Source organism: Pseudophryne corroboree, chromosome 6 (assembly GCF_028390025.1).
Source record: "Pseudophryne corroboree isolate aPseCor3 chromosome 6, aPseCor3.hap2, whole genome shotgun sequence".
Taxonomy (NCBI): domain Eukaryota; kingdom Metazoa; phylum Chordata; class Amphibia; order Anura; family Myobatrachidae; genus Pseudophryne; species Pseudophryne corroboree.
Genome location: NC_086449.1, coordinates 142,068,874 through 142,357,231, shown reverse-complemented (window position 1 = coordinate 142,357,231; position 288,358 = coordinate 142,068,874). Strand labels below are relative to the sequence as shown.

Sequence of the window (288,358 nt, the reverse complement as noted above, 5' to 3'; positions counted from 1 at the left end):
GTAATACACGCACAATATTGGTGGCACAGGAAAGCGTACCCCTAAACCGAACTCACACACGGCAAAGCCTGTAAAATTAATTTGAATAATAATAACTATTTTATTTGAAGCTATTATAATAATATGCAGTACAGGCGAGTGTACCCTTACACCACACAGGGCAAACCCTGTAAAAATTATTTGGATAATAATATAAGTAATGTATATAACGCTTTTATTTAGAGTAAATAATATACAGCACAGGACACCACCAATGGACTTATGGCAGCACAAGACACCACCACTGGACTGATGCAGCACAAGAAAGCACCACTGGACTGGACTTATACGGCAGTACTCCTGGACTTATGCTGCAGTACCCTTGGAGTTGTACGGCAGTGTCAGACAGGATGGCACTTTAAAAAACTAGTCCCCAAACAGCACATGTTGCAAAGAAGAAAAAGAGGTGCAAGATGTCCTTGGGCCCTCCCACCCTTATGTTGTATAAATAGGACATGCACACTTTAACAAACCAATCATTTCAGCGACAGGGTCTGCCACACGACTGTGGCTGAAATTACTGGTTTGTTTGGGCCCCCACCAAAACAGAAGCAATCAATCTATCCTTGCACAAACTGGCTCTACAGAGGCAAGATGTCGACCTCATCCTCCGAATCCTCACCCCTTTCACTGTGTACATCCTCCTCCACACAGAGTATTAATTTGTCCCCACTGGAATCCACCATCACAGGACCCTCTGTACTTTCTGATGGCAATTGCTGGTAAAGGTCTTCCCGGAGGAATTTATAATTCATTTTGATGAACATCATCTTCTCCACATTTTATGGAAGTAACCTCCTACGCCGATTGCTGACAAGGTGACCGGCTGCACTAAACACTCTTTCAGAGTACAAACTGGAGGGGTGGGGGGGACGGGGGACGGGGGGGACTTAGGTAAAATAAAGCCAGTTTGTGCAAGGGCATCCAAATTGCCTCTTTTTCCTGCCAGTATATGTAAGGACTGTCTGACATGCCTACTTGGATGCTGTCACTCATATAATCCTCCACCATTCTTTCAATGGTGACAGAATCATATGCAGTGACAGTAGACATGTCAGTAATCGTTGGCAGGACCTTCAGTCCAGATCAGATGTTAGCACTCGCTCCTGACTGCTCTGCATCACCGCCAGCAAATGGGCTCGGAAAACTTATCCTTTTCCCCACAGTTGCGGGAGAAAGTGAAGGAGGAGCTGTTGACAGGTCACATTCCGCTTGACTTAACAATTTTCTCACCAGCAGGTCTTTGAACCTCTGTAGACTTGTGTCTGCCGGAAAGAGAGCTACAACGTAGGCTTTAAACCTAGGATCGAGCACGGTGGCCAAAATGTAGTGCTCTTATTTCAACAGATTGACCACCCTTGAATCCTGGCAAAGCGAATGAAGGTCTCCATCCACAAGTCCCATATACTTTGCGGAATTGCTCCGTATTAGCTCCTCCTTCAATTTCTCCAGCTGCTTCTGCAAAAGCCTGATGAGGGGAATGACCTGTCTCAAGCTGGCAGTGTCTGAACTGACTTCACGTGTGGCAAGTTTGAAGGGTTGGAGAACCTTGCACAAGACGGCAATCATTCTCCACAGTGCTTGAGTCAGGTGCATACCCCTCTCTTTACCTATATCGTAGGTGGATGGCCTTTTGCTGCTCCTCCATCCTCTGAAGTGTTGAATTCCACCTCATTAGCATCTCTTGCTTCAGGTGATGGCAGGGCAGGTTCAGGCGTGTTTGATGGTGCTCCAGTCTTCAGCACACGGTGGCTGAATGCCAAAAGTGGCCCACAATTTTTCGGGCCACCGACATCATCTCCTGCACACCCCTGTCATTTTTTTAAAAATTCTGCAACACCAAATTAATTGTATATGCAAAACATGGGACGTGCTGGAATTTGTCCAGATGTAATGCACGCACAGTGGGCCTAATTCTGAATTGATCGCAGCAGCAATTTTCTTAGCAGTTGGGCAAAACCATGTGCACTGCAGGAGGGGGCAGGTATAACATGTGCAGAGAGAGTTAGATTTGGGTGGGGTGTATTCAAACTGAAATCTAAATTGCAGTGTAAAAATAAAGCAGCCAGTATTTACCCTGCACAGAAACAAAATAACCCACCCAAATCTAACTCTCTCTGCAAATGTTATATCTGCCCCCCCCCCCCCCTGCAGTGCACATGGTTTTGCCCAATTGCTAACAAACTTGCTGCTGCGATCAACTCAGAATTACCCCCAATATTGGTGGCGTCCGATATCACAAATCCCCAGGAGAGTCTAATTGGGGTAAGCCATTGTGCGATGATGTCCCTCAGTTTCCGTAAAAGGTTGTCAGAGGTGTGCCTCTTACGGAAAGCGGTGATACATAGCGTAGCCTGCCTATGAACGAGTTGCCGTTTGCGAAATGCTGCTACTGGTGCTGCTGCAGTTGTTGCTGCGGGAGGCCATACATCTATCCAGTGGGCTGTCACAGTCATATAGTCCTTAGTCTGCCCTGTTCCACTTGTCCACATGTCCGTGGTTAAGTGGACAGTGGGTACAACTGCATTTTGTAGGTGACGTATAAGAGAGGATGTTCCTAGGTGGTTAACATCCTTACCCCTACTTATTACAGATTGACAGAGGCAACACACGGCTTGACACCTATTGTCCGGATTTGTGGAGAAATAATTCCACACCGAAGAGGTGGCTTTTTTGGTATTTTGCCCAGGCATCACAATAGGCTTCTTCATCCCACGGACAAAAGGTGTCTCCCCCGGTGCCTCATTTAAACAAACCACATCACCATCAGAATCATCATTGTCAACTTCCTTCTCAGCGCCAGCAACACCCATATCCTTATACTGGTGTACTTCAACAGTGACATCTTCAATTTGAATATCAGAAATTGGACTGTGGGTGCTCCTTCCAGCACTTGCAGGGGGCGTGCAAATGGTGGAAGGAGTCACCTCTTCCCGTCCAGTGTTAGAAAGGTCAGGCATCACAACCGCTGACACACTTGGACTCTCCTTGGGGATTTGTGATAACATCTTAGAACGCACAGTTCTTTGCTGTGCTTTTTCCAGCTTAACTCTTTTAATTTTTCTAGCGGGAAGATGAGGGCTTCCATCGTCATGTGAAGCTGAACCACTAGTCATGAACATAGGCCAGGGCCTCAGCCGTTCCTTGCCACTCCGTGTCGTAAATGGCATATTGGCAAGTTTACATTTCTCCTCAGACCATTTCAATTTATTTTTTGGGGTATTTTTACTGAACTTTGGCTTTTTGGATTTTACTTGCCCTCTACTATGACATTGAGCATTGGCCTTGGCAGATGACGTTGATGGCATTTCATAGTCTATGTCATGACTAGTGGCAGCAGCTTCAGCACTAGGAGGAAGTGGTTCTTGATCTTTCCCTATTTTATCCTCCAAATTTTTATTCTTCATAATTTCTCTTACATCCTAGAGGATGCTAGGGACACCGTAAGGACCATGGGGTTTAGACGGGCTCCGCAGGAGACATGGGCACTATAAAGACCATATGTATGGGTGTGCACTGGCTCCTCCCTCTATGCCCCTCCTCCAGACCTCAGTTAGATCTTGTGCCCAGAGGAGATAGGGTGCATTACACGGGAGCTCTCCTGAGTTTCTCTGAAAAATAATTTTGTTAGATTTTTTATTTTCAGGGAGCACTGCTGGCAACAGGCTCCCTGCATCGTGGGACTGAGGAAAGAGAAGCAGACCTACTTAAGTGATAGACTTATTAGCAGCAGTGAGTGTATATAATGTAATTATATATATAAAACTACTGTATATAAAAGCGCTGTTTAATCTGGGAATTCTATTTCCGGTGTCAGTGGTGCTGGGTGTGTGCTGGCATACTCTCTCTCTGTCTCTCCAAAGGGCCTTATTGGGGATCTGTCTCCATATAAATATCCCTGTGTGTGGGGGGTTGTGTCGGTACGTGTGTGTTGGCATGTCTGAAGCGGAAGGCTCATCTAAGGAGGAGGTGGAACAGATGATTGTGCTGTCTCCGTCGGCAACGCCGACACCTGATTGGTTGGACATGTGGAATGTTTTAAATGTAAATGTAAATTTATTACATAAGAGATTGGACAAAGCAGAGTCCAAGGATTTGACTGTGTCACAGGGCCCTTCAGGGTCTCAAAAACGTCCCCTGTCCCAAATAGTAGACACTGATACCGACACAAATTCTGACTCCAGTGTCGACTATGATGATGCAACGTTACACCCAAGGGTGGCAAAAAGTATTTATTATTTGATTATTGCAATAAAAGATGTTTTGCATATCACAGATGACTCCTCTGTCCTTGACACAAGGGTACACAGGTTTAAGGTACAGAAACCTGAGGTAACGTTTCCCCCATCTTATGAGCTGAACGCATTATTTGAAAAAGCTTGGGAAACTCCAGACAAAAAACTGCAGATTCCCAAAAGAATAATTATGGCGTATCCTTTCCTCTCAAAGGACAGGTTACGGGGGAATCATCACCCACGGTCGACAAGACCTTAACACGCTTGTGCAAAAAGGTGGCACTACCGTCCCCGGACATGGCGACACTAAAAGGTCCTGCAGATCGCAGGCATGAAACTACCTTAAAATCAATTTATACACATACGGGGGCTTTTCTCAGACCGGCAATAGCATCGGCTTGGGTTTGTAGCGCGGTAGCAGCTTGGACAGATACCTTGTCAGCTGATATTGATACCCTAGATAGGGATACCATTTTATTGACCTTAGGTCACATCAAAGACACAGTCTTATATATGCTGTGGACCCGCCAATGGACGGGTGATGCCGACTCAAAGAGGCATATGGAAATGTTGCCTTACAAGGGTGAGCTTTTAATTGGGGAAGGTCTTGCGGACCTGGTTTCAACAGCCTGCAAGGCAGGTTTACGCAACGTGCATACAGGTACGCCCACTAAGTGCAAATCATACAATAGCATTGTTTTAGTTTAGGCGATACGGTAGCCACGCGATAATAGCACAAATTTGTTCAGTTTTCCAATATTTAGTTTAAAAGAACCTTCTCTTACTGTGTCACCTCTGGTACTAAGGCTGTTTTATCTGAATGAAAGTTAATTTTCTGTACAGAAAAACCAAAGTGTATATGAGTGAACGAGCGTGAGTGTGCAAACAATAAAGGTTTTGTGGACCCAGGGGATTCAGGATCACGTAGGAGACCATACCAGGTGAGTGGACACTTGGTGGCGTGGGAGTGGCTTGCTCACGTTAACATTGATTAGAGTACAAAGGAGCACGTAGTAGATAACAGCAGACCAAGAGATCAGCGAAGTCAGAAAACCGCTGATAAAGTCACGCGAAGCTCTGAATACCATGGCCTAACAGGTGAGCGGAGAGTTGTAAAGAGAGCGCAGCCACGGGGGTTGGCGTAGTACCCATATAGGCCCGTTCTGAAAAGCTCCGGCTGAGGTTTCGCAGCCTGAAAAACGATTCCATTGGTCGTTCAGCGGATAAGTAACAGTTACCTATACGCTGTGCGATTTTACAGCGCGTTAGTGTGTGCAATATTTAGCTCAACATGATACCCTTTACGACATTTGCATAAAATCGCAGATCATAGGCACTAAGTGTAGCACACGCAACGTGATTTGTGTAACAGTTTTTAATTTTAAGGGAGTTTCGCTGGTCACTCAGGAAATCTCCAACGACCAATATTTACTGGTTAGGGTAAGTCACTCCCATACATTTCCAGTAAATAGAGGTTACACAGGGCCCTAGGTTGGATACGACCGGCGTTGACGACAGTGTTTAGGTGTATTGGCCAACGTGGGCGTGAGTGGGTGAGAGCACTCGTTGAACTTTCACCGTTGCCTTACCACTGAGTATTTTGTTTTTTTGTAGGAATTAGCTGAGAAGGCAATACCTGCAAAAGATGGGGGCCAGTTGCTCAAGTAAGGGACGATCAACCAGGGTTCAGGTTGATATTCCGCGGCCCAAGGGGTTGGCGAGGTACATAATGTGTGAGAAATATGGATCACATACAGAGGTTTTATGCAATGAATGGGAACGTATGACTGCGGAAGATAGGGAACTATTCCCTAAGGTAGGCAGTTTTAGTCCAGAGGTGTTGAAAATTTAAGGAGAAGGATATGTCTAATAAAATCCAGAAAACAAAGGATTAGACATAATGATTGTTTACATTTATGGCAACAGGAGGGCGATATGCAGAGGGAACTAGCTCACACAGCCGGTTCCAACCCTAGCAGGAAACTGATAGCAACTGCACCACCACCACCTTACATTACAGGAGAGAAAGTGGCTACAGACAATGGCATACTAATATATAATAAGAGTGAACTTAATAAATGTGTTAATGCTAACCCGTGTAAGTTGTATCCCATCTTAAACTTCCCTCAGGACTGCGACCAAGAAGATGAGCCCAGCACGATATCGGCACTCTCTCTAGCAGCCACCATACAAAACACACAAGTGGGCACGGCCCAACCAGTAAGAGCAGTAGCAAAGGCCCCTAGCGGAGGGACAGGTGAGGTCGTATCCACAGGTAAGTACGGTACAGTACATTATGCAGAGACAATTGCACCTCACATTGTAGAAGCAACCCAGAATGATGTAATTGAACTAAATCCTGTCAGGGTAATCGCAGTCCCCAATGGGAAGACTGACGCTCAGGGAATCACTCCCGTCAGGAACATTGCTATGCATTGTCCTTGGTCCCGGACAGAATTGAGGACAATTATGTCTGAATTTCCCGATCCCAGAAAGGATCTAGCCGCATGTCAGAGGTTTATTAGAGAACTAGGTAACGCCACCGAACCCACAAACAAAGATTGGCGGACAATGCTACGGGCATGTGTGCCCTCCAATATTGATCCTGCAAAATTAATTACTGATTGTAAATTAGATGCAGAAGTACCTCTCTCTGATGAATACACTCAGGAGAATGTACGACAGATCAATCTGCGATTAGGAGTATATTTCCCAACTGTTGTCAAGTGGAATAAAATCTCCATTGGACAAAAAGAAGGTGAAACGACTTCTGAATATTTCCACCGAGCATTGCAGGAAATGGCTAGATACACTGGGGTCGAGGACATTAAGGAAAATGTACATCATAGAGAGGTAGCTGTGTCCGTATTAATGGACGGCTTGAAAGAAACGTTGAGAACAAGGGTACAAACCACTCAACCTAACTGGAGAGGTATCTCGGTGGCTGCATTAAGAGAGTCCACTATCGAGCATGATCGGAACATCATTAGGCACAGGGAGTCACAGGGGGATAAGCTGATGACAGTAAGTATAAAAGCCCTGACAACGAAGCCACATCAGCCAAAACCCCAGACCCCTGATGGTAAGTCGTATGTAGTGAAATGTTATAAATGTCAGAGGAAAGGACATTACGCACGGAACTGTAATTTTAAAGACCCACATAAGGTATATCGACCCCCTAGACCAGAACATGACCCACAGTATGACACAAGCAATTGGGATCAGGGACCGCATAGGAGGAGTTATGAGCCACATGCAGGGGAAACCAGGAGGTACCCACCTAGGAGGGACTGGCAGACCTCTGGAAATTCTCGGATACCCCCTTCACATATTGTAGCTGCCAGCACGCTGCGGGAGAGTCACAACATACAATAGGGGTTAGGCCACACCTGTAGTCTGCAGCCAGTGAAGTTAATTGCTAGCCTTGGAAGTGAACCCGAGGTTACAGTTGATGTAGCTGGTAGATCACTACCTTCCTTGTAGATACAGGGGCAGCTAGGTCAGTGTTAAATTCAACGGTAGGTATGAAAACCACGGGTAAATCAATTTCAGCAATGGGGGTAACAGGAATAGTGCAGCACTACCCTTTATGTAGACCAGCGGAGATTACGATAGGGTCTTTGCAAACCAAGCATTCCTTTTTGCTAGCTGCATCGGCTCCGACTAATCTACTTGGGAGAGATTTATTGTGTAAGATGAGGTGTGTCATATATTGTACTCCTGAGGGTGTCTTCTTAGATATACCCGAGAACCACGTTCAGGAAGTGCAGGATATGCTAGACACCCCACAAAGGTTAATGTCACACTCTGCTGTTATAGACAGGTGTCCATCCAAGGTAGAGGAAATGATCTCCCAGATACCGGAATCCCTCTGGACCAAAGATGGACAAGACACTGGATTGATGGCAAATGTAGCTCCTGTAGTAGTGCAAGTAAAAGATGGTAGGATAGCTCCAAAAATCCCACAGTATCCTCTGAAGCCAGAGGTGGAATTAGGAGTGTACCCAGTTATAGAGCGCTTGCTACAACAGGGCATCCTAGTTAGGACGTCCAGCACTGCCAATAGTCCCATCTTCCCTGTGAAAAAGAGTGGGGGGAGGGGTTACAGGCTAGTGCAGGATCTAAGGGGGATAAACAAAATAGTTGAGAGCCAATTCCCCGTAGTGCCAAATCCAGCTGTCATCCTCATGCAAATTCCTCCTACTGCGAAATTTTTCACTGTCATTGACCTCTGCTCCACTTTCTTTTCGGTCCCTCTGCACCCTGACAGCCAATAATTGTTTGCATTTACATTCAGGGGAGTACAGTACACCTGGACTCGCTTACCCCAAGGTTTCATTGACAGCCCAAGTATTTTCTTCCAGGCTTTGCATGACTGTTTACAATACTTTCAACCTGAGAGAGCGGATCAGTATTAATACAGTATGTAGATGACTTACTGCTGTGTTCTGATTCACTCGAATCGTCCTTGAAAGACACAAAACAGCTTCTGTTTCACCTTTCTAATACGGGACACAAGGTTTCAAAGGATAATTTACAGTTGTGCCAGACCACGGTAAAATATTTGGGACATTGCTTGACACAAGGACTGAGACACCTCACCGCTGAGAGGATACAGGCGATTCGCGACATGACTCTGCCACAAACCCAGCAGCAGACCCGCACTTTCCTTGGAATGTGTGGGTACTGCCGAAACTGGATCCCAGGGTTCTCCATACTGGCTTTACCTTTACAGGAAATGGTCTCCTCGAACAAACCAGATCGGATCTCTCACACTGATGAGTCCGAGCTGGCATTTGAGAGACTTAAACAATGCCTATTACAGGCACCTGCACTAGGCATGCCAGATTATGGGAAACCCTTTGAATTATACGGTACGGAAAGTGCTGGGTGCGCGGCAGGTTAAAACACCAGCACAGAGACATGGTGATGCCAGCAGGCCGGTAGCTTACTACAGTGCACAGTTGGACACCGTAGCACGATCTCTCCCCACATGCTTGCGAAGTGTTGCAGCAATGGCTTTGCTAGTGAGTAAAAGCGAAGATGTAGTGTTAGGACACAACCTGACCATCCATACACCTCATGCAGTGTCAGCCTTACTGAATTCTGCCCAAACCAGACATGTCTCATCAGCACGGTTTACAAGGTGGGAGTTAGCACTAATGGCCCCTGTAAACATCACTATAAAAAGATGCAGCGCACTAAATCCTGCAACTTACCTCCCGGGTATGCCTGGACAGGCACAAAGGGTGGAGGATGAGAATGATGGTGAAGTAAGATTTAGTACAGACACTGACACACATGATTGTATGTAATATCTGAACCAAACTTTCACTGCAAGACCTGACATTAGTGACAACCCACTGGAAGACGTAGATTTTATTTTTTACACTGACGGTAGTTGCCACAGACAGACGGACTCGGGACACTTGTGTACTGGATACACAGTTGTAGACGACAGAGGTATCATAGAAGCTGAACCCCTGGGCCCACCGCACTCAGCACAAGTTGCTGAGCTGGTCGCCCTAACCAAAGCGTGTGAATTGGCTAAGGGTAAGTCAGCCAATATCCACACATATTCTAGGTATGCCTTTGGAGTAGTGCATGATTTCGGGGCCCTATGGCGCCTCAGATATTTCATGACGGCAGCTGGCACACCTGTAGCGCATGCATCCCATATAAAAAGACTCCTAACAGCGATACAGGAACCTGACAGAGTGGCTGTTATCAAGTGCAAAGCCTACACTTACAGTCAAGACCCAGTGTCACTTGGTAACAGCCGGGCAGACGAAGCTGCTAAATCAGCAGCCAGCACCCTCATACAAACAGATGTCACACCACTGATGGTATTCAACACCGTCAACACACAAAACTTAAGTGAAATGCAAAATTTGTGTTCCCAACAGGAAAAGGCAGTCTGGAGGTCAAAAGGGTATGGCCAGGAGTCCTCAGGACTCTGGACAGATGGACAGGGTAAGCCAGTAGCCCCCAGAGCATATCTTCCAAGTTTAGCTGAGGCGGCACATGGTCTGACTCATCTGGGCAAAGAGGGTATGTGTAAGCTGGGGAGAGCCTACTGGTGTGCGCCAGGATTCTCTTCTCATGCGGGTAAGAGAGCAATGACATGTCTTATCTGCTTGAGGAAGAATATTGGAAAGTCAATACCAACAGAACCATCCCATATCCCGCCAACAGATGTCCCTTTTCAGGTAATACAAATTGATTTCATACAATTGCCACCCTGTAGAAATTTTAAATATGTGTTAGTCTGTATTGATGTGTTTTCAAATTGGGTAGAAGCGTTCCCGGCTGCCACAAATACTGCTACGTTCACTGCAAAGAAAATTGTGCAGGAATTTGTGTGCAGATATACTATCCCAAGGATAATTGAAAGCGATAGGGGTACCCATTTTACAGGTGAAGTCTTTCAGGTAATGTGCAAACTGATGGGAATTAATAGCAAGCTGCATACTCCGTACCGCCCACAGGCGAGTGCGAAGGTGGAAAGAGTAAACAGCACTATTAAGAACAAGCTGAGCAAAGTGATGGTTGAAACAGGATTGTTGTGGCCAGAAGCTTTGCCACTTGTTTTGTACTGCATCAGAACCACTCCCAGGTCCCCCCCTAACCTATCACCCTTTGAGATTCTTTTTGGTCGACAACCCCATGTAATGATTGACCCCCAGGATGATTTGAAATGCAATAATGAGGTGACTGTAAAATATTTGGTTAAGATGAGCCAGCAGTTGAGGAATCAAAACCGAAACTTAAAGCTGGTGATTCCTGACCTACCAAACAGTAATTGTCATGACATTGAACCTGGGGATTATGTAATGATTTGAAATTTTCTACGCTCAGGTTGCCTCATTGACAGATGGGAAGGACCGTACCAAGTCTTACTAACCAGCACGACAGCATTGAAGGTTGCCGAAAGAGAGACTTGGGTCCACTCGTCCCACTGTAAGAAGGTCGCTGACCCAGAGAAAGCTTGTGACAAAGAACAGACTGCAGAGAACATCGTATCACTGGAGTGTCTGTTCCGGGAAGATTGAGGAGGCACCTGAGCAAGGAGAATAACAAGACCAGAGGCAGTTGTCGCACCAGCTTTCTTTTTCCTTTTATTATTTTCTCCATCTCCCATTACCCTCCTTTCCTCCCCCTCCTTGTTTCCTTTCTCTCCCTTAACAAGATGGACTTACCCCAGGAGACTGCATTCCGGGTTTTCCTGTTGACCCTGTTGTTGACCAGAGCAGTCTATTTCGGTGAAAGTATCAGAGAGGTCGAGAAAAGGATCTGGAATGGGTTCTGATGGCAAGGACGGATTTGTAGAATTCCAAGAGCAACACATTCACCGAGCAAAGGCGAGTATCAGAAAATGATCTGGTAGTCAAGAAACTAGGAGACACCGTGAAGGGTTATTGGCTGAAGAAAATTGTATCTGTAGAAATTGTGAAAACATAGTTGAGGACGGGTGCATCCAGAGATGTCAGTCCAGCCTTAATATCAACATGGACCGTCATCCATTGAGTGACTATCACTCATTAGTGGGTAAGGTTTTAAACCAAACAGAATGCTGGGTGTGCTCTCAAGTACCTCAAGTTTAGAGCAAGTCAGGACTAGTACCGTATCCTTTAACAGTAGATGAGGTACTTGAATTATGGGGTGGGAGACCAGTGGGCAAGAAATTTAATATTTCTAAGCCCCCTAGTCTGAAGCTCCACCAATATCATGTGGCTAGGTCCTTAGTATGTTTCAACATTTCCAATCCCCGAAAGCTGGGAAATTGGTAATTGACATGGAATAACCAAACCATGGCATTTTCACACAGAGCTGCCAGAATGCCTGTAGACCCTGAACTTATACGCCAAATAGCCGACGGTGGGAAGTATTTTTGGTATAGGTATACTCTAGGAAGTAAGGCCATGCGGGTTGGAGAAGTATCACCAGGGTACTGTGCGCATATCATACAGCCTGATACGTGTACTGATCAGATGAGAGAGATAGGGATAGGATTTTTCACTTGGAAGATTTGCAATATGGTAATGTCATATTCTGTCCCATATGTTCTCCCCGATGATTCATATTTCATATGCGGGAGGAAGGCGTATAAGTGGCTTGCCCCAAACTCAGAGGGATTGTGTTACATTCGAAGAGTGTTGCCAGAAGTTATGACCATAACCCATAATAAGATGAAAGACGTTCACCGCAATGCTCAAGCTCATTACACTCACACTCACTATGAACACATCGTTAAGAGACACCTTATAGATAGGACAGAGCACGCAGCCTCTGATTTGATCCACGAATCCACCGGGATTCAATTCCTACTCGCGTTAGACATCAGCCGTACCGCCAGAGGAATTATAAATTTTTAGGTATGTTCATGCGCTAGCGAACCTGATAGATAATATCACCGAGATGTATGATGACACCTTCAGGTATACTGGGAGGGAGTTGCAAGCTTACAAAATGGAACTGATCCAGCACAGGATGGTCCTCAATTACATCACAGCGGTGACAGGCGGGTACTGTGTCACCTTAGCAACTCAGTATGGTGTGAAGTGCTGCACTGATGACCCCACCGAGGTCATCGATCAAAAGATGGACGATATCTTACAGTTGAAGTGGGAGTTCCGAAGGAGACACAACCTTACCCTTACTGCTGTGAGTAATGAACTGACCGGCTGGGTCTCATGGTTGAACCCACGCAATTGGTTCTCAGGTTTAGGAGAATGGGCTCAAAATGTTATCGTGAGTGTAGGAAAGTTTCTCCTTTGTATCCTGGGAGTTGTCATGATGATTGGTTTGATATTTAGGTGTGTTCGAGTTATAACACGGCGCAAGCATGGTACCAAAGTGATGAGTTTAAGGAGCGGGGGCATTGTTACAACAACTGATTTAATTTATGACCCATCAATAGAGACAATGTTGTGATAAGACGTGATTCCATCCGGAACAGACTTTAATGGACACTCTAAAGACTTTAATGGACACTCTAAAGACTTTAATGGACACCAGTAGCGGTTCTTGCCACGGGCAAGCAGGACTTTTGCCCGGGGCGCCGCCTTCCGGAGGGCACTGGCGCCATCCGGAGGGCGCCGCACCGTGGCAAGATCCGCCACTGCTGCCCGCTGTGTCCCCCGTCCGCCTCCGCTGCCCGCTGCCGTCCCCGTCCTCGGCGCCTCCTGTGAAGGGAACTAGACGCTATGCGTCTAGTTTCCCTTCGTGGAGAGTAACTGCTGCGCGGTGCGCGATGACGTCATCGCGCACCGCACAGCAAAGGTCCTCTCCACGAAGGGAATTAGACGCATAGCGTCTAGTTTCTCTTCGTGGAGAGGACCTTTTGCTGTGCGGTGCGCGATGACGTCATCGCGCACCGCTCAGCATTCAAGCGGCGCTTTCAATGTACAGGGGGCATGACTCACCACGCCCCCTGTATTAAGCCACGCCCCTTTCCTGCCCGGGGCGCTCTGCGCTCTTGAACCGGCCCTGATGGACACTCACAGCAAAGATACACCCACACGGACAAGACTTCAATCAACACCAAAGAACAACTGCACAAATGATTATGTGAATGTATTTGTGATACATGTCTTATCTTCATCTCTACAACCTTCAGGTAGTGTCACACATAGTCGACAGGTGATATCCATATATTAGCATTCACATATGTTCCCCCTCCATGTATCATCAACTAAATGTGCACCCCATTTGTTGGAACAAGAAGCCGAAAAGAGCTTGGTAGTGTTTGTTGGCCCACTTACAGACCCTTAATACGGGATAAGAAGGATTTAATGTATACTTCGCAATACCTCAAAGCTTATTTAGAACATATACGGCACGATGATACATGCCCCTCAGACATGGATTTCATACATACATGCTTTTACTATCCCACTAGGTCATACATTTCCCACCTACACCTCTGCTATAACCATCCAATTTTCTATAGATGTTGTATTGTATATTTCTCTAACGTCCTAAGTGGATGCTGGGGACTCCGTAAGGACCATGGGGAATAGCGGCTCCGCAGGAGTCTGGGCACATCTAAAAGAAAGCTTTAGGACTATCTGGTGTGCACTGGCTCCTCCCCCTATGACCCTCCTCCAAGCCTCAGTTAGATCTCTGTGCCCGAACGAGAAGGGTGCACACTAGGGGCTCTCCTGAGCTTCTTAGTGAAAGTTTTAGTTTAGGTTTGTTATTTTCAGTGAGACCTGCTGGCAACAGGCTCACTGCATCGAGGGACTAAGGGGAGAAGAAGCGAACTCACCTGCGTGCAGAGTGGATTGGGCTTCTTGGCTACTGGACATTAGCTCCAGAGGGACGATCACAGGCCCAGCCTGGATGGGTCCCGGAGCCGCGCCGCCGGCCCCCTTACAGAGCCAGAAGAGCGAAGAGGTCCGGAAAAATCGGCGTCAGAAGACGTTCCTGTCTTCAATAAGGTAGCGCACAGCACCGCAGCTGTGCGCCATTGCTCTCAGCACACTTCACACTCCGGTCACTGAGGGTGCAGGGCGCTGGGGGGGCGCCCTGAGACGCAATAATAACATGATAAAAATACCTTACATGGCAAAAAATACATCACATATAGCTCCTGGGCTATATGGATGCATTTAACCCCTGCCAGAATATACAGAAAAACGGGAGATAAGGCTGCCGAAAAGGGGGCGGAGCCTATCTCCTCAGCACACTGGCGCCATTTTCCCTCACAGCTCAGTTGGAGGGAAGCTCCCTGGCTCTTCCCTGCAGTCACTACACTACAGAAATGGTTAAAAAAAGAGAGGGGGGCACTAATTAGGCGCAGTATTAAAACATACAGCAGCTATAAGGGGAAAAACACTTATATAAGGTTATCCCTGTATATATATAGCGCTCTGGTGTGTGCTGGCAAACTCTCCCTCTGTCTCCCCAAAGGGCTAGTGGGGTCCTGTCCTCTATCAGAGCATTCCCTGTGTGTGTGCTGTGTGTCGGTACGTTTGTGTCGACATGTATGAGGAGAAAAATGATGTGGAGACGGAGCAGAGTGTCTGTAACAGTGATGTCACCCCCTAGGGGGTCGACACCTGAGTGGATGTACTGTTGAAAATTACGTGACAGTGTCAGCTCTGTATAAAAAACAATGGTTGACATGAGACAGCCTGCTACTCAGCTTGTGCCTGTCCAGACGTCTCATAGGCCGTCAGGGGCTCTAAAGCGCCCGTTACCTCAGATGGCAGATACAGACGCCGACACGGATACTGACTCCTGTGTCGACGGTGAAGAGACAACCGTGATTTCCAGTAGGGCCACACGTTACATGATTGAGGCAATGGAAAATGTTTTACACATTTCTGATAATACGAGTACCACCAAAAAGGGGTATTATGTTCGGTGAGGGAAAAACTACCTGTAGTTTTCCTGAATCTGAGAAATAAAATGAGGTGTGTGATGATGCGTGGGTTTCCCCCCGATAACAATTGATAATTTCTAAAAAGTTATTGGCAGTATACCCTTTCCCGCCAGAGGTTAGGGTGCGTTGGGAAACACCCCCTAGGGGGGATAAGGCGCTCACACGCTTGTAAGAACAAGGGCTCTACCCTCTCCTGAGATGGCCGCCCTTAAGGATCCTGCTGATAGAAAGCAGGAGGGTATCCTAAAATGTATTTACACACATACTGGTGTTAAACTGCGACCAGCAATCGCCTCAGCCTGGATGTGCAGTGCTGGGTTGGCGTGGTCGGATTCCCTGACTGGAAATATTGATATCCTAGATAAGGACAGTATATTATTGCCTATAGAGCATTTAAAAGATGCATTTCTATATATGCATGATGCACAGCGGAATATTTGCCGACTGGCATCAAGTATAAGTGCGTTGTCCAATTCTACCAGTAAAGTGGTCAGGTGATGCGGATTCCAAACGGCATTTGGAAGTATTGCCTTTGAAAGGGGATATTTGGGGTCGGTTTGACAGAGGGAGAGGAAAAAGGCTGCAGAGATCAGCCAGTTCCCAGGAACAGAAACCCTTTCCCGCCTCTGCCAAGTCCTCAGTATGACGCTAGGGCTTTACAAGCTCAGGCACGGTGGGGGCCCTTTCTCAATGAATTTCAGTGCGCAGTGGGCTCACTCGCAAGTAGACCCCTGGATCCTTCAGGTAATATCTCAGGGGTACAAATTGGAATTTGAGACGTCTCCCCCTCGCCGTTTTCAAAAGTCGGCTTTACCGACGTCTCCCTCTGACAGGGAGGCAGTTTTGGAAGCCATTCACAAGCTGTATTCCCAGCAGGTGATAATCAAGGTACCCCTCCTGCAACAGGGAACGGGGTATTATTCCACACTATTGTGGTACCGAAGCCAGACGGCTCGGTGAGACCGATTCTAAATCTGAAATCTTTGAACACTTACATACAGAGGTTCAAATTCAAGATTGAGTCACTCAGAGCACTGATTGCGAACCTGGAAGAAGGGGACTACATGATGTCTCGGGACATCAAGGATGCTTACCTTCATGTCAAAATTTACCCTTCTCACCAAGGGTACCTCAGGTTATGGTACAGAACTGTCACTATCAGTCCAACAAGCTGGGTGCTCCTGCTTCTAAGCAGACTATTGCTCGTTGGATTTGTAGTACAATTCAGCTTGCACATTCTGTGGCAGGCCTGCCACATGCCCGCTGCGCGTGCACATATCCGCAATTTGCGTAACGGAGCTTTCCACGGCTATGCGCCTTAGAGCGTGGTATGTGCATTTACGGTAGAGTTTGTGAACGCATAGAGGGTTATTAGAATATTACATATTTAACCCAAATAGCGTATATTTTAGATATAGTTCCCCTACACCGCATCAGCGAGTATAAACAGTTGAAACAGTTCCAGGACTAAGGGATTCAGCTTTGCATGATAGGAAGGGTCAGACAAAGGTTAGAAGGTGATGTCTAGTATCCAGCTGTAGGGTATTTTAAGGGTAACATTCCGGTGTTAGTTAGAGAAAGATTGCATGTTCCTGCGTACAGTTATGTACAGAAGTAGAATATAGATATTTACTGTATTTACTGTATATTATGTATGCGGTGGGAATCCAGAGGATACCACCCACAAGAGCAGTTGGGGAAAGACATCGCCCACCTTTTCAAATCAACCTATGACCTCTTTTGTAATGTAGAGACACATCCCTGTGTCCAATGGACAATGAGATTACAGTGACCATTGTATTGTGTATGCATGTTGTGTATAAAAAGCCCATTGTTGCCTGGCCGGTCAGAAGACTCTGAACACTATCTGTATGACCAGCGGAGGACCGGCCGGGTTGCGCTTGCGAACATTCTCACGTATGTACATTCTCTGTAGCCATTATTCTGTTTAGACTTACCTTGTTAGCCTGTAGTGTATAACTTGTATTGTTTTGCCTTTTGGAATTAATCCACGGTGGCCTTAGAACCCTGATGCACAGCGGAATATTTGCCGACTGGCATCAAGTATAAGTGCGTTGTCCAATTCTACCAGTAAAGTGGTCAGGTGATGCAGATTCCAAACGGCATTTGGAAGTATTGCCTTTGAAAGGGGATATTTGGGGTCGGTCTTTCAGACCTGGTGGCCACGGCAACAGCTGGGAAATCCACGTTTGTACCCCAGGTCGCCTCTCAAAATAAGACGCCGTATTATCAGGCGCAGTCCTTTGTGGATAAGCGGACAAAAGGTTCCTCTTTTCTGCTCGTGACAGAGGGAGAGGAAAAAGGCTGCAGAGATCAGCCAGTTCCCAGGAACAGAAACCCTTTCCCGCCTCTGCCAAGCCCTCAGTATGACGCTAGGGCTTTACAAGCTCAGGCACGGTGGGGGCCCTTTCTCAATGAATTTCAGTGCGCAGTGGGCTCACTCGCAAGTAGACCCCTGGATCCTTCAGGTAATATCTCAGGGGTACAAATTGGAATTTGAGACGTCTCCCCCTCGCCGTTTTCAAAAGTCGGCTTTACCGACGTCTCCCTCTGACAGGGAGGCAGTTTTGGAAGCCATTCACAAGCTGTATTCCCAGCAGGTGATAATCAAGGTACCCCTCCTGCAACAGGGAACGGGGTATTATTCCACACTATTGTGGTACCGAAGCCAGACGGCTCGGTGAGACCGATTCTAAATCTAAAATCTTTGAACACTTACATACAGAGGTTCAAATTCAAGATTGAGTCACTCAGAGCAGTGATTGCGAACCTGGAAGAAGGGGACTACATGATGTCTCGGGACATCAAGGATGCTTACCTTCATGTCAAAATTTACCCTTCTCACCAAGGGTATCTCAGGTTATGGTACAGAACTGTCACTATCAGTTCAGACGCTGCCGTAGGGATGGTCCACGGCACCCCGGGTCTTTACCAAGGTAATGGCCGAAATGATGATATTCCTTCGAAGGAAGGGAATTTTAGTTATCCTTTACTTGGACGATTCCCTGATAAGGGTAAGATCCAGGGAACATTTGGAGGTCGGTGTAGCACTATCTCAGGTAGTGTTGCGGCAGCACGATTGGATTCTCAATATTCCAAAATCGCAGCTGGTTCCGACGACTTGTCTTCTGTTCCTAGGGATGATCCTGGACATAGTCCAGAAAAAAAAAGGTGTTTCTCCCGGAAGAGAAAGCCAGGGAGTTATCCGAACTAGTCAGGAACCTCCTAAAACCGAGCCAAGTCTCAGTGCATCAATGCACAAGGGTTCTGGGTAAAATTGGTGGCTTCCTACGAAGCAATCCCATTCGGTAGATTCCACGCAAGAACTTTCCAGTGGGACCTACTGGACAAATGGTCCGGGTCGCATCTTCAGATGCATCAGCGGATAACCCTGTCACCAAGGACAAGGGTATCCATCCTGTGGTGGTTGCAGAGTGCTCATCTTCTAGAGGGCCGCAGATTCGGCATTCAGGACTGGGTCCTGGTGACCACGGATGCCAGCCTGCGAGGCTGGGGAGCAGTCACACAGGGAAGGAATATCCAGGGCTTATGGTCAAGCCTGGAGACATCACTTCATATAAATATCCTGAAGCTAAGGGCCATTTACAATGCTCTAAGCTTAGCAATAACTCTGCTTCAAGGTCAGCCGGTGTTGATCCAGTCGGACAACATCACGGCAGTCACCCACGTAAACAGACAGGGTGGCACAAGAAGCAGGAGGGCAATGGCAGAAGCTGCAAGGATTCTTCGCTGGGCGGAAAATCATGTGATAGCACTGTCAGCAGTATTCATTCCGGGAGTGGACAACTGGGAAGCAGATTTCCTCAGCACGACCTCCGCCCGGGAGAGTGGGGACTTCACCCAGAAGTCTTTCACATGATTATAAACCGTTGGGAAAAAACTCGACAGGTATTGCGCCAGGTCAAGGGGCCCTCAGGCAATAGCTGTAGACGCTCTGGTAACACCGGGGGTGTACCAGTCAGTGTATGTGTTCCCTCCTCTGCCTCTCATACCCAAGGTACTGAGATTGATAAGATGGAGAGGAGTAAGCACTATATTCGTGGCTCCGGATTGGCCAAGAAGGACTTGGTACCCGGAACTTCAAGAGATGGTCACGGAGGATCCGTGGCCTCTACCTCTAAGAAGGGACCTGCTCCAGCAAGGACCCTGTCTGTTCCAAGACTTACCGCGGCTGCGTTTGACGGCATGGCGGTTGAACGCCGGATCCTGAAGGAAAAAGGGCATTCCGGATGAAGTCATCCCTATCCTGATCAAAGCCAGGAAGGATGTAACCGCAAAACATTATCACCGCATTTGGCAAAAATATGTTGCGTGGTGCGAGGCCAGTAAGGCCCGACGGAGGAAATTCAACTGGGTCGATTCCTACATTTCCTGCAAACAGGAGTGTCTATGGGCCTGAAATTGGGGTCCATTAAGGTTCAAATTTCGGCTCTGTCAATTTTCTTCCAAAAAAGAACTAGCTTCAGTCCCTGAAGTTCAGACGTTTGTAAAAGGGGTACTGCATATACAGCCTCCTTTTGTGCCTCCAGTGGCACTTTGGGTTCTCAATGTAGTTTTTGGGTTCCAAAAGTCACATTGGTTTGACCCACTTAAATCTGTGGAGTTAAAATATCTCACAGGGAAAGTGGTCATGCTGTTGGCCCTGGCCTGGGCCAGGCGCGTGTCAGAATTGGCGGCTTTATCCTGTAAAAGCCCTTATCTGATTTTCCATTCGGACAGGGCGGAATTGAGGACTCGTCCTCAGTTTCTCCCTAAGGTGGTTTCAGCGTTCACCTGAACCAACCTATTGTGGGCCTGCGGCTACTAGGGACTTGGAGGACTCCAAGTTGCTAGACGTTGTCAGGGCCCTGAAAATATATGTTTCCAGGACGGCTGGAGTCAGGAAATCTGACTCGCTGTTTATCCTGTATGCACCCAACAAGCTGGGTGCTCCTGCTTCTAAGCAGACTATTGCTCGTTGGATTTGTAGTACAATTCAGCTTGCACATTCTGTGGCAGGCCTGCCACAGTCAAAATCTGTAAATGCCCACTCCATAAGGAAGGTGGGCTCATCTTGGGCGGCCGCCCGAGGGGTCTCGGCTTTACAACTTTGCCGAGCAGCTACTTGGTCAGGAGCAAATACGTTTGTAAATTCTACAAAATTGATACCCTGGCTGAGGAGGACCTGGAGTTCTCTCATTTGGTGCTGCAGAGTCATCCGCACTCTCCCGCCCGTTTGGGAGCTTTGGTATAATCCCCATGGTCCTTACGGAGTCCCCAGCATCCACTTAGGACGTTAGAGAAAATAAGAATTTACTTACCGATAATTCTATTTCTCGTAGTCCGTAGTGGATGCTGGGCGCCCATCCCAAGTGCGGATTGTTTGCAATACTGGTACATAGTTATTGTTACCAAAAAATTCGGGTTATTGCTGTAGTGAGCCATCTTTTCTAGAGGCTCCTCTGTTATCATGCTGTTAACTGGGTTCAGATCACAAGTTGTACAGTGTGATTGGTGTGGCTGGTATGAGTCTTACCCGGGATTCAAAATCCTTCCTTATTGTGTACGCTCGTCCGGGCACAGTATCCTAACTGAGGCTTGGAGGAGGGTCATAGGGGGAGGAGCCAGTGCACACCAGATAGTCCTAAAGCTTTCTTTTAGATGTGCCCAGACTCCTGCGGAGCCGCTATTCCCCATGGTCCTTACGGAGTCCCCAGCATCCACTACAGACTACGAGAAATAGAATTATCGGTAAGTAAATTCTTATTTTTTCTGTTTAATGTTTAGATAGTGGCAGTTATTGTTGACTGCCAAAGTCGAAAAATATTGTAATGCATGTCACATGTACTAACCCCATGCACATGCCCGCTGCGCGTGCACATATCCGCAATTTGCGTAACGGAGCTTTCCACGGCTATGCGCCTTAGAGCGTGGTATGTGCATTTTTACGGTAGAGTTTGTGAACGCATAGAGGGTTATTAGAACATTACATATTTAACCCAAATAGCGTATATTTTAGATATAGTTCCCCTACACCGCATCAGCGAGTATAAACAGTTGAAACAGTTCCAGGACTAAGGGATTCAGCTTTGCATGATAGGAAGGGTCAGACAAAGGTTAGAAGGTGATGTCTAGTATCCAGCTGTAGGGTATTTTAAGGGTAACATTCCGGTGTTAGTTAGAGAAAGATTGCATGTTCATGCGTACAGTTATGTACAGAAGTAGAATATAGATATTTACTGTATTTACTGTATATTATGTATGCGGCGGGAATCCAGAGGATACCACCCACAAGAGCAGTTGGGGAAAGACATCACCCTCCTTTTCAAATCAACCTATGACCTCTTTTGTAATGTAGAGACACATCCCTGTGTCCAATGGACAATGAGATTACAGTGACCATTGTATTGTGTATGCATGTTGTGTATAAAAAGCCCATTGTTGCCTGGCCGGTCAGAAGACTCTGAACGCTATCTGTATGACCAGCGGAGGACCGGCCGGGTTGCGCTTGCGAACATTCTCACGTATGTACATTCTCTGTAGCCATTATTCTGTTTAGACTTACCTTGTTAGCCTGTAGTGTATAACTTGTATTGTTTTGCCTTTTGGAATTAATCCACGGTGGCCTTAGAACCCTGTGGTTTCAACATCAAACCAGTGTAGTGTCCTCACTTTCCTGCTGGGTTTTAAAGTGTATTTATCTGTATAAAGTGTATAAGTTTTGATAAGGTGTACGCACTGCGGGTACTTTGTACCGTCAGCGCTACTTAAAGTTCAAGGTATAATATCTTTGCAGTACTTTGCTGTTAAAGGTTTAAAGTGTAATCAAATCATTACATTGTATCATTAACAAGGTTGAAAGGTTATTAATTGTGTGTGCGTGTGCTGTGCATACTCTGTACTATCAGCGCAGCGTATGTACGCCAAGTACGTACCACGTTCGGGACTCTGTACGTAAATAGCGTACAGAGTGCGTAGCACGTGTATTAAGTCTAGCGGCCATAGCGGCTCAACGGTAAAAGGGTATCGAGGTATAGCTTTGTATTTTAAGATAATATAGACATTATCAAGTCAGATGTGGATGCTTGGGAGATGGTAATTGTGTCCCAAGGTTACAAGCTGGAATCCAAAGACGTGCCTCCCTGCCTATTCTTCAAATCGGCTTTACCAGTGTATCCCCCAGAGAGGGAGATAGTGTGGGCTGCAATTCGAAAGCTGTGTCTACAGCAAGTGATTATTAGGGTTCCCTTAATGCAACAGGGAAAAGGGTACTATTCAACCCTATTTGAGGCAACCGAAACCGGATGGCTCGGTCAGAACCATTCTTAACTTAAAATCCCTGAACCTGTACTTAAAAAGGTTCAAGTTCAAGATGGAATCGCTCAGGGCAGTGATCTACAGCCTGGAAGGGGGGGATTTTATGGTGTCACTAGACATAAAGGATGCATACCTTTATGTCCCCATTTATCCTCCTTATCAAGCGTACCTGAGATTTGCTGTACAGGCCTGTTATTTCCAATTTCAGTTGTTGCCTTTTGGGCTTTCCACGGTCCCAAGGGTTTTCACCAAGGTAATGGTGGAAGTGATGGTACTCCTGCGCAGGCAAGGAGTCACAATTATCCCGTACTTGAATGATCTCCTGATAAAAGCGAGATCAAAGGAACAGTTGCAGAACAGCGTGTCGTTCTCCCTGAGAGTGCTGCAGCAACATGGCTGGATTCTAAATCTACCAAAGTCACAGTTGGTTTCAACAACTCGGCTGCCTTTCTTAGGCATGAGTTTGGACACAGAACAGAAGAGGGTTTTTCTTCCAATGGAAAAAGCCCAGGAACTCCAGAACTGGGTCAGAGACCTGTTAAAACAAAAAAGAGTGTCAGTCCATCAATGCACTTGAGTACTGGAGAAAATGGTGGCGACCTACGAGGCCATCCTCTTCGGCAGGTTACAGGCTAGGACTTTTCAGTGGGACCTTCTGGACAAGTGGTCCGGGTCTCACCTTCCAATACATCAGAAGATAACCCTGTCCCCCGGGGCCAGGGTGTCTCTCCTGTGGTGGCTACAGAGTGCTCATCTTCTAGAAGGTCGCAGGTTCGGCATTCAGGACTCGGTCCTGGTGACCACGAAAGCGAGCCTCCGAGGATGGGGAGCAGTCACACAAGGAAGGAATTTTCAGGGACGGTGGTCAAGCCAGGAGGCTTGCCTACACATCTACATACTGGAATTAAGGGCCGTTTACAACGGCCTACGGCAAGCGGAGAATCTTCTTCGCGACCTACCGGTTCTGATTCAATCAGGCAACGTCACAGCTGTGGCTCATGTAAACCGCCAAGGCGGTACAAAGAGCAGAGTGGCAATGGCGGAAGCCACCAGGATTCTGCGGTGGGCAGAAAATCACGTAAGCGCTCTGTCAGCGATATTTATTCCGGGAGTGGACAACTGGGAAACAGTCTCCCTCAGCAGACATGATCTCCATCCAGGAGAGTGGGCACTTCATCAAGAAGTCTTTGTAGAGATAACAAGTTGTTGGGAGCTTCCTCAAATAGACATGATGGCATCACGCCTCAACAAGAAGCTTTGGAGGTATTGCGCCAGCTCAAGGGACCCTCAGGCAGTAGCGGTGGACGCCCTGGTGACACCATGGGTGTTTCAGTCGGTCTAGGTGTTCCCTCCTCTACCTCTCATCTCAAAAATATTGAGAATCATAAGACGAACAAGAGTGCAGACAATACTCATTGTTCCAGATTGGCCTCGAAGGGCCTGGTATTCAGATCTTCAGGGGATGCACATAGAAGATCCGTGGCCTCTTACTCTCAGAGAGAACCTGTTGCAGCAGAGGCCCTGTGTGTTCCAAGACTTACCGCGGATACGTTTGACGGCATGGCGGTTGAACACCGAATCCTAGCGGAGAAGGTTATTACGGAAGAAGTCATCCCTACTCTGATAAAAGCTAGGAAGGAAGTGACGGTGAAACAATTATTACCGTCAGGGCCGGACTGGCCCACAGGGATACCAGGGAAACCACCGGTAGGCCCCACTGCCTTAGGGCCCACTCCTTCCTCTAGGGATCAGGTTCCAGACTGTGCACTTGTATTATACATGGTAGATATGTTGCATTACAATGCACAAGACAATTGTGTATTTCAAACCTCTGTGGAGGCTGGCCACACCCCCTTTGTAGGCTGGCCACACCCCTAAGTATGGGCCCCTATCTCAGCATTCCCCCGGTGGGCCCTTCATACCCCAGTCCGACACTGATTACCGTATCTGGAGAAAGTTTGTATCTTGGTGTGAAGCCAGGAATGCTCCTACGGAAGGTTTCCACTTGGGCCGTTTTTTCCATTTTCTACAGACAGGAGTGGATATGGGCCTAAAGTTAGGCTCCATTAAGGTACAGATTTCAGCCCTGTCTATATTCTTCCAGAAGTAATTGGATTCTCTCCCAGAAGTCCAAACTTTTGTAAGGGGAGTGCTACACATCCAGCCTCCTTTTGTGCCCCCGGTGGCACCATGGGACCTTAACGTAGTGTTACAGTTCCTTAATTCGTACTGGTTTGAGCCTTTTCAAACAGTTGAATTGAAATTTCTCACTTGGAAAGTGGTCATGTTATTGGCCTTGGCATCTGCAAGGCGGGTGTCCGAATTGGCGGCTTTGTCTCACAAGAGCCCCTATCTGATATTCCAGTTGGATAGAGCGAAATGGAGGACTCGTCCTCAATTTCTACCTAAGGTGGTTTCGTCTTGTCGCATGAACCAACCTATTGTGGTGCCTGTGGCTACAGGGGACTTGGAGGACTCCAAGTCCCTTGATGTAGTCAGGGCCTTAAATATTTATGTAGCCAGGACGGCTAGGGTTAGGAAAACAGAGGTTCTGTTTGTCCTGTATGCAGCCAGCAAGGTTGGCGCTCCTGCTTCTAAGCAGACTATTGCTCGCTGGATCTGTAACTTGATTCAGCAGGTTCATTCTACGGCTGGATTGCCGTTACCAAATTCGGTAAAGGCCCATTCCACTAGGAAGGTGGGCTCTTCTTGGGCGGCTGCCCGAGGCGTCTCGCTTTGCCGAGCAGCTACTTGGTCGGGTTCAAACACTTTTGCAAAATTCTACAAGTTTGATACCCTAGCTGATGAGGACCTTGCGTTTGCTCAGTCGGTGCTGCAAAGTCATCCGCACTCTCCTGCCCGGTTGGGAGCTTTGGTATAAACCCCATGGTCCTTACGGAGTCCCCAGCATCCTCTAGGACGTAAGAGAAAATAAGATTTTAAACCTACCGGTAAATCTTTTTCTCCTAGTCCGTAGAGGATGCTGGGCGCCCATCCCAGTGCGGACTGCTTCTGCAAGACTTGTATATAGTTATTGCTTACATTAGGGTTATGTTACAGTTTTGTTCAGTCTCTGACTGAGGCTGTGTTGTTTCTTGCTGTTAACTGGTTCGTATTACCCAAGTTATACGGTGTGAATGGTGTGGGCTGGTATGAATCTTGCCCTTGGATTAACAAAAATCCTTTCCTCGTACTGTCCGTCTCCTCTGGGCACAGTTTCTCTAACTGAGGTCTGGAGGAGGGGCATAGAGGGAGGAGCCAGTGCACACCCATACCTAAAGTTCTTTTTTAGTTCCCATGTCTCCTGCAGAGCCCGTCTATCCCCATGGTCCTTACGGAGTCCCCAGCAACCTCTACGGATTAGGAGAAAAAGATTTACCGGTAGGTTTAAAATCTTATTATATCACTGGATGTGGGAAACTCACAGCATGAAATACTGATATACAGCAGCACAGTAATTTGCCAAGGATTTAGTGTATTTATCTAAAAAAAAAAAACACACTGGAAAATGGCATATTACTGTGCTGCTGTATGTCATTATTTCAAGCCATGATTGCCGCACCGATCTCTATACTATGGGGGTCATTCCGAGTTGTTCGCTTGTTGCCGTTTTTCGCAATGGAGCGATTAGGTGGAAAATGCGCATGCGCTTAGTAATTTTACACAAAACTTTGAAGATTTACAAAAGCTCGAGCAACGTTTTTTCAACGCTCGAGTGATCGTAGTGTGATTGACAGGAAGTGGGTGTTTCTGGGCAGAAACTGGACGTTTTGAGGGAGTGTGCTAAAAAACGCAGGCGTGCCAGGTAAAAACACAGGAGTGGCTGGCCGGACGCTGGGCGTGTTTGTGACGTCAAACCAGGAACTAAACGGATCGAGGTGATCGCAATCTAGGAGTAGGTCTGGAGCTACTCAGAAACTGCAAGGAATTATTTAGTAGCAATTCTGCTAACCTTTCGTTCACTATTCTGCTAAGCTAAGATACACTCCCACAGGGCGGCGGCCTAGCGTTTGCAATGCTGCTAAAAGCAGCTAGTTAGTGAACAACTCGGAATGAGGGCCTATGGCTGCTGGTGGTGATGGAGGTTTGTTAGCGTTTGTTGAGCTGTGTATAAATGCAGAAAGTGTTGATTAGGTAAAATGTGTACACATGGAATAATGTCTGTTTGGATTGCTGCATACACGTGAAATTATGCAGAATTTAAAAACTATGGGGCAAATTCAGTATGAATCGCAAGTAGCGATTCGTACAGAATTTTTGTTGAGGGGCCAAGGGCGCCTGCGCATGCACCCGCAATTTCTGCGGGGGACCGCAGAAAATACGATCGCCTCTGCCAGCTAAGCTGCGTCAGCAGGAGTCATCCTTAATTTCTGCTAACAAGCAGAAATTGCGTGCTGTTCGCAATTTCTGCTTGAAGCGGAGGGAGGCGCCGGTCAGCATGCTGGGCGGCACCCAGCATGCATGCTAATAGTTAGCAAATTCTGCTGATTAGCAGAATTTGCTAACCTTACTGAATTGGCCCCAATGTACAGAATGATGTAGGATTGGAAAGTTAAATATTGTATACTGTACATAGAAAGATGTAAAATTAGAACGTTATATACGGTATACATACATACCTCCCAACTGTCCCTATTCTTGCAGGACAGTCCCGTTTTTTTGAGACTGTACCGCTGCCCCACCCGCAGGCCACAGTGTCCCGTGGTGGGGGGCATGCACACAGCGTCTCCTCACTAGAGGCAGGAGGCATGCCAGCAGCTCTTAGAGCGCTGGCCATGTCCCCATGGTGATGAAAACGGGGGCATGGCTCGCGATTGTGGCACTCCCGTGAAGCCACACCCCCTTTCTGTAGGCCACACACCCTTTTGGGCAGACGCTGCACCAAGGTGTCCCTCTTCCGCTTCTCCCAATGTTGGGAGGTATGTGCATACAGTGATGTAGGCAGCGCAGTAAAGAGACCTGCACACTTTGAAAAATAATACAGAAAAAATGGTACTTTAAGCGCCTCCCTGGCTACACTGCAGCCCAGCACACAGCAACGTTTCCTGTGCTGAGGAGAGGAGCTGCAACTGCTGCTGCCAGGTAAGGCAGGGGGCTTGGGCCCATGTAAATAGTACCTACTCCCCCCCATTCTCGGCACCACTGGATGTAGGATTGGGAAGTTTTATACTGTATACATAGAGTGATGTAAGGTAGAGAAGTTATATATAGTGTATACGAGTGATGTAAGGTAGAGAAGTTATATATAGTGTATACATAGAGTGATGTAAGGTAGAGAAGTTATATATACTGTATACATAGAGTGATGTAGGGTAGAGAAGTTATATATAGTGTATACATAGAGTGATGTAGGTTAGAGAAGTTATATATAGTGTATACATAGCGGGATGTAGGATTGGGAAGTTATATACTGTATACATAGAGTGATGTAGGGTAGAGAAGTTATATATAGTGTATACATAGAGTGATGCAGGATAGAGAAGTTATATATAGTGTATACATACAGTGATGCAGGATAGAGAAGTTATATATAGTGTATACATAGAGTGATGTAGGGTAGAGAAGTTATATATAGTGTATACATAGAGTGATGTAGGTTAGAGAAGTTATATATAGTGTATACATAGAGTGATGTAGGGTAGAGAAGTTATATATAGTGTATACATAGAGTGATGCAGGATAGATAAGTTATATATAGTGTATACATACAGTGATGCAGGATAGAGAAGTTATATATAGTGTATACATAGAGTGATGCAGGATAGAGAAGTTATATATAGTGTATACATAGAGTGATGCAGGATTGGGAAGTTATATATACTGTATACATAGAGTGACGCAGGATAGAGAAGGTATACATAGTGTATACATAGAGTGATGCAGGATTGGGAAGTTATATACTGTATACATAGAGTGATGTAGGGTAGAGAAGTTATATATAGTGTATACATAGAGTGATGTAGGGTAGAGAAGTTATATATAGTGTATACATAGAGGGATGTAGGATTGGGAAGTTTATACTGTATATACAGAGTGATGCAGGATAGATAAGTTATATATAGTGTATACATACAGTGATGCAGGATAGAGACGTTATATATAGTGTATACATAGAGTGATGTAGGATTGGGAAGTTATATACTGTATGCATAGAGTGATGCAGGATAGATAAGTTATATATAGTGTATACATACAGTGATGCAGGATAGAGACGTTATATATAGTGTATACATAGAGTGATGCAGGATAGATAAGTTATATATAGTGTATACATAGAGTGATGCAGGATAGAGAAGTTATATATAGTGTATACATAGAGTGATGCCGGATAGATAAGTTATATATAGTGTATACATAGAGTGATGCAGGATAGAGAAGTTATATATAGTGTATACATAGAGTGACGCAGGATAGAGAAGTTATATATAGTGTATACATAGAGTGATGCCGGATAGATAAGTTATATATAGTGTATACATAGAGTGATGCAGGATAGAGAAGTTATATATAGTGTATACATACAGTGATGCAGGATATAGAAGTTATATATAGTGTATACATAGAGTGATGTAGGGTAGAGAAGTTATATATAGTGTATACATAGAGTGACGCAGGATAGAGAAGTTCTATATAGTGTATACATACAGTGATGCAGGATAGAGAAGTTATATATAGTGTATACATAGAGTGATGCAGGATAGATAAGTTATATATAGTGTATACATAGAGTGATGCAGGATATAGAAGTTATATATAGTGTATACATAGAGTGATGTAGGGTAGAGAAGTTATATATAGTGTATACATAGAGTGATGCAGGATAGATAAGTTATATATAGTGTATACATACAGTGATGCAGGATATAGAAGTTATATATAGTGTATACATACAGTGATGCAGGATTGGGAAGTTATATATAGTGTATACATAGAGTGACGCAGGATAGAGAAGTTATATATAGTGTATACATATAGTGACGCAGGATAGAGAAGTTATATATACTGTATACATAGAGTGATGCAGGATAGATAAGTTATATATAGTGTATACATACAGTGATGCAGGATATAGAAGTTATATATAGTGTATACATACAGTGATGCAGGATATAGAAGTTATATATAGTGTATACATACAGTGATGCAGGATTGGGAAGTTATATATAGTGTATACATACAGTGATGCAGGATAGAGAAGTAATACATAGTGTATACATAGAGTGATGTAGGGTAGAGAAGTTATATATAGTGTATACATAGAGTGATGCAGGATAGATAAGTTATATATAGTGTATACATACAGTGATGCAGGATATAGAAGTTATATATAGTGTATACATACAGTGATGCAGGATTGGGAAGTTATATATAGTGTATACATAGAGTGACGCAGGATAGAGAAGTTATATATAGTGTATACATACAGTGATGCAGGATAGAGAAGTTATATATAGTGTATACATAGAGTGATGCAGGATAGATAAGTTATATATAGTGTATACATACAGTGATGCAGGATATAGAAGTTATATATAGTGTATACATACAGTGATGCAGGATAGAGAAGTTATACATAGTGTATACATAGAGTGATGTAGGGTAGAGAAGTTATATATAGTGTATACATAGAGTGATGCAGGATAGATAAGTTATATATAGTGTATACATAGAGTGATGTAGGGTAGAGAAGTTATATATAGTGTATACATAGAGTGATGCAGGATTGGGAAGTTATATACTGTATACATAGAGTGATGTAGGGTAGAGAAGTTATATATAGTGTATACATAGAGTGATGTAGGGTAGAGAAGTTATATATAGTGTATACATAGAGTGACGCAGGAGAGAGAAGTTATATATAGTGTATACATAGAGTGACGCAGGATAGAGAAGTTATACATAGTGTATACATAGAGTGATGCAGGATTGGGAAGTTATATACTGTATACATAGAGTGATGTAGGGTAGAGAAGTTATATATAGTGTATACATAGAGTGATGCAGGATAGAGAAGTTATATATAGTGTATACATACAGTGATGCAGGATAGAGAAGTTATATATAGTGTATACATAGAGTGATGCAGGATAGAGAAGTTATATATAGTGTATACATAGAGTGATGCAGGATTGGGAAGTTATATATACTGTATACATAGAGTGACGCAGGATAGAGAAGGTATACATAGTGTATACATAGAGTGATGCAGGATTGGGAAGTTATATACTGTATACATAGAGTGATGTAGGGTAGAGAAGTTATATATAGTGTATACATAGAGTGATGTAGGGTAGAGAAGTTATATATAGTGTATACATAGAGGGATGTAGGATTGGGAAGTTTATACTGTATATACAGAGTGATGCAGGATAGATAAGTTATATATAGTGTATACATACAGTGATGCAGGATAGAGACGTTATATATAGTGTATACATAGAGTGATGCAGGATTGGGAAGTTATATACTGTATGCATAGAGTGATGCAGGATAGATAAGTTATATATAGTGTATACATACAGTGATGCAGGATAGAGACGTTATATATAGTGTATACATAGAGTGATGCAGGATAGATAAGTTATATATAGTGTATACATAGAGTGATGCAGGATAGAGAAGTTATATATAGTGTATACATAGAGTGATGCCGGATAGATAAGTTATATATAGTGTATACATAGAGTGATGTAGGGTAGAGAAGTTATATATAGTGTATACATAGAGTGACGCAGGATAGAGAAGTTATATATAGTGTATACATACAGTGATGCAGGATAGAGAAGTTATATATAGTGTATACATAGAGTGATGCAGGATATAGAAGTTATATATAGTGTATACATAGAGTGATGTAGGGTAGAGAAGTTATATATAGTGTATACATACAGTGATGCAGGATAGAGAAGTTATACATAGTGTATACATAGAGTGGTGTAGGGTAGAGAAGTTATATATAGTGTATACATAGAGTGATGCAGGATAGATAAGTTATATATAGTGTATACATACAGTGATGCAGGATATAGAAGTTATATATAGTGTATACATACAGTGATGCAGGATTGGGAAGTTATATATAGTGTATACATAGAGTGACGCAGGATAGAGAAGTTATATATATAGTGTATACATATAGTGACGCAGGATAGAGAAGTTATATATACTGTATACATAGAGTGATGCAGGATAGATAAGTTATATATAGTGTATACATACAGTGATGCAGGATATAGAAGTTATATATAGTGTATACATACAGTGATGCAGGATATAGAAGTTATATATAGTGTATACATACAGTGATGCAGGATTGGGAAGTTATATATAGTGTATACATAGAGTGACGCAGGATAGAGAAGTTATATATAGTGTATACATACAGTGATGCAGGATAGAGAAGTTATATATAGTGTATACATAGAGTGATGCAGGATAGATAAGTTATATATAGTGTATACATACAGTGATGCAGGATATAGAAGTTATATATAGTGTATACATACAGTGATGTAGGATAGAGAAGTTATACATAGTGTATACATAGAGTGATGTAGGGTAGAGAAGTTATATATAGTGTATACATAGAGTGATGCAGGATAGATAAGTTATATATAGTGTATACATAGAGTGATGTAGGGTAGAGAAGTTATATATAGTGTATACATAGAGTGATGCAGGATTGGGAAGTTATATACTGTATACATAGAGTGATGTAGGGTAGAGAAGTTATATATAGTGTATACATAGAGTGATGTAGGGTAGAGAAGTTATATATAGTGTATACATAGAGTGACGCAGGAGAGAGAAGTTATATATAGTGTATACATAGAGTGACGCAGGATAGAGAAGTTATACATAGTGTATACATAGAGTGATGCAGGATTGGGAAGTTATATACTGTATACATAGAGTGATGCAGGATAGATAAGTTATATATAGTGTATACATAGAGTGATGCAGGATTGGGAAGTTATATATAGTGTATACATACAGTGATGCAGGATAGAGACGTTATATATAGTGTATACATAGAGTGATGCAGGATTGGGAAGTTATATACTGTATACATAGAGTGATGCAGGATAGATAAGTTATATATAGTGTATACATAGAGTGATGCAGGATTGGGAAGTTATATATAGTGTCTACATAGAGTGATGCAGGATAGATAAGTTATATATAGTGTATACATAGAGTGATGCCGGATAGATAAGTTATATATAGTGTATACATAGAGTGATGTAGGGTAGAGAAGTTATATATAGTGTATACATAGAGTGACGCAGGATTGGGAAGTTATATACTGTATACATAGAGTGATGTAGGGTAGAGAAGTTATATATAGTGTATACATAGAGTGATGTAGGGTAGAGAAGTTATATATAGTGTATACATAGAGTGACGCAGGAGAGAGAAGTTATATATAGTGTATACATAGAGTGATGTAGGATAGAGAAGTTATACATAGTGTATACATAGAGTGATGCAGGATTGGGAAGTTATATACTGTATACATAGAGTGATGTAGGGTAGAGAAGTTATATATAGTGTATACATAGAGTGATGTAGGGTAGAGAAGTTATATATAGTGTATACATACATAGAGGGATGTAGGATTGGGAAGTTTATACTGTATATACAGAGTGATGCAGGATAGATAAGTTATATATAGTGTATACATACAGTGAGGCAGGATATAGAAGTTATATATAGTGTATACATAGAGTGATGCAGGATTGGGAAGTTATATACTGTATGCATACAGTGATGCAGGATAGATAAGTTATATATAGTGTATACATACAGTGATGCAGGATAGAGACGTTATATATAGTGTATACATAGAGTGATGCCGGATAGATAAGTTATATATAGTGTATACATAGAGTGATGCAGGATAGATAAGTTATATATAGTGTATACATACAGTGATGCAGGATAGAGAAGTTATATATAGTGTATACATAGAGTGACGCAGGAGAGAGAAGTTATATATAGTGTATACATAGAGTGACGCAGGATAGAGAAGTTATACATAGTGTATACATAGAGTGATGCAGGATTGGGAAGTTATATACTGTATACATAGAGTGATGTAGGGTAGAGAAGTTATATATAGTGTATACATAGAGTGATGCAGGATAGAGAAGTTATATATAGTGTATACATAGAGTGATGCAGGATTGGGAAGTTATATACTGTATATACAGAGTGACGCAGGATAGAGAAGTTATATATAGTGTATACATAGAGTGACGCAGGATAGAGAAGTTATATATAGTGTATACATAGAGTGATGCAGGATTATGAAGTTATATACTGTATATACAGAGTGACGCAGGATAGAGAAGTTATATATAGTGTATACATAGAGTGACGCACGATAGAGAAGTTATACATAGTGTATACATAGAGTGACGCAGGATAGAGAAGTTATATATAGGCCCTCATTCCGAGTCGTTCGCTCTGTATTTTTCATCGCATCGCAATGAAAATCCGCTTAGTACGCATGCGCAATAATCGCACTGCGACTGCGCCGAGTTATTTTGCTATGAAGATAGTATTTTTACTCACGGCTTTTTCTTCGCTCCGGCGATCGTAGTGATTGACAGGAAATGGGTGTTACTGGGCGGAAACACGGCGTTTTATGGGCGTGTGGTTGAAAACGCTACCGTTTCCGGAAAAAACGCAGGAGTGGCCGGAGAAACGGGGGAGTGTCTGAGCGAACGCTGGGTGTGTTTATGACGTCAAACCTGGAACGACAAGCACTGAACTGATCGCAGATGCCGAGTAAGTCTGAAGCTACTCTGAAACTGCTAAGAAGTTTGTAATCGCAATATTGCGAATACATCGGTCGCAATTTTAAGAAGCTAAGATACACTCCCAGTAGGCGGCGGCTTAGCGTGTGCAACTCTGCTAAATTCGCCTTGCGACCGATCAACTCGGAATGAGGGCCATAGTGTATACATAGAGTGATGCAGGATTGGGAAGTTATATACTATACACATAGGGGGTCATTCCGAGTTGACCGCTAGCTGTCGTTGTTCGCAGCGCAGCGATCAGGCTAAAAAGCGGCACTTCTGCGCATGCGTATGGTACTTTCACAACAAACGATGCAGTTTCACACAAGGTCTAGCGACGCTTTTCAATCGCACTGCTGGCCGCAGAGTGATTGAGAGGAAGTGGGTGTTTCTGGGAGGTAACTGACCGTTTTCGGGGAGTGTGTGTAAAAACGCAGGCATGTCAGATACAAACGCAGGCGTGCCTGGGGAAACGCAGGCGTGGCTGGGAGAACGCAGGGCGTGTTTGTGACGTCAAAACAGGAACTAAACAGTCTGAAGTGATCGCTAGCTAGTAGTAGGTCTGGAGCTGCTCAGAAACTGCACAATCTTTTTTGCAGCAGCGCTGCGATCCTTTCGTTCGCACTTCTGCTAAGCTAAGATACACTCCCAGGGGGCGGCGGCTTAGCGTTTGCACGGCTGCTAAAAGCAGCTAGCGAGCGAACAACTCGGAATGAGGGTCATAGAGTGATGTAGGATTGGGAGGATATAAACTGAATACACTACATAGAGGGATGTACGATTAGGAAGCTATATACTGTATACATAGAGGCAGAGGCGGATTGGCCATAGGGTCCACTGGGAAGATTCCCGTTGGGCCGACACACCCATGGGGCCTGTTTTGTTTGAGGACATGTGGTCCTTTTTATAGACATAATGAATAAGATGCAAAATAATTAGCATATATAAAAATGACTTTGCCACTTAGCCTGTGATTGCAGACGATCTAGTGTATGCTCTGTCTGCCTGCTTGGCTGACATATAAGATTGAGTGAATAGTGATTGGGATACGGTTGGTTTAATAAGCAAGAAAACATATCTTTCTAAAGAATTATATAGTTTACTAAATTCTAAAGGTGTATCATATAATGTACTCATAATATTTAATTTTATTTCCTTTTAACTTCCCCCTTGATGCTGGATATGCCCACTATCTGGAAAGTCTTGTGCTGCGGGTGCTGCTGCCATGGCCCATGGCTAGACCTTACACCTCTGGTGCTGCCCATGTGGGGCCATTAATGCAATCTGCCCCTACATAGAGGGCTGCAGGATTAGGAAGCTATAAACTGTATACATAGAATGATGTAGGACTGGAAAGTTATATACTTTATACATAGCTTGATGCAGGATTGGGAAGTTTTATACTGTATGCATAGAGTGATGTAGGATTGGGAAGTTATATACTGTATACATAGAGTGATGCAGGATTGGGAAGTTATGTACTGTATACACTGATGTAGGATTGGAAAGTCATATACTGTACACAGAGTGATGTAGGATTGGGAGGTTATAAACTGTATACATAGAGCAATGTAGGATTAGGAAACTATATACTGTATACATAGACTGATGTAGGACTGGAAAGTTATATACTGTACATAGAGTGATGCAGGATTGGAAAGTGATGTACTGGGTACATGGAGAGATTTAAATTGAAAGCTACCACCAGCAGTCATCCGTGTATTGGCCAAAGAGCTTATTCCACCAATTTAGGGTAATCACCTCATCTTTTTAATTCTGGTCATATATTAATTACACAGGTTATGTGGCTGGATGACTTCAAGACTCTATTTCATCTGGTTTTAATCAGCCACAGAACCTGTGTAATTAATATGTGTCCAGAATTAAAGGGATGAGGTGGTAACCCTACACCAATTACATGTGATTGCAGGTGGAAGAGCTATGCAATGTTTCCTTTAATTGCACGGTGTGCTCTATTGTATTATTTTGTACCAATTTGGTAGAATCTGCCATACACTCTTGGATTGCCACATCAACAGACTTGATACTTTCAGATAGGGGACCATATGTACTAGAATACGATACATGTCAGGTTTATTTCTTTTTGTTGCTAATTGCTTGCGTGCCTATAGTATGTGCTATTTGTATATGCTTTTAAATAATTTTGAAAATGTTGTTACAGACCAAAACTAGGTAAGGCGGCTGCGTTTGATATTTGTGGTGAGTGAATTTGGTATGTAATGACTAATAAGAGTAGGAAATTAGCAAAAAACCTAATGTATTAGAGGAATCAAAAAGAATGGAAGCAGCAAACAAAAAACATTGAAGATCTGAGACAGACGCAATGTGACTTACTTGTATCTTCAAAATCTACATGCCAGTTCCAGACAATTGTGTGGTACTTATATCATACTCCCACAGATCTGTATGTTCCTTTCCTCCCCAGGCCTCGTGTTTCATCAGTGACAATATATTCTAAATGAATTACACATTGCTTCTTCTACGCAAGAACCTGATAATGGAGTAGGCTCCATGAAACGAGACAGATTCAGAAGCCATGTGTTATATACAGTAGACTGTAAATGGGCAGGGCCCTCCCTACCCTTTATTTTCATATCTGCATTTATTTTGTCTACCCTGTATGTCCCTATTTTACGTATGTACTCTTTTTCCCACTGTCCAGTATATAAAGTTGTGCACATGTGGAATGATACAGGTTTGCAAAGCTACGTACATATAAAACGGTACAGGTATGGAAAACTATAGTTTTTAGTACTATACACATGACATTATGTAGGATCAGTAGGTTTATGTACACAAGGAAGGAGTGATGCAGGTATGGAAGGCTACGTACACAGTGAGTGATACAGGTATGGAAGGCTACGTACACACGGAGTGATGCAGGTATGGAATTCTGTGTAGACACTGAGTGATGCAGGTATGGAAGGCTACGTACACACGGAGTGATGCAGGTATGGAATTCTGTGTAGACACTGAGTGATGCAGGTATGGAAGGCTACGTACACACGGAGTGATGCAGGTATGGAATTCTGTGTAGACACTGAGTGATGCAGGTATGGAATGCTGTGTACACATTTAGTGATGCAGCTATGGAATGCTGTGTACACACGGAGTAATGCAGGTATGGAAGGTTATGTACACACGGAGTGATGCAGGTTTGGAATGCTGTGTACACATTGAGTGATGCAGGTATGGAATGCTTTGTACACACGGAGTGATGCAGGTATGGAAGGCTACGTACACACGGAGTGATGCAGGTATGGAATACTATGCACACACGGAGTGATGCAGGTATGGAGTGCTTTGTACACACGGAGTGATGCAGGTATGGAAGGCTACGTACACACGGAGTGATGCAGGTATGGAATGCTTTGTACACACGGAGTGATGCAGGTATGGAGTGCTTTGTACACACGGAGTGATGCAGGTATGGAATGCTTTGTACACACGGAGTGATGCAGGTATGGAAGGCTACGTACACACGGAGTGATACAGGTATGGAAGGCTACGTACACACGGAGTGATGCAGGTATGGAAGGCTACGTACACAGTGAGTGATACAGGTATGGAAGGCTACGTACACACGGAGTGATGCAGGTATGGAATTCTGTGTAGACACTGAGTGATGCAGGTATGGAATGCTATGTACACATTTAGTGATGCAGGTATTGAATGCTGTGTACACACTGAGTGATGCAGGCATGGAATGCTGTGTACACATTTAGTGATGTAGCTATGGAATGCTGTGTACACACGGAGTAATGCAGGTATGGAAGGTTATGTACACACGGAGTGATGCAGGTTTGGAATGCTGTGTACACATTGAGTGATGCAGGTTTGGAATGCTGTGTACACACTGAGTGATGCAGGTATTGAATGCTGTGTACACACTGAGTGATACAGGTATGGAATGCTTTGTACACACGGAGTGATGCAGGTATGGAAGGCTACGTACACACGGAGTGATGCAGGTATGGAATGCTTTGTACACATGGAGTGATACAGGTATGGAAGGCTACGTACACACGGAGTGATGCAGGTATGGAGTGCTTTGTACACAGAGTGATGCAGGTATGGAATGCTTTGTACACACGGAGTGATGCAGGTATGGAGTGCTTTGTACACACGGAGTGATGCAGGTATGGAATGCTTTGTACACACAGAGTGATGCAGGTATGGAAGGCTACGTACACACGGAGTGATGCAGGTATGGAATGCTTAGTTTGTACACACGGAGTGATGCAGGTATGGAATGCTTTGTACACACGGAGTGATGCAGGTATGGAATGCTTTGTACACACGGAGTGATGCAGGTATGGAATGCTTTGTACACACGGAGTGATACAGGTACGGAATGCTTTGTACACACGGAGTGATGCAGGTATGGAATGCTTTGTACACACAGAGTGATGCAGGTATGGAAGGCTACGTACACACGGAGTGATGCAGGTATGGAATGCTTTGTACACACGGAGTGATGCAGGTATGGAATGCTTTGTACACACGGAGTGATGCAGGTATGGAATGCTTTGTACACACGGAGTGATGCAGGTATGGAATGCTTTGTACACACGGAGTGATGCAGGTATGGAATGCTTTGTACACATGGAGTGATGCAGGTATGGAAGGCTACGTACACACGGAGTGATGCAGGTATGGAGTGCTTTGTACACACAGAGTGATGCAGGTATGGAATGCTTTGTACACACGGAGTGATGCAGGTATGGAGTGCTTTGTACACACGGAGTGATGCAGGTATGGAATGCTTTGTACACACAGAGTGATGCAGGTATGGAAGGCTACGTACACACGGAGTGATGCAGGTATGGAATGCTTTGTACACACGGAGTGATGCAGGTATGGAATGCTTTGTACACACGGAGTGATGCAGGTATGGAATGCTTTGTACACACGGAGTGATACAGGTACGGAAGGCTATGATCACAGACATTGAGGAAAGTTTGGAAAAATAAGTCACACATCTTATGGTTTTCTTTTTAATTTGCAATATTTTGAAACAAATCAAGATGAAGATCTTTTTTCTGTTTGTCTTCATCCTCTTATTTTGACACGTACAAGGCTCAGAGAAAAATAAGAATTTACTTACCGATAATTCTATTTCTCGGAGTCCGTAGTGGATGCTGGGGTTCCTGAAAGGACCATGGGGAATAGCGGCTCCGCAGGAGACAGGGCACAAAAAGTAAAGCTTTAGGATCAGGTGGTGTGCACTGGCTCCTCCCCCTATGACCCTCCTCCAAGCCTCAGTTAGGTACTGTGCCCGGACGAGCGTACACAATAAGGAAGGATTTATGAATCCCGGGTAAGACTCATACCAGCCACACCAATCACACTGTACAACCTGTGATCTGAACCCAGTTAACAGTATGATAACAGCGGAGCCTCTGAAAAGATGGCTCACAACAATAATAACCCGATTTTTGTAACTATGTACAAGTAATGCAGATAATCCGCACTTGGGATGGGCGCCCAGCATCCACTACGGACTCCGAGAAATAGAATTATCGGTAAGTAAATTCTTATTTTCTCTATCGTCCTAGTGGATGCTGGGGTTCCTGAAAGGACCATGGGGATTATACCAAAGCTCCCAAACGGGCGGGAGAGTGCGGATGACTCTGCAGCACCGAATGAGAGAACTCCAGGTCCTCCTTAGCCAGGGTATCAAATTTGTAGGATTTTACAAACGTGTTTGCCCCTGACTAAATAGCCGCTCGGCAAAGTTGTAAAGCCGAGACCCCTCGGGCAGCCGCCCAAGATGAGCCCACCTTCCTTGTGGAATGGGCATTTACATATTTTGGCTGTGGCAGGCCTGCCACAGAATGTGCAAGCTGAATTGTATTACACATCCAACTAGCAAAAGTCTGCTTAAAAGCAAGAGCACCCAGTTTGTTGGGTGCATACAGGATAACAGCAAGTCAGTTTTCCTGACTCCAGCCGTCCTGGAACCTATATTTTCAGGGCCCTGACCACATCTAGCAACTTGGAGTCCTCCAAGTCCCTAGTAGGCGCAAGACACCACAATAAACTGGTTCAGGTGAAACACTGACACAACCTTAGGGAGAGAACTGGGGACGAGTCCGCAGCTCTGCCCTGTCCGAATGGACAAACAGATATGGGCTTTTTTTTTGAGAAAAAAACCACCCATTTGACACTCGCCTGGTCCAGGCCAGGTCCAAGAGCATGTTCACTTTTCATGTGAGATGCTTCAAATCCACAGATTTGACTGGTTTTAAACCAATGTGTTTTGAGGAATCCCAGAACTACGTTGAGATCCTACAGTGCCACTGGAGGCACAAAAGGGGGTTGTATATGCAATACTCCCTTGACAAACTTCTGGACTTCAGGAACTGAAGCCAATTCTTTCTGGAAGAAAAATCGACAGGGCCGAAATTTGAACCTTAATGGACCCCAATTTGAGGCCCATAGACACTCCTGTTTGCAAGAAATGCAGGAATCGACCGAGTTGAAATTTCTTCGTGGGGCCTTCCTGGCCTCACACCACGCAACATCTTTTCGCCACATGTGGTGATAATGTTGTGCGGTCACCTCCTTTCTGGCTTTGACCAGGGTAGGAATGACCTCTTCCTGAATGCCTTTTTCCTTAGGATCCGGCGTTCCACCGCCATGCCGTCAAACGCAGCTGCGGTAAGTCTTGGAACAGACATGGTACTTGCTGAAACAAGTCCCTTCTTAGCGGCAGAGGCCATAAGTCCTCTGTGAGCATCTCTTGAAGTTCCGGGTACCAAGTCCTTCTTGGCCAATCCGGAGCCATGAGTATAGTTCTTACTCCTCTACGTCTTATAATTCTCAGTACCTTAGGTATGAAAAGCAGAGGATGGAACACATACACCGACTGGTACACCCACGGTGTTACCAGAACGTCCACAGCTATTGCCTGAGGGTCTCTTAACCTGGCGCAATACCTGTCCCGTTTTTTGTTCAGACGGGACGCCATCATGTCCACCTTTGGTAATTCCCAACGGTTTACAATTATGTGGAAAACTTCCCCATGAAGTTCCCACTCTGCCGGGTGGAGGTCGTGCCTACTGAGGAAGTCTGCTTCCCAGTTTCCATTCCCGGAATGAAACACTGCTGACAGTGCTATCACATGATTTTCCGCCCAGCGAAAAGTCCTTGCAGTTTTTGCCACTGCCCTCCTGCTTCTTGTGCCGCCCTGTCTATTTACGTGGGCGACTGCCGTGATGTTTTATCCCACTGGATCAGTACCGGCTGACCTTGAAGCAGAGGTCTTGCTAAGCTTAGAGCATTATAAATTTACCCTTAGCTATAATTATGTGGAGAAAAATCTCCAGACTTGATCACACTCCCTGGAAATTTTTTCCTTGTGTGACTGCTCCCCAGCCTCTCGGGCTGGCCTCCGTGGTCACCAACATCCAAAACTGAATGCCGAATCTGCGGCCCTCTAGAAGATGAGCACTCTGTAACCACCACAGGAGAGACACCCTTGTCCTTGGATATAGGGTTATCCGCTGATGCATCTGAAGATGCGATCCGGACCATTTGTCCAGCAGATCCCACTGAAAAGTTCTTGCATGAAATCTGCCGACTGGAATTGCTTCGAAGGAAGTCACCATTTTTTTACCATGGCCCTTGTGCAATGATGCACTGATTTTAGGAGGTTCCTGACTAGCTCGGATAACTCCCTGGCTTTCTCTTCCGGGAGAAACACCTTTTTCTGGACTGTGTCCAGAATCATCCCTAAGCACAGGAGACTTGTTGTCGGGATCAGCTGCGATTTTGGAATATTTAGAATCCACCCCTGCTGTTGTAACAGTATCCGAGATAGTGCTACTCCGACCTCCAACTGTTCCCTGGACTTTGCCCTTATCAGGAGATCGTCCAAGTAAGGGATAATTAAGACGCCTTTTCTTCGAGGAAGAACCATCATTTCGGCCATTACCTTGGTAAAGACCCGGGGTGCCGTAGACAATCCAAACGGCAGCGTCTGAAACTGATAGTGACAGTTCTGTACCACGAACCTGAGGTACCCTTAGTGATAAGGGCAAATTTGGGACATGGAGGTAAGCATCCCTGATGTCTCGGGACACCAGATAGTCCCCTTCTTCCCGGTTCGTTATCACTGCTCTGAGTGACTCCATCTTGATTTGAACCTTTGTAAGTGTTCAAATTTTTTTAGATTTAGAATAGGTCTCACCTAGCCTTCTGGCTTCAGTACCACAATATTGTGTGGAATAATACCCCTTTTCTTGTTGTAGGAGGGGTAATTTAATTATCACCTGCTGGGAATACAGCTCGTGAATTTTTTTTTCCCATACTGCCTCCTTGTCGGAGGGAGACCTTGGTAAAGCAGACTTCAGGAGCCTGCGCAGGGGAAACGTCTCGACATTCCAAACTGTACCCCTGGGATACTACTTGTAGGATCCAGGGGTCCTGTACGGTCTCAGCGTCATGCTGAGAGCTTGTCAGAAGCGGTGGAACGCTTCTGTTCCTGGGAATGGGCTGCCTGCTGCAGTCTTCTTCCCTTTCCTCTATCCCTGGGCAGATATGACTCTTATAGGGACGAAAGGACTGAAGCTGAAAAGACGGTGTCTTTTTCTGCAGAGATGTGACTTAGGGTAAAAACGGTGGATTTTCCAGCAGTTGCCGTGGCCACCAGGTCCGATGGACCGACCCCAAATAACTCCTCTTCCTTTATACGGCAATACACCTTTGTGCCGTTTGGAATCTGCATCACCTGACCACTGTCGTGTCCATAAACATCTTCTGGCAGATATGGACATCGCACTTACTCTTGATGCCAGAGTGCAAATATCCCTCTGTGCATCTCGCATATATAGAAATACATCCTTTAAATGCTCTATAGTCAATAAAATACTGTCCCTGTCAAGGGTATCAATATTTTTAGTCAGGGAATCCGACCAAGCCACCCCAGCTCTGCACATCCAGGCTGAGGCGATCGCTGGTCGCAGTATAACACCAGTATGTGTGTATATACTTTTTATGATATTTTTCCAGCCTCCTGTCAGCTGGCTCCTTGAGGACGGCCCTATCTATAGACGGTACCGCCACTTGTTCTGATAAGCGTGTGAGCGCCTTATCCACCCTAAGGGGTGTTTTCTGGCGGGAAAGGGTATACCGCCCATATTTTCTATCGGGGGGAACCCACGCATCATCACACACTTCATTTAATTTATCTGATTCAGGAAAAACTACGGTAGTTTTTTCACATCCCACATAATACCCTCTTTTGTGGTACTTGTAGTATCAGAAATATGTAACACCTCCTTCATTGCCCTTAACGTGTGGCCCTAATAAGGAATACGTTTGTTTATTCACCGTCGACACTGGATTCAGTGTCCCTGTCTGTGTCTGTGTCTGTGTCGACCGACTAAAGTAAACGGGCGTTTTAAAACCCCTGACGGTGTTTTTGAGACGTCTGGACCGGTACTAATTGTTTGTCGGCCGTCTCATGTCGTCAACCGACCTTGGCGCGTGTTGACATTATCACGTAATTCCCTAAATAAGCCATCCATTCCGGTGTCGACTCCCTAGAGAGTGACATCACCATTACAGGCAATTGCTCCGCCTCCTCACCAACATCGTCCTCATACATGTCGACACACACGTACCGACACACAGCACACACACAGGGAATGCTCTGATAGAGGACAGGACCCACTAGCCCTTTGGAGAGACAGAGGGAGAGTTTGCCAGCACACACCAAAAACGCTATAATTATATAGGGACAACCTTATATAAGTGTTTTCCCTTATAGCATCTTTTTTTTTAAATATATTTCTAACGCCAAATTAGTGCCCCCCCTCTCTGTTTTAACCCTGTTTCTGTAGTGCAGTGCAGGGGAGAGCCTGGGAGCCTTCCCTCCAGCCTTTCTGTGAGGGAAAATGGCGCTGTGTGCTGAGGAGATAGGCCCCGCCCCTTTTTCGGCGGCCTCGTCTCCCGCTCTTAACGGATTCTGGCAGGGGTTAAATATCTCCATATAGCCCCCGGAGGCTATATGTGAGGTATTTTTAGCCAAAAAAGGTTTTCATTTGCCTCCCAGGGCGCCCCCCTCCCAGCGCCCTGCACCCTCAGTGACTGCCGTGTGAAGTGTGCTGAGAGGAAAATGGCGCACAGCTGCAGTGCTGTGCGCTACCTTAAGAAGACTGAGGAGTCTTCTGCCGCCGATTCTGGACCTCTTCTCGTTTCAGCATCTGCAAGGGGGCCGGCGGCGAGGCTCCGGTGACCATCCAGGCTGTACCTGTGATCGTCCCTCTGGAGCTAATGTCCAGTAGCCAAGAAGCCAATCCATCCTGCACGCAGGTGAGTTCACTTCTTCTCCCCTAAGTCCCTCGTTGCAGTGATCCTGTTGCCAGCAGGACTCACTGTAAAATAAAAAACCTAAGCTAAACTTTTCTAAGCAGCTTTAGGAGAGCCACCTAGATTGCACCCTTCTCGGCCGGGCACAAAAATCTAACTGAGGCTTGGAGGAGGGTCATAGGGGGAGGAGCCAGTGCACACCACCTGATCCTAAAGCTTTACTTTTTGTGCCCTGTCTCCTGCGGAGCCGCTATTCCCCATGGTCCTTTCAGGAACCCCAGCATCCACTAGGACGATAGAGAAAAAAGAGTGAGAAAGAGACAAGAAAACAGAAATATAAAGGAAGACAGCAGCAAAAGAACCCCACTGGCATTCATAAAACGAACAAGCTGTCCTCTTGTTTCTCTTATATATATAGATTTATGTATATATATATATGTATTTATAGGATTTCTGTTTAAAGGGCATGCAGAAAATTAAACAGCAACAAATGAAAACAAGTCAGGCCGGAGATTTGCCTCTCCTCTCCCTTTGGGGTCACTGCTCTGAACCCTGTAAACTTGTGTAAATTGGCAATTGGGGAAGGAGTGTTACACACACCCCTAGCGGCAGAAGACTCTGTCCCAGCAATATAGATCAGGCACAATAGAGATAAATGCATTTATGCTTCCTCTCAATCCCTGAAGGTTTGGTTGCTGCTTCTCTCCAGCACACTTCTGTAGCCCCATCAGCCCCACACACTGTGGGGGATAGGACGAACACTCAGCATGTCAGTGCACTATTGATGTCACTAGCTCACAGCGAACCAATGGCAGCGTCCTTATGAACATTGGCTATCTCTACTGCTTGTAGGTAATGGGCCTACTTTCCGATAAACCTGCGCGTTTTGGAAGCTTCGGTACTGACCCAAATGATCCTTGGGTTATATACATTCCCACCCTACAAACACAGGAAATCCTATAAACCCTAAACCTTCTGCAAAAATGCCATAACCTACAAAAAATGTTCATTTTACTAATAACTACATGTCAGTAAAATACCTCCTTGTGGGCCAATAAATGAAACCCGAGCTACATTAAAGGAAATAGATAAGTTGTACTTTGGAATCTCGGTATTACTTGAGTGATCCGCTGTGTAGACCCCACATGTCAGAGGAGAATGGCATTCGCTGAGAGCTGACAGACAAGAAGCACACTCAATAAAATGCGCCGGCCATGCTTCAGAACGGGCTCTTCCACTGCAGACAATGGATAAGACCATTATGTACAGGGTATGGGTTTGTCGGAGCTGGATCATTTGGTAAATATATATATATATATTTTCTTCTTATAATAAATATATATATATGTTATTTGTGCATTCCTAAAGCAAAATAAAACAACAGAAAGGGGTAGCAGTGGGGGCCCCTGGGAGAACTGCTTTGCAGAAATGAAAAAACAAAAGGAAAAAACATTTTTTTTTTTTCGTTTTTAACTTTTTTTGTCTGTTTTTTTTTGTAAGTACTTTTTTGTTTTCTCTTTGTTCTGTTTGGACGACTCATTTCACGTTGGACGCGCAAACACACAGGAAAGAACGGCTCCAAGGGAAGGTCACAGTTCTCTCCCCCCAGCCCCTCAAGATTTCAGACGATCCCTCCGCCCCCTCCACGCACCCCCTCCCCAAATAAACCCAAAAAGAGGTAAGAGGGCTGAAGGTCAAAACTTTTTTTCTGCAACAAGTCAATGAATGCACCTACCCCCATCGCACGGTAGGGGTCATACAGGTTTGAGCTCCCCTCTTCCTCTAGCTTGGGAGGGGGTAAGACTGCTTAAAGATCAAAAGGGAAACATACACAGGAGGCTTAGTCCTATAAGCTGTTCTTGTCCTCTGGCAATCACTTCATAAGTCCAGGCAGTGGATGTGTGGGGTTCATGTGCACATGGGGGCATTGAGGGCCACAAGAATAGAAGAGTCTGGACTTGGAGGGGTTGAGGGGGAGGAGGGATGAGAGGGAACGGCACAAGCATGCGGTCACGTGCTTTTCCTCGCCGCTGGAACTCTCTGAGCGGCGTAGCCAAAAGTCTCTGGCACTTCCTCTTCTCTGGTGAAGCCAGGAGGGCATTACTGGAGGCTGTATAAAGAAAAGGCAAGTCAATAGATTATGTGGGGAGGATGGAACACAAGTGATTGTCAGGGGGATACTTACTTTAAACAGCTGCAGTCCAAATAACTGAAGATTTGTTATAAGAAATTAACATAGGATCTGAGGGCCTTCTAATAAGGACAAGTGGTGATGTTGCTCTTAGCAGCCAACCAATCAGATTCCAGCTATCATTTTCTAGAATGTACTTGATCAATTATAGGTAGAAACTCATTGGTTGCTATGAGCAACAATTCCGCTTGTTCGCTTTAGGAGTTTTGTATTTATTTATTTATACTTTTTATTAAAAATTTTAATATCATCAATACACAATACATACTGTAACAAGTGCAATCACATAAAAAAAAACATTCACATAAAAAAAAGACAATTTAATACAAATATCTCCCATTGTATTACTCATATTCCAGATTTATCACACACACACACACACACACATATATATATATATATATATATATATATATATATATATATATATACAGGTTGAGTATCCCATATCCAAATATTCCGAAATACAAAATATTCCGAAATACAGACTTTTTTGAGTGAGAGTGAGATAGTGAAACCTTTGTTTTCTGATGGCTCAATGTACACAAACTTTGTTTAATGCACAAAGTTATTAAAAATATTGTATTTTATTACCTTCAGGCTGTGTGTATAAGCTGTATATGAAACAAATGCATTCTGTGCTTAGACTTGGGTCCCATCGCCATGATATCTCATTATGGTATACAATTATTCCAAAATACGGAAAAATCCCATATCCAAAATACCTCTGGTCCTAAGCATTTTGGATAAGGGCTACTCAACCTGTGTATATATATATATATATATATATATATATATATATATATGTCCCATTTGCGTCCAGCACTCCAAAGGTAAATGCAGTGTATGCTCCGGTGCCCTGCTCAAAACAGCAATTCAATATTTCCAAGAAATATAATGTAATGTCCAAATATTTGTACATTACAGATGGTCTTGATAAAAGGGCAGCAGCCCTGAAACGTTGATCACAGTACTGTGTCTGCGTATTTATTCAGTCTTCACGAGTGCCAGCTTTTCTTGGAAATATATATATATATATATATATATATATATATATAAAATCTGCATGAGCTGCATTTACATTTCACAGAACTAAACTAGCTTTACTCTAGCCAATAAATACAGAAGTAACCATGCACATCTTTGTTGCGATGCAGCATGCTGCAACATGGCTTGCTCCAATAGGAATGAAGCGATTGCCAGCTGCAAATAGTTCCAGTCTGGCGAGCCATGCAGCGTGCCGCATCGCAGTAAGATGAGCATGGCTTCATTTGTACATTTACAACTCATCTAAGGAGTGTATGACAATTCAGAATCTATTTCCAAAGCCCTTGTGAAATATTCAGAATAAAGCCATTTCTGCTTTAGAATGTTTGATAAATCGCCCTATAAGACTTTATAAATTCATATGTCTGTAATACTTTTTATTATTATTATTATTATTTGTTTATGCACAATAATCTACATACATACGACTTAAGCGTATTCCCAGCATTTATTAGTAAGCGTAGCACTGACATTTCATCTGCAGAAATAAAATGAATTATCAGCCATAGACAGGAATGGAAACAGCTTCTGCAAGAAAATAATGAAGCAGGGGGTCTTACTGTCACTGGAGGGGTGCGACTGGGGCCCCTGAGCAGTGGAAGTGGACATTCTGCCACTTGCCATCACGGCGATGCCAAACACGGGTCTCTTCAGACTGGCTGGTGCGAGGTCGACCCTGTGTATCAATGTATTGCGTCAGGCGAATGTAGGCGATACAGGCAGCATCTTCTCCCACCACGTGAACGTGAGGATTCAAGATGGTCGTGTGGATTGGCTTGTTGTTCTTGGACAGCACTAAGTACAGCAAAGACAGTTGGGCATTTAAGAAAAAAAATTAATGAAAAGATGGACACCAACAACATGAGATGTAGAGGTTCTAACTACGGAGAAATGAGTCTGTATGTGATACTGAACCATGGTATTAGATGTATGCATGAAGCCTAGTGACAGTCTCTGAGTGGTCCCACATGTTGTGATAATGATGGGATATACACATTATGTAGCATGCACCTGTAACCTACACACAGTTGGAGGCAGCCATTTTGTGTATGAGCCAATGTTCAGCCTAATAATTTATAAGAACAACTACTTTGTTTGTACATTATCCCTCAGTAATCTCATTAGCTCCTAAATGATTAATATGCCTGACTCTCCAGAATATTTAGGCAGCCCACACCACAGTTGCTGTAATAGTGCATAAGTGACTTGTGCACTACAAGGAGGCATTATGTTAGCTGGTCAGCATAGTGTACTCTATAGTCTGTTGGGGTAGAGGGATTCTCCCAGATTCCTCACACAAACTGTTAAGGATTCTGCTTTAGTTTGTATGATATCCCCAGCTGGGAAATGCACTGGCACCAGCCCAAAGGCTGTACTGTATCGCCTTAAATACACATATTGGAGGGGTACGATAACTGTTGATAGTCCTGATTCCTATTGACAGTATGATATGCCTGGTTTGGCATCAGATCAATATAGATAATGGAGGACTAGCCCAAAGTTAGAGACCAATTTCCCTCTGGACCTTCAAATCTGTGTAATAGAGTATAGAGCAACCAGTTCTGTGTAGGTTGGCCTAATTCCTGGTTTAGTTTGCTGGGTTTGTGAGTCGCCACTCCTCCCAGAACATGACTGGTTGTTGTTTTTTATTGCCAAAGCTGGCAACACACTTGCTTAACCTGCTGCTCAGACCAAGGATCAGGCAACATAATTACTGTCTTATTGCGGATATGCACAATAATCATCCTATCGAATGCAGTGGAACCATTATAAGGCACCACGGTTTTCTTGGCCATACATGCTGCAGTACTGGTCCAATCATCCGATATCGGCTGCCATATTTTAGCATGCGTGGCCAGCATAGGTATAAGGATGTGGTATTGTTATATCATTTGGCTCCTTACAGTTCTCGAAGTAAAATCGGTGAAAATCTATCCCCTCCACCAGGTTACCCAGAGCTTCTGGCTCAAACGTGGTCAGTCCCGGGTCACAGATCTTCCTGAAAATAAAAGTTAAATTAGCTAGGTGACGACATAAATGAAGTCAGTAATGTCAGCCTACTGTATGTATATTCCCAGGTGCTCCGTCATTCACGTATCTGCTCAATCCCTTCTCTACATATTGAAAGGGTCCAGAAATGTATCAAATTCATAATATCATCTAAATTCAATGTAGACTCCAGTCATAAAGTGGGTACACACTAGGCGATGTGCTCTGTGAGCGACGTCGCCTAGTGTTTCCCCTCCCAGGCCAGGGTGGTCGGCGCAGTACGTACACAATAAGCAATATGACGACCTCAATATGTATAGTTTGGAGCAGAGAAGGGAAAGGGGGGACATGATAGAAACTTTCAAATATATCAAGGGTTTTAACAAAGTCCAAGAGGGAAACATTCTCCAAATGAAGAGAAGCAATAGGACACGAGGACATGCACTGAGGCTGGAGGGGGGGGGTTCAGGGGAAATTTGCGAAAAAATAATTTCACAGAAAGGGTAGTGGACAAGTGGAATAGCCTCCCATCAGAGGTGGTAGAGGCTAAGACAGTAGTGCAATTTAAACATGCATGGGATAGACATAAGAATATCCTTACAAAGAAAAAAGGATCAAATAAGGGTAAAGATAAAAATAATGTAAAAAAAAAACGGGCAGACTAGGGCCCTCATTCCGAGTTGATCGGTCGCAAGGCGAATTTAGCAGAGTTACACACGCTAAGCCTACGCCTACTGGGAGTGTATCTTAGCATCTTAAAATTGCGACCGAAGTATTCGCAATATTGCGATCAGAAACTACTTAGCAGTTTTAGAGTAGCTCCACACTTACTCTGCCTGTGCGATCAGTTCAGTGCTTGTCGTTCCTGGTTTGACGTCACAAACACACCCAGCGTTCGCCCAGACACTCCCCCGTTTCTCCGGCCACTCCTGCGTTTTTTCCGGAAACGGTAGCGTTTTCATCCACACGCCCCTAAAACGCCGTGTTTCCGCCCAGTAACACCCATTTCCTGTCAATCACACTACGTTCGCCGGAGCGATGAAAAAGCCGTGAGTAAAAATACTATCTTCATTGTAAAATTACTTGGCGCAGTCGCAGTGCGAATATTGCGCATGCGTACTAAGCGGATTTTCACTGCGATGCGATGAAAAAGAACGAGCGAACGACTCGGAATGAGGGCCTAGATGGGCCAAGTGGTTCTTATCTGCCGACAAATTCTATGTTTCTATGTTTCTATGTATCACTCAGTGACGTCACGCCGCAGCCGGGCCATGCATGCAGTTTTTGGACGACAGTCCAAGTTGATCTGCATGCACGGCCAACAGTGAGGGTCGTTAACGACCCGCGGGGCTGCACATCGCTCACGGGCGGCAGCATACACACTGGCCAATATAGTAAACAATGTCACTTAGGAAGGGTGAAAATGAACAACGACGATTACTTTCTCGGCAAGTGCGTATGCACCTATACACTCATCTCACTATTTATTAAGATACAAACACGAAAATATCTTGATCGGAGTCAGTGTAAAATATCCTAGATAATTGGATTAGCTCTAATAACCCATACCCTGATACTCACCTTCAGGATGTCGGCTGTCCGTGTTCTGGCACCGGTCTCCTGAGTGGTGTCAGAATTCTGGCATCGGTCACATGACCACAAGCATCCCATATATTGGTCACATGAACGTATCCCATATAATGAGTAGTACACCTGAGTAGGGATACGTTTATATTGGACATACCTGCACTGTGTTATAGCATGTGTTATATAATGAGTAGTACACCTGAGTAGGGATACGTTTATATTGGACATACCTGCACTGTGTTATAGCATGTGTTATATAATGAGTAGTAGGCTTACTGGGTAGGAATACATTTATATTGGATAGATCTGCAGTTGTGTAGTGCTCCTGCCCCCATTATTATTTAAGACACCAATGAAGTTTATAGCTGTCAGTAACTCACGCATAAGCCTCGAAGTCTCCATTATTCACTGCCTCAATAAGCTGCTCTGTTATCTTAATGATCTCCTGTTTTCGAGCTGGAAAGAGAAAATTAGCTGTTAAAGGGGCTAATGGGAAACATAGGAGAGAGAAATAATAGATAAAGGAGTAAGTCATCAGAACATAAACTGGGGACAACAGAACGCAGGTTGTCATTGTGTATAGGGCACTGTAGATATAGGGGACTGTAAATATAGGAGACTGTAGATACAGGGGACTGTAAATATAGGGGACTGTGGATATAAGGGACTGTAGATATAAGGGACTGTAGATATAGGTGTCTGTAGATATAGGTGACTAGATATAGGGGACTGTAGATATAAGGCACTGTAGATATAGGGGACTGTAAATAATACTAAATATATGGGACTGTAGATATAGGGGACTGTGGATATAAGGGACTGTAGATATAGGGCACTGTAGATATCGGGGACTGTAAATAATACTAAATATATGGGACTGTAGATATAGGGGACTGTGGATATAAGGGACTGTAGATATAGGGCACTGTAGATATCGGGGACTGTAAATAATACTAAATATATGGGACTGTAGATATAGGGGACTGTGGATATAAGGGACTGTAGATATAGGGCACTGTAGATATCGGGGACTGTGGATATAAGGGACTGTGGATATATGGGACTGTGGATATAGGCCCTCATGCAGGTCGCATTGCAATCCCGATGCGACCGCATTTTCTCATCCCCGGAGCCAGTGTGCGCGCGCAGGTCTCACACCGGGCGGCGACACAGAGTTGCAGGGGCGGGACAGTTAAAATGACTTATAAGAGGCACCATGGGGAGAACATGGAAGATTAAGGGCTTGTAGAAAAAAAACAGAAAACAGCAAAAGGCTGGTTTAGAATTAGGGGCAGAATTCGCATCCATGTAGACCATGTTACCCTGCAAAGTGTGGGAATGCAATAAAAGCCACATCCATAGAATGGGTTCTTATCAAGTGCAAATGTTTAACAAAGTTGGGTACCTGGATTTCCTCCCAACGCTAAATCAAATCAAAAGTTGACAGAAGGTGTGTGATTAGTGTATGGGTATTAGGAGTAATGTATATGTTATGTGACAATATAAAAGCGTAAGGCTGAAAGGTCATAGATATCCAGTGACTGTAAAAGGAGACAAGGAACCAGTTGTCGGAGGACATGGCAAGAAGGGGCAGTGCTTGGTGTCTGGACGTATTCAGCAAAAAAGTCAAGAAATCACAGCTAGAGAATAAAAAAGAACAGTTGAAAGGAAAAGAATATATACAAGGGCAGGAATAATCTCATTTAAAAAAAAACAAAGCAAACGTAAATATATACAGGTAGTAATAATGGAAAGTGCATAATACAATGAAAAGGAGTGCTTGTTTTATGTACCAAAGATAGTGGTGAATAACAGTGGTGTCACATAAGACATGAACCTTTCGTGTATGAAAACATTGTTTCTGAGTCGCCTAGAAGCAGATAGGAGTTTGTTTACAATGCATGCCAAAAAGCAAAATACTTTGGTGCAATGCATTGGTCCGCCCAATGCTCCAAGGTACACCTCTCCCCTCCGCACTTGGGAGTAGCATCCAAGAAGAAAAAATGATTCTTGATACAGAAGGATGGACAGTCTACAGGATCGTTGTTTATTTTTAAGTAGATGCATTATATTACTTATGGGGCATAAAGTGTGCAGCATTCCTATAACAAGGGCTGATTAGAACAGAAAATAACCAGGATTACCTCTAATTGCCCAGCCAATCACAAGCTTTTCACCCATGATGGCTGCAGGTGATTGGCTAAGTCAGTGGGGAAGAGAGTCGTAATGTGCTGGAGGAGTAATTGTGATGGTTCTCATTCACTAATAATATTTTATAAAGTGGTACACCAGGGGGATTTCAATTGGGGCTATTGAACATTTTTTGTTCTTGTACTTTTAGTATCATTTCAGGAACTTTACAGGCATCTGTTTATTATACTGAGATTATACTTAAAGGTCACCATCCAAGGGTCACAATTATGTATGACCCCAGCCCTTACAGCCTAAGCATCCGGAAAGAATACTAGCACTTTTAAATGCTTGGTTGGTAGTCACTGGTCAGGAGGACATGAAGTTTTCTTGTGTTCTCCATACAAGCGCCATCAGTTGTGGCCTTGTTGGCATCACATCAGCAGAATCCCACCAATTTAGGGATAGATGAATAAAAACTTTGCTATGGCCAACTACACCAACTGTCTACTTTTACTCTTTAGAAGCTTTGATACATCTTACCCCCATGGTCTCTCTGTCATTAAGGAAAGAACGCCCGGCAGCCTAGAACATGGAGTTGGTGAGAATTTGGGGGACTCGCATTGTTCAATTTGAACTTGTTGATTTTACAGTGATCACAGGAACTGATTTTTCTCATTAAAAATATAGTAAAAGATGTGTTCTCTGGGAGGTCTGAGCTAGGGCACAATCCACTTTGGGTGTAGGACTGTCTGTGTACAGCCAGAAACAGCCCTAACAATTCAACCTTTCTTTATCTCATTACTGTTTGTATGAAAGAATAATAAAGGACAAAGACACCCATGTGACACCACCTATAGACAAGAAAATGGGGACGTCAATGAGCATGGAGGTTATAAGAGAATACCATGGTCCATGGATAGAATTGGTAGGAAGAGATAATACAGTGATAAATGGGAGTGCTTTATGGTAGAAGAGAAGCCTAGACATGCATGTGAAGGGCATAGTGCAGAGGACACAATGTGGTGGGGAGGGAAGATGATGATGAAGAGAGAGTTCCATAGTAAGAAGGTGTGATCCCATGTGAGATGCGTTTGTATGCGCTAGTTCTACTTACGCTGTACAAACGGCGAGTTTAGATGGGGCTGGGAGAGACGATGCTGCGTGTTGGAATACTGCACTCCCTCTGCTTCTGAGCCTCGTCTGACTGTGTTAAATATATCTGAAAATCTAGCAGCTGGGAGGGGGACAAAGAGACAGGGACCAGGGAAAGAAATAGAAACAGAGACAAGAGACAGTGAAGCAGAAACAAAGGCAGAAGGACAAGCGACAGAAACAGAAACAGAGGTAGTGAGACAAGATACCGAGATGCAGAAACAGAGGAAGAGAGATGGAGAAGGAGGTACAGAGGTATAGAGATGGAGAAATAGATACAGAGGAAGAACGACAGAAAAGCAGAAACAGAGGATGGAAGATAGAGAAGCAGAAACAGACGAAGGTAGATGGGGAAAACGATACAGAAGAAGAGGAAAAGAAGATACATAGTACCAGAGAGATATAGATATGGTTGAACAGAGTCGAAGATACAGAATCATAAGAAGAGAAATGGAAAAGAAGATGCAGAGGAAAACAGACAGATGTAAATACAGAGGAAGGGGGGGAAGAGAATCAGACACAGAGGAAGATATAGAGATGGAGATGCAAAGGAAATTAGAAATATACAGAGAAAGGGAGACAGATAAGCAAATACAGGGTAAGAGAAACAGAGAAGGAGAAATAGAGGAAGAAAGATAAGCGGAGGCAGGAAAAGGCAGAAAGAGAAAATATATAGGGCGAGGCACAGAGAGAAGCAGATACAGAGGAATAGATAGAGAGAGACAAGTTCAGAGGAAGAGAGACAGAGAAGTGGAGACAGAGAAGTGGAGTCAGGGCAAGAGACAGGGAAGAAGAAATAGAGAAAAAGAGACAGAGAAGTAGACACAGAGGAATGGACAGGGAAGCGAAGCCAGAGGAAGAGAGACAGAGAAGAGGAGGCAGGGCAAGAGGCAGGAAGAATAAAAGAGGAAAAGAGACAGAGAAGCAGACACAGAGGAAGAGACAGAGAAGCGAAGGCAGAGAAAGAGAGACACAGAAGCAAAGGTTCAGATATACAGAAAAGCAGAATAGGACAGAATGCACAGGAAAAAGAGTAGAGATATGTGAAAATATAAGCCATAGTGACAGTGAAAGGAGATAAATATAAGGATAGAATGCAAAGAGGCATAAAAGTAAAGCCAGGAGAATAGAGAGTGAAGAGAAATAGAACCAGAGCAAAAATTAAGGGATTGAGGGGATTGGAGCAATAGGGAAACAACCAAATCAATTAATAAAAAAAAAGAAAAGAAAAAAAAAGAAGAAGACATATCAACACAGAAAGAGCAGAGACACAGCAGCAATGTGAGTGACAAGAAACACAAACAACATCCCATCACAAACAGGCAAGGACAATACCAGACTCCACCCCCCAGAACGTAAGTAGGGGCAGTGCCAGCCCCCCACTGTGTCCCACACACACATCACAGTGACAGAAACACAAGGGAATGCCTGAATCATTCATCCTGCGCTCCCTGCCCATTATCATGACTGCACAGCCTATAAAACAAATACATTTATTACATATTATAATTTAAGGGCATTTGGGAGCACAGTCATGCCATTATCACTATACTATAGTCTTTGCTTTAGACTGACTTTTGTATTAATTAGGCATTACATAATGTATTCAAATACAGTTTACAATAAAGATTTAGTGCAGCATCCCAAAATAATTTGATAGTCAAGTAGTGATTTCTGTACTGTTGAATAATTGCACTGTCCATGCATGTCATTAAGTTTTCCTAGGTCCCCAACCTATTACTTACGCTGTGCAAGAGGTGAATGGGGGAAGGATGGGGAAAGGGGCTGCTGAGCGACCGCTGCTTGGGGTCCCTCAGCTTCCAGGGCCCCCGAACCCCGCCTCACTGAGCTTAAAATGTCAGAGAACTTCAGCACTAGAGAGAACGGGGAGAGAAGAGGAGGTGAAGCCAAAGAGAGAGAGAGAGAGAGAGAGAAGTTAAACGGGACTTGGGCGCAAATTTACTAGTTGAATCTCTACGTGTTTAAGTCCTAAATTTAAAGCAGGAATGGTATTAAATGCAAAACACTCCATGTGTTACCTGTAAATATCATTGCCTTTTTAAATTTACACTTTAAAAAACGCTGAGAAGCAGTGGCTGGCAAAAGCCACCAATTAGCAAATTTACCCCCTTGGAGTGAAAATGAATGGTGTGGTGATAAGAGAGAAAATGAGTAACATGGATAGAAAGGTGAGGGAGAGAAAGATGGGGAGCCGAGGTAACCAAATGTGAAATATGATGTACAGAGAGGTGAGGGGATAACATACACATAATAAGAGTACAAATGGTAAGTGAGATATTCTATAAATTGCCTTGGTGATTGGAATCTGTGTTTTGGCAAAGTGGTGATGTTGTGGTAGATACTCAATATTTTACCAAATACCACAGTGTTTGTTTTCATTCTTGTCTGAAAACCACTAGCGCCACCTTTCTCTATTTTTGTCTCTGCTTTTATGTAGGAGATTAACACACTCCTTGGTGGCAGCTGCTAGTTGAGCCGTTACAGCCTCTCCTTTTCTTTCTTTTATCAATACTGGGCCTTATTCTGAGTTGAACGCAACTTTGTAGGCGGTCGCATCTAGCGTTTTTCCCCCCTTACTGCGCATGTGTCCTGGGCAGTGTATGCATCATGGTGACTGGTCACATGGATCTCAGCCAATTCTCTGTGGACACTATATGGTCGCTTCTGGGTGGTGACTGGGGGCGGTAGCCAGAGTTACTCACTATACTGAGCCATGTGTATGCATTCTGGACACTAGATTTTGCCAGAACTCTTGCACCTAAAATGGGGTTGGTGTAAATAATCTTGATGACAACTGCTCTACCATATGGCAAAACGTGTGTGTGGGGGTGTGATCACACAGATTCGTACGCATTAGGACGTGCTTATATTCACATTAGCATTCCATCTGGAATTCTTTCTCATTCAGAATACGTCTACATTCGCACCTGGTAAAGCCCAATGTGTGGTCAGTTGTGTCTTTGTTCCGCTTTATATGGTAATACGGCTGATGGAGGAAGCAGGGTGGAGCTCAGATCTGGCTGCGCTAGTGGCGGTGTGATGAGGTGACATAGTCAGTGGGCTTGACTCAAAGTGTTACATAACCTGAGGGTTACTCAGATGACCAATGTTCACGCAGATGATCCGATGCTGCGTCTTCGGATGCAGTAGCCAATCAGAGTAGGCGGCAGGAGGCGTCTATTAACTCGCCCCCTGTGGCATTAGCATAATTTCACTGTAGCGGCTGAGGCAACCGTTGCAGGCTGCTACTGAATCTCTGAATCAGGCTCAGTGTCCGCTTGCTGCATCCAGGTGGGAGAAAGCAAGCGGATCCCCCCTGGTTGGTATGCACAGGCTGAAGTGAGGGCCTCACCTGATTATCTGCCTCAGGACCTGATTTAAGGATGTACGCTAAGCATTTGGCGGCTGCGTAATTGTACACCGCGTCTGTGTGATAAGAAGCTAATGCTGCAGGAGGTATTGAGTGTAAATAGACAACACTTACCTACTTTTTCATACTCCGCTCTGGGAAAAGCCCAGAGAGAAGCAACAGGGCACTTCCACATCATTAAGCTAAAATGACGATGCGCAGATCTCACACCATAGGAGATGTACGTATAGCAGTGCCGCGTGCTGTTAGCGTGTGTGAATAAAACAGTGACATTTGCTACCTGGAACAGGTGTGTGGACGTGTATGAGGTAATAATGGGCAGACCAGGCAACATTAAAAAGCAACATAGTATAATACTGCATTGAGACCAGATCTTTCACCGTGTAATACAGGGAATGTGGATAGCTCTACCTGAACAGACAGGACACGCTGCACTCCAGGGTGATTACACACTGTGAATCTTGAAAAAGACGCTGCATAGCGTCGAAACGCGTCGACACAGTGTGTTGTTGTGGGTGACAGATTTGACTATCCATAGTGGGGGATAAATAGCTATTGGTATCCGGACCCATTGCTATTGGCTATTAACATCATCCTGCCTTTTCCCACATGGTATGGTTTTTTTCTGTTCACTCTTTTGTTTGTACTCTAATAAAGAGTGTCCTTGTCCTAATTGGATTGTATCTCTGGCTTTGATTTGTTACGAGGGATATTGGGGTCCATCTACCTATATGAAGTGATCGTAAGGCCAACAAAAGAAACCTTTATGAGTTTTCATCACGTCTTACAGAAGTAAGCTTACATGTAAGCGTCCATCACCATAAATCCTGCATATCACGTTGGGTGCCTTGAAAAAGAGGTGGAAGCTTGAACTTTCCAGTTTTGGGACTATATCCACATTTCCATTCCCTGTATTACACAGTGGTGAAAGATCTGGTCTCAATGCAGTATTATACTATGTTGCATTTTTTTCTTTTTCATATTGAATGAACTACATCGGTCCACTGTGGCAAAACTGAATTTTCTGGACATTGAGCGCAAAAGTGAGATCGTACTTTTTTCTTTTTCTACAAGGTTGTATAGATTGGTGTTCTATTTAGTGCTTTCCTGTGCAGCTCATTTGCGGCGCCCAGAGAGGAATTATTTTCTTATAACATTAAAAAGCGTTTGTCGCTTCTGTCTACTGGCAACAGCAGGATTTTCCTATGTGACCTTTACCAGTTTACATTTTATTCCGTCTGTAGATACCGTACAGCATTAGCCTTTATAAATAATTCATAAAATCATTTATAAATCACACAGCTATTTACTTTCCTTCTCCTCCAGCAGACATAATGTAACCACTACACCTGTACGTTCCCAGCTACTGACCAGCTCTGGATGATCACATGAGATTACACAGACTAGTCTCCTGTGAGCGCCTGTTGTTGCGCTCTTCCCGTGTGTACCCTGTAATTGTGTAGCATACCATCCAGCTGCACCTTTCTGGCAGGTACAGTAACTATTTTGTATGGTCTGTACCGATTTTTGGCTCTCCAAACTTCCATTGAAAGTATAGGAAAAGGGGCGTGACCACAACCCCTTTACCAGTGACCACGCCCCCTTTCCTAATTTGAACCGATTTTTATGTGTAAAATATTGGAGGGTATGGTGTAGTGTGCTGCACACTTTGGGAGAACTCTATAAACACATGGCGCACACACATTCGGGATTAGGCTCTCTATAGGGTCACCAGGGTTGTTATATTGTTAAGCGAATTCAAATGTAGCCTGCCAGGGCAAGAGCTATATCTGGGAGCCTTGGGAGGATCTAGGGCCTTATTCAGGCTTGTTAGCAAACTAAAAAAGCAAGCAACTGGGCAAAACCATGGGGTAATTCAGAGTTGATCGCAGCAGGATATTTGTTAGCAGTTGGGCAAACCCATGTGCACTGCAAGGGGGCAGATATAACATGTGCAGAGAGAGTTAGATTTGGGTGAGGTGCATACTTGCCTACTTTTGAAAAAGCATTTCAGGGAGATTGTGAAAGTAACACAAGTCAAATCTAGTCAGATTGCTTAGAAGTTAAGTAAATAATCACTCCATGTATAACCCCCCTTATGAAGTGGCCTATTGTAGCAACAAGATATGCATTTTTCTTGATTTTGTACATCACAAGAGAAAAGTCTTAGGTGGATAAGTCATTAGCAAAAAATTCAGTTTGGGGAGGACCAATGTGTCTAAGCGTTGTATATAGCGTGTGTATACAGCGCTATTCCATCCCTTTGCAAAAAGTGTAAGGGTTGGAATAACACAATGCTGTGATGTCTATATCAGCAGCTGGGTCATGTTCTGGAAATCTACAGTAAATAATTGTTTTCTCCAGAAAACTTCCTTCACTACAAACTCCCTGTTAGTTTCTGTCACCATGGCCCTCATTCCGAGTCGTTCGCTCGGTAATTTTCATCGCATCGCAGTGAAAATCCGCTTAGTACGCATGCGCAATATTCGCACTGCGACTGCGCCAAGTAATTTTACAATGAAGATAGTATTTTTACTCACGGCTTTTTCTTCGCTCCGGCGATCGTAGTGTGATTGACAGGAAATGGGTGTTACTGGGCTGAAACACGGCGTTTTAGGGGCGTGTGGATAAAAACGCTACCGTTTCCGGAAAAAACGCAGGAGTGGCCGGAGAAACGGGGGAGTGTCTGGGCGAACGCTGGGTGTGTTTGTGACGTCAAACCAGGAACGACAAGCACTGAACTGATCGCAGATGGCGAGTAAGTCTGAAGCTACTCTGAAACTGCTAAGAAGTTTGTAATCGCAATATTGCGAATACATCGTTCGCAATTTTAAGAAGCTAAGAAACACTCCCAGTAGGCGGCGGCTTAGCGTGAGCAACTCTGCTAAATTCGCCTTGCGAGCGATCAACTCGGAATGAGGGCCCATGTTCTTTTCTCTTTCACTCAACCTTCACCTGTACTTATTAAGGTCTTTGCTTTGTACTAACTCCCAGGAACATTGGTACACATGAAAAAGTTGGTGTTACCCAGAGCAACCGCACTCTTATTCTCAAAACTGCTCTAAAATTGACCTTTGAGTCTGGTTAGTTGGCGTGGGATCAGGATCCCATCATATTTCTGCCTGCTTTACTCTCTGTTACTACCCATGTTCCTCAAATCCTCACCATAATCATTTACTCCCATCTACTACTGGTACGTTCTTGTTTCCAACCTGAAGTTACCATCTCTATGATTTCACTTGATAACCAGCCCATTGTCGTCTTATTAAAATTTCTACACAAATCAAAAGACTAGTTCAGCTCTTACAATCTGTCTTCCATCTAAGTGCTGAGTCCATATCTTAAACGAATATTTCTGGACTTCTTAGCAGCTATCAACATAAAGGGACACCTGGTGGTCTCAGTGTCACAGCCGACTACTAACTTACAAAAATTCAGGACCTAATTTTTGAAGTCTAAAGTCCAGCCCAGCACACATCAAGGTTCATGTCTCTATTCTGAACATGGTAGAGTATGTGGTACCCTGAAACTCCCTACTCCTTTATTGCCCATCCTCGAAAAAATAAATACATTTTACCATATTTACTCCTAAAAGGCTGAGTTAACTTTATTTCCAAAATGAATAAATCATGTGTGTGAGGGGACATCACGGGTTGCGTTACATGTGTCACATTTGTGTGTGTGTGTAGCTTTGTATCACATTATAAGGAGTAGAATACAGTATACTCTTCTCTACTAAAGACTGGCGGTGATAGGGGGGGGGGGTTTCCTGCACTTATGATGGCAGTAATGCGCATTTACCAGAGTGATTCGAGTAATGTCGTACGTGGAGTGTGCCAGCAAATATGTATTTGTTATCTATACAGTGAGCCTGCATAAAATCTATTCTGTAATGTTAGTGCAATTAAAACAAAAAAAAAGTGATAGAGGTGATACAATTGATAATACTTAAACAATAATAATTATACAAAGCCATTAATTGATAAACGCTCAAAATAAATGGAAGGATGAAAATAATAATAATAGTGGTAAGAGAAGGTGGGTCAATGAATAGACTAGCACAGGGAGAAAGATAACCACAAGGCAATGAGACGGCAGGATGAGACCAGAAGATGAGTCCGGAAGAGGCTGGTAGCCATGGAGCAGAAATACTGTTTATGGATCCATGTGTGAATGTGTCTATGGGTGTCTGTGAAGAGGGGAGAGGTGTTTAGAGATTGTGGATAGACAGACTGCGTAACGAAGGCAAACCATTCGATGTCACCAAGATGATCTGTCCCAAAAAGCAGGTGGAGTAATATATAGGTAGTATCATTTGGGCAGTACATATGAGGTTGGCATGGCTGACATGAGGGCGGAGATACCATACCTTTCATTTCTTCATCCTCTGGGTTAGTATGTGTACTGTCCGAGGATTCCTGTGGGAGATAAGACAAGTAATTGGTGGATAGGTTGGAAAGATGTCAGTACGGGGAGATATGTAAGACAGACAGAGAATAGAAAAGGTACAATAGTTAGTGACAATCTACCTCCTCTCAGCATCACATAGCTACAAGTAATACATCTGGAGCTTACCCTTCTGTCATACAAAATAAAACCTATAATGCCAGCAATACCCCAATGGTGCCAAGACACATACCATGGTACGGATCTAAGCGGATTATAATTGGCAAGCATGGATGGTTTCGTTAAATAAAACGGCTTCACCCAGTTCTGACACCTGTAGCTGGCAGCACAGTGATCCGCTAAGAGTATCTCAGAGTTCTCTTGTTGTGCAACGTATGAGGAATTTGTACATGGGAAATAGGAGAAGATCTGAGAAAGACACAGGTGTGTGTAGGGAGCACAGGATACACACAGCAGAGACAGGATGGTGGTAATCTCACAGGAGAGCAGCAGAAGGCTTACAGGTAGAATCACTGATCAGGATGGGATGCGTATATGTGACTGATGGTCAGGAGTCCGCCAGTCACAATACTGACGACGGGATCCCGACATCTGAAAATCCCACCGGTCGGCATGCCAACCAACAGAGACTATTCCCACTCGTGAGTGTCCACGACACCCATAGAGTGGGAATAGAATCTGTGGCGATTGCAGCGAGCCAAAGAACCCCATGCATGGCCAGCGCAGCGAGCCCGCAAGGAGTTTCGTTATGCACGCCCCCCTTCCCCGGAGGCCATCCAACAGCTGGGATCCCGCTGTCAGTATTGTGACCGGCGCGGTCTCCTGACCGCCAGTCACACACATACCCAACCCATAAGGATGGTAGACGTTGCTGTCTTGCTGGCTGAGAGGATATACCTAACAAGTATCCAAGCTACAGCCAGCACATACCTACAATATCCTATAAGGGGACTGAGCAGTCTCTGGGATAAATAGGCAACGAAACTCAACGAGTCCACATGGCAAATGAACGCTGCGTTGGCATGCACCTGATTGGTGGTTATATTGTATATGGTTGTTTGTGTCACATTGAAGACCATATAATATGCTGGATAATTAGAGCTACTGTGCAGTTATCACGTGTTGGCCTTACCATGCATACTAATTAGTATCTAGTTTTAGACTTTGTGTAGTAATCTTTTTGCTTTCTTGTGTTCTGCTGGTATATATTACATCACTTCCAGAGATACAGGGTCTTGAAACATTCTAACATTACTTGGGTTTCTGGCTTAATAGAAAGTAAAGCAATTCTGCACCACCTTAGAATTATAGCTCCATCCCAGAATAAGCACAAAATCATTCATAACAATAAATAATAAAACATGATTGATACCCATAGAGCTGTCCAGCAATACTATCACAGCCTCTACTCAGTGACCAGGAGCACAACCACAAATGCAGGAGCAGTATTAATACCTCTAGCCATGTACAGGCAATGCTAATGTAATGATTCCTCCACTCACCATCAATTCATGTGCTGCTAGGCCAGTTTATGTAGTGATTCATTGCATACTGTACAGGATATAAAGTACCCGTCTCCTATACACTATAGAGATAGTGAATGTAGGGGGTCATTCCGAGTTGATCGCTAGCTGAATTTGTTCGCAGCGCAGCGATCAGGCTAAAAAATGGCAGTTCTGCGCATGCATCGCAATGCGCACGCACAATGTCGTTTTGCACAGGGTCTAGCGATGCATTTCAGTCGCACTGCTTGCCGCAGAGTGATTGATATGAAGTGGGAGTTTCTGGGTGGCAACTAACCATTTTCAGGGAGTGTGTGGAAAAACGCAGGCGTGGCTGGGCGAACGCTGGGCGGGTGTGTGATGTCAAATCCAGAACTGAATAGTCTGGAGTGATCGCAAGCGCTGAGTAGGTTTTGAGCTACTCTGAAACTACACAAATTTTTTTTGCAGGCGCTCTGCGATACAACCCTTTGCACTTCTGCTAAGCTAAAATACACTCCCAGTGGGCGGCAGCATAGCGTTTGCACGGCTGCTAAAAACTGCTAGCGAGCGATCAACTCGGAATGACTCCCGAAATCCATTAATTCACTTTGAGCCAACAAGGTCACTGTGGAATATTTCCCTAGTGACTGGACGGGGCCACACCTTGATGAGAGATGCCAGACGCGTGTAAGTGGTAATGCACCTCAAAGAGTCCTTACTCAGAACATATAAGTTGATTCAGTGTACATCTACAGAATAAAGTATAGGTAAAGCTTCCATAGCATGACGTTAATAATACTGAATGCAGACTTGCTAACTAACTCATGTTCTCAGTAACTCTGAAATCCAACAAATGCCCTCTGCGATGTCTCTCTGTAGGGATACTGAGGGGGAGGTGTATCAACTCTTGGAGAGAGATAAAGTGGAGAAGTTTCCCAAAGCAGCCAATCAGCTTAATTCATTGTATAAACTGCGCTAGATAAAAGATAGTTAGAAGTACTGAGTGTATCTTTCTTAAAGGTTTGATCTCCCCCTAATAAGTGAGGTAACATAGAAAGAAAGGCCTCCCATATGAATAAGCGAATCTGTATACCCATATCTTCAGTCCTAATATATAAATATATTGGATGGTTGTTAGTATTAACCAACAGGCATCTTGGGCTGTTTGACTTCTCAGATGGTAGCTAAATAATTCTAGACATGATTGCTCAGTGGTGAATAGGAGCATATTTATCAATTAATATTTGCGGGATATCCCCCCCAAAACAGCTGTTTTCAGGGGGTACCCACAAATATGAAGGAGTCCCCAGATGTACCATGTCCGACTGTAGCCCCTATAGGAGTTGCCGGATTTACAAACCTTCGGAATGTGAAGATGGTATTAGCCTATAGTAGCCTATGGGCTACTGTATCCACAACCAGGAAGCAGGGAGGGTGGGAGTGTTCTTACCATAGCCCGCCTCCCAGCAACAGCTTCTAACTAAATACAGGTAAAAATTAACATTTCACGTTGCACATTTAAGTATAAAATAGTTATCACATCCGTATTTAAAATGCGTATTGTGATAAATATGACCCTAAGGATGCAGGGAAGGGGGGTTGTTATTTAACAGAGTACCATTAAACTTAATAAACACATTGCTTTATATAAAAGAGCAATTAATATCATTGATATCATTCACACAAAACATTATCTGAATGGACGATATCTGGGATACAGATGTGATTGTGGATGGGGGGATAGTTTCTTACACACACAGCAGACGTCCTGTCAGCATTACAGGACACTGAGGACAGGGCCGGTGAAAAGGGCGCTCTGCGCCCTGGGCAGGAAACGGGGCGTGGCCTAATACAGGGGCCGTGGTCAGTTACGCCCCCTGTACATTGCTAGCACCGCTTGAATGCTGAGCGCACAGCAAAAGGTCCTCTCCACGAAGGGAAACTAGACGCATAGCGTCTAGTTCCCTTCACAGGAGGCGGACGGTGACGGCAGTGGGCAGCGAAGGTGGACGGGGGACACAGCGGGCAGCAGTGGCAGATCTTGCCACGGTGCGGCGCCCTCCGGAAGGCGGCGCCCCGGGCAAAAGTCCTGCTTGCCCGTGGCAAGATCCGCTACTGACTGAGGACAGCGTGGTGGGGATACACAGAGCTCTGGGGCTTGGTATAAGCAGCTGCCAGAGGATTACACATAATAGCCAGCAGCGGACCGTAGTTACAAACTTGCTCGAAAGTGATCTGATCAAAACTGTTATCTCCACCGATGTAGGTAGGAACCCTATGCTGCAATATTGAAGCACACTTGCATGCACACACACAGTTTTTATATATGAGGTTTTATCGTCTCTTATACACACAGAGTCCTTCATTCATATGTGTATTATATTAAAGGAACAACGACCTTGTGGCAGTCATTACTTTGGTATATAATATTATACTATTATAATATTCTAGATCCTTCACCATCTGCAAGAGGCTAAAATCAAGCCTTTATTATGGGCGCTGGGAGGAGGAAAGCTGCCAACACAACACTCTAATGCTAGAATATTTTGTGAAGCCTTTATACTAAATTTCCAGAAAACCACAATGCCCCCATCTGGTGGCTAGTTGGAGAATGGTGCCATGTGTAATACGAAGATCATACAAGGTCCTTTTCGTGGTGTCTCCAGAATAAAGAGGTGCATGAAACATGACACATGAAGAGAGAGGTAAAGATATGACAAATACCTTTATCCCGTCCACCAGGTTATGAATTACTGTGGTTTGAGGCTCCTACAGAGGAAGAAAGAATGAGAAATGGGAAGGAGGAGAGAACAGGGAAAGGGTAGGAGGCAGCAAGAGGAGAAAGGTAGAAATTGGAAAGAAGGGAAGGGAGAGGTAAGCCAAAGGCCGCCAGGAGAGAATTGGGAAAGAGATGACTGGGCGGGAGGACTGAGATTATGGAGAAGTGGAAAGGTAGGCAAAGGACTGCTTGACAAATAACAGACCTCTAACTATCCCACAGAGAGATCACAGACTGATCTAAGCCACAGACAAATAACAGACTTCCCGCTCCAACGACAGACCACAAACTTATCCAAGCCACAGACAGATTACAACGTATGTCCCTGAACCCACAGAGAGAACTTCCTGAAACGAACCACAGATGTCTCATAGTCATGGACACAAAACAAACTTTCCCAAGAAATAGACAGGAAGAGGGTTTCTCTCCACATACACAAAGAGCAGACTTTCCAACCCACCTACCCCCCACGCCTCCTGGACACCACAGATTATCACAGATACATAAATAAGTGTTGCGCCCATCCCACCATTCCTCATACCAAGGTAGCTGGAGGAATCGGCCCCTTCGGACTGGTCACTCCAGCGCTGTTCTTGGTGCTGTTTGTCTGAGGCTTGTGAGAGAGACATAGATAGAGGTTAAGATTATACAGAAATGTAGCTTGGGAGCAGAGAGGAGTCAGTTTAAGGTCCACGTTGTATGGGGTAGTACTATGATTTTATAAAGATAGTATGTAAAGGAAATTTCACTTAAAATTATATTTATTGCCTGATTGATCAATTTACTAGAATAACTCTTGTAGATACTTGAAATAGTATTTCTGCATGAAATCATCTGTTAAAAACTCAGGTACATACTGTTGCTAAAGTTTGTCAGGTTGAGATAACTGGTCTCACATAGCAACCTTAGTAAGTATGGAATTGCTTCCTTCATGATAATTGATGTTGCTGTGGGATGTTAGCTATGCACAGCCCATATGTCACATGGGAGTAACGCTGTGTTTCTGGTCTTAAAAAGAACAGAAACTTTGAAGTAGAAGTCTTATTTCAAGCGTCAGGACTCAGGGGCAGATGTATCAAACTGGAGATGGTATAAGAAAGTGATAAACCAGCGATATGTGCAAGGTGATAAACACACCAGCCAATCAGCTCCAATATGTAAATTAACAGTTAGAAGCTGATTGGCTGGTGCCTTTATCACCTTGCACTTATCACTGGTTTATCACTTCCTTATGCCTTCTCCAGGTTAATACATCTGCCCCTCAGGAGCAATTCCCTTAGCTTGTACCTGGCATAATCATTTGAAGTAAGCATTATCCGTGTAGTTAACCTTTAATATGCGATTCGGAGTTGGGCACAGTTAGGTGCGACAGATTATTGCAAACACAAGATTTTATTTAGCAGAATTAGATAACATACAGTAGTGGCAGTAGATATGCAACATTGGGCAAGATCATTGCTTTGGGAGGGGTTCAGGGAACACTGACCTTCTTGGGGCGGAGTATTTTTCAAGTGCACCTTGCCCAATATAAAGTAAAGTTTCAGACTCACAGAATGGCCGTATGTAATAAAGACACACTGTTCTCTCAATGGGGGTGATTCAGACCTGATCATAGATGTGCTAAATTTAGCACATCTACGATCAGCTTCCCAGACATGCGGGGGGACGCCCAGCACAGGGGTAGTCCGCCCTACATGTCAGGCCCTGCCACGTTGCACAAGTACAAAAGCATTGCACAGCGGCAATGCTTTTGTACTGGTAGAGTAGCTCCCCACCAACACAGCTTCTCGGTGCTGGCAGGGAGCTACTCATCGCAGCGGCTGCGCTTGACGTCACGCAGCCCCCCCCCCTAACGGTCCGGGCACACCTGCGCCTTGCCCGGGCTGCGCCCCTAAACGGCTGTGGTCCCCTCGCGCCCAGTGACCGCCTCTGTCTGTCAATCAGACAGAGGTGATCGCAGGGCTAAGACAGCTGTCTGGCATACTCCAGCGCATGTGCAGTTCAGACCTGATTGCTGCTCTGCGAACACGCACAGCAGCGATCAGGTTTGAATTAGCCCCAATGTCAGGAGCAAGTTAATCCATATATGATGTCAAACTAAGCAAAATGAAGGTCTGCCTGGATCTTTGATGTTACATCATGTTTGTGCATAGTGCGCCTGGTCATATTCTGCAAACCTTGGAGCACTTCTAGTTTGCGCAGAAGACTTCCAAGGGCAGGTTGTAGTCAGGCACCTTGATGTGCACAGGGCAGGCTATAAAACCAAGGCTTTATGCATGACGCATCAAGTACGACGTACATGAGGTCCTTAACCAGTAATTCTCGACCCAAAACATACATCCCACAATCCCCTTTTGTAGCTACTGTGCACTCTACTACCATGTAAAAAGCTATATAAATGGATCAGATTTTAATAAAATTACTATTTTTTAAATGCTATATTTTCATAAAAATAGTATCTGAATTTATTAGCTAACCGTAATTAAAATTGTAAATTCATAACAGACATAAAAAGTAATCTGATTCCACAGACTAATCAAATGGAGAAATGTAATCAGTAAGGAATTGGGGTGTACTAAAAAAAATTGCATCCACTATATGAGGATGATGATGATGATTATATTACCTTTCCAACATCCGTCTTCTTGTTCAACAAACTCTTAGCTGCTGCAGGGTGGAGAGAGAGAGTGTGATCAGCATGTATCTGCGTGTTGTCAATGTTATATTATATAAGTTTTAAGTAGCTGACTGTCTGGGCATTGTGTGCCTTTCTCTCTGTGACTGTCACTAAGGAGTAACTAGTATTACACCTCTATGGCACTGCACAGATCACAGCCTTCCCTGACTGATGTGAGGCCATTATTTAATGACGAGTTGTCAGTGATAAGCTGGCCATACACTGCATCGATATTGTGTACAAATACACAATATCGACCCGTCATTTGACCCACCGCATGCATATCGTGCATATTTTGGGTGCGATTACAATGTGATGCACGGCCCTGCGGGTTACATCAGCTGATCATATGTGCTGCATATATGATCAGTCGATCCCGGCATCGGGCAGTTGTGGAGGGACGATAGATTGTATTGTACAGAGGCACCGTACAGTCTATCGCGCACCGGGAAGCTAACATGAGTCGTCCAGGTGTATGGCCAGAATCAGCCCGGTGGCAGAGCACAGACTATACGATGGCCAATGTTCTCATAGCTAGAGATTGTCAGGCACTGTCAGTGCACAGTCCATATTATGGGCAATGTTCTCATAGCTAGAGATTATCAGATACTGTCAGTGCACAGTCCATATTATGGGCAATGTTCTCATAGCTAGAGATTATCAGGCACTGTCAGTGCACAGTCCATACTATGGGCAATGTTCTCATAGCTAGAGATTGTCAGGCACTGTCAGTGCACAGTCCATATTATGGGCAATGTTCTCATAGCTAGAGTTTGTCAGGCACTGTCAGAGCACAGTCCATACTATGGGCAATGTTCTAATAGCTAGAGATAGTCAGGCATGGTCAGAGCACAGTCCATACTATGGGTAATGTTCTCATGGCTAGAGACTATCAGGCACTGTCCGTGCACAATCCATACTATGGGCAATGTTCCCATAGCTAGAGATTGTCAGGCACTGTCAGTGCACAGTCCATACTATGGGCAATGTTCTCATAGCTAGAGATTGTCAGGCACTGTCAGAGCACAGTCCATACTATGGCAATGTTCTCATAGCTAGAGATTGTCAGGCACTGTCAGTGCACAGTCCATAATATGGGCAATGTTCTCATAGCTAGAGATTGTCAGGCACTGTCAGTGCACACTGCACAGTCCATATTATGGGCAATGTTCTCATAGCTAGAGATTGTCAGGCACTGTCCGTGCACAGTCCATATTATGGGCAATGTTCTCATAGCTAGAGATTGTCAGGCACTGTCCGTGCACAGTCCATACTATGGGCAATGTTCTTGTAGCTAGAGATTGTCAGGCACTGTCAGAGCACAGTCCATACTATGGGCAATGTTCTCATAGCTAGAGATTGTCAGGCACTGTCAGAGCACAGTCCATACTATGGGCAATGTTCTCATAACTAGAGATTGTCAGGCACTGTCAGAGCACAGTCCATAGTATGGGCAATGCTCTCATAGCTAGAGATTGTCAGGCACTGTCAGAGCACACTGCACAGTACACATTATGGGCAATGTTCTCATAGCTAGAGATTATCAGGCACTGTCAGTGCACAGTCCATATTATGGGCAATGTTCTCATGGCTAGAGACTATCAGGCACTGTCCGTGCACAGTCCATACTATGGGCAATGTTCTCATAGCTAGAGATTGTCAGGCAGTGTCAGAGCACAGTCCATACTATGGCAATGTTCTCAAGGCTAGAGATTATCAGGCACTGTCCATGAACAGTCCATACTATGGGCAATGTTCTCATGGCTAGAGATTGTCAGGCACTGTCTGTGCACAGTCCATACTATGGGCAATGTTCTCATAGCTAGAGATTGTCAGGCACTGTCAGAGCACAGTCCATACTATGGTTAATGTTCTCATAGCTAGAGATTGTCAGGCACTGTCAGAGCACAGTCCATACTATGGTTAATGTTCTCATAGCTAGAGAGTGTTAGGCATTGTCAGAGCACAGTCCATACTATGGCAATGTTCTCATGGCTAGAGATTATCAGGCACTGTCCATGAACAGTCCATATTATGGGCAATGTTCTCATAGCTAGAGATTGTCAGGCACTGTCAGAGCACAGTCCATACTATGGGTAATGTTCTCATAGCTAGAGATTATCAGGCACTGTCCGTGCACACTGCACAGTCCATACTATGGGAAATGTTTTCATCAGGGCATCAGGCACTGTCCGTGAACAGTCCATACTATGGGCAATGTCCTCATAGCTAGAGATTATCAGGCACTGTCCATGAACAGTCCATATTATGGGCAATGTTCTCATAGCTAGAGATTGTCAGGCACTGTCAGAGCACAGTCCATACTATGGGTAATGTTCTCATAGCTAGGGATTGTCAGGCACTGTCAGTGCACAGTCCATACTATGGGCAATGTTCTTGTAGCTAGAGATTGCCAGGCACTGTCCGTGCACAGTCCATACTATGGACAATGTTCTCATAGCTAGAGATTGTCAGGCACTGTCCGTGCACAGTCCATACTATGGGCAATGTTCTCATAGCTACAGATTATCAGGTACTGTCAGTGCACAGTCCATACTATGGGCAATGTTCTTGTAGCTAGAGATTGTCAGGCACTGTCAGAGCACAGTCCATACTATGGCAATGTTCTCATGGCTAGAGATTATCAGGCACTGTCCATGAACAGTCCATACTATGGGCAATGTTCTTGTAGCTAGAGATTGCCAGGCACTGTCCGTGCACAGTCCATACTATGGACAATGTTCTCATAGCTAGAGATTGTCAGGCACTGTCCGTGCACAGTCCATACTATGGTTAATGTTCTCATAGCTAGAGAGTGTTAGGCATTGTCAGAGCACAGTCCATACTATGGCAATGTTCTCATGGCTAGAGATTATCAGGCACTGTCCATGAACAGTCCATATTATGGGCAATGTTCTCATAGCTAGAGATTGTCAGGCACTGTCAGAGCACAGTCCATACTATGGGTAATGTTCTCATAGCTAGAGATTATCAGGCACTGTCCGTGCACACTGCACAGTCCATACTATGGGAAATGTTTTCATCAGGGCATCAGGCACTGTCCGTGAACAGTCCATACTATGGGCAATGTCCTCATAGCTAGAGATTATCAGGCACTGTCCATGAACAGTCCATATTATGGGCAATGTTCTCATAGCTAGAGATTGTCAGGCACTGTCAGAGCACAGTCCATACTATGGGTAATGTTCTCATAGCTAGGGATTGTCAGGCACTGTCAGTGCACAGTCCATACTATGGGCAATGTTCTTGTAGCTAGAGATTGCCAGGCACTGTCCGTGCACAGTCCATACTATGGACAATGTTCTCATAGCTAGAGATTGTCAGGCACTGTCCGTGCACAGTCCATACTATGGGCAATGTTCTCATAGCTACAGATTATCAGGTACTGTCTGTGCACAGTCCATACTATGGGCAATGTTCTTGTAGCTAGAGATTGTCAGGCACTGTCAGAGCACCGTCCATACTATGGCAATGTTCTCATGGCTAGAGATTATCAGGCACTGTCCATGAACAGTCCATACTATGGGCAATGTTCTTGTAGCTAGAGATTGCCAGGCACTGTCCGTGCACAGTCCATACTATGGACAATGTTCTCATAGCTAGAGATTGTCAGGCACTGTCCGTGCACAGTCCATACTATGGGCAATGTTCTCATAGCTACAGATTATCAGGTACTGTCAGTGCACAGTCCATACTATGGGCAATGTTCTTGTAGCTAGAGATTGTCAGGCACTGTCAGAGCACAGTCCATACTATGGCAATGTTCTCATGGCTAGAGATTATCAGGCACTGTCCATGAACAGTCCATACTATGGGCAATGTTCTTGTAGCTAGAGATTGCCAGGCACTGTCCGTGCACAGTCCATACTATGGACAATGTTCTCATAGCTAGAGATTGTCAGGCACTGTCCGTGCACAGTCCATACTATGGTTAATGTTCTCATAGCTAGAGAGTGTTAGGCATTGTCAGAGCACAGTCCATACTATGGCAATGTTCTCATGGCTAGAGATTATCAGGCACTGTCCATGAACAGTCCATATTATGGGCAATGTTCTCATAGCTAGAGATTGTCAGGCACTGTCAGAGCACAGTCCATACTATGGGTAATGTTCTCATAGCTAGAGATTATCAGGCACTGTCCGTGCACACTGCACAGTCCATACTATGGGAAATGTTTTCATCAGGGCATCAGGCACTGTCCGTGAACAGTCCATACTATGGGCAATGTCCTCATAGCTAGAGATTATCAGGCACTGTCCATGAACAGTCCATATTATGGGCAATGTTCTCATAGCTAGAGATTGTCAGGCACTGTCAGAGCACAGTCCATACTATGGGTAATGTTCTCATAGCTAGGGATTGTCAGGCACTGTCAGTGCACAGTCCATACTATGGGCAATGTTCTTGTAGCTAGAGATTGCCAGGCACTGTCCGTGCACAGTCCATACTATGGACAATGTTCTCATAGCTAGAGATTGTCAGGCACTGTCCGTGCACAGTCCATACTATGGGCAATGTTCTCATAGCTACAGATTATCAGGTACTGTCTGTGCACAGTCCATACTATGGGCAATGTTCTTGTAGCTAGAGATTGTCAGGCACTGTCAGAGCACAGTCCATACTATGGCAATGTTCTCATGGCTAGAGATTATCAGGCACTGTCCATGAACAGTCCATACTATGGGCAATGTTCTTGTAGCTAGAGATTGCCAGGCACTGTCCGTGCACAGTCCATACTATGGACAATGTTCTCATAGCTAGAGATTGTCAGGCACTGTCCGTGCACAGTCCATACTATGGGCAATGTTCTCATAGCTACAGATTATCAGGCACTGTCAGTGCGCAGTCCATACTATGGGCAATGTTCTTGTAGCTAGAGATTGTCAGGCACTGTCAGAGCACAGTCCATACTATGGCAATGTTCTCATGGCTAGAGACTATCAGGCACTGTCCGTGCACAGTCCATACTATGGGCAATGTTCTCATAGCTAGAGATTGCCAGGCACTGTCAGAGCACAGTCCATACTATGGCAATGTTCTCATGGCTAGAAATTATCAGGCACTGTCCATGAACAGTCCATACTATGGGCAATGTTCTCATGGCTAGAGATTGTCAGGCACTGTCTGTGCACAGTCCATACTATGGGCAATGTTCTCATAACTAGAGATTGTCAGGCACTGTCAGAGCACAGTCCATACTATGGTTAATGTTCTCATAACTAGAGAGTGTTAGGCATTGTCAGAGCACAGTCCATACTATGGCAATATTCTCATGGCTAGAGATTATCAGGCACTGTCCATGAACAGTCCATATTATGGGCAATGTTCTCATAGCTAGAGATTGTCAGGCACTGTCAGACCACAGTCCATACTATGGGTAATGTTCTCATAGCTAGAGATTATCAGGCACTGTCCGTGCACACTGCACAGTCCATACTATGGGCAATGTTTTCATCAGGGCATCAGGCACTGTCCGTGAACAGTCCATACTATGGGCAATGTCCTCATAGCTAGAGATTATCAGGCACTGTCCATGAACAGTCCATATTATGGGCAATGTTCTCATAGCTAGAGATTGTCAGGCACTGTCAGAGCACAGTCCATACTATGGGTAATGTTCTCATAGCTAGGGATTGTCAGGCACTGTCAGTGCACAGTCCATACTATGGGCAATGTTCTTGTAGCTAGAGATTGCCAGGCACTGTCCGTGCACAGTCCATACTATGGACAATGTTCTCATAGCTAGAGATTGTCAGGCACTGTCCGTGCACAGTCCATACTATGGGCAATGTTCTCATAACTACAGATTATCAGGTACTGTCAGTGCACAGTCCATACTATGGGCAATGTTCTTGTAGCTAGAGATTGCCAGGCACTGTCCGAGCACAGTCCATACTATGGGCAATGTTCTCATAGCTACAGATTATCAGGTACTGTCAGTGCACAGTCCATACTATGGGTAAAGTTCTTATAGCTAGAAATTGTCAGCATTATCAAAATTATAATAATAATAATAATAATAATAAAAATAATAAAAATTATAAAGGAAAAACAGTATAAACGTTTTATTGAATTTACATTTTTTTTTTTTTTTTTAAGTCTTGAAATATAATTTAAAAATAAAACTTGTAAAAAGAAAACATTATGCAGGAAATGCCCTTTTTTCATAGATCCAAACTGTCCCGCCTTAGGCAAAGACAAAATAAGGGATACACATATATATATTAGATAATCACCATATAGACACTTCCTATGGGCCGGATTAAAAAGCAGAGATAAGCCCGCAGGCTGCACTTAACACGGCTCGAACAGAAATCCGCAGTAAGTGCCCATATCGCTGGTGCCATGAATGCGTTAACTCATAGCTCTGTGCACTTTTACTGGAAACTATGGGTTAATGGGAAATTTAACGTGCAAGAAAAAATGGCTATAACTGAATAGCACCTGAGGCTACCATCTTTTCACAGAGCTGTAAATTACTGTGACTAATTGATAGATTACTGCATACAGGATAGATTACTGCATACAGGATAGATTACTGCACACAGATTATTACTATCAGTAATTTCAGAAATAGGAATGTAAATCAAGAAAAAAAGTACTAGAACTTACCTTGCAAGAAACAGAAAAGGAACGGAAGAATACATAGGAGAGAGAAAGAAAGAGGAAAGAAGTAGGAGCAAAGAGAATGTAAAAAAAGGAATACAGTAATAGGAAAATTAGAACAGAGAGGAGAGGGGGAGAGGGGCAAAGAGGGAGAGAGGGGCAGAAACAGATAGGCGGACAGAAAGAGAGAGAGGCAGATACAAAGAGAGAAAGGCACAGAGAGAAAGAATGGCAGCGACAAAGAGGCAGAGAGAGAGAAAAAGAGTAAGAAAAAGAGGCAGAGAGAGCGGGGAGAGACAGAGAGGCAGACAGAGAGAGGAGAGAAAGAGAAACAGAGAGAGGAAGAGAGAGAGAGAGACAGGCAGAGAGACAGAGGAGAGAGGCACACAGAGAGAGAAAATGAGAACACATAGAGAGGCGAGAGAGAGAGAAAAAGAGGCATTGCGAGATAGAGGATAATCAGAGAGGCGGACAGAGAGAGAGAGAAAAAGAAGCAGAGAAAGGAAATTATAGAGTCAAAGAGTGAGAGCGAGAGAGAGAGAGCGAGAGAGAGAGAGAGAGAGAAAGAGGCAGTGAGAGATAGAGGATAATCAGAGAGGCGGACAGAGAGAGAGAGAAAAAGAAGCAGAGAAAGGAAATTATAGAGTCAAAGAGTGAGAGCGAGAGAGAGAGAGCGAGAGAGAGAGAGAGAGAGAAAGAGGCAGTGAGAGATAGAGGATAATCAAAGAGGCGGACAGAGAGAGAAGAGAGAAAGAGAAGCAGAGAAAGGAAATGAGAGAGTCAGAGAAAGAGAGAGGCAGCGAGAAAGAGGCACAGAGAGAGAGAAAATGAGGACACAGAGAGAGGTGGACAGAGTGAGGCAGGTAGAAAGAGAGAGAGAGAGAGAGGAGAAAGAAGCACAAAGAGAGAAAGTAAAAACAGAGGAAGAAAAAGAGGTGGTGGGGAGACAGAGAGGAGAGAGGCACAGAGAGAGAGAGAGAGAGAGAGAGAGAGAGAGAGAGAGAGAGAGAGGCAGAGAGAAAGGAAAATAGGGGGAGAGAGAGAGAAATTGTGAATAAGTGAATAGACAGGGTAGGGGAGGAAAAGATACACAGAGGTAAAATACACAGGGTGGGTACTTTTTTATGGCAGACTTGTGCATATATTTCGGGCAACGGCAGGCTGGCAAAACAGGACATCCAATACATGCCCGTCCACTGAACACTGTCAAAACACAACATTTGCATCTTGCGCCCCCTGCTTGCTGCAACCTATGTAACTATGTATTCCTGACAGTGTACACTGTCAGACTGAGGCTGTAAGTTTCTTCTCAGCACATGCCATGCACATGACATGCCCAAGCATACAGCATGCACCAAGGTACGTACACTACATGCAGCATCTCCAGATGGGCCTCATATAGACTGCCTACATAACCTTATCATGACACAGACAGACCCTGGCACATATTATAGGGGGACAATATACAATATTAGAGGACTTGTATAAGTGGAAGAACCTAAAATCATACAGTTTGGGACAGCAAGCATACAATGTAGCTTCAGTCAAACATGGAAAGGTAAGTAATAACCTAACCCTGTTCTACTAGTACCTATAACACATTCAAAAACTGTTTTGAATACTAACGTTAAATATTTACCTCGGAGTCCACTGGGGGATGCAGAAGAGCAAGGGGTATAGAGCCTCAGCCAAGAGAGCACGTACTTACATTTCTACTTTAAGGGGCAGATGAATCAAAACCTTCTAAAGAGGACAAATAGAGACGTTGCCCATAGCAACCAACATTGTCCTCCTAGAACAATAACAACAAAACATAAAGGGCGTGATGCACTACGCATTGCATCTGCTATATGATATATCTCACCACTTAAAGGGTAAGTACCAGAGTTTAGAATGCCGGTATATACCTAGAAATCCGTTTAGGATCACAAAGGATAGATTTCCCGATCAGAGCTGTCCCTATGCCATCACTGGACTTCCGGGTTTATGACCCAGGAGTCCTTCTGTGCATGCGCAGAATGACACGGCTGCTGTGGGGGGTGCTGGGAGGGATCCCACTCAGAGGGAAATGTAGAAAGAAGCCCATAGATTTCGACTGGGTCCAAGCTTTGGAATGTGTCGCTTCTGGAGCTTAGTACATATGGAAATGCATCCGAATCTCTGTAAATGGCATTTTCTGAGTTTCACCCGCATTTCTGGCCTTAGTACCTCCATCCCAATTGGAGAATTAGAATGTTCAATGTCCCGCAATGGACTCAGAGAAAAGAAATGAATGCAAGTGTACTTAGGGAAACTGGAGACTTGGGGATGCCAAGGAGATGCCAAAAATGTAGAACACTTGCGGACAGAAGTCCATGTGGATTTCCTAAAGAGCTTCCCACAAAGCCTAGGAACAAGCCACCCATGTAACCCAGACAAAGTAACAAAGTAATATACCTAGTATTGATCTTGAGGATATCATATTGGACCAAAGATCCACTACTCTGCACATACTGTAAGTTCTATGAAAAGTCCTCAAACACCTTGTAACATCCAGCGAATCAAGTAAGCCTTCTTCTTCCAGAGAAATACCATGGTCTAACTCCTATATCATGAACTTCTAATTTAGATGAAGCCAAAAGTCCTCTAAGCTGTAAGGAAGGTTTAGCCTCAACTGTATTGTAATTTAAGATCATATATGGAGACTTATAGGATGAAGATCCTACCTCTGAATTTCTACTAGAAGTAGATTCAGCCAAAAGAAGGTAGTTATCCAAATAAGGATCTTTAACACCATCGAGTTCTAGTGTTTGAAAAAGGTGGTTTCAACACCAGGGTGAATTCTTAAGGAGCTATATATAGGAGCTATAAGGAGCAGTATATGTAATGTATAGAGGTTGCACATGTAAAAACCCCTGTAAGAGAGCCTACACTTCCATATAAACAGCCCTTTAAGTCGCGCCATGCCGTAGCGGGACTCGGAAGCTCCAAGCGTATTTTTGTGCATTTTAAAGATAAAAGCCAAAGCAAGATAAAGCCAAAGCCAAAGCCTGAACCTTCAGAAAGCTGAGGGGTAGATGTATCAAAGCTTCTAAAGCTCACACCCTATGTTTTATACCACCACCCAGACGCTTAGGTGTGGGAACTGAAAAGAAAAGTTGGCAAACCAGTTCCTTTCACACCAGGAGATCCTGCAATACTTCATAGCCAAACCCTCTTTTCTGGCCTTAAGAATTGTCTTATCCACCTTGTCAAACAAACCCTTACACTGATAGGTCATGGCTTCAATAGCATTACTGTTAAAGACATCCACACTAAACATTGCAACTGACATAGCAGTCTGGTCTTAGAGGCAGTAGGGCCTGTCCACATACCATAATCTTATTTGCTAGACCAGAGGAACCAGGATGATGCAATAATTTTACCATCTTCAGAAACCACAGAAACATTGCTTCTGAAGGTAACAGGAAACAGATAAAATCCCAATAAACAAATATGGCATCTACCAACCAACCATGGAGCAAAAATGATCCGCCTTGTGGATCAAACTGAAATGCCATCATGTCAACATCCAGGTTGTCTCTCCACTTGAAAGACCTCTGGGTGAGTGGACCTTCCCAAGGGTGCCTATCATAAAAATATGCTCCACAGATTTCCGCCCATGAACTGAACTCTGTCACAATAATTGTAACATTCCTTTCCGCTGATAACATTTTTTAGAAGATTTCTCTCATAGCAAAGGATCTAGTGGTTTATCCATGATGGTTAAGGCAAATGAGTGCCTTGACATTGTCTGTCTGGATATCAGTGGACGTTCTTTGCAAGAGAAGATATTTTATGGAGAGATGGGGGCAACTGAATGTAGACAGGATAGTATCTCAGTTGCACTACAAAGTTTCATTTAAACTCTCAGTGTCCTTGGATTAGATTATTTAATACCATTCTCAGTTGAAGCACATCTAACCGATCCGCTAACTTCTCCTAAGACCAAAAACCCTGAGAATGTCGCTGAAAACTGATGGCCAGTGACAGGAAAGACCCATATTAAGGTGGTGGATCTTCAGCCACCAGAGGAACAACTGACATGCCTTTGGAGACAGTCAACTGGTCAGATGACAGTGTAACTTGTTCCAGCTAGACATGGAATAACTCTCATGAGAGAAACCATCCAAACTGCACTGCCTCAAAAGGTTGGGCCCATCTCCCTTAAGACCTTTACATAAAATGATCATAGGCCTGTGAGGCATAGGAGACCTTACAAGTGACTGAAAAAAAATTGTTCTCTTTCAGGAACACCCTCTTGTGTGAGGTGATGAGCAGTAGCCCCAGGAAAACCATCCCCTGAAAAGCTGTCAAGTTGTTTTTTTAATTGGGCCCTTAACCGTGATATTGCAAGGTCTGTACTCATTGCTCTTGAAGCCGAAGCAAGGTTGGGAACCTGCCTTGATCAGCAGATCATCCAGATCCTGTTCCTGCTATGATCTTGGTGAACACTCTCTATACTGTCACCAGGCTGAAAGTAGAGCACAAAATAGAAAATAATGGTCGTGTTTGGCAAACCTAAGATGACACTGGTGTCCTTCAAAGAACAGAACAGATAAGTATGCATCTTTGATGTCCCTGGACACCACAAACTCATGCTATTCCAGGCTTTTCATGATAGCCCTCTGGGACTCAATATTGAACCGGTCCACCCAAACCATCTAAATGGGCTTTCAAAGTGGGATAAAATAAATCCAACTGGATTTTATAACAAGAATTCATTTAAATAAAACCCAAAGCTCCTCTGCAGTGGACTAAGCCCTTAATGGCCTGCCAAGTGTCTCGGCTTGTTGCCAGGAGGGACAGAGCGAAAGAAAAATGTCTGAATGGAGACATCAGAAGATCTAAGATGTGTACCAACTGAACAATTTTCCTTGCCCAGTCATCTGAAGTGTACTCGAATTATTGGTCCCAAAAGTGAGACAGATGTCCACCATAGGAGAAACTAGGTTGGCAGATTGTAAATCGTGCTGACTGGCTGAAGGCTTGGCAGTTGAATTCTTAGCTGACCAAACCTGGTTTGTTTCCTTTCTGTTGTGTTTTTGTTATGCACACCAGTGCCTGCAGGAAAGTACTGGTGTCAGAACTGTTATGCACTCCAGTGTCTGCAGGAATGTACTGGTGTTTGAACTGTTATGCAAAACAAATGGACTCACAGACAAACTGGGGAATATGACATAACGTACACAGAAGGTAATAGGGTAACAAAATACACACAAAGTGAACAGAGAAGCCCAGAGGCTAAGGAACTGGGTATCTCCCTTGTATTAGAACTGCACAGATGGAAAAAGCAAGATGTTGTGTTTTAATACGTAGAGAACCCGAAATGCTGTTGCTAAGGGCAACAGCAAAACCCTAAAGGGTTACCAACGGGTGTGGCAGTAAACTCCTTGGTCAGAGATGAAATGATAGACACAAGGAGAGTCTCCACAATCCTATTTCTCACTTGCAGTGCACAGGTTTTAGCTTACTGCCACTAAGCTGACCCCTGACACCTAGCACAGTGAGACAGGATTAGACAGGCAAGTCTTAGAATACAGCCGCAAACTTGCTAAGTTCACAGAGTAGTAACAGAACCCCAGCAAGCTAAACGACTGACTCCAGTCTTACTGCTAGGTCTGGATTGGCAGAGTGTAATACCAAATCCCCAGGCCTATTTGCAGTAAGCAACAAACAAATACAAAGCTACACAGTACTGGCTAACTTTCATGAACTGACTAACCAACAAAGATTCAGCAGCATCTGCTTACCCTGAAAAGAGGCCTTATAAAGCAGGTGCTGTCCACGCCCCACTCAGACCTCACAGACTGTGAGTACAAAAACCAGCACCGGATCCCCTGCCGTGCACAGAGCCTATAACCACTGCACAGCAAAAAACCCGAACCGGAGTATCAGCTGCGCTCAGGTTACTCCACTAGCACTTGTCTCCCGGTTGCCATGACGACGTGGCAGCACAGGGCAGGAGACCCTAACAGTACCCCCCCTCTGACGAGGGGTCAAAGAACCCCTACCACCGGGTTTATCGGGGAACTGCGAGAAGAAAGAGCGTATTAGTCTGGGGGCATGAAGATCACAACTGCGCACCCACGACCGCTCCTCCGGGCCATACCCCTTCCAGTGCACCAAAAATGACAGCCGACCCCGAACCACCTTGGAGTCAAGAATCCTTTCAACAACAAACTCCCTCTGGCCACGTATCAGAAGAGGGGAAGGTTTTCCACTGGAAGAAGGATTACTAATCGCCCGTTTTAAAAGGGAACAATGAAATGTTTTATTGATACCCAAAGAACGGGGCAGATCTAACTGAAATGCCACCGGATTGATAACCCTGGTGATCTTATAAGGGCCGATGAACCGGGGCCCTAACTTATGAGATGGCTGTCTCAACTTCAAATTCTTGGTAGACAACCAGACGAAGTCTCCTAATTTGAAGCTGCAGGGTCTTTTCCGCTTATCAAAAACCCTTTTGGTCACTAATGACACAGACACAAGGGCTTTCTTCACTTTCCGCCAAATACCTCTAAGGGCCGAAACCACAGAGGAACCACCAGGCGTGGAGTCCAGGGGGTCAAAAGAATTGGCCTTAGGATGATGCCCATACACACAAAGGAAGGGAGAGATCCCTGTAGCAGAGTGAGCCGCGTTGTTATAGGCAAACTCCGCCATGGACAGATGAGCAACCCAGTCAGTCTGACACTTGGAGACATAACACCTGAGGAACTGCTCCAAGGACTGGTTCACCCTTTCAGTCTGCCCATTAGACTGCGGATGGTAGCCTGACGACAAGCTGACAGAAATCTGGAGATCGGAACAAAATGCCCTCCAGAATTTGGCCACAAACTGGGATCCGCGGTCAGAGACCACATCAAGTGGCAACCCGTGGAGACGCACAACATGCAGCATAAATAATTCAGACAGGCGTCTGGCTGATGGCAACCCAACCAGTGGAACGAAGTGCGCCATCTTCGAAAACCTGTCAACGACAACCCAGATGGCTGTCATCCCCGAGGATTTGGGCAAGTCCACCACAAAATCCACTGAAATGTGGGTCCATGGCTTAGATGGGATAGAGAGTGGATGTAATGGGCCAACAGGAACCCCTCTAGGAGTCTTATTTCGGGCACAGATGTCACATGCCCGAACCCACTGATCCACATCCTTAGCCACCGAGGGCCACCACACCGCCCTAGATAGCAACTCCCGAGTTCTGGCAATACCCGGGTGACCTGCCGACTTCTTGGCATGGAATTCCAGGAACACTCGCTGTCTTAACCTAGGAGGCACAAACAAAAGACCTACCGGAAGGTCTGGAGGAGCCTGCTCCTGTGCTCTAAGGACTAATGATAAGAGGTCCTGGGTAATGCCCACTTTAATACATGATGGGGAAACAATGGGCAACGGCTCCTCGGTGGTCTCCTGGATTGGAGCAAAACTCCGCGAGAGCGCATCAGCCTTGATGTTTTTTGACCCAGGGCGATATGTTATCAAAAAATTAAAGCGAGCAAAAAACAAAGCCCATCGTGCCTGCCTGGCATTGAGACGCTTCGCTGACTCTAAATATGCCAGATTCTTATGGTCAGTGAGAATTGAGACCACAAACTTAGCCCCCTCAAGCCAGTGTCTCCACTCCTCGAGTGCATCCTTAATAGCCAACAATTCCCGGTTACCCACGTCATAATTCATCTCGGCAGGCGAAAATTTACGGGAAAAGTAAGCACAGGGATGAAGGCGATTATCAGACACTCCCATCTGAGAAAGCACTGCCCCAATACCCATCTCAGAGGCATCCACCTCCACCACAAAAGGACGCTCTGGATCTGGGTGTCGCAGCACCTTGGCCGAAACAAATGCCCTTTTGAGACGGGCAAAAGCCGCTTTAGCCTCACAAGACCAGTGAGCAACATCCGCCCCTTTCTTAGTGAGTGCCACCAAGGGCGCCACTATAGACGAAAATCCAGCGATAAATCATCTATAAAAATTCGCAAAGCCCAGGAAACGCTGAAGCGCCTTCAAACTAGTGGGCTGCACCCAATCCAGGACTGCCTGTACCTTGGAACCCTCCATTTGGAAACCTTCTGGGGAGATAATATATCCTAGAAATGCGATTTGCTGAACTTCAAATTCGCACTTCTCCAGCTTCGCCCCAAGCCGGTGGTCTCTGAGTTTCTGGAGGACTAAGCGTACATGCTTCCGATGTTCCTCCAGGGAATGGGAGAAGATTAGGATGTCATCTAAGTATACAACTAAGAATCTATCCAAATATTCCCTGAGCACATCATTCATGAAATCCTGGAAGACTGCCGGGGCATTACAGAGCCCAAAAGGCATCACCAAATATTCATAAAGCCCTGAGTGGGTATTAAAGGCATTCTTCCATTCATCCCCCTCTCTTATTCGGATTAGATTGTACGCACCGCGTAGGTCAATCTTAGAAAAAATGGTGGCAGTACGAAGCTGGTCAAACAAGACCGAAATGAGAGGCAGTGGGTATGAGTTTTTAATCGTGATACGGTTCAATTCCCTGAAGTCGATGCAGGGTCGCAACGAACCGTCCTTTTTACCCACGAAGAAGAACCCCGACCCAACTGGAGACTGTGAAGGTCTGATAAATCCCTTAGCCAAGTTCTCCTGAATGTACTCTGCCATAGCCTGAGTCTCAGGACGTGACAGGGAGTACAACCTGCTCTTGGGAAGCTTAGCATTTGGCAACAAATCAATGGCACAGTCATAGGGGCGATGGGGAGGTAGTACCTCTGCAACTTTTTTGGAGAACACGTCCGCAAAATCTGCATAACACCCTGGCAATCCTGGCAAACTTAGCTGCGAGAGCCTGACTGGAAGGCTCAAGCAACTCCTGAAACAATCAGTACCCCAACTAAGAATCTCCCCAGAGACCCAGTCAAATTGAGGATTGTGGGCCCTTAACCAGGGTAACCCCAACACCAATGGGGCAAAAGTACAGACAGTCACATAAAAGGACAATTTTTCAGAGTGTGTGGCTCCAATAAACAAAGAAATCTGGCTAGTGCAAGAGGTAATTTTACCTTGGGATAATGGTTCCCCGTTTAACCCACAAATCTCAATTTCCGATGCCAAGGGTACTAAGGGAACAGAGTGTTTCAGGGCGAATTGGCGGTCCATAAAAATCCCGTCGGCCCCACTGTCCACAAAGGCCTCAGTCTTGACAGTTTGACCGAGGATCTTCAAGGTCACCGGAATGATAAAAGTCTTCTTGGGAAATTCTGACTTCTGGCCTGACAGGATATTTCCCATCACCCTCAGGCCCTGAAGTTTTCCGGCTTTTCTGGGCATGATACTACCACATGACCTTTATTCCCACAGTACAAACACAACCCCTGCTGTCTCCTCCGCGTCTTCTCACGCGAGGAGAGGCGGGTAGCCCCAATCTGCATAGGCTCCTCAGAAAATTCCTCAGAGTCTGAGGTTCCCTTGGGAAGGAAGGAAATCTCAGTCTCCCTTTCAAGCCTACGCTCTCTCAGCCGTCTATCCACCCGGATGGATAACTGCATGAGCTGATCCAAGCTATCAGGCAAGGGATATTGTACCAGTTGGTCCTTTATCTGGTTAGAAAGACCTCTTCGGTACTGGTGTCTCAGGGCTGGGTCATTCCACTGGGTATCATGGGCCAACCTCCGAAACTCCGTACAGTAAACCTCAACTGGCCTTCGCCCTTGCTTAAGGATCGAAATCTGAGCCTCGGCTGAGGCCGTCTTGTCAGGGTCATCATACAACATGCCCAGTGCCGTAAAAAAAGCATCAACACTTTTAAGCGACGGACAGTCAGGCTGCAACCCATATGCCCAGACCTGTGGGTCTCCTTGTAGCAAGGAAATCACTATGCCCACCCGCTGAATCTCCGACCCAGAAGACTGAGGCCTAAGCCGGAAGTATAGCTTGCAGCTCTCCTTGAAACAAAAGAACTGCGAGCGATCTCCAGAAAAACGATCCGGGAGATTTACTTTCGGCTCCTTAACCCCTGCAGGTGCTGCTGCTGCGGGAGCTCCGCCAGCAGCCTGGGAGGTGTGCATTTTAATGGACAAATCATTAAATTGTCGAGTCAGGACCTGCACCTGATCGACCACCTGTTGCAACGTATTTTGAGGGGTATGCTCCATATTCCCACAAAATTTCAACAGGAGTATTAGGCTGCTGAATATGTTATGCACACCAGTGCCTGCAGGAAAGTACTGGTGTCAGAACTGTTATGCACTCCAGTGTCTGCAGGAATGTACTGGTGTTTGAACTGTTATGCAAAACAAATGGACTCACAGACAAACTGGGGAATATGACATAACGTACACAGGAGGTGATAGGGTAACAAAATACACACAAAGTGAACAGAGAAGCCCAGAGGCTAAGGAACTGGGTATCTCCCTTGTATTAGAACTGCTCAGATGGAAAAAACAAGATGTTGTGTTTTAATACGTAGAGAACCCGAAATGCTGTTGCTAAGGGCAACAGCAAAACCCTAAAGGGTTACCAACGGGTGTGGCAGTAAACTCCTTGGTCAGAGATGAAATGATAGACACAAGGAGAGTCTCCACAATCCTATTTCTCACTTGCAGTGCACAGGTTTTAGCTTACTGCCACTAAACTGACCCCTGACACCTAGCACAGTGAGACAGGATTAGACAGGCAAGTCTTAGAATACAGCCGCAAACTTGCTAAGTTCACAGAGTAGTAACAGAACCCCAGCAAGCTAAACGACTGACTCCAGTCTTACTGCTAGGTCTGGATTGGCAGAGTGTAATACCAAATCCCCAGGCCTATTTGCAGTAAGCAACAAACAAATACAAAGCTACACAGTACTGGCTAACTTTCATGAACTGACTAACCAACAAAGATTCAGCAGCATCTGCTTACCCTGAAAAGAGGCCTTATAAAGCAGGTGCTGTCCACGCCCCACTCAGACCTCACAGACTGTGAGCACAAAAACCAGCACCGGATCCCCTGCCGTGCACAGAGCCTATAACCACTGCACAGCAAAAAACCCGAACCGGAGTATCAGCTGCGCTCAGGTTACTCCACTAGCACTTGTCTCCCGGTTGCCATGACGACGTGGCAGCACAGGGCAGGAGACCCTAACAGTTTTGAACTTTGACTCCTTGTCTTTACCTGAAACCGAAAGGGTGAAACCTGTTGTTCCTAGGTTTGAGAGTATTAACAAGAAACAGCTTTGGGCCCAATAAGATATTTCATGTGGATGGCAAAGACTCTATAGTCCCCTTATGATCTGCATCTGTTTTCTCAGTCCTTAAGGCTGAGTGTACCGGTGTGTCAAGCAAAATTTCTCACCCCTATAAGATCCTTATATAAAGCCATATAGGGATTTCTTACAGATATACTCTGCCAAGGTCAACAATACAGACCTGGGCCTTTCAAGAGTTGTTCTGACAATTCTGTAACACCGTTTAACCCAAGCCAATGGGTCTTTGTGAAGCACCAATCATCATGAGTCATCCTTAAGAGCAGCATCATTGGAAATTAAAATGGTCATAGGGGTTTATTTATTAAACGTTAGGCGCAAATATCCAGCACTTCTGAACATGTTTATGCCCAAAATGTAAAAGGGTAATACTTTTTTTAGCCTTGTTTTACTAGTGAAATCATTGCCCTTTTAAACTTTGATGCACAAACCTGATCGGAAGCACCAGGTGTTAGAACCCGAAAAAAGTGGGTAAGGGCGGCTGAAGGGGGTACCCATCAACCCGTTTTAGATGCCGCAAAACATTTTAGTAGTTAAGTGGTTAAAAATAAAGAAGTATTATTTATTAACATTTATATTGCGGTAGCATATCTGTTGCATTTTACAATTGGGGGAAAACAGTGATAAAATGAGACTGGGTAAAAATAAACAGATATAGAGCTAAGGGGTCACAAGCTTAAAATCTATAGGGTAACCAGTAGTGCAGCTGAAAAGCACACACTGGTTTCCTATAGTGTATAGAGGTGGAGGGGTTTTAGATTGAAATTTAAAGTGTCTGTACTCCAGGCTGTGCCTCTATACCCCAGTGTCTCCAGTGTCCCCCAACTAGATAAAAGAGCAAGTGTAATTTCATATCTACACCTTAATTGCCTCTCCACCAGCCCCGATCTCTGCAGGGCTGGAGTCTCCTTGTAATGACCCCCACAGACAGGCAGCTAGCAAAATGCAGCCACATGCAGCCACTTCTCAGGGAAGGAAAGGGGCAGGTATGAAAGGGGGAAGGGATGTGCCCAGAAGACACTACTACCTTGTTCCACCAAACCCAGGGCTGTACTAGTGGCGGCAGTGGTGATTGTGGCAGGAGCTGTGGTCTGTCTGCCCACTGTGAGAATGACAGAGATCAGAGAAAAAGGGACAGGGAATGGTAGGTGAAGGATGTAAAAAATTGTGCCAGATTACAGGAGGAACGGGTGGTGATATCAGACATAACAAGAAGATAAAGAGGATGGGGGACCGAGATATGAAGGTTATACGAATAAGTGATTAAACACCCGAGATTACAAAGGGAAGAGAGAGTGACAGAACCAGTGAGGAGAAGTGAGGTGTAGGGATATCAAGAAATGTAGGAGAGCAAAGACAGTCAGGAAGAGAGATGAAGTAAGTAGAATAAGGCAGAATCAAAATAAAGAAGAGATAATAGCATTACATTATCCCTGACACAGTGACATTCAGTTCAGAGGCAACTGGTTATCTCAGAAGGGCCTATGCGGTGCATAAAACTGGTTATATCAGAGTAGGTTCTTCAGTGGTACACTGCAGCCAGCTTATAGAATAATACATAATGCTGGATATATCAGGAAGGGCTCTAGAATGTGTAATACTATAGTTATGATGTGTATATGGGCGGGATGTACTATCACTGGTCGCGGGTCATCGCCAGTCATCGCAATGATGCTAATCGCATATGTACTAACATATGCGATTAGTATCGCAATGCGATGCCATGGGTGTCCTGCGATCAATGATGGTCTGCAGGAGAGGGTTTGTGGCGGCTTCTGTCACCTCCCAGCCCCCCGGGAGGTGACGTGTGCAGGGAGTCCCCGGGCTCCTCCTTCTCCCCCCTCAAGCTGGAAGGAGACAAGGCTGTGCTGCAGGGGAGAAGGAGGAGGGGGGCCACGGCTTACTCACACAGATATGCCAGGGGGTGGGAGGTCATCGTAAGTGGCGCGGGTCAGCAGTAGAATGCAGCGGCGGTAAGAAGCCCAAAGGCTTCTATAGGGTATCCTATATATACCCTCAGCGGCATAAACCCGGCGGCAGGGTCTTAGTACATTTGAAAATGCGGTAAAACCCCCGAAAATTGGGATTTTACTGCATTTTTCCCTTAGTACATCCCGCCCCACAAGAGAGGGACCCTTAGTGTATAATAGTGTATAATGCTGGTTCTCACCAGGCACTGCAGTGCATTATACACTGCTTATATAACAGCACTGATTTTCTTAAATAGAACTTTGCAGTTCACGCTGGGTAAATAAAGTAGGAACATGTAGGGTATTCAGCAGTTTTTGTCAGACTGGAAGCTGCAGTGCATTACACTTATTGTGAAGTAGCAAATCTACAAAGCATAACGTTCAGTGTTTAATACTTACCGCTGTGGAGTGCCGCATAGTAGCGGCGAACTGTACATATCATGGGGAAAATGAGACGGTGACCATTTCCTTGGTGATTTGCACATGCACAGTAGAAAAATCACCGGCAACATGTGTAATAGCCTATTACCTTCGCCAGCGGCTAGTGAGGAGACTGCACATGGCTCCCCTCCTCTCTTAATGCACCCTGATAACATTGTTTATATTACAGCTGGAAATGCAGTGTATTGTACTTATGTAACAACTGGATCCGCAGTGTAATATACTATTATACAGGAGCGGAATCTGCAGTGCGTAGCAATGTTTATATTACAGCTAGAACTACAGTGTATTATATTTATTATATAGGAGCGGAATCTGTAGTGCGTAACACTGATATCTTACAGCTGGATCTGCAGTGTAATATACTATTATATAATTTTAGTACAATCTGCAGTGCATAACACTGTTTATATTTCAGCTAGATGTGCAGTGTATTATGTTTATTATACAGGAGCAGAATCTGCAGTGCATAACACTGATATCTTACAGCTGCATCTGCAGTGTATTATATTTATTATATAGGAGCTGAATCTGCAATACATAACATTGTTTATATTACAGCTGGATCTGCAGTGTATTATACTTACATTACAGCTGGATCTGCAGTGTATTATACTTACATTACAGCTGGATCTGCAGTGTATTATACTTACATTACAGCTGGATCTGCAATGTATTATACTTATATTACAGCTGGATCTGCATTGTATTATACTTATATTACAGCTGGATCCACAGTGTATTACACTGGCTTTCTTAGCTCATAATCTGCAGGGTATTGCCAAGGTATTATTATAATGAAAGACTGGTACATGTAGTGCATTACATGAGGAACCTTACAGCTAGCTCTGCAGTACATTATAATGGTTATAACATAGCAGGGTCTGCAATACACACACCTGCTTATCTCAGGACTGATCCGGTACCTATATAAGTTCTGCAGAACACAGATACTATATATATATAAATATATGATCCAGGTGAGCAATCACTTACCAGAAAAGTTCCTCGTTGCCAGCATTGTAGTCAGGATAGCCCCCTATGTAAGAAACATAATGCGCATGTTTATATTGGAAAAGAGGAGACTAAGAGGGGACATGATCAACATCTACAAATATATAAGGGGTCAATACACAGAGCTTGGGAGGGACCTGTTTTCTATAAGATCAGCACAGAGGACACGTGATCACTCGCTTAGGTTAGAGGAGAGGAGTTTCCGCACATTGAGGCGAAAAGGGTTTTTCACAGTAGGGACAATACGTATTTGGAATTCCCTGCCTGAGAGAGTAGTAATGGCGGACTCAGTCAACACCTTTAAGAATGGGTTAGATAAATTCCTATTGGATAAAGATATTCAGGGTTATGGTGTGTAGGCACGCATTATAATTAATACAACTAGTCCTAACAAAAAAATAACTAGTCCTATAATAAGACTGCATAGGAGACCACAAATAGGTTGAAATCGATGGACAATTGTCTTTTTTCAACCTTAGTTACTATGTTACTATGTTACAATGTTACTATTAATGTATCATCTAAATGGCTTTTGAGAAAAGGGAACAGATTGGTGTGTCTGAAGAGGCCGCACTTACCTTCAGCTTCCGGCGTGCATTGAACTTCTTCAGGCACTCCACAGTCTCTTGCCTGTGCATCATTGAGGCAACAGTTGAACGTTGCTGTAGGGAGACATAGAGAAGTAGTAACCATACTAATCTTCACAATAGTAAATCCAGTACAGACATTACATATCCGAGCCACGCGGATTGGTATCAGTTCCGCTAGTCATCACAGAGTGGTAGGCCTGGGTGAATGTATAGGTGACAATGACTTACGCAGACCCATGGGTGCTTGAGAGCTTCGTGTGCAGTAATACGTTTTGCAGGGTTAATGGTCAACATCTGGTTGATGAGATTCTTGGCTTCTGGTGTCACTGTGTCCCACTCCGGGGAAGGGAACTACAGAGACATAAGAGGAGTATAATAGTAATTCTGTCGGCATAGGAATGTGGTCTGCTATACTCTTATAGAGTAACTGAGGTTATTGTACATAGAGAAGATGGAGCACAACTCACTACAGCCCCAACTCCTGATGTTCTGTATGATATCATACAGTAACTCTTTGCTTCTAAAATGTTTCTACTTGGGGAAAGTGACGTGAGTAATAAAATATGAGCACTCTAGGGAACAGCTCCTTATTTCAGCATGGAGAACAATACATGCAGTCAGCAGGCTAGGAGGACTTACGTCATATGCCCCAGCTTTGATCTGCTGGTACAATTTGTGCTGATCCTCATCCCAAAATGGGGGGTATCCAACCAAAAGAATATACAGAATGACACCTGGAGAGAGAGAGAGAGAGAGAGAGAGAGAGAGAGAGAGAGGTGGAAGACATGTTATTAGTCCAACCTTTCTGTACTAGAAATTCAAAACTGTTTCAGAACAGACTTCTGGTACCATTTCAATGGTCAGGTTTAACTGCCATAAATGTGACAGAGCAGCACCCATGGGGAATCCACCTTTTCCCCGCACACTGCTGCATTCACCCGACCAGCGGGCCCCCATGGGGACACCTCCAGGGCACACACTACCTGGGCTCACCGGCATAAATAAGTAAATGAGCAGGACGTCACCCCGCAAATCATCCAGCCTTAGAGCTGCTACACTGCTGCACAATGATCCAGGTGACACACACAGTAGTACCACAGTAAGCAGACTACAACAGAGGCACCTACCCACAAGTGCCCACACTCCCCTTCAGCTGACGAACAAGGGAGACACAGGCACCAGCAGGACCACCCTCCACAGGATGCTGGGGCTTTCACCTGCTGAGGATATATTATATGCTACAGTGCTTTTAATGAGCAGCTGACAGCACAGGAACTTATTTGAACAAAGGAAACATTCTACAAGAGACCCACCAGGAACAGGGACCCACTGTCACTAAACGGCGCTTTCAGAGTGTCGCCCAATACAACAGATACTGGTGAGTATACGTGGGGGATACTATATCTTTACATTTAGGGAGGTGTATTCATGGTGTAAAGGAAACAGTGTGATTCCTGAGTAGTAAAGAAAAATTGATTGATTGATTGATTGATATATATATATATATATATATATATATGAAACACTGAGCAACATCTCCAAACAGGTAATTTCAACTTTAAACTTGTCATTTTTTTTGTACAGTCTGGACATGGCTACCAATAACAAATGCACAGACAAAATTCTTAAAGCTATGTGTGCAAAAGCTAGGAGCTTAGGAGACAAGATTCCAGAGCTAATTGCGATAATGACAAGGGATAACCTGGATTTTGTGGCAATTACAGTCATGGTGCAATGAAAATCATGACTGGGACATAGCTATACCAGGATACAATTTATTTAGGAAGGATAGAATAAGAAGAATAGGAGGAGGGGTAGCAATGTATGTGAAAAAAAGCATAAATGCTACTTTAATACAAAATATTGAAGCCAAAACTGAGGCCCTTTGGGTCACCATAGAAACCGGGGAGAAGGATGTTATTCGCATTGGGGTGATCTATAGACCACCAGGCCAGGGGCAGGATTTGGACAGAAACCTATTGTTGGACATTACTAAAATGGCTTTAAAGGGAGACTTTAATTTACCTGATGTAAATTGGATGGGGTCTTTTGCAAATTCAGCTACAAGTGGCAAATTTCTACATTCCTTACAGGGAGCGTCTCTCAAACAATTGGTGACGGAGCCCACTGGCAAAGATTCAATATTAGATTTAATTCTTACAAATGGTGATAGAGTATCCGACATATATGTGGGTGAGCACCTGGGATCCAGTGATCATCAATCAGTATGGTTTAGTATAAAGACAGGATCCAACTCCTGTCACACAAAAACAAAGGTGTTGGATTTTAGAAATGCTGATTTTGCAAAAATGGGGAGATGTTTAAGTGATTCATTGGCGGACTGGTGGAACTTAGAAGGAGTGCAGGAGAGGTGGGAAAAACTGAAAAGTGCAATACTAAGTGCAACTGATCTTTGTATCAAAAGGCTTAGGAAAAGCACCAAGAAAAGGAAGCTAGTGTGGTTCACAAAAGAAGTATCAACTAGTGTGAAAGCAAAAAAGATGGCTTTTAGGAAATACAAACAGACTCAAAATAATAATGACAAAGAGGTGTATCTTGACAGACGGAAGGATGCTAAGAAAGTGATCAGACGTGCAAAGGCAGAAGCTGAGGAAAAAATGGCCCAGTCAGTAGATAAAGGGGGCAAAACTTTTTTTAAGTATATATGTGAAAGGAGAAAATCAAATGGAGGAATAATAAGACTTAAGACAGAGAGTGAGAATTTGGTGGAGGGAGACAAGGCAATAGCAGATCACCTAAATAATTATTTTTGCTCAGTATTTACTACAGAAGAAGGGATGGGGCCACAGTTAAGTTGCAAGGACATTCATAAAAATAAGGTAGATGAAAATACATTTACAGAGGAGAAGGTCCTAACAGAACTTTCACAACTAAAAGTGGATAAATCAATGGGACCAGATGGGATACACCCAAGGACACTCAAAGAGCTAAAAGATGTGCTGGTTACACCGTTAACAGAATTATTTAACCAGTCACTAAATACAGGTGCTATTCCAGAGGACTGGAAAAGAGCAAATGTAGTTCCACTGCACAAAAGTGGAAGGCAGGAAGAAACAAGTAACTACAGACCAGTAAGCCTTACATCAGTAGTGGGGAAAGTAATGGAAAAACTATTAAAAGAAAGAGTTGTGGAATATCTTAAATCAAACCACTTACAGGATCCAAAACAGCATGGATTTACTGGTGGGAGATCATCCCAAACAAATCTTATTGACTTTTTTGACTCTGTGACAAAAATAATAGATCAAGGGGAGCTGTAGATGTAGCATATCTAGACTTTAGTAAGGCATTTGATACTGTCCCACATCGCAGACTGCTAAATAAACTTGAAAGCGTGGGGGTGGATTATAAAACAGTCAAATGGATAAGAACCTGGTTGCAGGATAGGAAACAGACAGTTGTAGTTAATGGAGTGCAATCTATGGAGGGAAATGTTACCAGTGGAGTACCCCAGGGATCTGTACTTGGTCCAGTTCTCTTTAATATCTTTGTTGGTGACATTGCAGATGGTATTGAAGGGAAGGTATGCCTTTTTGCAGATGATACAAAGATATGCAACAGGGTAGACACACCGGGAGGGGTAAAACAAATGATTGATGAGCTAGCTAGGCTTGAAAAATGGTCAAGAACGTGGCAACTACAGTTTAATGCTAACAAATGCAAAATCATGCACTTGGGTCTCAAAAACCCAAAGGCTAAATATAGTATCAAGGGTACTATAATGGAAACTACTGAGGAGGAAAGGGATTTAGGAGTCACTATTTCAAGTGACTTGAAGGCAGGAAAGCAATGCAAAAAGCAATGAGAAAGGCAAGTCAGATGCTTGGTTGCATAGGGAGAGGAATTAGTAGCAGGAAAAAAGAAGTGATAATGCCACTGTATGGGTCATTGGTGCGGCCCCATCTGGAATAATGTGTCCAGTTCTGGAGACCATATCTCCAGAAGGATATAAATACATTAGAGAGTGTACAAACAAGGGCAACTAAAATGGTGCATGGCCAACATCACAAAACGTACCCGGAAAGGCTAAAAGATCTTAACATGTATAGTTTGGAGGAGAGAAGGGAAAGGGGAGACATGATAGAAATTTTCAAATATATCAAGGGTCTTAACAAAGTTCAGGAGGGAAACATTCTTCAAAGGAAGAGAAGTATTAGAACTCAAGGACATACACTGAGACTGGAGGGGGGGAGGTTCAGGGGAAATTTAAGGAAAAATTACTTCACAGAAAGGGTAGTGGATAAGTGGAATAGCTTCCCATCAGAGGTGGTAGAGGCTAAGACTGTAGAGCATTTAAACATGCTTGGGATAGGCATATGAATATCCTTACAAATAATTAAGGTTCAAAAAGGGTTGAGATTACCTAAAGGATAAAAAAAAAGGGGGCAGACTAGATGGGCCAAGTGGTTCTTATCTGCCGTCAAATTCTATGTTTCTATGTTCTATGCTGCTTAAACTTATTACTCACCCCCAAGTACTTATACCTCACTGTAGGTGTGTACAGCATACACCCTAGTAGGGGAATGTCTGGTAAATGACCAGATCAATATCTTACAGAAAGACAACAGAAAGAGAGTCCCCCCCCACTCCAGTGACAAGGTGATTTGGATACACAATGCGCACCAGGACACCTATATACAATATCAGTGGGGACACACAATTGGATATACGATATACAATTTTATAATAATAACACATACTCTTTCTTTATACAACTATGGGCCTAATTCAGACGTGTACGCTAACTCGATGGATAGCGTACAAGGGACACTGCGCATGTGCAGAAGGGATCCTGCATCCTCGCATACTTTGCCCCCTAAGCCACAGGCTGATTGACAGGCTGAGGGCGTTTGGGGGCGGGGAAGGGACTTGCTCATTCCACAAAACGTAACCATGTCGCTTCCGTTATGTGGGAGTGCCGAAGTCAGTGTCTGGCGATGCAGATTTACTGACATCGGCTGTGGACTTGTGATGGAAACCTGAGTAACCTACAGATAACTCAGATGACTAATGGCCACGCAGAGTGATCTGATGGTGCAACTTGAGATGTACCAGCAGATTACGGAAGCAGTCAGGAGGCGTCTATTTACACCAGATGTCTCCTGCAGCATTGGCATATTAGCTGTACAGCATTACACAGACGCTTCCCTGCGGCTGTGCAGTACTGTGCAGGGCTGTAACTAGGTGTGTACAGAGGGGGCACCGAACATAGCCCTACAGGGTAGGGATGCTGTTGGCGGCACTTGTCAATTATCTGTTTTAATTACTTTCACTTGCAGCTTCCCCCCTTTTTGAAGCTAAGCCTCTCCTGACTACCTCTGTCTCCTAACCTGACCCTTTCTGTCACTAACACCTAAACAACATTCATGAACTCAACTTGAGATTTCTTTGTTATTCAGTCATACTGTCCTTTATTACATTTCAAGATGCTGACATACCCGGGATTCAAACCCATTGCATGTGGCATTGCAGTCAGACAATGTATTAATTGAGCTATCTGCCCTTGCATAGAAAGCTAAAGAATTGTAAGTATTTGAGGCTTACCTTGTACTGTGTGAAAAAATTATCAGCATTGTGGTTGAGCAGATCTATGTAGTGTGTGGCTAAAAGGGATTGGATGTACCAGTAGCTTCAAATAGTATTCATAGTTTTTATGCAGGATCAAATAGCTCAATGAGTAGGATGTTTGATTAGAATTAAACAGGTTATAGGTTTGAATCCTGGGTATTGCAGTATATTGAAATGTGTTATAGAATAAAGGATATTGTAACTATGGGGCAGATGTATTAACCTGGAGAAGGCATAAGGAAGTGATAAACCAGTGTTATGTGCAAGATGATAAAGGCAGCAGACAATCAGATCCTAACTGTTAATTTACATATTGGAGCTGATTGGCTGGTGCCTTTATCACCTTGCAGATATCACTTCCTTATGCCTTTTCCAGGTTAATACATCTGCCCCTGAATAACAACGAGCTCTCAAGTTAAGTGCATGAATGTGATATAAAGAAGATTTGTGTCCAAATCAATTTCTTACAGTGGTCTATAAATGTGTGTGTATTATATATAATATATGAAATGTGAGAAGGGGCATCACAGCATGGGTTTTCTCTGGGATCAATCTTGTCATGCCCCTTCCCCACTAGGCATGCGCCTTATGTCCCTATTGGAAAAAATGGAAAAGGGGGGTGAGAGAGCAGGGGTGCCAATTCTCTCTCTGGCACAGTGCAACAAAAAGTCTAGTTACACTCTGGTAGTGTGCAACTCTAAGTCAGGCCCTATATCCATTATATTTTGGATTTCTTTAACACTCAGCAGCCTCTTTCATTCACCTAGCACTGATCTCGCACTTCTTTCCCTTTTCTGTGTGATGTCCTGTGGAGGTATGGCTGGGGTAGTTTGGGGGCGAACCCCTATAGTGTTAGGGACCTGTCCGACGAGGTCACCGTGAATGAGGTGGGTAGGCTCATATACTGGCCAATATATGCCAAGAACCTCGAATATTACGGTTGTTATAATTTTAATGGTGTATGGTGCACCTGCACCCTTATTCCTATCCTATATCCATTATGTTTGTTTCTTTGACACTCCATACACTATTAGATCACACAGTTAAGCATTTCCCCACCCCTGGTTCCTCTGTTATACTCTATGCAGACATAAGACACCACACCCCCAACATGGCCTAACCACCGGCCATGATCATAATACAGTACTATTACACGCTATACAGACACAGGACACTACAGCGCAAACATGATCTGACTACTGCCAATGGTCATAATACTGGGAGGCTGCAACGTTTCGTGAACGTTGTCTGGACAACGCAGGCGTCTGGATCTTTTTCTGGGCAGCTGCTTGACATCACATGCAGCCGCTAAGAGAAAAAAAATGGCGCCTAACTGCCTGCCAGCGCAGCCGGGCTGCGCAGGCAAGGGTTATCCTCAAATCAATGCAAACGCATTGCAGGGCAGCAGAACACACATGCTGGGTGGCCTTGCCCTGTGCAGGGCGGCCCCCAACATGTGATGGACGCAGATCTTGCTGCGGATGCAAGACCTGTGTCCATCTCTGAATAACCCCCATAGGGCATTCCACCCCTAACATGACCTAACTACTCTATACAGACATTCAACATTCCACCCCCAACATGACCTGGCCACTGTACATGATCAGAATACAATTCTATTACACTCTTTACAGACATAAGACACTACACCTCCCAGCATGACCTTGTGTGCTCATACACTGCATGTATGAATTTTCTAAATCAAATGAATTCTCTAGGGAGAAAAGACTTATACACCTGTCTGGTATGAACATTCTGTCTATACAAGTTTTACCTGGAATATGGTGGAAAACTAAATCAGGCGCTTTCATGTTTTATGTCTGTATTAGATTCCGTACTTGTGTGTTTTGCATTTGTGATCATTCTGGGGAACCATAAATTAATTCTACGTCAGGTGTTTTGCAGCGCGCTCCAGAATGGTCAATGGAGACAAAAACATTTTAATCCATTCAGGAAACAGCAGATGATAAATTGTAGATGAAGCTGGAACATTCCATATGGCGCACTGTACTGTAATGTCACAGTCACTGCAGCTTGTGTCTGCTTACCACATGCCCAAATATCCACAGGTTTTCCATATGCCTCTTTTCGTAGCACCTCCGGGGACAGGTACCCTGGAGTTCCAGCAAAACCTGGCATAGAAAGAACATAATGAGAGCTGCCAGTAATATTATACAGAGAGCTGTCTGCTAAAGGATAGATGATGTCATGTCCTCGCTAGTGAGAGACCTACAGAAAATATACTTCATACGTTCACAAACGTGCACAAGTGCTGTATCTAATTGTAGCCACATACATTTCAGCATCAGTGGTGAGGGATAGAACATTTGATCAATGTCAAAGGAATAAATTATGTTTCAGCAAATCTAGACATCTATCTGCATTTCGCCAAAGGCAAGAAGCATTAGTGTGCTCTTAGGGGTAAATTTACTAAAGGTGTAAAATTGGAAAGTGGTGATGTTGCTCATAGCAACCAGTCAGATTCATTTTCTAGGATGCAATAGAGAAATTATAGAATCTGATTGGTTGCTATGCGCAACATCACCACTTTTCCTTTTTAGAACCTTTAGTAAATGTACCCCACAGTGTGCTCACTCAATCCCTCTGGGCTCATGCACATAAAAGACTCCATTTATTATAACTGCGTGTTATGGCATTTTCAGTGTGCAACTGATTGAAAAAAGGCAAAAACAATGTAATATTACAATCTCAATGGTCTAAATGTAACTTGTTTGCAGTGGGGAAGACGGTTTGGACATCATCCGGAGAGTGGTACAGCAGGTTTGGGGACGCCCTAGTATACCAACTTGTAACTTGCTGTTTTGTCTACTGTTACCTGTAGACCACTTCAAAGGGTGAGAGACCATCCATTCCCTGCTTTTTTGATGGTATTTGTTATATGTTCATGCTGTGATTAAAAAGTGTTACACTATCGGAGGCTATATTTCTCTCTTTTCGGACAACATTTCTGGAGGAGGAGTTTAAGGTCCGGATATCGGATACTGGTGGAAATCCAGCCCCTATAAAAAGCGTGATTGTCTACTCTTGAAAAAGTAGACCAGCAGAATAGGTATAAGACTTACCAAGAGATTGTCACAGACTTGATGTCATATGTTTATGCTTAATACACTATGAGCGTTTATTTTATTTGTTTTCTTTGAGCGCCCATGGATTCGAATGGTATTTCTTCACTGTCTCGTTAACTGAAGTGTTGGGTGACACTTTTCCATCCATTCTAAGTTCAAGGGCAGCCAGTATTGGCGCACGGTATTTTATCAAATTTCACTTTTCTGCCAATAAATGGTATGTGATCCCAGCCATGCCTGCGTGTACCGACATATCACGAGTGCAGCACTAGCGATCTGGAGGATTCAAACCGACGCTCACGGGGCCACGCATCGGATCGGATACACAGCCAAAATGCCCAATTTCACCCAATATATCGGCCTGAATGCCCGAATTGGGCTGAAATAGGGCATAATCGCTCTAGTGTATGGGGCCCTTTAGAGTCATAAATGGGATACAATGAATTTCAATACAAGGTAGTCAGCTTGGGGGAATGGAACACTATCATTCTGAGTCATAGACCTGCTTGCAGTACATCCATTCATGGCAGTGGGCTGATACACCGTCCACTAGGCAGTGCCAACCACAGAGCACCAGTAGCAGAAGGGGCTTGGGCACTTGAGTTGGTCCTGTATGTGGTGTTAGAGCATGTTGCAATTACTCTGCATGGCACACAAATGGGATGAATATGCATGAGAGGGTTTTATATAATAATCTGTATGAGATTTGTGTAGGTACTGTCTGTATAATATGACATTTATGTGTGTTATGTATATAGTACTGATGTGTATGTCATGTCTAATGTTTGTATTTGTGGCGGATGTTATTAAGGGAAGCTGGTGATGGTCAGTCCACGTACAGGGAAAAATCTGAAGCAGATATGTTTAGCCACTTGGCTGACCGTTTTGCTGAAGTCACAGATAGGGGCTTGTCTCGTACAAAATAAAAAAATTGGGTCACTACTCAGGAGCTGTCCGGGGACAGCTGGTGCTGCTGCTAGTAGCTGCACTTACTAGATGTTTTGATCATCTTGGCTCGTAGCCAATTACAGATGTTAATTTTGTGCTTTTTCTTCTCATCCTGGATATCCTCTCGGTTATTGTGAGTGGAAGCACCGGATAAGAGCATACTGGATTACTAGATGTCTTTCCCATCTTGGCTCGTAGCCAGTTTAAGATGTTCATTTTAGTCATTTTCATATCATCCTGGCCATTCTCTGCAGATGTCTCAAGATCCGGGACATCCAGTGGCTTGAATCACAGTATAGGTTCGGCCATAAAGCATCCAGCATATCTTCTTCTATTGGCGTTGCTAGCATTAACATTTGCCACAAACTCTTCCATCATGCAACTCATATTGAGAAGTGAGGATCCCAAGGCAAGATGGGGGATTAAGTGGGGGTTGGGGGGACATTAATGGACTTTTTTTTTCTACTAAAGATCAGTTTGAAGGAAAAGTGATACAAGTCTTTTCAGTGATTTGCTGCTTTAGAGCTCAACACAATTTACTCCAAAACCTTTGATACAAATTGCATACAGTTCATTCGAAATCATTTTCAAATAAGATTCTCTTAGGGGCTTTGTCAGTATTTTAGTTTCTATTTCTGTTCCATAAAACTCCTGTGAAATATTTAAAAGGGGGCGGAAAAAAAAGACGGCTACTCCAAACTGAGGACTTATAACCATGGTGCCTGTGCTGGACAGCAGTGAATTTCTCTGACGAATGTAATTCAACAATCTTTGACTGCTTGTTTTCTTGTTACTCCACTCTTCCGGAAAAGGGACAGGAAAGTAGATACACCTGACGTGTACATAGTATCGCAACTCTTCCTGCTTTGAATTATTGAGTCAGGCTAGACAGTATTTTGTTATTTTATTATCTTATGGGGCTTCCTGCGACTGTGTAGCAACCAGGAGGAATGAAAGACATGTACCTGCTGGAGTACTAACCGAGAGAAGGTAGGCGTAACCAACCTTTTTGTTGAAGTGATGCTTTTCCGTGGAACTGCATCCTTCAGTAATTACTGATGCTAAATTATCACTATGAATCGTTGAAAACCTTTAATATGTTGCTTGGAGCGTCATGGTATCAAATGTATGTGGATCGCATCAAAATATTTTTTTTTAAATAAAAACAGTTATAGGCTAGGATGTCAGAATTATGGGGCAGAAGAAATATGGAACATAGTGGCAATACTAAACATCTTTCTATTGTTCCCACGTTGTTATAAGTGGTGGTACAGCAATGGGGAAGATATAGTAAGTGTGGAGAAGGGATAAAGAAGTGATAAAGCACTGATAAGTGTAAGGTGATAACGAACCAGCCAATCAGCTCCTAACTGTCATTTTTAAGATCCGTTATGACAGGCTGGTGGGTTCTCACCTTGCACTTATCACTGGTTTATCACTTCTTTATCCCTTCTCCAGGCTTAATACACCTGCCCCATTGTACTTTAAAATATCATTCATCAAAAAATTTACATATATTTTAAATATGACAGTGAAAATACTAAAAACATACATATCATGTAACTAGAACTATTCTGAAATTACAAATATAACATAGGGTGATATAGTAAATAACAGATGTGAACCATAACTAATGAATAACAAAACTGCATGGAACTAGTACCTGAGTGAGGAATGCTACCTGCCAAATGATTGTGTTGACTTGCAAAATGTTTTTACTGAAAGGAAACCCCTATAAGCTATTTTATAGAATGTGAGCAAGGACACACTACCCCATATAAAGCCTCCAAATAGAGACGTGAGCCTGTTAAACCAGCTTTTATGGAGATTCGAAAATGCATCACTACCAATAGTATTAAACAGGGCAATCAGTTTGATTATATGCAAATTCTCTACTTCGGGGTCCCAATCCATAATCCTCCTATCTCAGGGTCCCTACTTACCAAACCAGGCCTGCTGCTCTCCTTGCACCTCTATGGCCAGACCAAAATCTGCCAGCTTGACTGCGGCTCCCTTGCATTTGCTGGCAAGGAGAAGGTTTTCTGGCTGTTGTTAACAGAGATGTGGTTAGACGCAGTGACAAGACACAAGTAGTCAATCAATCACTCAGGTGGATTAAGGCGCCCATAGTAAAGGTGGCCAAACTAACAGCCAAATGGAGGATGTTGGAGAAATGACATTGAAAAGCACTGGGCTGCTTTGGTTTCACTGAAACCTTTGACAAAAGAAGATCTGGTCACCTTATTTCTGGTACACTGCATGGTCTCCATCTCTGCTACCTGGTGTTCCAGTCTGGAGAACATTGCAACTGACTACACGTAAAAATAGTTCTCACCTTTCTTAGAGCAATGAGTAGGAAACTGGCAATACCATTAACCAAAACCCACATTAATATCTGTAGAAAGCAAGTTTGCATCTAGGCCAGCAACAACCTAGTGCTGGGTAAGGATATGTATAGAACCATCTGATTAAAGTACCATGTAAATGGTCCATAACTTTCAAACATCACATTTCTCTAACGTCCTAGTGGATGCTGGGAACTCCGAAAGGACCATGGGGAATAGCGGCTCCGCAGGAGACTGGGCACAACTAAAGAAAGCTTTAGGTCACCTGGTGTGCACTGGCTCCTCTCACTATGACCCTCCTCCAAGCCTCAGTTAGATTTTGTGCCCGGCCTAGGTTGGATGCACACTAGGGGCTCTCCTGAGCTTCTAAAAAGAAAGTTTAGAATTAGGTTTTTTATTTTCAGTGAGACCTGCTGGCAACAGGCTCACTGCATCGAGGGACTAAGGGGAGAAGAAGCGAACCTGCCTGCTTGCAGCCAGCTTGGGCTTCTTAGGCTACTGGACACCATTAGCTCCAGAGGGATCGACCGCAGGCCCCGTCCTTGGTGTTCGGTCCCGGAGCCGCGCCGCCATCCCCCTTACAGAGCCAGAAGCAAGAAGAGGTCCGGAAAAGCGGTGGCAGAAGACATCAGTCTTCACCAAGGTAGCGCACAGCACTGCAGCTGTGCGCCATTGCTCCTCATACACACTTCACACTCCGGTCACTGAGGGTGCAGGGCGCTGGGGGGGGGGGCGCCCTGAGCAGCAATATAAACACCTTGGCTGGCAAAAATACCACAATATATAGCCCCAGAGGCTATATATGTGGTAAATACCCCTGCCAGAATCCAGAAAAAAGCGGGAGAATAGTCAGCGGAAAAGGGGCGGAGCTATCTCCTTCAGCACACTGGCGCCATTTCTCCCTCACAGCTCCGCTGGAAGGAAGCTCCCTGGCTCTCCCCTGCAGTCTACACTACAGAAAAGGGTAAAAAAGAGAAGTGGGGGCACTAAATTTAGGCGCAGTATATATTTATATAGATAAAGCAGCTATAGGGGACATAACTCAGTTAGTCCCTGCATTATATAGCGCTCTGGTGTGTGCTGGCATACTCTCACTCTGTCCCCCCAAAGGGCTTTTGTGGGTCCTGTCCTCTGTTAGAGCATTCCCTGTGTGTGTGCGGTGTGTCGGTACGGCTGTGTCGACATGTTTGACGAGGATAATGATGTGGAGGCGGAGCAGATGCCTATAGAAGGGATGTCACCCCCTGTGGGGCAGACACCTGAGTGGATGGGCTTATGGAAATAATTGAGTGCACGTATAGACTCCTTACATAAAAAATTTGACGACATGCCAAATGTGGGACAGCCGTCTTCTCAGCTCGTGCCTGTACAGGCGTCTCAAAGGTCATCAGGGGCTCTAAAACGCCCGCTACCTCAGATGGCAGACGCAGATGTCGACACGGATACTGACACCAGTGTTGACGACGATGAGTCTAGTCTAATGTCCACTAAGGCCATTCGCTGCATGATTGAGGCAATGAAAGAGGTGTTACACATTTCTGATATAAATCCAGGTACCACAAAAAAGGGTATTATGTTTGGGGAGAAAAAACTACCCGTAGTTTTTCCCCCATCAGAAGAATTAAATGAAGTGTGTGAAGAAGCGTGGGCTTTCCCTGATAAAAAATTGGTAATTCCTAAGAAGTTACTGATGGCGTTCCCTTTCCCGCCAGAGGATAGGTCATGTTGGGAAACACCTCCTAGGGTGGATAAAGCGCTCACACGTTTGTCTAAAAAGGTGGCACTACCGTCCCCGGATACGGCCGCCCTCAAGGAGCCTGCTGATAGAAAGCAGGAGGCGATCCTGAAGTCTGTATACACGCACTCAGGCATTATACTTAGACCAGCTATTGCGTCAGCATGGATGTGCAGTGCTGCCGCTGCGTGGTCAGATAATCTGTCAGAAATTATTGACACACTAGACAGAGACACTATTTTGCTAACCATAGAGCATATCAAAGACTCAGTCTTATACATGAGAGATGCACAGAGGGAGATCTGCCGGCTGGCATCTAAAGTAAGTGCATTGTCCATTTCTGCTAGAAGAGGCTTATGGACTCGGCAGTGGACAGGGGATGCAGATTCAAAAAGGCACATGGAAGTTTTGCCTTACAAGGGTGAGGAGTTATTTGGGGATGGTCTCTCGGACCTAGTTTCCACAGCAACGTCTGGGAAGTCAGCATTTTTACCCCATGTTCCCTCACAGCCTAAGAAGGCGCCGTTTTATCAGGTTCAGTCCTTTCGGACCCAGAAAAACAGGCGTGGAAAAGGCGGGTCTTTTCTGTCTAGAGGCAGAGGTAGGGGAAAAAGGCTGCAACAAGCAGCAGGTTCCCAGGAGCAAAAGTCCTCCCCCGCTTCTTCTTCCAAGTCCGCCGCATGACGGTGGGGCTCCACAGGCGGAGCCAGGTACGGTGGGGGGCCGCCTCAAAACTTTCAGCGATCAGTGGGCTCGCTCACAGGTGGATCCCTGGGTCCTTCAGATAGTATCTCAGGGGTACAAACTGGAATTAGTGGCGTCTCCACCCCACCGGTTCCTGAAATCTGCCTTGCCGATTGCTCCCTCAGACAGGGAGGCGGTGCTAACGGCAATTCACAAGCTGTATTCCCAGCAGGTGATAATCAAGGTGCCCCTACTTCAACAAGGCCGGGGTTACTATTCCACACTATTTGTGGTACCGAAACCGGACGGTTCGGTAAGACCAATTTTAAATTTGAAATCCTTGAACACATACATAAAAAAATTCAAGTTCAAGATGGAATCGCTCAGGGCGGTTATTGCAAGTCTGGACGAGGGGGATTACATGGTATCCCTGGACATCAAGGATGCTTACCTGCATGTCCCCATTTACCATCCTCATCAGGAGTACCTCCGGTTTGTGGTACAGGATTGCCATTACTAATTCCAGACGTTGCCATTCGGACTGTCCACGGCACCGAGGGTGTTTACCAAGGTAATGGCGGAAATGATGATACTCCTTCGAAAAAAGGGAGTTTTAATTATCCCGTACTTGGACGATCTCCTAATAAAAGTGATGTCCAAGAAGCAGTTGTTGGAAGGAGTAGCACTATCTCAGGAGGTGCTACACCGGCACGGTTGGATTCTGAATATTCCAAAATCACAGCTGGTTCCGACGACACGTCTACTGTTCCTGGGTATGATTCTGGATACAGTCCAGAAAAAAGTGTTTCTCCTGGAGGAGAAAGCAAAGGAGCTGTCATCTCTAGTCAGAGACCTCCTAAAACCAAAACGGGTCTCGGTGCATCACTGCACGCGGGTCCTGGGAAATATGGTAGCTTCTTACAAAGCAATTTCTTTACGGCAGGTTCCATGCCAGAATCTTTCAGTGGGACCTGCTGGACCAATGGTCCGGATCGCATCTCCAGATGCATCGCTTAATAACCCTGTCTCCAAGAACCAGGGTGTCTCTGCTGTGGTGGCTGCAGAGGGCTCATCTTCTAGAGTGCCGCAGATTCGGTATACAGGACTGGGTCCTGGTGACCACGGATGCCAGCCTTCGAGGCTGGGGGGCAGTCACACAGGGAAGAAACTTCCAAGGACTGTGGTCAAGTCAGGAGACTTCCCTACACATAAATATTCTGGAACTAAGGGCCATTTACAATGCCCTAAGTCAGGCAAAATCCCTGCTTCTACATCGGCCGGTGCTGATCCAATCAGACAACATCACGGCTGTCGCCCATGTAAATCGACAGGGCGGCACAAGAAGCAGGATGGCAATGGCAGAAGCCACAAGGATTATCCGTTGGGCAGAAAATCATGTACTAGCACTGTCAGCAGTGTTCATCCCGGGAGTGGACAACTGGGAAGCAGACTTTCTCAGCAGACACGACCTCCACCCGGGAGAGTGGGGACTTCATCCAGAAGTCTTCCAAATGATTGTAAATCATTGGGAACGGCCACAGGTGGACATGATGGCGTCCCGCCTAAACAAAAACTAGAGAGATATTGCGCCAGGTCAAGGGACCCTCAGGCGATAGCTGTGGACGCTCTAGTGACACCGTGGGTGTACCAGTCAGTTTATGTGTTCCCTCCTCTACCTCTCATACCAAAGATGTTGAGAATAATAAAAAAGCGAGGAGTAAGAACAATACTCGTGGTTCCGGATTGGCCAAGACGAGTGTGGTACCCGGAACTTCAAGAGATGATCTCAGAGGACCCATGGCCTCTGCCGCTCAGACGGGACCTGCTGCAGCAGGGGCCTTGTCTATTCCAAGACTTACCGCGGCTGCGTTTGACGGCATGGCGGTTGAACGCCGGATCCTGAAGGAAAAGGGCATTCCGGAGGAAGTCATTCCTAAGCTGATTAAAGCCAGGAAAGATGTAACTGCAAAGCATTATCACCGCATATGGCGGAAATATGTTGCTTGGTGTGAGGCCAAAAAGGCCCCAACAGAGGAATTTCAACTAGGTCGATTTCTGCACTTCCTACAAGCAGGAGTGACTATGGGCCTGAAATTAGGATCCATTAAGGTACAGATCTCGGCTCTGTCGATTTTCTTCCAGAAAGAACTGGCTTCATTGCCTGAAGTTCAGACGTTTGTGAAGGGAGTGCTGCATATTCAGCCCCTGTTTGTGCCTCCAGTGGCACCTTGGGATCTCAACGTCGTGTTGAGTTTCTTAAAATCTCATTGGTTTGAGCCACTTAAAACCGTGGATCTAAAATATCTCACGTGGAAAGTGGTCATGTTATTGGCCTTGGCTTCGGCCAGGCGTGTGTCAGAATTGGCGGCTTTGTCGTGTAAAAGCCCTTATCTGATTTTCCATATGGATAGGGCTGAGTTGAGGACTCGTCCTCAGTTTCTCCCTAAGGTGGTTTAAGCTTTTCATTTGAACCAACCTATTGTGGTGCCTGCGGCTACTAGGGACTTGGAGGAGTCCAAGTTACTGGACGTAGTCAGGGCCTTGAAAATTTATGTTTCCAGGATGGCTAGAGTCAGGAAAACTGACTCGCTATTTATCCTGTATGCACCCAACAAACTGGGTGCTCCTGCTTCTAAGCAGACTATTGCGCGCTGGATCTGTAACACGATTCAGCAGGCGCATTCTGCGGCTGGACTGCCGCGTCCTAAATCAGTAAAAGCCCATTCCACAAGGAAGGTGGGCTCATCTTGGGCGGCTGCCCGAGGGGTCTCGGCTTTACAACTTTGCCGAGCTGCTACTTGGTCAGGGGCAAACACGTTTGCAAAATTCTACAAATTTGATACCCTGGCTGAGGAGGACCTGGAGTTCTCTCATTCGGTGCTGCAGAGTCATCCGCACTCTCCCGCCCGTTTGGGAGCTTTGGTATAATCCCCATGGTCCTTTCGGAGTTCCCAGCATCCACTAGGACGTTAGAGAAAATAAGATTTTACTCACCGGTAAATCTATTTCTCGTAGTCCGTAGTGGATGCTGGGCGCCCATCCCAAGTGCGGATTGTCTGCAATACTTGAACATAGTTACTGTTAACTAAATGGTTATTGTTGAGCCATCTTTTGAGAGGCTCAGTTGTTTTTTCATACTGTTAAACTGGGTATATTATCACGAGTTATACGGTGTGATTGGTGTGGCTGGTATGAGTCTTACCCGGGATTCAAAAATCCTTCCTTATTATGTCAGCTCGTCCGGGCACAGTGTCCTAACTGAGGCTTGGAGGAGGGTCATAGTGGGAGGAGCCAGTGCACACCAGGTGACCTAAAGCTTTCTTTAGTTGTGCCCAGTCTCCTGCGGAGCCGCTATTCCCCATGGTCCTTTCGGAGTTCCCAGCATCCACTACGGACTACGAGAAATAGATTTACTGGTGCGTAAAATCTTATTTTCTCTTTCTAGATAATTTTCTTAAAATAAAATTAGGTATTTTTGCTGTCTGAAAATCAAGGGCAAGTAGAACACTGAATTGCTTTAGATCATTTCTAGAGGTTATCCTCTCTAGAGATTGAAGAGTGATGATAGTAATATTGGAGGTCTACACCTAGCTTAATTTATCATGTACGTAGACTTCTCAAATATGTTATTTAACCATTCCCCTGCACATAGATGTTCCTCCTGAGAAATAAGACTCTGACTAGCACCTGTGTCGCTGTGGAGACTGGCTAGCATAGCAGATGGCACACTACAGGTAGCTATTAGAGAGATGGTGAGCATACCACTGACGAGCAAAGGAAATTTAGAAAGGATGGGAAACATTGGCAAAATGATGGTGAGAATAGAGATTGCTCATTTACCCTTCAGATGGGTATAAAAAGTGAATACATAAACTTTTGGCACTATATCACACATAATACACAAAACACTACCATCTCCTGCTGCATGCCATGCAACCCCACAAGAAGAGGCAGCTTTCCCAGCCCAGACCCTCACATGCCATGAGAACCACAACTGTTCCACCATCCAAAAGAAAGCCAGATACAACTCGCCACAAGGCATGCAGGGGCCACTCCCAGGACAGGCTCTGGATTGGGTGGAGAGATGGGGGATGTCCAGCCTGACATGCAGATGGAAAAGAGGATGGTATGGGGGGGATACAAAACTCACCTTCAGGTCCCTGTGGACAACCCCCATTTGGTGGCAGTGGAGGACTGCTTCAAGAATCTGCTGGATGCAATGACTGCGTGCAAACAGCAGGGGGGGCGTTAGTAAGGTCTGTGTGCTCCCTGCGAGCTGATGGAGGAGGGAGAGGGCAGGATAGGAAGGGAGGGATGTCTGCCAACCAAAATCAACCATTGCAAAGGATGGGGTAATCTCCTTTTGTTGGAGTAAGGGTGTGATTTGTTCCTGAATTGTAATTCTAGTGATTGCAAGTTCAGCTATTGATGAGCTCCAGAAGGTTCTCTTTTAGTAAAGTGGCCTGAAACAAGAACTATACCATATTTGAAAATATGAAAGATTCCATGTTCAAATTCCAGTGCTCAGATTCCTAGATAGTTCCTGGATAGTTCATGTTGCTGTTTCTCTCAGAGTGGGATGTAATTGAAAGAGTCTATGTCATATACGCAGTGCATAAATACAGTACGGCAGTGACTTGTAGCCCTGCTCTTACTAGACTGATGACGTGCATAATTCTATAAGACTGCACATGGGGAAAGACCATATTAAAATCAGTAGTTTGCTGCATTGTGTTACATCTGACAATATCTGCCACAGTGCCATCATGTAATGCAGCAGAAGATACTATTTTAGTGTTATATTAACCTCCCCAATTATTACATTCATTAGGCAGAAGGAAGATTTAAAGCAGGACACTATCATTCTAATATAGGGTTCTATTTACTAATCCTTGGACGGAGAGAAAATCCCAACCAACCAGCTCCTGTCAATTTTCAAACCCAGCAATTTTCAAACCGTGGCAGTTAGGAGCTGATTGGCTGGTACTTTATCTCTATCCGCTATATCTCCATTCAAAGGTTAGTAAATAGACCCCATAGTAACAACACATTCCACCTAGGGTTGCCACCTCATCCCTTTAATTATGGACACATAATAATTACACAGGTTCTGTGGCTGATTAAAATCAGGTGAAATGGAGTCTTGAAGTTAGCCAGCCACAGAACCTGTGTAATTAATATGTGTCCAGAATTAAAGGGATGAGGTTGCAATCCTAATTCCACCTCTGGGGGTTTCAGCAGCATGCTAACTGCCTATCATGCTATCATGTGTATTTATGTTGCTATGATTTACTGAAAAACCTAACAGTCTTCTGTTTGTCACAAGATAGATAACGGCTTGGTCCAATTATTAAATCTTTACGTGATACATTGAAATTAGCCCCACCAAACAAATGTTTTGGGAGAGTATAGCTCTATATATAGATAGATATATTTTTTCTCTCTCTCTGGTTGTAGATACAGTGCGTTGCTTTAATATTAGGAACATGACAGAATATAATAATAGACACCATTTGCTTGGTCCTAACTGATGTCCTGAAAATTAGGCTAAACCAATATTCATGACAATGCATCCACTTATTTTACTAGCACCTTCTGACATCACTGAGAAATAAGAAATCCTGAGCCTTGTGTCACGGTGATGTCGCTAGTGCCTTGTGACATCACAGAGACATAAGGAATTCCGAGTCAACTGATAAACTGAATAATGTACAGCCCACAGAATGGTTGATTCCATTGTGAGTAGCAGACAGGTGCACCTGAATTCAATCACTACATCAATGTACAGCAAATAATTTTGATAGAACATTCAAGTCGGTCTCTGTGATTGTATAAACTATACAATTTTTGAATTCTGTATATTTCACTGAGCCATGAGGATCTCTGAGCCTTGAATCTCAGTGATGTCGTTAGTTCCATGTGACATCACTGAGATATTGTAAATTCAGAGCCTTGTGTCAGTGATATCCCATAGTTCCTTGTGACATCATAGAGAATGAGTCATTCTGGGTCTTGTGTCTCAGTGATGACGAAAGTTCCTTGTGACATCACTGAGACATGAGGAATCTTGAGCCTCGTTGTCTCAGTGATGTCATTAGTTACTTGTGACATCACTGAGACATGAGGAATTCTGAGCCTTGTGTCTCAGGATGATGAAAATTCCTTGTGACATTACTGAGACATGAGGAATTCTGAGCCTTGTGTCAGTACATCCCTAGTTCCTTGTGATATCGCTAGATGTGAGGAATCCTGAGCCTTGTGTCAGTGACGTCACTAGTTCCTTGTGACATCACTGAGAAATGAGTAATTTCAATCATTGTGTCTCAGGGATGCCGCTAGTTCCCTGTGACATCACTGAGACAAGGGGAATCCTGAGCCTTGTGTCAGTGGCATCACTAGTTCCTTGTGACATTGTTGCATTATGGGGAATTCTGAGCCTTGTGATTGATATTGATAGCTTCTTGTGACATCAATGAGACATGAGGAATTCTGAGCCTTGTGTCAGTGATATCCCTAGTTCCATGTGACATCACAGAGACTTGAGGAATTCTGAGCCTTGGGTCAGTGACGTCCCTATTTCTTTGTGACATCACTGAGACATGAGGAATCCTAAACCTTGTGTCAATGATGTCACTCGTTCCCTGTGATATCACTAAAACATAAGGAATCCAAAGCCTTGTGCCCCAGTGATGTTGTTAATTCCTTGTGAATTGATAAACGGAATAAAGTTCAGCCCACAGAATGTTTGATTCCACCATGAGTAGGAGACAGGTGCACCTGAATGCAATCACTTGAAATATACAGCAAGTAATTTTGATAGAATATTCAAGTCAATCTGTGTGATTACATCAAATATACAATATGGGAATTTTGTACATTTGACGTGACACAGACACTTAAACGTCTGTCTCGTAATAAAGGGGGACATTGCTGATTACATAGCACCAATACAATGATACCCTGACTGCTATTTCCTCACAGACTTCTTACTGCTGTATACATGTTAAATTGCACTGTACATTGGCAAGCACTCGTAATGGAGGAAGCCATGTTCGGGTGAATGCATGTAAATGCAGGCTATGAATTCCCATGGGACTAATGCCAGCACTGAGACATGAAGCATTATGTACCTCATGCCTCAGGGCTGGCACTGACTCCATGTTAATTAACTTTGTGAATATAATTGCAGCCAACAAAATCCCCCCACCCCCTGCTTTGTGTCTACCACAGATAAATGTTAACATAAAGAAATAGAGATTGCTTTGTACATAAATGCATATCTTACAGCGTATGTGGTGTTTTATATATGTGAGCTGTCCATGTGTCCAGTGGAAAGAAAAAGGAAAAAGATACCACATTGCAACTGTAGTATCTTTAGATGCGTGGCCTCTCTGTGAGGTAGGTGGGCTACAACATCTGATGACAAAAATAGTGACTTGGGATACAGAAGTGAGTGACAGTTGGCCAGAGGTACAAAGAACAGAGATCACAAAGACACACAGGACTTTAAACAAACGCATCGCTGATGTGACAGTAAGTACCTGACCAAAGTAAATCTCCAGGATATGGGGATAATGGCTGGCATCCAACTATGTGCACCTTACCATTTCCCAGTTATATGTCATCTATAACTCCTAACATCCTTGTGGTACAAAGCACCTGCTCCGGGCAAATTCATTTTGCCCTTGCTCAACTACATTACATTTTGGCTAGTTCATTGGTGGCGTGACAAGCGCTTGCCTGGGACTACAGAACACAGGAGAGGAACGTGGTGAAAACTGGCGAGCTTACAGCAGACAAGACATCGTCTTGCATGAAGATCTTCGTGATCTCTGATCCTTGATTTTTACACAGTGCGGTAATGGAGGAGATGCAGACATGCGATGAGTGTAGGACATATTATAACTGAGAGACACATGGAAGAGACAGGAGAGAACGCAGGAGGGGGAGACAGATGGAGGAGGAGAGACTAAAAATAGGTGCCAAAGAAAGCAAAAAAAAAAAAACAAGCATAAGAAATACAAAGCAGAGAGAAGGAGAGGAATTAAGGAGGGCGATGTAAAGAAAGATAAAGTGCTGAGGGTAAGAGGTAATGACCACAAAGAAAGGACAGATAAAGAAGCTAAGGTAAAGATGGAGTCAGAAGAGGGATGGACAACTGAGTAAAGGAGAGAGAAGAAAGGGCAGTTATGAGTATACAGAATGCAGCGCATAACATGCAAGTCAATAGAAGAGTATCGCACCACGGCTTGTGCAATGCTCTGCACACTTCTCTGCAATGCTATACGTCCCAATGTCCCCACGGGCAGGTGTGTGGAGCTGTGCATGCTGGGACAAATAGGGGCTCACTGTCTCTCTCTGTTTATTGGCCAGATGATTGGGTGAGGATGAAAGAGGGATATGGGCAAGAGAGATAGGCTGATTGCAGGGAGAGAAATGTCAGCGAAAGCAGTTGGAGAAAATAAGTGAAACATTACAAGACACAGATAATCAGGCAACAATAAACAGAGAGAAATGTGATACATTATTCACTTAGATCAAATTAACTAAAATGAATATTTTATAAACATACATCTATTGCAGAACTGGTCTGCTTAAAGGAGATGCACCAGTCATGCTAGTTCGTGCTGATATGTCACTGACAGGATGGGCTGTTTGTTATAGCCTTTATAGGGTATCTTTATTACTCTTTGTAGAGATCTAGGATTGTGTTGTTTTACTAAAACAAACAACATCCAAAATAAATTGGGTCTTTTCAGTTTACACAGTTTCTGGAATAATGCAGCTCTCGGTCACAGGGATACCCTCAGTTTAAAGTGCACCTGTCTGCACAGTATGGAGGAGGCCATTGTGGGAGCGGAACCAAAGTTCATGTGATCCTGGCTCTCTGTGCCTTAATGATGCCACAGGTTCCTTATGAATTGATAGGCTGCATTTTCATGAATGTTGGTTGCGTTCATAACTTGGCTTCCTTCCCTGTGTATTTATGGATGTTCATTTAGAGCAATGGCGCAACTGAGTGTCTGTCACTTGGCGTGTAGGCCACAGCATGAACCTCTAGCTGTTCCATGCTGCCCTTGTTAGACAATACAGCGGACATGATGGACAACAGAAATGGAGCAAGGCATGCTGGATGCATTCTCCTGTTCTCATGATCGTGCATCTCGTCTAACAAAAACATTGCCCAGCTCAGTACATGGCATGTGCACTTTAATTATTAGGCTTAGCCCCCCAAGTTGTGCTTGTTTAATACAGGATGTTTCCTTTCAACTGCCAGAAGAGACCCAAGCACACATTACTATGGATATTGGTGCATACATCAGTTGTAGCTGCACAGCCCTTAAACGGTTAAGCAGTAATCAGCTGCACCCCCTCATGCCCATCTGGATGCACATTCCCACCATTGCTCTACTCCGCCCTCCAGCTCCCCCATGCACTGTATCTCCAGAGCCAGATGGAGTAGGGAAGTGACGAGTGCAGTGCCCATGATGTGCCAGTTCTCACCTGGGCCCCCATGCCATGTCACCCCCACCCCCTTCAGGAATACTAACCTTCAAGTCCCTGTGCACAATGTCACAGGAGTGTGTGAAACAAACACTTTCTAATATCTGATGGAGACAGTGACTGTAAAACAAAACCAGCACCCCCACAGGGTACAAGGTGACAATGAGATGGCACACACAACAGGACGAGGCAATATGGACCATGGACATGGCAAAGGAAGTACAAGGAGGGAGGAGCGCAAAAGACATTTGGATACAGAGGCAAATGTGGGGAACGGGGTATAATAATGAGGGTGGGGTTTTTTAGGAACATTAACAAGTGAAACAAAGACATAAGACAATAAAAGACCAACCAAAGATAATGACGAGGGAACAAAGGCGAGGACACAGGGCAAGTGGGGAGGGGAGGAGAAGTAAGGCAATAATAATGATGAAGTAATGGTGGACCATGACGGACCAGCATGAGGTACACAACAGACAAATTACAGAGTAACAGTATGAACAAAACCAATATATTACAACAAAGGAAAAGAGACAGAGGGAGAAAATAGGTTGAGAAAAGGGAGAAGGGGACAAGAGGAGAGAAACACAGCGTCTTAACATCACAAAACATCACATTAGAAAAGAGGCAGCATGCAGGACTGTACAGTGACAAAGTATTCATACTCTATAGGAGCAGGCTGTATGTGGCTCTCCAAGTTCTAGCATTACTTGTCAGGGACTGGTGGAACGTTAGTGACATCTGAAGACAGAGTGCACCAACACCTGCTTACTAGGTAACTACATTGTTCCTCAATTACGAGGCAAGTGTGTGTGATTTCACTGAATCTGGATTTTTTTGTGAATTTGGAGGCCCAAAGAAAATGTAATCACGTGATATCTAGATTGTGAGCTTTTGTGCAAGTGGATTTTCGTATTGTTACTACAAGAATTTAGCAAAATTTAAAATGTATTTGTTCATTATTTTGGACAAATGTGTAATTTTTGTGCGTAAAATATGTATGTAATTTGCATGAATCCTAAATTGAGTGTTTACTACAGAAGAGAAGTCGGCAAGTCATTTTGAAAATGGCAGGTAGGGGACAGGGAGGAGAGGAAAGAGAAAGGGTACTCTAGTACAGGAGGGTACCCACCTTGCATCAGCTTCACTGTAATATTCTCTTGCCACTATGTCCTCAAACAGCTCCCCACCTGTGACCCTGAAATGCAAGAGATTTGGAGACACGTGAAAACCGTGTGACGTATAAGCTTAAAGCTGCACAAGGACTTCCGGTTCCGGCTTCATGGAGACCTGAGCTCCGTTTTGAGCTCCGTCCCCCGCTCCTCAAAAAATACATTTTACTAGGCTTTCCAAGCCTCGTTTGGCGCCCGGAGTCCTCCCGCAGTGACCCTACACCCCTGCAGTCAATATGGACCGCTTCCTAACCTCGCCGACGCCGCAATCCCAAACGGACCAGCAGCAGCAGCAGCCGCAGCCTCCACGCCAGGAGAAGCGGCGGGCCGCAGGGACCATGCAGGCAGACTCGGCAGCAGAGAGTGCACCTCCCCTGCACAAGAAAACCGCGGCCGAAGGACCTGGGGGACACGTAAGTGCGGGCTGCGATGCCCCTGTGACCTACTCAGAGGTGGTGGCAGCCATTACAGCTACTATGACCCCACTCCTAACCAAAGCAGTGGCTGATATTACTAGCCAGCTACAACACTTAACCCACAGGGTTTCCAGCGCAGAGCAACAAATCAGCGTGACCTCCCATGATATAGGAGACTTGCAACACACCGTGAAACGTCTCACTAATGACTCTTACCAGCTGTGGAACAAGATAGACGATATTGAAAACAGATCGCGTCGGAATAATATTAGGCTGGTCGGCCTCCCTGAATCAATCAAGGGGCCCGCTTTGGCCCATTTTGTCCGCAACACTCTACCCTCGCTTTTAGGCATAGAGGCGGTTTGCCAAGACATGGTAATAGAGAGGGTCCATAGGGTGGGCCCGACTCCGACCCCTAACAGGCCGAGACCCCGGGTTACCCTGTTTCGCTGCTTAAATTATCTACACAAAATGGAGATTTGGTCAGCCTCGCGCAAAGCTAAGTCCCTAGCATGGGAAGGTCATAAGCTTCATATCTTTCAAGACTACTCCGCTGAACTATCACGGGCCAGGAAATCCTTTTCACCTGTTTGCTCCCAACTAGTCGCTGAAGGGCGCAAATTTGGCCTGTTATATCCTGCCAGGCTTCGCATCTATGATGGGTCTTCTTTCAAGGACTTCTCCACCCCGCCTGACGCTTTGGCTTACCTCCAGGAGCTGTCCCAGGCCAAGGATGCAGACATCTCTGATTCAGCTAAATGAAGAACTATGCTACTTGTTCAAAATTGCCTCATTTTAGTTCTTTCTGCTTTACATGACTTCATGTCTGTACACTGAGCTCAGAATTTATACCACTATGTCTTTTTTCTCCATACTTAGTGGCTCATATTCTCATATTCTCTATATAACATGTTATCTCAATGTTCTTAGGTGTAACTCGCTGTCGGGACCTACGGGCCCCAGTTAAACAGTTTCACGTTAGTATCTTGTAGCACTTTGAGGTGCGGGGACGGACACGCCCCTCCGTGCTGGATGAGTGTTCTTTTTGACATATTACTCTATGTGCTATTGCTTGGAAGTCTGGCAACAAATGCTAGCGTTTGTTTGCCTCTTTTCATTCATGTTCCCTATCTCCCCTCCCGTACCCCCCTCCCCTCCCTCACTGTCTGGTACCCCACCTCATCTCATGAGGGCGCTGTCCTACCCTATACAAACTGGCCAGAATGTATGACACCCTCTGACATTGTTATACTAAAAGTTCCCCCTTTTGTCTTCTTAGGGTTTAAGATGTTGTTTCTTTTTCTCCCTGTTTCCTGCAGGGATGCCTAGTCTACGCTACGCAACCTGGAACGTTGGGGGAATTAACTCTCCAGCGAAACGCAGGAAAATTCTGATTTTCTTACAGAAATCTGGCGTGGACGTGGCATTCCTCCAGGAAACTCACCTGACTCCCTCTGAATCTGCGAAACTAGGAATGCTGGGTTGGTCTGTATTGGCATCTTCTTCCTACGGCTCCAAGGCAAGAGGAGTGGTCATCCTGGTAAAACGCAATCTGGCTCATGAGGTACACCGCATTGTTACTGATGATACAGGTAGATACGTGGTGGTCACGGTAGATATCCTGGGCAAGAGGCTCACGCTGGCTAATGTATATATTCCCCCTCCCTACTCTAAGTCATACTTCCAGAGTTTGATTGCCCTCCTGACCCCCTTTATGGGAGACAATTTGATTATTGGTGGAGATTTTAATCTAATCTCTTCCTCCCTATTAGACAGATCAAACACCCGAGGGACCCCCCCTCCACTCCCAAAGGTAGGCATCCCCCTTCTGACCTCCACCCTACAGGTTATTGACCTATGGAGAGCCCTATACCCAACAGAAAGGGAGTACACTTGTCTCTCAGCGGCGCACGGCTCTCTCTCTCGCATCGACTACTTCTTCATCTCTCACGCTCTTTTTCCTCAGGTCACAGACTGCTCTATTGCCCCCATCTCACTGTCAGATCATGCTATGATATCATTGACTATCCACTTCCCAGACGATAAAGACACGACTAGGCTATGGAAATTCCCAACTAGACTCTGCCATTCTGATACTTTCAAGTCCTTCTTGGAGGCTGCTTGGGACGACTATTACACTACCAATTCTGAACACCTCCAGACGAATCCCTTTCTGTTCTGGATGGCAGCGAAAGCAGTACTCAGAGGGGCGATTATGTCCTTTACCGCAGCCTCCAATAAGAATTTCTCAAAGCAGTATTTGGAACTCCAGAACGCTCTCACCTCAGCATATCAGACATACAAACGAGCTCCTTCACCAGCTACTAAACAAGCATATCTACTTACTAAAACCCACTTTGATGAACACATTTCCGAAATGGGAAATAAATACCTTTTTTCTGTCCACTACAAGTTCCACAAATTTGGGAACAAGTCTGGCCGCTTACTCTCTAACCTACTACGTGGCTCATTCTCACCTGCAGTGGTTCACCCTCTCCGCACGCAGCAAGGCACACTGACTTCCACAAATAAGCAGATTGCACACATTATGCAGTCTTACTTTTCCCAACTATATTCATCCACCCTCACAAACACCCCACAACCACCTTCGCCTGCTTCACACCCCCTGACAGCTTGCTCTCAACCGCCACATCCTCCCCCCACTCCCATAGCTAACTCGCTCAACCCCCCATCCTTTTGGGAAGCATTACCTTACCCTGCTATTACAGATGATATGACAGCTCAACTTCTATCCCCGATCACCATCACTGAAGTCCGATCAGCGATCAAACAATTAAAACCCAATAAGGCCCCTGGTCCTGACGGCTACAGTGGAGAGTTCTATAAACTCCTCTCCCTCAAAGTTGACTTCATTCTGGTAGACATTTTCAACTCATTATTATCAGCTAAGACTCCCCCACCGCACTTTAATTCGGCACTCCTCAAATTGCTCCCTAAACCAGGCAGAGATCTATCCCATCCAGGCTCATATCGACCAATATCTTTGCTAAACCTAGATTACAAGTTGTTCGCCAAGATATTGGCCGACCGTCTGAAACCTATACTCCCCCACATCGTTCACCCCGATCAGACAGGCTTTATCGCAGGCAGACACTCAGTGGTCAATGTGAGAAGGGTAATAGCAGCCCTACATGCCTGTCATGGTGACGTGTCCACTGCAGGACACGCCATCATATCCTTGGACGCAGAAAAGGCCTTCGACCTTGTAGAATGGCCACACCTCTACGCAACCCTAGCACGATTTAAGATCCCAGATGCGTTCATTGAAGCTATTCGTACACTGTATACATCCCCGGCCACTCAAATTTCCTGTAACGGTTTCCTTTCCAACCCCTTTTATATAGAAAAAGGCACTAGGCAAGGATGTCCTCTCTCCCCACTCCTCTTTGCCATTGCTCTTGAACCTCTAGCATTAGCTCTTAGGCTCTCCCCTTCCTTTACTGGCATCTCTGTCGGCAATAACGAGCTTAAAGTCGCCCTGTTCGCCGACGACATGTTATTATTTGTCTCGAACCCTCTCACATCAGTCCCGGAAATCCTGCGTTTGATTTCAGACTTTGGTGAAACGGCGGGCTATAAAATCAATGTCACAAAATCAGAATTACTTCCTATACACGTTTCCCCTGCCACACTATCCTCTCTCACTCAAGCATCACCCTTCACGATCACTCAGTCACATTTCAAATATCTAGGGGTAAATATCACACGAGATATCTCACGGATCTACGAGATAAACTACACACCGGCCATTAAAGCCGTGCTTTCTAAACTAGAAGGCTGGGCTACCTTACCGCTCTCATTGCTAGGGAGGATTGCAGTCCTTAAATCTGTAATATTTCCAAAAATTTTGTATATTATGCAATCTCTCCCATTTAGCCTTAGAGAAACGGATGGCGAAATATTACGCAAAGCTATGACCCGATTTATATGGAATGGGAAGAAACCAAAAGTGGCCTTTGCAAAACTAATAATGGACAAATCAATGGGTGGACTGGGGGTCCCAGACTTTCTTTCTTACTCTCTTACAATTTTTCTCAGATATGCAGCTGACTGGCTGTTGGGAAAAAGCACGTATACTGACTTGGCCCTAGATACTGACGCCTTCCAACCGTACTCGCCATGCGCCCTCCTACACACCAAAAAAGCCGACATACCCTCATCAATCCTGCAACACCCTCTATTCCGAGACACGTATTTAAGCTGGGTGAAAATACATAAGAAACTCAAAGCTGATCACACTGTCTCCTCTTATATATCCCTTTGGGGAAACCCTTCCTTTCCTCCTTCCCTTAACAATGCTCTTTTTGTTCGATGGCGGGAGAGGGGGCTGTGCTCCGCTTCACAGGTCTTTGATCCGGGTGGTCATATTGCTCAATTTGCAACACTGAGAGACAAGTACTCTATTCCGTCCTCCCATTTCTATATGTACCTACAAGTGAGACATTACCTGCATTCACTACGCCTAGACTCTACCCTCTCATCTCCCCCTTCCCCACTAGCAAAGATTCTAAAGCACTGGGAATCCCATCCCTATAAACTAAAGCAAATTTACTCACTCATTGTTAATATCCCTTCCATGTCATATATTCCCAGACTGGTTACCTCCTGGCAAACAGACATTCCGAGTATGACCTCCTATGACCTCCTTGTAGACCACCACCAACGGACCATGTCAATTCTTAGCTCTGCGTACTTACAAGAGGTTCACATAAAATCCATCCACAAAGCATACTTGCCTCCTTATGAACAGATACCCACCGATCCTGCAATCCCCAATAGATGCCCTAAATGCAAAGGAGCTAGAGCCTCTTTCTACCACTGCCTCTGGAGCTGTACTAGGATCCAACGCTTCTGGAATAAAATATTTATGTTCATAAACACTAATTTCCACACGACCTTAAGACCCGATCCGCTGGCTTGTCTCTGCATAAATTTCTCTATATGGAGATCGAGGAAAGAGATTAGCCTACTTTTCCCTATGCTGACCATGCTATTCACCATAGCCAAAAAAGCAATTCTGAAGCACTGGGTTGTCAGATCGACCCCCTCCTTAGCCGAAGTTCTGAAAACTATGTTACAATATCTGTATTTCGACCGAAGGTCCACTCTCCTTACAGGCCCCTCTGGCCTTGCCGGGTTTAACAAAAAATGGGGCCCTTATATGGATACTTTAGACCAAACCACCCAGTCCACAATAAATGCAGCTTTTGAAAACTCTCAGTGGAAAATGCCCAGATAACCTGGCCTCCTTCTTCTCCTTTTCCTATTCCCCTCTTTATTTTCTCGCCAATCTGATAGATTTCTGACTCTCTCTGTATACTATACATTCCCAACCTATCACCTTAATTAACAATATAATATTATACCAGCTCAGCTACAATAACTTGATTAAGATCTAGGCTAAATGATGTATGGTTATTTATGCATGACTCTACCCTAATATGGTGTTACTGTCTTGAATGGGCGGACAGCCCCCCCCCCCCCCTCCCTGACCTTTCATCCCCCCCCCCCCCCCCCCCACCCCCCTAACTGTATTTCCATATTCTCATACAGCATATTGTCGTTTGACTTGATATTCTTGTAATGTTCCATTTTTCAAACGATCCTTTTGTTCTAGGGATTGTCACATTATGCTTAAGATGTTGATGTTTTATTGTCAAACGACTGTTTCATATAATTGGAAAACCTCAATAAAAATCAGTTTGATAAAAAAAAAAAAAGCTGCACAAGAAGATTTTGGTCAGTTAGATCGACTACGTTAATGGATCCGTGTACAGTGCATCAACTCATACAAACAAAATTTGATCTGATGATACTTAGTTGGAAAACCAGGCATGTTTGATCACACTGGTTTGCAAAGTCTGTGGGCAGCTTTGCTGATTAAAGTGGCATTACATCAAATAATGTTGTTCTCACCCTTTCCCAACTGCCATAAAAAAGCCCCCACAAGACAGGATGCCATATACATAGACGTGGCCCATTGCCAGACATGAGAATTGCTGTTAGGTATGGCTGCACAGTCATACAGCTCTATGCCTTACCTCCAGTTATCTTGTCAATGATATAAAGCATCGAACCAAAAACAAAGTTATATGGGGGACCCATAAGACTACCACGTCAGTTCAGCTTCTGGATCATCTGAGCCAAACCTAATTCTTACCCTTGATCAACTACTCTTACCCACCCTTGATATCATGCCTGACTAATCCACATTCATCCACAGTTCTTACATACGGCCTGATTCATACTTCCAGGTAAAGCAAGCAAGCAACTGGGCAAAACCATGCTGCACTGAAGGTGGGGCAGATGTAACATTTGCAGAGAAATTTAGATTTGGGTGGGGTGTGTTCAAACTGAAATCTACAATAAAGCTGTCCAACATTTGTAGGGTACATGCAAAAGCAGCCAGTATTTACCCTGCACAGAAAAAAATCGAAACGTATTTTCTCCCCTTGCATGGCAACACGGTTTGTTCCAGACATAAAGTTTCTTGTTTTTGTTTTGTTTGCTTTACTTCCAAACATGAACATGCCCATAATTCCCAATAACTCACCTTATCTGTTTCTCCTAATCACTTCCACCAACTCTGCCCTCAATTGCATCCTGTCTCTCCCTATCCCATCACCACTTCCCTTCTCCATGGTTTGCACCCAGGAATGTCCCTTCCCACACCCACAAATCATTCTCTTATTCCATAGCTGCTGCTGCTGCTAATGTAACCCAACTTGGGACCTCATCTAAATCCTCATTATCATCCATCTGTGAAGGTCTAATCTATCCTTATCCACAACTCGTATATAGTGTTCCTCTTATTTTCCTTTGCACCTTGAAATGTGAGGTATTTAGTATTTCAAGATCTAGTAACACCATTCAACATCGGGCAATAAAGAAAACTGGCTTACATCCACTGATTACATCCTTACATGGGTCTGACCCTTAGCCATACTGCCAAACTCGAGACAGACAGATTGATAGGACGGTATGCGTTTAACATACCGCCTGTTGGGATCCCGGTGGTTGCAGTACAGGGGTACAATGCTGCCACCGAAATACAGACAAGGCAGGTGATTCTCCCGCTGTGGGTGTCCACGACACCCATAGAGGGAGAACAGAACCTGCGGCGAGCGATGCCGCTGTTGGTATAGTGACAGCCGGCATCCTGTGCACTGGGATTCCATACCGATGTCGACAGGACAGGTATAATACTTCCCATACACAGACAGCATCAGCCAAGTTATATCACCAGAACCAGAACCTCTCTTTCTCTTGTAGTACATTCCACGCATGCACCTTGGTATGGCTGTCATTTATTTCATGCAGGGCCATTAGCAACTCTGCTGTCTGTCTGGCACATTTCCTGTCCTTTCACCTGTCTACCCCCATACTAGGTTATGTCAACTTTTCCTTTGACAACCCCTCTGTCTCTGTTGCCACAAACCATCTTTCATTTTCTTCCTGCTTTGGTTTCTCACAGAAGAGTTCATCTTCCAGCTACTATGATGGACACTACCTTGTCCTGCAGTATGTTCCATCTGTAGCTTCTCCACCTCAGCCATTCCACTTTCTTGAACTGATTCCAAGATGGACTCTGTGTGATGTTGGACGCAGTTGAGTGATAATTTGCCGTTGAGCATGTGTCTAAGTCGCACTGCGTATGTTCTGCCATGGTCTTGCAACAACGTTCGCAGTGAGGTTTTATTTGCAAAGTAACAGTCAGAGGGTGTTTGTGGGTGGTAACAGGGGGTGGACACTCAGACAAAGGCGTGTCGACACCATTTTGGATATGGGTCACAGTCACAGCTTGCGACTGCTATCCCGCACTCCGTTAATATGGCTATGGCGTCTTCCTTTCGACAGCCATGCTGCACGACCATAGGGTTACTTAGAAGAAAGTTGATGATCAACCAATGTGCGTCCGACTATTGTGTCTTCATACACAAGCAGCGGGTCTGAGGTGCCACCAGTGGGCGTCTCGGTACAAATCATGGCTGCTGCAACAATTGCATATTTTCGCACAGCCACTGCGTACGGGATCACAGCTACGTCTGCCTCTCTATCAGGCCATCTGTCCTTAACTTCCTTTCCTTCTACCTCACCTTACCTCAGCTCCCCCAGCACACAAATACACAGTCTCATAGTGATACCTCATCACTGCAACTACACCTCTCTCCTGTAACTACCATATCATGGGATGTAGCCAGCATTCCGGTGGTCACAATACTGGTTCCGGAATCTCGACGGTCAAATTACCAACAGATGCTGACAGCATTAGGTTTAGGGTTAGGCACTAGGGAGAGGGATATGCTGCAGGAGGGTGGGTTAGGGCTAGGCTGCATGAGTGGACGGTTAGTGCTAGGCTGCGTGAGGGTGGGTTAGGGTTAGGCTGCGGGAGGATGGGTTAGGGTTAGGCTGCGGGAGGATGGGTTATGCTGCGCGAGGATGGGTTAGGGTTAGGCTGCGTGAGAGCGGGTTAGGCTGAATGAGGATGGGTTAGAATATGTCTGCATTTTGCGACAATCAGGATTTCGTACTTAAATCCTTACCATGCCCTAATCTGGTTGCCTCATTCAACAAGGCATACATCCGTCAGCCTTAGATAACGCAGCTCTTAGGCAATGCAAACCTCAGACATGCCACACCTAAACACCACGAGCACCACTGCAGGAAATACCAGATGTCACCCCAGATAACAATAATTTCGGTAGTGGCTACAGTGGGCGGAATAGGCTTCCTCACACAGTTGCACAGATGTTTAGTATGCATGGGTGGACTCTCGCATTAGCATGCAGAAGTAAGTAGGCTACCATGACCTAAAAGCCACCATAGATGTGTCCACCTCAGAATCACGCCCAGAGTGACAGCAACAAAAAACACCACTGCAGAAAATCGCAAGAACACAAATGAAAAATCACAAACTAAACAGGGTCAGGATCAGGCAGCTAGCAAGCTACAGTCAGACTATGCAACTGAGGAGCTGAGCGATGAACTAGCAAGGTCCAGGGCTGGTGGCAATGAAGAGCACTCACATAAGCACAAACGGCTAAGGAATAGTCTATGGTCTGGGTAAATCAGGACCAGGGTAAGGGCAAGATCCGCAACAGACAGGCTGAACCGGCAACACGTGACTGCTACAGATCTCCTTATAAAGCAAACCAGATCCACTGCTCTAATATCCAGTACTCTAACTCGACCCTTCTCTTTCACTACTATCATATCTCTTCTCTGTCCACATTCACCATCACCACCGGCCCTTTTCTCCTTCTCAGGCCACGACTTACAAAACTGACACCATTCAACAGCTATATGCCAGACCTGCACATCCTATCACCTTGTCCTTCTTTCCCAAATTTGGCAAAAAAAACCCTGCAACCGAGTACAGAAGTCTCTGAACTCAAATTTTTATTTATTTATTTCCCTCCCTTTCTGCATGCCAGTATCTTACTTCTTAAAACTTCTCTCTCTCCCAAACACTTCCCCCCCCCCCACACACACACACTGGTACCTACCATCACATCTTGGTTATCTCTCCAAATTCAAAGAAATCATCCCGTTCTATCCAACCTCCTCCCTATTCCCAGTGTCATACAGGGGCATGAAGGGCCTACTGGGGAATTGCAAGGTAGGGCCCATGCTTAGGGGCGTGGCCAGCCAGTACAGAGGCTTGGCTACCCAATAGAGAGGGCATGGTCTGGGCCGCTTAATAAATATACTGTATATAGTAAATACTACTAGTGCATGCATGATAATCCGACTAGCAACTGTAGAAACTGTAGAAAATACACCATAGTCCTGTGCTGCATTATGTAACATATGTAGAATCTGTAACTGTAGAGGAGGAGGAGGGGCCACTCAGGGGTTTCCCCTGTACCCCTTTGGGCCAGTGTGACCCTACCTATTTATCTCTTCCTCCTTGCATACAAACTACAGTAAATGATCAGCTTGTTCTGCTGCAACTGGCCATCATCCCATAAAGCAGAGGTTCTCAATCGCAGTCCTTAAGACACCCCAACGGTCCAGGTGTTAGGTATACCCATGGCTCAGCACAGATGGTTACATCAAATTGACTAAGGTGCTAATTAAGTCACCTGTAGCAAAGCATGGATAAACTTAAAACCTGGACCGTTGGGGTGCCTTGAGGACTACTTTTGAGAACCTCTGCCATAAAGCAAAAAGTTTCTCTGCTCTTGGTGGCCTCCCTAAGAAGTGTTCTTTTTCGCATGGGTCCTCAGATTTGGAGGATGATCTGCTCTAGCCAAAGTTGTTCCTTATTCTCTCCAATGTCCAAGGAAATGTAAAAGCTTAAAGATATTTTTATATCCTTCTCAAGTAATGCTTTCCATAACCTTTTTACAGATTTGCTTTGAAGGCTCTTTGAGCTTGATGATGAAGCTTCTTTGGAAATGCATTAACCTACTTTAATACCTCTCATAGGGCCTAAGTCAGAGTTGATCGCAGCAGCAAATTTGTTAGCAGTTGGGCAAAACCATGGGGGTAATTCCAAGTTGATCGCAGCAGGAATTTTTTTAGCAATTGGGCAAAACCATGTGCACTGCAGGGGAGGCAGTTATAACATGTGCAGAAAGAGTTAGATTAGGGTGGGTTATTTTGTTTCTGTGCAGGGTAAATACTGGCTGCTTTATTTTTACACTGCAAATTAGATTGCAGATTGAACACACCACACCCAAATCTATCTCTCTCTGCACATGTTATATCTGCCTCCCCTGCAGTGCACATGGTTTTGACCAATTGCTAAAAAAATTCCTGCTGCGATCAACTTGGAATTACCCCCCATGTGCAATGCAGGGGGGGGGGGGGGGGGGGGGGCAGATATAACATGTGCAGAGAGAGTTACATTTGGTTGGGGTGTGTTCAATCTGAAATGTAAATTGCAGTTTTAAATTAAAACAGCCAGTATTTACCCTGCACAGAAACAAAATATCCCACCCATCCACGGAATGGATACTTATATAATCAATTGTTGTCTGTGTTTTCTTCATAATTAAGAAAATGTTTGTGTAAGCAATATGATATTATCTTGGTAAGAATTCTAGATGAATGCCTTTTTATACCGTAACACAGGATAACCAAATGTAAAAAATGCCAACAGGGACATGGGTGGTCATTCCGAGTCGTTCGCTCGGTAAATTTCTTTGCATCGCAGCGATTTTCCGCTTAGTGCGCATGCGCAATGTCCGCAGTGCGACTGCGCCAAGTAAATTTGCTATGCTGTTAGGATTTTTACTCACGGCTTTTTCATCGTTCTGGTGATCGTAATGTGATTGACAGGAAATGGGTGTTACTGGGCGGAAACTGGCCGTTTTATGGGTGTGTGCGGGAAAACGCTACCATTTCTGGGAAAAACGCAGGAGTGGCTGGAGAAACGGGGGAGTGTCTGGGCGAACGCTGGGTGTGTTTGTGACGTCAAACCAGGAACGACAAGCACTGAACTGATCGCAGATGGCGAGTAAGTCTTAAGCTACTCTGAAACTGCTAAGAAGTGTGTAATCGCAATATTGCGAATACGTCGTTCGCAATTTTAAGAAGCTAAGATTCACTCCCAGTAGGCGGCGGCTTAGCGTGAGTAAATCTGCTAAAATCAGCTTGCGAGCGAACAACTCGGAATGATCCCCATTGTTAGCAATTTATCATTAAAACCTTCAACTATGTAAGATTGGAGCTCAATAGCAAGCTACAGAAGGTGTAAACGGGTTGGATTGGAAATGCTGGTTCAGGGTAGCATTCTCTTCATGTTCCCAGTCTGCCACCAGTCAAAGAATGGCTGCCAGCATTGGTGGATGGCTAGAGTTATCCACAAATCAGAGTGCTGATAGCCATTCACTGTATGGAAGCATGTGGAGAGGTGGTGCAGGACCACAGGAGGCGCATGTTATGATTTTCTTTAACGTCCAAGGCCTACACTGCTGGCTGTGACGTCCAAGGCTGTGAGTGACGGACACTACATATCACATATGTTGTTTTTTCAGTTATCTACTTAATGGGCAGTTGGAGTATACAGACATTATAAAGCCACCAACACCCAACTTCGTCCGGGAAGTTAATAAACAGAAACTGAGCTTGATTTGCATTTGACACTTTAACTTTTACTTTAGTTTTAAACCTCTATTGAACTGTAGCTCAATATTTTACATGCGACTGTGTCCAACTTGGACTTTTCTTGCTGGTGTTCAACCCATAACGTAAAATACACACAGTTTTTACAATTCATTATAGTACTATATTGTGTACAAATTGTGTAATGTGACTTTAGCATTTACTACTGTACTAACACAGCCACCTCTATGCTTTTATTACGGCTGGTGTAGACTTGGTGCATTTTCTACTGTTTCCTCCTGACACAATCTTGGCGCAAATGCTACTCATGCAAGGCTGACGCATTTCCAGATGGAACCGGCTACACAGAACTACATCTTTTTTTATACATTTTACACTGAAAATCCATCCAACTCGAGGGTGGTCTTCAGTTTGCATGCTGTCGGGATCCCGGCACACAGTGTACCGCCGCCGGAATCCCGACAGCCAGCATACCAACACTTTATCTCCCTCTTGGGGGTCCACGACCCCCCTGGAGGAGCACCGTGCCCGCAGTGTGGCGAGCACAGCGAGCCTGCAAGGGGCTCATTTGCGCTCGCCACACTGTCGTGGCCCCAAGGTGAGCACATGGTGCCTAATTCAGATATGGACAGAGTAGCGGCACATGGCGCAGAGTACAGGTTTTCAGTACTTTTTGCATGTGCCGGACCCATATTGCGTATGTGCAGTGCAGGTCTGCCACGTATCACGCAGATCAGTAGCAGGCTGCCAGTGATTGACAGTCTGCTGCCGTTTGGGTGGTGGGGAAGGGGTGGAGGCGGCATCCATTTCCAAAAATGCAGGTGTGTCGCTGCCATTTCTGGTCGAGGAATGAGGCCAGGATCTCCGTTGGAGGATGGAAATTTCCTGGCCTCTTTGTTGTATCAGCGACAGTCCAGCTTGTGCCACCCCATGGGTCACACAGCCGGCCAATGGTGAAACAGATTATCCCATGCTGCGTCCTAGGATCACAAATGCAAGCTTTCATGTAAGAAGCAGTGATAGCAACTCCATCCACATCTGAATCAGGCTCGTGGTGCAGAGGGTTCGGTTTGCGTGACCGTCGATCAGGAGACCGGCAGTCACCATACCGATGCCGGGATCCAGTCTTATAGATTCCCTGCGGGAGCGCAACGAAACCCCTTGCGGGCTCGCTATGCTGCGGGCTCGGAGCCACAGGTTATATTTCCACTCTATGGGTGTCGTGGATACCACCGATGGGGATTTTCCCTGTTCGTCGGCATGCAGACTATCAAGATTGTGAGGGGGTGGGATCCCGGGGTCGGTATTGTGACATAACTACATCCCCTCCAAACATACTAATGTAAAGAATAAGTTCATGGAGCATGGTCACATCCCAGATGGCTGACTAAGGGGGCATAGCCTCGGGCCTTTAGGCATACCTAGAGCTTCTACCCCTTATCCCCCTCCGATCTCTTCCAACTAGTGGCTGCTGAGTGTGACACCCGTTCACTAGCAGCCATTCAAGACAGTGCATTCCCGATGCTGATGGTGGACGGAGCACCGTCCCAGTGAAATCAGGATGATTGGCAGATATACAATACAGGGGCAGGTGCTTACTTGAGCATGCAGTGGGACAGCAGATGAAGCATTTCTGGAAGGAGATGATAGCTGGATTCAGTGGGGTGGGGGCTGCTAGAGGCTTCGTCTAATTAAACAGGGTGTGGGAGCTACACATTAGGTTATATATAGAATGATGAGTTCTAAAATGTGTCACTGCAGCACTTGCTTTCTATAGAGCTGTAAGGGAAGGGGAGCGGCATAAATTGTACAGGAGTGGGGGGCAGAGTGCGCACAGCGAGAGAACAATGGGGTGCACATAGCATGATGGAGGTGTATCAAGAGGTGGGGTGCTACGCTGCATGATAAGGAATGACAGAGACGTGGGTGTAAGATCAGCACAGACCGTTCAGAGGAGGATGTCAAATCTGAGAAGGAAGTGGGTATGATTAGTAGCACAGAAGGATGGAAATTAAGTGGTAGAGGTGTAGGTGGGTCCTGGACCAGGAAGCTGACATAGTGACAGGTGTGCGGCAGCTTAGCACAGAGCTAGCTGGGTAGATTGCTGGCTAAGCTGTGTGTGAGGTCAGCACAAGAATAGCAGAGGTGGCTGCAGGGGAGGATAGAGATGCAGTGAATAGCAGCTACACTCATGTCTTGTCTTCATCTAACGCCCACAGAGCTGTAACACCAAACACAGCCTGGTGTATTTATAGGCTGCGTCCCCCCCTCCTCTGTGCCTGCACCAAAATCCTCTGCAGAAAGAACAGCCTGGATAGAGCTGTAATACTGCCAGCAATTCACTCTCATCATATCAAAGGCAGTGTCCCGAACAGCAGACATTGCAGGTGTGTGCCTATTCCATTTGCTCCCACACAATACATATATATACACCCTTACAAACTCTTTCATGTACTGACTGTTCCCACAACAACAGACAGAGACAGCCAGCCTTCAGTAGGGGTCAGGGGGGAGGTAGTGTGATCCTACCACAGCCTCAGGCAGAAAGATGGCTGACTGGCTAAAGCTGTCAGAATAGGATAGATCAATCCTAGCCCCTCATTAACCAACATGACTCCTTGCAATTGAACTCATTCAGTATAGTGTGCACAATCTGCAGCTGTAACAACCACCAGAACATTATAGCCCAGTGTATGTGTGCTTGTATACTGCAGACTGCCACTGTCCATCTGGTGGGCCTTCTCTAGCCCTTGGCACGTGGCTCCCAGGAATAAGATTTTTCTGAGCTGAGGACGCTAGCGCTGCAGCTATACTGATATGAAGCCGAGCTGTTACAATAACTGTTCTGGCTTCACTATGACTACTTTATATGCATAGGCTTCAGCAAACTACCATCTCACAGCTACTACATGCTTGATTAAATTAGCATTTTCTCAGTGCGATTTCTTTCATTTTGCATGCTGGACGTAATTCCCAGAGATTCTCATTTTACTATGTTTGAATGGCTTAGGACTACTTCTGCTGTTCTGCAGGCCGGATGTTGCAATGATTATCCGGGCTTACTTTGTACAGTGGGGGTAATTCTGAGTTGATCGCAGCAGGAACTTTGTTAGCAGTTGGGCAAAACCATGTGCACTGCAGGGGAGGCAGATATAACATGTGCAGAGAGAGTTAGATTTGGGTGGGGTGTGTTCAATCTGCAATCTAAATTGCATCGTTAAAATAAAGCAGCCAGTATTTACCCTGCACAGAAACAAAATAACCCACCCTAATCTAACTCTCTCTGCACATGTTATATTGTCCCCCCTGCAGTGCACATGGTTTTGCCCAATTGCTAACAAAGTTCCTGCTGCGATCAACTCAGAATTACCCCCCTGTATGTATGGATAACTGCACAGTACCACTTCTGCTTGTCTGTAAACTGCACGCTGCCCTCAGTGGCAGGTATTTCTCATCTTCTGTGAAAAAAAGCTCTATATCCAGCAAAAATGGGTGTCTTTGCCTGCAATAAGGCTTTTTTAACTTTGCCCTATGGGCCTGACTTTGAGCCAAACACAATTGGATGCATGGTACAGATCCATCTGGGCGTGTCATGGGAGTGCCAATGGCATATAAACCAACTTCAGTAGCATGCGGACCAAGGTGGGTCGCCTGTTTCAGCTGGATCTTTTAGGATGTAGCATGAAGGCACCACAGCAGATGTCTCCAATATCGCATGGAGCAGCCAAAGCTTCTCTGGGGGCTGCTAGGCTTTCAGATTTACCAAGCGCCAGAATGCCAAGCATTCCATTAGCCCATGGCAGGGTTTGTGCTACATTCAAAAAATGTATCGGGAGAGGGATCCAGCGACTCACTAATAGTACAGTCACAGCCTTATTATCAGGGGAGGTTTGCATATATTAATAAATATGCCTCTAATGGTGATGGCTGCAGCTTTGGATGGAACCACAATGGGCAGGGCTGCAATCCACATGAAGACCAATCATTCAATTCAAATTAATACAACTTATATTGTACATATCATATATTTTTATATATAAAAATGTGCTTTTCCAAAGTGAACGTCCGGTTACTCGCATTAGCTGGTTCCCCAAGTTGTCCCCTGTAGAACCATAAGTACCTCTTTGGACAGCTTTCATTATTGCTCAGGTACAATGGTGATAAATTATTATTAGGTAAATTGCAGCAAGCAATGAGTTTTTGGACACTTCCCTTTTCAGTCTGCTCATCTTAGGGGGAAAATGCTTGAGATTACTGTGTAAGGCAAGGTGTACACAACAACGTCCCTTTTTCTACAAGGTGAATGCAGCTCTCATTATGGAGTCTGTTTAACATTAGCGATGGGAGGTAACTATCAGTACGGATTGTTGCACAGCGCAGTAAGGCAGCTATTTACCATATGGGTCTGCTCTGGAAGCCCTGGTAAAAAGTCACTCCTTGGATAAAAAGTTTTCAATTTGTCGTGAAAGGAGCAAATGTTGGGCTCATGACAGCTAACATCATTACATGCGCATAGCTCTATGACCAGGCCAGTTAGCCAGTAGAGCTTCTCCAGAGGTGATGGATCCTATGCTGGATTCCTGGGAAGACATTATTTTGCTTAGCAAAAGCTTTTCTTTTTACTGCTTGATAAATTGCCTAATTCTGCCATTTCTATAGAGGTCTATGTGTGTAGTGGCAAGTAGGGAGGCCAATCCCGGGGCATTTTTCCAATCCCGGGATTCGGGATTGAAAAATGCTCAATCCCGGGATTCCCGGGATCCCGGGATTGCAGTAGGGATCAGTGTAGGGAGCAGTGTAAGGAGCAGGGAAAGGATATGTGGAGGGCAGCAGGGCAGGGTGGATGTAGGGAGCAAAGGAGGGTGAGTGTAGGGAGCATATAAGGAACTGGAAGGGAGGGTGGGTGTAGGGAGCAACGGGAGAGTGGGAGTAGGGAGCAGCGGGAGAGTGGGAGTATGGAGCAGCGGGAGAGTGCGAGTATGGAGCAGTGGGAGTAGGGAGCAGCGGGAGAGTGGGAGTATGGAGCAGCGGGAGAGTGCGAGTATGGAGCAGTGGGAGTAGGGAGCAGCGGGAGGGTGGGTGTAGCGAGCAGAGGGAGGATGTCAGGACTCGGAGCAGAGAGTGTGGGTGTAGGTAGTGATAATACTTAGTACTTACTACTTGCGGGCACCAGCTAAGGACACACGTACTGACCGCGCTGGCGGCATTTCAAACGTAGCGCCGGCCGCCAGCCAGTCAGAACTGGCAGTCCGGCAGCCAATCAGGGGCCGCGGCTGCTGCCGCTTCCCTGATTGGCTGCCGGTGCCTGCCAGCTCTGATTGGCTGGCGGACGGCGCTACGTTTGAAATTCCGCCAGCGCGGTCAGTACGTGTGTCCTTAGCTGGTGCCCGCAAGTAGTAAGTACTAAGTACTATCACTACCTTAGCTGACAGCCGGGCAGCGCTGAGCTATAGTGCTCAGCGCTGTCCGGCAAAACTGCGCATGCGCACTGCAATCCCGTGAATCCCGGGATTGGAGGCTCCAATCCCGGGATTCAAATCCTGGCATTTTTGGGCCCAAATCCCGGGATCCCGCCGATCCCGATCCCGGGATTGGCCTCCCTAGTGGCAAGTCAGAGGTTCTTTTAATAAATTGCATGAAGTCTTGTGATAGTAAATCTCCAGAGAAGACAGCAGTTTTCTCCTGGGTTTTGGCTGAGCACAGGATGATAAATAGACCCCTAAGTGTTCATATTCTGCATGTACAGAAATTGGGCTTTTGTCCTGTACTCTGATTCTATCTTCAAAAGGTCTAATAGAATGTGAACTATCATATACGAATCACATACATAAAATTAATTGCTGAATGTTTTATTAGGATTCCAGCTATGTAATAGTAGAGCACCCCCTCCTCCCCCTGCAACTCCTTTACAGACATATGAGGCCACACCCCACTCTGTCTGTCTGTCTATCTATCTATCTATCTATCTATCTATCTATCTATCTATCTATCTATCTATCTATCTATCTATCTATCTATCTATCTATATACAGTTGTGTTCACATACCCTAGCAGAATTTGTGATTTTCTGGCCATTTGTCAGAGAATATGAATGATAACTCACAAACTTCTTTCACTCATGGTTAGTGGTTGGGTGAAGCCATTTATTGTCAAACAACTGTGTTTACTCTTTTAAATCATAATGACAACAGAAACTACCCAAATGACCCTGATCAAAAGTTTACATACCCTGGAGATTTTGGCCTGATAACATGCACACAAGTGGACACAAACAGGTTTTAATGGCTACTAAATGTAACCATCCTCATCTGTGATCTGTTTGCTTGTAATCAATGTGTGTGTATAAAAGGTCAATGAGTTTCTGGACTCCTGAAAGACCCTTGCATCTTTCATCCAGTCCTGCACTGACGTGTCTGGATTCTGAGTCATGGGGAAAGCAAAAAAATTGTCAATGGATCTGCGGGAAAAGGTAATTGAACTGTATAAAACAGGAAAGGGATATAAAAAGATATCCAAGCAATTGAGAATGCCAATCAGCAGTGTTCAAACTCTAATTAAGAAGTGGAAAATGAGGGATTTTGTGGAAACTAGTGATGAGCGGGTTCGGTTTTACTCGGTTCTCAAAACGGCATCTTATTGGCTATCCAAAACACGTGACATCCATAAGCCAATAAGATGCTGTTTTGAGAACCGAGTAGAACCGAGTAAAACCGAACCCGCTCATCACTAGAGGAAACCAAATCACGGTCAGGTAGACCAACAAAAATTTCATCCACAACTGCCGGGAAAATTGTTCGGGATGCAAAGAAAAATCCACAAATAACTTCAGCTGAAATACAGGACTCTCTGAAAAAAAGTGGTGTGGTTGTTTCAAGATGCACAATAAGGAGGCATTTGAAGAAAAATGGGCTGCATGGTCGAGTCGCCAGAAGAAAGCCATTACTACGCAAATGCCACAAAGCATCCCGCTTACAATACTCCAAACAGCACAGAGACAAGCCTCAAAACTTCTAGAACAAAGTCATTTGGAGTGATGAGACCAAAATTGAACTTTTTGACCACAACCATACACGTTACATTTGGTGAGGAGTTAACAAGGCCTATGATGAAAGGTACACCATTCCTACTGTGAAACACGGAGGTGGATCGCTGATGTTTTGGGAATGTGTGAGCTACAAAGGCACTGGAAACATGGTCAAAATGAATGGCAAGATGAATGCAGCATGTTATCAGAAAATACTGGAGGAAAATTTGAACTCATCAGCCCGGAAGCTGCGCATGGGACCTACTTGAACGTTCCAACATGACAATGATCCAAAACACAAGGCCAAGTCGACCTGTCATTGGCTACAGCAGAATAAAGTGAAGGTTCTGGAGTGGCCATCTCAGTCTCCTGACCTCAATATCATTGAGCCCCTCTGGGCCTGGGGAGATCTCAAACGTGCAGTTCATGCAAGACAGCCCAAGAATTTACAGGAACTGGAGGCTTTTTGCCAAGAAGAATGGGCAGCTTTACCATCTGAGAAAATAAAGAGTCTCATTCACAACTACCACAAAAGACTTCAAGCTGTCATTGATGTTAAAGGGGGCAATACACGGTATTGAGAACTGGGGTATGTAAACTTTTGATCAGGGTCATTTGGGTAGTTTCTGTTGTCATTATGATTTAAAAAGAGTAAACACAGTTGTTTGACAATAAATGGCTTCACCCAACCACTAACCATGAGTGAATGAAAAGTTTGTGAGTTATCATTCATATTCTGACAAATGCACAGAAAATCACAAATTCTGCTAGGGTATGTAAACTTATGAGCACAACTGTGTATATATATATATATATATATATATATATATATATATAAATATATATAAAAAGCTGAGATGAGTATCACTGATCCTTTCCTATGTATGATTACACCATTTCACAAAGTCAGGTTATCCATTCCAGGACAACAAGTTTATCACTCACACTCTGTTGACAAGTGTGCACTTATGGAGGGTTTGCAGTTGCTGGAATCCCTGTCCCTGGGGCCAAGCATTTTGCTGCATGGAGCCATGAATCTACAGATCCCATTCCTCCCTTGCCCTCCCCTCTGTGTGTGCCTACCTATTCCTGCTCATGGAATGTCACAGTTGGGTGCGCACCCCCTGACATGCACGTATCACGTGTAGCATGCAATCCGCAGGAGAAAGCAAGCACACACATTGGGTGGAAATCCTGTCTGTCGGTGCATCAGACATTAAGTAACTCTTCATGAGATCTGTTGGTTTGGATAAATTAGGGCCAGATGTGGTAGTAATATCCTTCCATGAAAAGCTACAGAAAGAACATACTGTATGTAGGAGCACCTCCAGTGTAAGCTACCTACACCCATAATAACGTGCAGATCTAGGCACTCTCCCATTCATCAAACGGCCATACTAAGAGGTCTGGCCCTATGTTAGCAAAACTATCAGATCTCAAACGGAGTTACTACTGGCATACAGCATTGTCCACACTGCCCAATCATCTCAGGAGAAAATATAAGATGTATGCAAAAACAAGTATGATGCCTACATGTGCAGGACACATTAGAAGAGGGCGGAAGAGTCTGACTCTGAAACGTTCCATACATAGTGGAAGAGGATAAGTATGGGGAACGCATGGCTCTTATGCAATGTGGGTGGTTTTGGGGGCTATAAACTTAATGGAGAATGTAGCGACTAATCATGTTTTAGTGGTTGCGACATGACATTTATTGGGGTGGTGAAGCACAGTAGTGCAGGCAGGCAGCAGAGCAATAATGAGTCCTGGATCAGTCATGCCCCTCCCCTCCTACCCCCCCCCCCCCCCACCACCACCATACACACACAAATGTGATGCCACCAAGAGGGGGATAGACTACCTTTCGGACCGAGAAGCTAAGTTACTGCTGCTTCCAAAGGATGCGTAAGATGGGTCTCTGGTGAATCTGCAGGGTACCTTTACAGGAAAGCTACAGGTGGCATCAACTGTGCCACCCCTAAGCCATGCACTCTGGGTGGCAGCACCGCTCGATGATCATGACCACTGTGGGGGTGTGAAGTGATTGTCATGCCCCTTGCACAATGATCATGACCACTCTGGCATGTGGCATGGAACCCACTCTACAAATCCTGTGTTTGCCTCTGCCTGGCAAAGAACCATCTAAGCGACTTCCTCCTAACACACAGTAGCAACTTACTATAAAGAGGTGAATGGGAGCATGATGGGCATATACAGTATAGCTAGTTATAAAGCCATCATTGAGTTGTGTATGGTTTAACTTGTCTGTCCACAGTATAAGTGCTATAAACATGTGTCCTGGATAGATATGCCGTGTTATTCGATCACACTATCTTAGTGATTCATTTTTTTTTACCTTATATATATGTGAAGTGTTGATCATGGAACGGTTCATGGAACGGTTCTAGATATGATTTATGTAGCTGGAAAATACTTTTCATATGTTATATCTTCCCTCACCCACTATGATGACCAAGACACACTTTTGTACCCCTGAAGTGGTACATCAGTACTAAAGGGATCACGCCTCTCGCCCCCCCCCCCCCCCCCCCCATATCTACTTTGGCACCTATGTTCCTCTGCCTTATCCAGGTCATTGCTTCAAACAAATAATCTGAAATCATATATAATGGCTGTAACAGTATTACATCTGCATACTTGATTTAATTCCAATGACTGTTCACTTACAGGTCAAAGATAAGATAGTGGAACCCTTCTTCGGATATACTGTCATGGAGCCGTACTAGAAAGACAACAGATACAGGTATTTACAGACATGTTGGTTATAATGATTACAGGAGCAAGGTTGTATATGATCTGCCCTCTTTCCACAGACTTCCACTTGCCAAGCCCCATCGTATGTCAGCCATATCTAGTGTCCAATACATATATACCCATACTTGTATTTCCCCTAAATGTAGCTGTAATATGAATAAATAAATGAAACACAAATAATAAGAATTTACTTACCGATAATTCTATTTCTCGGAGTCCGTAGTGGATGCTGGGGTTCCTGAAAGGACCATGGGGAATAGCGGCTCCGCAGGAGACAGGGCACAAAAAGTAAAGCTTTAGGATCAGGTGGTGTGCACTGGCTCCTCCCCCTATGACCCTCCTCCAAGCCTCAGTTAGGTACTGTGCCCGGACGAGCGTACACAATAAGGAAGGATTTATGAATCCCGGGTAAGACTCATACCAGCCACACCAATCACACTGTACAACCTGTGATCTGAACCCAGTTAACAGTATGATAACAGCGGAGCCTCTGAAAGGATGGCTCACAACAATAATAACCCGATTTTTGTAACTATGTACAAGTAATGCAGATAATCCGCACTTGGGATGGGCGCCCAGCATCCACTACGGACTCCGAGAAATAGAATTATCGGTAAGTAAATTCTTATTTTCTCTATCGTCCTAGTGGATGCTGGGGTTCCTGAAAGGACCATGGGGATTATACCAAAGCTCCCAAACGGGCGGGAGAGCGCGGATGACTCTGCAGCACCGAATGAGAGAACTCCAGGTCCTCCTCAGCCAGGGTATCAAATTTGTAGGATTTTACAAACGTGTTTGCCCCTGACCAAATAGCCGCTCGGCAAAGTTGTAAAGCCGAGACCCCTCGGGCAGCCGCCCAAGATGAGCCCACCTTCCTTGTGGAATGGGCATTTACATATTTTGGCTGTGGCAGGCCTGCCACAGAATGTGCAAGCTGAATTGTATTACACATCCAACTAGCAAAAGTCTGCTTAAAAGCAAGAGCACCCAGTTTGTTGGGTGCATACAGGATAACAGCAAGTCAGTTTTCCTGACTCCAGCCGTCCTGGAACCTATATTTTCAGGGCCCTGACCACATCTAGCAACTTGGAGTCCTCCAAGTCCCTAGTAGGCGCAAGACACCACAATAAGCTGGTTCAGGTGAAACACTGACACCACCTTAGGGAGAGAACTGGGGACGAGTCCGCAGCTCTGCCCTGTCCGAATGGACAAATAGATATGGGCTTTTTTGAGAAAAAAACCACCAATTTGACACTCGCCTGGTCCAGGCCAGGTCCAAGAGCATGTTCACTTTCCATGTGAGATGCTTCAAATCCACAGATTTGACTGGTTTTAAACCAATGTGTTTTGAGGAATCCCAGAACTACGTTGAGATCCCACAGTGCCACTGGAGGCACAAAAGGGGGTTGTATATGCAATACTCCCTTGACAAACTTCTGGACTTCAGGAACTGAAGCCAATTCTTTCTGGAAGAAAAATCGACAGGGACGAAATTTGAACCTTAATGGACCCCAATTTGAGGCCCATAGACACTCCTGTTTGCAAGAAATGCAGGAATCGACCGAGTTGAAATTTCTTCGTGGGGCCTTCCTGGCCTCACACCACGCAACATATTTTCGCCACATGTGGTGATAATGTTGTGCGGTCACCTCCTTTCTGGCTTTGACCAGGGTAGGAATGACCTCTTCCTGAATGCCTTTTCCCTTAGGATCCGGCGTTCCACCGCCATGCCGTCAAACGCAGCTGCGGTAAGTCTTGGAACAGACATGGTACTTGCTGAAACAAGTCCCTTCTTAGCGGCAGAGGCCATAAGTCCTCTGTGAGCATCTCTTGAAGTTCCGGGTACCAAGTCCTTCTTGGCCAATCCGGAGCCATGAGTATAGTTCTTACTCCTCTACGTCTTATAATTCTCAGTACCTTAGGTATGAAAAGCAGAGGATGGAACACATACACCGACTGGTACACCCACGGTGTTACCAGAACGTCCACAGCTATTGCCTGAGGGTCTCTTAACCTGGCGCAATACCTGTCCCGTTTTTTTTGTTCAGACGGGACGCCATCATGTCCACCTTTGGTAATTCCCAACGGTTTACAATTATGTGGAAAACTTCCCCATGAAGTTCCCACTCTGCCGGGTGGAGGTCGTGCCTACTGAGGAAGTCTGCTTCCCAGTTTCCATTCCCGGAATGAAACACTGCTGACAGTGCTATCACATGATTTTCCGCCCAGCGAAAAGTCCTTGCAGTTTTTGCCACTGCCCTCCTGCTTCTTGTGCCGCCCTGTCTATTTACGTGGGCGACTGCCGTGATGTTTTATCCCACTGGATCAATACCGGCTGACCTTGAAGCAGAGGTCTTGCTAAGCTTAGAGCATTATAAATTTACCCTTAGCTATATTTATGTGGAGAAAAATCTCCAGACTTGATCACACTCCCTGGAAATTTTTTCCTTGTGTGACTGCTCCCCAGCCTCTCGGGCTGGCCTCCGTGGTCACCAACATCCAAAACTGAATGCCGAATCTGCGGCCCTCTAGAAGATGAGCACTCTGTAACCACCACAGGAGAGACACCCTTGTCCTTGGATATAGGGTTATCCGCTGATGCATCTGAAGATGCGATCCGGACCATTTGTCCAGCAGATCCCACTGAAAAGTTCTTGCATGAAATCTGCCGACTGGAATTGCTTCGAAGGAAGTCACCATTTTTTTACCATGGCCCTTGTGCAATGATGCACTGATTTTAGGAGGTTCCTGACTAGCTCGGATAACTCCCTGGCTTTCTCTTCCGGGAGAAACACCTTTTTCTGGACTGTGTCCAGAATCATCCCTAAGCACAGGAGACTTGTTGTCGGGATCAGCTGCGATTTTGGAATATTTAGAATCCACCCCTGCTGTTGTAACAGTATCCGAGATAGTGCTACTCCGACCTCCAACTGTTCCCTGGACTTTGCCCTTATCAGGAGATCGTCCAAGTAAGGGATAATTAAGACGCCTTTTCTTCGAAGAAGAACCATCATTTCGGCCATTACCTTGGTAAAGACCCGGGGTGCCGTAGACAATCCAAACGGCAGCGTCTGAAACTGATAGTGACAGTTCTGTACCACGAACCTGAGGTACCCTTAGTGATAAGGGCAAATTTGGGACATGGAGGTAAGCATCCCTGATGTCTCGGGACACCAGATAGTCCCCTACTTCCCGGTTCGTTATCACTGCTCTGAGTGACTCCATCTTGATTTGAACCTTTGTAAGTGTTCAAATTTTTTTAGATTTAGAATAGGTCTCACCTAGCCTTCTGGCTTCAGTACCACAATATAGTGTGGAATAATACCCCTTTTCTTGTTGTAGGAGGGGTAATTTAATTATCACCTGCTGGGAATACAGCTCGTGAATTTTTTCCCATACTGCCTCCTTGTCGGAGGGAGACCTTGGTAAAGCAGACTTCAGGAGCCTGCGCAGGGGAAACGTCTCGACATTCCAAACTGTACCCCTGGGATACTACTTGTAGGATCCAGGGGTCCTGTACGGTCTCAGCGTCATGCTGAGAGCTTGTCAGAAGCGGTGGAACGCTTCTGTTCCTGGGAATGGGCTGCCTGCTGCAGTCTTCTTCCCTTTCCTCTATCCCTGGGCAGATATGACTCTTATAGGGACGAAAGGACTGAAGCTGAAAAGACGGTGTCTTTTTCTGCAGAGATGTGACTTAGGGTAAAAACGGTGGATTTTCCAGCAGTTGCCGTGGCCACCAGGTCCGATGGACCGACCCCAAATAACTCCTCTTCCTTTATACGGCAATACACCTTTGTGCCGTTTGGAATCTGCATCACCTGACCACTGTCGTGTCCATAAACATCTTCTGGCAGATATGGACATCGCACTTACTCTTGATGCCAGAGTGCAAATATCCCTCTGTGCATCTCGCATATATAGAAATACATCCTTTAAATGCTCTATATTTTTAGTCAGGGAATCCGACCAAGCCACCCCAGCTCTGCCCATCCAGGCTGAGGCGATCGCTGGTCGCAGTATAACACCAGTATGTGTGTATATACTTTTTATGATATTTTTCCAGCCTCCTGTCAGCTGGCTCCTTGAGGACGGCCCTATCTATAGACGGTACCGCCACTTGTTCTGATAAGCGTGTGAGCGCCTTATCCACCCTAAGGGGTGTTTCCCAAAGCGCCCTAACTTCTGGCGGGAAAGGGTATACCGCCCATATTTTCTATCGGGGGGAACCCACGCATCATCACACACTTCATTTAATTTATCTGATTCAGGAAAAACTACGGTAGTTTTTTCACATCCCACATAATACCCTCTTTTGTGGTACTTGTAGTATCAGAAATATGTAACCCTCCTTCATTGCCCTTAACGTGTGGCCCTAATAAGGAATACGTTTGTTTATTCACCGTCGACACTGGATTCAGTGTCCCTGTCTGTGTCTGTGTCGACTGACTAAAGTAAACGGGCGTTTTAAAACCCCTGACGGTGTTTTTGAGACGTCTGGACCGGTACTAATTGTTTGTCGGCCGTCTCATGTCGTCAACCGACCTTGGCGCGTGTTGACATTATCACGTAATTCCCTAAATAAGCCATCCATTCCGGTGTCGACTCCCTAGAGAGTGACATCACCATTACAGGCAATTGCTCCGCCTCCTCACCAACATCGTCCTCATACATGTCAACACACACGTACCGACACACAGCACACACACAGGGAATGCTCTGATAGAGGACAGGACCCACTAGCCCTTTGGAGAGACAGAGGGAGAGTTTGCCAGCACACACCAAAAACGCTATAATTATATAGGGACAACCTTATATAAGTGTTTTCCCTTATAGCATCTTTTTTATATATTTCTAACGCCAAATTAGTGCCCCCCCTCTCTGTTTTAACCCTGTTTCTGTAGTGCAGTGCAGGGGAGAGCCTGGGAGCCTTCCCTCCAGCCTTTCTGTGAGGGAAAATGGCGCTGTGTGCTGAGGAGATAGGCCCCGCCCCTTTTTCGGCGGCCTCGTCTCCCGCTCTTAACGGATTCTGGCAGGGGTTAAATATCTCCATATAGCCCCCGGAGGCTATATGTGAGGTATTTTTAGCCAAAAAAGGTTTTCATTTGCCTCCCAGGGCGCCCCCCTCCCAGCGCCCTGCACCCTCAGTGACTGCCGTGTGAAGTGTGCTGAGAGGAAAATGGCGCACAGCTGCAGTGCTGTGCGCTACCTTAAGAAGACTGAGGAGTCTTCTGCCGCCGATTCTGGACCTCTTCTCGTTTCAGCATTTGCAAGGGGGCCGGCGGCGAGGCTCCGGTGACCATCCAGGCTGTACCTGTGATCGTCCCTCTGGAGCTAATGTCCAGTAGCCAAGAAGCCAATCCATCCTGCACGCAGGTGAGTTCACTTCTTCTCCCCTAAGTCCCTCGTTGCAGTGATCCTGTTGCCAGCAGGACTCACTGTAAAATAAAAAACCTAAGCTAAACTTTTCTAAGCAGCTCTTTAGGAGAGCCACCTAGATTGCACCCTTCTCGGCCGGGCACAAAAATCTAACTGAGGCTTGGAGGAGGGTCATAGGGGGAGGAGCCAGTGCACACCACCTGATCCTAAAGCTTTACTTTTTGTGCCCTGTCTCCTGCGGAGCCGCTATTCCCCATGGTCCTTTCAGGAACCCCAGCATCCACTAGGACGATAGAGAAAGGTGTATTCGTGTTAGTAACGCTTACCAATATTTGGGTGCTTTAGTAGGCGACAGATCCGGGCTTCTCTCTCTAATTTCTGATGATCTGTGGGGTCAGAAGAATGAGCTCAGGTTAGTACAGAGACTCTACGCAGCATGAAGTTATAACCTGGATATCCTTGTACTGAGATCTGCATTTCTCACATCTTAGAAAATACCCCTGAATACATGAGACAATAGAATGCAGGTGTATTGTGGGATCTGGCTGCCAGTTTGTAACAGAAGAATTTCTTCTCAATATAAAAGGTACTAGGTTAGAGGTATGTATCCTGTGGCCTTCTGATCACTGTGGAATGGTATGCAGTCATGTCAACATTAAGAATATCAACACCAGACTGTAGACATGGCCTGAATTTCGACATTCAGAATGTCGACACAGACATAATGTCCTCAATGTGAATGTCTACTGACACAATGTGGACAGTCCATTTCTGCGGTTAGGGCCAGGCTGTGGTTAGGGTTAAGTTGTGATTAGGGCTAGGTTGTAGTTAGGGCTAGGCTGTGGTTATGGCTAGAATGCAGTTAGGGCTAGGATACAGTTAGGGCTAAGTTGTGGTTAGGGTTAAGCTGCAATTAGGTCTAGGTTGCTGTTAGGTCTAGGCAGTGGTAAGCGCTAGGCTGCGGTTAAGGCTAGACTGCGGTAATGTCTAGGCTGTGGTGTTTGGCTGCGGTTAGGGCTAGGCTGTGGTAAGCGCTAGGCAGCAGTTAGGGCTAGGCTGCGGTTAGGGCTAGGCTGCAAATAGGGCTTAGGCTGCGGTTAGGTCTAGGCTGCGGTTAGGGCTAGGCAGTAGTTAGGGCTAGGCTGCGGTTATGGCTAGGCTGTGGTTAGGGCTAGGCTGTAGTTAGGGCTAGGCTGCGGTTATGGCTAGGCTGTGGTTAGGTCTAGGCTGCAGTTTGGGCTAGGTAGTAGTTAGGGCTAGGCTGCAGTTAGGGCTAGGCTGCGGTTAGGTATAGGCTGCAGTTAGGACTAGCTGCGGTTAAGGCTAGGTAGTAGTTAGGGCTAGACTGCAGTTCAGGCTAGACTGTGGATAGGGCTAGGCTGCGGTTAGGGCTAGGCTGCGGTTAGGGCTAGGCTGTGGCTAGTGCTAGGTAGTAGTTAGGGCTAGACTGCAGTTCAGGCTAGACTGTGGCTAGGGCTAGGCTGCAGTAATGGCTAGGCTGCGGTTAGGGCTAGGCTGCGGCTAGGGCTAGGTAGTAGTTAGGGCTAGACTGTAGTTCAGGCTAGACTGTGGATAGGGCTAGGCTGCAGTTAACGTAGGGGTTAGGGCTCAAATCTGTTGAAAATGTTATGTCGCCTTGCTGACTGTTGTCTGGCAATGTCATCATTGTGACTGATATTTAACATTTCAACATAATGTCCATGTCGACGTTCAGACCATGTTGGCATTCAGAATGCCGACTTTTTCTACCACACCCTATTGAACTAATGTCCCAGCATCTGCTTGCAGATTTTGGGTAGGACATTAGTAATACAAAATTGGCATCCTGCAGACAACCTCTTTTATTTTTCATAAATAGAAATATACCAAGAGGGATATTATTATTATTATTATTATTATTAACAACAGGTTTTTTATATAGCTCACAAGTGTTATGCAGCACTTCACAAAGTAAGTCAGTGACATGTTCCTTCCATATGGATTAAGAATGAATGCAGAAAGAAAATGTGCTACCATCCCTCTCAACAAAACTGTCCATGTCACCCACAAAGCAAAGCACCATCTATTGCTACCTTGCACCTCTTGGCCATCTATTATGTGGTGATGCTTTTGTACAGTATGATAAGCCTGCAGCCAGCTCATATAGCATTTACTGCTAGGATATTGCACACGTTATCTGTATTCGATCGTTAGATGGAGAGTGGAGACCAGGGCATGGAACTGAAAATTACAAAGATATCAAGGGCAAATTCTGATTGGAGGACATGTATTATTATCTGCTTATTAACTAGTCACATTTTATAATATAATCATTTCTCTTCCTGACAAATAACAAATTGGTTCCCTAGTTGCTGTGTTTGTTTGTTTTCTTGCATTGTTTTTATTTTTATAGACTCTCTTGACTCAGAAGTCTCCAGGGGCCTGAAACTGCAGCTCTGTCAGCTCATCTCTTAATCCAGCTCTGCCCGGCACTGACTAGGTTTTGGAGTTGGGGAGACTAAATTACGATGTTTGTGAGCACTGAGCATAAAACTAGACACTTACGGCCTCATTTAGAGTTGGGCCCTTGAGACAGCCCACTGCAGTGAGACGTTATTCCCACAAGAAGTAACACGTTTGTTTGGAACCTAGTATCTGCTAATAGACTATACATGGTTAAACAGAGGGATAGACCAAATCTTCCTTATCTAGAACAGTTTCCAAGTCTATGGTCACCCCCTCAGTCAAACATGTGAGCCCCTTAATTCCTGACTCAGCAGTTCCAAGATTGTCAGGGGTTCCAGAAACAAAATAGGCAGGTTCTTAATCAAGCTCCTCCAAAGGTGAGTCAATTGTCTACCGCTCTGTACCCAGAATAGTCCAGAATGGGAAATGTGATCTGTATGGAAGTATGTAATCTGAAACAAAGGACTGGCTGGCGATAACGGTTCCAAAAGGACTGTCTCTGAGGAATGAGAATAAACATTTCCCAGTCCCAAACTCTGCCACCCATGAAAATCCTGTTGGTTTATGCACCCACTGAAAACGAGATGACCTCGGCCTATCCAGCCGTAGGAGAGAAAAGGGTTCCAAGGCCTTCATGAATGGTCTCCAATGAGTGCACCTTAAGTTCCCTCAAGATTGTCTCATTAGTATGTGTGTGTTTTCCACCCTCCAATTGTAGAACATACCTCAGTATGGTTAGCCAGTTCTGTCATTATTAATATTGTATTTCACTGTGGTGATTTTGTAGACACTGCAGCAGAACAGCCAAGGATAAAGGAGGAAGAGAGGAGCCACGGAAGTAGGGCTAAGGAAGAGCCCAGAAGTGCACTATTATTGTGGAGCTGTCATCACTGGTCTGCACAGAAAACAGCCAAGGGTCACCCCTGGTAATGTGACTTAAGGAATCATTTATTAATTATTGTTTTTTAGACCCGATAATAAGAATTTCTTTGCTATTAGCTGCAATATCAAAATTTTTACCACCCAGTATTAAAACTTACATCCAGGGACAAAGGCCCCAATAGCCGTCCCTGCAATGTGTAAAGCAAAGTGATCACATAAGCCATCACTTTACTTTGTATTGCTGAACTTTGGGCGGCCTACCGTCTGATGACCACGCATGCACGAGTGGCTATTTGGAGGGCGGGATCCGGTAAATTATGTGTTATGTAGGTCATAGGCAACAAAAGCTACTGCCAACCTCCCAAATGCTTCACATTCCGTAGCTTGGTACATCTCTCAATATACCTCAAGGACACTTATGGGGGCTGCTGTTGCAATCGGAAATGGGATATGTGCTATGGAGCACCTGTCATACGTCCAGGGGATACTTACATTTGTGGGTAGCCCCTGATAACAGACTTGGTAGAGATAGTGTATACACAGAAGATAGTCTCCAGCAAATAGCTAGCCGCACCTGACTGGATGGTTGCAGATTCACCTCTGCAACAGATACTGTAGTTCATTGCTCATGCATACATTATAAGTGTTAGTGGGAAAATGTTAATAACGTTTGTTAGCTACGTTGATCTGATATTTAGAATAAAACTAATTTAATAGCGGGTGTGGTTTATTTGAGGGATGATGCTTATCAGATTATGGGGGGGGAACCAATTAGCCCCAATGCCATGTTGGCCTATTAAAATGGCTGGATATCGCGATTAATGACTGATGGTCAATATCACGGTATCAAATTAGAGGCCGAAATTGGACCCGCAATCGAGCGAAAACACATGCGATTGTGGATAAGTCCTTGATCCCATGTGTTATTGCAGATTATACTTTGGGTGCCTGAGGGGGGAGGAGCACGCCACATCAGGGCTGATTGGATAGCTCCCGGCAATACAAATACCTGCGGTAATTGGATACACCCCTATGAATATATAGAAAATCTAAAACATTAAGTTAGAAAAAGGAATTGTAAACAGTAAAATAAATAGTGATGTCAGTAAACAAAGAGAAATATCCAGGGCTGGCTAGTTTATCTTACTATCGCGATTAGTCCTAGCTGCCGCAAATGTACCAGGGCTTGATCATACATCTAACTGTCCCGATTTAGGCAGAACAGTTCCAGTTGGAGGGCTCTGCATTGATCAAGACATCTTTGTGATAACTTGTCATCTATAGAGAAAAAAAATATCCCAGGTCACTCACTGAAGATAACCAAGTATGAAGACTCCGTTGCAGCTCCCAGACGAGGAGCTGACCTATTTTCAGAGAAAAATAATTCAAAGGAAGCCCTAAAGGTCTTATCACAAATATTGACAATATTTTACATAATCCATCAACCTTGATCATTAGGGAGGCTCATAGCTTTAGTCCCGTCTGCCCAATGTTTTAAGGAAGACTAGAGGCCTTCTCTACCAATCACACCTCAGGGAATGGTCATGCAGTGATGGTGGGGAGAGAAACAGGAGTGGGGTGGAGGAAGGCTGAAGAATGTTTGGGTTTCTACTAGAGATGAGCGGGTTCGGTTCCTCTGAATCCGAACCCGCCCGAACTTCAGGTTTTTTACACGGGTCCGAGCAGGCTCGGATCTTCCCGCCTTGCTCGGCTAACCCGAGCGCGCCCGAACGTCATCATCACGCTGTCGGATTCTCGCGAGGCTCGGATTCTATCGCGAGACTCGGATTCTATATAAGGAGCCGCACGTCGCCGCCATTTTCACACGTGCATTGAGAGTCATAGGGAGAGGACGTGGCTGGCGTCCTCTCCGTTTAGAGAAGAGAGAGACACAGTATTTTCGGGGAGCATTATTAGGAGGAGTACTACTGTATACTACTATACTACTTGCTGAAGTGATATTTATAGATTAGATAGTGTGACTGTAAGTGTATTATCTGACTTGTGGGGGAGACACTGACAGTGGGGAGCAGTTAGAGTCTGAGAGCAGGACTCAGGGGTACATATAACGTACAGTGCACACTTTTGCTGCCAGAGTCAGTGCCACACTGCCATTGTTGTGACCACACTGACCACCAGTATAATAATATATTTTGTGATTGTCTGCTTTGGCCTCGGAGTACTAGTTGCAAGTTGCAACGTGACCTGTCCTGAAGTGACCACCAGTTTAATAATCAATCATCACCAGTTTAATATATATATATATATATATATATATATATATATATAATATTGTATACCACCTACCCGTGGTTTTTTTTTCATTCTTCTTTATACATACTACTATAGTAGCTTACTGTAGCAGTCTGCGGTGCTGTGCTGACCTGACAGTGTCCAGCAGGTCCGTCATCAGTCATTACATAATAAATATATATAGTACCTGTCCGGCTGCAGTACTAGTGATATTATATTGATTTCATCTCATTATCAATAATTTATCATCCAGTCTAGACTCTATATTAGCAGCAGACACAGTACGTTAGTCCACGGCTGTAGCTATCTCTGTGTCGGCACTCGGCAGTCCATCCATAATTGTATACCACCTACCCGTGGTTTTTTTCTTTCTTTCTTCTTTGTACATACTACTATAGAGTATAGTAGCTTACTGTAGCAGTCTGCGGTGCTGCTGAGCTGACAGTGTCCAGCAGGTCCGTCATCAGTCATCATTACCTAATAAATATATTATCTACCTGTCCGGCTGCAGTACTAGTGATATTATATATACATACATATATATATTGATTTCATCTCATTATCAATCATCCAGTCTATATTAGCAGCAGACACAGTACGTTAGTCCACGGCTGTAGCTACCTCTGTGTCGGCACTCAGCAGTCCATCCATAATTGTATACCACCTACCCGTGGTTTTTTTTTTTCGTTCTTCTTTGTACATACTACTATAGTATAGTAGCTTACTGTAGCAGTCTGCGGTGCTGCTGAGCTGACAGTGTCCAGCAGGTCCGTCATCAGTCATCATTACCTAATAAATATATTATCTACCTGTCCGGCTGCAGTACTAGTGATATTATATATACATACATATATATATTGATTTCATCTCATTATCAATCATCCAGTCTATATTAGCAGCAGACACAGTACGTTAGTCCACGGCTGTAGCTACCTCTGTGTCGGCACTCGGCAGTCCATCCATAATTGTATACCACCTCCCCGTGGTTTTTTTTTTTCTTTCTTCTTTGTACATACTACTATAGTATAGTAGCTTACTGTAGCAGTCTGCGGTGCTGCTGAGCTGACAGTGTCCAGCAGGTCCGTCATCAGTCATCATTACCTAATAAATATATTATCTACCTGTCCGGCTGCAGTACTAGTGATATTATATATACATACATATATATATTGATTTCATCTCATTATCAATCATCCAGTCTATATTAGCAGCAGACACAGTACGTTAGTCCACGGCTGTAGCTACCTCTGTGTCGGCACTCGGCAGTCCATCCATAATTGTATACCACCTACCCGTAGTTTTTTTTTTTTTCGTTCTTCTTTGTACATACTACTATAGTATAGTAGCTTACTGTAGCAGTCTGCGGTGCTGCTGAGCTGACAGTGTCCAGCAGGTCCGTCATCAGTCATCATTACCTAATAAATATATTATCTACCTGTCCGGCTGCAGTACTAGTGATATTATATATACATACATATATATATTGATTTCATCTCATTATCAATCATCCAGTCTATATTAGCAGCAGACACAGTACGTTAGTCCACGGCTGTAGCTACCTCTGTGTCGGCACTCGGCAGTCCATCCATAAGTATACTAGTATCCATCCATCTCCATTGTTTACCTGAGGTGCCTTTTAGTTGTGCCTATTAAAATATGGAGAACAAAAATGTTGAGGTTCCAAAATTAGGGAAAGATCAAGATTCACTTCCACCTCGTGCTGAAGCTGCTGCCACTAGTCATGGCCGAGACGATGAAATGCCAGCAACGTCGTCTGCCAAGGCCGATGCCCAATGTCATAGTACAGAGCATGTCAAATCCAAAACACCAAATATCAGTAAAAAAAGGACTCCAAAACCTAAAATAAAATTGTCGGAGGAGAAGCGTAAACTTGCCAATATGCCATTTACCACACGGAGTGGCAAGGAACGGCTGAGGCCCTGGCCTATGTTCATGGCTAGTGGTTCAGCTTCACATGAGGATGGAAGCACTCAGCCTCTCGCTAGAAAACTGAAAAGACTCAAGCTGGCAAAAGCACCACAAAGAACTGTGCGTTCTTCGAAATCCCAAATCCACAAGGAGAGTCCAATTGTGTCGGTTGCGATGCCTGACCTTCCCAACACTGGACGTGAAGAGCATGCGCCTTCCACCATTTGCACGCCCCCTGCAAGTGCTGGAAGGAGCACCCGCAGTCCAGTTCCTGATAGTCAGATTGAAGATGTCAGTGTTGAAGTACACCAGGATGAGGAGGATATGGGTGTTGCTGGCGCTGGGGAGGAAATTGACCAGGAGGATTCTGATGGTGAGGTGGTTTGTTTAAGTCAGGCACCCGGGGAGACACCTGTTGTCCATGGGAGGAATATGGCCACTGACATGCCTGGTGAAAATACCAAAAAAATCAGCTCTTCGGTGTGGAAGTATTTCAACAGAAATGCGGACAACAGGTGTCAAGCCGTGTGTTGCCTTTGTCAAGCTGTAATAAGTAGGGGTAAGGACGTTAACCACCTCGGAACATCCTCCCTTATACGTCACCTGCAGCGCATTCATAATAAGTCAGTGACAAGTTCAAAAACTTTGGGTGACAGCGGAAGCAGTCCACTGACCAGTAAATCCCTTCCTCTTGTAACCAAGCTCACGCAAACCACCCCACCAACTCCCTCAGTGTCAATTTCCTCCTTCCCCAGGAATGCCAATAGTCCTGCAGGCCATGTCACTGGCAATTCTGACGATTCCTCTCCTGCCTGGGATTCCTCCGATGCATCCTTGCGTGTAACGCCTACTGCTGCTGGCGCTGCTGTTGTTGCTGCTGGGAGTCGATGGTCATCCCAGAGGGGAAGTCGTAAGACCACTTTTACTACTTCCACCAAGCAATTGACTGTCCAACAGTCCTTTGCGAGGAAGATGAAATATCACAGCAGTCATCCTACTGCAAAGCGGATAACTGAGGCCTTGGCATCCTGGGTGGTGAGAAACGTGGTTCTGGTATCCATCATTACTGCAGAGCCAACTAGAGACTTGTTGGAGGTACTGTGTCCCCGGTACCAAATACCATCTAGGTTCCATTTCTCTAGGCAGGCGATACCGAAAATGTACACAGACCTCAGAAAAAGAGTCACCAGTGTCCTAAAAAATGCAGCTGTACCCAATGTCCACTTAACCACGGACATGTGGACAAGTGGAGCAGGGCAGGGTCAGGACTATATGACTGTGACAGCCCACTGGGTAGATGTATGGACTCCCGCCGCAAGAACAGCAGCGGCGGCACCAGTAGCAGCATCTCGCAAACGCCAACTCTTTCCTAGGCAGGCTACGCTTTGTATCACCGGTTTCCAGAATACGCACACAGCTGAAAACCTCTTACGGAAACTGAGGAAGATCATCGCGGAATGGCTTACCCCAATTGGACTCTCCTGTGGATTTGTGGCATCGGACAACGCCAGCAATATTGTGTGTGCATTAAATATGGGCAAATTCCAGCACGTCCCATGTTTTGCACATACCTTGAATTTGGTGGTGCAGAATTATTTAAAAAACGACAGGGGCGTGCAAGAGATGCTGTCGGTGGCCAGAAGAATTGCGGGACACTTTCGGCGTACAGGCACCACGTACAGAAGACTGGAGCACCACCAAAAACTACTGAACCTGCCCTGCCATCATCTGAAGCAAGAAGTGGTAACGAGGTGGAATTCAACCCTCTATATGCTTCAGAGGTTGGAGGAGCAGCAAAAGGCCATTCAAGCCTATACAATTGAGCACGATATAGGAGGTGGAATGCACCTGTCTCAAGCGCAGTGGAGAATGATTTCAACGTTGTGCAAGGTTCTGATGCCCTTTGAACTTGCCACACGTGAAGTCAGTTCAGACACTGCCAGCCTGAGTCAGGTCATTCCCCTCATCAGGCTTTTGCAGAAGAAGCTGGAGACATTGAAGGAGGAGCTAACACGGAGCGATTCCGCTAGGCATGTGGGACTTGTGGATGGAGCCCTTAATTCGCTTAACAAGGATTCACGGGTGGTCAATCTGTTGAAATCAGAGCACTACATTTTGGCCACCGTGCTCGATCCTAGATTTAAAGCCTACCTTGGATCTCTCTTTCCGGCAGACACAAGTCTGCTGGGGTTGAAAGACCTGCTGGTGAGAAAATTGTCAAGTCAAGCGGAACGCGACCTGTCAACATCTCCTCCTTCACATTCTCCCGCAACTGGGGGTGCGAGGAAAAGGCTCAGAATTCCGAGCCCACCCGCTGGCGGTGATGCAGGGCAGTCTGGAGCGACTGCTGATGCTGACATCTGGTCCGGACTGAAGGACCTGACAATGATTACGGACATGTCGTCTACTGTCACTGCATATGATTCTCTCAACATTGAAAGAATGGTGGAGGATTATATGAGTGACCGCATCCAAGTAGGCACGTCACACAGTCCGTACTTATACTGGCAGGAAAAAGAGGCAATTTGGAGGCCCTTGCACAAACTGGCTTTATTCTACCTAAGTTGCCCTCCCACAAGTGTGTACTCCGAAAGAGTGTTTAGTGCCGCCGCTCACCTTGTCAGCAATCGGCGTACGAGGTTACATCCAGAAAATGTGGAGAAGATGATGTTCATTAAAATGAATTATAATCAATTCCTCCGTGGAGACATTGACCAGCAGCAATTGCCTCCACAAAGTACACAGGGAGCTGAGATGGTGGATTCCAGTGGGGACGAATTGATAATCTGTGAGGAGGGGGATGTACACGGTGATATATCGGAGGATGATGATGAGGTGGACATCTTGCCTCTGTAGAGCCAGTTTGTGCAAGGAGAGATTAATTGCTTCTTTTTTGGTGGGGGTCCAAACCAACCCGTCATTTCAGTCACAGTCGTGTGGCAGACCCTGTCACTGAAATGATGGGTTGGTTAAAGTGTGCATGTCCTGTTTATACAACATAAGGGTGGGTGGGAGGGCCCAAGGACAATTCCATCTTGCACCTCTTTTTTCTTTAATTTTTCTTTGCGTCATGTGCTGTTTGGGGAGGGTTTTTTGGAAGGGACATCCTGCGTGACACTGCAGTGCCACTCCTAGATGGGCCCGGTGTTTGTGTCGGCCACTAGGGTCGCTTATCTTACTCACACAGCTACCTCATTGCGCCTCTTTTTTTCTTTGCGTCATGTGCTGTTTGGGGAGGGTTTTTTGGAAGGGACATCCTGCGTGACACTGCAGTGCCACTCCTAGATGGGCCCGGTGTTTGTGTCGGCCACTAGGGTCGCTTATCTTACTCACACAGCTACCTCATTGCGCCTCTTTTTTTCTTTGCGTCATGTGCTGTTTGGGGAGGGTTTTTTGGAAGGGACATCCTGCGTGACACTGCAGTGACACTCCTAGATGGGCCCGGTGTTTGTGTCGGCCACTAGGGTCGCTTATCTTACTCACACAGCTACCTCATTGCGCCTCTTTTTTTCTTTGCGTCATGTGCTGTTTGGGGAGGGTTTTTTGGAAGGGACATCCTGCGTGACACTGCAGTGACACTCCTAGATGGGCCCGGTGTTTGTGTCGGCCACTAGGGTCGCTTATCTTACTCACACAGCTACCTCATTGCGCCTCTTTTTTTCTTTGCGTCATGTGCTGTTTGGGGAGGGTTTTTTGGAAGGGACATCCTGCGTGACACTGCAGTGACACTCCTAGATGGGCCCGGTGTTTGTGTCGGCCACTAGGGTCGCTTAGCTTAGTCATCCAGCGACCTAGGTGCAAATTTTAGGACTAAAAATAATATTGTGAGGTGTGAGGTATTCAGAATAGACTGAAAATGAGTGTAAATTATGGTTTTTGAGGTTAATAATACTTTGGGATCAAAATGACCCCCAAATTCTATGATTTAAGCTGTTTTTTAGTGTTTTTTGAAAAAAACACCCGAATCCAAAACACACCCGAATCCGACAAAAAAAATTCGGTGAGGTTTTGCCAAAACGCGGTCGAACCCAAAACACGGCCGCGGAACCGAACCCAAAACCAAAACACAAAACCCGAAAAATTTCCGGCGCTCATCTCTAGTTTCTACATGATAAATAAGAATGGTGTGGAAGCTCATGAGAAGGGGAGAGTATGAGCGGCATAAGTAAGTATCAGGGGCAGAATGGGACGATCATAAGTGAAATGGGAAGATATTAGAGAGGGGGCTCATGGTATACATACTGTACAGCACCGGGCCCCAGATTGTGTTAATCCACCACTGCTAAAATACGACTATACGGATTACAGCACATAGGATGACGTGGTATGCGGTCTTTAGGTCAACCACACTTAGGTTGACAGTCATTAGGTCGACCACTATTGGTCGACATGGTCAGAAAGTCGATACATGAAAAGGTCGACATGAGTTTTTCACAATTTTTTCCATTTTTTTTAACTTTTTCATACTTTACCATCCACGTGGAGTACGATTTGGGAAAAGTCACCTTTCACGAACCAATTTTTTTTTTAAACTCATGTCGACCTATTTCCATTTGAACTTTTCCACGTTGACCTGATGACCATGTCGACATATTTCAGGTGTCGACTTAGTCATTATCGACCAATAGTGGTCCACCTAGTTAGGGTCGACCCAATGAACCACACCTGGATGACGCTATAGTTCACAATACTATATCATTTGCTTGTATATACAGTACATTAAGTAGATCTCTTGACTGTACACTGTATATAGAAGAAACCCCTCCAATAACTCCTAAAAGTCTTGTTTTCCTCTTCAATCCCCTGTACTATTTGTGGTGTTTGCAGCTGTATTTTGTATGCAGTGATCACTCTCTCTCTTTCTCTGTATGTGTATATATATATATATATATATATACAGTCCTTGTAAGGGGTGGCACTCCTGGGTCTTTGTAGCAATCAGTACATATAGGCGACTGGCACCATAGTGGTCAGGTTATACATATATAAATAGAGGTTAAAGTGAGCCGCCAGTTCCATTTGGAGATGGAACGCAGTTCCGCCTCCTCCAGCTCACCTAACCTATGGAAATGGTGAGCGCCCGCCGAGACTGTGTTACAAGCGGCCGCCAGCTCTTCCCCCCTCAGTGGCAGCCGGATGCCGGAGCTCACTTCTGAGCTCCAGCTTCCGGCTCAGGCAGTGTGCGGCTGTGTGCTATGAGGAGCGGGTGCCAGATGGCGGCTGCGGTCCGGAAGCAGGAGCAGGGCTGGTGAGTATTGGTTTTGGGGTTTTTTGTGTGTAAGCAGCGCTACTAGAGGGGAGAACTGAGGCCATATCTACTGGGGGCAAACAAACTGGAGGCATAACTACTGAGGGGCAAACCAACTGTGGGGCATAACTACGTACAGGGGGCATATCTACAGGGGGCATATCTACTGGGGACATAACTACTGGGGTAATATTAATGAGAGCATTGTATAGGGGGCACTTAATAAGGGGCATCACTCCTGGGAAAAGAAAGGGGCACTACTACTGAGGGCACTATATAATGGGCACCAATACTATAGGCTTTACATAATGGGTGCTACAACTGTGGGCACTACCACTACAGTGGGTATTGCATAAGGGGCACTACTGCTGTGGGCATTATGTGTATTTGGGGTGCTACTACTGTGGGCTTTGTGTATAAGGGGCACTGATGTGTGTCATAACATGAAAAAGGGACATTACTATGTGGTGTAATGTGAATAAAATTGTGCTACTGTGTGGCATAATTTGAATTGGGGATACTATTGGGTGACCATGCCCCTTTCTTTTTGAGGCCACACCCCTTTTTTGTAGGTCACACAATCCCTTTATTTCACAACCGTGGGGGGTGGGAGGTGAGTTCCACCACCTCTCTAGGACCACTTTAAGCACTGTATATATATATATAAACACAGTGGCAACTTCATTACATACAGCTTTCTAGTACTAGGCAGGACCCCCCTTTGCCCCAGAACAGACTGAGATCTTTATGGCTTCATGGCATGAATTCAGCAAAGTGCTGGAAACAAAACATTCCTCAGTGATTCGGCTCTATGTTGACATGACAACATCATGTAGTTGCTGCATATTTTTTGGCTGCACATACATGCTGCAAATCTGACATTCCACCACATTGCAAAGATGCTCTCATGGGTGAGGTCTTATGACATTTCATCCCATTTTTGTTGTACAGTCTGAACAACAACTGAACCTCTTGATCATGTCTGCACACTTTTATGCATTAAAGTTTTGACGCAGGATATATATGGAAGAGACACCGGTAATTAAACTGAGATCTAGTATAACGCTGGTATAACAATGTCACCAAATAAATGACGTCTTCCCGTGTGAATTTCCATCAGTGATTGTAAACAGTTTGTCTCCTTTCCCCTCTGTGGCCCCGCCTCCTACGCTGCTTTTTATAACCCAAGATTGAGGTCAGTCCCTTGGAGAAGCAGCTGAGGGGCTGAAATGAGTTCACACAGCACGAGTAACGACGCTACTCTAGGTGAAACAAATCTATTCCACGAGGTGTGTCAAAAAACACATCTCAAATCAATTCACATAATGAAATCATTATTTTAACATGTGTGTCAACAGCACTCAGGCAACTTCTCTCAGTGGGCGTGAAATGTTTTGTGGAACCTGTCAGCGCATTACGGCAACACTGTGGTGTTCATGGTGGCAAGGGGGTCACTTGTTCTTGTTTTAAACAACATTTTCTTCCTAAAGTGACAATCTGGGTTACATAAAAAAAAAAAGAAAAATCTATGCCTCAGTTTTTGTTGCAGTACTTATTTGGGATTACGGAGCTTGTCAGTGAAACTAAGCAGAATGCCAGACAATTGCCATCACTGACGTACATTCTAGTGCCGTACAGTGCCATGTCGTCAGTGATGGAGGGTGCTGCCTGTGTATTGTCAGAGAATCCTGTCATTAGTTGGCTGCTGGGAGCGTTCAGACTGTCAGTAGGTATTATCTGCTTTGGCCTATCGGCGGGTGCACATCAGCTGTCTGTCAGTGGGATCTATATGCCCTGTGTCTGCTAGTGGCTACTTGGTGACGTCTGGCAGTAGATTTGTCAGGGAGCATTCAGTGTTTATCTGTCTGTGTGTCTGTTGGCAGTGTGTGGATGTGTCTGGATCAGGTTGTTAGTTATGCACAGAATGTTCTGTCTGATGCATTGAGGCTGCTCCACATACTACCTGCAATGCAGAGACTGCCATCTCCCTTGTAACCTCTTCTGTGCCAGGGTGAAGCCAAGCAGCTGCTACATAACTCATAGTATGTAAATGAAAAACCTACAACCTGCCCCCTGGTTAGCGGGAGAAGAGCATAACTAAGGTGTCCTCTAGATCGGACCAAATAATCAACGTCTGTGGCCCCTTCTGTATCACAGACTAACCTATAATAACCCCTTCTAATTTCTACACTCCAGGTGAGACATGTGTAACGCCATTCCAGCAAAACAAAATGAAAACAGTATCAAAAAGAAAATATCAGATATCCCTTTATCACCAAAGCTGAGTTTGCCCAATTTACTTCCATAACTTTTCACTGCTTCATGAATAGACCCCAAAATTAGTCACCAAAGCCAAGACTGAAACTAGTGACTACGAGTGGATCCCAGGACTGGGACTGGTGACTACGGGTGGATCAAAGGACCGGGACTGGTGACTACGAGTGGATCCCAGGACTGGGAATGGTGACTACGGGTGTATCAAAGGACCGGGACTGGTGACTACGGGTGGATCAGAGGACCGGGACTGGTCACTACGGGTGGATTAGAGACTGAGACTCAAGACTACTGGTGGATCAGAGGACCAGGACTGGTGACTACGGATGGATCAGAGGATCGGGACTGGTGACTACGGGTGGATCAGAGGACCGGGACTGGTCACTACGGGTGGATTAGAGACTGAGACTCAAGACTACTTGTGGATCAGAGGACCAGGACTGGTGACTATGGATGGATCAGAGGATCGGGACTGGTGACTACAGGTGGATCAGAGGACCGGAACTGGTCACTACGGGTGGATCAGAGGATCGGGACTGGTGACTACGGGTGGATCAGAGGACCAGGACTGGTCACTACGGGTGGATCAGAGACTGAGACTCAAGACAACTGGTGGATCAGAGGAGCAGGACTGGTGACTAAGGATGGATCAGAGGACCGGAACTGGTGACTATGGATGGATCAGAAGACTGGTGACTATGGATGGATCAGAGGACCGGAACTGGTGACTACAGGTGGATCAGAGGACCGGAACTGGTGACTATGGATGGATCAGAAGACTGGTGACTATGGATGGATCAGAGGACCGGAACTGGTGACTACAGGTGGATCAGATGACCGGAACTGGTGACTATGGATGGATCAGAAGACTGGTGACTATGGATGGATCAGAGGACTGGGACCTGTGACAAAAGCTAAAGCTTATGACTTGTGGTGAGTCAGTAGCAGGAAATGGGGCAAACAACTAGGGAGGAGTGTCATGGGAAGGTTGTATAGCTAAACTTCCAAGCTATTCTGTGTTGCATGTGCAGCGAAGGGAAGCCTGCGTCTGACGGATCTCTTGCACCTTGACATGGAGCTTGGCCGCTTGTGCAGTAGCCAATGCTAATGATGGCAGCTGCGGCTGTTGGTGGAAACACAGTGGGAGGAGCAGCTTCTCACTAGAGGCTGCATGGATTCTCACATTAGCCCAATGGAAACTCACATTAGCATAAGGCAGTACATCTGGCTCAGCATCAGACCCTGACAGCCTGATTCACACGTAATGCGGTCACAATAACAGACGCTTCCAGCAATCAGAAGTCCTATATGAACACCTGACTGTATTCTGAGTCTGATGCACCTATGTATCCGCACAACCCCCAGCTCTCTGTCCGCGATACCAGTCGACATTACTAGTAATGACACTTACACCTTACACTTGCAAAAGATCCGAATAACAATGCCGTGCACTCTGCGTACACACAATTCAGAATAGGTTGCACTCGCGAGTCGCAACTCTGTCTACACACCCATGGGATGCTTTTCCCTCGCTACACAGTAATGCACCCTGCCACTCAGTAACACCCCAAGACACTCAGTAATGCCCCCTGCCACTCAGTAAAGCCCCCTGCCACTCAGTAATGCCCCTAGCCACACAGGAACACCCCCAGTCACTCAGTAACACCCATTCAGTGTGAAGTGACTGAAGCTGTGTAGACACGTTGCGATGTTTCTTTCGATTATGACTATATAGTCTAAATCGTAAGAAAATATAGTGCATGTCGTACCGTGTGTATAGCCCTTGCGATACCGATGCGCAGTCCCGTGGGATCAGCATCGCAAGGAAAAATAGACTGTGCAGTAGATGTGTGGCGCATCGCGCTGCGTGTACACAGTTTAAGATTACTAAGAATCCCAGAAATTTATAGATGCTCATCAGACACTGGGTCAGATGTATTAAGCCTGGAGAAGGCATAAAGAAGTGATAAAGCGGTGATAAGTGCAAGGTGATAACGCTCCAGCCAATCAGCTCATAACTGTAAATTTACATATTGGAGCTGATTGGCTGGTGTGTTATCACATTGCACTTATCAGTGCTATATCACTTCTTTATGCCTTCTCCAGGTTAATACATCTGCCACATGGTGTACAGCTACATATCTGGCTCTACATCTAAAGATTTAGGGTGGTACATACCAGTATGATATTGTCATGATTTGCCGTATCAGAATGACAAATCTCGCTGATCATCTAATGTGTACCCGCAGTAAGTACTTAGATTTACAGTAGAACAAGATAAGTACCCGCAGATTGTATGTGACATCGTCTGCTCGGCCGTGCTGCACAGCCAACTGGAAGATATTGGGGGAATTCAATTGTTATTTCTGCGGCCACTGACTGCAGCCCAACTGCAGCAATTCAATTGTTCTGCCGTTTTGGGTGCATTTAGCCATATTTTTTCTTGCAACCTCCTAAGGAGAGAGAAAAACTGTGTGCAAACTCGCCAGTTTGGGCGTCCAAACATTACAGATGGGTTTAGTCATTTTACGCAGCGATATGCATGAGCGCCCAAACACAACTGAATACTGACTATACTTTGGGCATCTAAACAGTTCTGTTTAGACGGGAAAATTAGAAACGCCAAACAATTGAATTCTCTCCATTGTATGCAACCAGGTGCACTGTAACGAAGAACGGAATGAGATGTCCCTTGGTCCTTCATTACATTGTCTAATGTGTACGGGCAATCTGGCATGATCCGGGTCGAAGGCAATCAGCCCGAACATCAGCCTGTTTACCCGTTGTACAAGTGTGTTCCCACACTAAGGGGTCTATGTACTAAGCCTTCGAGAGAGATAAAGTGGATGGAGATAAAGAACCACTTAATCAGTTTCTGTGATGTTACAGCAGGGATGGGGAGCCTTCGGCCCTCAAGCTGTTGTTGAACTACACATCCCAGCATGCCCTCAACAGTTTTAGCATGGCCAAATAGCAAAACTGTAGCAAGGCATGCTGGTATGTGAGTTCAACAACAGCTGGAGGGACGAAGGTTCCCCATCCCTGTGTTACAGGCAGGCCCGGCGAAAGGGGTATACAAAGGGTACACCTGTCCCAGGCCCAGAGGATCAGAAGGGCCACAAAGACGAGGGGCACAAAAATGGAGCAGTGGTGCCTAATATTCATTTTGAAATTGCTGGCTGTGGCAGCCGCAACTTAACTTGGTGGGCAAAAACAAATTACAAGCAGCATCTCCGACCCCCCTCCCCCCATCTTGTCACTTGGTCTGATCCAAACTCGGGGGTCCGTTTTGCACAACTGAATGATGCAGCAGCGCCGCTGTGATGTTACAATGTTGCGCCAAACCTTCTCTGCTTGCCACTGCCGATGCGGCCCGGGCCACCCAAGAAGAGGAGCAGGCTGCCGGGCACTTACTGCACAGAGTCAATTTCAGGCAGCAGCCCCACCGCTGTCCGACTCTGCTTCCTGCACAGACACCCTCCCTGGTAGTAGCTAGCAGTCCCACCCATGATAAGGCATGGGCAAGAGGTTCGTGGGCACCAGGGAATGTTCTGCTGAGTGATCAGATTGGCACCCTCACCACACCCCATTGCTGTTTCTGTCACAGCTCCAATTGTCACCAGTAAGAGAAGAGGCACTTTCCGCTGCAGTTGTGGAGCCCACTGCAGCCGCTAGGTGAGCCGAGCCCTGAAGTCAAGTGGCTTCAGCAGGGTGCCAGGGTTAAGAAGGGGCCCCAGAGTTATCAGTGTACCGGGCCCCAAGATTTCTGTTGCCGGCCCTGGTTACAGGCTGTGTTTAATTGAGAATTAGGAGCTGGTTGGCTGGTACTTTATCTCTCTACTTTATCTCTCTTCAAGGCTTAGAAATAGACCCCTAAAACAAGTTCTGAGACAATTCACTAAGCTTATAAAATGGATTAGTTACTAGAGTTAAGGCATGGGACTAGCAGTCATGGGTATGAATAGCAGTCCAAAGTATTTACCTCATACTTGCCTACTCTCCCGGAAGCTGCGCGAGGCTCCCGTTTTCTGGGGTAGCCCCCCGCAGCCCTCGAAGAGTAGGCAGGTCTCCCGCATCCTGCTCGCACCCTAGTGATGCGGGCAGGATGGAGAGATAATCCCCCATATTCGCGGGTCGAATTCCCGAAAATGTCGAAAAACTGGACATTTTTGCCCCCCCCAAAAAAATCGACAATGCAATTCAGTACTTTTCGTCAAAAAAACGGCCATTCCAAATTCGACTTTTTGAAATTCGACATTTGTCAAATTCGAAATTTCTGCAATGGTACAAATTCGGCATTTCGACAAAAGTATATTCAATTGAAGATTGTGAATTCGACAACAGTGCTTTTAGACAGTAAATACGTCATTTTCAATCCGCCACACTTTGCTGGCGGAATCTAATAAAAAAATTTAAAAACATGTTTTTTTTTGTGTTTATTTTTATTGGTAATAGCATTTATATTAGAAGGGATTAGCTACTTGGAGTGTCTATTTAGGAGGCACAAGTATTATTTATATTATTTTTTTTTATTATTTTTTTTTTTTTAATGGAATGGGGTAAAAATCAGAAAAAAAAATGAGTGGGGTCCCCCCTCCTAAGCATAACCAGCCTCGGGCTCTTTGAGCCGGTCCTGGTTGCCAAAATACGGGGGGGAAAATGACAGGGGATCCGCCGTATTTTTTTGGATTCAATAATTTTTATTGAAACAGGGTTTTGTACATTTCAAATATAAAGAAACAGAAACAGTATAAATGTAACAGAAAGATAACACAGAAGAAATATTCCATGAAGGAAATCAGTTGTATTCACCAGGTCTCGTAGTGAAGTGTAGTACAATTTTAAGTTTAGAAGATGGTAGGTCAAAGACCCTCTATATTACTAAGAAGTTAAACCTCAAATAATAACAACGAGGGGGGGGGGGGGAGAGACAAACAAAGACGAGACAGGATAAGGAGGGAAAGTACAAATAGGGGGCGCTCAATCGGAACACCTTACATTATGTGCCATTATATAGTAGATGGGTAAACCAGCTATCAATTTACATTGCTGGGGGGATTTTAACCCCAAAAAAGAAACAGTGAGACATGAGCTTGGTATTCAAGAACAAAACAAAAAGAGAAAATGAAAAAAGGAGGCAATCCAAATCAATAACAGAGGTCAGGATAAGTTAACATAACAATATATCATCATGTGACAAAGAGCTTCAAAGTGGGTGGCATTCGTGATAAGCGAACAGGAAAAATTCTCGTTTCAGTAATATCTATCATATTACCTCCTGATAATATTAAAAGTAGTGATGAGCGGGTTCGGTTCCTCGGAATCCGACCCGCCCGAACTTCACCTTTTTTTTACACGGGTCCGAGCGACTCGGATCCTCCCGCCTTGCTCGGTTAACCCGAGCGCGCCCAAACGTCATCATCCCGCTGTTGGATTCTCGCGAGGCTCGGATTCTATTTAAGGAGCCGCGCGTCGCCGCCATTTTCACACGTGCATTGAGATTGATAGGGAGAGGACGTGGCTGGCGTCCTCTCCGTAATAGAAAAGACTAAAGGGCCCTACTCACTGGCCGACCCGCCGCCGAGCAGCCCGACGGCGGATACGGCCGACGAGCGACCCGGCGGCGGGGGGGGCAGTGACGGGGGGAGTGAAGTTTCTTCACTCCCCCCGTCACGCGGCTGCATTGAAGTGCAGGCAAATATGGACGAGATCGTCCATATTGGCCTGCATGCACAGCCGACGGGAGACCAGCGATGAACGAGCGCGGGGCCGCGCATCGTTCATCGCAGGAGTCTCCACACTGAAAGATATGAACGAGTTCTCGTTCATTTATGAACGAGATCGTTCATATCTTTCAAAAAATCGGCCAGTGTGTAGGGCCCTTTAGAGTGACATTGTTATAATTGTGGGGAGGATTGGGGACGGGGAGCAGCTGTTAGGGAGTACAGTGCAGGGTTTTGATTATACCACCAGTGATTTTAATCCTTTGTTTCTCTGCCTGAAAAAAAAACGCTCCACCATATCTGTGGCTGTGCTCACTCAGTGTGTTGCACTGCTGCATGATATATCTGTGCTGAGTGCACTGCTCTGCTCACACTGCCTAATTGTGGGGACTGGGGAGCAGTTATAGCAGGAGTACAGTGCACAGTTTTGCTGACAGTGACAACCAGTCCAGTATACGTTTGTCTGCCTGAAAAACACTGTGGTGTTTTTTTTTTCTTTCTTCATGCTAGTTTGTTTAGCAGTCTGCTGACAGTGTTATACAGTATATTATATATATAAGCACTAAGCAGCAGTACGGTAGGCCACGGCTGTACCTACCTCTGTGTCATCAGTGCACTCGTCGTCCATAAGTATAAGTAATACTATACTATCCATCCATCTACATTGTATACCTGTGGTGTTTTTTTTTTCTTTCTTCATACTAGTTTAGCAGTCTGCTGACAGTGTCCACCAGGTCCGTTATACAGTATATTATATATATAAGCACTAAGCAGCAGTACGGTAGGCCACGGCTGTACCTACCTCTGTGTCGTCAGTGCACTCGTCGTCCATAAGTATAAGTAATACTATACTATCCATCCATCTACATTGTATACCTGTGGTGTTTTTTTTTTCTTTCTTCATACTAGTTTAGCAGTCTGCTGACAGTGTCCGCCAGGTCCGTTATACAGTATATTATATATATAAGCACTAAGCAGCAGTACGGTAGGCCACGGCTGTACCTACCTCTGTGTCGCCAGTGCACTCATCGTCCATAAGTATAAGTAATACTATACTATCCATCCATCTACATTGTATACCTGTGGTGTTTTTTTTTTTCTTTCTTCATACTAGTTTAGCAGTCTGCTGACAGTGTCCACCAGGTCCGTTATACAGTATATTACAGGTTGAGTATCCCATATCCAAATATTCCGAAATACGGAATATTCCGAAATACGGACTTTTTTGAGTGAGAGTGAGATAGTGAAACCTTTGTTTTTTGATGGCTCAATGTACACAAACTTTGTTTAATACACAAAGTTATTAAAAATATTGTATTAAATGACCTTCAGGCAGTGTGTATAAGGTATATATGAAACATAAATGAATTGTGTGAATGTAGACACACTTTGTTTAATGCACAAAGTTATAAAAAATATTGGCTAAAATGACCTTCAGGCTGTGTGTATAAGGTGTATATGTAACATAAATGCATTCTGTGCTTAGATTTAGGTCCCATCACCATGATATCTCATTATGGTATGCAATTATTCCAAAATACGGAAAAATCCCATATCCAAAATAACTCTGGTCCCAAGCATTTTGGATAAGGGAGACTCAACCTGTATATATATAAGCACTAAGCAGCAGTACGGTAGGCCACGGCTGTACCTACCTCTGTGTCGTCAGTGCACTCGTCGTCCATAAGTATAAGTAATACTATACTATCCATCCATCTACATTGTATACCTGTGGTGTTTTTTTTTTCTTTCTTCATACTAGTTTAGCAGTCTGCTGACAGTGTCCACCACGTCCGTTATACAGTATATTATATATATAAGCACTAAGCAGCAGTACGGTAGGCCACGGCTGTACCTACCTCTGTGTCGTCAGTGCACTCGTCGTCCATAAGTATAAGTAATACTATACTATCCATCCATCTACATTGTATACCTGTGGTGGCTTTTAGTTGTGCGCAAAATATGGAGAACAAAAATGTGGAGGTTAAAAAAATAGGGAAAGATCAAGATCCACTTCCACCTCGTGCTGAAGCTGCTGCCACTAGTCATGGCCGAGACGATGAAATGCCATCAACGTCGTCTGCCAAGGCCGATGCCCAATGTCATAGTACAGAGCATGTAAAATCCAAAACACAAAAGATCAGTAAAAAAATGACCCAAAAATCAAAATTAAAAGCGTCTGAGGAGAAGCGTAAACTTGCCAATATGCCATTTACGACACGGAGTGGCAAGGAACGGCTGAGGCCCTGGCCTATGTTCATGGCTAGTGGTTCAGCTTCACATGAGGATGGAAGCACTCATCCTCTCGCTAGAAAAAAGAAAAGACTTGCGGCAAAAGCACAGCAAAGAACTGTGCGTTCTTCGAAATCCCAAATCCCAAAGGAGAGTCCAATTGTGTCGGTTGCGATGCCTGACCTTCCCAACACTGGACGGGAAGAGCTTGCGCCTTCCACCATTTGCACGCCCCCTGCAAGTGTTGAAAGGAGCACCCGCAGTCCAGTTCCTGATAGTGAAATTGAAGATGTCAGTGTTGAAGTACACCAGGATGAGGATATGGGTGTTGCTGGCGCTGGGGAGGAAATTGACAAGGAGGATTCTGATGGTGAGGTGGTTTGTTTAAGTCAGGCACCCGGGGAGACACCTGCTGTCCGTGGGAGGAATATGGCCATTGACATGCCTGGTGAAAATACCAAAACAATCAGCTCTTCAGTGTGGAAGTATTTCAACAGAAATGTGGACAACAGGCGTCAAGCCGTGTGTTGCCTTTGTCAAGCTGTAATAAGTAGGGGTAAGGACGTTAACCACCTCGGAACATCCTCCCTTATACGTCACCTGCAGCGCATTCATAATAAGTCAGTGACAAGTTCAAAAACTTTGGGCGACAGCAGAAGCAGTCCACTGACCAGTAAATCCCTTCCTCTTGTAACCAAGCTCGCGCAAACCACACCACCAACTCCCTCAGTGTCAATTTCCTCCTTACCCAGGAAAGCCAATAGTCCTGCAGGCCATGTCACTGGCAAGTCTGACGAGTCCTCTCCTGCCTGGGATTCCTCCGATGCATCCTTGAGTGTAACGCCTACTGCTGCTGGCGCTGCTGTTGTTGCTGCTGGGAGTCGATCGTCATCCCAGAGGGGAAGTCGGAAGACCACTTGTACTACTTCCAGTAAGCAATTGACTGTCCAACAGTCCTTTGCGAGGAAGATGAAATATCACAGCAGTCATCCTGTTGCAAAGCGGATAACTGAGGCCTTGACAACTATGTTGGTGTTAGACGTGCGTCCGGTATCCGCCGTTAGTTCACAGGGAACTAGACAATTTCTTGAGGTAGTGTGCCCCCGTTACCAAATACCATCTAGGTTCCACTTCTCTAGGCAGGCGATACCGAGAATGTACACGGACGTCAGAAAAAGACTCACCAGTGTCCTAAAAAATGCAGTTGTACCCAATGTCCACTTAACCACGGACATGTGGACAAGTGGAGCAGGGCAGACTCAGGACTACATGACTGTGACAGCCCACTGGGTAGATGTATTGCCTCCCGCTGCAAGAACAGCAGCGGCGGCACCAGTAGCAGCATCTCGCAAACGCCAACTCGTTCCTAGGCAAGCTACGCTTTGTATCACCGCTTTCCAGAATACGCACACAGCTGAAAACCTCTTACGGCAACTGAGGAAGATCATCGCAGAATGGCTTACCCCAATTGGACTCTCCTGGGGATTTGTGGCATCGGACAACGCCAGCAATATTGTGCGTGCATTACATCTGGGCAAATTCCAGCACGTCCCATGTTTTGCACATACCTTGAATTTGGTGGTGCAGAATTATTTAAAAAACGACAGGGGAATGCAAGAGATGCTGTCGGTGGCCAGAAGAATTGCGGGCCATTTTCGGCGTGCAGGCACCGCGTACAGTAGACTGGAGCACCACCAAAAAAACCTGAACCTGCCCTGCCATCATCTGAAGCAAGAGGTGGTAACGAGGTGGAATTCAACCCTCTATATGCTTCAGAGGATGGAGGAGCAGCAAAAGGCCATTCAAGCCTATACATCTGCCCACGATATAGGCAAAGGAGGTGGAATGCACCTGTCTCAAGCGCAGTGGAGAATGATTTCAACGTTGTGCAAGGTTCTGCTGCCCTTTGAACTTGCCACACGTGAAGTCAGTTCAGACACTGCCAGCCTGAGTCAGGTCATTCCCCTCATCAGGCTTTTGCAGAAGAAGCTGGAGGCATTGAAGGAGGAGCTAAAACAGAGCGATTCCGCTAGGCATGTGGGACTTGTGGATGGAGCCCTTCATTCGCTTAACCAGGATTCACGTGTGGTCAATCTGTTGAAATCAGAGCACTACATTTTGGCCACCGTGCTCGATCCTAGATTTAAAACCTACGTTGGATCTCTCTTTCCGGCAGACACAAGTCTGCAGGGGTTCAAAGAACTGCTGGTGAGAAAATTGTCAAGTCAAGCGGAACGCGACCTGTCAACATCTCCTCCTTCACATTCTCCCGCAACTGGGGGTGCGAGGAAAAGGCTACGAATTCCGAGCCCACCCGCTGGCGGTGATGCAGGGCAGTCTGGAGCGACTGCTGATGCTGACATCTGGTCCGGACTGAAGGACCTGCCAACGATTACTGACATGTCGTCTACTGTCACTGCATATGATTCTCTCACCATTGAAAGAATGGTGGAGGATTATATGAGTGACCGCATCCAAGTAGGCACGTCAGACAGTCCGTACGTATACTGGCAGGAAAAAGAGGCAATTTGGAGGCCCTTGCACAAACTGGCTTTATTCTACCTAAGTTGCCCTCCCTCCAGTGTGTACTCCGAAAGAGTGTTTAGTGCCGCCGCTCACCTTGTCAGCAATCGGCGTACGAAGTTACTTCCAGAAAATGTGGAGAAGATGATGTTCATTAAAATGAATTATAATCAATTCCTCCATGGAGACATTCACCAGCAGCAATTGCCTCCAGAAAGTACACGGGGATCTGAGATGGTGGATTCCAGTGGGGACGAATTAATAATCTGTGAGGAGGGGGATGTACACAGTGAAAGGGGTGATGAATCGGACGATGATGATGAGGTGGACATCTTGCCTCTGTAGAGCCAGTTTGTGCAAGGAGAGATTGCTTCTTTTTTGGTGGGGGCCCAAACCAACCAGTCATTTCAGTCACAGTTGTGTGGCAGACCCTGTCGCTGAAATGATGGGTTGGTTAAAGTGTGCATGTCCTGTTTATACAACATAAGGGTGGGTGGGAGGGCCCAAGGACAATTCCATCTTGCACATCTTTTTTCTTTCATTTTTCTTTGCGTCATGTGCTGTTTGGGGAGTATTTTTTGGAAGGGCCATCCTGCCTGACACTGCAGTGCCACTCCTAGATGGGCCAGGTGTTTGTGTCGGCCACTTGGGTCGCTTAGCTTAGCCATCCAGCGACCTCGGTGCAAATTTTAGGACTAAAAATAATATTGTGAGGTGTGAGGTATTCAGAATAGACTGAAAATGAGTGTAAATTATGGTTTTTGAGGTTAATAATACTTTGGGATCAAAATGACCCCCAAATTCAATGATTTAAGCTGTTTTTTAGGGTTTTTTGAAAAAAACACCCGAATCCAAAACATACCCGAATCCGACAAAACAAATTCGGTGAGGTTTTGCCAAAACGCCTTCGAACCCAAAACACGGCCGCGGAACCGAACCCAAAACCAAAACCCAAAACCCGAAAAATTTCCGGTGCACATCACTAATTAAAAGTATGTGAAAAAAAAAAAAAAAGGAGGGGTAAACCTTGCTTAAGTGGGGAGGGGGGCTAGATCAAAAGGGGCTGTTGTGTCAGATCAAGGGTGCATAGATAATACTTCCATTTCAAGATAAATTTATCATAGGAAAGAGATGGATCTAATGCCAAAGAGCGTCTGTCGAAGAGGAGTAACTGCAGCATTCTATTCTTCAGTTCGTATAGGGTCGGAGCTGAGCGTACTGTCCAGTGTGTTAAAATCAGTTTTTTGGACATGGTCAGTATGATTGTGAGTAGAGGTATAATAGATGGTGTGTCTGCAGGGAGTGTCCAATTTCTAAAATTCATGCAGAGGCATGCAAGTGGGTCAGGGATTAATGAGGTAGAAAGTAGTGTGTTAATGAAGACTAGTACCTTCCTCCAGAATTTGAGTATTTTTGAGCATGACCAGAAGCAATGGAAAAATTTTGCATTCATCATTTTGCATTTGCAGCATTCACCCGACTCAGAGGAATGCATGTATTTTCTCTGGGCTGGGGTGATATAATGTCTGTGGAGGGTCTTAAAGTGGACTTCTTGGAGATAGGCTGACTGGAGAATTTTCATGGTGGTATGATGATGAGAAATTAGTACCTGGGTAGTAGTAACTTCCGGACAGTCCGTGGACCAAGACGTAAGGAGAGGGGTAAGCGGATCTTTGTCAGTGGTGTCAAGAAGTAGTTTATATAGAAAGGCTGTTTTATATGCTCCATTATGTAAAGTCAGGAAGAGTGGAAGTAAAGGGTCTGGGTGAGAGAATGAGAGGATAAGTGATTTAATGGTGTCAACATAATGTCGAGCTTGGAGGTACATGTAGAAGTTGGAGTGTGGGATATCATAAGTCTCACGTATGAAGGTAAAGGTGAGTATTCGCCCTCCAGGATCAAATAATTTGGTGGCAAGGTCTAGTCCTTTTGTACGCCAATTTGAGAAGGAGGAGTTGTGCAGTGAAGGGGGAAAATTAGGGTTGCCCCAGAGAGGGATGTAAGGCGAGATTGCATGGTTTCTATTTAGGAGTTTATTTATATGTATCCAGGCGTCATAAGACCCCCTAAATAAAATATGATTCAGAATGTGGCGTGGGAGGAGGCGCAGGGGGGTATGTAATAGAGCGCTAGGTGAGAATGGGGAAAAAATAGCATAATCTAGAGAGCGATCTGTGTATGTAGATTTATTAAAAAGCCAGTCCGAGATATACCTAAAATTAATTGACAAGTGATAGAGAGTGAAATCCGGGATGCCCAGTCCTCCCAGTCTAGTCGGGTGTGTTAGCTTAGATAATCTCATCCTGGGCCTTTTGTCGGTCCACAGAAATGAGGAGATCAGTGAATTTAACATTTGTACATCCGACTTTGGTAGGGGGGAAGGTATCATTTGGAGACAGTAAAAGATTTTAGGAAAAATTATAGTTTTAATTACAGCAACTCTACCTAGTAGAGACAGGGGGAGTTTAGTCCATGAATTTAGTTGGGTTTTAATTTTGGAGAATAGGGGTAAGAAATTCGCCTTATAGATCTGAAGGGGATCTCGAGTGATAAGGATACCCAAATATTTGATATGGGAGGGCTGGATTCTGAATTGTGCTAAAGTGGGGTCAGTGGTCAAGGACGGTGCTAGAGGAGTGATAGGAAGAATTTCATATTTGTGGACATTGATCTTGTACCCGGAAGTTGGTCCAAAGGAGGATACAATATCTATGATTACCGGTATAGAGACTAAAGGGTTGGACACAAAGAGCAACATGTCATCTGCGTAGAGAGCAAGTTTCAATTCAGTATTTTCGAGGGGGATACCTGTGAAATCAGTAGATGACCGAAGAGCAAGTGCTAGGGGTTCTAGGGCAATGGCAAAGAGGAGGGGGGAGAGAGGACAACCTTGCCGTGTGCCTTTTTTGATTGGGAAGGGAGGAGATAAGTATCCATTACAGGCAATTTGGGATGAGGAATTGGTATATAAAGTCCGAATGAAGGATATATATTGGTAAGGGATTTTAAATTTGGTCATAGTGTCAAATAGATGTGGCCAATGGACTAGATCGAAGGCCTTCTCGGCGTCAATCGATAAAATAAGATTGGGGGAGTCAGTAGACGTCACAGAGGTTAGCTTTTGGGTAGCCGCCATAACTTTGCGGACATTGCGTACTGAGTGTCTGCCTTTAATGAAGCCGGTCTGGTCCTGATGGATTATATGGGGGAGGAGGGGGTTGAGACGTTCCGCCAAAATCTTGGTTAGGATTTTATAATCACAATTCAGTAGTGAAATGGGGCGATAAGAGCCAGGATTGGAGAGGTCCCTGCCCGGTTTAGGAATCACTTTGATGATGGCAGAATTAAAGTATGCAGGGATATTTTGGTTAATCATAATATGATTAAAGACCGATTCAAGAACCGGGGTTAATTTGTCAAGAAAGAATCTGTAGAATTCCCCAGAAAATCCATAAGGACCAGTAGCCTTGGCAGGTTTGAGTGACTTAATAGCCTTACTTATTTCAAGAGTGGAAATAGGGGCAGTGAGGGAGTCTGCGAATTCCGTCGGCAGTTGTGGATAAGTGAGTTGTGACCAGGTATTGGTCAGTTTACGTTCGTCCATTACAGGAGAAGTTATAGAAGGGGAAGTAGGAGTAGGGTTAGGGGGGGCGTAGATGTCTGTATAGAAAGCTGTCATGACCTGTGTGATTTGTGCAGTGGAATTAGTGAAGGATCCATCTTGTAGTTTGAGGGGGTGGACAATCATCGGTGCTCTAGTGCCATTGAGGATGTTGGTGAGTAATTTACTCGTCTTATTACCGAATTTATGAAAGCGATAATGAGAGGAGAAATTCATCTTATCAGACATGGACTGAAGTAATTCCTCAAGAAGGGATTTGGCAGAGAGATACTTGGAGCGTGTGGTAGTGGTAGGTGTCTGGACATAAGAAGCATAGGCGTCAGTCAATGATTCTTGGAGAGTGGTATGAGAGTGAGAGAGTCGTTTTCGTAAGGAAGCCTCAAAGCCAAAATAGAACCTCGCAGTACTGATTTGGCCGTCATCCAATAGAGTGAGGGGTCTGTAGCTAGAGTGGCCTTATTATGGATATGAAAATCAGCCCATGCCTGATCTAAGTGTTCTCGAAACTTCAGGGAGCTAAGGAGATAGGCTGGGAATCTCCATGTTCTATATGGGGAGAGCTCTTTTTTCGTGTAGAATGAGAAAGTGACAAGTGCATGGTCAGAGAGTATGATAGGATGTATGTTTGCATCTTGGACTAAGGGAAAGAGAGAGGAAGAGGGAAAAATAAAATCTATGCGAGATAAAGTGTGGTGCGCTGCAGACAGGCAAGTATATTCTCTCTGGGTTGGGTGAAGGGCTCTCCATACGTCTATTAATTGGAGAGTTTTTAACAGTGAAGGTATCCCCAGGGAGGGGGATGGGGTACGCAGTCTTCGCGTGGAGGATCTATCAAGAGTAGGGTGAGCAGTCAGGTTGAAGTCGCCACAGAGAATAATGGGGGCAGGCATATGTGGGAGGAGTAATTTAATGAGCTTCTGGAGGAAGGATCTAGAATAGACATTGGGTGCGTAAATAGAGCCAAGAGTGTACGTTGTGTTGAATAATGAGAAAGAGACTATCAATATCCTGCCGTCAGGGTCAGAGTAAGTGGACAGTATTTCTATAGGTAGTGATTTGGAACATAAAATTACAATTCCTCTGGATTTGGAGTTATAGGGGGCAGAGGCCAGAATTTTCCATTTAAGCATTTGGAGTTTCAAAATCTCAGGGGGTAAGAGGTGTGTTTCTTGGAGACATGCAATGTCTATAGATTGTTTATGTAAATATAATAAAACCTTACGGCGTTTAGCCGGAGAGTGGATGCCACCGAACATTGAAAGAACCTATCTTCAGCTCAGTCATATGTGTCTGGATGAGAGTAGAATCCGTCCCTCTGGACATGACTTTGTTGGGAGTAAAATGGTGGTGGACCTAAATGAGGACAAACATGAGGAGAGAAAGGGAGGGGGGGGGGAAACATGCAAAGACAAGACATGGGGAATAAAAGCAAACATAATAATAGCACGATCAACATGCCAAGCGTCCAAAGGACATAAATGACATTCCGCAAATGTAACAATAGATATAACTGTGGGCTTATCCCGTATAAGGGGATAGCAAGCAATAGACAACTGTAGATACCGGGGCATGACAGGTGCTTAGTGACCCTGTAAAAAAGTGCTGACGTAATGGACCTAGACATGAATATTAGGGAGAACCATAGGCTCTGAGTCATATCGAATTAGGGGAGAGATTATAAGGAAGCATAGACCAAGACAAAAAAAAAGGGGGGGGGGGGGGGGAGAGAAGGGCTGAAATAATAACCGTTTGAAATATATATGCATCACACAATAACTGAAATAAAGCGGAGTTTTAAACCAAAAGAGAGGCAGTTCCAGGGGTGGCAAGAGTTCAAGCAGGGGTGTCAGTGATGTCAGCAGTGGAATCCTCGCGGTCATCAGATAGGAAGGCGTGTGCATCTTCAGGCGTCATGAAGTCATAGTGGGTGTCATTTATGAAGATCCTTAGCTTAGCCGGATAAATGAGGGCAAATCGTCGATTCATGGAGACTAGCTTCGAGCAGATAGGAGAAAAGGATTTACGCATACGTGAAAGTTCCACAGAGAAGTCCTGGAAAAGGCGTAGTCGTTTTCCTTCCCACATAAGATTCTGGATCTTTCGTGATGCTCTCCAGAATGCCACTTTGTGAAGATAGTTTAAACATCGGAATAATGTGACCCTAGGGCGTGATTCATTCGGGCGGGGAGGCGGGCCGACTCGATGAACTCTCTCCACCACTTGGTCTTTACATTCATCTTCAATGCCTAGTAGCTTGGGTAGGGTTACAGAAACAAAAGAAGCCAGTGCTGGACCTTTAACATTTTCAGGGAGTCCCACCACCCTGATATTATTACGACGGGAACGATTTTCAGCGTCATCGATTTTATTCCATAATTGATTATTTTCTTTCTGCAGCTTTCTGCCAAATGCATATCATGACACAGCGCTCCTATACGGTTTTCAGAGTCAGAGACTCTAGTAGTAAGGTGCTGCAGCTGCTGAGAAATGTCAGCCACAGCCTTAGATAACAAAGGTGACATCGTGGATTTAATGGCATCCACAATGTCGCCATACGTAGCGGGAGTGTCCGGGTTGCGGCGTACCTGCGGGAGGTCTGTTAGCTCCTGGGGTGAAGCCACCTTCTTGGAGGCTGGCGTGGACGGGGCCGAGGACGCGTCCGGCGCCATGTTGGGATCGGCGCGGCGCTTCTCCTGACGAGGTGGCTGCGGTTTCTGTGAGGCGCCCGGAGCCAGGTACTTATCCATCTGGGGAGAGTGGGTGATGAGCCGGGTAGCGGTCGCTGTGTGTAGCCGAGAACGGCTACTTATTAGCGGGTGAGCGGGTCCCTAAGCGGAGCAGCGTTTTCAAGCTGCACTCCGCATGCAGCCGGAAGCGGAACTCAGTCTGGATCCCCCGTATTTTAACAACCAGCACCGGGCTCTGCGCCTGGTCCTGGTGCAAAAAATACGGGGGACAAAAAGAGTAGGGGTCCCCCGTATTTTTTGTACCAGCACCGGGCTCCACTAGCTGGACAGATAATGTCACAGCCGGGGGTCACTTTTATACAGCGCCCTGCGGCCGTGGCATTAAATACCCAACTAGTCACCCCTGGCCAGGGTATCCTGGAGGAGTGGGGACCCCTTCAATCAAGGGGTCCCCCCCCCAGCCACCCAAGGGCCAGGGGTGAAGCCCGAGGCTGTCCCCCCATCCATGGGCTGCGGATGGGGGGCTGATAGCCTTGTTGAAAATGTAAGAATATTGTTTTTTGTAGAAGAACTACAAGTTCCCACCATTGAAACTAATGGAGGTGCTGTGCGATGCGCTGTCTGCCAGCTCAGACGCGCAAAGCCAATCAGGAGAGTGCCACGAAGTGGCGCTTCCTGATTGGCTGAAGGGACCTTCTGTGACAGGAGTCACGGGAGGTCTCTGCATTCGGGGAAAGGGGTCCCATGTGTAAACATGGGACCCCTTTCAGTCCGTCTGGTTCGGGTAAATGCGTTTTTTTTGTTTTGCCACGTACGTGGATTACAATAAAAGAACTGGACACTGGATCAGGTGAGTATAATTTTATTTTCAGGTACCCCGGACGTCAACATTGGAGACGTGGCCAGAGTCGGCGTGTCAACATAGGTAAGTATGTGTGTCGGCATGTATGTAATAAAGTTATACTTTCACGGTGTCTGTGTCCTGTTTTTATTTGGGTATTTTTTTGCAGTAGAACTACAGGTACCAGCGGGCCGGTTTCCCCCCCCCCGCATGCTGGTACTTGTGGTTCTCCAAGTACCAGCTTGCGGTGGAGGCTTGCTGGGACTTGTAGTTCTTCTGCAAAAACACAATATTCTTTCATTTTTACACATGGCTATCAGCCCCCCATCCGCAGCCCATGGATGGGGGGGACAGCCTCGGGCTTCACCTCTGGCCCTTGGGTGGCTGGGGGGGGACCCCTTGATTGAAGGGGTCCCCACTCCTCCAGGGTACCCCGGCTAGGGCTGACTAGTTGGGTATTTAATGCCACGGCCGCAGGGCGCTGTATAAAAGTGACCCCTGGCTGTGGCATTATCTGAGGAGCCCGGTGCTGGTACAAAAAATGCGGGGGACCCCTACTCTTTTTGTCCCCCGCATTTTTTGCACCAGGACCAGGCGCAGAGCCCGGTGCTGGTTGTTAAAATACGGGGGATCCCCTGTCATTTCCCCCCCCCGTATTTTGGCAACCAGGACCGGCTCAAAGAGCCCGAGGCTGGTTATGCTTAGGAGGGGGGACCCCACGCAATTTTTTTTGGGGGGGGTTTTACCGTTTTTTAAACATTTTTAAAAATCTAATCAAAATCCGTCAAATCGGACGTTTTTCGACAGCGGGACTGTCAAATTCGTTTTTTATTGAATATGTCGAATTCCGGCACCCACCTGCCGGAATTCGACGGTCGAATTGTGTCGAATTTAAAAACGGGCGAAAAAGTGCCGCAATTCGCCCGGAATTGCATATACCCCAAGGACTGAAAATAGCAAGCAGAACGCAGGGCCTCAACCACCTAAGCCTGACACTGTCCACTAGAGCTATAAACCAAGCACAAGTTGGGACTTCTGATAAGAGCTTGATAAGGACTGAAATTGTGTGAGAGCTAAGAAATTTGAAACAACTACAAAGGATTGGCATTGGTGGCAACATCTTATAGTTAGACCTAGGAGCCAGAGATTGGGACCACCATTTATTAGAGCTAAGAACTAGGACTAGCATCCATACTGTAGCTCAGGACTTTTAGGTACCAGTTTAAGTGGTACCAAGTGGTTCTTATCTGCCGACAAATTCTAAGTACCATCCAATCAGCTCCTAACTGCCGTGTTACAGGTTATGTTTGAAAAATGACAGGAGCTGATTGATTGGTACTTATCACCGTGCAATTTATTACTCTCCAAGGCGTGATAAATCTGGGCCCCAGTAAGCTATGGATCACAGCTATCAGACAGACCTAAAGGCAAGAACTAGGATTACTGGACAAAAGTAATTTATTGGTATTAGTAGCTAGAGTTATAAAGGAGTATTAATAACCAAGTAATAATAGCAAGATCAAAGGAGTGGGAGTTCTAGACAGATATAGGGCATAATTCAGACCTGATCGCAGCAGCAAAATGTTTCTCTAATTAGTATTGTTATTATTATTATTATTATCCTTTATTTATGTAGCGCCACAAGGGTTCGGCAGCGCCCAATTACAGAGTACATATGCACATAATCAAAACAGGAAAACAGTGACTTACAGTTGAAGACAATATAGGACAAGTACAGGGTAACTAAGCATAACTACACCAGTAAACGACATAGAGATAAGTTTCAAGGTGGTCAAAAAAAAAGGTAGGATTTGGGCAGTTGAGGATTATTAAAATTAACGTAAGAAAAGGATAAGCACATGAGGGAAGAGGGCCCTACTCGTGAGAGCTTACATTCTAAAGGGGAGGGGCAGACAGACAGGGGTGACACAGATGGGGTGGACCGAGCATGGGACAGAGGGTTAGGACGAGAGTTGGCTGGGTTTGGTAAAGTAGTGGGTCTTAAGAGGCCGTTTGAAGTTTTGTAGAGAGGTGGAGAGTCCGAGGAGGAGAGGTAAAGAATTACAGAGAAAGGGAGCAGCACGTGAAAAATCTTGGAGATAGGAGTGGGAGGACAAAACCATGGACTCTAATGGACAAAACCATGTGCACTGCAGGTGGGGGCAGATATAACATGTGCAGAGAGAGTTAGATTTGGGTGGGGTTTGTTCAAACTGAAATCTAAATTGCAGTGTAAAAATAAAGCAGCCAGTATTTACCCTGCACAGAAACAATATAACCCACCCAAATCTAACTCTCTGCAAATGTTATATCTTCCCCACTTGCAGTGCACATGGTTTTGCCCATTTATTATACATAGAAGATACATATACACTTTGTGTGTATGTGTATATATATATATATATATATATATACTGTATGTATACATACTGTATATACAATGTTTCCTGAAGGTGTCATCATGGCGTCATATTGCAGGAAGTTCTGTCTTATGGTGTGTATACACTGATAGATATATCTGCAGATCAATTGATCTGCAGATATATCTATGGACGGATTGGGCAGTGTGCTGTGCATACACACTGCCCGATCCGTCGGGGACTGACGTCATGAACTGGACGGGCGTGTACACACGCTTGCCCAGTTCAGCTGTCAATCACCGCCGGCTGCAACAGCTTGTGTACGGGCGGTCGGCTGGTCGCCTGTACACACACACAGCGATGCATCAATATATCAGTAGATATATTGGCCGTCAGCTGTGCTGCAGGGCCGACGCAATATGTCTGCGAACGACGGAGTTCACAGACATATCGCCCGTACACACTGGCCGACGGACCTGCAATATATCGGCCGTTCAATAGTATGGCCGGTATATCAGCCAGTATGTAAGGGCCTTAAGGCACGTGTGGCAGAATTACTTGTATCAGCCTAGCAGCAAAGTGTCACTCAGTTAACTCCTTCATGCCAGGTCACAATAGATCATCTACATTTTTTTTATTTTTTCCAGATAAAGCAGAACCTATATATTTTTCTTTTACCTCGTTCCATGATTGGCACAAGTAGATTATCAGCCACATACAGAACATGCTCAGCTCAATGTTACACTAACCTAATGCAGGTATGAAGGTAGTTTGAGTCCCTTAATCCCCCCTAACTCCCCACCCCCCCGGTCATATGACAGAAAGACATCTATCCCGTAATCTCATTTCTGCAAGGTGGAAATTAATAATATCTGCTCCTGATCCAGTTTCCTGCAGGATAAATGAAGATCCTCTGGGCTTTAATCCATTTCCTGCCAGGTAGAGGTAAAACATCTGCTAACTAGGCACAGTCAGGGACATATCATCTATCTCATACCCTTCCCTGGCACACAGGATAAGAGCACCTGTTTAACCCCTTGCTGGCCAGACAGCATGACAGGATGAAGCAGCGATTTGCACTGTTACCTTCTGATAGCCATGTGTCCCTTGTCAGTATTAGCTATCCCATTATAATGGCTGTCCTATCCCTAATAGGGTAAAATTGTGTGTCATATCTGTGCCCCCATTAAGGTCTTTGGGAGGTTTAGCAATTAGCACCCTTTGACGCACTCACTGGTCACTCATGCTCTCCCAGCATACATGCTCCATTCAACCTTTTCCACACAACAATAGCAGGGGAGGGGGGGGGGGGGGACGGACATATTTCAAATGTATATTTAGTGGCATGGGTATTTAAGGGTGTTTTGGCATGGGAAGGGTTAAGTCCAGCACACATGAGGCTGATTTCCCAGATTGAGATGAGTTGGGGGATGTAATGAGGAGGGGGCGCAGTGGGAATCAGCTGGGGGTGGGGGGAAGAGATGCGACAGAGCGGTCTCCATGGTAACCAGCACCACACAGTCAGCAGAGCACGCGCCAGCATGAGGAATATTTATAACCATAGATTCGATCTAACATTCGCAGCGAATGCCAGTGCTAACCTCTGCTATTCCTGTACTGACCTAGAATGCACAGCGCTGCCACTGCTCTTGCAGACCTGACCCACAAAGTGCTTTGTCACTTTCCCCGCAGCCAATTCCTCACTTTTGTTTAAAAACCATATATCTCGTTGTACTTCCCTACGGACCTGCAGTCATTATTGTTGTCGGACTGATCTATGAAAAGATCTCTTCTTAGTAACACCTGCAGACAACACTGGTGACCATGGTAACGGCCACTGCAGAGTCAGACACCCACCCGGGAAATATCCATCCTGCCCTGGTGCACTCATATAAGAGCCCCAAAGAACACAATTTATCCTGATACCTAACTGAAGCAACTTGCATGTTCCCAGACTCCACCCTTCATTTGGCTGTGGTTCCGTTCCTCTACCAGCATCCCTGTGTGTGGGCAGCAGCCCGTACATTCCACCATCTGTGCCTCGCACCATCTGTATAGAGCACAGGTGGGGTATGGGATAAAGGGATGCTCACAGTATTGCTCTTAGACAAGCCTAAGACGTTATACAAAAAAAAGGCATGTAATCTTATTGCATAACAATAAACCCCATGGTGAATCTGATGATGGTAATATAAAATATATAGTACAGTGACTAGATGCGCGCATTGGATTAGTGCTTAGACCAGTGTTTCCCAACCTCGGTCCTCAAGGCACACTAACAATCCAGGGACAGAATGCATCGCACATCCCGCCACTCATTGCAAGCATGGAGGCATTTAGTAACACATCATGCTTGGAAAAAATCGCAAAGGACAGCTCTCCCGGTAAGAGCTGTCCTCTGCAATACAAGGACTTCTGGGTTTATGTCCCTGGAGTCCTTTTGCGAATGTGTCGGATGACATGCGCATCGCAGGGGACACTGGGCGGGATTGCGCTGCAGGGGACACTGGGTGGGATCCCCCTCCCCTTCACTCAGCTACAAGAACATAAGGCTAGGTTTGCAGTCTGCATTCCAATTCATCCTATGGTATTTGATAGGCTTGAAGGTAGGGGATGTAGTTGGGATCCCAGCGCTCGGGATCCCGGCAGTCAGAGAATGCCGCCAGTGCCAGAATCCCGACACCTGTCAGAATACCGACCCTGGCATCCCAACAGGCGTTATCCCGGATGTAACTATCCCGGGGAAGTTAAGGTCAGGCTGTGGGGGGAAGATTAGGTTCAGACTGCGGGGGGGGGGGGGGGGGGGGGGGAGGTTAGGTTGTGGGAAGGGAGTGATAGGGTTAAGCTGCGGGGAGGGAAGGTTAGGTTGTGGGAAGGGAGGGATAGGGTTAGGCTGCGGGGAGGGGAGGTTGGGCTTAGGCTGCAGGAACTGAGGGTTATGGTCCATACACACTTAACGATATAATGAGCGACGTCGCTCATTATATCGTTAAATGTGTATGCCGCCAGCGACGACCGATGCGCGGCCCCGCGAGACGGCAACGATCGTCGCTGACGGCAACGATCGTCTAATGTGTATGGGCCTTTAGGTTCAGGTTGCAGGGAGGGAGGGTTAGGGGGAGGGACAGGATTAGACTTAGCTGCCTCCTGCACCCCTGTTGGTAATTAAAACAGTCGGGATGCCGGGGTTGGTATTATGACCACCGGTATCCCGACTGCTGGGATACCGTACCCAACACAGTTAGAACTCTGTACAGACAAAGAGCAAACTCGACAAAGACATTTTTAAGAGAGATATGGGGAAAACGAGGGAGAGACATGGGGAAAGAGAGACAGAGATAGACATGAGGAAAGAGAGAAAGAGAGACATTGAGAGACAGGCAGAGAGATTATTATTATTACTATTACAATGTATTTATAAGTCGCCACAAGTGTTTCGCAGCGCTGTACAAAGGACAGTACAGGGAGACAAAACTTAGCATTACAGTAAATAAATATAAAAAATAGAGTACAGGTAACAAAGAGCACTGCACATTCTCAAGACATAACACAGCTTAGATGTAAGTAGTGAGTGAGTGATCATTGTACTACTAGGAGCTGGTGGCCATAGATAGAGATCAGCATTTACCAGCAGGAGAAGATTTGGGTGGGGTGTATTCAAACTGAAATCTAAATTGCAGTGTAAAAATAAATCAGCCAGTATTTACCCTGCACAGAAACAAAATAACCCACCCAAATCTAACTCTCTCTGCACATGTTATATCTGCCCCCCCTGCAGTGCACATGGTTTTGCCCACCTGCTAACAAACTTGCTGCTGCGATCAACTCAGAATTACCCCCATAGAAAGGAAGAAAGGAAGATAGTGAATGCAAACAGTAAGGGAAGGGGGGGGGGGGGGGGTAATAGGATTATAATCACACACCTGCTATATCAGCAGCAGGTGATATGGGAAAAGAGAGAGAGACATGGGGAAAGAGAGCGAGGGAAAAGAGAGAGAGACAGATATGGGGAAAGAGAGAGAGAGACAGACATGGGGACATGGAAGAGACAGAGAGAGAGACATGGGGAAAGAGAGAAAGATACAGGGAAAGAGAGATACAGAGAGACATGGGGAAAAAGAGATATGAGTATATGCGGAAAGAGTGAGATACAGAGAGAGACATGGGAAGAGAGAGATATGGGGAAAAGGAGAGAGAGAGTTATAGAAAGGAAGATGCTGAATGCAAACAGTGATGGGGGGGTGGTAACAGGGTTATAATTATAGGCATCGCGCTTCGGGAGGTGGTAAGTGGGTCCCGCTTGCGGGACCCGGTCTTTATCGCGATCCGGCGCGGTCAGTGGGAGGCGGGCACGCTGGCGGTGGACACTGTGGCAGTACAGGCGATCCCACTAGATCACCAGGGCATGGGCGCAGGTCAGGTTTTCTCTCTAAACCAATTCTTATATCGCCCACAGTACCCGGTGGTTTTGCCAGCAGAGGCTTAGACCTGAAGCCCCTCCCCCAGCCCCAGGGCGCCATTTCTAGCAAGTGTTCCCGCCCTGGAGCTGCATATCTGTCTTTTCCTCACTCCCTGTCAGTGTCTGCGGCGCCATTACTCCTCAGCTCACTGTTCCTGGGACTGCTTGGGCAAATCCTCCTATGTAAAGCCGCCTGGTTGTCAGCGCTGTGCCTTTACATGACACTTAAGTATTCTACCTGCCTTTTTAGACAGTGATAGTTAAGAAAGAGTGCATTTAGTCAGGGTTATAGTACAATTACCCTGTGATATAGATCCAGTTCTTACTGTGTACTGTTATATCTATTGTTATATAGCTGTGTAAGCTAGTCCAGTGCAGTATAATGGTCAGTAATAACCTCTGCATTGTACAAACTGTGACTTTCTGTATGTGCATTTGATAGCTGAGTGGTGTCCATTTCGTGTCTTTCACTCAACCTGCTATCCCTATATTCCATAACCTGAGGGGGCTTGGTGCGTCAGGTGTTATCTAATATAGGATTTTCACAAAGATATACTGTATTACGTATTTTTCTCTGTGATTTAGTCACCATATCTCTCCTTTATCTCTGCTAGTGCTGACTACACTGCGCAGGGGTTTGGGTTTAGAGGTATAGAGCTGCTGATAATTGTACTGTGTTAACCTCATACTCATACCTCCCAACTTTGGCTGCCTTGAAAGAGGGACACACGCGCGGCGTGGCCTGTGAAAATGGGGCGGGGCTTCGCTGGAAGACCCGCGACCGCGAGCCACGCCCCCGATTTCGTCACTGAGGGGGCATGCCCAGCGTTCCGTGAGCCGCTGGCATACCCCCTCTCCCTCTGTCTACAATGAATAGACGCTGTGCGCATGCGCACAGCGTCTATTCACCGCTGCTCTGTGAAGCAGGGCAGCGAGAAACTGAGCCTCCCAACTGCCCCCCCCCCTACCGCGGGACACTACGGCCCGCGGGTGGGACAGCGGGACAGACCCCAAAAAACGGGACTGTCCCGCGAAAATCGGGACAGTTGGGAGGTATGCATACTGCAAGTTATATCATGCCTGCTTCTGAGGGTAACGGTTCTGGGGCTGAACACACTGCCGGTGTTGCTGAAGCCACGGGGCCATATGAGGAGAATATAACAGCTGTGAGCTCTGGTTATGGGGGCTCCTTGCCCCCCAGTGGGACTGTAGCAACGGAGGCACATACTGACCCACCATGGGCCGCTTTTTCCACGCTTCTGCATACGCTAGTTCATAAACTAACTCCCTCTATGGGACCCCCAATGCCGGTAGAACCGTTTGTGGTCCCTGCAGCTAACCCGCCGTGGGCGGACGATTTATCTGCTCAATTAAGGAAGTTGAACCAGTCCTTGACTACTAAAAAGTCTGACCAACGCTCGCCTAGGTCCAAGAGGTCCTGTAAGCGAGCGCTTATCTCCTCACAATCCACTGCTGTCACTGACACCTCGTCTGATGAAGACGGCACATATACTGACCCCTCAGGTTCTGACTCAGATACGGCTGGTGGGGAGGGTAGTTCACATGTGGATGTTCCTGATCTTTTGGAGGCTATTAAGTTAATTCTGCAGATTACGGATGATTCCGAGCCATCCGTCCCTCCTAAGAAACCAGATAGGTTCAAGCGTCAGAAGTTGGTTAAACAAGTTTTACCTCACTCTGACCACCTAGTGGATATACATCAGGAACCCTGGGAAAACCTGCGCACGAAGTTTGTGCCTCAAAAGAAGATGCTGGCTCGATATCCCCTCGCGCCAGAGCTGTCTAAAAATTGGGAAACGCCTCCTCCAGTGGACTCACATGTGGCTAGGATGGTGGTTTACTCAGCTCTACCTGTCACTACCGTCACGTCTCTAAAAGAGCCTACGGATAAACGTGTGGAGGGTTGTCTGAAAGCGATTTTCACCCTCACGGGTGCTGCACAAAGGCCCACTATTGCAGCTACATGGGCTGCAGAGGCTATTGAAGCTTGGGCCTTGGAGTTAGAAGCTGAAATCTCCTCTGACCATGCTAGACAATGCTTGTCATATATTGTCACAGCTTCTCGATATATTAAAGAGGCGGCTTCTGATGCCGGTATCCTAGCAGCTAAGGCCTCTACTACGTCAGTCCTGGCTCGCCGGATATTGTGGCTGAGATCCTGGTCTGTGGATCTGGATTCTAGAAAAACCCTGGAGGTACTCCCTTTCAAGGGAGATATTCTGTTTGGGGAGGGCTTAAATAAGATAGTGGCTGACTTGGCTACTGACAAAACTGCCTGTCTGCCTAATACCGCTCCTTCTGTGTCGAAGGCTAAAGGTACGTCCTTTCGCCCCTTTCGTCCTTCAGGTAAAGCAAAAGGTCAAGCATACCATAAGCAGGCCCGCACTTCCAAACCTGGTAAGCCGAAGCCCAAAAGAGCCTGGGCTGCCCGTCAGCCAGCAGCCAAGACCGATAAGCCTGCCGCATGACGGGGCGGGCCTCCCCCTGGGGGATCCCAGGGTGGGGGGCCGGCTTCTAGGGTATACCCAGGAATGGTTGTAGACCACTTCAGATGCCTGGGTACGGGAAGTTGTCATTCGAGGTTATGCCATAGCCTTCAAATACCGACCCCCTCATCGATTTTGCCAGACAGACGTCCTTTTGAACCAGACAAAGGCAAAAACTCTACACTCGGTGGTACAGACCCTCCTGGATACAGGAGTCGTAGTACAGGTGCCTCTTGCTCAGAGGGGCCGGGGGTACTATTCTCCGCTGTTTCTAGTCCCGAAACCGAATGGGTCCTCCCGGCCCATTCTCAACCTCAAGGCATTGAACGGGTTTGTGAAGGTTTCCAAGTTCCGTATGGAAACCCTTCGCTCTATAGTTCTGGCCTTGGAACCTGGGGACTACATGGTCTCCCTGGACATACAGGATGCTTACCTGCATATTCCTATATCAGTGTCACATCAACAATACCTGAGGTTCGCTATTGGCAACCTACATTACCAGTTTCGGGCGTTACCTTTTGGTTTAACAACGGCTCCGCGAGTCTTCACCAAAGTCATGGCGGTGATGACGGTGGTACTCCGCCGTCAAGGGGTCAGGATACTGCCGTATCTGGACGACTTGTTAATCCTGGCAAATTCCCCAGATCTTCTCCTACGTCATCTGGATATGACAGTCCGGTTTCTACAAGCCTATGGGTGTTTTATCAACTGGAAGAAATCCTCACTGGTCCCTGCTCGGAGCATGGTGCACCTGTTAGCGTTGTTGGACACTCACAACCAGAGGTCTCAGGAGAAAGTCCTGAAGCTTCAGGACAGGATTCGTGCTTCCTTTCTCGTCCGCAAATGTCGATACATTCGGCAATGCAGGTGCTGGGCCTAATGGTATCAGCATTCGACATGGTGGACTATGCTCAATTCCATTCTCGCCCCCTCCAGAGGCTGATTCTAGCCAAGTGGGACAGCCTGCCTCACCGGATCAGATCTCAAATGATCTTATTGACTCCGGAGGTCCGTCTGTCGCTACACTGGTGGCTCTGGGACCAACAATTGTGCAGGGGTCGTCCCTTCTGGATATCCAACTGGGTCCTGTTGACGACAGATGCCAGTCTAAGAGGTTGGGGCGCGGTGCTGGAGCAACACTCCCTTCAGGGTCGGTGGACCAAGGAGGAATCTCTCCTCTCGATCAACATTCTGGAATTGCGGGCGGTCTTCAATGCGTTGAACCCGGCCCAGCATTTAATTCAGAACCGTCCTGTTCAAGTACAGTCGGACAACGCCACCACAGTGGCTTACATAAATCATCAAGGCGGCACTCAAAGCCGTTTGGCAATGAAGGAAGTTTCACGGATTCTACGTTGGGCGGAACACCATCTACCGGCCATATCGGCAATATTCATTCCGGGAGTCCTGAATTGGGAAGCGGACTTCCTCAGTCGTCAGGACGTGCATGCCGGCAAGTGGGGCCTCCATCCAGAAGTGTTTCAACTCCTCGTGGAAAAGTGGGGTCTTCCAGACGTGGATCTGATGGCGTCTCGACACAATCACAAGGTTCCAGTCTTCGGAGCAAGGACAAGGGATCCTCAAGCAGCATTCGTGGATGCGCTGGCGGTGCCGTGGAAGTTTCGGCTGCCGTAAGTGTTCCCTCCGGTGTCACTCCTGCCCAGGGTAATTCGGAAGTTCAAGCAAGAAAAAGGAAATCTGCTTCTCATAGCTCCGGCGTGGCCCAGATGGCACTGGTTCTCAGACCTTCGGGGTCTATCGTCAGAGCGTCCAATTCTACTTCCACAACGCCCAGACCTCCTCGTTCAGGGCCCCTGTGTCTACCAGGACCTAGCCCGGCTGTCTTTGACGGCGTGGCTCTTGAAGCTTCCGTCTTGAGGGCTAAGGGTTTTTCTGAAGAGGTCATTAAAACTATGTTGCGGGCCCGGAAACCGGCTTCTGCTCGGATTTACCATAGGGTCTGGCATTCCTACTTTGTTTGGTGCGCATCTAACAATTATGATGCTTCCAAGTTTAGTACAGCCAAGCGTTTGGCTTTTCTGCAGCAAGGCCTAGAGTTGGGCCTGCGTCTGGCCTCCCTAAAGATTCATATTTCTGCCTTGTCGGTGTGATTTCAGAGAAAAATTGCGACTTTGCCTGATATTCATACTTTCACTCAGGGTGTGTTGCGTATCCAACCTCCCTATGTCCCGCCTGTGGCTCCTTGGGACTTGTCGGTGGTTTTGGAGGCGTTGCAGGAGCCTCGGTATGAACCCCTTGGTTCAGCTGACCTTAAGTGGCTTTCCCTTAAGGTGGTGTTCTTGCTGGCGATTGCCTCTGCTAGAAGAGTGTCGGATCTGGGTGCCTTGTCTTGTAGTTCCCCATATCTGATTTTTCACCGTGATCGGGCGGTTCTTAGGACTCGTCCCGGATATTTACCTAAGGTGGTTTCTTCGTTCCACCTTAATCAGGAGATTGTGTTTCCAGCCTTTGTATCTCCTGATTTGTCTCCCAAAGAGCGGTGTTTGGATGTGGTACGGGCTCTCCGTATCTATGTGAAGAGAACTGCTTCTATCCGAAAATCTGATTCTCTTTTTGTTTTGTTTGGATTTCACAAACGTGGCTGGCCTGCTCACAAGCAGACCCTGGCCAAATGGATTAGAATGGTGATTGCACATGCTTATGTGAAGGCTGGTCTCTCTGCTCCTGTTCACATTAAGGCCCATTCTACTCGGTCTGTTGGACCTTCTTGGGCGGCCCAACGTGGTGCGACCCTTGAACAATTGTGCAAGGCGGCTACGTGGTCTTCCTGGAACACGTTCATAAGGTTCTATGCCTTCGATACTGCCGCTTCCCAGGATGCTACCTTTGGACGCCGGGTTCTTGTGCCCGCTACAGTGCGTCCCCTCCCATAAGGAACTGCTTTAGGACATCCCCATTGTCCAATCCTTGTGGAGCCTAGTGTACCCCGCAGCAGAAAATGAGTTTTATGGTAAGACCTTACCTTTGTTAAAATTCTTTCTGCGAAGTACACTGGGCTCCACAAGGCGCCCACCCTGACGCACTTAGCTTCTTTGGGTTGGTATGGCATTAGCCGCTGACACTTCTCTTGTAATGAGAGTGTGGTGTATGTGGCTGCTAACTGTTGCCGTCTCTTTTCCTGCTACTGCATTGGGCTGGTTAACTAAAAACTGAGCTCCTGTGCTGGGAGGCGGGGTGATATAGGAGGCGGCGCTGTGCATTCTGGGAACAGTCAAAGCTTTGAGCCTGTTGGTGCCTCGGATCAAGATCCTACTCTACACCCCATTGTCCAATCCTTGTGGAGCCCAGTGTACCTCGCAGAAAGAGTTATAACAAAGGTAAGTTCTTACCATAAAACTCGTTATATCGGAGCACGCGTGCCTTAGGTGCATGGAAATATAACTATTACCATTCCCCTATCATAGTGCCCCCCTTTTATTTTCTTCTGGAACCGCCCCTGGTTATAATCACACACCTGCTATAGCCTCAGAAGGAGAATCATACACACACACACACACACACACACACACACACACACACACACACACACACACACACACACACACACACACACACACACTAGTGATGTGCACCGGACATTTTTCGGGTTTTGTGTTTTGGTTTTGGATTCAGTTCCGCGGCCGTGTTTTGGATTCGTACGCGTTTTGGCAAAACCTCCCTGAAAATTTTTTGTCGGATTCGGGTGTTTTTTTTACAAAAAACCCTCAAAAACAGCTTAAATCGTAGAATTTGGGGATAATTTTGATCCCATAACCTCAATAACCATAATTTCCACTCATTTCCAGTCTATTCTGAACACTGAACACCTCACAATATTATTTTTAGTCCTAAAATTTGCACCGAGGTCGCTGAATGACTAAGCTAAGCGACCCAAGTGGCCGACACAAACACCTGGCCCATCTAGGAGTGGCACTGCAGTGTCAGACAGGATGGCAGATTTAAAAAAATAGTCCCCAAACAGCACATGATGCAAAGAAAAAAAGAGGTGCACCAAGGTCGCTGTGCGACTAAGCTAAGCGACCCAAGTGGCCGACACAAACACCTGGCCCATCTAGGAGTGGCACTGCAGTGTCAGACAGGATGGCAGATTTAAAAAATAGTCCCCAAACAGCACATGATGCAAAGAAAAAAAGAGGTGCAATGAGGTAGCTGTGTGACTAAGCTAAGCGACACAAGTGGCCGACACAAACACCTGGCCCATCTAGGAGTGGCACTGCAGTTTTCTAACGAGAGGATGAGTGCTTCCATCCTCATGTGAATCTGAACCACTAGCCATGAACATAGGCCAGGGCCTTAGCCGTTCCTTGCCACTCCGTGTCGTAAATGGCATATTGGCAAGTTTACGCTTCTCATCAGACGCTTTTAATTTTGATTTTTGGGTCATTTTACTGAACTTTTGTTTTTTGGATTTTACATGCTCTCTACTATGACATTGGTTATCGGCCTTGGCAGACGACGATGGCATTTCAACGTCTCGGCCATGACTAGTGGCAGCAGCTTCAGCACGAGGTGGAAGTGGATCTTGATCTTTCCCTATTTTACCCTCCACATTTTTGTTCTCCATTTTTTAATGTGTGGAATTATATGCCAGTAATATATCAATAGCAATGGCCTACTATACCGTACTGCTATATATTATATACTGGTGGTCAGCAAAATTATGCACTGTCCTCCTACTACTGCGCACAACAACTAAAATGCACCACAGGTATGGATGGATAGTATACTTGACGACACAGAGGTAGGTAGAGCAGTGGACTACTGTACCGTACTGCTATATATTATATACTGGTGGTCAGCAAAATTATGCACTGTCCTCCTACTACTGCGCAAAACTTAAATGCACCACAGGTATGGATGGATAGTATACTTGACGACACAGAGGTAGGTAGAGCAGTAGACTACTGTACCATACTGCTATATATTATATACTGGTGGTCAGCAAAATTATGCACTGTCCTCCTACTACTGCGCACAACAACTAAAATGCACCACAGGTATGGATGGATAGTATACTTGACGACACAGAGGTAGGTAGAGCAGTGGACTACTGTACCGTACTGCTATATATTATATACTGGTGGTCAGCAAAATTATGCACTGTCCTCCTACTACTGCGCAAAACTTAAATGCACCACAGGTATGGATGGATAGTATACTTGACGACACGGATAGTATACTTGACGACACAGAGGTAGGTAGAGCAGTGGACTACTGTACCGTACTGCTATATATTATATACTGATGGTCAGCAAAATGATGCACTGTCCTCCTACTACTGCGCACAACAACTAAAATGCACCACAGGTATGGATGGATAGTATACTTGACGACACAGAGGTAGGTAGAGCAGTGGACTACTGTACCGTACTGCTATATATTATATACTGGTGGTCAGCAAAATGATGCACTGTCCTCCTACTACTGCGCACAACAACTAAAATGCACCACAGGTATGGATGGATAGTATACTTGACGACACAGAGGTAGGTAGAGCAGTGGACTACTGTACCGTACTGCTATATATTATATACTGGTGGTCAGCAAAATTATGCACTGTCCTCCTACTACTGCGCAAAACTTAAATGCACCACAGGTATGGATGGATAGTATACTTGACGACACAGAGGTAGGTAGAGCAGTAGACTACTGTACCATACTGCTATATATTATATACTGGTGGTCAGCAAAATTATGCACTGTCCTCCTACTACTGCGCACAACAACTAAAATGCACCACAGGTATGGATGGATAGTATACTTGACGACACAGAGGTAGGTAGAGCAGTGGACTACTGTACCGTACTGCTATATATTATATACTGGTGGTCAGCAAAATTATGCACTGTCCTCCTACTACTGCACACAACAACTAAAATGCGCCACAGGTATGGATCCACATGTATGGATGGATAGTATACTTGACGACACAGAGGTAGGTAGAGCAGTGGACTACTGTACTGTACTGCTATATGTTATATACTGGTGGTCAGCAAAATTATGCACTGTCCTCCTACTACTGCGCACAACAACTAAAATGCACCACAGGTATGGATGGATAGTATACTTGACGACACAGAGGTAGGTAGAGCAGTGGACTACTGTACCGTACTGCTATATATTATATACTGGTGGTCAGCAAAATTATGCACTGTCCTCCTACTACTGCGCAAAACTTAAATGCACCACAGGAATCGGGGGGGCCCTGCGTTGCCCCCTGCGGATTGCGGCCTACCTCCACCCCAGAAGCCGGGGCCTCGATTTTGGAGCTGTGCCGGCGTTTCCTGGGACCCGGTTCGGCGACCCTGCAGACTCTCCCACCCACCTGAAAGGCTCTCCCTGGCACTGGGGGACTCACCCACCGGGCGCTGATCCTCGCAGGAGACCAGGGACCGGACGATCGGCGGGAGGTAAGGGCCGAGAAGTGTCTGGCTGGCAGCCGGCGGCCATCTTGCGGTTGGCGCCGCCCGGCCTCTAGACTTTACCTGGCCGATTCCCGACCTCTCCAGGCGCCTGCCCTTCCTCCCCCGTCTCACACAACACTGCAAGCAAGATCTAGCAAGATCTCTTCCCCCGCTGGCGGGGATCGACGACTGGGAGTCCTCCGGTGGACCTAACTCTCACTGATAAGCGGCGGCCATCTTGGGACTGGCAAAGCACCCATCAAACTCCCTGACTGGTGCTGGCTGTAACTAAGGCTCCCTCTTGTGGCGAATACTGGTATAGTCAACTCAGCCACTATACTTATATCTCTATAACCCTGCCTGTTCTCCTATCTCCTGAAGCCAGCACCTACTCCAGAGAAAGGCCGACGGAATAGCTCTAGCGGCTGCGTGCGGCGATTATCATACCCCGCACCCAACACTCAGACCCGCAGCTCCATCCCCCCTCTCCTGCGACCTCAATCAATCACTGGCTCTGTGCCCCTCCTGAGACTGAAGGGATCTCCTCCACCCCTGCCACCCACCTCGAAGCCCCTATACGCTCTCTTGGGAGGTGCCGGCTTGGACCACCCTCAACCTCCGGCTCTCTGCAACCCGCTCCAGCGGCGGCCGCTTGGTGAGTCTCTGGGACCGTGGTCCCTTCTGCCTCCATCCACCTAAACTCCACCGAGGCCTCCACTGGCACCCACCTGGGAGCCGCTTTCACATCACCCTGCGGTCCTCTCCCCCGCCGGGTCCCCGCCCCAGGGCTGCCCCGATCGCCGGCTGGTCCGTGCCCGGGACGCGTCCCTGTGGTCCCCGAGCGGTGGAGATAGTCTCCGGGATCCCCTCTCCTGCGACTTCGGACTCACACTCTCCAGTCCGGGCCGGGGTGCCCTCCCTCTGCTCTCGTGGTCCTCCCTGGGCGGACTCCATCTGCCGGGCTCGGCTGATGACCACACCGTAATGTCTCCTTAAGGCCCCCGAGTCACCTTCCCTGGCCCTGAGCCTCATAGCGGGAGCGCCACCCCCATTCCTCACCCTACTTTCCACCTACCCCCCTACGCCCCCAAGATGACCAGGGGTAACAAAAAATCCCAGGGGTCCGACCTCACACCATTTCTGACCAAAAAAGGCACCCCAGCCACGAACAGGCCTGACAATCCCGGCCCCTCTCAGGCCCCCTCCGAATCGGAGGCCGAAGATGACGATCTCACGCCCCTCACCCGTAAGGACTTCCTCTCCCTCCTTAAGGAGATGCGGGACATTAAGTCCTCAGTCCAAGCTCTACACTCCCTGAAATCCGATATAGCCGATATCGGCTCCAGAACTGACCAACTCGAAAGAAGAGTCGAAGAGGTGGTAACGTTCCAGCAAACAGCAGAGACCGAGTTGCATCAACTCCGTCAGGATGTTGCCCACCTCCGGGAGGAGAACGAGGACCAAGACAATAGAGCAAGGAGAAATAATATGAGGATTCGGGGTATCCCTGAGGAGGTCGAGGCATCTCATCTTGAACTCTACCTTAAACGCCTTTTCGCACACCTATCGCCCGACACCCCCGAGGAACATCTCCTCCTGGACCGAGCCCACCGGGCCTTGCGGCCGCGCTCCCAGGACTCTTCTCAGCCCAGAGATGTCATTCTCCGAATGCACTACTTCACTGCAAAGGAGGCCGTTATGAGGGAGGCCCGACGGCTGGGATCTGTGACTTTCCAAAACACCCCACTCCAGATTTTTCAGGATTTATCCCCGCTAACCTTAGCTAAACGCAGGGACTTCAAACCCATCACTTCCCTGCTCTCCCGTCACAACGTGAAGTACCGTTGGGGTTTCCCTTTCCGGATCTTAGTGTGGCACCAAGGGAAGCTCCTCACAGCTAGAGACCAACCTGAGGCCCAAACACTCCTCTCCAAACTGGGCATCCCCGTTCCTGACCAAGATGTCCACTCTCCACGCCTCCCACCACGGACACAGCGAGATTCACTTCGGTCTCCTCGTTCTGAGTGGTTCACGGTGCCGTCCTCCGGGGCCTCCCAGGCCCCACCTCCAGTGCCCTGAGAACTCTCACCTCTCTACGCTACAGCACCCTACATTGAATTGGGACGATCACTTCTGGTCGTACCCCCCCACCTGAAGTGCTACATTACCTTAGGTTCTTAGTGACCTTACCTCCTGACCCCTCGGTTGCTTCACAATAATATTGTTGTTATCCTCTATTGAAATGTTACATCGTTTGGTAGTTTAAATGTCTAACTGCCCACATATTCAAAAGTTACTCTCTTGATATGTTCCCATGCAGATACTTGACCCACTCTTTCCCCTCCTCCCCCTCCTCCTATTCTCCGCCCCTTGGGGCGGGCGCTCCGGCTATCATCTCTTCCTGTCTTCTCTCCAGCTCTCTCCCTCAGGTACCCCCAGGGGAGGCTTGCCTCCTGTCTTTCCCCGAGCGGCTCGTGACCCGCGATCGGGGCCCCATGCCGCGCCCCCACAGGGCCCCGGGCCCTACCGCTGACCTAGGTGCTTCCCCAACGCCTAGTATTCCTTCCCCTTGTCAGCTTTACCGGTCCTGGCCTCCTCCGCCAGACGACCAACCACCCCCCCACCCCCTCCGGTCCTCTTCCCCTACCACCCCTCCTCTGACCACACTCTCTCTCATTTCATATATCTTCGATCTGTCTCCCCCTCCCCCTTCTCCACCCCCAACCACTCCCGCCCTTTCAAATCCGACCACCTCACTGCTGCCTGCCCATGGGTCTCCGGGTACTCTCCCATAATGTGAAGGGCTTGAACAGCCCTCAAAAGAGAGGCAAGCTATTTACCTCCCTTAAACACCATAGAGGCGATTTGATTTTCCTACAGGAAACTCACTTCGTGCACGAATCTCACCCTACCCTGCAATGTAAACCATTTCCCGTTTCCTTTCATGCCTGCGATCACCTAGCCAAAAAACGTGGAGTAGCGATCTTAATTGCCCGCCACCTGTCTTTTGAACTCCTAGACTCTCATGCTGACAAAGACGGCCGATTCCTTGTCCTAGTGGGTAAACTCAACAATAATATATGCACCCTGGTTAACGTTTACGCCCCTAATCAGCGACAGGAACGGTTTTTTACAAGGATAGATAATCTCCTCACTCGAGTCCGACAGGGCGACCTTATACTTGCAGGTGACTTCAACTCCGTTCTCAATCCACAGCTAGACCGCTCTACCTTTCCCCCTACTCCTTCCCCGTCAGACTCCCTTCGCTCTAGATCCCTCCTCCGACTCATGCGATCCCAACTTCTCTACGACTCCTGGAGGATAAAAGACCCCTCTGCCCGCGACTACACCTTCTACTCTGCCCCGCATAACTCCTACTCCCGCATTGATATGGTCCTGCTCAGTCATGATCTTGCTTTGAACCTCCGCGATGCCCATATCCACCCACTGATCTGGTCCGACCACGCCCCCATCTCCTGCGACCTCGCAGGTCTGGCTTCCCGTCCTCGCCCTATGACATGGCGCCTCAACGATTCCCTCCTACACAACCCTGAGACAAAGTCCCATCTCCAAGACAAAATCTCTGATTATTTCACCTTAAATGACTCCCCCGATATTTCTAGACCCACCCTCTGGCTGGCGCACAAGGCTGTCCTTCGAGGACACCTCATCAGCCTAGCCTCAAAAGCTAAAAAGCAATCCCTTTCCCAATACAACAGGCTCTCCATTAAACTCCATGCACTTGAGACCCAACACAAGGCGTCTTCCGACCAGGCGGTCTTGTCCGAACTTCGCACCATTAAAGCGGAACTCGATCTTCTTCTTACTACACGGGTGGCCAAGCGCCTTAAGTGGCTTCGCCAGTCCTTTTATGAGAAGGGTGACAAGGCGGACAGGATCCTGGCGGCTCGACTCCGCTCCACAAGAGCCAAAACCAACATTGTCACTATCAGAAACTCTCTCAACCAACTTATTCAGGACCCCACAGCCATTAGAGCTGCCTTCCAATCCTACTACACCGACCTATACAACCTTCCGCCCCCTCCACCGGGCTCTTCCCCCCAACCTCGATCCGACCTTATCTCCCACTTTCTCTCTGCTTCTAAACTACCCAGACTACCCCCGGACGCCTTGGACCTTCTCAACGGTGAGATTACGGTGGAAGAAATCACCCAGACTATACTCATGCAAAAAACCGGCAAATCTCCGGGCCCAGATGGGTTCACCGCTCTCTACTACAAGAAATTCTCTGCCCTTCTCTCCCCCCACCTACACTCTCTCTTCAACGGGATTGTCCAAGGCGACCCTTTTCCCCCTGAGATGCTAGAGGCTAGAATTGTGGTGATCCCCAAAGAAGGCAAGGACCCCCTTAATTGCGCAAGCTATCGCCCCATATCCCTCCTGAACCTAGACCTGAAAATCTTCGCTAAGATCCTGGCCAACCGTCTTAACCCATACCTCCCTTCCCTTGTTCACTACGACCAAGTAGGCTTTATCCCGGGCCGCCAGGCAAGAGACAACACCAGACGTGCCATTGACCTTATACATATCTCTAATTCCAGGAGATGCCCCACGATCATGCTTTCCTTAGATGCCGAAAAAGCATTTGACCGGATCTCCTGGGACTTCTTGAGACCCACCTTGGAGGCCTATGGCTTGTCCGGTGGCTTCCTCACCAGCATCCTAGCATTATACTCCACCCCCTCGGCCACCGTCCTTATCAATGGTACCCCATCCGCCCCACTTAGCATCTCCAATGGCACACGTCAGGGCTGCCCCCTCTCCCCCCTAATATTTGCCCTTATTATAGAACCCCTTGCCTCTCAAATTAGAACACATCCAGATATACACGGAATAAAGGTAGGCCCCACAGATCCCAAAATCTCCCTCTTCGCAGATGACATCCTACTCTCCCTGACCCAGCCCCTTATTTCACTCCCAAACCTATTCTCGGTTCTACAAGCCTATAGCCTCATCTCAGGCTACAAGATCAACTACTCCAAATCTGAGGCCATGATGCTACATATCCCCCAACACCAGGCGGAGTCCCTTCGCACCAATTTTAAATTTAAATGGCAACCCTCAAAGATAAAATACCTAGGGATATACCTAACCCCGCGTTACGACTCCCTCTTCCGGGAAAACTTCCCACCCCTTCTTACCAACACACTAGCCGACCTGACCTCTTGGAACAGTCTCTTCATCTCGTGGCTGGGCAGGATCATAGCAGTTAAAATGACCATAATCCCCAAATGGCTCTACCTTTTCCAGACTCTCCCTGTGGCGGTCCCGGCCCCCTTCCTCCGCAATATCCAACGAGCCCTTGTGCGCTTTATTTGGAACCACAGACCTCCCCGCATTGCTGCCAACACCCTGAAAAGAGCAACCTCCATGGGAGGCAGAGGACTTCCCGATGTCAAATTATACTACCTCGCCTCCCACTTATCCCACATTGTCACTTCCTACGCTCCTCCAGGATCGGTTTCTTGGCTGGACATCGAAGCAGCCTTCATTGGCATCCCAGATCTGACCCCCCTATGGGGACTCCCCTCTGCCTCTCGACCCCCAACCTCTAAACTTCTTCCCACCATCAAATTCAACCTCAAAACCTGGGACACCCTCTCTCTGAAGTGGGGTCTCACTACTACACCCTCACCCTTAACCCCCATCTGGCAGAACCCCATGTTTCCCTCCGGACTCTCAGCTACGAGATCCCGGACGTGGATAACTCTGGGCCTTAAATTCCCAATCGACTTTGCCGATCGAGGCCAATGGCTGTCCCTCCCGGACCTCCAGCAGAAAACCCCCTCACAGCCACTCAACCCCTTTCAATTCTTACAAATACGCCACTTTTTAACCTCCCTCCCTTCCACCGCCTTACTCCGTGCCCTTACTCCCTTTGAATCCCTATGTGTCAACTCCCACTCCTCCAAAGGCACAATCTCCCAACTTTACTCTCTCCTACTGGATTTTTCCCTGCCCCTATCCCGGCCCCATGAACTTGCATGGGAACGGGACCTCGGGCCCCCACCTGAAACTCAGGATTGGGAGGACATGAGACTAGGGATTGCTAAAAGCTCTATTGCCACCGCCTTTAAGGAAACGGCCTACAAAGTTTATTACCGCTGGTACTATACCCCCGACCGTCTTAACAAATTTTTCCCGTCCTCCTCTCCAGCCTGCTGGAGGAACTGTGGGGAGAGAGGTACTATGCTCCACATATGGTGGACCTGCCCGGTTATCGTCCCCTTCTGGGATCTGGTCCACTCCCTCCTCAACTCACTTCTAGAATCCCCTGTAATGAAAGACCCTTGGGTCTCCTTACTGTGTTATCCCCCCCCACTCCTCAATAAATTCTCCCAAAAGCTGACCTCACACATTCTAGCCGCAGCTAAATCACTGATCGCCCTCAACTGGAAGAACCCCTTACCACCCTCCCTACTATCCCTCAAAGCTAAAATCTGGCACATCGCCTCAATGGAAAAGATAACCTATTACCTCCACGACCGGGGCCACGTCTTCGAGCGGGTCTGGGCTCCCTGGCTCGCCGCTGAACGTGGTTAGCCGGCTCCCTCCACCTGCTCCAGCTCCTCCCGTAGACCCATGGGCACCCACTTACTTCTCCCTTTGACATTCCTCCTTATCTCATCTCCTATCTTTCTCAATTATCTCTTCCTCCTATTACCCTCTCTGTCCGTGTCTCTTCTCCGTTTCCTCCCCCCCCTATTATGACCGTCCTGTTCTCAAGACTTATATTATGTATGGTTACAAATGTGGTTATTTCCCCCCCCCCCCCTGTTTCTCTTCTCCCCCCCCCCCCCCCCGATTCCCATGTTTGAACTTGATTGTTTTTCCCATACCAATTAACCCTGTTACTCACTGGAAAACTGTGGTCTATTTTGGACACTGGCTATGTTGGCCATATGTCCCTTGTACTCCTAGAATGCCTTCTTTATGTACCTGACCACGCAAAAATAAAGAATTTCAAAAAAAAAAAATGCACCACAGGTATGGATGGATAGTATACTTGACGACACGGATAGTATACTTGACGACACAGAGGTAGGTAGAGCAGTGGACTACTGTACCGTACTGCTATATATTATATACTGATGGTCAGCAAAATGATGCACTGTCCTCCTACTACTGCGCACAACAACTAAAATGCACCACAGGTATGGATGGATAGTATACTTGACGACACAGAGGTAGGTAGAGCAGTGGACTACTGTACCGTACTGCTATATATTATATACTGGTGGTCAGCAAAATGATGCACTGTCCTCCTACTACTGCGCACAACAACTAAAATGCACCACAGGTATGGATGGATAGTATACTTGACGAGACAGAGGTAGGTAGAGCAGTGGACTACTGTACCGTACTGCTATATATTATATACTGGTGGTCAGCAAAATTATGCACTGTCCTCCTACTACTGCGCAAAACTACTAAAATGCACCACAGGTATGGATGGATAGTATACTTGACGACACAGATGTAGGTAGAGCAGTGGACTACTGTACCGTACTGATATAATACTGGTGGTCACTGGTCAGCAACATTCGGCACTGTCCTCCTATTATATACTACAATGCAGCACAGATATGGAGCGTTTTTCAGGCAGAGAACGTAGATATTTTCAGCACACTGAGCACAGATATTTGCTCACTTCTCCGCTCTTATCACTACTTAGTAAATGTCCCCCTAAATCTGGGTACACATTAGACAATTTTTGTTAAGAATGTGGTTGTTTCATCGAACAATGGGGGTAATTCTGAGTTGATCGCAGCAGGAACTTTGTAATAGAGATGAGCGCCGGAAATTTTTCGGGTTTTGTGTTTTGGTTTTGGGTTCGGTTCCGCGGCCGTGTTTTGGGTTCGACCGCGTTTTGGCAAAACCTCACCGAATTTTTTTTGTCGGATTCGGGTGTGTTTTGGATTCGGGTGTTTTTTTCCAAAAAAACTAAAAAACAGCTTAAATCATAGAATTTGGCGGTCATTTTGATCCCAAAGTATTATTAACCTCAAAAACCATAATTTCCACTCATTTTCAGTCTATTCTGAATACCTCACACCTCACAATATTATTTTTAGTCCTAAAATTTGCACCGAGGTCGCTGTGTGAGTAAGATAAGCGACCCTAGTGGCCGACACAAACACCGGGCCCATCTAGGAGTGGCACTGCAGTGTCACGCAGGATGGCCCTTCCAAAAAACCCTCCCCAAACAACACATGACGCAAAGAAAAAAAGAGGCGCAATGAGGTAGCTGTGTGAGTAAGATTAGCGACCCTAGTGGCCGACACAAACACCGGGCCCATCTAGGAGTGGCACTGCAGTGTCACGCAGGATGTCCCTTCCAAAAAACCCTCCCCAAACAGCACATGACGCAAAGAAAAAGAAAAGAAAAAAGAGGTGCAAGATGGAATTGTCCTTGGGCCCTCCCACCCACCCTTATGTTGTATAAACAGGACATGCACACTTTAACCAACCCATCATTTCAGTGACAGGGTCTGCCACACGACTGTGACTGATATGACGGGTTGGTTTGGACCCCCACCAAAAAAGAAGCAATTAATCTCTCCTTGCACAAACTGGCTCTACAGAGGCAAGATGTCCACCTCATCATCATCCTCCGATATATCACCGTGTACATCCCCCTCCTCACAGATTATCAATTCGTCCCCACTGGAATCCACCATCTCAGCTCCCTGTGTACTTTGTGGAGGCAATTGCTGCTGGTCAATGTCTCCACGGAGGAATTGATTATAATTCATTTTAATGAACATCATCTTCTCCACATTTTCTGGATGTAACCTCGTACGCCGATTGCTGACAAGGTGAGCGGCGGCACTAAACACTCTTTCGGAGTACACACTTGTGGGAGGGCAACTTAGGTAGAATAAAGCCAGTTTGTGCAAGGGCCTCCAAATTGCCTCTTTTTCCTGCCAGTATAAGTACGGACTGTGTGACGTGCCTACTTGGATGCGGTCACTCATATAATCCTCCACCATTCTTTCAATGGTGAGAGAATCATATGCAGTGACAGTAGACGACATGTCCGTAATCGTTGTCAGGTCCTTCAGTCCGGACCAGATGTCAGCATCAGCAGTCGCTCCAGACTGCCCTGCATCACCGCCAGCGGGTGGGCTCGGAATTCTGAGCCTTTTCCTCGCACCCCCAGTTGCGGGAGAATGTGAAGGAGGAGATGTTGTTGACAGGTCGCGTTCCGCTTGACTTGACAATTTACTCACCAGCAGGTGTTTGAACCCCAGCAGACTTGTGTCTGCCGGAAAGAGAGATCCAAGGTAGGCTTTAAATCTAGGATCGAGCACGGTGGCCAAAATGTAGTGCTCTGATTTCAACAGATTGACCACCCGTGAATCCTTGTTAAGCGAATTAAGGGCTCCATCCACAAGTCCCACATGCCTAGCGGAATCGCTCCGTGTTAGCTCCTCCTTCAATGTCTCCAGCTTCTTCTGCAAAAGCCTGATGAGGGGAATGACCTGACAGGCTGGCAGTGTCTGAACTGACTTCACGTGTGGCAAGTTCAAAGGGCATCAGAACCTTGCACAACGTTGAAATCATTCTCCACTGCGCTTGAGACAGGTGCATCCCACCTCCTATATCGTGCTCAATTGTATAGGCTTGAATGGCCTTTTGCTGCTCCTCCAACCTCTGAAGCATATACAGGGTTGAATTCCACCTCGTTACCACTTCTTGCTTCAGATGATGGCAGGGCAGGTTCAGTAGTTTTTGGTGGTGCTCCAGTTTTCTGTACGTGGTGCCTGTACGCCGAAAGTGTCCCGCAATTCTTCTGGCCACCGACAGCATCTCTTGCACGCCCCTGTCGTTTTTTAAAAAATTCTGCACCACCAAATTCAAGGTATGTGCAAAACATGGGACGTGCTGGAATTGGCCCAGATTTAATGCACACACAATATTGCTGGCGTTGTCCGATGCCACAAATCCACAGGAGAGTCCAATTGGGGTAAGCCATTCCGCGATGATCTTCCTCAGTTGCCGTAAGAGGTTTTCAGCTGTGTGCGTATTCTGGAAACCGGTGATACAAAGCGTAGCCTGCCTAGGAAAGAGTTGGCGTTTGCGAGATGCTGCTACTGGTGCCGCCGCTGCTGTTCTTGCGGCGGGAGTCCATACATCTACCCAGTGGGCTGTCACAGTCATATAGTCCTGACCCTGCCCTGCTCCACTTGTCCACATGTCCGTGGTTAAGTGGACATTGGGTACAGCTGCATTTTTTAGGACACTGGTGACTCTTTTTCTGAGGTCTGTGTACATTTTCGGTATCGCCTGCCTAGAGAAATGGAACCTAGATGGTATTTGGTACCGGGGACACAGTACCTCCAACAAGTCTCTAGTTGGCTCTGCAGTAATGATGGATACCGGAACCACGTTTCTCACCACCCAGGATGTCAAGGCCTCAGTTATCCGCTTTGCAGTAGGATGACTGCTGTGATATTTCATCTTCCTCGCAAAGGACTGTTGGACAGTCAATTGCTTGGTGGAAGTAGTAAAAGTGGTCTTACGACTTCCCCTCTGGGATGACCATCGACTCCCAGCAGCAACAACAGCAGCGCCAGCAGCAGTAGGCGTTACACGCAAGGATGCATCGGAGGAATCCCAGGCAGGAGAGGACTCGTCAGAATTGCCAGTGACATGGCCTGCAGGACTATTGGCATTCCTGGGGAAGGAGGAAATTGACACTGAGGGAGTTGGTGGGGTGGTTTGCGTGAGCTTGGTTACAAGAGGAAGGGATTTACTGGTCAGTGGACTGCTTCCGCTGTCGGCCCAAGTTTTTGAACTTGTCACTGACTTATTATGAATGCGCTGCAGGTGACGTATAAGGGAGGATGTTCCGAGGTGGTTAACGTCCTTACCCCTACTTATTACAGCTTGACAAAGGGAACACACGGCTTGACACCTGTTGTCCGCATTTCTGGTGAAATACTTCCACACCGAAGAGCTGATTTTTTTGGTATTTTCACCAGGCATGTCAACGGCCATATTCCTACCACGGACAACAGGTGTCTCCCCGGGTGCCTGACTTAAACAAACCACCTCACCAACAGAATCCTCCTGGTCAATTTCCTCCCCAGCGCCAGCAACACCCATATCCTCCTCATCCTGGTGTACTTCAACACTGACATCTTCAATCTGACTATCAGGAACTGGACTGCGGGTGCTCCTTCCATCACTTGCAGGGGGCGTGCAAATGGTGGAAGGCGCATGCTCTTCACGTCCAGTGTTGGGAAGGTCAGGCATCGCAACCGACACAATTGGAGTCGGACTCTCCTTGTGGATTTGGGATTTCGAAGAACGCACAGTTCTTTGCGGTGCTACTGCTTTTGCCAGCTTTAGTCTTTTCATTTTTCTAGCGAGAGGCTGAGTGCTTCCATCCTCATGTGAAGCTGAACCACTAGCCATGAACATAGGCCAGGGCCTCAGCCGTTCCTTGCCACTCCGTGTGGTAAATGGCATATTGGCAAGTTTACGCTTCTCCTCCGACAATTTTATTTTAGGTTTTGGAGTCCTTTTTTTACTGATATTTGGTGTTTTGGATTTGACATGCTCTGTACTATGACATTGGGCATCGGCCTTGGCAGACGACGTTGCTGGCATTTCATCGTCTCGGCCATGACTAGTGGCAGCAGCTTCAGCACGAGGTGGAAGTGGATCTTGATCTTTCCCTAATTTTGGAACCTCAACATTTTTGTTCTCCATATTTTAATAGGCACAACTAAAAGGCACCTCAGGTAAACAATGGAGATGGATGGATTGGATACTAGTATACAATTATGGACGGACTGCCGACACAGAGGTAGCCACAGCCGTGAACTACCGCACTGTACTGTGTCTGCTGCTAATATATAGACTGGTTGATAAAGAGATAGTATACTCGTAACTAGTATGTATGTATAAAGAAAGAAAAAAAAACCACGGTTAGGTGGTATATACAATTATGGACGGGCTGCCGAGTGCCGACACAGAGGTAGCCACAGCCGTGAACTACCGCACTGTACTGTGTCTGCTGCTAATATAGACTGGTTGATAAAGAGATAGTATACTCGTAACTAGTATGTATGTATAAAGAAAGAAAAAAAAACCACGGTTAGGTGGTATATACAATTATGGACGGGCTGCCGAGTGCCGACACAGAGGTAGCCACAGCCGTGAACTACCGCACTGTACTGTGTCTGCTGCTAATATAGACTGGTTGATAAAGAGATAGTATACACGTAACTAGTATGTATGTATAAAGAAAGAAAAAAAAACCACGGTTAGGTGGTATATACAATTATGGACGGGCTGCCGAGTGCCGACACAGAGGTAGCCACAGCCGTGAACTACCGCACTGTACTGTGTCTGCTGCTAATATAGACTGGTTGATAAAGAGATAGTATACTCGTAACTAGTATGACTATAAAGAAAGAAAAAAAAACCACGGTTAGGTGGTATATACAATTATGGACGGGCTGCCGAGTGCCGACACAGAGGTAGCCACAGCCGTGAACTACCGCACTGTACTGTGTCTGCTGCTAATATAGACTGGTTGATAAAGAGATAGTATACTACTAATATTATATATACTGGTGGTCAGGTCACTGGTCACTAGTCACACTGGCAGTGGCACTCCTGCAGCAAAAGTGTGCACTGTTTAATTTTAATATAATATTATGTACTCCTGGCTCCTGCTATAACCTATAACTGGCACTGCAGTGCTCCCCAGTCTCCCCCACAATTATAAGCTGTGTGAGCTGAGCACAGTCAGATATATATATACATTGATGCAGCACACTGGGCTGAGCAGTGCACACAGATATGGTATGTGACTGAGTCACTGTGTGTATCGTTTTTTTCAGGCAGAGAACGGATATATTAAATAAAACAAACAACTGCACTGTCTGGTGGTCACTGTGGTCGTCAGTCACTAAACTCTGCACTCTCTTCTACAGTATCACAGCCTCAGGTCAATCTCTCTCTCTCTCTCTCTCAACCCTAATCTAAATGGAGAGGACGCCAGCCACGTCCTCTCCCTATCAATCTCAATGCACGTGTGAAAATGGCGGCGACGCGCGGCTCCTTATATAGAATCCGAGTCTCGCGAGAATCCGACAGCGTCATGATGACGTTCGGGCGCGCTCGGGTTAACCGAGCAAGGCGGGAGGATCCGAGTCTGCTCGGACCCGTGAAAAAAACATGAAGTTCGTGCGGGTTCGGATTCAGAGAAACCGAACCCGCTCATCTCTACTTTGTAAGCAGTTGGGCAAAACCATGTGCACTGCAGGGGGGCAGATATAACATGTGCAGAGAGAGTTAGATTTGGGTGTGGTAAATTCAATCTGCAATCCAAATTGCAGTGTAAAAATAAAGTAGCCAGTATTTACCCTGCACAGAAACAAAATAACCCACCCAAATCTAACTCTCTCTGCAAATGTTATATCTGCCTCCCCTGCAGTGCACATGGTTTTGCCCAACTGCTAAAAAAAATCCTGCTGCGATAAACTTGGAATTACCCCCAATATACTTTGTTCTCATGCCAAGGCATGTACTCTATTACCTTACTCTTCCTATATAGCTATGTTTTTAAACATAGTACATAGAGCTTATTTATCTCCAAACAGAAGGATAGGAGATTCACCGAATTGCAACTGTTACAGGTGTGGTACTAATTCAGCAGACTTATTTCTTTGTCTTTGGGATTGCCCTGTAGTTCGAGGTTTTTGGCTTCAGGTCACAAATTATTCTACTGCTAATTTGGTTAATTACATCCCTATGACACCTGAATGGGCTCTGTTTGGTATGCTTCCTCCCAATACTTGTATATTTCATGGAGGCAAACGTCTCTTGTTGGCTATAGGTGCGGCAGCCTGCAAGACCATCTTACAAACCTGGCTACAACCCTCTCCACCATTACTGTCAATTTTTAAAGCTAAATTACATTATCTGTTCAGGATGCAGTGGGTTGAAGTCGTTCTAAATAGGGAAGTCAAAGTTGAGAAGTTCTTTCTAATGTGGGAGTCATATATAGCCACTTTATCATTCCCAATAAGAACACAAATTCATAATAGTTTAAACCACTTAACTGGCATGGTCAGATTTCATACAATTGCGTCGTCCCACCCTGTCCCCCAGTTTTTGACGAGGAGATCCGTTCTTCAGATGTGCATAATATAATGTTTAAATATTTTAAAAAATACTTTTTCAACTTTATTAAATAAAATTAATTTTAAAAAACAATGTTGTTAATGCTTTTGAAGGGAAAAATCGTCAGTTAAGTGGTTTTTAAAGCAGTCGACTTGGTATATGTTACAAATGGCAGCTAATGACCCTCCAATTCAATTGTAATATAATTCTTCAGTTGATAAATGAAGTTAACCAAAATGTTTTAAGTACGTCCTATTTTGATTGATGGGGCTGCGGGAGGATGGCGGTGGGCACAGCAACTATTGGCTATGATTGTAATTAACTTGATTATTGATTACATACAATATATATATATGTATTGTACCTCATTATTGTGACATTATACCACTTAGCAGTATGATGATGAAACATAGTTTATATCAGTATATGTTGTATAATTTGAGTTCCGAAAACTTTATTAATGCTTGTCACACTAATTCTGAATTGGATGATTGATGCTTCAATTAAAAAAAAAGAATGTGGTTGATTCCGGCAGATCGGAACAACACTTCGTTACAATTGTCCAGCGTATATACAGGGGGTCATTCCGAGTTGATCGCTCGCTAGCAGTTTTTAGCAGCCATGCAAACGCATTGTTGGCACCCAGCGGGGAGTGTATTTTAATTTTGCAGAAGTGCGAACGCCTGTGCAGCAGAGCGCCTGCAAAATCCTTTTGTGCAAAACAAGACCAGCCCTGTAGTTACTCTTCGTGTGCGTTGATTCTAACGACGGAGGGACGGCTTTTGACATCACACACCCGCCCAGTGAACGCCCAGCCACGCCTGCGTTTTTTCTGCCATGCCTGCGTTTTTCCAAACACTCCCTGAAAACGGTCAGTTGACACCCAGAAACACCCTCTTTCTGTCAATCACCTTGCGGCCGTCTGTGCGATTGGAATCGTCGCTAGAACCAGTGCAAAACCACAATGGACTTTGTACCCGTACGACGCGCGTGCGCATATTAGCCGTTTTTTTCACTGATACCTACGCAGCGAACAACGGCAGCTAGCGATCAACTCGGAATGACCCCCTATGTCGCTGCTCCCACGCATCATCAGCGACATTGGCCATCAGACCTACATGCAGCTCAATCTAGTGATATCGCTAGTGAGAGCATGCTGTCGAGCATGGCCCCACTCTAGGACCGGCACTTGCCGACGCCGGCCCCTACGCTGGTCCCTTTGTCGTTGATGTCATGCCGGGTACACATGGTCTAATGTGTACCCAGCTTAAGAGCCTCACTCTGGGTTGAGGGATCTCTGTGCAGCTGCCCACAAATACAGCCACTTTGCGTCCGACTCAGGTTCATCCCCTAAGTGACATGGGAATCCATCTTTACCTGCCAAACAACCAGATGGCTTTGCCTCATTTAGGTTCCAGTAATAAAGAGGTGTAACAGCAGAGCTAATGGTTCCAAAATGTCAATTTTTCAATCTGTATCTGTAAAGGATTTATTTTAAGATAATGCATTCTCCCTCCACCTTCCTTATTCTCCACCCATAAACTGCTAATGATTAATCACACCACAAACCTTCTTTCTGAGAAATATTCCCGCAAGCACTTTGCTGCTTTAGGACTTTATTTCCCACTCACAGATACTATTTCGGGCTTAATCGCAGACAGTGTGAATATACAATAGAGCACTAGATTGATAAAGTGATATTTCTCCTAAAGTATACCATTTTCTTTATGTTATTCGCTGAATATTGCTTACCGCTATTCCCAGTTGAAATACACAATAAAATAGACCCCTCCTTTTCCAATATATACAAAGTCATAACTTGTCACTCTTATTAGTAAATGACAGTATTTCTTCAGCTCTACTCTAAGTGTATGTAAAAAAGAGACGGGATCTGTGCTGTTGATTAACTCCATGGAATTACGTTTAATAAAAATAAATACACATAATATCACAGGTAGACACTAAACATAAAGGATAAAATGTAAGATATAAAATATGAATCAATAACATAATGAAACATTCAGACTAGAACATAGCTGTAAAGAATGAACCAAGTATAGATAATGAGGGAATATATCGCTCTAAAAAGTATCCAAAAGGTTTTTAAACCCCAATATACAACAGATCAAGATTGAGGGGAGATGCATCAAACCTTGGAGAGAGATAAAGTACCAACCAATCAGCTACTAACTGCCATGTCACAGACAGTGGGGTCTATTTACTAAGCCTTTGATGGAGATAAAGTACAAGCCACCCAGCTCCTAACTGTCATTTATCAAACACATCCTGTAACATGGCAGCTAGGAGCTGATTGGCTGGTACTTTATCTCCGTCCACTCTCTCTCCATCCAAGGCTTAGTAAATAGACCCCTGTGTTTGAAAATTGACAGAAGCTGGTTGGTACTTTGGGGTCTTTTAACTAAGCCTTGGATGGAGAGAGAGTGGACTGAGATAAAGTACCAGCCAATCAGCTCCTAACTACCATGTCACAGGCTGGATTTGAAAAATGACAGTTAGGAGCTGATTGGCTGATACTTTATCTCCAGCGACTTTATCTTCATCCGAGGCTTAGTAAATAGACCCCTTTATCTCTCTCCACTTTATTTCTCTCCAGTGTTTCATATGAGAGTTCCAAATAAAGTGCTCAGTCCATAATTCACTCACAAAGAGGAGAATATGGAACTTTTAGTTCCTCAGTTAATGACAGATGGTAGACTCTTGAACTAAATAAAATGACTCATGGACAGGTAGCAGGAATATATAGCTGCAGCTGTATAATGCCACCCTTTTCAGCATCAGTATCGGGAAGTCCTGAGTGATCAGACGGCCACGTTTACAATACAAAGTTCTCTCTTTGGAACTGTGATAAGCTGTTTGCAGAGGCTCGTAGTTGTAATATAGGGTAAATCAAATTGTTGCATAATTGTTCAACATAAAAGCATAGCAGCAGCTATCTCTCTTAGGTGTACATTTACTAAGCAGTGATAAGAGCGGAGAAGTGAGCCAGTGGAGATATTTCCCCATCAACCAATCAGCAGCTCTGTATCATTTTATAGTATGCAAATTATAGATGTTACTTCAGTGCTGATTGGTTGCCATGGGCAACTTCTCCACTGGCTCACTTCTCCGCTCTTATCATTGCTTAGTAAATGTACCCCTTAGTAACGGCATAATGATATCAGGGTTCAGCAGTACAGATCCACATGTTTCATCTCTCTACGGAAACTTTTTCATGGGTACGGGGAAATCTAACCAAATCAATTCACTACCAGTAACTATACAATTATGTCTATCACTGGTTCCTGCTCTAAAATAAACCAATATTCAATTGCTCATCTTGCCTTTTACATACAGTAAGTATGGCTTCACTCCTAGGGAGGATTTCAATTCTGAGTGATGTGCGCGGAGGGCCACAAAACAGTGTGGCTCACTTCTCCTCGCCCCACAGAGACGTGGGCCAAAAATGAGCGAAGATTGCCTACCATATTAAATGATAATAAGCACAGTACGACATTGGAATGAAGCCCAGCGGCACATCACTCACCAGTGAATATCCCTCTAATCTCTTCTGCCTCTTCTATAGAATGTAGATTAGAATATACTTTACAGAGCATGTGCATGTATCAATCACCTCTTTTTGAGACTGGGACACGGACTGTTGCAGCACTAGCAGGTGTGAGTTCCACCTGAATGCAGGGAACCCCAAAGTTGCCTCCAATGCATAATGTTGGGTTCAGTCATCATTTCCCTATGCTCCCTGTTCCTTGTGAGCGGTAGATGCTAGAACCAAGTGGGCTAAAGGACCTCTGATGTCAGGGGGAGGAGCTAGGCCGGCGGGATAGTTCTTCTACTAACCACGCCACCAACTACTCCCCTCAGTAACCTGATTGCGAGCGAAGCAAGCCTCCAAGCCCGAAGGATGGCGAGCGAAGCGAGCCCACGAGGGTACATTTCAGGTACCCTGTTCTGGCCTTGCTCCTCCCCCTGGTGACATCAGAGGTCTTTTCCCCAACTTGGTTTTAGCCATAACCCCTTGTGAACACACCAACACCTTTCTATCTGGCTCTGGTTCAAACCCAGCAATATAAAGCTACATGATTGGCTGTGTCTGTTGCTAAGTTACAAGGAACAAGAACATGTGCTAGAAAATGGAAAAGAGCATATACATTTATATTTAGACTACAGTCAGAAGATCCTCATGCTGCTGGTGACAGTGATACACTATGGACCTGATTCATGTTTCTATGCAAATGCCATTGCCATTTTCTAGGCTACGTAACTGCTAATGTTAGAAAGTGAAGCTCCTGCCCAGGGGCTTTCTAACAGAGGAGGGGTCCCGTGCGCAGACTCCGGGTGGACCCCCTCCTCTACACAGTGCAGCAGGCTCTGGCATTGTGCCAAAGTCTACTGCGCATGCACAGGTCTCCAGAAACATGGCGCCTGCCATGTTCCGGAGACTAATTTCACTACTGTGCATGCGCAGTGGCCATTTTGGCTGTGATTTTCTCTGTGGCTGCAGCGCCCAACGCGGGACTCCGGAAGGTAAGTAATAGAAGGGTGCTGTGTTTGCGGTGTGGGCCTCTCTGGACCCAGCGGCCGCTGTGCACCGCACACATTGCACCCATTATAGAAATGTCAATGCTGCCGCCAAGAAATGAAAAGAGACGCCCGCCGGAGCAATCACAAACTCATTCGCAATTGCGTACACATTCGATGCCTATCCGCAAAAACAAGGAACAATGAGATTAAGGGTAGCCCAATAGCTACGCAGACTGGGCATAGTAGTAGCGATGCAGACACCAGGTTTTTTGCTTATACACACCCTGAATACGGCCATGACATGCCTGCGTGTTTCCTCCAGTCATTTACTGTTAATCACTTCTCCATGAAATGCTAATTGTGAGTGAGATCACAGCGGTACCTTGAGGCATGCGCAGTGCGATCGCAGCACACGCCCAGTCTGCCGATAACCGTACACTTGCGTGAACTTCGGAAATTGCGTACAATCATAAATTAGGCTCTGTGTTCAATTTTTTTTTTTTATATATATTTAATAATGTGTTGGTGAAACTAATTATATGATGATATGATGAATGATATTATAGTACTATGCAATTATTTGGCAAGTTAGTCATCCTTGTTTCATAATGATTACGTGATTCCTCTTATTTATTGAGTGTCCAGCTCTTATGCTCTATTTTGAAAGAGAAATATCCCTGGCTAGACACAAGAAGGGTCATTACTTACTCTTTGTGTAAACCTTTTACCCACTATTTGCCTAGGAGATTTATTTTACCCATGTCAAGGTGCCGGGAAGGCCAGGAGCACTGCATAAGCCTGTCCTACAGTCTCACCAGCCGATTGACAGGGCTAAGCTCATACTTACCTACTTCCAATTTCTCCTCTCCGGGCTTCTCCCGGAGAGGAGACAATGCAGGAGACTTCGAGGGGCGGGACTAGGCTGTGACATCATCAAGCCCCGCCCCCAGATCTGGACAATGACGCGATTCGCTGTTCCTCGGGAAGGGGGCAGGGCTAAATTGACGCATCATTTGAACCCCTTTTCCTCCCCACGAATACGGGAGAGTATCTCTTCATCCTGCCCGCATCACTAGGGTGCCAGCAGGATGCAGGAGACTTGCCTACTCTTCCGGGGATACGGGAGGCTACCTCAAAAAACGGGAGCCTCCCGCAGCTTCCGGGAGAGTAGGCAAGTATGGCTAAGCTTTAAACATTACCCCAAGATCCTCACAGAATTACCTTTTTCTCTAACGTCCTAGTGGATGCTGGGGACTCCGTAAGGACCATGGGGAATAGACGGGCTCCGCAGGAGACATGGGCACTTTAAGAAAGAATTTAGGATCTGGTGTGCTCTGGCTCCTCCCTCTATGTCCCTCCTCCAGACCTCAGTTTGAATCTGTGCCCGGACGAGCTGGGTGCTGTTTAGTGAGCTCTCCTGAGCTTGCTATAAGAAAGTATTTTGTTAGGTTTTTTTATTTTCAGGGAGCTCTGCTGGCAACAGACTCCCTGCATCGTGGGACTGAGGGGAGAGAAGCAGCCCTACTCTCTGCAGATAGGTCCTGCTTCTTAGGCTACTGGACACCATTAGCTCCAGAGGGATCGTACACAGGATCTCACCCTCGTCGTCCGATCCCGGAGCCGCGCCGCCGTCCCCCTCGCAGAGCCGGAAGACAGAAGCCGGGTGAAAGAAGCAAGAAGACTTCGAAATCGGCGGCAGAAGACTCCAGTCTTCACTGAGGTAGCGCACAGCACTGCAGCTGTGCGCCATTGCTCCCACACTACACCCACATACTCCGGTCACTGTAAGGGTGCAGGGCGCAGGGGGGGGCGCCCTGGGCAGCAATTAGAGACCTCTTTGGCAAAAGTTTGCATATATACAGTTGGGCACTGTATATATGTATGAGCCCCCGCCAAAAAAATTGTACATGAAAGCGGGACAGAAGCCCGCCGTCGAGGGGGCGGGGCTTCTTCCTCAGCACTCACCAGCACCATGTTTTTTCTCCACAGCACCGCTGAGAGGAAGCTCCCCAGCCTCTCCCCTGCAGCTACACGGTAGAAGAGGGTAAAAAGAGAGGGGGGGGGGGGGGGGGGAACATAATTAGGCGCAAAAATCAATATAAACAGCAGCTACTGGGTTAACATTAAGTTACTGTGTTATTCCTGGGTTAATAGCGCTGGGGTGTGTGCTGGCATACTCTCTCTCTGTCTCTCCAAAGGGCCTTATGGGGGAATTGTCTTCAGATGAGCATTCCCTGAGTGTGTGGTGTGTCAGTACGTGTGTGTCGACATGTCTGAGGTAAAAGGCTCCCCTAAGGAGGAGATGGAGCAAATATGTGTGTGAGAGGGTGTCTCCGTCGACAACGCCGACACCTGTTTGGATATGTGTAAGTAAGTGCTAAGGTGAATTTATTGCACAAAAGATTAGAGAACAGACAGGGAATCTACCCATGAGTCTCTCAATGATCACTATCCAAAATAATAGACACTGATATCGACACGGAGTCCGACTCCAGTGTCGACTACGATAATGCAAAGTTACAGCCAAAATGGCAGCAAAGTATTCAATATATGATTATTGTAATAAAAGATGATTTGCATATCACTGATGACTCATCGGTCCCTGACACAAGGGTACACATGTTTAAGGGGAAGAAAGCTGAGGTAACTTTCCCTCCTCTCATGATGAAAAAGAGCGGGAATCTCCAGACAAGAGACTGCAGTTTCCCACAAAGAATTCTCAGGGAGTATCCTTTCCCCACTAGGGCCAGGATACGATGGGAATCTTCCCCTAGGGTGTCACGTTTGCCCAAAAGGTAGCCCTGACGTAACAGCTATTCTCAGGGATCCTGCAGATAGCGTGCACATTCTGGTACACTACTCAGACCGGCGATTGTGTCGGCATGGGTTTATAGCGCTGTGGCAGCGTGGACAGGTACCTTATCAGCAGAGATTGGGACCCTAGTATGTATATATATATATATATATATATATATATATATATAGAGAGAGAGAGAGAGAGAGAGATATTAAAGATGCTGTCTTAAGAGATATATATATATATATATATATATATATATAAAACATGCCCAAAGAGACATGAGTCTACTGGGTCCTAGAGTCAAAGCTATGTCGATTTCTGCTTGACGTGTCCTGTAGAATATGCAATGGACAGATGATGCCGACTTAAGAGGCATATGGAAGGCTGAGGATTGTGTGGAGAAGGGTTCTCGGACCTGGTCTCCACAGCTATAGCTGGTAATTCTGATATTTTGCCTTATATTCCTGCACAGCCTAGGAAAGCACGACATTATCAAATGCAGCCTTTCGAACAAAGAAACAAGAAAGTCCGAGGTGCGTCCTTTCTTGCCAGAAGCGGGGGCAGAGGAAAGAAGCTGCACAACACAGCTAGTTCCCAGGAACAGAAGTCCTCCCCGGCCTCTACAAAATCCACCGCATGTCGCTGGGGCTCCACAGGCGGAGCTAGGCCCGGTGGGGGCACGCCTTCTTAAGTTCAGCCACAAGTGGGTTCACTGCCTGTTAGATCCCTGGGAAATAGATATTGTGTCTCAGGGATACAAGCTGGACTTTGAGGAGATGCCTCCTCACCGACGGCCCTGCGGCTTCCCCCCACGAGAGGGAAACAGTGTTAACTGCAATTCACAAATTGTATCTTCAACAGGTGGTGGTCAAGGTTCCCCTCCTTCAACAAGGAGGGGGTTATTATTCGACCATATTGTAGTCCCGAAACCAGACGGTTCGGTCAGACCCATATTGAATTTAAAATCCCTGAACATATACCTGAAAAGGTTCAAGTTCAAGATGGAAGAGCGGTCATTGCAATTTGCAAGCCTGAAAGGGGGAGATTTTATGGTGACTCTGGACATAAAGGATGCATACCTTCATGTCCCCATTTATCCACCTCATCAGGCGTACCTCAGAATTGCAGTACGAGATTGTCATTACCAATTTCAGACGTTGCCGTTTGGTCTCTCCACGGCCCCGAGAATATTCACCAAGGTAATGGCGGAAATGAGGAAGCAAGGTGTCTTCCTGCGGAAGCAAGGTGTCACTATTATCACGTACTTGGACGATCTCCTCATAAAAGCGAGATCAAGAGAGCAGTTGCTGAACAGCATATCACTTTCTCTGGAAGTGTAACGGCAACACGGCTGGATTCTATATATTCCAAAGTCGCAGTGGTTCCTACAGCTCATCTGCCTCTCCTAGGCATGATCCTAGACACAGACCAGAAAAGGGTTTATTTCCCGATAGAGAGAGCTCAGGAGCTCGTAACACTGGTCAGGAATCTATTAAAACCAAAACAGGTATCAGTGCATCACTGCACTCGAGTCCTGGGAAGGATGGTGGCATCATACGAGGCCATTCCCTTCGGAAGGTTCCATGCGAGGATTAATCACCCTACCCCCCAGGGCCAGGGTGTTTCTCATGTGGTGGCTACAGAGTGCACACCTTCTGGAGGGCCGCAGATTCGGCATTCAGGACTGGATCCTGGTGACCACGGATGCAAGCCTCCGAGGGTGGGGGCAGTCACACAGGGAAGAAATTTCCAAGGTCTGTGGTCAAGTCAGGAGACTTGCCTTCACATCAACATCCTGGAACTAAGGGCCATATACAACGCCCTACGTCAAGCGGAGTCCCTGCTTCGTGACCAACTGGTTCTGATTCAGTCAGACAACATCACAGCAGTGGCTCATGTAAACCGCCAAGGTGGCACAAGGAGCAGGGTGGTGATGGTAGAAGCCACCAGAATTCTTTGCTGGGCGGAGAATCACGTAAGCGCACTGTCAGCAGTGTTCATTCCGGGAGTGGACAACTGGGAAGCAGACTTCCTCAGCAGACACGACCTCCACCCGGGAGAGGGGGGACTTCATCAAGAAGCCTTCACGCAGTTTGCAAGTCGGTGGGAACTGCCACAGGTAGACATGGTGGCATCCCGCCTCAACAAAAAGCTACAGAAGTATTGCGCCAGGTCAAGAGACCCTCAGGCGATAGCTGTGGCCGCACTGGTGACGCCGTGGGTGTTCCAGTCGGACTATGTATTTCCTCCTCTTCCTCTCATACCCAAGGTGCTGAGAATCATAAGAAAAAGAGGAGTGAGAACAATACTCATTGTTCCGGATTGGCCAAGAAAGACTTGGTATCCAGATCTGCAAGAAATGCTCACAGAGGACCCGTGGCCTCTGCCTCTAGGACAGGACGTGTGCAACAGGGGCCCTGTCTGTTCCAAGACTTACCGCGGCTGCGTTTGACGGCATGGCGGTTGAACGCCGGATCCTAGCAGAAAAAGGCATTCCGGATGAGGTCATTCCTACGCTGATAGAGGCTAGGAAGGATGTGACGGCTCAACATTATCACCGTATATGGCGAAAATATGTGGCTTGGTGTGAGGCCAGGAATGCCCCTACGGAGGAATTCCAGCTGGGCCTTTTCCTTCACTTCCTACAGTCGGGAGTGACTTTGGGCCTTAAATTGGGTTCCATTAAGGTTCAGATTTCGGCCTTATCCATTTTCTTTCAAAAAGAACTGGCTTCTCTGCCTGAAGTTCAGACGTTTGTAAAGGGAGTGCTGCATATTCAGCCCCCTTTTGTGCCTCCAGTGGCACCTTGGGATCTTAACGTGGTGTTGAGTTTCCTGAAATCACACTGGTTTGAACCACTCAAAACGATGGAAGTAAAATATCTCACGTGGAAGGTGGTCATGCTATTAGCCTTGGCTTCGGCTAGGCGTGTGTCAGAATTGGCGGCTTTGTCACATAAAAGCCCTTATCTGGTTTTCCATGCGGATAGAGCAGAATTGCGGACCGCCCACAATTTCTGCCGAAAAGTGGTTTCATCCTTTCATATAAACCAACCTATTGTGGTGCCTGTGGCTACTACTGACTTGGAGGATTCCGAGTCATTGGATGTAGTCGGGGCTTTGAAGGTTTATGTAGCCAGAACGGCTAAGGTCAGGAAAACAGAATCTTTGTTTATCCTGTATGCTTCCAACAAGCTTGGGGCGCCTGCTTCAAAGCAAACTATTGCTCGCTGAATCTGTAACACGATTCAGCAGACTCATTCTGCGGCTGGGTTGCCGCTGCCTAAATCAGTTAAGGCCCATTCCACAAGGAAGGTGGGCTCTTCTTGGGCGGCTGCCCGAGGGGTCTCGGCATTACAGCTTTGCCGAGCGGCTACTTGGTCGGGTTCAAACACCTTTGCAAAGTTCTACAAGTTTGATACCCTGGCTGAGGAGGACCTTGTGTTTGCTCATTCGGTGCTGCAGAGTCATCCGCACTCTTCCGCCCGTTTGGGAGCTTTGGTATAATCCCCATGGTCCTTACGGAGTCCCCAGCATCCACTAGGACGTTAGAGAAAATAAGATTTTACTTACCGGTAAATCTATTTCTCGTAGTCCGTAGTGGATGCTGGGCGCCCGTCCCAAGTGCGGACTTCTTCTGCAATGCTTGTATATAGTTATTGCTTAAATAAGGGTTATGTTATAGTTGCATCAGATTTTATCTGATGCTCTGTGATTGTTCATACTGTAACTGGGTAAAGTTATCACAAGTTATACGGTGTGATTGGTGTGGCTGGTATGAGTCTTACCCTGGATTCCCAAAATCCTTTCCTTGTACTGTCAGCTCTTCCGGGCACAGTTTCTAACTGAGGTCTGGAGGAGGGACATAGAGGGAGGAGCCAGAGCACACCAGAATCTAATTTCTTTCTTAAAGTGCCCATGTCTCCTGCGGAGCCCGTCTATTCCGCATGGTCCTTATGGAGTCCCCAGCATCCACTACGGACTACGAGAAATAGATTTACCGGTAAGTAAAATCTTATTATTATAGACCTTTTATCAAATTTGAGAAAACATAAAAAGGTATTGCATAACAATTAATCAGATCTTAACTATTGCTTTTCTAGTACAGGTAAACATTGCAAGCAAATATTTGAAGGGTTGCACATAGGGAGGGTCACTAGAAACTTGTGGGCAGAAAGTGGCATTTTGATTGTGTACCAAAGTTACTATGGAGGAGCAGTGTCCTCTCACTTACCTTACCTACTCTGCAATGGTGTAGCTACCATAGGTGCAGGCAGTGTAGCTGCTATGGGGCCCAGAGCTGAGAGGGGCCCATCTTCCCTGTCACAGCTACATGTGTTATATACATTTCTCACCATTGGTTGGTACGTAGGGGTCCTTTCAAACTTTTTCCTTGGGCCCTGCAATATATCTAGGTCTGTACCTGCTCATTGTAGTTGGTATAAAATGAACTGGAGGGCATTTTAATGTTATATAATATGAACCAGGGCGCTGTAATAAGGCACAATATGAACGGGAAGCACTATATATCATAATATGAATTGGGGATACTGTGCAGCATAATGTGTACTGGCAGCTCTGAAATATGACATAGGGTGAACTTAAGCACTGCTATGATTCATAAAAGGAACTAGAGCACTACCATGGGGCATAACAATAAATAAGGATCTACTATGGTTCAGAAAATGAACTAGGGCACTATTGTAGGGCATAAAATCTGCTGCAGAGACGTGTCTCTCTATAAGCATTGGGACGGGGGCCCCTTCAAAATGTTGCTATGGGGCCCACAAAGTTCTAGCTATGGCCCTGCTACTCTGGGACTCTCGCTACGCTTCATTCGAAACCCAGCAGTATTTGTACGTTTGGTTTACAGATGCATAGTGATGCAGCTTACAGTGTAGCTACACTATTTGTACACAATATAAAGTACGCACAAGAATGAACCTGGGCCTGGGTGCAAGTGGTTTCGGTACTGTGTCTTCGGTAGCAGCGGATCTGAGACGCTATGTTAATGCTGGCTTCTCAGACCCACCACATGCGTCCAAAGACGCAGCATCAGATCACCATCAGCAACATTGGTTGGGCCCTCGGGGCATCTGAGCAACCCTAACGTTGCAGAATGCCCGACACAACTAAGCTGCCAAGGCCAGTGTTCCTGTCCAAAGACGCAGCCACTGGCTGTAATGTGTCATTAAACTACACATCTAATGTTTACTGTAGTCTAAATGAAAATGACAAATAAAAATCATACCAGATGGCCGCAATCTGCCATAAAATAGCCATAACGCTAATAACGCTAATCAATGAGGTTGGAGGCGTCAAACAGACAATCACATATCTTTATACTAGGCCTGCAGTAGTCATAAAGGATACGCCTGCTACACACGTATCTGGATGTGTCCAAGACTTATTAGTATAGTTAATAAGTGTTAGTGTATACTTGTTCACCCTTATTACACCTGTCTAGACCTAAAGTGCTACATGTCACCAAACATTTCTTTTACATTTCTCTGCCTGGATCCCTCATTTCATCTCTTATGACATCCCCAATATAAGATATTCCTCGTTCCCCTTGTGCTTCTAAACTACCCCCTCTCTCAGCCTCGCCCAGTGGCCTCCTCTACTCATAGGTATGGCCACGGCCTTCATCTTGTATTCTCATGACTATGCTTAGTTTCTGGTTTCCTCAGCACTCCTGTCCCTCTCTCAGATCACCATCTTATCACCTGCAAGCTCTCCTCCATTACTCTAACCTCTCTGTTGTGGGACTCTAACACTCCTCCGTAAACCCACAGAAATCTTCACCATTCATTTATTTCAGAGGCTGATTTAGATTCACACCCAAGACAGATGCAGATACAGTCAATGAATACAGAAGCAGACTCACATTTATTTCCCAGCATGCAATACATCGGCATGTGAGCCTAATTCAGACCTGATCGCTCGCTAGTTATTTTCTGCAGCGCTGCGATCAGATAGTCGCCGCCTATAGGGGAGTGTATTTTCGATTTGCAAGTGTGCGAACGCTTGTGCAGCCGCACGGTACAAAAAAGTTTTGTGCAAGTTCTGAGTTTCCCAGAATTTACTCAGCCGCTGCGATCACTTCAGCCTGTTCGTACCCGGAATTGACCTCAGACACCCGCCCTGCAAGTGCTTGGACACGCCTGCATTTTTCCAAACACTCCCAGAAAACGGTCAGTTGACACCCACAAACGCCTTCTTCCTGTCAATCTACTTGCACTCGGCTGTGCGAATGGATTCTTCGTTAAATCCATCGCTCAGCAACGATCCGCAATGTACCGTAAGACGCGCCTGCGCATTGCGGTGCATATTCATGAGCAGTTCTGACAGGATCGCAGCGCATCGAAAAAACCTAGCGTGCGATCAGGTCTGAATGACCCCCTATGTAAGTAGCTATCATCACTATCAGTGCAGATTTACACCAGCCCTGTCCTTGGTGCCAGGGCCGATTTAACAGCATTGTAAGCCCTGGGCAAAGAAATGCTGTGGGGACACTACCCACCCATTCATGGAAAAAAAAAAATAAAGAAAAAAAAAACATAACTTATCCCTCCACATGCTTCCAAACAGTGAATCACTGTCAGCACTCAGATTGGTGAATAGGTCCAGCCATCCACCAATCAGCATGGTGATAGTTATTTACTGTCTTGCTGCAGGCTAGGAGGCAGGTAGAGAATGCTGCACTCTGATTGGTGGATAGCTCCAGCCATCCATCAACTAGCATGCTGACCACCATTCGCCGTCCGGTTGCAGGCTGGAAGGCAGGTAGACAATGCTGACTGGCTGCTCTGATTGTGTGTCATTCACAATAAGAGCGGCTGGGCAGTATTCTCTGCCTGTCTCCCAGGAAGCTCCGGAGGCACCAGACCGGGGGGGGGGGGGGGGGGTATGGGCAGATGCCCATGGCCTAGCCAGCCCCTGCTCGAAGGCCACTAAAATTGTGAGGCCCTGGGCAGCTGTCCATTAAGCCCATATGTTAAGATGGTGATTTGAACTCTGTCTCCCAATGACTGGTCGAATTCCCTGGATTTATTACTGGCTAGACCAATGGGAGGGGGAAAGACTATATCCCTACATTATAAGCTTCTTAATTCCCCATTAGACCATGACCTTATTACTACGGGACTCTCTTCTTGGAAAGCAACTTTTCCTCATGTGTTACCATTGATAAGCTGTTAAAGTCCTTATGCTATTCCCAGTCTGTACTTTCTTCAAGTATGTATAGGGAAATGTTCTATAATATATACCATAATGGGTATCTCTCCCCCCACCGCAGGTTCGTGATGGGTTTGTCTGACACCGATAGTTGCCCTAAATGTGGCAGGTCCAATGCCACCTTTATCCACTGCATGTGGGATTGCCCTTTGATAAGGCAATTCTGGACTTCAGTTAATCGTTTTGCTTCTACATGTCTAGTAAGTTACCTCCCGCTTTCGGCAGAATGGGCTATATTGGGGATACTACCTACGGCAATCCCGGTCCCAGGTGAAAGTAGAAAACTATTGTTGGTCATCTCAGCAGTGGCACGAAAGTGCATATTACAGAGGTGGGCTAGTACACAACCTCCGTCCCTTTCTTTATTTAGAAATAAGCTATACTATGTTTTCCATATGGATTGGCTTGAAACTACTTTACATAAGGAGTCTCATACGTCTTCCTTTTTTCAATTATGGGAGGGCTTTATAGATTCGCTGAACCCAGAGCTCAAGCGCCAGATACACACTTGTTTTAGACATACCTCTTGGTATGAAACACGCATGCTCTTGGAAGATCCTCCAATAGCTTTGGCTCAACCACATTGACGCTTATTCTTTTAGGAGGTGACTCCGGAGAGAGGGGGGGGGGGGGGGACTGCCGACCATGCCTGAATGGGGGATCTATGGCTTTGTATTGAATCTCAGTGCTTACATGGATGTGTTTTCTTGTAATTGCCCACCGTACCAATGTATCTATTGTTTTTGATGTATGGAAAAATTAGTGTTATGTACGATTATGCTCTGATGAATAAAGATAATTAAAAAATAAATAAAAATAAGCTCGTTTGAAGTTCATCTCTGTGCCATTGGTACCCAAGTTTACCTACCCTCTCCAGTCCTCTCATTATTTGTGTTGGCCCATGTTATTGAATGTCGTCATGTTATTTCTTCTTGGATGTTCTCTAGTCATCCCAGACTAGTCTTTCAGAATCAGAGTTGATGATTTTCTCACCAGTCATCATAAGTTTCCTACCCTACGTCTCTGTTTGATTCCCCACATACAATCTGTATCCAAATCATGTTACATATATCAAAGAACGTCCAACGTTCAAAAGTTACATATATCAAAGAACGCTCATTGTCTTCCATCCTTTCTGTGTCTCCACCCCCTCCCATCACCCCCTCAACCCCGACAACACCATATCTCCTCAGTTCATCAAGTCAACTGCTTGGGCATCACCTTTGAATCTACTCCCACATTCACTCCCCATATTCAGTCACTCACCAAGTTATGGTCCAGTCTGGATGCTGACGCATTTTGGTATGCATGTACAGAAATACGTATATATTTTCTCCCCAGAAACTGACTTAGATCCAACTCTAAATAAGGCCACGCATTGGCTTTGGGACTGAGATACATGGTATGTACGTATATGCACTGAAACAATATCCTACACACTTTATAAGGATGTACCTAGCAGATGTTGGAAACTCCCTTTAAGAGAACATGATACAAGTAGGTCAGCATTTTACAGTGTAAGCACGCCTCATCCTGCTGCACAACGTGTGTCTCATTATTAATCCCATTCTACATAAAATCCTTATCAGCAGTTGTCTAAAATACATACTTGCAATATATTGTTTCCTTTCTAGTAATAATGGTTCCTGTGATTATTCTTAAGCATCGTTTCTATAGTAAAGATGGAAAAGAAACGCCTAATTCAAGTTTGTACGCAATGGCCGATGAGCATGCAACAAGCGAGCCGTGGCCATCCCGCTCGCAATGAAGATTTAATGGAGAAGTGATTGACGGGAAGTGATCATTTAGGTGTTGACAGAGAATGGTTGCAAAAACCCAGTTGTTTTAATGGCCGTTTTTTTGGCGTGTATCTGCTACCTGCGTCGCTACTTCTGTGTCCGGTCTGCAAAGTCATAGGCCAGCCCTTACACCAATGTTCCTCATTTTTGCATATATGCTGCGAATGTGTGCATGATTGCAAATAAGTTAGCGTTGGCTCCAGTGGGCGTCTCTTTCATTTCTGGGCGGCAGCTTCATTTGCTAACATTAGCAGTTCCGTAGCTTAGAGAATCGCAACTGCATCTGTGTACAAACATGAATTAGGCCCATAGTTTGGGATTAGCTCTTTTCTGCCTGCCACTGGCTTTCCAGATATCTTTATATCCCTACCACATATTCCCCAATATTAATTTTATATTGTTCTATTATGATGGTCATCAATTCCTCTTTCAGTTCATACCTCCGACTGGTCCTGTTTTTATGACTCTAGGCCATCGCAGTTGTGATTTAGTTTGCAGCGGCTGTGCGAAAAACATGCCAATGTCACAGTCGCAGGGATCTGTATTGAGATGCCCACTGAAGGCACCTCAGATCCACCGGTTGTGTATGAAGACGCAACCATCGGTCATCCGGCATAGCTACAGGAAGTAAGATGCCTGAACCACTGCATACGGCATTGCAGATGCAAGCTGTGACACGCCCCCATACAATCTGTGACACGCCCCCAACTCACCACTCCCCCGATACCTCCCACAAATGCTCCCTGCCTGTCACTCACTTTATGAATAAATCAGCACTGCGATTGCCATCACATGACAGTTGCAGAACATGGACAGTGAAACTTATATGTAAGCACAGTGGCAAAAAAATCACTCCACAGCGTACAACATCATTATTCCGTCACTGAATCAGGCCTCTATCTCAATTGTTAAATTGTTATATTTGCTACCAACTTGTCTGCTAACTCAGTTTAAGGTAGAACTTGAACTGTATACTTGGTAAATACTTTTAAGGCTGGTTTAAATATTGAGGTTGATGCTAAGTTGGACTTATTCCACTTTGCTTAGTGCAAAATGTGCAAATTGGTTTTGCTGATGCGCAGGAAACAGAGGCACGTGGGCAGGTCTGACACTTGCAGCTGCTTGTGACTAATGAAGGCCAAGCACAGCAGAAGCGCGTCCACATAACTGTGTACAGGTGCAGGCCTGCACAGAGACGCATACAGGGGCGGATTGGGAACAAAAAGCAGCCCTGGAAAAAAATTGTACTAGTGCCCCACTTGGGCAGCACCAGAGGTGTAAGGTCTAGTCATGGGCCATGGCAGCAGCACCCTCCCCCCAAGACTTTCCAGATAGTGGGGATGTCTAGCATCAAGGGGAAGGTAAAAGGAAATAAAATTAAATATTATGAGCACATTATATGATACACCTTTAGAGTTTAGGAAACTATATCATTCTTTAGAAATATATATTTTCTTGCTTATTACACCAACCGTATCCCAATCACTATTCACTCAATGTTATATGTCAGCCAAGCAGGCAGACAGAGCATACACTAGATCATCTGCAATCACAGGCTAAGTGGCAAAGTCATTTTCATATATGCTAATTATTTTGCATCTTATTCATTATGTCTATAAAAAGGACGACATGTCCTCAAACAAAACAGGCCCCACGGGTGCGTCGGCCCACCGGGAATCTTCCCTGTAGACCCTATGGCCAATCCGCCTCTGGACGCATATATACTTCTATCAAAGCTGGAGGGCTGTTGTAAATACACGATGATGATGAAGATATTGGTCTACACCACTAACTAATCGCCTCTGATTGGCTGACTGCAAATTCACCTTTGGTCATACTTGCCTACTTTTGAAAAAGCATTTCAGGGAGATTGTGAAAGTATCACCTATCAGCGCGGACGCGTACTACTACATCAGAGAGGCGTGTTACGAAAATGACTTATATCCACATGTAAATGAGCCCCAAAGTTAGTAAGATCTACTTGTTGAAGAAAAGACTCTGATATTTTGCAGGATTTGTTCGTGTGTTGTGTTTTGCAAGAGGTTCCATATACTGTAAATGGGCATAGGGATCTGTGCCTAATAACTAATGCAGGGAAATGGCACTAATGATCCCATTTGAATGTATGTATCTCTGATTTATTTTTCCCCCAAGAATGTAACAGCTGCATAATGGGGGTAAGGTGCAATCAGGGAGATTGCTGGACTTTTCAGGGAGTGAGGGAGATTGCTGCTATTTCAGGGATTCTCCTGCAGAATGAGGGAGTGTAGGCAACTATGTCTTTGGTAGATGTTTTTTTTCTATTGCTTCTGCACATGTTGGGCAGAAGCAATAAATTTAGATTGGGAATAAATGTAGATTTCAGCAAGTGAGCCTAATTCATGTTGTACGCAATGGCCGATGTTCACGCAAGCGAATGATTATCAGCAGCTTGCGCATGTACTGCGATCGCACTATGCATGCGTCAAGCTGCCGCTGCGATCCCGCTAACATTGAGGCCTTCATGGGAAAGTGATTGACAGGAAGTGACTGTTTGGAGGTGTTGACAGGGAATGGTTGCAAAAACGTCGGCTGCAGCTGCAAAAGGCAGAGTAAGCCTGAGGTTACACAGGCTTGCCATCGCAGGGCGGCTTGCGAGGCCAGGGAAACTGCGTCTCGCGACGAAGTCCTTGGCATCGCCACACCCGGAAAACGGGGCCCGGCCCACCCCTCCCACCGAACGACTCTGCCTGTCAATCAGACAGAGACGTCCGCATCCCTGCAATGCAATCGCAGGACCCGTTCTGCACATGCGCAAAACGGGTCCTGCATATACGCAGTTTCCTGACCACCGGGAAACTGCGGATTGGATCGTGATTGCGATCCAACCTGAATTGACCCCTGGCTCATATTCTCCTGGTGCAAACCTGCATGCGTCTTGTGGGGTTCGGTATGGGTGACCGGTGGACGGAATACCGGCTGTCAGTATCCCGACAGCGGCATTTCAACCGCCAGAATGCCGGCAGCAGAGCAAGCGCTAAGAGTCCCCTTGCGAGCTCGGTGGCTCACTGTGCTCTCCACAGGATCTATTCCCACTCTGTGGATATCGTGGACACCTACGAGTGGGAATAGCCCTGTTTTGCCGGGATTCCGGCTGCCGGCATTGTCAGCTGTCGGGATTCCGGCATCGGTATCTTGACTGACAGCTGGTAAATTAAGCGTATCACGTCTTGTGATTGCTGCATCTATTGTAACTGTGTTCTCTTTAATGATGTATTTTACGCCTTTTAATGCCAATATGTTAAAACTCAGCATCAGCCCCATAGCGCAGTGACGTGTGAGATGATTGCTGCTGTAGTGTGTGTTACTAGAGGACTGTGCTGGAAATTATACTGACTGATCACTTTGTAATGCAGCGTGCATGCTGTCCGTTCACAGTCACACCTCACCATGCGGGTCATTCCAAGTCCAAGATAGCTGTTTGTAGCAGCCGTGCAAACGCTAAGCCGCCTCCCACTGGGAGTGTATCTTAGCTTAGCAGAAGTGTGAATGAAAGGATCGCAGAGCGGCTACAAAATAATTTTGTGCAGTTTCAGAATAGCTTCAGACCTACTCAGCGCTTGCGATGACTTTAGACTGTTCAGTTCCTGTTTTGACATCACGAACACGCCCTGCGTTTTTCATGGCATGCCTGCGTTTTTTCGGCCACTCCCTGAAAACGGTCAGTTGACACCCAGAAACGCCCACTTCATGTCAATCACTCTGCGGCCAGCAGTGCAACTGAAAAGCTTCGCTAGACCTTGTGTGAAACTACATCGTTCGTTGTAAAAGTACGTCGCGCGTGCGCATTGCGCTGCATACGCATGCGCAGAAGTGCCGTTTTTTTTGCATCATCGCTGCGCAGCGAACATTTTCAGCTAGCGATCAACTCGGAATGACCCCCCCATATGCACAGCGCCCTTTATATCTGAATGAGTCATTTTATGGCCATCCTTAATGCCAGGTGTTCAATTTAATTGAATACATTAAAGTTGACATAAAAAAAAGCACAGTCCAGTGAAGGATATAGATTTGAGACTGTACAGTATAGATAGCAATGACTTGTATTAACAAGCCTGTGTCCAACCCAGGCAGAGCTGGATTAACAAAAGTTGTTCCTTAGGCACCCACACACTGGCCTTCCCCCTCCCCACCTCACACAGCTACATCACCAGCGTCGGGGGCACTACAGTGTGTAGAACACATCTGTGATGCTGGTTGTATTTACACATTACACTTTTTAATACCATCACCAGCATATCACAGTTTTATTGGTAGGGCCCCCACAAACCTTAATTCGGCTCTGATCTCAGGGCAGTGTCACCAGTGCGGGATAAAGGGCCACATGGCCGGGGACCAAGGACGCGCGGTGAGGTAAATGGCTCAGGAGGCACTGGCTAGTACCAGAGCCAGATTTACACACAATATATGAGCCCAACGGTCCATGTGGGCATTATACACAGGTGCAGCAGTATATACTGCTGGAAATTACGTGACTTTTGATCAGAGATGTGAGGAAATGATAGGAGGGGAGGCACTGCCTCACCTGCCATAGACTTATTACTCCAGAGTTTTAACTAGAATTAGAATTATACAAAGAAGAATTAGAATAATACAAAGAAGACATTTATAATATATCCTTTGTAGTTTTGATAAACTGTATATAGTCATAACTCTGGCGTATACAGGGGAATGACAGGAAAGGAGCTGCCTCACCTCATGGGCCTCTTGTAAGTAGGGGCTGTGACCAGTGCTGTGTGGTGGGACCAGTGCCATGTTGGCGTGTACACTCCCTACACTTTCAATACAAACAAGTAGTATTCCACCCGGGTCTGCATCATTGTCCTGCCGTTTGCCTGAATACCACCGCTGTCCCCTGGAATAGGTGAGCTACACGGTTTCCGGGACCGTAGCCCACCAGCAGTTTATTGTGATCTCTGCGCTCCGGTGAGGACTATCTTGGCATCTGTGGGAAGTGATAATAGAGATTCTACATGTTTTTTATCTTTTTATGTGATGTAAGTGCGAATTTGTCAGAATAAAACCTTGTATATCTTTTAAGGACCTCTGCACTATAAGCCTCTTTTTGTTTTATGTGTGTGAGCTATTGTGTTTTACCATTGTGGTAGACACATACACACTTTATTCAGGTTGGAATGATGGAGAATGAAGAATAAAACCAGCTTTGGAAATCGACATAAGAGAGAGAAATTATGATGAGCTCATTTTTAAAAGTTGGCTTGTGAGTGTACATTCGTCTTTTCAAATATATCAATTCTAAAAAAGGTCTCTGCACTATATTGTTCTTCTTTCTTTTTGTGTGAATTACATCCTCTTGTAAATTGGATGTAAGATACATATAGGTTCTAAGGATATGAAGATATTCCTATACATGTAAACCTAGTGAAGCGCCAGAGTGGAATACTACTTGTTTGTATTGAAATTGTCTTGGAAGCAGGTGAAACTTCCTTTGTATTTATCACTGGGTCGATTCACTTGGTCTGATTGCGCACTCTGTCTCCACCAAAGTTTTGGTTTTAGTACACTCCCTACACTGTCAGCCTCAATGTTTTCCAAAGTAAGGAAAATAGAATACTTATGATTCATGGCTGACTGTGTGGCCAGCTGGTTATCATCAAGCTGTCATGGTGATTGGCCTATTCATTGTGGGAGAAGGCTAATGTATAGAATGGCATCTACTGCCTTTGTTAGAATGCTACTGGTGGCAAGGTATTTGGTCATGTCAGTAACATAGATGGTTAAGGATACCTCTGGCTTATCATAGCAACTCTAATCTAAAAATGGAGAATTATTCAGTACTCCAGCCCCATGACAACTGCTATCCACCCACACAACTCTCACTGTGCCTAAAGTAGGTGTGATATAGGGCAATAAGTGACAAAGCATTACATGCCAGTAATCCTAGCTGTGACATCCCATCCTGAAACTGAATCCACTAAGCTTTATTTAACACAGATCATTCATGTTACCTATAAGTCTTGATAATCAGTAACGTGAGCTCTGTCTTATAAACTACCCAAGAGTAATGAAAGACGGAGAAGCACCCCCATACCCCAAATAATGTCTAATTTCTGTATAGACAAAAATAATAGACCTGGGCAGATTTATTAAAGTACAACATATCGTATTAATAACTCAGTAATGCACAGTCTTTGCTATAAATAGATTTTCAAAAGCTACTGTACTTGCACCATACGTGTCCACATGTCCATACATGTCACATGTCCGTACACATGCATGTCCATACACCATGTTGCAATTTGCAGCAGTTCAGAACTTTGCGGCTACAGTTCTAGTAACAACAGCATCACTATGGGAGCACTACGGCTAGTGACCTGTCTAAAACCCTGCGATAAAGGATCATTATTCCACTAGCACATTATCTAGTATATGCTGGAACAAATATACACAACACATCTGGTCAGTTTTCAGATATCCATTATACCTATTGAATTAGTCTGTCTGAAGACATCACAAGAAATCTGTTAGTGGTGAGCATCTGTAATTAGTCCAAAAGATGAATGTACACCTGAGGGATGTGAAAACTATTTCATATTGGGGGTCATTCCGAGTTGTTCGCTCGCAAGCTGCTTTTAGCAGCATTGCACACGCTAAGCCGCCGCCTACTGGGAGTGAATCTTAGCTTATCAAAATTGCGAACGAAAGATTAGCAGAATTATGAATAGACACTTCTTAGCAGTTTCTGAGTAGCTCCAGACTTACTCTGCCACTGCGATCAGTTCAGTGCTTGTCGTTCCTGGTTTGACGTCACAAACACACCCAGCGTTCGGCCAGACACTCCTCCGTTTCTCCAGCCACTCCCGCATTTTTCCCCAGAAACGGTAGCGTTTTTTCGCACACACCCATAAAACGGCCAGTTTCCGCCCAGAAACACCCACTTCCTGTCAATCACACTCCGATCACCAGAACGAAGAAAAAACCTCGTAATGCCGTGAGTAAAATACCTAATTGCATAGCAAATTTACTTGGCGCAGTCGCACTGCGGGCATTGCGCATGCGCATTAGCGACTAATCGCTCCGTTGCGAGAAAAAAATAACGAGCGAACAACTCGGAATGACCCCATTGTCTGGTGTTTATGAAATGAGCTGAGCCAGCAAGGCTGGGCCAAGTTCTAGGCAGAGAGGGCTCTTGTCCTGGCTGAGAATGAACTTGAATGAAAGGATGCCGCAATCATGTATAACTTAATTAGCTAATTTATTAGCTCTGTGATTGCTCCAATCCTACCCTGATAGTTCTGCTAATGTTTGGAAAGCCGCCACGGGATAATAAAATGTCGCATGTCCCTATCCAGGTTTTGTGACAAGTTTTCATAGCTGCAATAAACCAGGTAACAAAACAGAGGATCCCGATATCCAGGGTTCTGGTTTTCTGTTCCAAATTTATGATGCCTTTTACTAAATTTCATTGATTTATCATTATGCTTTTCTTCTGTGCTTTTCATCCAAGTCCATTTCTCCAGGCAGGGGGATATGCAGATGAATATTAAAGTCTGCTGAACGGGGGAACTCCATTTAAGTATTATACATCATACAAGTGAAGCATGGGGTACAGTCCTGGGGGGACGGATTTGTGGAATGCCCCTACTTGTTTTCTAAATGATGAAAGACATAGGGGTTGATGTATCAAGCAGTGAAAAGAGTGGAGAAGTGGACCAGTGGAAAAGTTACCTATTGCAACCAATCAGATTCTTCCTATCATTTTCTAGATTGTATTTGATAAATGCTACTTCAAAGCTGATTAGTTTTGGGCAACCTCTCCACTGGCCCACTTTTCCGCTCTTATCGCTGGTTGATACATCAACCCCTTAATTTTATACAGCTGTCCAATGTAACTACTAATATCGATGTGAGGATATAACATACCTCCCGATTTTTCTGGAGGTAGAAAGAGGGACTCCCTGCACGTAGCCGTGGCCATCTGGAAAAGTGGGCGTGACTTCGGAAAAGGCGGCATGTCCTCATGGTAAAGGCACAATCGCAAGCCATGACCCCATTTCACTTCATTATGGGGGCATGGCCAGCACTCTGTGAGTTGCTGGCATGCCCCCTGTCCCTCCTGTCTCCGTGAATAGACTTGGGGGGTCATTCTGACCTGATCGCATGCTGCCGTTCATCGCAGCGCAGCGATCAGGTCAGAAATGCACCGGCACATGCCAGACAGCCGACGGCTGTCATTGCCCAGCGATCGCCTCTGCCTGATTGACAGGCAGAGGCGTTCGCTGGGCGGGAGGGGGCGGCACGGCACGGTAGTCACCGTTTTGTGGGCACGGTCTGGCCAACGCAGGTGTGGCCGGACCGTGCGGGGGGTGGGCCGCAGTGGCTGCGTGACGTCACACGCAGCTGCTGCGACCATCACGACGACGAGCTGGGAGTTACTGTTCAAGTACAAAAGCATCGCGGCTGTGCTGTGTGGTGGGGCCAGGCCTGACATGCGGACTAGCCCTGTGCTGGGCGTCCCCCCGCATGTCAGTGTGGATGATCGTGGCTACGATCAGGTCTGAATCACCCCCTCTGTGCGCATGCCATGCACACAGCATCTATTCACCGATGCTCAGCGGTGACGGAGCCTCCCAACTACCCCTCCCCCCGAACTGCGGGACACTGGTTATAGTGTACCAGCCAATCAGCTTCTAACTGTCTTTTTTCAAACCCATCCTGTAACTTGACCATTTAATAGGTGATTGGCTGGTGTGTTATCACCTTCCACTTTACCACTTCTCCAGGCTTAATACATCTGCCCCAAAAAGTCTTAATGCGCCCAAATAGCTCTCTCAACGACTCTATGTTTATAAAATAGACCCTTTAATCTTACAGGTCTAACTCTTCTTGTGATAAACTTGCTTGTGACTTGTATTTGCCACTCACCTCGTGCCGACAACTTCTTGGTGTTAATGATCTTTGCAGCATATTCGTGCCCTGTGCAAAGCTTCACGCATCTTCTGACCACTGAAAACGCTCCCCTGGAAATGAAAGACAAGAGGCTTTTAAGCACATAAGCCCTCCTGACATGTCCAAGTATCTCCACTCATAGACGTAAACATAAACTTAGATTTTTTTATTGACGCGTTTCGTTGTAGGGTGTGATGCAGAGCTACATGTTGCAACCTGGATTCCAGTGCTGACCTCAAAGTATCTAAACCGAGATCTTTTCCGTCTAATGTCTCAGTAAAGGGGGTATAGTCTTAGTTTTTGGATTTACATAGCAGTAGCCAGATACATAACAAAGTACCCCCTCTCTTTTATAAGCACAGTCCCTATTGAAACACAAATAATTTCCATCCATCCTTCTATATTGTCCATCTTTGGTCTGAATTGGAAAGATAATCTATCACGGTTCCATAAAACAGATGTTTGGTCCCAAAATGTTTACAAGCAGAAATCCTGCATGTCATGACTTGCTTGTAGTGCTTTGTGGTGTTTGTAGCTATACAATGATAACTGTGTTTTATGGAATTCTTATATGAAATCATGTATCAAATGAAAAATGTTGACTGTTTTTTTAATAACAAGTGTTATTAATTTAGGTAATTTATGTTATTTTGATACAAGAACTAGGACAGAGAACCATCTTCTATGACATGACTATACTTGCCATCCCCCCATTTGTAGCTAGTAAGGGATGTGATAATCAGGAGCCAGATGGACAGAACTGCACCATTTCCTAAATAAACAGCCTTTTGTCAATACAAAGTCAACACTGACTCGGTTGTAGAAGCTTTGTAAAGTATTTTCCCGTACTAGGAATAATATATCTCCCATCTGTCACTCACTGATCCTTCTCTTTCATCTGACAAAGACGTCTGTATGGATAACTCATCCCGTGTCTATCAAATAGTGTCTTTCTAGTCCTCATGTGATATAGTATAGCCATCACAGTGATAATTCTGGAATATGTGACTTTCTTTGTTTATATTGGTTTAAAATAAGATTTAGCACAGCTACGATCACTTACATTGACATGCGGGGGGACGCCCAGCACAGGGCTAGTCCGCCCCGCATGTCAGGCCTGCCCCCCCCCCCCCCCCACCTTACCCTGCACAAGTACAAAAGCATCGCGCAGCGGCGATGCTTTTGTACTTGTAGTGTAACTCCCGGCCAGCGCAGCTACCTGCGGCTGGCCGGAAGTTACTCGTCGCTGCCCTGGGTCACAGCGGCTGCGTATGACGTCACGCACCCGCTGCGGCCTGCCCCCCGCGCGGTACTGACACGCTTGGCCGGACCGCACCCACAAAACTGCGGCAAAACGCTGCCGTGCCGCCCCCTCCCGCCAAGCGACCGCCTCTGCCTGTCAATCAGGCAGAGGTGATCGCTAGGCAATGACAGCCGTTGGCTGTCAGCCATGCGCTGGCGCCGCATGCGCAGTTCTGACCTGATCGCTGCGCTGCGATAAACAGCAGCAAGCGATCTGGTCAGAACTACCCCCTTAATCACTAATGCCCTGGAGTGTTGGAGGTGGTGGGTAAAGGTGCCCTGGATCCTGACAAGCCCCCCAAAAATATTGTGCTTGATCCAGATGTGGACACAAAAGCAATCGCCACCTGGAAATGTCTTATTATTTGGGATAGGATATTAGGGATGGTTTAGCCGTTTGGGTTAAGGTAATAGCTCCACTACGGTGATATCGGCATTGGGTCCGCCGCGGAATCAGGCCCATTGTCCATAGAATCTAAGATGTGTTTAAAGTAGAGATTAGCAAAATATATATTAAAAAAAAATGGTAAAAATTTGAATTGTCCCATATTTGGCTGCAAAATTTTGCACATTCGCCAGTGGAATTTGCCCTTCAATGTTGGTTGCTAATGCTATGGGCAACATCTCCACTTCTATTAACCCGCACTTTCGGTAATACACACCCAGGTGTAATAATGGTTAAATAATTGTCTGAAAGTGCTCTGTTTGCTTTTCATCATGTAAGCAGGTGGACAAGAGTTATTTTATTTGCTGAGGGTAAATTTGGGTTTTCTTGGGTGCGCCTCCTGTTTTGTGTGACTCTTTCTCCCGAGTTGATTACCTCGCTCTGTGTTCTCTTATGCTGGGTACACACTCGGACGACGGATCGGTCATCCAGCAGATCCATCGACCTATCTGACAATTGGTAAGTGCATACACACTTACCAAACGTCAGTCCAATGTGTGGAGCCTGACATCACAATAATGCGCCCGCACAGCTATGATGTCAGTCACCGGTGGGCTCTGCAGCAAGTGTACAGTACATCTGCAGATATATATAGGCCATATGCAGTGCTGCAGGGCCATTGCGGTGTCCACAGACATCGCTGGTATACACACCCGCTGACGTGCCCCCAATATATTGGTCGTTCAATTGAACGACTGATATATTGCTCAGTGTGTACCAGGCTTAAGACTCCATTAAATCCATTTTAAGTTGTTGTTACAATTCTGGAAGTGTGAGACCTGGGCCCTCATTCCGAGTTGATCGGTCGCAAGGCGAATTTAGCAGAGTTACACACGCTAAGCCTACGCCTACTGGGAGTGTATCTTAGCTTCTTAAAATTGCGACCGATGTAATCGCAATATTGCGATTACAAACTAATGAGCAGTTTCTGAGTAACTTCAACCTTACTCTGCCTGTGCGATCAGTTCAGTGCTTGTCGTTCCTGGTTTGACGTCACAAACACACCCAGCGTTCGCCCAGACACTCCTCCGTTTCTCCAGCCACTCCTGCGTTTTTCCCGGAAACGGTAGCGTTTTCAACCACACGCCCATAAAACGCCGTGTTTCCGCCCAGTAACACCCATTTCCTGTCAATCACATTACGATCGCCGGAGCGACGAAAAAGCCGTGAGTAAAAATACTATCTTCATTGTTAAATTACTTGGCGCAGTCGCAGTGCGAATATTGCGCATGCGTACTAAGCGGATTTTCATTGCGATGCGATGAAAAATACTGAGCGAACAACTCGGAATGAGGGCCCTGGTTTTGTGAACTCACCTCACGTATGCGGTTATATAACATAGATAAGTGTCGCTTTATGCTAGTCATTTGTAATATGTTATTCATATGCTCCATCTGGAGATTTCAGAAAAACTCTGATAATTGGACATTCAGTAGAAGATATTACTTGGTGGACTTCCATGGTATTTGCAATAGTGGGGTAGTTTGGGAAACTTGTATAGGACAGGCAATAATGGGCAGCTGTGTGTAGAAGACCATACATCAAAATATAACTTAAAAAAAACAATGATAACGCATGTGCAGAGGGGATGCATTTGGCATCTCGGCACTCAGGATGCCGGCGGTCATGTGACCGACGCCGTACAGAGTGTCTAAATTGGCCTGAAATTTGGTCTGTCCCACCACCCCCTTTGTTTTGGAGAATCTAAAAAATTAGAGAGATTATCATTTATGGCCCAGATTTATCAAGTCTTGGCGAGTGATAAATTGCATGGTGATAAAGTACCAACCAATCAGCTCCTAACTGCCATGTTACAACATACTTACCTTGCGTCATTTTAACCCCTTCTCCACCCGACGGACCCGCGAATGCGGGAGGTTATCTCTCCATCCTGCTCGCATCACTAGGGTGCGAGCAGGATGCGAGAGACCTGCCCACTCTTCCGGGGGTGCGGGGGGCTACCCCAAAAAACGGGAGCTTCCGGGAGAGTAGGTAAGTATGTGTTACAAGCTGTGTTTGAAAAATGACAGTTGGGAGCTGATTGGTTGGTACTTTATCACCGTGTAATTTATCACTCTCCAGGCTATAGGCTTGATAAATCTGGTCCTAACTGAACATACAACATGTCTATGTATGTAAATGTTGATGTGTCGTAAAAGAATCACAGCTGAAGCATCTCCATCATCGCCAGCGCAATCTATAATACGAGTATATCACTTGTTACTATAATTCAAGGAATACGGTCTTTGGAGAGGGCAGTGGTTCTAGCTGTTTGTTGGGGCAGAGGAGCTGTTGCATGGAAACAAGGGATTGGTTATCTATGGTAGCCAGAGCTGGTCCAAGGCAAAGCTGCAATTGAGCAAGTTTACAAATAGCATAATCATGTGGATTATGGGGGTCATTCAGATCTGATTGCTGCTGTGCGTTTTTGCACAGCGGGCGATCAGATCTGAACTGCGCATGCGTATGCACCACAATGCGTCGGCGCGTTGGACGGCTACAATGGGCATCGCTGGTCAGCAACGGGACGGTGTGAAGAATCCGATCGCAAGGACGTTCGCAAGGAGATTGACAGGAAGAGGCCATGTGTGGGTGGTAACTGACCATTTTCAGGGAGTGTCTGGAAAAACGCAGGCGGGCTCAAGCGTTTTCAGGGAGGGTGTCAGACGTCATCTCTTTGGCCCCGATCAGCAGGATTCAATTGCACTGGAAGAGTAAGTCCTGGGCTCGCAGAGACTGCACAAACTGATTTTTAGCAGCTCTGCTACAGATAGGAACGCACACTTGCACAGTGGCGGCGACTATCTGATCGCAGGACTGCAAAAAACGCAGCTCAACGATCAGATCTGAAATAGGCCCTGTGTTTTTGTAAAGGGGGTTACTCACGGGAGAGATGTGTGCTGAGCGATCTTAACACAGACCGCTCAGCACACATCTCTCTCCCCGCTCAGCACAGCGCGATGTGCTGAGCGAGGGGGAAAGCCGACGGGGGGCCACTCACTTCACACAACGGTGAAGTGAGCGACCCGCTAGATTGAGCCTGCATGCAGTGTGTACCCCCCTTAATGCTTACAGGTTGTTCTCTGCCACCACATTGGGGAGAGCTAGCATGGCTTACCTGGACTTTTCTACACAAAGGACAAAATGATCCGGGGGATGTCGCAGAATGCACGATGTCATGTTGCAACTTGCTTCCCCCCATCAGACCGGCATCGGCAAGTGTGTATTTACTTGCTGCATACCGGGTCCCATCGGCAGTGATGTCGGGCTGAGTAGACATTGTTAAATACAGTATGTACCCAGCTTAAGTGTGAAAAATGACAGGAGTTGACACATGAGATTATCGAGTAATTTTAAGTATTCAAAGTTCTTTCTCCGTGATCTTGCGCTATGGAGCGCTGACCACATAAACGACTGAGAACCTCTGTACAGATAAACGAGTGAGGTTCTTGGGAGCTACTGTATGGTGGTTGTGAACATAAGAGTCCTATGGTTATTTCAGTTGGGGATGGGAGTAGATTGTTACAATACAGCCCTCTGATTATTCCAGCATTTCCATTGGAATACTAAACCTCCTGAAGAGGACTAGTGGAGGCGTTGTCCAAAGAAACCAATCAGAATCTATCAATTTATAGAATGCACTAGATAAATGATAGCCACAATCTGATTAGTTGCTATAGGCAACATCTCATATTGGGGCTTATTCAGAGCGGGAGAGGGCTGGGCGGGAGAGGGCGGCCTGGCAGCATTGGCCCGCCATTTTGGCGGCGTGGTCCGGACAATGCAGGCGTGCCTGGACCGTGTGGGAGGCAGGCCATGGCAGCTGTGTGACGTCACACGTAGCCACTGCGACCTGGAAAACGACGGGTAGCTCCCTGCCAGTGGGAGCTACTCTTCAGGTACAAAAGCATCGCCGTCGTGTGATGCTTTTGTACCTGTGCGGCGGGGGAGGGCCAGACATGCGGGGCGGACTAGCCCTGTGCTGGGCGTCCCCCCGCATGTCAGGGTGGCTGATCGTAACTGCTACGATCAGGTCTGAATTAGGCCATCTGTCCTCTTTTGATTAATCTCCCCTTCATGTGCATGTATAGGAAGAATCCAAAGAAGAGTGTGAATATATCCTACATGGAGTAAAGATAAGTTATTAAAGCCCATAGTCCCATTTGAGAATTAATGGTGCTGCGGTACTTAGCTGAATGTCAGAGATATCTCTTATATCTCGGGCGGGATGTAATAAAGTCTGAGTTCAGCGGCCGTGCGGTATGCCAGCTGAACTCGGACTTTTTATTAAAGGGGCAATCATTTACATGGTTAAACCATGCCTTGTAAAGAATTGCCCCTTTAAAAAAACGTCCGATTTCAGCCTGCATCCCGCATGGCAGCTGAACTCGGACTTTATTACATCACGGCCATTGTGCATTCAGCATTTGTAAAATATCCTCATTACTAAAAAGGAGCCTTAGTCACGCTGAAAGTTTGAACAGATCTTGGCGTAACAAATAGGTCCCTAGCTCTTCATCTGCTGCACTTCTGTGCATCCACAATTAGTAGGTGGATGAATATTTCAGGATATTTTTTGTCCGGAAGTGATGTGAGGCGCTGGTCACACTGATGCAGGACAGTTGTGGTATCAAATACACCTCTGTATGACATTTTACAAAAATTTATTGGGAAACAGAAATTTAGTTCACTAGCAATCATTGAGGCATGAGACACTGAAGTGCTTCATACCTCATTCATGTCATCTCATGCCTCAGTTCATTGATAGGTTCCATTGTCCATCAGTAGTGCTAGGTGACAGGTGTACTGTAACTCTGTTCCCTTTGAAATCATAGTAAATCCCTTCATACTTTGTCCTTTGGATCTTTATCATTGATGTTTACATGTCTTGTGCTATCTAATTATATTTTTATTAACTTGTATTGATAGACGGTTTAAGCAATATTACTTCTTCTTAAAGGTTTCATATAAAGAAAGAAGGAGCATAGCGACAGCCAGTAAAGTAAGAATAGTGGAGACAGGGAGAAAATCAGAAGATATAGCCACAGAGCTGTGTATGAATTTAGGTCCAGCTCAATGATGCGTAAAGGGTTCTAGAAAAGGACGACGGTGGGGCTGGGTGACAGCTGGATGCATACAGTGCTGGAATAACAATGGAAACTGCAGATATCCCTGATACTACTCACACACACATCCATCATGAATCTAAATATAGGTCTCTATTGACCCCACAATGCAGTCACATTCTGCCTGCTCTCTAGCGGGGATATATTAATATCAGTGTCTACTGCCAGGAAACACCTGTACCTTCACCTCTGCAGAGCAGCTCAGTGCTGTGGTGTTGCTACGGCAGAGGCAATGTATGCTGGTGGCAGATACTGCCCTCTCCTCCAGGACTAGGGTTCACATAAAAAAAAGGGGGACTCTCCTGGGGGGACACATGGGAGCTTATACAGGGTAAATGCTGAGAAGCAGAGCCGTAACTAGATTTTTTGGTGCCCTGTGCCAGAGAGAGAATTAGTGCCCCCCTTCCCCGCCATTTTTTTCAATAGGAACATAAGGCGCATGCCTTGTGGGGAAGGGGCATAGCAAGATTGAGCTTATAGAAAGACCATGCAATTACGCCCCTTCCCTCAATTTATATATCTCCTGCAGCCACACACTACATAGATCTGCTCAGCCACAATGCTGATCATTTTTTCACAACTACAAGGTAAGCTTCAGATTTCACAATTCTCTAGCTTTCTATGCAAGGGCAGATTGCTCAATGACTAGATTGTCTGACTGCAATGCCACAGGCAATGGGTTTGAATCCCGGGTATATCCGCATCCTGAAATGTAATAAAGGACAGTATGACTGAATAACAAAGAAATCTCAAATTGAGTTCATGAATGTTGTATAGGTATTAGTAACAGAAGGGGTCAGGGTAGGAGACAGCGGTGGTCACAAGATGCTGGTCTTCAAAAAGGGGGGAAGCTGAAAGTAATTAAAACAGATAACTGACAAGTGCCGCCAACAGCGCCCTCTACCCTGCAGTGTTGTATGCGGTGCCCCCTCTGCACACACCTAGTTACGGCCCTACTGAGAAGTATCAGGGACCTGTATCTTGGATAGAACCCACCAACACACCTAAGTCAGAGACCGTCCAACGGAGAGGGGACCTCTCCTTCTCAAGTCTTGAAGAGCAAGCAAAATTAGCGTTAAACCATACAAACCAATGGGGTACTTTCTAATCAGCAACCTGGTACAGAAGATGTACCAGGTTTATTTTGGGTGTATCCAGATGTATCCCTCCTCCACCCATCCTTTGTAACTCCCTCCCTCACCCAGACAGATCCTCCACTAGTCTCCCAAGCTTTAGACTCTCTCTTAAAACATGCTTTATTATTAAAGCGTACCAGCCATCCTGATAACTGGACACTGTTCTCCTCATCCCCTCCTGTACATAGAGTATCTCTCCCAGTTCACCTTCCAACCATTCATGCCTTTTACCTTAGTATGCAAGTTCTTATGGGCAGGGCCCTCCGCCCTCTTGCTCTTCCCCAGTATCCAAATCACAGTGCTCTGCTCGGCTCCCTTGTCCTTATACCCTCCAGCGACTTGGACTCACCCATTGGTTGAGTACAGGATCAATGAGCACTGAATTGACTTGCCTTCGTAAGCTCCTGCTAGTTTCAGCCCTACCAATGCCCACTACCTGTCCTACCCAGTCTGTGTTGTGATGTTTGCATGGCCATAATTTGGGGTGTGCCACTGCTCAGGGTGCAGATATAATACAGCAGATATAATATTCCTACTTGTATATGGATGAAGTAGCAAAAAATGTTTGTAAAATACACTCTGAAAATAATACAATAAAGGCACAATCTACGTAAAGCACCTATCAGCTTCAGAGGTGGATTCGCAAACAGCCAATCAGTAGAGGCTAGCTAGAGCTGGTGACCTAATCATCATCATCATCAGCAGCAGCAGCATGTATTTGCACTAGCCTTCAGGCACTGCCAATTGGTATGGCTACTAACAGAGATGCGTCTCCATCTTTGTATTTCACATTACGCATAAGGCGTAAATCCAACGCAGCATTAGCGCTACAGAGTTTGGTTCAGACTCCTCATACGTTACTAGACCTATAACTTGCCTGGGGCATTTTTAAGACATATATAGTTAGGAAATAAGCTCAGTTGAGCATAAACTTAAGGGGCATATTTATAAATGAATATTTGCGGGATATCCCCCACCCCAAAAAAACACCCATTTTCGAGGGAGAGGGGTCACCTGCAAATATTAATCCCCAGAATATCTCTAATATATCCCTCCATTTCCGTCTGCAAAACTCTGGGATTTACCATGCTCTGGAATGCAAAGGTTTCCAGAGCTTGGCCCAGTCCACTGGCTCTATCTGAAAATGGCGCTGGCCCATAGTATCCTGCAGTGCAGCTCTATTCCCCAATGGCCCCCGCTTACGCATGCACAGGCCGTCAGCCGCAAATGCCCAGTACACGCTCTGGATCCGTACCAGGAAGCAGAGCATCAGTGTAAGTTCTTTGTGTTCCTGCAAGAGCGGTTTACTAAATTTGCAAGAAAAGCTTCATTTTCACATTGCGAATGTAGAGAAAAATAATTAATCATATCCGTATTACAAATGTGGATTGTGATAAAAAATTGCCCTAAGAATTTAAGGAACACGATGTGTGGTGGATGGTAAAGACAACCAACTCCCAGGGTATTGTGCACACATAATACTGCTCACGGCCACACTGCGGGGCACTGATACTAGCAGTAAGCTTTGCAGGGCACACACTACTTATACACATTGTGTAGGTGGTTAGTGCATTATAATTGGCACGTACTATTTGACACATGGATTTGGGACGCTGTGTATACATCCAGGAATTCAGCAATTTAGAGTAAGTATTATATAAATACTGTATAGATTGATTGATCAGGCTGGCATAGTTCTACCCTGCATTTTCAGCAGCCTCAGTTCCCTGGTGACTCTCTGACCCGACATCTCACAGGCCCTGTCCTGTAAACCTCATCCATGTGAGAGCCAAGTGTGACATCATCACAGGGGGCGGAATAACACTCAGGAGGACCTGAGAGAGGAGGGGGACAGAGATACCAGAGCACCTGCCAATCAAATCTTCATCTTCATAGACACTATTACCAATCACCCAACGCATACCACAGCCAGGGAAGAATAACCACGATATGGCCTTATATGGCCATATTTCACAACCTACACCGCCAAAGTGTTCATAAATATGCTGATATCAGTAACATCCCTCACTAGGCAGGATCACCCAATAGATTATTAATAACGATAGCACCTGATCACCTGCCAGCAAACAAGCCCATTACCTATCATTCAAATATTAATGCTGAAGACCCTGCTTACTCGGAAATAAATATCTAATCCCATACCTGCATTACCAGTACTACCTTCCCCCCAAAGAAATAAACAGTACACCTTACAATTACCATAAACCCCCCCCCCCCCCACTGATATATTCATTAATAATGTCTCCATCCAGACTGTGCCATCATCTCATGCCATACAGCTGCAGCTGGGAAAAAAGGATGTATCAATAACTTAATACACTCCATAATCCCTCGCTATTTACCAAGCAGAACACTCAGGATCATTAATATTAATGCTAAATTATCCTTGGCTATTTGACAAGTAGGCAACCCTCCCTTGTCTCCCCACATTATTGCTGCCCAGCAGTGGGTGCCAGTCATCTATGATAATGCCCCTGCAATCCATGTTCAGCTTCACTCAGCCACCGTCACCCCAAACCTCACCCTGAATTTAATCACCTCCCCCGAAGGAATGTACGCAGACACACAGCAGTGGCTCCCAGACATAAACACAGTATAGGTACACAGAAATACAGGAATGCACCTACTGGTGCAGAAACACACAGGCACAAAACCACCTTTTTCCCCAAGTACTACAGGTAATCAACTCAGAGAAATGGGAACATATAGAAATATCTGCAGTCACATCAGGAGTTGGGTCACCAGATTGAGGACCACTGCCCCCCCCATCCCCCTCCCCTCTCCATCCCACCCTCTCATTACACACCCTGCATGCCCCCATCTGCAGCAGAAGGCCCTGTATTGCATCCCCTTGTAATAAAAAAGATAAAGAGTAGTCAGAGGGTAAAGAAGATATATTTATACACCTATAAGCTATCCCTGATAGCAGGAATGAGGGGTGGTATCCATGGATAACCCTACCCCCAGTGTGCCTTATTTGCCCAGCCGCTCAGCTGCAGGTGAGGAATCAGATGGTGCCTTACTTGCCAATCTCTTCATACAGCTGGTATTCATCTGTAAAACGTGTGCAGGTCACAGCCATGTCTGCATGGGATCCGGGCTCTGCAGTGCTTCTTGGCTCTAGGAGGGAAGAGATCTCTTCAGCCTTGTTTCACAGAGAGTGACAGGGGCGAGTGGCTCTGGCGAGATCTATTTAATTTGCCCCCTTACAGTCCTGTTATTTGCACTCCCCTGCGTGCCCCTCCTGTAAGGTTCTCTGCGTCTTTTCTGCCACAAAAGGCTCCCAGAAAGGATGAGGAATAATAGAGATGGACGTAGAGGGATGGAGAGAGTGCGAGAGAGACACACAAGGAGCTGGGGAAATTTCAGGAATCAGGGGGTGATAGGGAAAAAGAGAGAGGAGAGAGAGAGAGAGAGAGAGAGGTAGCCAAGAGCAGCTCTGAATGTGCCTTGCCTGTATTAATTTCAGACTGAGAGAGAGAACAAGAAGAAGGGGGAATGGGAGGGAGAAAGAAAGAGAGAGAGAGAGAGAGAGAGAGAGAGAGGGAGGGCAAAGATAGAGTAGAGATACAGGGGCATGAGAGAACAGGAGGGGGAGACAGGAGAAGAGAAAGTGTGAGGACAGGACAGGAGCTACTATTTACTGGGGGATCTTTAACTCCTTGGCTAATGGCACTGCAGGATTTTTTTCACACTGAAGGGGTTAAAGATGGCAGCTCAGAACCGATTAGACCAGCAAACTGCTGTGTGCATTTGACAAGCACTTTATTCTAGCCACAATTTGCAAAAAAAAAATCAAAAATCAAAGTGCAAACTGTAACAAAGATATAAATAAACTGACAGATGCAACAAAACACTCTGGGGCTCAGGTTGGTAGCAAAATGGTCGCAAATTATATATTAAAAAAACAAAACTATGTGCAAAATTCCCCCCCCCCCCCGCACATATAGAGCTGTACACTGTGGAGGTGATTCTGGATCTGTGTGGGTAGCATATGCGCCTAGTTTGCGACAAGTCATGATCTGCCCTAATGGCAGGTGCAAAAGAGAGACCTCCTAACAGGCATTTTTGCGGAAAATTGCTGGTCCGAATAACGCACCTTCACTGAACTTTGCCTAAGCGAGAAACTCCCATTCCATTTTTCTGGACTCTGCTCTAGGACAGTAGACTACTTGCCCAAAGCAACCAATGAGCATCTAACTGTCATTTCAAAGACTGTGCCAGATAAATAACAGAAGTTGATTATTTGATTTGGGCAAAGTCTTCACTTTATCACTTTACAGTGCTTGATACATCTACCCCTCAATGCATCCATAAAGCGGAAATATGCAATCACCTCTCTTGCACCAGCCCCTCTGTGCATAATGTAAACAGGACACTTATATGATGTGGGATACCTTATTTATTTATTTAATATACATATATTAATATACTGTAGGACCTGATTCAGTATCAGTTGCAGTTTTGTAAAATTAGCAAAAATGCAGCTGCTAACGACCGCATGCTGGGGGCTCTCCAGCACAGGGCATGGTCGCCCAGCATGCTAATGGCCGCCAGCAATGAGATCGCAATTCAATTGCGATTGCATCGCTGTCCCCACAAAATAAGTTATGTCCCCTGCCTGGCAACCTGGCTGTGAAGGCAGGCACAGTGTGGTGATCTTACCTGTCGCAATGGGGTCGGGTCCGGGCCATTTTCAGGGTGGGTGCGTGATGTCACACGTGGTTGCCCCGAAAACAGCCTGGACCTGCCCCCATTTTTCATCATCATGCCCCCGACCGCTCTTTGCACAGTAGCACGAAAAACGGGCAAATGCGACCGCAGATGCAATTGATACTGAATAAGACCCATAGTGCACAAATAGTATATAGCGCTTTACAGAGAATATTTGGCCATTCACACAAGTCCCTGCCCCATTGGAGCTTACAATCAATCCCTACCACATGTACACATACGCTCACTAGGATCCATTTTTTGTTGATCAGAAGCCAAACTACCTACATATTTATGGAAAGTGGGAGGAAACCAGAGTACCTGGAGGAAACCCATGCAAGCACGAGGAGAACATACAAACTCCAAACAGATAGGCCCGTGGTGGAAATTTAACCCAAGACCTCAGTGCCAGCAGGCAGCAATGCTAACCACTATACCATCAGTTCTTCAGTTTATCAGATAATAACAGTGAATTAGTTACAATTTGGATGAACTGATTCCCTATTGATAATATAGATGTACAATGGTTTGACGCTTGTATACTTAAAGAGCAAAGTTCTAATGGCTGTAAAAGAGACATTGCTCTGTGTATGTTACAATAAACACTGTGGGAGAGAAATAGGGCATATTAAGGTTTCTTTTATTTAAAAATGAGTAACAGTTCATTTAACAGTCATTAAGAAATCTGTTGGTTTTTTTTCTTAAATACTTTATGGCGAAGAAGAAATTACTTTTGACCTTTCACCTTTCCTTGTTGCTGGGCTACTAATTAGTAAGCGGAGAGACAGAAGTATGGACTGCTTGCATTTGGCCTAAACCATGCAGATACAGTCTGTGCCATGTTGCCATGGTAACTTCTACTAGAACAATTACATAGCAATATGCCTTCTCCCCACCTCACCCACCGGAGGGGGTGTCCCTTAATGGGGAAAGAATTTGAAAAAAATAAAAAATAATATATATATATATATATATATATATGTTTCTACAATATAAATGAAAGAGGGCGCCTCATAGTGCATAAACCAATTTTTTTAAAAAGGAAGAAAATTCACTTCTTATTGCATGTTTTGGTTTAAAAGTGACGTACCGAATGCGGCGGTCTTGACCACCGTAAGTATACACGTTTAAGAAAAAATGAATGGATATAACACCAACAGTGAAACAGTCAGCAGGCTCACCACCGACGTCTGCACACTGGGTCTTTGAGATCGGCGTCTCCTCTAAGCCAGTATCCACTATCAGCTGACATAGATTTCTACAATGTGAATGAAAAAGAGCCGCCTCATGGTGCATAACCCAGTTTTTTAAAAACAAAATTTATTTCCACTTCTTGAAGCATATTTGGCTTAAAAGTGACGTACCAGATGCGGCGGTCTCAACCACCGTAAGTATACACGTTTATAGATAAATGAGTGGGTATACCACCAGCAGCAATAATCAGCGGGCTCACCACCGACGTCTGCTCCTTCACGCCAGGCCAATATATATATTCTTAAACATTTTGTTTATATCTAAAAATATCCCACCATAATATAAATCTATAAGGACTGTGATTAGCTGCTGAATATATAAGGCAGTTTCTGTGTATAGTAATAAGCACATGGCTGTATGAGATGTTATGGTGTAGGGAACACACTGGTTCAAGATAAATTATAATCTAGGTTTTCTACAGAAGAAAACAAAGGGAACAAAATAATAAAATGCATGTTTCAGAAAATTGAGCAGAGAATGACCTACTTCTCTAGATTTCTTTAGTAATTGAGGAAATGACAGCAGGATAGGAAAATGTACTCTGTGACCCACGTCACTGTTTTCACTATAATGTGAGCCTGGTAGATATAACACGTGTATACGCATTATCCAAATCCTGGCAGAAAAACTCCTGCAGGTAAGGATGCAGATTTCCTGAGCATGCTGGGGCCACAGGCCTTTTTTGAGGACAAATACCCCTGACATACATTCATAGCCACAGGGTGCTGCCTAGGATGCGTAGTGAATGATTCTGCTATCTCAGGGGAGTAAATACAGCAGACAATGGAAAGCAGTCGCCAACGGGTTCCAGCCCTGTAGGGGGCACACTGACCTCCTCAATTGCTCCATGTTCTGCTTTATCTGACCAAGAACAGGAAAAGGTCCAGGGGGTATGTGCCGCGTTCTTCCCACTCACTGATTGGATGCTGCTGGGGTGGTGGCAGTAAATGTGATCTGCAGGAGGCAGCCCCCCCCCCCCCCCCCTTCCCCCAGGAGACGGCACCCAGTGTCGGACTGAGGCGTGAAGGGCCCACCGGGGGATGCCGTTATAGGGGCCCATACTTAGGGGTGTGGCCAGCCTAAAAAGGGGGTGTGGCCAGCCTCCACAGAGGCTTGAAATACACAATAGTTTAGTGCAGTGTAATGCAACATATCTACCATGTATAATACAAGTGCACAGTCTGGAACCTGATCCCTAGAGGAAGGAGTTGGGACCCTCAGGCAGTGGGGCCTGGGGCCCTCAGGCAGTGGGGCCTACCGATGGTTTCCCTGGTACCCCTGTGGGCCAGTCCGACACTGATGGCACCTATGGGGAGAGACACCCTCCACCCATCCTACAGCCCTTCAGGGGGTACAGGCAGCCGCACAGGGGGACCATGTCCTCCTTAGCAGATGATCCTGGCAGGCCCTTCTAACAAGCCCGGGCCCAGGTAATTGGTACCCACACCCCTCCCCATCCCGACACCCCTGAAGAGAGTGTGTGTCCGAGTGCTGCTGGTATGGGGTGTTGGTAGTAAATACGAGCGGGAAAGGAAGGCGGGGGAGCACTAACAACAATCCGGCCTCCGGTCTCCTCAAATTAACTTACGCCACTGCGGCAATGCATACATCCAGCGTCGGACTGACTGACCAGGGATCACTTCCGGTCCATTTATGCTGAAACAATATTTAGAAGCCCCCGAGTCTTCACACCCATTATCTGCATCGCAGGTGAATGCAGGTGTGAGTGCAGAAAGCTGGGGGCCTCTAAACATTGTCCTGGAATAAATGGACCGGAAGCGAATCCCCGATGAACCAGCCCGACGCAGCATACATCTATCCTATGTAGTTGTCCCAAGTAATGAAGGCACACAACAACAGTGTGCAGAATTTCACTGATTTTCATTTTTCAGGGCGTTATCCCAAATCCCAGGACAGTAATTAACCCCCTCGGGTTCTGTGGGGGTGTGGTTATGTGATTTACCATGATTTGCATAATCATGGCCCTGCACCTTGACATAGTACTTCAAATCACAGCATTATGTCAACGGGGGGGCGGTTATGAGGGTGGAACCATGATACGATTATCGGCACCATGCCTTCGCCTCTCCCCATTGACCTCCCCCTCCCAGAGCCCCTAGACCAGGGGTTGCCAAACAGTCGATTGCGATCCGCCGCCCATCCACCCGAAGCCGCGCCTCTCCTGCCTGCCGCCCTGCCCCTCAGTCTGGTCTCCAGCAGTGACGGCGGAGTGTATAGCTCAAATCAGGCCCCGGTTCGTTAGCCAATCAAAGCTCACGGACCGGCACCTGATTTGAGATATACACGCTGCCGTCACCGCCGGAGATCAGACTGAGGGGCAGGGCGGCAGGCAGGAGAAGCGCGCGCTGCGCTCTACAGACAGCACGGTGAGCACTACTATGGGGGCATATCTGGCACTGTGGGCACATGGCACAGTGGGGGCATATCTGGCACTGTGGGGTAATAATATGTGGCACTGTGGGGTAATATGTGGCACTGTGGGGGCATATCTGGCACTGTGGGGGCATATCTGGCACTGCGGGCACATGGCACTGTGGGGGCATATCTGTAATCTGGCACTGTGGGGGCATATCTAGCACTGTGGGGGCATATCTGTATCTGGCACTGTGGGGTCATATCTGGCACTGTGAGCACATGGCACTGTGGGGGCATATCTGTAATCTGGCACTGTGGGGGCATATCTAGCACTGTGGGCACATGGCACTGTGGGGGCATATCTGTATCTGGCACTGTGGGGTCATATCTGGCACTGTGGGGGCATATCTGGCACTGTGGGCACATACCACTGTGGGGGCATATCTGTAATCTGGCACAGTGGGGGCATATCTAGCACTGTGGGGACATATCTAGCACTGTGGGCACATGGCACTGTGGGGGCATATCTGTATCTGGCACTGTTGGGGCATATCTGGCACTGTGGGCACATACCACTGTGGGGGCATATCTGTATCTGGCACTGTGGGGGCATATCTGGCACTGTGGGCACATGGCACTGTGGGGGCATATGTGTTTGAGGTTTTTACCTGTGGGGGCCAATGTGTTATTTTGTGCGAGACAGTCATTACACTCTGTCCAGCCAGGCTATGTCCCTTTTTTTGTTATACCACGCCCACTTTGTTATACCATGCCCACTTTTTTGTTATGCCACACCCCTTTTTTGTGTGGCGCGCGCTATTATTCCTCCTAGGTAGATCACAAAAGCTTTTTAGCTTTCAAAGTAGATCGCCGACTCCAAAAGTCTGGCCACCCCTGCCCTAGACCCTAGAACAGTGGTTCCCAAACTCAGTCCTCAAGTACCCCCAACAGTTCATGTTTTCCAGGACACCTAGCAATTGAACAGGTGTATTCATTACTCACTGACACATTTTAAAAGACCCACAGGTGGAGCAAATGGAGACCTGGAAAACATGAACTGTTGGGGGTACTTGAGGACCGAGGTTGGGAACCACTGCCCTAGAGGAAAACTACATAATTAATTATGTATGTACAGTATGTAGCTGCAAGATAGAGTCTGTGGGCAGAGGCATCACCGGGTGTGGTGACACCTGGAACGCACTTTGTACTATCACCCCCCCCCCCCCCCTCCCCGCCGGAGCCGCGGGCGTCCAAAAAGGGGAGTGGCCTACTCAAAAAGGGGGCGTGGACTCACAGATCTTTTTTTTGTCTTCGCTCCGGGGGCATGTCCAGCTTCCCCGAAGATGCTGGCTGCCCCTGAGACTGCTCAGCGTGCAGTGCCGGCTCTTATCTGTGACAGGAGCCGAGTGCTGCAGGGGTTTATCTCACTGCAGCACTCGGCTCCTGTCACTACAGAAGAGCTGGCACTTTGGTGTCACCCCTTCCAAGGGGGACACCCGGGTGCGGGCTGCACCCCCCGCCTGACGCCACTGTCTGTGGGTAAAGGTCCGCATTCATACTATTATCTGTTAGCTCTTCATAGTAGTGTTGCAGCTTTGCTCTGTCTGAATAGGCTGTCACTTCTCACCATGCTGCAAAACAACAGGTAGCTTCATGACTGATTGGCTGACACTGCTGTCTATATCCTAGCTAGCCTGCACTATGTAGCTGTGCGAATGGAGGAAGAGATATCATCAAGTGCGATCTGGCTGCTGTGCAAGCTCTTCATTCCCTTTATAACAGTACTGAGTGTCTGTTCCCAATAATATTGAAAATCCAGATGTATTATCTGTCTGAATTTCCCAAAGGCAAACCCTCCTGTATCCCATTCTTATTTTCTCTCTTGTCGTTTCTGCATTTGCCTATACTTCCTCTCTTTGGGGCAGATGTATTAACATGGAGAAGGCATACGGAAGTGCATACTTACCTACTCTCCCGGAAGCTGCGGGAGGCTCCCGTTTTTTGGGGTAGCCCCCCGCATCCCCGGAAGAGTGGGCAGGTCTCCCGCATCCTGCTCGCACCCTAGTGATGCGGGCAGGATGGAGAGATAACCTCCGTCGGGTGGAGAAGGGGTTAAAATGACGCAAATCGCGTCATTTTAGCCCCACCCCCTCCCACGGACCCGCGAATCGCGGCATTTCCCGATGCGGGGGCGGGGCTTAGTGATGTCACAGTCCGGCCCCGCCCCCCGAAGAAACCTGCAGCGTCTCCTCTCCAGGCTTCTCCCGGAGAGGAGAAATACAAAGTAGGTAAGTATGTGGAAGTGATAAGGCAGTTATAAGTGGAAGGTGATAAACACACCAACCAATCAGCTCCAATATGCAAATTGACAGTTAGGATCTGATTGGCTGGTGCATTTATCACCTTCCACTTATCACTGGTTTATCACTTCCTTATGCCTTCTCCAGGTTAATACACCTTTCTCTCCTAGTAAAATATTTATCATTCCTCTTATTCCCTTTCCCTTCCTATATATTTCTAGCTATTCTCCTGCAGTAACTCCCATAAATTCCCTATTTCATCCACTTCTTTCCACCTCACATTTACCCATTCTCTTCATTCTACCTCAGTCATACTGTATCTGTTCCTTACAGCTTTCACCTCTTTATTTTTAAGCAATGGAGTTTTTATATGTGGGTCAGTCAGCTCTGTTCCGCTACAATTCACTTTATCATTCGTTCCATGTTTCTCAATACTCTTCCCACTTGCAGAGTAATATCTGACAATGTCTCTGAAGACCAGACACCCCACAAGTACATTTACAGAGGAGAAGGTCCTAACAGAACTCTCAAAGCTGAAAGTGGACAAATCTATGGGGCCAGATGGGATACATCCAAGGATACTAAAAGAACTTAAAGAGGTGCTGGTAGCACCATTGACAGTATTATTCAACCAGTCATTAGCTACAGGAGTAATTCCAGAGGACTGGAAAAGAGCAAACATAGTCCCACTGCACAAAAGTGGAAGCAAGGAAGAGGCAAACAATTACAGACCAGTGAGTCTTACATCAGTAGTAGGGAAATTGATGGAAACACTCTTAAAAGAAAGAGTTGTAGATTATCTCAAATCCAGCAATTTACAGGATCCCAAACAGCATGGATTCACTGGGGGGAGATCATGTCAAACAAATCTTATTGACTTTTTTGACTGTGTGACTAAAGTGATGGATAAAGGTGGAGCCATGGATATAGCTTATCTAGACTTTAGTAAGGCTTTTGACACTGTTCCACATCGCAGACTGCTAAATAAACTTGAAAGTTTGGGATTGGATATTAGGATTATTGAATGGATAAGATCTTGGTTGAAGGATAGAAAACAGAGAGTTGTGGTAAATGGAGTGCATTCACAGGAGGGAAATGTTACCAGTGGAGTACCCCAGGGATCTGTACTTGGACCAGTGCTTTTTAATATCTTTATTGGTGACATTGCAAATGGCATTAAAGGGAAAGTATGCCTTTTTGCAGATGACACAAAGGTATGCAACAGGGTAGACACACCAGGTGGGGTAAAACAAATGATTGAGGATCTAGGTAGACTAGAGGAATGGTCAAGAGTGTGGCAATTACAGTTTAATGCCAAAAAATGCAAAATCATGCACTTGGGTCTCAAAAATCCAAAGGCTAAATATAGTATTAATGGCACTATACTGGAAACTACTGAGGAGGAAAGGGATCTAGGAGTCACTATTTCAGATGACTTAAAGGCAGGTAAGCAATGTAACAAAGCAATGAGGAAGGCTAGTCAGATGCTTGGCTGCATTGGGAGAGGAATCAGCAGCAGAAAGAAAGAAGTAATAATGCCACTGTATAGGTCATTGGTACGGCCTCATCTAGAATACTGTGTTCAATTCTGGAGGCCATATCTTCAAAAGGATATTAATACATTTAGAAACTGTACAAAGAAGGGCAACTAAAATGGTGCATGGCCTACATCACAAAACATACCCAGAAAGACTAAGAAATCTCAATATGTATAGTTTGGAGCAGAGAAGGGAAAGGGGGGACATGATAGAAACTTTCAAATATATCAAGGGTTTTAACAAAGTCCAGGAGGGAAACATTCTCCAAATGAAGAGTAGCAATAGGACACGAGGACATGCACTGAGACTGGAGGGGGGGAGGTTCAGGGGAAATTTGCGGAAAAATTACTTCACAGAAAGGGTAGTGGACAAGTGGAATAGCCTCCCATCGGAGGTGGTAGAGGCTAAGACAGTAGAGCAATTTAAACATGCATGGGATAGACATAAGGATATCCTTACAAAGAAATAAGGATCAATTAAGGTTAGAGATAAAAAAAAAAAGGGGCAGACTAGATGGGCCAAGTGGTTTTTATCTGCCGACAAATTCTATGTTTCTATGTTAAATAAGATTTCTAATGGCACTTTGACCATTGATTCAAACCGATTAACTCTCGTAGCAATAAAGGACACAGTGATTAAGCCGATTCAGCAGTTACAGGCAGGATATAAACTAGATATACAGTCACAGGATATGGGCCCTCATTCCGAGTTGTTCGCTCGCTAGCTGATTTTAGCAGCATTGCACACGCTAGGCCGCCGCCCTCTGGGAGTGTATCTTAGTTTAGCAGAATAGCGAACGAAAGATTAGCAGAACTGCTACTAAATAATTCTTTGCAGTTTCTGAGTAGCTCCAGACCTACTCACAGATTGCGATCAGCTCAGTCCGTTTCGTTCCTGGTTTGACGTCACAAACACGCCCTGCGTTCGGCCAGCCACTCCTCCGTTTCTCCAGACACTCCCGCGTTTTTCCCTGACACGCCTGCGTTTTTTTAGCACACTCCCGGAAAATGCTCAGTTACCACCCAGAAACGCCCCTTTCCTGTCAATCATTTACCGATCAGCAGTGTGACTGAAATGCGCCGCAGGATCCACAGCAAAACTGCAAAGTTTTTAGTTAAATAACTAAGCGCATGCGCCCTGCGTGCCTTGCGCATGCGCATTTTGCAACAAATCGCAGAATAGCAAAAATCGTCAACGAGCGAACAACTCGGAATGACCCCCATGATACGGAGGACACAGATGCAACATCAATACACTATGGGGGTCATTCCAAGTTGTTCGCTCGCAAGTGAATTTTAGCAGATTTGCTCATGCTAAGCCGCCGCCTACTGGGAGTGAATCTTAGCATCTTAAAATTGCGAACGATGTATTCGCAATATTGCGATTACACACCTCGTAGCAGTTTCTGAGTAGCTTCAGACTTACTCGGCATCTGCGATCATTTCAGTGCTTGTCGTTCCTGGTTTGACGTCACAAACACACCCAGCGTTCGCCCAGACACTCCCCCGTTTCTCCAGCCACTCCTGCGTTTTTTCCGGAAACGGTTGCGTTTTTTCCCACACGCCCATAAAACGGCCTGTTTCCGCCCAGTAACACCCATTTCCTGTCAATCACATTACGATCGCCAGAACGATGAAAATGCCGTGAGTAAAATTCCTAAGTGCATAGCAAATTTACTTGGCGCAGTCGCAGTGCGGACATTGCGCATGCGCATTAAGCGGAAAATCGCTGCGATGCGAAGATTTTTACCGAGCGAACAACTCGGAATGACCCCCTATATTACAATGTAGATATGCTATAAGAATAGAAGGTATGATATAATGTGGCAATAACATAATAACAGTTCACCCAGTACCCCATGTAAAGTAGTGATGAGCGGGTTCGGTTTCTCGGAAACCGAACCCCCCTGAACTTCACGCTTTTTACACGGGTCCGAGGCAGACTCGGATCTTCCCTGCTTGCTCGGTTAACCCGAGCGCGCCCGAACGTCATCATCCCGCTGTCGGATTCTCGCGAGGCTCGGATTCTATCGCGAGACTCGGATTCTATATAAGGAGCCGCGCGTCGCCGCCATTTTCACACGTGCATTGAGATTGATAGGGAGAGGACGTGGCTGGCGTCCTCTCCGTTTAGAGTAGACTAGAGAGTAGTAGAGAGTGACACTTGATTTACTAATTTTGGGGAGCATATTAGGAGTACTACTTGCTGATAGTGTGACCAGTGACCACCAGTTTAATTAATCCGTTCTCTGCCTGAAAAAAAACGATACACAGTGTGACACAGTCACATACCATATCTGTGCTCAGCCTCAGTGTGCCCTCAGTGTGCTGCATCATCATCTATGTAATACTGTATATCTGACTGTGCTGAGTGCTCACTGCTCACACAGCTTAATTGTGGGGGAGACTGGGGAGCAGTTATAGCAGGAGCAGTGGCGGATTTAGGGGGGGGGCACCAAGGCACGTGCCCCCCCTGTCATTTTTAGTGCAGACTGACATGCGGACTAGCGTCCGCATGTCAGTCTGCGGTCTCGTTTCGTCCCCTGCTGTTAGGAGGGACACGGAGGGCACAGTGCGCGCCTCTCCTGTGTCCCTCCTGTGTCTCCGGCGGCCGCTGGTCTCATAAAGGAAGTGCCGTTCGTGAGCACTTCCTTTATTACAGTGACCCGCGGCCGCCGGAGACACAGGAGGGACACAGGAGAGGCGCGCACTGTGCCCTCCGTGTCCCTCCTAACAGCAGGGGAGCGGGGGGAGCATCGGCGGCGGCGGCGGCGGAGGAAGGGACGCACTGGGGGGTTATATCTGGCACTGGGGGCATATTTGGCAGGGAGGGGGGAGGGGGTGGGGGGGTGGGAGAACATCTGGCACTGGGGACATATATGGCACTGGGGGGAATATCTGGCACTGGGGGCATATCTGGCACTGGGGGGGGGATATCTGGCACTGGGGGCATATTTGGCAGGGAGGGGGGGGGAGAATATCTGGCACTGGGGACATATATGGCACTGGGGGGAATATCTGGCACTGGGGGCATATCTGGCACGGGGGGGGGGATATCTGGCACTGGGGGCATATGTGGCACTGGGGGGGGGGATATGTGGCACTGGGGGGAATAACTGGCAGGGGAGGGATATCTGGCACTGGGGGCATATGTGGCACTGGGGGGGGGGAATATCTGGCACTGGGGCATATGTGGCACTGGGGCATATGTGGCACTGGGGGCATGTAAAGCACTGGGGGGGGAGATATCTGGCACTGGGGGCATATGTGGCACTGTCTGGGAATATCTGGCACTGGGGGTATATGTGTACCTGGCACATGGGGGGGGCTATATTTGGCACTGGGGGCATGTGAGTACCTGGCACCGTGGGGGAATATCTGGCACTGGGGACATATGTGGCACTGGGAGCACAGCCCTAGCAACAAGGACTACCTCCTAGCAACGAGCATGACACCCAGTGCATGAAACCCCTGGCAACGAGCATGACACCCAGTGCATGAAACCCCTGGCAACGAGCATGACACCCAGTGCATGAAACCCCTGGCAACGAGCATGACACCCTGAGCATGAAAACCCCTGGCACCGTGCATGGAACCAAGAGCATGAAACCCCTGGCAACGAGCATGACACCCAGTGCATGAAACCCCTGACAACGAGCAGGTATTTGAAAAGTAATTAGAAGCCTTACTGTAGGACTTAATGTGTAATGGGCATTACGGTGTGTGGCATAATGTATCACGGACATTGCGGTGTGTGTCATAATGTGTCACAGGCATTACGGTGTATGGTATACTATATCGCTGGCATTGTGATATGTGGTATAATGTCTCAGGGTCATTGCAGTGTGTGGCATAATGTATCACGGACATTGCGGTGTGTGTCATAATGTGTCAGGCATTACGGTGTGTGGTATACTATATCACGGGCATTGTGGTATGTGGTATAATGTCTCAGGGTCATTGCAGTGTGGCATAATATATAACGGGCATTACGGTGTGTGGCATAGGGTATAACGGGCATTGCGGTATGTGTCACAGGCATTACGGTGTATGGTATACTATATCACGGGCATTGTGGTATAATGTCTCAAGGTCATTGCAGTGTGTGGCATAATGTGTCACAGACATTGTATGTGCTATAATGTATCAGGGGCAGTGCAGTCTGTAGCATAATGTATAACGGGCATTGCGATTCCTGTCATAATGTGTCACAGGCATTACGGTGTGTGGCATAATGTGTCTGGGGCATTACAGTGTGTGCATATTGTGTCATGTGCATTATTGTGTGTGGAATAATGTCTAAGGGCCATTGCAGTATGTGGAATAATGTATACTGGGCATTACTATAAGGAGGAAAAATGACAAATAATGTAAGGGGCATGAATCAGGATTATTTTTCTTTCCTGGGCGTGCAGGTTGCAAAACTGGGGTATAAGGTAGTCTTTTCCAGCAATACCACGCCCATTCCAACGAAGCCACGCCCATTCCAACGAAGCCACGTCCCTAATGGTGCCCCCCCTGTAATTTTTTTCTGGATCCGCCCCTGAGCAGGAGTACATATTTTTAACAGTGCACACTTTTGCTGCCAGAGTGCCACTGCCAGTGCCAGTGTGACTGACCAGTGACCACTGACCACCAGCATATTGTGATTGTCTGCCTGAAAAAGTTAAACACTCGTCGTGTGGTGTTTTTTTTTATTCTATAAACGCATTCTGCTGACTGACAGTGTCCAGCAGGTCCGTCATTATATAATATATACCTGTCCGGCTGCAGTAGTGATATATATATATTTTTTATATCATTATCATCCAGTCTATATTAGCACTGCAGCAGACGCAGTACGGTAGTCCACGGCTGTAGCTACCTCTGTGTCGGCAGTCGCTCGTCCATCCATAATTGTATACCACCTACCCGTGGTGTTTTTTTCTTTTTTCTATCTTCTTGATACTAGTAGCTTACTTTAGGAGTCTGCAGTGCTGAGCTGACAGTGTCCAGCAGGTCCGTCATTATATAATATATACCTGTCCGGCTGCAGTAGTGATATATATATATATTTTTTATATCATTATCATCCAGTCTATATTAGCAGCAGACGCAGTACGGTAGTCCACGGCTGTAGCTACCTCTGTGTCGGCAGTCGCTCGTCCATCCATAATTGTATACCACCTACCGTGGTGTTGTTTTCTTTTTTCTATCTTCTTGATACTAGTAGCTTACTTTAGGAGTCTGCAGTGCTGAGCTGACAGTGTCCAGCAGGTCCGTCATTATATAATATATACCTGTCCGGCTGCAGTAGTGATATATATATATTTTATATCTCATTATCATCCAGTCTATATTAGCAGCAGACGCAGTACGGTAGTCCATGGCTGTAGCTACCTCTGTGTCGGCAGTCGCTCGTCCATCCATAATTGTATACCACCTACCCGTGGTGTTTTTTTTTTCTATCTTCTTGATACTACTAGTAGCTTACTTTAGGAGTCTGCAGTGCTGAGCTGACAGTGTCCAGCAGGTCCGTCATTATATAATATATACCTGTCCGGCTGCAGTAGTGATATATATATATATATTTTTTATATCATTATCATCCAGTCTATATTAGCAGCAGACGCAGTACGGTAGTCCACGGCTGTAGCTACCTCTGTGTCGGCAGTCGCTCGTCCATCCATAATTGTATACCACCTACCGTGGTGTTTTTTTCTTTTTTCTATCTTCTTGATACTAGTAGCTTACTTTAGGAGTCTGCAGTGCTGAGCTGACAGTGTCCAGCAGGTCCGTCATTATATAATATATACCTGTCCGGCTGCAGTAGTGATATATATATATTTTATATCTCATTATCATCCAGTCTATATTAGCAGCAGACGCAGTACGGTAGTCCACGGCTGTAGCTACCTCTGTGTCGGCAGTCGCTCGTCCATCCATAATTGTATACCACCTACCCGTGGTGTTTTTTTTTCCCCTATCTTCTTGATACTACTAGTAGCTTACTTTAGGAGTCTGCAGTGCTGAGCTGACAGTGTCCAGCAGGTCCGTCATTATATAATATATACTTGTCCGGCTGCAGTAGTGATATATATATATATTTTTTATATCATTATCATCCAGTCTATATTAGCAGCAGACGCAGTACGGTAGTCCACGGCTGTAGCTACCTCTGTGTCGGCAGTCGCTCGTCCATCCATAATTGTATACCACCTACCCGTGGTGTTTTTTTCTTTTTTCTATCTTCTTGATACTAGTAGCTTACTTTAGGAGTCTGCAGTGCTGACAGACAGTGTCCAGCAGGTCCGTCATTACATAATATATACCTGTCCGGCTGCAGTACTAGTGTGATATATATATATATATTTTAATTTTATCTCATTATCATCCAGTCTATATTAGCAGCAGACACAGTACGGTAGTCCACGGCTGTAGCTACCTCTGTGTCGGCAGTCGCTCGTCCATCCATAATTGTATACCACCTACCCGTGTTTTTTTTTTTCTATCTTCTTGATACTAGTAGCTTACTTTAGGAGTCTGCAGTGCTGAGTCTGACAGACAGTGTCCAGCAGGTCCGTCATTACATAATATATACCTGTCCGGCTGCAGTACTAGTGTGATATATATATATATTTTAATTTTATCTCATTATCATCCAGTCTATATTAGCAGCAGACACAGTACGGTAGTCCACGGCTGTAGCTACCTCTGTGTCGGCAGTCGCTCGTCCATCCATAATTGTATACCACCTACCCGTGGTTTTTTTTTTCTATCTTCTTGATACTAGTAGCTTACTTTAGGAGTCTGCAGTGCTGAGTCTGACAGACAGTGTCCAGCAGGTCCGTCATTACATAATATATACCTGTCCGGCTGCAGTACTAGTGTGATATATATATATATTTTAATTTTATCTCATTATCATCCAGTCTATATTAGCAGCAGACACAGTACGGTAGTCCACGGCTGTAGCTACCTCTGTGTCGGCAGTCGCTCGTCCATCCATAATTGTATACCACCTACCCGTGGTTTTTTTTTTTCTATCTTCTTGATACTAGTAGCTTACTTTAGGAGTCTGCAGTGCTGACAGACAGTGTCCAGCAGGTCCGTCATTACATAATATATACCTGTCCGGCTGCAGTACTAGTGTGATATATATATATATTTTAATTTTATCTCATTATCATCCAGTCTATATTAGCAGCAGACACAGTACGGTAGTCCACGGCTGTAGCTACCTCTGTGTCGGCAGTCGCTCGTCCATCCATAATTGTATACCACCTACCCGTGGTTTTTTTTTTCTATCTTCTTGATACTAGTAGCTTACTTTAGGAGTCTGCAGTGCTGAGTCTGACAGACAGTGTCCAGCAGGTCCGTCATTACATAATATATACCTGTCCGGCTGCAGTACTAGTGTGATATATATATATATTTTAATTTTATCTCATTATCATCCAGTCTATATTAGCAGCAGACACAGTACGGTAGTCCACGGCTGTAGCTACCTCTGTGTCGGCAGTTGCTCGTCCATCCATAATTGTATACCACCTACCCGTGGTTTTTTTTTCTATCTTCTTGATACTAGTAGCTTACTTTAGGAGTCTGCAGTGCTGAGTCTGACAGACAGTGTCCAGCAGGTCCGTCATTACATAATATATACCTGTCCGGCTGCAGTACTAGTGTGATATATATATATATTTTAATTTTATCTCATTATCATCCAGTCTATATTAGCAGCAGACACAGTACGGTAGTCCACGGCTGTAGCTACCTCTGTGTCGGCAGTCGCTCGTCCATCCATAATTGTATACCACCTACCCGTGGTTTTTTTTTTCTATCTTCTTGATACTAGTAGCTTACTTTAGGAGTCTGCAGTGCTGACAGACAGTGTCCAGCAGGTCCGTCATTACATAATATATACCTGTCCGGCTGCAGTACTAGTGTGATATATATATATATTTTAATTTTATCTCATTATCATCCAGTCTATATTAGCAGCAGACACAGTACGGTAGTCCACGGCTGTAGCTACCTCTGTGTCGGCAGTCGCTCGTCCATCCATAATTGTATACCACCTACCCGTGGTTTTTTTTTTTCTATCTTCTTGATACTAGTAGCTTACTTTAGGAGTCTGCAGTGCTGAGTCTGACAGACAGTGTCCAGCAGGTCCGTCATTACATAATATATACCTGTCCGGCTGCAGTACTAGTGTGATATATATATATATTTTAATTTTATCTCATTATCATCCAGTCTATATTAGCAGCAGACACAGTACGGTAGTCCACGGCTGTAGCTACCTCTGTGTCGGCAGTCGCTCGTCCATCCATAAGTATACTAGTATCCATCCATCTCCATTGTTTACCTGAGGTGCCTTTTAGTTGTGCCTATTAAAATATGGAGAACAAAAATGTTGAGGTTCCAAAATTAGGGAAAGATCAAGATCGACTTCCACCTCGTGCTGAAGCTGCTGCCACTAGTCATGGCCGAGACGATGAAATGCCAGCAACGTCGTCTGCCAAGGCCGATGCCCAATGTCATAGTACAGAGCATGTAAAATCCAAAACACCAAATATCAGTAAAAAAAGGACTCAAAAATCTAAAATAAAATTGTCGGAGGAGAAGCGTAAACTTGCCAATATGCCATTTACCACACGGAGTGGCAAGGAACGGCTGAGGCCCTGGCCTATGTTCATGGCTAGTGGTTCAGCTTCACATGAGGATGGAAGCACTCAGCCTCTCGCTAGAAAAATGAAAAGACTCAAGCTGGCAAAAGCACCGCAAAGAACTGTGCGTTCTTGGAAATCCCAAATCCACAAGGAGAGTCCAATTGTGTCGGTTGCGATGCCAGACCTTCCCAACACTGGACGTGAAGAGCATGCGCCTTCCACCATTTGCACGCCCCCTGCAAGTGCTGGAAGGAGCACCCGCAGTCCAGTTCCTGATAGTCAGATTGAAGATGTCAGTGTTGAAGTACACCAGGATGAGGAGGATATGGGTGTTGCTGGCGCTGGGGAGGAAATTGACAAGGAGGATTCTGATGGTGAGGTGGTTTGTTTAAGTCAGGCACCCGGGGAGACACCTGTTGTCCGTGGGAGGAATATGGCCGTTGACATGCCTGGTGAAAATACCAAAAAAATCAGCTCTTCGGTGTGGAAGTATTTCAACAGAAATGCGGACAACATTTGTCAAGCCGTGTGTTGCCTTTGTCAAGCTGTAATAAGTAGGGGTAAGGACGTTAACTACCTCGGAACATCCTCCCTTATACGTCACCTGCAGCGCATTCATCATAAGTCAGTGACAAGTTCAAAAACTTTGGGCGACAGCGGAAGCAGTCCACTGACCAGTAAATCCCTTCCTCTTGTAACCAAGCTCACGCAAACCACCCCACCAACTCCCTCAGTGTCAATTTCCTCCTTCCCCAGGAATGCCAATAGTCCTGCAGGCCATGTCACTGGCAATTCTGACGAGTCCTCTCCTGCCTGGGATTCCTCCGATGCATCCTTGCGTGTAACGCCTACTGCTGCTGGCGCTGCTGTTGTTGCTGCTGGGAGTCGATGGTCATCCCAGAGGGGAAGTCGTAAGCCCACTTTTACTACTTCCACCAAGCAATTGACTATCCAACAGTCCTTTGCGAGGAAGATGAAATATCACAGCAGTCATCCTGTTGCAAAGCGGATAACTGAGGCCTTGACAACTATGTTGGTGTTAGACGTGCGTCCGGTATCCGCCGTTAGTTCACAGGGAACTCACACAGCTACCTCATTGCGCCTCTTTTTTTCTTTGCGTCATGTGCTGTTTGGGGAGTGTTTTTTGGAAGGGCCATCCTGCGTGACACTGCAGTGCCACTCCTAGATGGGCCAGGTGTTTGTGTCGGCCACTAGGGTCGCTTAGCTTACTCACACAGCTACCTCATTGCGCCTCTTTTTTTCTTTGCGTCATGTGCTGTTTGGGGAGTGTTTTTTGGAAGGGCCATCCTGCGTGACACTGCAGTGCCACTCCTAGATGGGCCAGGTGTTTGTGTCGGCCACTAGGGTCGCTTAGCTTACTCACACTGCTACCTCATTGCGCCTCTTTTTTTCTTTGCGTCATGTGCTGTTTGGGGAGTGTTTTTTGGAAGGGCCATCCCGCGTGACACTGCAGTGCCACTCCTAGATGGGCCAGGTGTTTGTGTCGGCCACTAGGGTCGCTTAGCTTACTCACACAGAAAAAGGGGAGTGGCCTACTAAAAAAGGGGGCGTGGTCTCACATATCTTTTTTTTCTTCGCTCCGGGGGCATATCCAGCTTCCCCGAAGATGCTGGCTGCCCCTGAGACTGCTCAGCGTGCAGTGCCGGCTCTTATCTGTGACAGGAGCCGAGTGCTGCAGGGGTTTATCTCACTGCAGCACTCGGCTCCTGTCACTACAGAAGAGCTGGCACTTTGGTGTCACCCCTTCCAAGGGGGACACCCGGGTGCGGGCTGCACCCCCCGCCTGACGCCACTGTCTGTGGGTAAAGGTCCGCATTCATACTATTATCTGTTAGCTCTTCATAGTAGTGTTGCAGCTTTGCTCTGTCTGAATAGGCTGTCACTTCTCACCATGCTGCAAAACAACAGGTAGCTTCATGACTGATTGGCTGACACTGCTGTCTATATCCTAGCTAGCCTGCACTATGTAGCTGTGCGAATGGAGGAAGAGATATCATCAAGTGCGATCTGGCTGCTGTGCAAGCTCTTCATTCCCTTTATAACAGTACTGAGTGTCTGTTCCCAATAATATTGAAAATCCAGATGTATTATCTGTCTGAATTTCCCAAAGGCAAACCCTCCTGTATCCCATTCTTATTTTCTCTCTTGTCGTTTCTGCATTTGCCTATACTTCCTCTCTTTGGGGCAGATGTATTAACATGGAGAAGGCATACGGAAGTGCATACTTACCTACTCTCCCGGAAGCTGCGGGAGGCTCCCGTTTTTTGGGGTAGCCCCCCGCATCCCCGGAAGAGTAGGCAGGTCTCCCGCATCCTGCTCGCACCCTAGTGATGCGGGCAGGATGGAGAGATAACCTCCGTCGGGTGGAGAAGGGGTTAAAATGACGCAAATCGCGTCATTTTAGCCCCTCCCCCTCCCACGGACCCGCGAATCGCGGCATTTCCCGATGCGGGGGCGGGGCTTAGTGATGTCACAGTCCGGCCCCGCCCCCCGAAGAAACCTGCAGCGTCTCCTCTCCAGGCTTCTCCCGGAGAGGAGAAATACAAAGTAGGTAAGTATGCGGAAGTGATAAGGCAGTTATAAGTGGAAGGTGATAAACACACCAACCAATCAGCTCCAATATGCAAATTGACAGTTAGGATCTGATTGGCTGGTGCATTTATCACCTTCCACTTATCACTGGTTTATCACTTCCTTATGCCTTCTCCAGGTTAATACACCTTTCTCTCCTAGTAAAATATTTATCATTCCTCTTATTCCCTTTCCCTTCCTATATATTTCTAGCTATTCTCCTGCAGTAACTCCCATAAATTCCCTATTTCATCCACTTCTTTCCACCTCACATTTACCCATTCTCTTCATTCTACCTCAGTCATACTGTATCTGTTCCTTACAGCTTTCACCTCTTTATTTTTAAGCAATGGAGTTTTTATATGTGGGTCAGTCAGCTCTGTTCCGCTACAATTCACTTTATCATTCGTTCCATGTTTCTCAATACTCTTCCCACTTGCAGAGTAATATCTGACAATGTCTCTGAAGACCAGACACCCCACAAGTACATTTACAGAGGAGAAGGTCCTAACAGAACTCTCAAAGCTGAAAGTGGACAAATCTATGGGGCCAGATGGGATACATCCAAGGATACTAAAAGAACTTAAAGAGGTGCTGGTAGCACCATTGACAGTATTATTCAACCAGTCATTAGCTACAGGAGTAATTCCAGAGGACTGGAAAAGAGCAAACATAGTCCCACTGCACAAAAGTGGAAGCAAGGAAGAGGCAAACAATTACAGACCAGTGAGTCTTACATCAGTAGTAGGGAAATTGATGGAAACACTCTTAAAAGAAAGAGTTGTAGATTATCTCAAATCCAGCAATTTACAGGATCCCAAACAGCATGGATTCACTGGGGGGAGATCATGTCAAACAAATCTTATTGACTTTTTTGACTGTGTGACTAAAGTGATGGATAAAGGTGGAGCCATGGATATAGCTTATCTAGACTTTAGTAAGGCTTTTGACACTGTTCCACATCGCAGACTGCTAAATAAACTTGAAAGTTTGGGATTGGATATTAGGATTATTGAATGGATAAGATCTTGGTTGAAGGATAGAAAACAGAGAGTTGTGGTAAATGGAGTGCATTCACAGGAGGGAAATGTTACCAGTGGAGTACCCCAGGGATCTGTACTTGGACCAGTGCTTTTTAATATCTTTATTGGTGACATTGCAAATGGCATTAAAGGGAAAGTATACCTTTTTGCAGATGACACAAAGGTATGCAACAGGGTAGACACACCAGGTGGGGTAAAACAAATGATTGAGGATCTAGGTAGACTAGAGGAATGGTCAAGAGTGTGGCAATTACAGTTTAATGCCAAAAAATGCAAAATCATGCACTTGGGTCTCAAAAATCCAAAGGCTAAATATAGTATTAATGGCACTATACTGGAAACTACTGAGGAGGAAAGGGATCTAGGAGTCACTATTTCAGATGACTTAAAGGCAGGTAAGCAATGTAACAAAGCAATGAGGAAGGCTAGTCAGATGCTTGGCTGCATTGGGAGAGGAATCAGCAGCAGAAAGAAAGAAGTAATAATGCCACTGTATAGGTCATTGGTACGGCCTCATCTAGAATACTGTGTTCAATTCTGGAGGCCATATCTTCAAAAGGATATTAATACATTTAGAAACTGTACAAAGAAGGGCAACTAAAATGGTGCATGGCCTACATCACAAAACATACCCAGAAAGACTAAGAAATCTCAATATGTATAGTTTGGAGCAGAGAAGGGAAAGGGGGGACATGATAGAAACTTTCAAATATATCAAGGGTTTTAACAAAGTCCAGGAGGGAAACATTCTCCAAATGAAGAGTAGCAATAGGACACGAGGACATGCACTGAGACTGGAGGGGGGGAGGTTCAGGGGAAATTTGCGGAAAAATTACTTCACAGAAAGGGTAGTGGAGAAGTGGAATAGCCTCCCATCGGAGGTGGTAGAGGCTAAGACAGTAGAGCAATTTAAACATGCATGGGATAGACATAAGGATATCCTTACAAAGAAATAAGGATCAATTAAGGTTAGAGATAAAAAAAAAAAAAGGGGCAGACTAGATGGGCCAAGTGGTTTTTATCTGCCGACAAATTCTATGTTTCTATGTTAAATAAGATTTCTAATGGCACTTTGACCATTGATTCAAACCGATTAACTCTCGTAGCAATAAAGGACACAGTGATTAAGCCGATTCAGCAGTTACAGGCAGGATATAAACTAGATATACAGTCACAGGATATGGGCCCTCATTCCGAGTTGTTCGCTCGCTAGCTGATTTTAGCAGCATTGCACACGCTAGGCCGCCGCCCTCTGGGAGTGTATCTTAGTTTAGCAGAATAGCGAACGAAAGATTAGCAGAACTGCTACTAAATAATTCTTTGCAGTTTCTGAGTAGCTCCAGACCTACTCACAGATTGCGATCAGCTCAGTCCGTTTCGTTCCTGGTTTGACGTCACAAACACGCCCTGCGTTCGGCCAGCCACTCCTCCGTTTCTCCAGACACTCCCGCGTTTTTCCCTGACACGCCTGCGTTTTTTAGCACACTCCCGGAAAATGCTCAGTTACCACCCAGAAACGCCCCTTTCCTGTCAATCATTTACCGATCAGCAGTGTGACTGAAATGCGCCGCAGGATCCACAGCAAAACTGCAAAGTTTTTAGTTAAATAACTAAGCGCATGCGCCCTGCGTGCCTTGCGCATGCGCATTTTGCAACAAATCGCAGAATAGCAAAAATCGTCAACGAGCGAACAACTCGGAATGACCCCCATGATACGGAGGACACAGATGCAACATCAATACACTATGGGGGTCATTCCGAGTTGTTCGCTCGCAAGTGAATTTTAGCAGATTTGCTCATGCTAAGCCGCCGCCTACTGGGAGTGAATCTTAGCATCTTAAAATTGCGAACGATGTATTCGCAATATTGCGATTACACACCTCGTAGCAGTTTCTGAGTAGCTTCAGACTTACTCGGCATCTGCGATCATTTCAGTGCTTGTCGTTCCTGGTTTGACATCACAAACACACCCAGCGTTCGCCCAGACACTCCCCCGTTTCTCCAGCCACTCCTGCGTTTTTTCCGGAAACGGTTGCGTTTTTTCCCACACGCCCATAAAACGGCCTGTTTCCGCCCAGTAACACCCATTTCCTGTCAATCACATTACGATCGCCAGAACGATGAAAATGCCGTGAGTAAAATTCCTAAGTGCATAGCAAATTTACTTGGCGCAGTCGCAGTGCGGACATTGCGCATGCGCATTAAGCGAAAAATCGCTGCGATGCGAAGATTTTTACCGAGCGAACAACTCGGAATGACCCCCTATATTACAATGTAGATATGCTATAAGAATAGAAGGTATGATATAATGTGGCAATAACATAATAACAGTTCACCCAGTACCCCATGTAAAGTAGTGATGAGCGGGTTCGGTTTCTCGGAAACCGAACCCCCCCGAACTTCACGCTTTTTACACGGGTCCGAGGCAGACTCGGATCTTCCCGCCTTGCTCGGTTAACCCGAGCGCGCCCGAACGTCATCATCCCGCTGTCGGATTCTCGCGAGGCTCGGATTCTATCGCGAGACTCGGATTCTATATAAGGAGACGCGCGTCGCCGCCATTTTCACACGTGCATTGAGATTGATAGGGAGAGGACGTGGCTGGCGTCCTCTCCGTTTAGAGTAGACTAGAGAGTAGTAGAGAGTGACACTTGATTTACTAATTTTGGGGAGCATATTAGGAGTACTACTTGCTGATAGTGTGACCAGTGACCACCAGTTTAATTAATCCGTTCTCTGCCTGAAAAAAAACGATACACAGTGTGACACAGTCACATACCATATCTGTGCTCAGCCTCAGTGTGCCCTCAGTGTGCTGCATCATCTATGTAATACTGTATATCTGACTGTGCTGAGTGCTCACTGCTCACACAGCTTAATTGTGGGGGAGACTGGGGAGCAGTTATAGCAGGAGTACATATTTTTAACAGTGCACACTTTTGCTGCCAGAGTGCCACTGCCAGTGCCAGTGTGACTGACCAGTGACCACTGACCACCAGTATATTGTGATTGTCTGCCTGAAAAAGTTAAACACTCGTCGTGTGGTGTTTTTTTTTATTCTATAAACGCATTCTGATGACTGACAGTGTCCAGCAGGTCCATCATTATATAATATATACCTGTCCGGCTGCAGTAGTGATATATATATATTTTTTATATCATTATCATCCAGTCTATATTAGCACTGCAGCAGACGCAGTACGGTAGTCCACGGCTGTAGCTACCTCTGTGTCGGCAGTCGCTCGTCCATCCATAATTGTATACCACCTACCCGTGGTGTTTTTTTCTTTTTTCTATCTTCTTGATACTAGTAGCTTACTTTAGGAGTCTGCAGTGCTGAGCTGACAGTGTCCAGCAGGTCCGTCATTATATAATATATACCTGTCCGGCTGCAGTAGTGATATATATATATATTTTTTATATCATTATCATCCAGTCTATATTAGCAGCAGACGCAGTACGGTAGTCCACGGCTGTAGCTACCTCTGTGTCGGCAGTCGCTCGTCCATCCATAATTGTATACCACCTACCCGTGGTGTTTTTTTCTTTTTTCTATCTTCTTGATACTAGTAGCTTACTTTAGGAGTCTGCAGTGCTGAGCTGACAGTGTCCAGCAGGTCCGTCATTATATAATATATACCTGTCCGGCTGCAGTAGTGATATATATATATTTTATATCTCATTATCATCCAGTCTATATTAGCAGCAGACACAGTACGGTAGTCCACGGCTGTAGCTACCTCTTTGTCGGCAGTCGCTCGTCCATCCATAATTGTATACCACCTACCCGTGGTGTTTTTTTTTTTCTATCTTCTTGATACTACTAGTAGCTTACTTTAGGAGTCTGCAGTGCTGAGCTGACAGTGTCCAGCAGGTCCGTCATTATATAATATATACCTGTCCGGCTGCAGTAGTGATATATATATATATATTTTATATCATTATCATCCAGTCTATATTAGCAGCAGACGCAGTACGGTAGTCCACGGCTGTAGCTACCTCTGTGTCGGCAGTCGCTCGTCCATCCATAATTGTATACCACCTACCCGTGGTGTTTTTTTCTTTTTTCTATCTTCTTGATACTAGTAGCTTACTTTAGGAGTCTGCAGTGCTGAGCTGACAGTGTCCAGCAGGTCCGTCATTATATAATATATACCTGTCCGGCTGCAGTAGTGATATATATATATATATTTTTTATATCATTATCATCCAGTCTATATTAGCAGCAGACGCAGTACGGTAGTCCACGGCTGTAGCTACCTCTGTGTCGGCAGTCGCTCGTCCATCCATAATTGTATACCACCTACCCGTGGTGTTTTTTTCTTTTTTCTATCTTCTTGATACTAGTAGCTTACTTAAGGAGTCTGCAGTGCTGAGCTGACAGTGTCCAGCAGGTCCGTCATTATATAATATATACCTGTCCGGCTGCAGTAGTGATATATATATATTTTATATCTCATTATCATCCAGTCTATATTAGCAGCAGACGCAGTACGGTAGTCCACGGCTGTAGCTACCTCTGTGTCGGCAGTCGCTCGTCCATCCATAATTGTATACCACCTACCCGTGGTGTTTTTTTTTTTTTCTATCTTCTTGATACAACTAGTAGCTTACTTTAGGAGTCTGCAGTGCTGAGCTGACAGTGTCCAGCAGGTCCGTCATTATATAATATATACCTGTCCGGCTGCAGTAGTGATATATATATATATTTTTTATATCATTATCATCCAGTCTATATTAGCAGCAGACGCAGTACGGTAGTCCACGGCTGTAGCTACCTCTGTGTCGGCAGTCGCTCGTCCATCCATAATTGTATACCACCTACCCGTGGTGTTTTTTTCTTTTTTCTATCTTCTTGATACTAGTAGCTTACTTTAGGAGTCTGCAGTGCTGACAGACAGTGTCCAGCAGGTCCGTCATTACATAATATATACCTGTCCGGCTGCAGTACTAGTGTGATATATATATATATTTTAATTTTATCTCATTATCATCCAGTCTATATTAGCAGCAGACACAGTACGGTAGTCCACGGCTGTAGCTACCTCTGTGTCGGCAGTCGCTCGTCCATCCATAATTGTATACCACCTACCCGTGGTTTTTTTTTTCTATCTTCTTGATACTAGTAGCTTACTTTAGGAGTCTGCAGTGCTGAGTCTGACAGACAGTGTCCAGCAGGTCCGTCATTACATAATATATACCTGTCCGGCTGCAGTACTAGTGTGATATATATATATATATTTTAATTTTATCTCATTATCATCCAGTCTATATTAGCAGCAGACACAGTACGGTAGTCCACGGCTGTAGCTACCTCTGTGTCGGCAGTCGCTCGTCCATCCATAATTGTATACCACCTACCCGTGTTTTTTTTTCTCTATCTTCTTGATACTAGTAGCTTACTTTAGGAGTCTGCAGTGCTGACAGACAGTGTCCAGCAGGTCCGTCATTACATAATATATACCTGTCCGGCTGCAGTACTAGTGTGATATATATATATATATTTTAATTTTATCTCATTATCATCCAGTCTATATTAGCAGCAGACACAGTACGGTAGTCCACGGCTGTAGCTACCTCTGTGTCGGCAGTCGCTCGTCCATCCATAATTGTATACCACCTACCCGTGTTTTTTTTTCTTTCTATCTTCTTGATACTAGTAGCTTACTTTAGGAGTCTGCAGTGCTGAGTCTGACAGACAGTGTCCAGCAGGTCCGTCATTACATAATATATACCTGTCCGGCTGCAGTACTAGTGTGATATATATATATATTTTAATTTTATCTCATTATCATCCAGTCTATATTAGCAGCAGACACAGTATGGTAGTCCACGGCTGTAGCTACCTCTGTGTCGGCAGTCGCTCGTCCATCCATAATTGTATACCACCTACCCGTGTTTTTTTTTTCTATCTTCTTGATACTAGTAGCTTACTTTAGGAGTCTGCAGTGCTGACAGACAGTGTCCAGCAGGTCCGTCATTACATAATATATACCTGTCCGGCTGCAGTACTAGTGTGATATATATATATATTTTAATTTTATCTCATTATCATCCAGTCTATATTAGCAGCAGACACAGTACGGTAGTCCACGGCTGTAGCTACCTCTGTGTCGGCAGTCGCTCGTCCATCCATAATTGTATACCACCTACCCGTGGTTTTTTTTTCTATCTTCTTGATACTAGTAGCTTACTTTAGGAGTCTGCAGTGCTGACAGACAGTGTCCAGCAGGTCCGTCATTACATAATATATACCTGTCCGGCTGCAGTACTAGTGTGATATATATATATATATTTTAATTTTATCTCATTATCATCCAGTCTGTATTAGCAGCAGACACAGTACGGTAGTCCACGGCTGTAGCTACCTCTGTGTCGGCAGTCGCTCGTCCATCCATAATTGTATACCACCTACCCGTGGTTTTTTTTTTCTATCTTCTTGATACTAGTAGCTTACTTTAGGAGTCTGCAGTGCTGAGTCTGACAGACAGTGTCCAGCAGGTCCGTCATTACATAATATATACCTGTCCGGCTGCAGTACTAGTGTGATATATATATATATTTTAATTTTATCTCATTATCATCCAGTCTATATTAGCAGCAGACACAGTACGGTAGTCCACGGCTGTAGCTACCTCTGTGTCGGCAGTCGCTCGTCCATCCATAATTGTATACCACCTACCCGTGGTTTTTTTTTCTATCTTCTTGATACTAGTAGCTTACTTTAGGAGTCTGCAGTGCTGACAGACAGTGTCCAGCAGGTCCGTCATTACATAATATATACCTGTCCGGCTGCAGTACTAGTGTGATATATATATATATATTTTAATTTTATCTCATTATCATCCAGTCTATATTAGCAGCAGACACAGTACGGTAGTCCACGGCTGTAGCTACCTCTGTGTCGGCAGTCGCTCGTCCATCCATAATTGTATACCACCTACCCGTGGTTTTTTTTCTTTCTATCTTCTTGATACTAGTAGCTTACTTTAGGAGTCTGCAGTGCTGAGTCTGACAGACAGTGTCCAGCAGGTCCGTCATTACATAATATATACCTGTCCGGCTGCAGTACTAGTGTGATATATATATATATTTTAATTTTATCTCATTATCATCCAGTCTATATTAGCAGCAGACACAGTACGGTAGTCCACGGCTGTAGCTACCTCTGTGTCGGCAGTCGCTCGTCCATCCATAATTGTATACCACCTACCCGTGGGTTTTTTTTTTCTATCTTCTTGATACTAGTAGCTTACTTTAGGAGTATGCAGTGCTGACAGACAGTGTCCAGCAGGTCCGTCATTACATAATATATACCTGTCCGGCTGCAGTACTAGTGTGATATATATATATATATATATATATATTTTAATTTTATCTCATTATCATCCAGTCTATATTAGCAGCAGACACAGTACGGTAGTCCACGGCTGTAGCTACCTCTGTGTCGGCAGTCGCTCGTCCATCCATAATCGTATACCACCTACCCGTTGTTGTTTTTTTCTATCTTCTTGATACTAGTAGCTTACTTTAGGAGTCTGCAGTGCTGAGTCTGACAGACAGTGTCCAGCAGGTCCGTCATTACATAATATATACCTGTCCGGCTGCAGTACTAGTGTGATATATATATATATATTTTAATTTTATCTCATTATCATCCAGTCTATATTAGCAGCAGACACAGTACGGTAGTCCACGGCTGTAGCTACCTCTGTGTCGGCAGTCGCTCGTCCATCCATAAGTATACTAGTATCCATCCATCTCCATTGTTTACCTGAGGTGCCTTTTAGTTGTGCCTATTAAAATATGGAGAACAAAAATGTTGAGGTTCCAAAATTAGGGAAAGATCAAGATCGACTTCCACCTCGTGCTGAAGCTGCTGCCACTAGTCATGGCCGAGACGATGAAATGCCAGCAACGTCGTCTGCCAAGGCCGATGCCCAATGTCATAGTACAGAGCATGTAAAATCCAAAACACCAAATATCAGTAAAAAAAGGACTCAAAAATCTAAAATAAAATTGTCGGAGGAGAAGCGTAAACTTGCCAATATGCCATTTACCACACGGAGTGGCAAGGAACGGCTGAGGCCCTGGCCTATGTTCATGGCTAGTGGTTCAGCTTCACATGAGGATGGAAGCACTCAGCCTCTCGCTAGAAAAATGAAAAGACTCAAGCTGGCAAAAGCACCGCAAAGAACTGTGCGTTCTTCGAAATCCCAAATCCACAAGGAGAGTCCAATTGTGTCGGTTGCGATGCCTGACCTTCCCAACACTGGACGTGAAGAGCATGCGCCTTCCACCATTTGCACGCCCCCTGCAAGTGCTGGAAGGAGCACCCGCAGTCCAGTTCCTGATAGTCAGATTGAAGATGTCAGTGTTGAAGTACACCAGGATGAGGAGGATATGGGTGTTGCTGGCGCTGGGGAGGAAATTGACAAGGAGGATTCTGATGGTGAGGTGGTTTGTTTAAGTCAGGCACCCGGGGAGACACCTGTTGTCCGTGGGAGGAATATGGCCGTTGACATGCCTGGTGAAAATACCAAAAAAATCAGCTCTTCGGTGTGGAAGTATTTCAACAGAAATGTGGACAACATTTGTCAAGCCGTGTGTTGCCTTTGTCAAGCTGTAATAAGTAGGGGTAAGGACGTTAACTACCTCGGAACATCCTCCCTTATACGTCACCTGCAGCGCATTCATCATAAGTCAGTGACAAGTTCAAAAACTTTGGGCGACAGCGGAAGCAGTCCACTGACCAGTAAATCCCTTCCTCTTGTAACCAAGCTCACGCAAACCACCCCACCAACTCCCTCAGTGTCAATTTCCTCCTTCCCCAGGAATGCCAATAGTCCTGCAGGCCATGTCACTGGCAATTCTGACGAGTCCTCTCCTGCCTGGGATTCCTCCGATGCATCCTTGCGTGTAACGCCTACTGCTGCTGGCGCTGCTGTTGTTGCTGCTGAGAGTCGATGGTCATCCCAGAGGGGAAGTCGTAAGCCCACTTTTACTACTTCCACCAAGCAATTGACTGTCCAACAGTGTCACGATCCGGGTATCTGGACGCCATTTCTTACCCATCAGATGCCTCCTAAGGCTGGCTCAGCACTCCAGGACCGGATCCCATCTGTTATCCTGATGTGTACATTCCTGTATCCTCTCCTGTCACTCTGGGACGCTGTCACAGTAAACGCCATATTACACCTGGCATGGCGTCTCCCGCGGCCTCCGCCGCCGTCCCTGAACTTCTGCATGCAGAGTGTCTGAGTGGCGATTACGTCAGCCGCGGCCTCCGCTGTGTCCGCGTGGTTGGATGTGCATCTGTCAGCCTGGCGCCTCCTGTCTCCGGTGGCCGGCGCCGCCATTACTGTTTTCATTACCACATGGATTACAAACCAAACTTCCCTCCAAGTGTCTGCATGGGCGCAGCCATCTTGGATTCTGTCAGCTGATCATTTCCACCAATCTGTTCTCAGTATTGATAATCTGCATAATTGCCTAGCCAATCCCTTCCTTGCTGCAGGTATAAATACACTGTGCCTGAGCAAGGAAGGCGTCAGTGCTTTGGTTGTCAAACCTAGTTCCTGTTTGTCTCTCTCCTGTGATTGTCTTCCAGGTTCCAGCTCCTGTCTCAAGACTTCCACCATAGAGACCCGCACCAGCATTCCACCTGCGGTGTAGCCTGACTCTCCAATCCATTGTGGATTCATCTGTTTCCAGCTACAACATTACCTGCTTCCAGCTCAGCTTCCAGCAGAGTACAGCTTCCCTTAAAGGGCCGGTGTCCTTTCTACACTTTACCACTCTCCACCGGTATTATTATTTCTCCGCTCTCAAGTTCTACATTTCAGTTCATATTTCATCGCTCCCAAGTTCATTTATTATTTAACTGGTTCCAGCCAGTATCCACTCCGTGCTAACAACAGTCTGGTTCCAGCCAGTATCCACAGCAGCTGTTTTATCTTCAGCAACCCAGCTTTTCCTGGAACACCAGCTGGCACAATCCTGGGTTATCTCCATTGCTACAGTCGGGCCTGGTAAGGACTTTCCATCTAGAAGATCATAAGAACTATCTCACACTACCAGTGCCCTGTGGCTCCTGCCATCCTGTAGTACCCAGGAACTGTATTTATTCTTTGCTGACTTTTACGTTTTCTTTTACTGCTGCTGTGTTGCGGAGTTGTCATAATAAACATCATTGACTTTTATCCAAGTTGTCGTGGTCACGCCTTCGGGCAGTTATTATTCATGTTACTTACATGTCCAGGGGTCTGATACAACCTCCCTGGTTCCGGTACATCTCAGCCCCTACAACTGAGGCTGCCTCCCGTCAGCTCAGGCCCTCAGTTGTGACAGTAAGCACTGACCTAATGAATCCAGCCGGAGACCAGGATCAAGCGGCCAGGCCGATGCAAGAACTGGCAGCCCGACTAGAACATCAGGAGGCTGCACAGGGCCACATCATCCGCTGTCTCCAGGATCTCTCTGCTCGGCTGGATGGGATTCAGACAACTCTCCGTGGATCAGGCGCGTCTGGTGCGTCAACCACAGTGACTCCAGCTATGACCCCACCCACCTTACCCATTTCTGCTCCACGTCTTCATCTTCCAACGCCAGCAAAATTTGACGGATCTCCAAGATTCTGCAGGGGATTTCTCAACCAGTGTGAGATTCAGTTTGAGCTACAACCTGGCAATGTTCCCAGTGACCGTACAAAAATTGCCTACATTATTTCTCTTCTCAGTGGCTCAGCCCTTGATTGGGCATCACCGTTATGGGAGAGGTCCGACACCCTGCTATCTTCCTACACTGCCTTCGTGTCAACATTCAGGCGCATCTTCGACGAGCCAGGCCGGGTAACCTCAGCTTCATCCGAGATTCTCCGTTTACGCCAGGGGTCACGTACTGTAGGACAATATCTGATACAGTTCCAGATCCTGGCATCCGAACTGGCATGGAACGACGAGGCCCTGTATGCTGCATTCTGGCATGGCTTATCTGAGCGTATTAAAGATGAGTTAGCTACCAGAGACTTACCTTCTAAGTTAGATGAGCTAATCTCACTCTGCACGAAAGTTGATTTACGTTTCAGAGAGAGAGCAACTGAGCGTGGAAGATCATCTGCTCCAAAGTCTTCTGCTCCTCCTCCTCGTCAACTGTCACCATCTAAAGATGAGCCCATGCAACTTGGCCGTTCCCGTTTAACTCCTGCTGAGCGCCGAAGACGTCTCTCCGAGTTTCTCTGTCTCTATTGTGCAGCTCTGTCTCACACCATTAATGCCTGTCCCAAACGTCCGGGAAACTCCAAATCCTAGCTCGCCAAGGAGAGGGCCGGCTAGGAGTAATGATCTCCTCTCCATCTCCTCAAGATTGTAATCTCCCAGTCTCGCTTCAAGTTGCTCAACGTTATCGGAACGTCATTGCCCTCCTTGATTCCGGAGCAGCTGGGAACTTTATTACCGAAGCCTATGTTAAACGGTGGTCCCTACCCACCGAGAGACTTCCTTCGTCCATTTCTTTAACTGCCGTGGATGGCAGCAAAATTTTTGATGCAGTTATTTCTTTAAGGACTCTACCAGTTCGTCTGAGAGTGGGAGTTCTTCATTCCGAACTTATTTCTTTTCTAGTGATTCCAAGAGCCACACATCCTGTGGTCCTGGGCCTTCCATGGCTCCGTCTTCACAATCCTACAATTGATTGGACGACTACGCAAATCCTGGCATGGGGTTCCTCCTGTGCTGAGACATGTTTGTTTAAAGTATTGCCTGTCTGTTCTTCCTCCCCCAGGTCGTCTGATGTTCCACTTCCTCCATATCAAGATTTCACGGATGTGTTCAGTAAAGCTTCTGCTGATATCCTTCCTCCTCATAGAGAATGGGACTGTCCGATTGATCTCGTTCCAGGGAAGGTTCCACCTCGAGGCCGAACTTATCCGTTGTCTCTGCCTGAGACACATTCTATGGAGGAATATATTAAAGAGAACCTAGCAAAGGGGTTCATTCGACCTTCTTCTTCTCCAGCCGGCGCAGGCTTCTTTTTTGTAAAAAAGAAAGATGGTGGTCTGCGGCCGTGCATCGACTACAGAGGTTTGAACGACATTACCATCAAGAACCGTTATCCTTTACCCCTGATTACTGAGCTCTTTGACAGAGTTAGCGGAGCTACCATCTTTACAAAGCTGGACTTGCGAGGTGCATACAATCTCATCCGGATCCGTGAGGGTGACGAGTGGAAGACCGCCTTTAACACCCGTGACGGACATTATGAGTACCTCGTCATGCCCTTCGGATTGAGCAATGCTCCAGCTGTCTTCCAGCATTTTGTCAATGAGATCTTCAGAGACATTCTATACCGTCATGTCGTGGTCTATCTAGACGATATCCTCATTTTTGCCAACGATTTAAAGGAACATCGTTTTTGGGTTAAAGAGGTTCTGTCCCGTCTCCGTGTCAATCATCTCTATTGCAAATTAGAAAAATGCGTCTTTGAAGTCAAGTCCATTCCGTTTCTAGGGTACATTGTGTCCGGTTCCGGACTAGAGATGGATCCTGAGAAACTACAAGCAATCCAAAATTGGCCGGTACCCTTAACCCTCAAAGGGGTCCAGAGGTTCTTAGGGTTCACCAACTATTACCGAAAGTTTATACGAGACTTTTCCACCATTGTGGCGCCTATTACTGCTTTCACTAAGAAGGGTGCTAACCCGTCCAAGTGGTCTGAAGAAGCCATGCAAGCATTTCATCTTTTAAAACAAAGGTTCATCTCTGCGCCTGTTCTGAAACAGCCTGACATCGACTCTCCTTTCATCTTAGAGGTGGATGCCTCCTCCGTTGGAGTAGGAGCGGTGTTATCTCAGAGGGCTAAAGATGGCCATTTACACCCTTGCAGTTTCTTCTCCCGGAAGTTCTCCCCAGCTGAGCGCAACTATGCCATTGGCGACCAGGAGTTACTAGCCATCAAGCTCGCTCTAGAAGAGTGGAGGTATCTGTTGGAGGGAGCTTCTCATTCAATCACCATACTTACAGACCACAAGAACCTTTTATACCTGAAGGGCGCACAATGTCTCAACCCTCGTCAGGCCAGATGGGCACTTTTCTTTTCCAGGTTCGACTTTAAACTCCAGTTCTGTCCGGGCTCTCAGAATCGCAAGGCCGATGCCCTTTCCCGCTCATGGGAGCAAGAAAATGAGTCAGAGTCTTCAGACAAGCATCCTATTATAAATCCGTTGGCATTCTCCACGGTAGGGATGGACTCTACGCCCCCATCAGGGAAAAGTTTTGTGAAGCCGATGCTAAGGAAGAAGCTCATGCATTGGGCCCATGCTTCCCGTTTTGCCGGACATACAGGTATCCAAAAAACCCTGGAGTTTATCTCTAGGTCCTATTGGTGGCCAACTCTGAAAAAGGACGTCTTGGAGTTTATTGCATCTTGCCCAAAGTGTGCCCAACATAAAGTATCCCGCCAGTCGCCTGCGGGGCAACTGGTTCCACTATCCGTTCCCCGTCGACCATGGACCCACTTGTCGATGGATTTCATTACAGACTTACCCATGTGCAACAAGTTCAATACCATCTGGGTGGTAGTTGACCGGTTCACCAAGATGGCACACTTCATTCCTCTCACCGGTCTTCCGTCAGCTTCCAAGTTGGCTCAAGTATTCATACAAGAGATCTTCCGACTCCACGGTCTTCCTGAAGAAATTATCTCAGATCGAGGAGTTCAATTCACAGCCAAATTCTGGCGAAGTTTATGTCAAGTCCTCCAAGTCAAGCTAAAGTTTTCCACGGCTTACCATCCTCAGACCAATGGTCAAACCGAGAGGGTGAATCAGGACTTGGAGGCCTTCCTCCGCATCTATGTGTCCTCCTCTCAAGATGACTGGGTTCAATTACTTCCCTGGGCCGAGTTCTGTCATAACAACCAGTATCATTCTTCATCTGCTTCAACACCATTCTTCACTAACTTTGGATTTCACCCTAAAGTCCCTGAGTTCCAACCGCTTCCAGCAACTTCTGTTCCCGCAGTGGATATCACCTTGCATCAGTTTGCCAATATCTGGAAGAGCGTACGATCAGCTCTGCTCAAGGCATCGTTCAGGTACAAGAAGTTTGCGGATAAGAAGCGTCGAGCAGTTCCTGCTCTCAAGGTGGGTGATCGGGTATGGTTATCCACGAAGAATTTGAGGTTAAGAGTTCCCAGTATGAAGTTTGCACCTCGCTATATCGGTCCTTTCAAGATTGAACAAGTCATCAATCCTGTTGCTTACAGACTCCAGTTGCCTCCCTTCTTAAAAATACCCAGGACATTCCATGTTTCCCTGTTGAAACCGCTGATCTTGAATCGGTTTCATTCCTCACTTCCTCCAACTCCGAAAGTCCAAACTCAACGAGGCGTTGAGTATGAAGTGGCCAAGATCCTGGACTCACGTCACCGTTACGGTCAACTACAATATCTTATTGACTGGAAGGGTTATGGTCCTGAGGAACGTTCATGGACCAATGCTTCTGATGTCCATGCTCCTGCCTTGGTCCGGAGATTCCATTCCAAGTTTCCTCAAAAGCCAAAGAAGTGTCCTGGGGCCACTCCTAAAGGGGGGGTGCTGTCACGATCCGGGTATCTGGACGCCATTTCTTACCCATCAGATGCCTCCTAAGGCTGGCTCAGCGCTCCAGGACCGGATCCCATCTGTTATCCTGATGTGTACATTCCTGTATCCTCTCCTGTCACTCTGGGACGCTGTCACAGTAAACGCCATATTACACCTGGCATGGCGTCTCCCGCGGCCTCCGCCGCCGTCCCTGAACTTCTGCATGCAGAGTGTCTGAGTGGCGATTACGTCAGCCGCGGCCTCCGCTGTGTCCGCGTGGTTGGATGTGCATCTGTCAGCCTGGCGCCTCCTGTCTCCGGTGGCCGGCGCCGCCATTACTGTTTTCATTACCACATGGATTACAAACCAAACTTCCCTCCAAGTGTCTGCATGGGCGCAGCCATCTTGGATTCTGTCAGCTGATCATTTCCACCAATCTGTTCTCAGTATTGATAATCTGCATAATTGCCTAGCCAATCCCTTCCTTGCTGCAGGTATAAATACACTGTGCCTGAGCAAGGAAGGCGTCAGTGCTTTGGTTGTCAAACCTAGTTCCTGTTTGTCTCTCTCCTGTGATTGTCTTCCAGGTTCCAGCTCCTGTCTCAAGACTTCCACCATAGAGACCCGCACCAGCATTCCACCTGCGGTGTAGCCTGACTCTCCAATCCATTGTGGATTCATCTGTTTCCAGCTACAACATTACCTGCTTCCAGCTCAGCTTCCAGCAGAGTACAGCTTCCCTTAAAGGGCCGGTGTCCTTTCTACACTTTACCACTCTCCACCGGTATTATTATTTCTCCGCTCTCAAGTTCTACATTTCAGTTCATATTTCATCGCTCCCAAGTTCATTTATTATTTAACTGGTTCCAGCCAGTATCCACTCCGTGCTAACAACAGTCTGGTTCCAGCCAGTATCCACAGCAGCTGTTTTATCTTCAGCAACCCAGCTTTTCCTGGAACACCAGCTGGCACAATCCTGGGTTATCTCCATTGCTACAGTCGGGCCTGGTAAGGACTTTCCATCTAGAAGATCATAAGAACTATCTCACACTACCAGTGCCCTGTGGCTCCTGCCATCCTGTAGTACCCAGGAACTGTATTTATTCTTTGCTGACTTTTACGTTTTCTTTTACTGCTGCTGTGTTGCGGAGTTGTCATAATAAACATCATTGACTTTTATCCAAGTTGTCGTGGTCACGCCTTCGGGCAGTTATTATTCATGTTACTTACATGTCCAGGGGTCTGATACAACCTCCCAGGTTCCGGTACATCTCAGCCCCTACAACTGAGGCTGCCTCCCGTCAGCTCAGGCCCTCAGTTGTGACAAACAGTCCTTTGCGAGGAAGATGAAATATCACAGCAGTCATCCTGTTGCAAAGCGGATAACTGAGGCCTTGACAACTATGTTGGTGTTAGACGTGCGTCCGGTATCCGCCGTTAGTTCACAGGGAACTCACACAGCTACCTCATTGCGCCTCTGTTTTTCTTTGCGTCATGTGCTGTTTGGGGAGTGTTTTTTGGAAGGGCCATCCTGCGTGACACTGCAGTGCCACTCCTAGATGGGCCAGGTGTTTGTGTCGGCCACTAGGGTCGCTTAGCTTACTCACACAGCTACCTCATTGCGCCTCTTTTTTTCTTTGCGTCATGTGCTGTTTGGGGAGTGTTTTTTGGAAGGGCCATCCTGCGTGACACTGCAGTGCCACTCCTAGATGGGCCAGGTGTTTGTGTCGGCCACTAGGGTCGCTTAGCTTACACACACAGCTACCTCATTGCGCCTCTTTTTTTCTTTGCATCATGTGCTGTTTGGGGAGTGTTTTTTGGAAGGGCCATCCTGCGTGACACTGCAGTGCCACTCCTAGATGGGCCAGGTGTTTGTGTCGGCCACTAGGGTCGCTTAGCTTACTCACACTGCTACCTCATTGTGCCTCTTTTTTTCTTTGCGTCATGTGCTGTTTGGGGAGTGTTTTTTGGAAGGGCCATCCTGCGTGACACTGCAGTGCCACTCCTAGATGGGCCAGGTGTTTGTGTCGGCCACTAGGGTCGCTTAGCTTACTCACACAGCTACCTCATTGCGCCTCTTTTTTTCTTTGCGTCATGTGCTGTTTGGGGAGTGTTTTTTGGAAGGGCCATCCTGCGTGACACTGCAGTGCCACTCCTAGATGGGCCAGGTGTTTGTGTCGGCCACTAGGGTCGCTTAGCTTACTCACACAGCTACCTCATTGCGCCTCTTTTTTTCTTTGCGTCATGTGCTGTTTGGGGAGTGTTTTTTGGAAGGGCCATCCTGCGTGACACTGCAGTGCCACTCCTAGATGGGCCAGGTGTTTGTGTCGGCCACTAGGGTCGCTTAGCTTAGTCATCCAGCGACCTCGGTGCAAATTTTAGGACTAAAAATAATATTGTGAGGTGTGAGGTGTTCAGAATAGACTGAAAATGAGTGGAAATTTTGGTTTTTGAGGTTAATAATACTTTGGGATCAAAATGACCCCCAAATTCTATGATTTAAGCTGTTTTTTAGTGTTTTTTTGAAAAAAACACCCGAATCCAAAACACACCCGAATCCGACAAAAAAAATTCGGTGAGGTTTTGCCAAAACGCGGTCGAACCCAAAACACGGCCGCGGAACCGAACCCAAAACCAAAACACAAAACCCGAAAAATTTCAAGTGCACATCTCTAATATATAGCAGAGCTGCACAAACTGATTTTGTGCAATCTCTGCGCAGCCCAGAACTTACTCTTCCCGTGCGATTGTTTCCTGCTGATCGGGGCTGGAGCTGACGTCAGACACCCTCCCTGAAAACGCCTAAGCCCGCCTGTGTTTTTCCGGACACTCCTGGAAAACAGTCAGTTGCCACCCAAAAATGGTCTCTTCCTGTCAATCTCCTTGCGAATGCCCGTGTGTCTGAATTTTTCGCACCATCCCGTCGCAGGGCGCCAATGCCCGTTGCAGCCGTGCGACACGCCAGCGCAGTGTGGTGCATACGCATGTGCAGTTCATATCTGATCACCAGCTGTGTGAAAATGTACAGCAGCAATCAGATCTGAATTACCCCGTGTTGTTAATCTAGAGCAGTGGTTCTCAATCTCGGTCCTCAGGACCCCACACGGTTCCCGTTTTCCATGTCACCCAGCAGCTGCACTGTGATCACCAACTGTCACATTTCAAAAATCTACAGGTGACCTGCAAAACATGAACCGTGTGGGGTCATGAGGACCGAGTTTGAGAACCTGTGATCTAGAGTATTGAAAAAAGGCATTTTGCTGAGTCAAGGGAGCCATGTTTCTCTCACACTGCATCCATCATTTCCCTTCTTACCGCCTACCAGATAAATTATATAAGCTAAGCACAGAGAATAAAATGGGACTGCAATGTATGTAAGAGGGACCACAGCAGGTATTTCTGATACCTGCTGCAATCCCTCTGTTACCTTCCGGCAGCCACATCCACCATAGGTTACTTTCTATGGGAGATGCGATACTGCCAGATTTACCAATTTCCGGAAAAGCTTTGCATTCCTAATATCGTCTCCTGCAGCTACCGCCATCTGAATATGGCGGTAGCCCGTTCACATTGTGTTATGATTCCAGCACTCAGGTCTGAGGAGATCTTTTTGCGAGGACCGAAGCACTGTAACGAAATGCTGGGGAAGGGAGCAGAAGGCAATCGGGGAAGAGCAATAAAATGAGCCATTTTACTAAAACGGTCCACTACCACCCATATGACGCGGAATCCGGCTGAAAGGGGAAGGTCAACCACAAAATCCATGGAAATATGAGACCATGGCCTGAGAGGGACACTTAAGGGCATAAGTTGCCCGATAGGCAAGGAACGGGGAACCTTATGCTGTGCACAAACCTGACATGAAAAAACAAATTCCCTAACGTCTTTAGACATATTAGGCCACCATACTGAGCGAGAGACTAACTCCAATGTCTTAGTGATTCCCGGATGCCCTGAAACCTTGTTGTCATGGAATTCAGTTAAAACAGTAGCTCTCAAAAATTCAGGAACGTAAAGACGACCAGCAGGAGTAAATCTAGGAGCTTGGTGTTGAAGCTGGTTTAACTGGGTAAATAAATCCTGTGTGAGGCCTGCCCGGATGACCGAAGATGGAAGTATTGGGGTAACAACAGGATTGTTATTGTGAACCAGAAGAAAACTACGTGACAGGGCATCAGCTTTAGTATTCTTGGAACCAGGCCTGAAAGTGATTATAAATTTGAAACGAGTAAAAAATAATGCCCAACGTGCCTGCCGGGCATTAAGCCGTTTAGCTGATTCAATGTATTGCAGGTTCTTATGGTCAGTCAATACCGAAATAGTATGCTTTGCTCCTTCCAGCCAATGCCTCCACTCCTCAAAAGCCCACTTTACCGCCAGTAACTCCCGATTACCAACGTCATAATTGGATTCAGCGGAGGAGAACTTCCTGGACATAAAGGCACAAGGATGTAAGTCCAAAGACACCGGATCCTTTTGAGAAAGGACAGCCCCCTCTCCAACCTCTGAGGCATCAACCTCCACAACAAATGGCAATTCCGGATTAGGATGTCTGAGGACTGGAGCTGAGACAAAGGCTTGTTTCAGGGCCCGGAAGGACAACTCAGCTTCATGCGACCAGTTGGTAGGATCCGCTCCTTTCTTTGTCAGAGCCACAATGGGAGCAACCAGGTCAGAAAAAGAATGAATGAACCTCCTATAATAATTCGCAAACCCTAAAAAGCGCTGAATTGCTTTTAAATTGGTGGGTTGCGCCAAATTAAGGATGGCCTGAAGCTTCTTAGGTTCCATGGAAAATCCCTGAGGGGAAATTATGTACCCTAAAAAAGATACTTTCGTGACGTGAAATTCACACTTCTCCAGCTTGGCATATAAATGATTCTCACGTAACTTTTGAAGAACCAGACGCACCTGGGTGATATGTTGTTCCATCGATTCAGAAAAAATCAAGATGTCGTCTAAATAAACGACCACGAATTTCCCTAGGAAGTCACGGAGCACATCGTTAATGAGGTCTTGAAAAACTGCTGGAACATTAGACAGGCCGAACGGCATCACTAGGTATTCGTAGTGACCCGACTGAGTACTGAAAGCCGTCTTCCACTCATCTCCAGATTTAATTCGGATGAGGTTGTAAGCTCCTCTCAGGTCAATTTTAGAAAAAATCACAGCAGAACGTAACTGATCAAAGAGTACAGAAATCAACGGCAAAGGATAGGTGTTTTTGACTGAGATTTTATTCAAGGCTCTAAAATCTATGCATGGTCTAAGCGAGCCATCCTTTTTCTCCACAAAGAAAAAACCAGCACTTAAAGGGGCTTTTGATGGTCTAATAAAAACCTTTCTGTAAGCTCTCCTGAACATAGTCATTCATAGCCGAAGTTTCTGGCCCGGACAATGCATATAATCTCCCCTTTGGCGATGCGGCACCAGGGATTAGCTCAATAGCACATTCATAAGGCCGATGGGGAGGCAGAATGTCCGCATTGCCTTTGGAGAATACATCGGCAAACTCCTGGTATTCCACAGGAATGAGTTCTGGAATGATAGCTGCTACTCTAACTGGAAACGAAATACATTCCTTAGCACAAAAAGTACCCCATTGTGAAATCTCCCCGGACCGCCAATCAATGGTGGGATTATGAAAGGCAAGCCAAGGGTGACCCAGAACAACTGGAACTGCTGGGCAATGTGTTAGATAGAACTCGATCTTTTCGGAATGTAAAGCTCCTACTGTAAGTACTACCGGAGGTGTACGGTGAGTAATAACCCCGTTGGAAAGCGGACTCCCATCTAAGCCATGCATGGTGACACACCTACCCAATGGTAACTGAGGAATGCCTAAGGCCTTAGCCCAAGTTAAATCCATAAAGTTTCCTGCAGCTCCACTGTCAACAAAAGCCGATACCAAAGAACTGAGGCTGCCAAAGGAAACCTTAACTGGGACTAAAAGAGAGCTATTCGAGGAGATAAGCTGCAGACCTAGGTGAACCCCCTCACAATTCACCTGGTCAAAGCGTTTCCCGACTTGTTCGGACAGTTACGAGCAAAATGTCCCTTACCACCACAGTACAAACAAAGACCGGAATTTTGCCTTCTGGCCCTTTCCTCAGGAGACAGCCGGGAGAGACCCATCTGCATGGGCTCCTCTACGTCTTCTGGAATGGAATAAACACAAGGACTTGACCTTACAGGTGTTCCTCTTTCAGCCCTCCGCTCTCTGAGACGACGATCAATCTTAATAGAAAGCTCCATGAGTTTATCGAGAGTCTCAGGAGCGGGGTACTGGAGGAGACTGTCTTTAATAGACTCTGATAAGCCGAGGCGAAACTGACTGCGCAGGGCTGGGTCATTCCAGCCACAGTCGTTCGACCAACGGCGAAACTCAGTACAATAAACCTCTGCAGGATTTCTTCCTTGTTTGAGAGCGCGCAGCTGACTTTCAGCGGACGCCTCTCTATCTGGGTCATCATACAAAAGCACTAAAGACTTAAAGAAAGCGTCTACTGACAACAACGCAGAATCCTCTGCCCTTAAACCGAACGCCCAGGTCTGAGGATCCCCCTGGAGTAAATAAATAATAATCCCAACCCGCTGAGATTCAGAACCAGAGGAAGTAGGTCTTAAACGGAAATAAAGTTTACAGGATTCTTTAAAACTAAAAAATTATTTTCTATCGCCAGAAAAACGGTCAGGCAAATGCATCTTTGGTTCAGGGACTACCTTTGGGGAGGCTCGCAAAAGATCTTCCTGCGACCTCACCCGAAGAGAAAGATCCTGAACCATCTGAGTAAGTTCTTGAATCTGATTGACTAAGAGCTGGCCAGGGTTTGGCCCTAAACCTGTCGGATTCATGAGGCCAAAAATTTTTAACAAAAACTGAATGAGAGGAAAAACTTAAAGCCCTGTTAAATTTTAATTTTTTGGTATGGCCGGTAATAATGTTATGATTCCAGCACTCAGGTCTGAGGAGATCTTTTTGCGAGGACCGAAGCACTGGAACGAAATGCTGGGGAAGGGAGCGGGAATGGAAAATAGCCCCTTGCGCCCTAACTCCGTTGTCTCACCCGTGCTGTCGGAAATCCCCTGCGAGACTATGGTTGCTTGAGCCCATGGCAGCCGCGTTTGAAGGGCGGATTATGTCTGCCCAACTCCGATGCCCCCCCAGGTCTTAATGAGAGACAAAGGGAAATCCGAGACAGGGTGATAACAAGGGGCCCTCTGACTAAACAACCAGGCCAGGGGCTACAAGCTAACTTAAAACTAGAATATGTGCGGAAACACCGCCAGGGAAAAGGACAACCAAAATATCCACTTGTCCACTTCTCCTACCCAGCACCGCCGAGTACCAAACGAGGACTTGTGGAAGCGGAACCCTCCGCAAATGCTCCAAAAACAGAATATATAAAGATAAAGCGGCTGAGCCGCAACACACGGCAGAGCCGCAACTCACGGAACACCACTCGATATACAAAGGTGATCAGTCAGGACAACTGGGGACCAAACGACTTCCTGGGATGAGATGACAACTCCCGAATACAGGACTTCTGAGGACAGGAATGACCGGATACAGCAGGACTGGAACAGACTCTCAGCAAACCAAAGCAGCATGCAGGAAGCTATTACCGGCGTCTGTGAGAAGTACTGGGAAGGTATTTAACAGGGAGTCCTCCAATCAGCTGCTTAGAGCCTGATTGGGAATAAATGCCGTGCAGCTGCCTTGCTGCACGGCCAGAGGACAAGTGTGTGTGCTTGTTAATTAGGCCCTGCAACGGGGAACGCGGTCCACCCGTGGCGTCCCCGTTGCTAGGGTCCGTGCGGCTCAGCGCGCCTGGCGTCTAGCGTTGCTAGGGAGCCGGCGGCTGAACGCGCACGGCGTCCCTAGTTGCTAGGCGCCGGGCCGCGCGGACATGCGGACCCCGGCGCCTAACACATTGAGGGTGTAACAAATTTAATTTTCATGCAGTTATTAAGGTGAAAAATACAAAACAGAGGATAGGTGTACAGTAAGTGATTTGCTTAATCTTTAGGTGAGAGCCCATTTAAAAGGCCGTCGATGATCCAATTTCCAAGGATGACAAGTGAGAGTAATAATAATAATATTACTATTTATTATATCTAGTTTTGTAACAAGAAAACACACTAATTCTCATAGACGAGAACAGTAAGCCACTCTCACAGACGCTTATGTCATGTGTGACTACTTGAGATGTTTGCTCATGAATGTGCTTGTGGGGGAAACATGTTGCCTTTATATAATCCTCGTAGCACAAAGGGCAGTTTGAGAGAACAATCACATATATTTCAATCTTACAGGCCATGTCCATAACTTAGTTCAGGAAGTCGACACTGATTAAATGTTGACACTTTCACAATGTCAACAATGTAGTTTTGAGGTATGTCTCTCCATAACCCCTAAACCTAACCCTAACACTATTGTTGACAAAGTCGCGTCTATTGGCAGTTGCCCATCTGTGCTGTTATGCAAAGGAATAGAACATAAGCAGCAGCACTCCAGTAGTAGATGCTGATACAGGTAAATAAATTGTTTGTTTAGCACCCGCAACTGCTCTTTCTCTTTCTCTCTCTCTCAGGGTGTAATACAGGGTTGATCACAAAAGCAAGATCTTTCTCTAATGGGTAAAACCACATAAACTGTAGGGGGAGGGGGGAGGACACACAACAGATATAACATGTGCAGAAAGAGATTTGGATGGGGTGTATTCAAACTGAAATCTAAATTGCAGTATAAAAATAAAGCACCT

General features: G+C 45.8%; 1 protein-coding gene across 17 annotated transcripts; it reads right to left on the bottom strand.

Moving 5' to 3' along the window:
- Positions 1-46,831: 46,831 nt before the first annotated feature.
- Positions 46,832-244,134, bottom strand: CAMK2B (calcium/calmodulin dependent protein kinase II beta). 17 transcript variants are annotated; one of them, XM_063931932.1, is made up of 23 exons: positions 243,570-244,133; positions 232,493-232,587; positions 144,945-145,004; positions 139,156-139,210; positions 116,895-116,960; positions 110,409-110,481; positions 103,438-103,540; positions 99,509-99,592; positions 92,511-92,605; positions 92,100-92,222; positions 91,860-91,943; positions 91,264-91,306; positions 88,884-88,958; positions 69,930-69,967; positions 67,845-67,916; positions 67,249-67,293; positions 63,003-63,051; positions 56,988-57,116; positions 55,205-55,324; positions 52,338-52,413; positions 50,334-50,380; positions 48,942-49,176; positions 46,832-47,253 (listed from the first exon to the last, which is right to left on the bottom strand). In XM_063931932.1, the coding sequence occupies exons 1-22, from the start codon at positions 243,626-243,628 to the stop codon at positions 48,944-48,946; spliced, it is 1,824 nt and encodes a 607-aa protein (XP_063788002.1). In that variant the 5' UTR covers positions 243,629-244,133; the 3' UTR covers positions 46,832-47,253; positions 48,942-48,943. The 17 variants fall into 17 exon arrangements, with proteins under 17 accessions (XP_063788002.1, XP_063787999.1, XP_063787998.1 ...); XM_063931929.1 differs by lacking the exon at positions 110,409-110,481 and adding an exon at positions 115,810-115,882 and having other exon boundaries at positions 50,286-50,380; positions 243,570-244,132; XM_063931928.1 differs by having other exon boundaries at positions 50,286-50,380; positions 243,570-244,123.
- Positions 244,135-288,358: the final 44,224 nt, after the last annotated feature.

What these genes read in the sequence shown, in the direction of transcription:
- CAMK2B (XM_063931929.1), bottom strand. Translation starts at nt 243,628, where the DNA reads ATGGCTGTGACCTGCACACGTTTTACAGATGAATACCAGCTGTATGAA. An exon ending in ACTAAAGCACCCAAATATTG is followed by an intron (nt 139,211 to 144,944) that starts GTAAGCGTTACT and finishes TTGTCTTTCTAG; the next exon opens with TACGGCTCCATGACAGTATA. An exon ending in AGAAGACGGATGTTGGAAAG is followed by an intron (nt 67,917 to 69,929) that starts GTAATATAATCA and finishes CTCTCTCACAAG; the next exon opens with CCTCAGACAAACAGCACCAA.